This window comes from Doryrhamphus excisus, linkage group LG3, assembly GCF_037039965.1.
Source record: "Doryrhamphus excisus strain RoL-2023G ecotype Guam linkage group LG3, RoL_Dexc_Guam_v1.1, whole genome shotgun sequence".
NCBI classification, from domain to species: domain Eukaryota; kingdom Metazoa; phylum Chordata; class Actinopteri; order Syngnathiformes; family Syngnathidae; genus Doryrhamphus; species Doryrhamphus excisus.
This window is the reverse complement of record NC_136359.1, coordinates 15243725-15486604: the sequence shown is the minus strand read 5'-3', so window position 1 is coordinate 15486604 and position 242880 is coordinate 15243725. Positions and strand designations below refer to the sequence as shown.

General features: G+C 39.7%; 11 protein-coding genes across 21 annotated transcripts; 8 read left to right on the top strand and 3 right to left on the bottom strand.

Annotated features, from left to right (window-relative positions):
- Nucleotides 1-2199: 2199 nt before the first annotated feature.
- On the bottom strand, nucleotides 2200-50766 carry LOC131127983 (single-stranded DNA-binding protein 2). 2 transcript variants are annotated; one of them, XM_058070422.2, is made up of 17 exons: nucleotides 50478-50766; nucleotides 27893-27965; nucleotides 25417-25478; nucleotides 24659-24743; nucleotides 11357-11446; nucleotides 8093-8152; nucleotides 7938-8004; nucleotides 7795-7865; nucleotides 7647-7714; nucleotides 7403-7451; nucleotides 7286-7321; nucleotides 6250-6304; nucleotides 6094-6164; nucleotides 5925-6003; nucleotides 5803-5831; nucleotides 5631-5729; nucleotides 2200-3924 (listed from the first exon to the last, which is right to left on the bottom strand). In XM_058070422.2, the coding sequence occupies exons 1-17, from the start codon at nucleotides 50531-50533 to the stop codon at nucleotides 3895-3897; spliced, it is 1080 nt and encodes a 359-aa protein (XP_057926405.1). In that variant the 5' UTR covers nucleotides 50534-50766; the 3' UTR covers nucleotides 2200-3894. The 2 variants fall into 2 exon arrangements, with proteins under 2 accessions (XP_057926405.1, XP_078645858.1); XM_078789732.1 differs by lacking the exons at nucleotides 24659-24743; nucleotides 25417-25478; nucleotides 27893-27965; nucleotides 50478-50766 and adding an exon at nucleotides 19080-19308.
- A 14866-nt stretch (nucleotides 50767-65632) lies between these two features.
- Nucleotides 65633-69184, top strand: LOC131128066 (arrestin domain-containing protein 3-like). Its single transcript, XM_058070590.2, has 6 exons — nucleotides 65633-65997; nucleotides 66310-66379; nucleotides 66903-67050; nucleotides 67540-67642; nucleotides 67719-67984; nucleotides 68081-69184. Exons 1-6 carry the CDS (start codon nucleotides 65745-65747, stop codon nucleotides 68180-68182), a joined length of 942 nt encoding a protein of 313 aa, XP_057926573.2. The 5' UTR covers nucleotides 65633-65744; the 3' UTR covers nucleotides 68183-69184.
- Nucleotides 69185-71560: 2376 nt separating this feature from the next.
- LOC131127750 (arrestin domain-containing protein 3-like) lies at nucleotides 71561-72798 on the top strand. Its single transcript, XM_058069950.2, has 5 exons — nucleotides 71561-71599; nucleotides 71698-71842; nucleotides 71930-72026; nucleotides 72249-72505; nucleotides 72583-72798. The coding sequence occupies exons 1-5, from the start codon at nucleotides 71568-71570 to the stop codon at nucleotides 72703-72705; spliced, it is 654 nt and encodes a 217-aa protein (XP_057925933.2). The 5' UTR covers nucleotides 71561-71567; the 3' UTR covers nucleotides 72706-72798.
- A 2491-nt stretch (nucleotides 72799-75289) lies between these two features.
- Nucleotides 75290-80639, top strand: LOC131128726 (arrestin domain-containing protein 3-like). Its single transcript, XM_058071836.2, has 7 exons — nucleotides 75290-75603; nucleotides 77714-77758; nucleotides 77850-77910; nucleotides 78015-78165; nucleotides 78568-78664; nucleotides 78748-79004; nucleotides 79799-80639. Exons 1-7 carry the CDS (start codon nucleotides 75342-75344, stop codon nucleotides 80051-80053), a joined length of 1128 nt encoding a protein of 375 aa, XP_057927819.2. The 5' UTR covers nucleotides 75290-75341; the 3' UTR covers nucleotides 80054-80639.
- Nucleotides 80640-81451: 812 nt separating this feature from the next.
- On the top strand, nucleotides 81452-85321 carry LOC131128249 (arrestin domain-containing protein 3-like). Of its 2 annotated transcripts, none has more exons than XM_058070917.2 (6): nucleotides 81452-81797; nucleotides 81886-81961; nucleotides 82042-82189; nucleotides 82296-82389; nucleotides 83474-83730; nucleotides 84341-85321. In XM_058070917.2, the coding sequence occupies exons 1-6, from the start codon at nucleotides 81563-81565 to the stop codon at nucleotides 84536-84538; spliced, it is 1008 nt and encodes a 335-aa protein (XP_057926900.2). In that variant the 5' UTR covers nucleotides 81452-81562; the 3' UTR covers nucleotides 84539-85321. The 2 variants fall into 2 exon arrangements, with proteins under 2 accessions (XP_057926900.2, XP_057926899.2); XM_058070916.2 differs by having other exon boundaries at nucleotides 81883-81961.
- Nucleotides 85322-86097: 776 nt separating this feature from the next.
- On the top strand, nucleotides 86098-89310 carry LOC131128258 (arrestin domain-containing protein 3-like). Its single transcript, XM_058070937.2, has 6 exons — nucleotides 86098-86418; nucleotides 86536-86596; nucleotides 86673-86820; nucleotides 86886-86982; nucleotides 87803-88059; nucleotides 88350-89310. The coding sequence occupies exons 1-6, from the start codon at nucleotides 86172-86174 to the stop codon at nucleotides 88596-88598; spliced, it is 1059 nt and encodes a 352-aa protein (XP_057926920.2). The 5' UTR covers nucleotides 86098-86171; the 3' UTR covers nucleotides 88599-89310.
- Nucleotides 89311-94000: 4690 nt separating this feature from the next.
- On the top strand, nucleotides 94001-98113 carry LOC131128792 (arrestin domain-containing protein 2-like). Of its 4 annotated transcripts, none has more exons than XR_013627195.1 (7): nucleotides 94001-94285; nucleotides 94379-94439; nucleotides 94518-94653; nucleotides 94730-94820; nucleotides 96279-96528; nucleotides 96705-96961; nucleotides 97776-98113. XR_013627195.1 is itself a non-coding variant. In XM_078789731.1 (6 exons), exons 1-6 carry the CDS (start codon nucleotides 94009-94011, stop codon nucleotides 98046-98048), a joined length of 1095 nt encoding a protein of 364 aa, XP_078645857.1. In that variant the 5' UTR covers nucleotides 94004-94008; the 3' UTR covers nucleotides 98049-98113. The 4 variants fall into 4 exon arrangements, 1 of the variants encoding a protein (XP_078645857.1); XR_013627196.1 differs by having other exon boundaries at nucleotides 94002-94285; nucleotides 96372-96528; XM_078789731.1 differs by lacking the exon at nucleotides 96279-96528 and having other exon boundaries at nucleotides 94004-94285.
- Nucleotides 98114-115415: 17302 nt separating this feature from the next.
- Nucleotides 115416-118554, bottom strand: tmem167a (transmembrane protein 167A). The gene is made up of 4 exons (XM_058071173.2): nucleotides 118439-118554; nucleotides 117439-117548; nucleotides 115885-115919; nucleotides 115416-115750 (listed from the first exon to the last, which is right to left on the bottom strand). Exons 1-4 carry the CDS (start codon nucleotides 118439-118441, stop codon nucleotides 115680-115682), a joined length of 219 nt encoding a protein of 72 aa, XP_057927156.1. The 5' UTR covers nucleotides 118442-118554; the 3' UTR covers nucleotides 115416-115679.
- LOC131128383 (DNA repair protein XRCC4-like) lies at nucleotides 118519-138850 on the top strand. Of its 5 annotated transcripts, none has more exons than XR_013627194.1 (8): nucleotides 118519-118655; nucleotides 122532-122700; nucleotides 124277-124479; nucleotides 132668-132834; nucleotides 133274-133426; nucleotides 134366-134454; nucleotides 136670-136756; nucleotides 137020-137157. XR_013627194.1 is itself a non-coding variant. In XM_078789730.1 (8 exons), the coding sequence occupies exons 2-7, from the start codon at nucleotides 122562-122564 to the stop codon at nucleotides 136720-136722; spliced, it is 768 nt and encodes a 255-aa protein (XP_078645856.1). In that variant the 5' UTR covers nucleotides 118519-118655; nucleotides 122532-122561; the 3' UTR covers nucleotides 136723-136756; nucleotides 137020-137157. The 5 variants fall into 5 exon arrangements, 4 of the variants coding, with proteins under 4 accessions (XP_078645856.1, XP_057927154.2, XP_057927155.2 ...); XM_078789730.1 differs by having other exon boundaries at nucleotides 136706-136756; XM_058071171.2 differs by lacking the exon at nucleotides 136670-136756 and having other exon boundaries at nucleotides 137020-138850.
- A 6829-nt stretch (nucleotides 138851-145679) lies between these two features.
- Nucleotides 145680-180516, top strand: LOC131128430 (uncharacterized). The gene is made up of 15 exons (XM_058071283.2): nucleotides 145680-145891; nucleotides 146755-146818; nucleotides 149407-149790; nucleotides 150571-150745; nucleotides 150836-150963; nucleotides 152772-153065; nucleotides 156226-157332; nucleotides 160870-175191; nucleotides 175273-175386; nucleotides 175471-175584; nucleotides 176382-176540; nucleotides 176661-176743; nucleotides 178262-178406; nucleotides 178909-179091; nucleotides 179154-180516. The coding sequence occupies exons 2-15, from the start codon at nucleotides 146755-146757 to the stop codon at nucleotides 179309-179311; spliced, it is 17430 nt and encodes a 5809-aa protein (XP_057927266.2). The 5' UTR covers nucleotides 145680-145891; the 3' UTR covers nucleotides 179312-180516.
- Nucleotides 180517-189061: 8545 nt separating this feature from the next.
- hapln1a (hyaluronan and proteoglycan link protein 1a) lies at nucleotides 189062-195787 on the bottom strand. 2 transcript variants are annotated; one of them, XM_058070570.2, is made up of 4 exons: nucleotides 195551-195787; nucleotides 191302-191643; nucleotides 190813-191115; nucleotides 189062-190061 (listed from the first exon to the last, which is right to left on the bottom strand). In XM_058070570.2, exons 1-4 carry the CDS (start codon nucleotides 195636-195638, stop codon nucleotides 189772-189774), a joined length of 1023 nt encoding a protein of 340 aa, XP_057926553.2. In that variant the 5' UTR covers nucleotides 195639-195787; the 3' UTR covers nucleotides 189062-189771. The 2 variants fall into 2 exon arrangements, with proteins under 2 accessions (XP_057926553.2, XP_057926556.2); XM_058070573.2 differs by lacking the exon at nucleotides 195551-195787 and adding an exon at nucleotides 193977-194010.
- Between the last annotated feature and the right edge of the window lie 47093 nt (nucleotides 195788-242880).

Below are 242880 nucleotides of genomic sequence, written 5' to 3'. Positions count from 1 at the left end.
ATTCGGCTCATTTTTGCTCATTATTTCCTCATTAGTTCTTAATTATTTACGCAGTAAATACTGTGTTTTTGTGTTCCTTTTTGTAAAATGAGACCGAGGTCTATCTTGTTTTAATATCCAATGATCAACCCACATTATGTTTGAGATACTACAACAACAAGAAACCTTCCCAATGCCAATGGTGAGTTATGTCTTATTGTCAGTGGAGAACAGTTCGGTGGACCCAGACTTTGCTTCTAGTCAGTGAGTTAGAGAGTATGCTTACTCGCCACCACACCATTGATTCTACCAAAAACTTGTATAATATGCCTCTGAACGTTCATCCACGTCATTTTATTCTCAGTGCATTCAATCGATTGCAAATAGACTGTTCAGGTTGTCGTTTGAGTTTGGCCTGTCCCATCCAATCATTGAGCATGAACTAATGAAGTCTGGTGGGATGATAGGTGAATGTCTCCTAAGACAACCATTCCAGTTGTGATCGATTCAATGCCCTGAGATTATGTATAATGTATCATTATCCTACTTGAGAAAACAACAATATTTTTGCCCCCAGGGTCCCCTGATAGTTATGAAATTCAATTTATCAAAGATGGATTTAGACTACAAGGTCGAAATGAATCAATTAGGATATTCCTCTCAGAAGTGGCACAGATGTGTCATTGCAGGGAAAATAGAAACATATCCTGGATATCCTCAGATTGCCTTCAGGCCTCTTCCAAATGTGAATAAAAACAAAAATCTGCCACTGGGACGGTGCCATACCCGATTAATCTCAACTTGAATAAATACTGTCAATGCCTCAATACCTCCAATGAACTTGTTTTTTTTCCCATGGGAAAACAGTAACATGTGGCACCGTGAGGGCAAAATTTAACTCTAAAACAACTGATAAACTGATGTGTCACCTGGACCTCCTTAACAAAACACACACCTCCTGCAGAGCATACAGTATACCTGGAAGCTGAAGTTGATGGAGGAGTTTTAATGCACAAGAAGCTTTTAAACATTTCAACATTGAGCCAAAAAAAATGACAAAAAAAAAAAAATTACACTGAAAGGGATAAGATGTAGACTTAGTATGGAGGGAATGACAAAGGGCGTAATAAAATATCGAAAAAAAATTGTTAATTGTCTTTATAAAAATCTGTATAATCATTCCACACTAGCAAAGACCATTTCAAATAATATGAAATAATAATTTCTACTTTCTATGAGTCAATCACGATGTTTATATGTGGTCAACATTTGGGTTAAGGTCCCAAATGTAAAAAAAAAAAAAAACACAAAAAAAAATAAAAAATTCTCAACACTCTGTATTTCCTGCCAAGATTACTTTTGAATAGAACATGTGTAGAATTAATGTTCTTTTCCATTGGGATATCCCGATATACATGACTGTATACACAACCTGATATTCAGGTTAGAAAAAGAGTAACCCGTGGGTAATATTCAGGTTTTTTATAAACATATGAGCATATTCCTCGGGGTATTTTCCTTTATAATACGTGTACACACACCTGGTCGTCCCCACATATTTTCAGATCTCTCCAGCGATCTTTAATGGAGCAGGTTTTTATCCACGTTGTCTACGTACATCATTTCTGTATTCAGCTTCCCATCTATCCAGACTAGTCGCCCAGTTTCTGACCCGGAAATTATTTTCATTTCCATGATGCTTCCAGGCTTCGGTGTACAGATGGTATTGGCCGAGTGATGAGCAGTGCCAGGTTTCCTCCAAACACGAAGACTGGTATCAAGGCCAGAGTTCAGTCTTCAGTCAGTTCAGGGAATTTAGTTTCTCATGGTGTGAGAGTCCCTCAGGTGATTTTTGGCAAACCAAAGGCAGGCTGCCATGCATATTTTATTAAGGAGTGGCTTCGTGGCAAGGGGTGGAAGTACTGTAAATGTGTGAGTTCTTAGTTTTTGAAATAATGCAGCAACATAACAAAATGGGGAAAAACACTTGTACTGGATATATGATCCACTTTTCAAATTCAGTAGGGGTTGTCACGGCAATAACAGATGCACAATATTACTTCTAGGCAGAGAGTGTATGTAAATGATTTAAAGCTAAGTTGGGGTCAAATTGCCACCTTGTATGCTTTAGAGTCAGATATTGGATTGGAAGCCTGCTGTTTTTTTAACAAACATCATTACAGAACATGGGATCACTGTACAAAATGCTCTATCATCATATGTGATTAAATCCAGGCGTAGCTTTATTGGTCCTGTCAGGTGCAAAATTCCAGCCCCAGCCAAGAGCAAAGGTCACCATAGGCTGCTCTCCCCACAGAAAGTCCAATTTAGTGTACTTGCTGTTCCTGTTAAAAACACATACACACAAAAGACAAAATATGTCTTTGGCTGAGGGAAGAGAAGCTTTATACCAGCATATTCAAAAACATTGAAATACTTCTCCTTATATTTACAAAAACTTAATACAAGAATAAAAAAAGCGAAAATGAACACATCACAAATGGAGTTCAACATACTGTCACCAAACATGGTCCAATGTACAACTGCATCCTCTGGTAGTCCCACTTATGGCTTCATACTTACAAAAAGAACCACAAATAACAGTTACTGTATCTGTGTTAAGTTGTCACGGCGCATCATCAACATTATCCTCCTGTTTACAATAAGAATTGTCCTTAAATAATATGAATTATAATATCAAATACACATACAAGACAGGGAGCTACATTTGGGGGCTGTACACTTTGCAGTTAGGAAGGTGGACAGAGGATATTCACAGGCTCGTGGACCTTTTTTACATGATAAATAAAACATCGAAAAACATAATGTAGAAACTTGCTCACTTTCTGGCTGGAGCCTATCTCAGCTGACTTCAAGAGAGAGGCGGGGTGCACCCTGGACTGGTGCCAGTCAATCGCAGGGAACATATAGACAAACAACGACTCACTCCTATGGACAATTTAGAGTCTCCAATGAACCTAACATGCATATTTTTGGAATGTGGGAGGAAGCCAGAGTACCTGGAAAAAAGAACATGCACACTCCACACAGAGATGCCCAACTGAGATTTGAACCCAGATCTTCTGACTGTTTGGCCAACATGCTAACCACTAGGCCCTTTTCCTTTCCTTTATTACTTAATTTAATATTTTAACCCAAAGGAAAGAGGCTGCAGCAGGGCACATGTGCAACAGCAATTATGAAGCAACATGTAATAGTAACCACTGATTTGTACATTATTTGGTATCAAAGTTTAAAGAACTTGCAAGGGCCTTAACTAAATCCCCAAGTCAAATTATTTTACGTTCAATGTTCATGTAACATTATTACACCATTATGTCAGTCTTTGCCTTGCCTTGACTGCTACAATTACACATGAAATGAAACAACCTGTTTGAAAGAACACAGAGTGGGTGGTCGTCTCACAAGATGACGAAAATGTAGAAAAATCATCAATGTCTCCTTAATTTTCTTGTGAGAAAGATTTGACAAAAAAAGTAATTAAAATGTCCATGTTGACAACCAGTTACAGTAAAGCGAAGTTAACCATCCATCCAACCAGATTGTCTTGAAACTTAAAAATAAATAGGATGCTGGCTGTCTGTGTGTCAGGACATAAAATGTTGTGTGTGTGCTGTCACAAACACAAATATACACACACTTTTCCTCCATGTGTTTGACTGGTTCCTTTTGTACAATCTCATAGTTGCAGAAGAGGAACTGCTGACAGTGGCCAAGAATGAGGCAATTTAGAGGCGACACAAACAACGGGGGACGTGAGGATGATGGTGGGCCAAAGGTCTGGGTCTCTGTCCTGGCTGGGGGGGTTGAGGGTGAGGAGGAGTCACAGGACTACATGTTCCTTTGCTTTTTGCCAAAGCTTGGAAGCAGATTAACACGACGCTTTCCGAGTCCTCACACGCTCATGGTCATGTTTGGAGAATACTGAGTAGACAGGAAAGAGTTTCTGTCAACATCCTTCATAAGACAACTTTCACAATATTATGTGATACTGCTCTATGTTTTTGTCAGCATTTTTGAAATAGATTATTAATATACCATAAATTACAGCTTATAATAGATTATTAATATACCGTAAATTACGGCTCATAATAGATTATTAATACACCGTAAATTACAGCTTATAATAGATTATTAATATACCGTAAATTACATCTTATAATAGATTATTAATACACCATAAATTACGGCTTATAATAGATTATTAATATTTCGTAAATTACGGCTTATAAACTGCACTCACTACATGTAGAGGATTTGTACATATATAAACCGCATGTGTCCATGTCATAAAATGACATATTGTGGCGTGCACCAGTTTGTTGGGACCATGCAGTTCTTTATTAGACAGGAGCCAATCATGAGCTATCACTGCACTCACAATAAAAATGCAGAAAATGCAGGTCATTATACGGTATATAAAAGTATAACAGCATCACTGATTTGTGGTGTCATCTTACTAAGAACACTTTACTAACACTAAATTCATCACAAAGCAACTTAACACACTAGCGGTATCGCTGAGATATACTAATATGTACCAATGTAATAACATTTTTCTTGCCATAATGCATTGCACTTGAGAAAAACATTTAATCGGAGGAGAGGTAGCAAAGAAAATGGCGGATGGTGCTGCAATGCTTTCTCTGTCCAACACAGGAAGCCAGAAGACCCAGAGCTCAGAGAGAGGCTGACGTCTTTGCAGTGCCCAATTGTACATTTCTGAGGTATACCTTTGGAGTGTTAGGTTGCTGTGTGATGAAGTTGACATTGTAGTGTTCTTAGTACAAGGACTCCATGAGACTGTTATGTTGTTATACTGTTATACTGTTATATATATATATATATATATATAATGACCTGCTGCGACTTCCAGTAGAACGGCATTCATACAATTAGTAGTAGTTATGAAATAAAGGACATGTCACAAGCCATAAATTAGCTATGCTGTTGTTTAAGTTTAAGAAAAAAGTAGTAGACACACCAGAATTTACAGTAATAGGTGCTCTTGTCTGTGTAGGTCATGGCCCTCCAAAAGTGAAATGACGCTCAAGAATGGGCAAGGGTGAAACATTAGACTATTCTGAAGTGGCTTTCTATGAGCCATGATTTAAATTTAATTGAACATTTGTGGAAAGAGCTGAAGCGTGCCATCTCGAGAAGACACTCATCATCCTGAGAGCAGCAGTTTGCATATGAGGAGTGGGACAAAATACATATTGACAGGACAGAGGCAGGAGTCAAGAAGACCGCGTTTGTTGTGTTGTTTAACAAGGTTAATCAAGGTTAAGGTACCAGTTTTATTAGTATTTAAAAAAAATTCTAATTGCCATTCATTCCACTATGCCTGCCTTGTCATCACCAGCATTACCATGAATTATTTTACAGGTATTCAATTTTACAGTTATTTTCTCACTTTATACATACTCCATTGTAAGTAAACTATATATTTCCAAGTCTTATTCTAAATCCTATGAAATGTATGTCAGACGGCAATGAGAGTCCCCTGTTGGTTTTGTCACTGATGTGTATGTAATCCAAGAAGCTTGAGTTCTGTGGGATCAAGTCACTGTCAAGTGTTTTTGTCTACTTGCTAAAGCATCATTCCTGGCCGCAAAATTGACACTCACACTTTCACTCTGAAAAGGGTTGAGGAAGTTTCCACCCATCTCTCCATCCTCTCTGGGGGTTCCTGGCTGGTTACTCATACTCAGATTACCCGGAGAATTCTGCATCAACACAAGAAAACCTTTTATTATAAGCAACTGTGGAGCTAAAACCTCAGTGATGTTTTCATCTTACTTTTGGGAGACTGTCCATATCGCCAGACCCTGAATGAGGTAAACGCATATCTCATTAACATAGTTGTAATTATCTGACAATTTAAAAAAAGGAAAAAACTAAGAAGACACAAAGACTTGTACCTAATGAGCCATTCATGTGATGTGGCTCCATTCCAGCCATTCCTCCTAATGGGCCGTCACCACCTGCACCCATGGGAAACTGAGGGCAGACACACAGCAGACAGCCATGCACATCTTACTAGAAGCTACACACTGTGGTTCAATTAAAGTACACACTGACATCACTAACATTTGGTCGACTGCCACCTGGAGGGACTGTGTTGATCATTGTGTACATGTTGTCACCAGAGTTGGTTGAATCTGTTGGTAAAATTGCAGATTTTGTTGATAGAAGGATGGGATGGTGGACAGATGCTGGATCTACATGCTTGCATATACGTATTACCTGCCGGACTTGGCATTATTGGAGTGCCTGGCGGCCCCCCTCCTCCTGGAGGTCCCTGAAAGTTGAAGTTCCATCAGAGCCACTTAATTATAGTCTGCATAAGTGATGGACATTGACAAATCTTCCTTAATGTATTATGGGGTAAATTAACAATCAATTAAAGGTCCCTTGTTATGCAACATTTAATTGATGTTCTAACAGTAATATGTGTCTCTGGGACCTGTTAATGAGCACCAAATCACTTGTTTATGTGCATGTACTGTATATATGTGTTTATGTATGTAAAGAGTGCACAGTGACACTTCTTGGAGTCACACACTCACACACTTGGAGACAGGCCTGGACAAACAAACTGATTAGCATCAAAATTACAGACATATATAAGGGTGCTTAAAAATTGGGCATATTTCAATATAAGTAGTGTGGCATGGTTATTAATCATGATTGATTAATTTGATAACAGTGTTTAATCTGAGTAAAAATTTTAATCATTTGAGAGCCCTAGTTATTATGGTTATTATGATCCATGTGCAATATTAAGGGCTCTAAATGCAATATACTAAGTTCTATGTGAAGTATTTCCATAATGCCTCATATTAACTCACTAGCAAGAGCTCAGTGTATAGACTGGTCATATATCTCATCTCGTTTCATATTATCTACATACTGTATTGTTTCTACATACTCATCTCGTTTCATATTATCTACATACTGTACTGTATATACTCTGGGAAAAACTGTTGATTTTGTTAATACTTGGGTTGTTTATATTGTTTATTTTTCTATATTGTGTATTTTGTACTGCTAAACTGATTCTGTACTCTTGCTGCTGTGCAATGCAAATTTCCCCACTGAGGGACGAATAAAGGCATATCTTATCTTATCTTATCTTACCTATGATCATTTGTTTACATATTTGTTATATTGCTGGTGTATCCCATTGTTTATTATTAAAAGGAGAAACAATAAAAAAATGCCAATGCCAAAAATATGGCAAAACAAATCTCTGTTTAATTTAGTAATAAAGCATACATACCACATAACTGCCTGGTGACGCAGATGAATAAGGAGTCTGCAACATACACAACGAAGATGTATAGCAAAACAATCTTACAAAATGTTTCAAATTGATTGTAATTGGTGGAACACTCACAGAGTTTGAATTTGGAGGATTTGGCCAGGGTCGCCCTGCTCCTGGCCCCCTGCAACACACACATTAAAAAATATATATATTTTTTTTTTTTACAGTTTTAGCCATTGTCTTAGGCTGATATGACAAATCTTGTAGATTTTTAACCAGAAGCACATGACAGGAACACCAAGTCACACACATCTGCAGACACACACACTTGTTTAATGTCACCTTGCCTGTCAGTGTGTTTATTAGTAACACTCACATATTCATGCCTGGCATCCCAGGCCCAACTAGTGCATTCAGGGGTGGCCTCATCCCTCCTCCGTAGCCCTACAAATACAAAAACACAACAAAATGTCATGAGAAAGACTACAGAGTCATTATCAACACACACACATACACACACACACCTGGGCCCCGAGTGGCACCATGCCTCTTGGTGGCGTCATCCTCTGCATTGGTCCGCCCATATTTGGATGTCCTGTATGACAAAATCAAAACTCTAAACATCACATCTTTCTGTCTGCCTGTCTGTGTATCTGTCTATGCCTACCTTGCTGTCTTGTGGGGTCCATGCCACTGGGCAACATCGGCTGACTTCCTGGCACACCACCAAGCCCCTGCAGTCGAAAGAGGATCCATCACTAGAAATATTTCCATCTCCTGTATTGAATATGTAGCCTGCCAGCATCTAATGACTAGTCATACCTGATTGGGTAATCTGAGAGGTGGTCTGGGTCCTCCAGGGTATCGAGGGGACATAAAAGGCTGTAACAAAGTTAAAAACATGTGAATATGAACATAAAATATCAATTATATCACTGGAATGCCATGCATTTTATGAATAAACATTTTCAGTCATGCATCTTTATACATACTGTAAATATTGTGATTGTATCCTAATAACTCGTATGCAGAATACTGGGAACTACTTCAAATATTTTTGCCTCGCATGTAGTAAATAAGAGGATCGCAATGAACAGAAATACCACTGCAAAGCCATGTGGAGAAGTGGTTTTTAATGCAACCACTAGAGGGCAACCAAGTTCTTGCATTGGTTTGGGGCTCCTGTCCTGTATCGTTTATGCTTTGCACAAATAATTGTATCATCTGACGAATTTAAATGTGATTTACAAAAATAGAAATGAAATGAATGAATTAAATAAAATGTTTAAGCATAACATGTGTAGGTAATAAGTGTACAATGAATTGAGCATTAGACAATGTGGAAATGACTCTTTTATTTGTAACTATAATAGCTTCCACACTTCTAGGAAGAAGAGTGGAAGAGTGTGTGTGCAAGGTTTTTTGTACTTTCAACCAGAAGAACATTTGTGAGGTCGGGGTCGCTGATGTCGGAACTGAGAGAGGCGCTGTTGCTCTGTTCTATAGTTCATCCCAAAGTTGACCTGGCTGAGGTCAGAGTCTCCACTCCAGACTCACTGGGGGTGTGTTGTTAAAATGAAGAATTAAATTCAGCATTCAGGGCTTCCAAAGTCTCAGACTTTTGGTGAAACTATTCCCAGGAAAACAGGCTTTTTTCCGACAAAAAGTGAAGTGGAGGCAGCCCCAAAACAATCATAATGGTATAGTGGTTGTCGGGCTAGCCGGTGACTCTCATTCATCTGTTCTATTGATCATATTTATCATTTGTGAGTGGTCAATATACATTTTCTTCAGTTTCAATTTGCATTTAATACATGTGAAGCATACTTTTGCATTTCGCTTGTTACCGTCTGTTGATAATGAACATTGGCAATTGAAGACAGAGGGTTCTGCATCTGAATATACCGTAATAATTCCAGCAGTCACTTTTATTGCAAATGTCAACATCAAGCTAGCCAGAAGGTTTAAAGGGGTAGGCACGAGTGATGTGTTAAAGACAGTTTTATGGGCATAATAATTATTCATTCATTCATTCATTCATTCATTTTCTACCATTTTTTCCTCATGAGGGTCGTGGGGGTGCTGGAGTCTATCCCAGCTGTCTTCGGGCGAGAGGCAGGGAACACCCTGGACGGGTCGCCAGCCAATCATGGACAATTTGGAGTCGCCAATTAACCTAGCATGTTTTTTGGAATCTCTCGGAGTACCCGGAGAAAACCCACGCATGTACGGGGAGAACATGCAAACTCCACACAGAGACGGCAGAGGGTGGAATCGAACCCTGGTCCTCCTAGCTGTGAGGTCTGCGCGCTAACCACTCGACTGCCGTGCCACTAGGCATATCAATCAATCACAGATTTTTTTCATTCACTGGTATGTGTGGAATGTAATGTAATGTATTTGTCCAAACTCAAATGTTTACTTATTAAGTCGAAGAGTAAGCCTTTGTTTGTCATTATGCAATACACAATAAAACTGATTTGGTCAACACCTGAAAAGTCCGTCTGTGTGACAATCTGTACTTGCCAGTATAGCCATCGACAGAAAGATTTGCATGAGGTATTCTAAAGGTGATGCATCATTTCAGCAGTGAGTTTTTGAAAGCTTGGACTGGAGAAAGGCCAAAGGAGTTTATTGATCTGCATGTCAGATGCCAGCATCCAGGTTGGACGGATAAAGACAGTTAATCTATGAGCAACTAACTGGCAGAGGGGCTTCATTTGGCTCTGCTAAACTATCCCCGGGCTAACACTGAATCCGCTGCGTATCCGTTGCAACTGCTGGAAGAATTCCACAAGATTGAAATCCCTGTTGAAGTCTCACATTAGCTCCGTGTGGTGCAGCAGCAGCTATAGCGGCCATACGGCAGAACGGAAGGAATCCATTTGGGGTCTATGTTTTTTTTCTGGATGCCGCAGCCGTAGCACTATGTGGTCATGCTAATGGGAATACTGTGTCAGATGCCTCGAGGTTGAAACTTCCAGTGTGAAAACACTATTATGTCTTTTTATTGCCTATACCAGGGGTCTCAAACACGCGGCCCGCAGGCCAAATGTGGTCCGCAGGACACTAGTTTGAGGCCCCCGCCTTGATATGAAAGTTTAATGTTAGTGTGGCCCGCGCAAGTTTGATATGGATGCTATATGGTATCATGTACCCAGAAAAAATTATTACGTTTGATTAATGTTCATGTTAAAGGTTAAATAACTGTTAATAGTTATCCTCCCTATCCGTGTGGAAGTGGTAAGTTTTTGGCTATTTAAGTTTAAAGGAAATAATTTGAAGGCTACCGTTTAGGTCGCTAGCTCTCTAGTTTGCGAGTTAGCATGTGTCTCAAGACCCTGCAGTTGCGCAATATGTTGTAAATAAAAAGAGTATAAATGTGACTATAGTCGTGTTTTGTCATGTCTACAGGGCTCTAATAATGCTTTGTTAATTTTAATCTGAAAAAAATTATTTGTCTACCCACCAACTATATGTGGTTTCTAAAGTTTTTATTATTTGCCGTTTTATTATTATTATTATATTTATTCATTTATTACTGATTGATTGATTTTCTTTATTCTTGATTTATTTATTTATTTATAATTACTTATTTTGTGTAGAAAAATAAAAAGTAAGATATTTGAGAACAGTGGAATGTTTTATCAGAGCTTTTCTTGTAAAAAATTGGAACCAAAGCGAAGTTTTTTAAATTTTTTTGTTTTTAATAATTTTTTTTTTTGGAAAACCTGATGCGGCCCAGTCTCACCCAGACCTGGGCTCCAGTGGCCCCCAAGTAAATTGAGTTTGAGACCCCTGGCCTATACACTGGCATTACGTTGGAAATGTAAACATGACATCATTCATGGTAACGTAGTAATCACATCACATATTCAAGAGGCTCATCTTGGAAATGGAAAACCACAGTATTGAGTATGACACAGAAACATAAGACACCCCAGCTGTGCAGGCAAATGCAGCTATTGTTTTCATAAACCTGTTTACAAGACTAGTTATCACATGACCATCGGAGTCAGTGCAAGTGCCACTGGATCAGGACGGGAGCTGCACCATAGTCAGTGTGAGCCCGGTGTATAAGCTCACCTGAAAAAATCCTGGTGGGACCGGACCGACTGGCATGCCTTCTCCTGGGGGAAGGTTCCCAAGCACAGGGCTGGGAGCTGCTGCTGCACTCTGAAAAGGGAGAGTAAACATTGAAATTTGTATGAAAATAAAGGATACTGTCATTGAGAGCGTAGTGGTTCGCCACGACTCTGAGGATAAGCGTTGTTAGAAAAACAGATGGATGGGATGGCTAGATGTAACGGATGCCGCGTGACTCTGTCGTTGTTAAAACCTCACTCCCTCTACCTCAAGAGCTGCACTGACTGTTCGTCTGACAGTCCGGCCTTTTGGCCGAGCGGTCAGCACTCTCAACCCCCCATCATGAATGCCCTGTGTTACATTGGCGGGTTACATTGGTGCCATGACCCGAATGGGAGTGAGGTTTGAGGGGGTGAGTGTAACGGATGCCAGCCAGTCAGTGTGGTGGCGAGAGTGTGAAGCAGGTGGGATACTTGGATATTTTAAATACAGTAATATGAAATATTACACAGAATGTGTAACCGATTAATGACAATTGTATATATATTTTTTTACAGTTGACAGGCGACACTGCCACTCTACATTGTCTTGTCTGCATCTTGTGTCATTGCACTACAACTCACAAATCCTAATCAGTTACTGTTATGCGTGAACATCTACATGTGTGATGATGCAGGAACATGGTGCCTGGTGGTATTTTTAATTTTTTTGGTTCTTCTGATCGCTCACTCGCTGGCTGAGATCAATGGGCAATGGTGAAATTTCACCCAGATTCTCTGAAGTTTCCTCCGGCTGACATTTTAGGTCACAGAGGAGCAAGGTTTAATCAGAGCTGAGATAAAAGCAGACTGATTAGGCTCTCAAATCCTCCTTCTTCCCTCGTCTTTCATTAATATATATATATGCTGATGCAAACAGAGCTTTGGGAAAACAGTGGACACAGATAGAATTAGCCAACTAGCGTTGTGTAACATCGAGCAGCATCAAGAGCATAACTTTGTGAGCCCCCCCAATGCATCTTTCTTGCACCCTGGATTACCCAGAATGCATCTGTACTCTGGCAGCCTGGGGGTCTGCTGAGTTTGCCTTCATCCTCAGAGAGAGAGCAAGAGGGAGAGAGAGGAAAATGAGGACAAAGCACAGATTACGTGTATGTGCGCACCAGTGGGTGTGCACTTTTTGTTTGTGTGTGTGTGTGTGTGTGTGTTGGGGGGGCTAAAGGAGAAAAATATCTACCTGACCAGCTGACAAAGCATTTTTTGTCAGAAGAGAGAGATACGAAAAACAACAAAAACAAGCGAAAAAATCTGCCTGTCCCAGAGAGCAGCACCAACATCATTGAAACACTTATATGCTAGGACTACGTTAAAAAGCCATAGCATTTCAGTAAGTGGAATCAAACTATGGAATGGATTGAGTAAGGACCTCAAACAATGCACAATGATGAGCCAATTCAAGAAACAATACAAGCAGTTGATGTTTGCTAAATACAAGGATGAAGAGTCTTGAACCAGTCATGGTGTGCTATATATATCACTATATTGACACTTACTATGGTACACATTATGTCATTGTATGGTCATATCACCTTGTACTTCGGTACGGGACCAAAAATTACAAAATAAAAAAAAAAAAAAACTTAAACTGTATAAGCAGGAAGTGGACAAATGTAACAGTTACTGACTGTAAAAGTACCAAATGCAGGGGTAGAATTTAATAAGCTTTGCTTCTTCCTACTCCTTTTGGACATGTGGAACTGTGAACTGATTATGTGATGCATTCAATTGTAATCTGATGCATGTTCAAATGAAATAAAACCATTACCATTACCATCTTTATTCGCGTACAAGGGGACCTGTGCAAATTGATACTACAATATCGATACTTCCCAGACCAGCTCTTCATGCTCTAAAACTGATAATCAAATCAAAATATTGATACGTCAGTCATTTGAGGTCATGCCTGTCTGAAACATTTGTCTGTTGAAGTGATGGCTGATAATAATCATTGTCACGTTCTATTATTTGATTTTCTTTACAGAGCATTTAACATATTTTAGATTATTTTCTTCTCTGTTTTTGTGGCTGTTGTATTTTAGCTTGCCTACACTGTAAATCACACCGCTACCTCATTAGACTTGAGGATCATTCAATCGTAAGAGTTGTAATAAAAGTTGAACTATAGTAACTTTTTAGTACAGCATCATCAACTTCCCCAAATTGTTTGCCAACTTAATTCAAAGCAGCTTAAGGGAAATCTTTGAAATCACTCCTGTTTTTTTCAGCCTTCTCATTTGCAGGCAGCCAAAGTTAAGCATGGAACATGTACCTAAGACAGCGTCTACTCTAAAGTGCAGTTGGCGTGGAAACAACTGCACTTTAAAGTCACTGTTGACTTGCAGCTGCAATGCAGAAACCCACTCAAAAAGTATCTCAAAAGTTTGTAAACAACAGAGGAGGCGTTATGATGTAAATAACATAAAAACATCAAGGTTAATGAAGTAGAGTAATCAATATGACTTATATAGTACCCATCCATCCATCCATCCTCTTCCGCTTATCTTCTTCTTGATGGTAAAGGTTGCAGACCCCTGACCTAAATACTGTATATAACAGCGTTCCTACTGATGGGATTGAGCAACTGTTATGAGGAGTGACTGTAGAGGAGCAGGATGAGTGTTAGTCTACGTTACAACTGTATTTAATTGCAGAAGCAATCTTGTGAACATTTTGAAACAAACTTGGCAGTGCAGACAAACCACTTGAAGTGAGGCTGATCCCTTTCCACAGTACTTCCCCCGTGGAGAATGCAAAACATTTGTCAGACATTTCAATGGAGTACAATTACACAACAGCACACGATTGTATAAACTAATCAGCACAGAACATACACACGGCACTAATCCCATCACTGTTATGTCTCAGCAATACCTAATGAGATAACACACTATATGTTTACCACTCTTGTTCCTGGCTAATGTGTATGTGTAACGCGTCCTTTGTGTATCTGTGTGTGTGTGTGAGTGAAAATGCGGAATCATTTCCATTCTGTTTTAGAGATGGAGCAACACTATGAGAGACACTGCGTGAGTAGAATCTCAAACATCCTCCTGTCGTCTCGCTCTCTGTTTCCGCCTTTTTCCTCTTTGCCTGTATTTCTCCTCCACACTTTGTTTCTCTTACAGACCGGCCGTCTTAGAATTAATATTATATAAAAAATGTGTTTTTATCACACATTCAGTATGTCAAAAAACATCAAAGCTAACATCGTTCATTAGACGTTTGTCACAGCAGAAATACAAACAGAAGGTCTTTCTCCCAAAGCAAACTTTAGCACTGTTCAACGGAAAGAGCGTCAATGGATATACATGCTCTGCATTTTGTTCGCAACGAACTTCTGTCGCAAGGTATGTTTGAAAATTCCATAATTTGCTAAATTTGTCAATAAGGTGTATGTTGCCTCAAAATTTGGTTTGGGTAAAAATAATTTGGGGGCTTTCTCTTACATATGGTGGTGTGAAAAAGTGTTTCCTGCATGATTTCTTTTTTTTTTTGCATGTTTATCACACTTATCATCAAATTTAAATTTAAATATTAGTCTATGACAACACAACTGAACACAAAATACTGTTTTTAAATGACTGAATGTTATTAAGGGAAGGGGGAAAAAAAAGTTATAAAGTCATTTCTTCAAGCTAAAGTAAGTAAGTAAAACAGTGGTTCCTCAACAGCACAACCATAACTCATCCAAGAGGTCACAAAAGACCCCACAACAACACCCAAATAACTGCACCCCTCACTTGCCTTAGTCATGACTCCACTGTAACAAAGACACTAGGAAAAAAACAGCGTTCATGGCAAAGTTCCAAGACAAAATCCGCTGCTGAACTCCTGAGAACTTCCGGACTACTGCCAAACCCCACTTTCTATTTTTTTCAGTATAGGAGATGATAATAAATGAATAAACCCTTTGGGGAGATACATGAAAAGGGGTTAGGTGCTACTGGTAGTTCATGAGCTCCTGGTTGGAAACTCTTGACTAATCGCGTATGAACTCAGAGTGGCGCAGACAATCTTGGCACAACATCCTAAGTGGAAATTTGCTCATTAAACATTTTTGCGGGACTACCTGTGATTTTAAAAAAATGTGTAGATCCACCAATTATGGTGGAAAAAGCTATTACCAACTCCAGACATTGGTGAGCTTGTAATTTGCATGCATTCAGGTAAGATGCTACCTGTATGCACAGTCTATAATGCTACACAGTAGGGATGTTCAATCAGGATTTTATGCTGCCGAAACAGATCCATATAAGCCATGAGTGAAATCAGGAAAAAGTCAGGAAAAAAGACAAAACGCAATCAATAGTGTATGAGTATACCTCATGAAGTGTCTGGTGAGTGTATGTAGTTAACCAGTGAAAATATTTCCCCAACCATGGCATCAGTTACTACGGCTGGGTTGCATTTTGGTGGAAAAAAATATATAAAGATATATATTACTGGCTGTGGGATGTTTGAAGGCCGCCTGCAATACAAGAGCTCTAGAAACACACCACACAGGAAGGAACTCCATCCATCCCTCTTTCTCACGCTCTTCATCCTCTAAAATGCCATTAGTGTACTTCCTGTGCTAGAGAGGCGGTAGGATGCAAAGAGGACATGTTACAAGTTTGAAACACACACATACTCAAGCACGTGTGCACGCACCTTCTCAATACACTCCCTTGATCGAGGTTTTGCCATCCATGGTCTCATCGTCTGGAGCACACCCTGACCTTATTGGGAGCCATGCACACCACTGAGCGACCATCCATTCATTTTCAATGCTGCTCACCCTCACAAGGTTCGCGGGTGTGATGGAGTCTAACATCTACTCTAACATGCATGTTTTTGGAATGTGCACGTACGCACGGGGCGAACATGCAAACTCCATACAGAGATACCCAAGGGGAGAATCGAACCCAGGTCTTTCCAACTTTGTGGCCTACATGCTAACCACTCAACCACCGTGTGGTCCCCACTGAGCGACATTCTGAAATTCTGAAAAGTCTTTTATGTGTAGAATGCGTATGTTGAAGCAGTGTACAAGCATGCATACTGTATCCTGGTTGTTTATGTAGTTTAAAAATCAATATCAACAATATGTGGTCACAAAAGATGCATGATCTGCTACTTTTTACAACAACAACCATCACTTTTTGTAAAATTCCTTCTATGTTTGGAATGTATAATTACATCATTTATTTTAAAGATGTATTGTATAATGTAACCATCAAAACAACACATTTGAGCTTGTTGGTGTTTATAAATCAAATCCACATTAATTTCTGTGTTCACCACTAAAAGAGGCCAAACATAAAACAGTCAAGTTGAGTACAATGAATTTGTAGCAAAACAAATTTATTTAATTATAAAGACTTTTAGAGTTAGAAGTTTGTCAATTCCAATCAGTAATAAAATATCACTGTGCCTGGAAATCAGGAACTCTTGATCCTCTCCCATCTGTTCAGTCTTTATCACCTTTAGGAGAAAATGATCCAATTATTTTCTATAATGGCAGCAATGCAAATATACCCGGCTTCAGGGGGTCATTACAGGTAGGATGCTATCAGCTATTCAGCAAGAGGGGGTGTCAAAGACAGTGGCGTTGCTTGTTTATCACTGATATATATCAGCCCTTGTAAACATCTCTGGCCAGTGAGAGACCATGTGAGATGTGAGGTGGCGCAGCGGGCTGATGCTCTGTCAGATAAGTTGCAGCCGACTGAAAATGATAGCCAGCCTGCTGCTGGAGAGCCACACTTCAGCCCAAGTCCCTATCTCACTTGGCTTTAGCCACGCTGGGGGAGATAAGAGACTCAACAGAGCAGAGAAGAGAAAGATTACACCCACAGTTTGTGATGAAGAGGATGCTGTGTCATGGTGTTTTATATCTGACACATGGCCATTAAGGATACATTATGGCCGTAACATTAGGTACAGTGCTAAATGTGCTTGCCTGTTGTGTAGTTAAAATAAAAAAAAACAAGAACTAAATTACACATGATAACCATATGCATATTTACATTGATTTATAGAATATGATGCATATTCAACATTTGCTCTCATTCCTAATGTTGTCGCCAATGACTGTATGTCTCTAATTGTGTAATCTAATTTTGCAGTATTTCATTAAATAAATGTGAGAAAAGACAAACAAGTTTTAAAATAAAATTGTAAATGAAACACGGATGTGTGTCGACAGCAGCAAAAACCATCAATGGGGTTAGTTGGGGGTCAAAGAGGAAAAAAAAAAGACTGTGTCAGCATTCCCACTGCTGTCAGTAGTCCTGCCAGTGCTTTAACATCACTATCTACACTTCTTTCACTGTAATCCTTTTCATGCACACAACCTATGAAGGTCTATCCATCCATCCATATATGCCGCTTATCCTCACTAAGGTCACGAGGGTATGCTGGAGCCTATTCCAGCTAAGTTCAGGCGCAAGGCTGGGTACACCCTGGAATGGTTGCCAGCCAATCACAGACCTATCAGGGTGTTATTGTGTAAACTTGGCCTGCACTCATCTGTATTGTTTATCATCCAAAGTGTGTCTGATAGGGTACAAAACAAGGATGTTAGTGAACCTGCCTTCGTTGAAATGATGACTGAACATGATGCAGTGAAGCTCACAAACACATTTTTCTGTTAAATGCTTGTCCACGATGAATCTTCAGTTGAAACCACAACTGCAAGAAATGTATCCCTTAATGCAGAGTTATTCAATTTCATATTTGATATTCAAACTTCACAGCGTTACACTATCACGATTTTTCAAACATATATTAATTAATTTGTCACGCCGATCAATGGCACAAAACGTGCATTAAAAATGCACATTGAAGCAAATTTTACACATTTTACGTATTGTTTCCTAAAGTACTTAAGCATAAAAATTCCACATTCAAATTGTGAATATATTATTCAACTTTGGTCATTAAGTGTCAGTAATTGTTCCCGGGTGAGACGAGCACCAGACTTGATTGCTGAAACAACAGGCCATTATTGCAAGTTTAAATGATCTCACAACAGGCTGCTGTTGCGGGCATAACCCACAAAAAGCTAAAAATCAAGTCTGAACCCCCAACGTCACTTCCTGTCCTTCCCACATTCGGAACACATTTACTACAAGCACAAGTATTATTTATGCCTTATTTTATCTGATTATATCTACTATATTGGATAATACAAATGTAACGATGACTATAGGGGTGTTATTTCATGTCTTGAGGGCTCGAACAATGTTTTAAAAAACATATTTAGAACATTGTAAACTGATTTTCTATGCCATATATACAAAAAAATGTCCATGTATGAATTTATGAATTAATTAATCACTTATCACAGTCGGGTCTGGAACCAATTAATCACAATAAATGAGGGATTATTGTACACTGCAAACCACAATATTGGGTACAATGAGATCCAATGAAAGTGCCTGAAAACCTCACAGTACGACGCAGTTCTGTTCTGCACTACCTGAAAGTCTGAGGCAAGTGATATGTGTCTGAGTAAATATTTTAGAACGTTTTTTGTATCTAAATACTTTGTGTTTAATGTAGGTAAAAAAAACACATTTGAACAACTGAGTTAAAAGTACGACACATCACAATACACACCACTTAGAAAAGCACATTGCTATAATATATTGCCCCTTCCCTTAGCTTGTTCTCTAACTCACACATTCTTGTCTTCCTCTGCCCCCAGTTAACCTCTCCCCTTCACTCCACGGCATGTCTTCAGGTCGGTTTAGGGGTAGCGAGGTGCACATATGTCAGCAATCACACCAACACATACAACCTCTCACTGCCCTCATGTCCAAACATGCAAGTAATATGACTCAGCGTTAAGGGGCTATGCGAAGTGAGCTCCTCTGAAACCAGAACACTGTGTACTTTTTAAGACTTAAGGCTCAGGGAGAGAGAAAAGGAAGTATCCATAAAAGAGGGAAAGACATCTCAGGTGCAAAACAATGGATGAAAAGGTAAAGAAGGAGAGAAGACAGACGTATAGTGCCTCCTGTTTTGCTATACCAACGGACATCATCAAAACCATTTCTACCCCAGCTCAAACTGGAGTTTTTCCTGCTTTGTTCTCCCTCACATCACTCCCTCTCCAACACCCCCCCCCCACTTCTCATTGCCATGACGATGATGCTACAGTGAGTCACCTGCACCTCCTCCCTCCTCCTCAACTGTGCCAAGGAACACTGGAGGATGGACGAGACAGAGCGAGAGAGGAGGAGAGACAGCTCTGTTTCCTTGGAAACAGACGGGGGTCTCCACATCCCCCCATTGGTTCACAACTGGTTGGAAGCAGCTTGTTACCCACAGTGCTTAGAGGCAACAGGGTATCTGCGTCCCTCTGTCCTTTATGGTTATGTTTTAATTTATTACAAACATGCATACAGTTTACATTGAAAGATACATGGTTAATGTTTCATGGTTCTGGTTAATGCACACACACACACACACAAGTAAAAGTGTGTTATAGGCTTACAAAATAGATACCATGAAGAGGACAGAAAAAGTGAAAAAAAAAATTGTTTCCACAATTCATGTATTCTATGGCCTTTTCCTGAACAGGATAAAGGGTTTAAGTGAATAAGCTACACGTGCAATGGTTTTTACGACCACATCATGGTGATCAACAGTTTCTGCAATCGGCAGTGTGCACTCTGCACTCAGTTAACTCCTGGTACAATCAATCTGAAATTCAAAACAAAAGTCAACATATATAAACAAGCCCATTTAAATGCACCAAAGTCATAAAGTGTGGTGCAAAGATAATGATTGTACTATTTCTTATTATGGGGGAATACTTCCATCGTGTATTTGTGTAGTCCATCTACCGTATATGTTAGCACAGTTCCAGTTTATAGAGTGATGGGGTGAATTTTTGACCACACGGGTGAGGTTCTACCATTTGTGTGGATATCCACTAGAACTCAAACAGAGAAAAGAATAAATACATTCCTATATCCACATTTTTATTGAAATTTGCACCAACATTCTCTTCTACTGGGTCTTGTGCAGTTCAGTCAATCAGTGTAAATGTCATGGGGTCCTCCTTCCCACGTCCCGCCTTGACAGTAAATACATTTCCAAGAGTATCAAAGTGACTTGCTTTCATTACTTTGTTGTTTGTTTGGAACTGCCATGTGTTTTCCATTTCCCACAGTGATACTGTATAATAAGAGTAGGCAGGCTTTTCACTATTTTCATATGATATTGGATGTATCTTCATTCATATACAGAAAAGTTAAGTCCAACTTTAAGCCTTTAAGTCAAACTCATGGATCGCCGCCTCAGGACAAGATAATAGTTATGTAGGATATCAATTCGCTTTAATATCTATCTGCAGATGAAATGTTATTCAATTATGATGGTACAAAATATGTTAATTTTGCCCTGGAATGAGAGTATGCATGCAATTAGTGTGAACACTTTTTGATTATTATTGAAAAAATGTAAATGAATACTCTTTTAAAAGAAATGTCACAGCCTCGGTTATGATAGTATATGTTATGATATGTATGATACCTCATGTCTGTTCATTTCACTTTACCCATGCTAATTTGCACTACTTTTGCACTACTGTTGCACTACATACCTCATGTCTGTTTATACTGTTTACATTGTTAATTTTAATATTGAAGTAGTATTAGAGTTATTGTACTATTTACTTTTTATTACTTGCTGCTGAAATTTCATGTATGCCGTATGTCGAGATATTTGACAATAAAGTTGACTTTGTGACATATTTTGTAGTGCGGTTGTACTCGTCAATGTCACAGCTTTTGTCTTGACTCAATGTTAAAACAATAGGAACCAAAGGCTCTATTTGCCGGTATGAAATTTGCTTTAACTTCTTTAATACTTGGGGTAGAGAAGTGAATGAGGTATCAAATTAAAGTTCGAGTCACTGTCATGTTATATCAAACAAAATTAATAACCTACTTGATTTTACATATGTCAACATTTTGGAACATTCCTAACATATGTGCACTGTAAAACTTCTATCACTGTATTCTCGCTAGTTGCTGCGCCTCTTCTTTCAAATGCCTAATCTGATCAAGAGGATTATGTGCCGAGAAAGACCCTGCTCCCATAAGTTTCAACACCGAATTGAAGATTCCATACCACATTGACTTGAATTTGCATGATGTCCCTCACTTTTGGATTCAGTGTGCAGGTTTGGACTGCATTATTTGATTTTGTATTGCATTCTTTACTATTTTTTTGTCCTCATTGACAATGTATTCTTAAGTATGTGAGCATTATTAATAATTTATACTTGAGTCCCTTACAAAAAAAAACAATAGGAATGTAGGAAACTTGTACTATCCAGTACCCAGGTATTTATTTCACAGTTATACTGGTTGAATTATCGGCTATGAATTACTGAATAGTTACGGATTGTATCGTTCTAAATGAACCAATATCGTCCTTGAGTCATATTGCCAACCACAAATTGTGAATCGAATCATTATATCCCGATGCACAAGTCACAAATCTGGAAGATCACTGTGCAAGCTACATCAGACCATTTGCAAAGTTTTATTTCTTTGCACACTCAAAGACATACCATTCACTTATTAAGCATCATTTTGCCCTGAGGACACGTTTTCCCCCACCCAACAGTTTGCTTCTGTTAATAAGCATATTCTTATCAGGGGTTGCACAGCACAGCCAGTACAAGTGTCAGACGCTGATAATGTCCTCAGTTCAGGAGTCGGGTATTGCACTCATTTTTCCATTCCAGCAGAACCTGCAGTACGACCAGTTTTCTTTGTGATCTTAAACTGCCTATGTCTACTCTGAAGCAAAATTAACTAGCGGAAATTGAGTGTGTGTATACAGTAGTACTCAACATACCATATGTAGACAATGCAATCTTATAAGTATAATCATTGAATTCTTATACATCTTTGAAGTTTTCTTACATTACCTAAAATGCAGAATGCCAACACAGTTTGAATTGAAATATCTCGCAGAGTAGTCATTAGGCTAAAAATGATTTCTACAACAGCCTCATTGAAGCCTGCCCTCTTCAATCAGGCCATGCCTGGACAAAGCATAATCATTTAAAAATAACTTGCTTTTATGACATCGTGGCCTCTTGCAAATGGAATCCATTCATTTACTATTGAGAACACAATTTACAAAGCACTTAACAGGATTGAAAACTGCACATCTGATGCCTGAGAAGCCTAATGATAGGAATCAATATCAGTGCATATCACATCACACAGTTCCTCAGTCTGTCTTTCCCTGGAATGAGAAACTTTACCACCGTTTCTTAAAAGACCATCACCTGTTGTAGTGGCATTACCCTTGCTTGAAAACAGACACTAATTTTCTACCAAGAACAAAAAGATGACATGGATAAGCGTAAAAAACAGCAGTGTTAATTAGCTACATGCAAGTAATTACATTCAGATGTCTGATTAAAATCTCTATCTATCTCAAAGTGAACAAAATTAAGGCACAGTAGCCTTTTTTCAATAAAAAAAAACATTTACCACGATTGTCCCCTCATTTAGTTTTAATTGAGCGACACATATCTCTGTAGTACTTCTGATTGGATCTCGGAGGCAGTGCAAGATTGATGTGGTTGATTGAAAGTGACCCCCATCTAATTACAATTGGTATAATTATACTTATCTGATTATATCCCTGCAGGAAATGTAAAAATAATTTGTTGTTAGATAGATTCTTAAGGTGATGCTGATCACACGAGAAGAAAAAACTGCTGTTTTTTTAGATGGCTGTGGTCAATAAGTATACATTCTGTACACTCTATACACATCATGGGCATGAATGACATACAAACTTCAATTATTTTCAAAGTTTAAAGTTTGGTTTTGAAAGTTCCACGCGATAAAGCCAAGCCCAATTCGCTTGTCATCGGTGATGATTTTTGTTTCGTTTCATTGTGGAGGTTTATAAAAAGGATACATGTATTTATGTTTATATTTCATATCTGGTTTATCCATCTTTTCACCAGTCCATCTTTCCTACATGTATCCCTCAGGACTGAGGTCACCCTGCCCTCCAGCTGCCTTCCCCACTGCCATAGGATGACATCATCACATAGCTGCCTCGTCCTTGGAGTGACTATTCATCACCCTGATCATCAATGGCATCACCTGCCCACACACACACACTCCCGCACACACACACACACACAATTGCACCAGTTGAGATCTTGCGGCTGCTCTACAGGACGGCAAACATACGAAAAAGAGGGATAGAACTGCATAGAAGAAGATGTGGAGGACAGGGTGCTAATGCTGGTGTAGGCAGAAAGTCCTGACCTCTGCACTTCTAACAATACATCTCAATAAAATATAATCCAGACAAATCTGATGAGTCAGACCAAAGGACCCACAGAGCAAACAGGGGTGAGAAGACCATCAACGCTCATTCATCACGTTCTCCTCCACAAGCAAAAGCCAATGTACAGTATGTCTTCTTTATAGTACACTCATTCGCAATCCAATCATGTCTTCGTGAACAAGTAATACAGTCGGGACGAGGTGACCACATAACTGACTGATCATGTGGGTAAAAATCGGGGGTAAACACTTTTCAAGCATTCTCTAGATACATTTTCAAACTATTCCAGCATATTCCAGCCATGGAAAAGCATACATTTAGAAAAATACCATACTGAACCAAATATAAGACAACCCTAAATAAAAAGAGAGAGTATTTTGCAAGAAAACGTTGTTTGAAAAAATATTTTTACGACACAAAAACAATTCCAGAATGATTACGTGACATATATTGCTTTGTTTGTCTCAGTTATTCTGTAAATTGCTCTCAGTTCAATTCATTTACCCATCCACAATTTTCTCTCAATTCCACTCAGGGATGCAACCTTTCAATTTGTTAGGGGTTGTGAATGATGGGACACAATTTGGGATCACAACCCATGCTGAATGCATTGAGGGCAACATTGTGTACCACTACACAAATACAGTACATGTGTACACATACCTTAAAGTAATATTGCCCTCTCACGTCAAGGCTTCAGTGTCACAAAGGACCACCTAGTATTAATATAACATACGTATGTTGCTGAAGGTTGAATATCCATAGGAACATGGATGTGGTCACTGAATGATTCAAAACAATTGCCGGGAGCCAGACATATAATCAATTAAAAGTCAAGGAGTTTGAGTCTCAATATAAACCGTTTTCAGATAATGCAGCATCATTTGTGGGAGAAATGAGTAACATGTAGTTGACTCACGTAGTCATGGAAGGCCTTGGCCTCACTGGAGTGCTCACATGTGTCTCTTCTCTCTGGGGCAGCACAGTACAGGTCCCAGAAAACACTGCAGCACAAAGATCTCTTAGAATAAAGACACCCATCAGAAAGAAATAATAGCATTTTTATGTCATGGTCATGGAGTCGGTCCACTACCTTGTAGAAGAAGTAGCTTTGGAAAACATATATTATAGGCCTTATTATTTATTATCTTATATCATATTCTCCTCCAACTAATGCAGAACAAAACGTGCAAAAACCCTCATACGTGATATCATTGGATAAGCAATATTGCTATTTATAGCCTACAACATTCTGTGTAACCATGGCGACAATATACAACCAAAGTCAAAAGGGTTCACTTGATTAAGAACCATCCCTTCAGAACCCCCCCCCCCCCCCCACATGTTATATCACTGGTTAGTTATTGATAGGGATAAAAATGTGACTTACATTTGATTATATGTGTAGCCATGGGACAACAACTGTTTAAGGTTGGTCACATGATCAGCAACCTACTGACCGTCGGTCAGGCATATGGGTGGTCAGCAACAGGCTTAGAATTTATTTTGTTCCCATATGCTTTCAGTTTTTTGTGAAATGTTTTGTTTTCGTTCAGAGGTTTCTCCGTTAATGTGTATTGTATCAGGAAGTAGGTCCATTCAAATTTTCTAGTTGAGATTTAAAAAAGTCAAAGTTAGGACAAGGTGTGGTTTTTGCTCTATGATATTTAAACTTACCACCACCAAGAATGGAGGAACCCCGGAGGCTCTCCTAATGTGATGTTCTTCTCCCATCGGATCTGAACAAGAAGAGATAAAATGTTGCTTGAGTAAATACTGAAAAGAAGGGGTTGTGATGCAATAGAATTCTTAGACACATTACATTATTATGTCATTGTGATATGGTCAGTGTTTGTCCAAGATCTTTATCCATTCACAATAACCTGAAGATATATTTCAACTGAGGTCATAGACATGTACCAGCCTGAGGAGCACAGGCTGCACAAGCACTCTTCCTACCCTGTTTTTGTCCCACTGCAGTATTTCTTACTAAAAATTATTCCCACGCAACTTTATGTGTCTTTAACAGTCCATTGGGGTATCAGTATGTCAGACATAACATTTAACAAAGATGTTGCCAGACCTAGCCAGATTAACTAGTCACTGTGTACTAGGGTGACCAACTTTCCCGTTTTGCTCAGGGCATCGCATATATTGAGCAAAAATGGCACATAATCCTTCCTGACCAATCAGTATCCATCAAAAATACTGATTTCTTCAAGTTTGCTGAACAGTGGACTCGTCAGAAAGGTATAGAAAGAACAAGATCAGGCACACAAATCACTTGGGTTATATGCAGTGACTCAGTGAAGGTCAGTGACTAACACAGCAGTGATGTCACGCCGTGTACTTGAGTTTGATTTATGTTCTCACAATGCATTTAAAAGACATGAACACACATGCCACACAATCACACCACTGTTCTATTTCCAAAAAACTAACCGGTTGTCTTTGTCATGTCTAAATTTAACATTTGATAAAAAGAGACGGAGCCATCTGTTTTAAAAGAAGTACAAACTATAACAGGAAACAGAAGAGCATTGCTCTTTCAATCAGACTGTCCTGACCTCGGCTGCAGGTCAGACTGTGACTTTTGAAGGAATGCTTTGCTTTGAAGCTCATTGGAGGTCAGGAAGGAAATACCTCTCTTCTTGCATGCTTCAACAGCTCCAGCAAAGACGTTAATCTGGCATGCACCATGACGAAGACATCACAGTTACTCAAAATGAAAATTAGGGAAAAAAAACCATCCTTCACACTATGAGGTTGAATTTGCTCCTAAATTGTAAAATATAAACAAAACATGAAATACAACAATATATTACAATAACATATTAATATAGCAATGGCAATAACTTCCAGGAAATGTTTGGTGAGGGAAAGCTAAGTTGCCTGAAGTGGTTGGACAAGAATATGGAAGTGTTTTGTGAACATGGGTGAAGCTGGACTATCCAACACATTTCCAACGTTACTTTTTTCATTTTGAGAGCCAGAAGAGCAACTGTAAGTAACAAATTCATCAGTGTACTGTGTTTATTCTGTGTACGTAATCGGACATAATGAGCTTGGCAGCTGTCAGGAAGTCCTCGGGATTGTGACCAATCACAGTGGTGGAGTAAATTTAACAGACCGTTTGGTGTACCTAAACGGAGATAATTTTTTTGCACATTACCTGAAAAACACACTAACCGGGGCAGACACTAACTGAGGTTCCACTGTATGTTTCCCTTTGTTTTGCGCATATTTTGCTGCAACATTATTTTTGTGTTGGTATTTTGGGCTGATGAGATTCCTGAGGCGGCAGATACACTTCAAACAGTTGCAGATGATAAAAAAAGTAGATAACAGGCCTTTAAAGTTATGTTTTACTCCACCCTACTAGCTCAGCTAAAGCAACATTGGCGCTGAGAATGTGTGCCGGTTGTATACAAGGCTGTGTTTATACTTGTTGCACTCTTAGCTAATGCATTCTCACATTCAATCCGACACCGCCTATCCTTTTCATCTTCCACATCTGTGGAAGAGAGTGCACATAAGGTGGAGGAGGGAAAAAAGATGTGAGTTTGCGCATGTGCATTCACACACACACGCACACACACACAAAGTCAGAGTGATGAGAATTGGTGCCAGGTGATGATGTAACCTTTTCCATCCCCTTGTTCTTTGTTCTCCTCTTAGTTACCACAAACGTCTAAATTTGTAATTTATCGTCATTTTGGTTGAGCCACCACAATCTACTGGCCTACTTTTCACCTCATCACCTTCTAAACTCATTTGAATTACAGCAAGGACATACTTGCATTCAAGGGAGAGAGTAATGGAGGTAGAGATAAGGACACAAGCAAGAGAAGAAGGAAGGCATCCAAAAAGGACAAGAATGAGTTTTTGAGGCAATCACAGTCAGTGATATCATTGAAAAGACATCAGCTGTAAGACGTCATGCTTAATGTTCTTTGGTGTAATTTCTTTTAAATCCAGAACCTGCATTAAAAAAGCTTATCTGCTGCAACCAACATGTTGGCTCAGCACTATTCGTCCTGACTAATTCAATCAGCTGTTACATTTACTGGACACACTGCAGGAGGGTCAGACTATTTGTCAGAGTGTACTCAACATGCACCACATTAACATGCACAGCATGCTGGTGACTTACCTCTGAGAGGAAGGTCTGTGCTGACTTCTGGGCTCCTACATGCAGCAGGTACTCGTATACATACAGAGCTAACCTGCACATAAACGACAAGAATGGATTTATAAGTCAACTTGTTTAAGAGAATTATAAAGTACATATTTCGAGCTCACTGATAAACCACTTATCCTCCACTCCTGTCTCATTGTCAGTTCAAGCTCCAACTACACTTTTCTATCACTTATTTCAGCTGGAGCATATCCCAACATACACTCTGGACTGGTCGCCAGTCAATCACAGGAAACATTCAGTATAGAGACAGCCATTTACAACCACTACATTATCAGTGACACACTTTGACTACTAATGCAATATAATTACATCATATCTGGCTGCGCCAGGATGCAATGGTGAAGGGCAATGGAGTTTTTTATTCTACTCTACTACTTTTTTTACTGGGTACTGCACAGTTAATTCTGATAGCTGTCTTTTGACTTAGAATCAAAGCCCACAATGCATAGGACAGAATTCAGGATAGTTTACATGATTATAAGGCTTTGTGTGTTGCTATGAATGTGTTTCTGAGGGGAACTGAGTGGTGGGACAGACAGGAAGTGACATCAAGAGTTCAGAGCTGAGTTTTAGGTTGGCATGTGTTACGGCTGCAACAGTAGCCTATGTTTTTATATGTACAATATTTTATTATCTGTTGTTCTGGCAATCAAGTCTGGTGCTTCTGTGTCTCACTCAACATTACAATAAAACGATTAACATTGATTGACCAGTGTGGAGTACTACATACGTAGTATCATGTCTGATTGTGTTTTCTGAATGACTATTGTATTTTAGTTCATTTAGCCATTTTTATGCTTGAAACTGCTGAATTTACATTGCTTTTACTAGTAATAGGCTGTATTCAACCATGAAACTGCATAATTTATGCCATCCATCCATCGTCCTTCGTTTATGCGACATCGGGCCTAAGCACGAAGCCCCACCCCAAATCTGACATTTTTGACATATACAGCCTGAATCTAGATTGATTTCGTAATGCCTGAACAGCAAAAAACGTAGTTTATTCTTCCAATATGGAGCAAAACCACAAGTGAAAGTGGATGTGGGGGCGCTCTTGCGTCTCAGTTTGTTCAACTGCAAACCAACATCACCAGTCCTATTTCTAGTCGTCATTGCATAGGAAGAGAGCTCATGTACTTTATGTTCAGTGCCACCAGCATATGTATGGATGGCTAGATTATTTACCATAGCATCCCACGCAGACAGGTCAGTTAAGATCGCTGATGAATGGTTGCGTCAAAGTGGATGTGAAAAAAATGTCAGTTTAAGTCCCCTTCCAAGTAAAAGTCCAGAATAGTTTAAATGCAAAGTCAGAGCGCTTTTAAAAGACACCACAGACCTCTTTGGAACAAGGTAAAAATAAACTCTCCAGACTTTCTGCATGTCTTGAAAATGATGGACGGTGCACCATTCTGCTGTACTCACAGGTACGTCTTCTCCTCCATCCTACTCCTACACTCCCATCCATCTCCTTTGTCACTTTCTTCCCCGTTTCCTGCTGTCAGTGAGCCAACTTCCATTGCACCCTGCGCCTCTCACTGACCATGTTTGTTTAATGATGAGAGGAGTTGTATTGCACCACGCCATCCTTTCTATCCCGTCATCCCTCATGTGGCCTGGTAGTTACGATGTCTCACTAAAGAGATACAGACGGAACTTTACACAGGGACAAGGTTAACGAAACAATGAAAAGCTCGACAAAACTCTCAACACCTTGACAACTCAACATGAATAAAACATGTATCTAACTACGTTTTTTTCCCCCCACTCTGAACATTTTGAGGAACAAATACTTTATATCACTTAGTTTTCTGCCCAAGTCGGTGTCTTCTTCTTCTGACTTGTCAAACTTTTTGTCATGCATCTGCCTTGATAGAGTAATTCAATAAAATGATGCTGCATACATGCACAGTTAAGAATGAAAGCTATAATAATAATTATAATAATAACGACTGCATCAATGTAATAATAATATATGGCACTATAACGTGAGTACACCATATCAAAAGCAACTTTAATTTCTGAGTATTTGACACTGTAATCGGAATCTCAAAAGCTTTTAAATAAAATCAACCAACAAAAAAAAGACAGAAAATCCCTAATGAATAACAAGATTTTGAATTAGTGTCACTTTCATTGTTATGTGGATATTGACAAAAAAATCTGAAAAATAACCCGGAACTATTCTAAATAACAATGCGAAAACCAGCCGAAATGGACATCAGATGGTATTTTCTACACAACAAACTTGTAGAAAGTATTACTATGACTCATTAGTTCACTCATTCTGTCCATTGAGCTATAGAACCAACACGCCCTGGTGTTGAGACAGATGCACAGAGTGAAACCTCTTGACAACCAGTATGTTTGGTTGGAAAAAAAGATGAGGAAAACAAACACGCATCAACCTCCTCCTCTTTTTAAAAAATATTTAATACACAGCAAAAGAAGGCAGAAAGCAGAGGTAGACATAATGGTACTTTGTTAGCATTTAATATCGACCAACGTTAACTGCTCATTTTCTCAAAAGACACATAAAAAGGCTTAAGAAACACTAAAATCTCTAACGCACCTTGCTCATTGTTCATTTCCCACTTGTTCACTTGATAAAAAGCACTCAGCTATGTGGAAGTGGACTGACAGTGAAAATACTGAGCAGAGATAAGCTTTAAGGATTAGAAGACGAGGAGACTGTTCAAGGTTAAGAATCCGCCATATTTGACACAATAAAGTGAGAGCATTAGGGGTCTTGGATGAAATAAACTGTCAGTTTGAATAATATTTTCATTAGTGGGTAAGCAGTTCAGCTTGAGGCAACAGGAACATTTTTCATTGGATCCGTTTCCATGCTTTTGGCCCATTCACATTAGAGTTTTTGTTGTTACACACAAATCTAGATTTCGTAATAGTAGAATTTTTAATTATAGTAATAAAACTAAATCAATTCATCCATTTTCTAAACGTTTTGTCCTCATTAGAGTCACAGCTGAGCTGGAGCCTATCACAGATGACTTCAGGCAAGAGGTAGTGCTCACCCTGCACTGGTCCCCAGTCAAACGTAGGGCAGATACTGTACATACAAACAACCATTCATACATAGATTACTTAGATGACTAATCCACTACTCCACAGCATTGCCATAAATAAGATACTGTATATTAACTTAAATTAAAAAAACTTTAACTGCATAATAAAACAATACATTATTTCCATCCATCTATTTTTTATACCGCTTGTCCTCACAAGGGTTGCGGGCATGCTGGAGCCTATCCCAGCTGTCTTTGGGCAAAAGGCGGGGTACAGCTTGGACTGGTCTCAATACATTATATATAATGTAGTATTCATTATTATTTCATTATATTATACAGTATATAATTAAATTGTACTTTGTATATCTTTAGAATATGGCAATATGTTTATATGAATTACTTTTCCTTTTCCTTCTGAGGTGACTGGGTACAAGTGGAGGAGGTAAGTCTACCTGAAGATCGCACGTCTGATCTTTTTCTCCATCATATTGAAGTGTTTGTGTGCTCTCTGACTCAAATCTAATCAAATTTATGTTTGGATCCAACCCTCATCCTGGCTGCTGCTGTGTAAAGAAGCAGACAGTCAGCGAGTCAGAAGAGTCAGAGACCACCTTTGTTTGAATAAAGGCACTTTGTGGAAACCGTTGATGGTATCATTTGGCAATATTTTTTGAAATGCTGAGATGAGATAATTCATGAACTGCTTCTTTTTGCATTGTAAGGTTATGCATATCCCGAGATTAGCTCAGAATGGTATTAGTATTTGATTAATTAACTACTGGCAATTCTGACAAAGCACAACATCAATGTGGAGTTGGCACGTTCTCATAGTACTTGCGTCGGTTACCGCTCACCTTCCAAAAACATCCATGTTAGGTTAACTGGAGCCTCTGAAGTGTTGATAGGTGTGAATGTGCGTATGAATGATTGTCTTTATGTGTTCTGTGATTGACTAGCCACCAGTCCAGGGTGTACACTGGAAAACCTTTGAGAAAATATGTTGCCTAGAGGGCTTCGGGAAATGTCGCCAGAGTTAGTGGTGTCGCCACATTGGAAAAACTGATTCTGTGTCTGTTGAACCCCGTCCCTCCACTCCTCAGTGTGGAACCACTGCCACACATCTTGACCTATGACATTTGCCTTGAACGGAAAAAATATATGGAAAAAAAATAATTGGCTCCCAACGACGTAAGCCGTCCTAACAGCTGATTAGTTTGCAACTGACACAACACTATACTAAAAGGACTTCAAACATCTAGCAATGCTAGCAATATACTACCAGTTCTTAGAATACTAATTGTGGGATCTGAGACTTATCAATTAAATCATAAATATGTATTGAAATATATATATATATATATATATATATATATATATATATATATATATATATATATAAATCATGATATGTGACACTTTTCTGGAGTCACAACTGAGCTTGAGTCAGTCCAACATAATAGTATATGTGGTTTAAGTGCCCTACTATGAACTAGTATGTCATGAATAACTTGCAGGTGACTATGTGACACACACGGGAGAAAGAAAAAGGACTTACAGAGACAGAAAAAAGGCCACATGAGGCGTGCAGAGGTGAAGGCATCGTCGAGCAAGATGAGATGAATACTCGTGGGATTTGAGCTGCACATTAAGCAGCAGCTCACTTAACATCACACCCTGCTGTGACCTCCTTTACTTGAAAACAAAATTCTTCTCTGCTTCAATATCAACTTAACCTCACTGCGCTGTTTAAAAGAAATGAACACATTTGGTAGAGTGTGATGTTAGCGGTACAATGCGTATTGTACTTATATGAGTGAATTTCTAGTTTTAAACCATGAACATTCTTCTTTAATTGTAAAAAATTACAAAGCAAAAATACAATAAATACAATCAAGTGGTTCAAGAAGGTCACAACAACAACCTCGTACTGTTAACATTTCATCGTTGCAGGGTGAATTTTTGCAAAAACGTCAGTGTCGTGGTCATGTGATTGTTGTTAGCAACTGATAATTTGTTAAGTGGTGTTGATGCTTGTTGATAAACCACTTATCCTCCACTCCTGTCTTGTTCTAAATCACATCTCCATATTTGGTGACCCTCGAGGTTAGGGATGAGCCGGATACTGGTTCTAAACCAGTATCTGTTACGGATAATGCATTTTTGCCAGTTATGATTATGAAACATGTACATTTCGTCATTATACATATTCCTGTTTAAAGAAAATGCTCATTATGTATTCACTCTTCATGCACTGTGATTGGCCAGTCACACACAGCGATTGCCTCTCAGCGGTTCCTCATTCATGTACATTTTCTTCAGCTTGCCTCTATTTTGGTTTAAAGTCATTTGGTAAACTCATTCTGGAACTTCACTGGCTCCCAGTGAAAATTAGGGTCAATTTTTAAATGATGCTATTGTTTTTAATAGTGGAAGTACCCGTCTGAGCTATGGCAGCGGCACTCCCCAGGTAGGGCCCTAAGGTCTACAGACAAACCGCTGCTGTCTTTCCCCCGCTCGAGACTCACCAAAAGAGGGGACTGAGCCTTTTCTGTAGCTGTGCCAAAACTTTGAAAAGTCTGAGATGCACAAAAATTCAAGCACTTTAAAACCCTGCTTGTTTTTTCACTGACATTCAACAAAGACTGAACAGGCACACAGGTTTAGTTTTTTTATATTTCATATTTTTTAAACTAAATTCACCTGTGATTGGCTGGCGACCAGTCCAGGGTGTACCCCGCCTCTCAGCTGAGCTGGGATAGGCTCCAGCATACCCCTGCGACCTTAGTGAGGATAAGTGGCACAGAGCATGGATGGATGGAACAAAATTTGCCGTCTATGTGTTGTTGTAGCATATTTATTCATTTACTGTCTTTTAGTCTATATGACTTGTGCAACACTTGGTGAAAACTAGTTGTTTTTAAATGTGCTATATTAATGAAGTTTGACTTGACTTGACTTGACTGAGTTTAGTGGTTTTGAAACTGTGACTTTCTCATATATGGTATACCTTGAAACCAGTAATCGGCCCATGTCAAATGCTGAGCATCCATCCATACATCCATTTTCTTTACCGCTTATTCTGATTAGGGTCGTGATAATGTGATAAAGGAACCTTCCATGAGTCAAACATACAGTATTGTATGTGCAGAAAGCACAAAGTCAGAGCTACCCATGAATGAATGAACCATACCAGCTAAATCAATAATAACTTAATATACTTGTCTACATCACACATAACTTTTATTAACAACTGCCTCCAAGGAGCCAAATTGTAGCAGTCCACTGAGCACCCTGCATCAAGCGCACGCCACCTGTGGATGAGCTCTGGCTGCTTTACGCATCACATGCTCCTGACCACTTTGGCCCAAATAGAGAGGGACTCACACAAAAGAGTGAGCGGTGATCAAGCTGGTGCCCCCACTGAGTGCGGGCCAAACACTTTCCCTGATTAATCAAGCCTCGCAGCACGGCTTTATGTGCCATTAAGAGCTGCTCCAAATGACTCCACTTCATTCATTAAAGTAGAGCATCCTCTATGGGTTGGAGCGGCTCGCCAGGAAGACCGACGGACATGTGAGGGCGCCGGGGCACAAGGAGGAGAGAGACAGGGGCACTGAGGCAAGATGAGCAACAACAAATATAGACCCATTACTATGTTGAATAATTCATCGTAAATGCAAGGCTTTGAGAAAACAACAGAGGGAAAAAAAAATACAACAACATTTGGGATGGGGTTTTTTTTCCACCCAGTGAAGATTATCTTCAGAATATTTATGCACAGACATAGTCTAGGAATGTAAGCGTTGCACAGGCAAAACTCTTAATGAGAACATCAGGCTACACCTGATTAATCCCTGTTGCATTATCATTAGACTAAAGTATAATTGAATCTGTGCAGGGAACGACTAGGTGCATTCACAGTAGCTTGTCTCTTTTGCAAACTTGCACAAAAGTCATGTAAACACAAACAGAAGGAGGACAAAAGGTCTTTCATAAATAGATACATACTGTAGCTAAGTGATACATATAAGAAGCACAACAGAAAGATGAAGAGACAGAGCAAGAGAGTAAATGATTAATGAAAGGAGCGGGGAAGCGCAGTGAGAGGAGGTCAGGACAGGGCTGAAGAGGAGATGCTGCCGTCTGGGAGCAAAGCCGAGAGGCACAACATTGTAAACATGCTACACACACAAGTATCACCGTAGAGTGGGACTCAAGCTTATTTAAAGGGGACCTATTATGCTTTGTCCACTTTCTTGACCTATAAATGTAGTAAAAATGTTGTATTCTCATGTTAAACGATGCCAAAGTCTCAGATAATGAGGTTTGCGCATTTGGAAGTGAGCCCTAAAAGAATGGCTCAAAACGTTCTGTTTCAAAAGGCGTGGTAAGACAGTTCCTTTGTGACATCACAGAGGGGCGGACGTCCTTATATATAAACTCTCTGCCCTCCCCCAAGCTAGCAATGCCTCAAAAAGGAACACCACTTTTGTTTACAATTCCTAAAGACGCCACCGTCAGGTACAAGTAGTTGGAGTTCCTGATTCCCTACCAGCAAAAGAAATGTATTTTAATCTGTCACGGGTTTTGTGAACATGGGCCCCGATGCAGCTGGACTACGAAACTGGAAGTGTATCTACACACTCGGCAGTGTGACCAACCACAATATTGAAGCACTTGCAAACAGGCCCTTTAACTTATGATAGACTTTCCACCTTGCATTTTGAATGATTCAGTATACGTTTCTTAATTTGATACTGTCTGATAATAACCCACACAATTGTGAAGAATATCAGTTGGTTGACTAATAAGATCCCTGGTAATCAACAAACATAACTGACATTGTCCCTATATGAAGAAGACAACAAAAATAATGAAGTAAAACTAAATGAAATGACACTTATCAGTCTCCTCCTTGCTACACTATATATATAAAATTGATGCTTTCGATTCATCTCCAAGTGGCTGTGCACTGTAGCTGTATATCACTGGCTTTGCACTGATGCATCTCTAATTGACATTTCTGCTGATGATCATAAGTTGAATCTATATCCTCCATTACACTTCCAAGAAATCCCCCTGAGATATCTCTAATGGCTTCTGCTAAATGCACGGTGCTTGTGCTGAGATTTCTATAAAGTGTTTTCTCCTGCATAGATGTCAGCGGCAGGTTTGGGATGTAGCTAAGTGTTGGGTGGAGCAGCGAAAAGTTCACTCCAGCTTTGAAGATTAGCGGACACGTCATAATCCCACATGGAAACAGTCTGGATGGAAGACATTTGTACTCAAATAAACTTTGTTTCATCTGCTCGTGTTCCATGTTTTGTCTCCACTGTCTTATGCACAGCTTTCTGAGCAAATGTTTGTCATAGTCTGTATCCCTCTCACTTCCATAGCCAATGATGAGGCTCTTGGTAGAGATTTGGATCCACTTTGGCACAATCCAGTCCATGCTGGTGAGAGCTGTACTACAAATACCATACTGGTTGCTGATGAAGGCTGCCTGAGGTGAGCGTGTTTCTCATAAAGAGTAAAAGCTGTTTATAGAAGTTAAGAAGGACTTTCCCTCCTGCAAAGGGAAGAATTCGCAAGTGGAAAGGTCACACGTGAGAGTTTAAATCCAAAGAATGAACTTCATATCCTGATGGGAAGGAAGAGTTCTGTGTTCTTTGGATCACCTTTTGTTTACCTTTCATTAAATTGATATCCCAGAATGCCCCTCTGGCACTAACATTTTAGACCATCCAATGTAAAATGAAAATGTACAAAAAATTTGTGGTTACACAAGGTTTTAGGTTAGTAGTATTTTTTTTTCATTTGCTATTTTGATCAACAAAACAATTGAATAACCAAGTAATCACTCATCATCATGGCATGATCGTACTACTACTGTAATATTACCCTGAAGGTGATTTAAGGTGACATAATAATAACAATAATAATAATTAGAGGTGTCCCAATTTGACATTGATATTGAATATTGGTCCCATATCAGCAAAAACAAGTATTGGATTATATTGGCCTGCATTCAAATCCCTGATATTGGTACTTTGATACATACACTACAGTCCAGACTCCACTTCAGCACTTCTATGTAGAGTAGCTGGATTCAGCATGCAGATGTAGTAAAATTTTTCTATACCGCTTAGGCTGGAGGTATGCTGGAGCCTATCCCAGCTGTCTTCAGGCCAGAGGCTTGGTACACCCTGGACTGGTCACCAGCTAATCACAGGGTACATACTATAGAAAACCATTCACACTCACGGACAATTTGGAGTTGCCGATTAAGCTAGCATATTTTTGGAATACTGAAGAAAACTGGAGAACCCGGAGAAAACCAACGGGGAGAACATGCAAACTCCACACAGAGATGCCAGAGCGGAGAATCGAATCCAGGTCTTCCCAATATCCTGACTGGCCCCATTTATCTTTATTTCACTTTAAAATGTGGTTGTTGTTGTTGTTGTCTACTCCTATAATCTCCACCCTGCACAGTGAACAAACTACTTATTTTAGGAACAACAATATTGTAACTAAAATCTTTGTAAAAGCAGATGAAATCTAATACTATGAACAAAACAGTGTGAGTCTTCTCATCTGTCAATGTAAGTCACGTTTGTTGTTGTGGTTAAATTTACACACCTTGTTTTTTCTTTTCTGAATATAACATTTTGGGAAAGCAAGCATTTATATTTTGACATTTTTGACAGGCGAATAAATAATAAAGTGCCTTCGCTTTCTAGCAGAACGTGAATCACGACTTGTGTTGACTCTTTAATGAGCAGGTAGAATTATCCTACATAGTACTCTGAATGACAAGATCAATTTCAACAAGCACTTGTAGTAAAGACTTCCCATTTATCTTCAATTGAGACAAATGCAACAGGAGTGAGTCTTTGTGACTGCTAAGACGGCTGATTGGTTTGTGGGCTCCGTTCTGCAGTTCTGGCAGGATGCGGAAAATCAGTGTGGCAGGAATTAAGACATGAGCAGACAACACAATGAGGAAGGACACCTCTAAGCAATCACCCTTGCACAATGAGGCTCACTGAAACAGTTGTTGTTCTGTCAGCAGCGGCGAGACTCTGCTGTCTCAGAGCGCAGACAACAATGCGTGGTGCTGAGATAACAGGAAATGCCAGCTTATCGTAGCGCAGGAGGAGCAGACAGAAATGGTGAGACAGTGCAATGAGTGAGAAAGCCACTAAATGTATTGATATTTACGACAATTCATGGGCTTTAACATTTTGGTGCAATAAAGGAAGAAAAAGCAAAGGGCCAAATTCAATACAAGCAGATGTGAATGTGTCATTTCTTGATTTTAGCTCTATTTCATTGATTTGTTTAGATTGAGTCACCTCTCAAGGGAAATTTGTTTAATTTCACACATGGAAGAACATAAATGATTTTTAGCAGTGATTTCCTTGTTCAAGTTTGTCTATACAACATTGCAGAAAATCTTAAATTCAACAAAGCCATGCAGTCAGATGAGTTAGCAATGAGCAATTATTCCTGCTATTATTATTACAATTCAAAAGGTAAGCATCAAAGGTATTTGATGATAGGAATTTGCTGTGTTTACGCATTTGGAAGTGGGCCCTGAAAGAAGTTTGGGATAGCTCAAAATGCTCGGTTTCAAAAGGCCTGGTAAAACTGCCCCTTTGGGATGTCACAGAGCGGCAGACTTCCTTATATGGTTCATAGTTAGGAAGTACTTTGGGCGTGTGACCAAAGGCGAGCCGTGGGTGGAATAAATTAAAACAGACCGTTTTGAGCGGAAGCAAAAATCAAAGGAAATACAGCTGGAATAGGTGCATATTCTGGAAAATCTAAAAAGTTTTCTGTGGGGGTTATTGTGTGTAGCTGCTCTATAGGAAATCACAGCAGCATTTTTGTTTTTTGGGGGGGATTTTTGTAACTTATTTCTGAAAGGACAATGGTGGTATAGAAAATGAAGAACATAAAGAATTCTCACACTGAAAGCGACAAGACTCCGGTGGTGTATTTGCAGATGATGGCTGTGTCATTACTGAGCAGAAGTGGTAGTTCTGTCAGGCAAGTGCTTCTCAAATAGTGTGGCAATCCACCCTGGATGGGTATGGTGAAGGGGGATGTGAGTGGCAGACAGGACTTTCAATATTAGTGCAGACCTGCCAACATGTATGAATATGTCGTACGCAGCATGCAATTTGACTCTTGAATACGCTTGTATGCTTCAAAGCGTTCACTTTTGTTGCATTCCGCTGGTTTCAGTTTTGAGTTTGGTCTGTATAGTACAGATATATAAATTGATTTATGAAGTTCTCAGTAATATTTAAAATGAGGAGGGGGGGCACAAAAACATTCCTTCACATTCCTACCTACCTATAGATTATATTATTATAGACCAAACATGCGTGTTTTTGGAATGTGGGAGAAAACCCAAACCCACGCAGGGGAGAACATGCAAACTCCACAAAGAGATGCCAGCAGGGGGAATTGGCTGTGTGGCCTGTGTGCTAACCACTTGTCCACCGTACATTTAATGCTGTTTGATTGTTCAACTTACGTTAGGAGCATAGAAACGGTCAATTGCTTGTACAATTAATATGTTTTATACAAATAATTATTATTATAATAATTATAATTATTAAATAATTATTATTTAATGTTCTCTTGTTAGAAGGCTGCACCTCAACTTCACCCTAACAGGAAATCTCACAGCCATCTGCATGTTGTTCATCTCCCACAATGCAACATGGTACAATCAGAAGCAAACCCAACAACGCCCGGGGGAGAAGAAGATGAATGTGAGGATTCCCCTACTCTAAATCTTTGGATTAAAATTACTTTCTTTAGAAACCTAATGAAGCTTCATTCTTTTGAACACCAAAACCATGAGATGAGACACAATAAATTTGGGGAAAAAAACAGATAAATGCAGTTTCAAGCAATCAACGGCAAGAATGGGATGCTATTAAAACCTATTGGATTTGAAAGTAAAAAAAAGCAATCAATAAATGTAATATAAAGTTGTTTTAATTAGCTGCAAATGTAACAGTGGAAATGAACGTAATGAAAAAGAAGACAGAGAAAATAACCTTTTCCATAATTGAAGAGCTCGCCAACAATACACACTGTACTGTTGAACAAGTGAACTAAAAGGTTGCAATGTGACCAATGTCTTCCATAATACTGAACCAGTCAGACAACCAACAAAATATGTTAGTCCTACTTCAGTTCTCTATGTAGGACATAGTTGTGATTTGTGATAGTTGTGTAATTAGTCAATTTTGGACCCATTTTAATCCGCAACGCTAGACAACATCATCTGACACGACCAAAACTATATGAACAATGGTACCAACACCAGTAGCAATTGCTCATTGACTACAAGGAAAGCTGGACTTACAATTTAATTTAATACATTTAATACATTGGTCAAATATGCATTGGATCAGGGTGGTTTGTGTGGTTCAAAGTGATTCTTGATGTTGACCATGGACCATGGGAGTGAGCGGAGTGACTATAGAGAATCTTGACTGATCTTTCAAGGCACATAGAATATTGTTTTGTAGGGCTGTATAAACATGGAACTTACCACTGTGCAGACGCCTCTGCACAGGACTATCCCCACAAATTTGGAAACATGCAATTGGCCAAAATGTCATGGAAAGATTAACAGTCAAGAATCAGGGCAATCTCGACTTGTCCAGATATATACCACTAAAACATCTTTCTTTTTCTATAAACCTTAGAAATAACATTAACTAGACCTTGACAACATGATGTGCTATGCTTTTTTACAATCTCATCAAGGATTTAATCGGGATTGGAGGACAGGCACCTCTGTGCAGTCAAGTGAGGACGATACAGCTGAAGAACTTTAAGTACACAAAGAAGATGGGGAATGTAGAATGGGTGTAGGAATACAAGTGGAGAAAATGCAGAGAGGACAGGAAAAAGGTACCATGTACTGTACGTTTTAAGGAGTTTCTAAGCCCAGCCGTCATGCATGCTTAACCTTGCGCTATCGTCAGTACGATGCTGCTTGCATACCAATGACTGAGGAATCAGCAGTAGTTGTCTGGCAGGGAGAGGCACAGCCGCACAGAAGACACACACTGGTACTAATTGGTGAAAGATGACATATATACAGTATATACTCACACAGTATACTCGGCTGGTACAGAGGGACATGACTAACAAGATAAATGTGTGAAAACAAACATCAGAAACTGCATCTTTGTCAGGTTATCATTCATTCATTCATTCACTCTCTACCACTCTAGTCAATCACAGGACATACGTCTAATGTACAACCATTCATGCTCACATTCACAACTCTATACAATTTACAGTCTTCAGGTAAGCTACCATGCATGTTTTCTCACTATGCTTGCAGGGACAGGCTGAGTCTTTGGACTCGGACTATAGTTGAGTTAAAAGTTTGACAACAAAAATATGTTGATTAATTTTGTCCTAAAAAATATGTGACTGTCCACAAAATAAGAGGAAAGTGTACATTTGTGTTTAATTGTATATACTGTATACATTTCAAATTATATGTACATTTATTGATGATCATAATTATCCATACATCCATTTTCTGTACTGCTTATCCTCACGAGGGTCGCGGGCATGCTGGAGCCTATCACAGCTGTCTTCGGGCAAGAGGCGGGGTAAACCCTGGAATGGTCACCAGTATCATAATTAGCTTTATTGTTTTATTTAGGGCTGCACGGCGGTCTAGTTGTTAGCGCGTCGACCTCACAGCTCGGAGACCAGGGTTCAATTCCACCCTCGGCCATCTCTGTGTGGAGTTTGCATGTTCTCCCTGTGCATGCGTGGGTTTTCTCCGGGTACTGCGGTTTCCTCCCACATTTCAAAAACATGCTAGGTTAATTGTCAACTCCAAATTGTCCATAGGTATGAATGTGAGTGTGAATGGTTGTTTGTCTATATGTGCCCTGTGATTGGCTGGCGACCAGTCCAGGATGTACCCCGCCTCTCACCCAAAGACAGCTGGGATAGGCTCCAGCACCCCCGCAACCCTTGTGAGGATAAGCGGTAGAAAATGAATGAATGAATGAATGTTTTATTTAATTTTTGTTTTATTTTGTTTTTTCCACCATACTGATTATTGCACAATAGCTGTATACTGTATTGATACCATATTTGTCAACCTTTTTCTATTGAAATACCCCCTGGAGTCCATCTGGAGTGATGATGTTTGAAACATTTGGAAATAAAAAGGACATATAAAATAACTTTAATTGTACGTAAAGAAATAATTAACTTCATCACAAAATGTGCAAAAAAATAATTATCAAATTAAAGTGTCCTCTTTTGTTGTTATTTGTAATTGTTATTTGATACAAACACAAAAACATGTATGAACTTCCTTGTTTTTTTATGGATTTATTTTTTACATTCTGTTACAATAAACATACCATAAAAGTTCTGCACTGAAAATATTGCTTTGGCATTTTGTCTAGGCATTCATACGCAATTTCAGAGGAAATTGGAATTTTCGTTTTCCATCAGACGAAATTAAGTCATGTGCCTAAAACACTCTGCCTGCAGACTAAAAGTGTTAGTGTGAGTGTTCTCTCCACATTTGTAGCTCAAGTTACAGTAAATGTTCTGAGGGCACGCACATCTCTGCCACGCTGCGGTTTAGAACTAAGCTGTGCACATTTTGTGTCTCCAGTATGCAACACAAAACTTCCAAACAAAACCACAAACGCTACCACTAACAACATAGCCATTACCAGATTTAAGCGGCAACAAAAGGGAGCATGACTGTCTCACCTACTGTGCAGTCTTCTTATTGGAAGATTGCAGGCATTCCTTTACAGTGCCAAATGACAATTAAATATATTAAAAAGAAGGTAAAGTGGAGGGAAGGGAGAAGTGTAATGGTGGAGTTCTAATTAAAACAGAAGCACTTGAGGACACCCACGAGTTCCCGAGGGACAAACATTGATAAATTCACTTAAACACCTTTTCAAAAGGTGTGACAAAAGGCTTTGAGGATGCTGGGGCCTCTTGTCCTTTTCTCCCTCCTCTTCTTCATCACATAGTATCTGATGCTGGTCCTTTGTTGCGTTGATCCTTTCCCAAGGACCCCCGGGGCTTACAGCACCCACCTACAGGTTCCTGTCCATTGACTGACACATCTGTCTGTCACAATTCGGCTTGTGTTCATCAGAAGCACACACAAACACAGCAGACACCTTCAATAGGAGGCTGCAACTTTGATAGTAATTCTGTTTCACAGTACGGACAGGCTTTCGGGATGCCGACAGATAAAAGACATGAAGCGTCTACAATGTAAGCTGTCATCACTTACGGCATTACTGTGGGTGGTCATGGTGCAAGAAGGCAAGAAGTACAGAAACTATACATTATCCATCCATTATCCGTATAGTTGGATAGATGGTTTATAAAAGAAAACTCTAATTTTCTCAAATCATTCTTGTTGATGATCACAGTTGTTTACAAGAGCTCAGTGAGAGCTACAGTATGTAATAATAATGACTGATTATTGTCATTCCTGTACATAGAGGCAGCATGGAGGACAGATGGAGATTGATTATGAGGGATGAAACATATGGGGAAAATGCTGTAAGCAGACAGCTCAGATGGGCTTATGAAGTAGCAAACACTGCTGTCATCCAACACACACATTAATACCGCTCTATCCCTCAAGGCCCGTCGCTTTAGGCGGATGGGTCAAGCAAACACAACAGACTGCACCATCAGATATCACCTTCTGAGCCCTGCTTGCAACTGTCACTTTCTCAACTACCAGATACTCTCGAAGCTATTCCACTTCAATATTTTGTATGGTTTGAAAAGAATGAAAAAAAAAAGTTTTGCTTTAAAATTTGCTAGCGGAAAAATACAGACAGTCCCTTCGTGGTTCGAACATCCCTCCCTTGCTCTATCATGTTTTTTTTTTTCAATATTAATTAATTAATGATTGCTGTTTTGTGGTTGACTATGGCCTATTATTCGTTAAAAAAAATACTGAAAAACAAGTAATTTCCTTTTTAGGAAACTTAAAATCAAATTACTCAAAACTAAGCATGATTATCTTTGTAAAGGCAGAATTGTTAAATAGACGTTATGTTACCACTAATTAGATTTGGATATTGATCTTCCACAGCAGTCCTCTGTTCTCAATGACCCTGAGAGTAAATGTAGTAAACAAACAAAACACTCCTACATCAGGTGGCAGCTTGTACAGACAAAAGGAGCTCAGTTGATACAGGCCAGTGTGAACATACATTGTGTGTGTGTGTGTGTGTGCTCTAATTTCATTGTAATGTGACTCACTCTGACAGCGCTGGAGTGGCAGCCTGAATTTCTTCTGTAAGATAAACACTCCCAGCATGCAATGCGTTGCTTCGGTCTGCGTTATGCTGCAATTGCAGCCTCCTGGCAGAATATGGAGGTGTCTCAGGTTCAGAAGTAGCCGCGTGTCTGCGTTTGTATGTGTGTGCAGAATGTTGATCCACAGCTCCACAAATGTCTCGGTCTCCACCAGATGAAAGGTAGCTTGACTGAACAACAATGACCTAACTATGACAATGATAACTACTTATGATTTATCATTTCATCATCATCATTTAGTTAAAACAATGAGTTTAAAAGTTATGGGGAGATGGGCACATGAATGTGCCTCCGGTTGTATGATGCATGGTTATAAATAAAAAGAGTCATACTAGTGCTGTATAATTCACTCAGAACCACTCAAACCTGCAACTACATACATATGTGAACTTTGTCCATCAGCTGTCAATGGCAGGAATTGTTGAACTTGTTAAACAACTGCAGTACACAGTTAGTGGTCATGTACTGTCACTCCAAATCCCAACCAAGTACAAGCCATAACACAGGTACAGCCTGCCAGACAGGAAGAGCCCAGATCTGCTGCTCTCCGAGAGCCATAAACACTGTTTAGTGAAGCAAACACATATTAAGACTTCACAACCTCATACATTGACACACTATGTTAATCTACACTTACATAAATTCAAGTATGTGTACCCCATAGGGCTAATTATTGGACCCCAATGGCCATGTATAGGCAAGTTCTGAGGGTACACGTATACCAAGTGTACAAAAGTACAAGACATTGTAAATGCAATGTTTTCTGACAATAAAATGAATGCTGTCCTTAGTACTAAACCTTTTCAGCCACTGTGTTGGCTGCACATGGTTCTGTGAAGAAAAGGCTACAAGTTGAATCACACAGACACTGTGGTGAAAGTCAGCCTGTGGTTGCTATAGCAGCCAATGAGAACTTGACAGCAGGTTACCTGTCAATTAAGCTGAAATATGGGAGTTCTATGTTTATGAAAGGCTAGATGGCCATGGCGCCACTTTGATGACCGTTATATGGGAGGGGCAAAATATTAGGAACACTTCTCAGTAACACCCTGTGCAGTTCTACATCAAATTACAACCTCCTAAACGAGCACTAAAATAAATCAACACCTCCCGCCAACAGTTCCAATAAAAAGTGAACATTATAGTCCTCATAAATGGAAGATTTATGGCCAGGTTTAATGATGTAGCTGATCAGGGCGACGTTCACGTCATCTGTTGCCTCCTTTGTTGTGGCTGAAATACTAAGCATTAACGACCATTTATCATTCAAATAAAGGTCACTTGAGGGCATTTGTAAGCAATTGTTTTAATAGCTGCTCATGTTTTGTTTCGACTGTAAAGTGTTTGTTTTATCTTCAAGAACAAAGAGATGTTTGGCATTCAAAACCATCTATTAAGATGACTATTAAGCACACTATTATGTTCAGAAAAAGAAAGTGTAGACCGGTCTGCTTATTTAAAATTCTCAGGCAGATTGTGTAGACTGTAAATTACTTTAAAGAGACTACTTATGTGCATCTGCAGCAAGGACACATGGGACAAATCAGATGAGCACTTGCATGGAGGTCAAATGCATTTAGATTTCACATGCATGTACAGTATGTGCAGCTGCACAGGTCCGTATCCTGAGGTCAACACTACATGCAATGAACTAATGATCCAGCAAATTCCATCACCCCAGCCCATTCCTCTCCTCTCTCTCGCTTGCTCTCTCATCTGTTGTCGCCCTCGCTCGCTCTTTGATGGCCCACTGTGCAGCAGAAATGAGAAACAACGGCTCAGCAGTAGCAGTCAGACCCGCTCTGCCTCTCTGATACACACCACTGATAAACAAGGCTGCTTGTTAAGAGCGAAATTAATCTCGCCCTTGCCTGCCTTTTGCCTTTTGCTGCGTTTCCATCTTGTCAGACAGTTCTTTACTTTGTCACAGCCTAGCAGCGCCACACAATATACCCTTCCCCCTTTCTTATTTATTTTGACGTGCAGATAACATCATGGTCTGCAATGACTTATTTAAATGTAACACCTATATGATTTTCATAGTACAAATTAGAAGCCAATCAATCGCATTGATCAGTGTGGAACACTCAAAAACTGTAATTCAGGTAGAGATGCATTCAGTATTATTCTTTTACAAATATAATTACGCTGATTAACACTGACACAAAGCTTTAAGCAAGCTGGGCAGCGCTAGGAACACGGTTGTTATTGTCTTGGATACAATGTTGTTTGCTAACTCTCTGAGTGGAGTATACAAGTTATATGCGGTGCGTACACTTGGAGTAAATTAATGTTTTGTATTTATTGAACAGGATGAGTATGTATGAGAGGGTTAATGTATGCAGCACTACATCCTCAACGTGATAGTCAACATGAGTTCTTGAGTAATGTGTAAGAATCCATCTTACTGCACAAATGTGACCTACATTGTGTCAATAAAAACAGCAGCAGATGAAACCTAATGCCTCAGTATGCAAGAAAGGTTTTTCTTCTTTTGCATAAAAGTATAAATCTCAAAGTTGATTTTACCAAGTAATACTGCCAAATCACCCGTCAGGCTTGTTCCAATTTGGTACAGATGCTTACCAAGCAGCATACAAAATACATTAAAAAAACAAATACATTTGGAAACTATAGATTATTAAAAATGTTTACCTGTAAATTCTGCATGAATTTGATCAGTACATCTCATGAAATCATGGAAATTGAATATTATGGAACATAAATATGAAAGTGCAAGAATTAGAAGCTCAAATCTCAACATAAAGAATGTTAATGATAACTGCTACAATGCAGTGTGTGACATTATTCGCATACACATAGTTCAATACATCAACTATTGAACTTGGTGCCATCTCCGGGTTCAGGATGAGAGCCTACATTCCTATGTTCTATGTTCCTACCCTCACTTATAGTCATGAGCTTTGTGTCTTGTCCAAAAGGACAAGACCGCTGGCACAAGCTGCTGAAACCCGTTTTCTCTGTGGAGTGACTGGGGTCTCCCTGAGAGATAAGGTGACAAGCACTTTCATACGGGAAAAACTTGGAGTAAAACCTCTGTTCTTCTGCATTGAGAGGAGCCAGATGCGGTGGCTTGAGCACCTGGGAAGTATGCCTCCCGGACGCTTCCCTGGGGAGGTATTCAGGGCACGTCTGACTAGTATGAGGCTTTGGGGAAGACACAGGACAGGTTGGAGAGACCATGTCTGTCAACTAGCCTGGGAGCGCCTTGGGATCCTCCTCGAGGAGCTGGACGAAGTAGGCAGGCAGAGGGCACACTCTGCAGTGATTGGTCACATTTCCAAGTACTTCCAGACTATTGCCGAACCCCACTTTCAGATTTTTCCAAATCGATGTCCAGTGAGGTTTCAAGTCAGTTATTTACATGACAATCTCTCAGAAGGAAGTTAAACAGACAGCTGCTAAGCCTGATGCAGTTGACATGTTGGTATTCATGGCACAAATTAATGACATGCTTGTGTCTTCTAAAAATGTTTACCTAAAAAAATACTACAGTATTTTTGAGTTACTGACATTTTAAAATGTCTCTTAAACCAGGCACTCCTTCATATTTAGTTTTTTTTTTTTTTGTTAGCTGAGGATTTCAGCATAGCTAAAAGTTAGTTATAAAAAGATTTACTGAATGCAGGCATAGTGTGTCCGGTGGGAGGATGCTGCTTCTGGCTTCAGGAACAGTTTATTTCACATTCATGTTCACAAAAACAGTCCTGTGTAAAATGCAGCTGACAGATGAAAATATATATTCTGGATATACACTGGTAATCACCAACTCCAACCACTTCTGCCTGAACTTGCCTCAAGTTTTCCTGGGAGCCATAGCTAACAACCGTAAAAAGAGCAAAGCAGAGCTGTGGGTAGGGCAGTCCGAGAACGTATCTGGCCTACAGAGCATGCCCATATAAGGAAGTGTGGCTCCCTCACAAACATCCAGTGTTAGAAAAAGCTCTCTGAACTTCCAAACTTATTTTACAGCTCACTTCCAGATGCACAAACCCCATTATCTGAAACTTTGGCATTGTTTAACATGAGAATACAACATTCGATCAACATTATAGGTCAGAAAAGTGGAAAAAGCACAATCGGTCCCCTTTAAACTGTTAAGGCTTAACCATGAAAGGGAACCCTCATTGTCTGGATAAGTTTCCGTTAGATACATTTACATTTTTAATATATTGAAAGATATCAAGATCTTGGGGTCCACCATGTTGCATTTCAATCAAGTGATTGCACTTAAAAGTTTAGCCTTGAGGAGCTAGCTGAGTCGACTACCAAGAAGTATCACTATAATACCACACTGTGCAGCGTTTGGTTGTGATTAACAGGCTAAAGAAACGAGGGAACTGACGTCAGGCTTCACAGCTTTCCCACTCATAAGGAGAGGAGAGAGCAGTGGGAGACTGCTTGTGGCCTTAAATAACTTCCAAAGAATTAGCAACTGTGTTCTTGACATTTTTTTTCTTGATGGATTTGACATATTTGATCAGTTGTGTAGAATTCCTCTGTGAGAGGCATTTTCAATTATTTGCCCCAACAACAATAATTATGTAATGGCTCTTTGAAAATGTCAGTCAATACTAAATATCTTTTTTGGTAAAGCTTGTCTCATCTTGTCTTATCATTTCTTTGGTGCTTCCATCTCAGCTGATTGCCACTATGTGGTATGTAAGACGAAAACCCGTATGGTGTTTTAACAACCACCTGGAAGGAAAACTCTTCTCCTGTTCAAATCAATTAGTCCTCCAAACAACTGACGACTTGATGGATGGAGATGTGGTGATGTCCAATAACCACAATACAAGTGGCACAAAAGAAGCAGGGAGCAGTCATTTGAGGCAGAAGTCAGATTGTCTTTTACATGCTCATATTCAATAAGTCAAATACAATACAGATCCCTCACATTTCAGCAATATAATTAGTAGAATTCTAATTCTAATCCAACATATACTGTGTCACTCTGAAACAGATCACTAACTTAGCATGATTCCCTGCCTTGTTTTCAATATGGTAACAAACCTGACGACACCTCAGAGATGACAAGTACCTTGCTGAAAAAGTTGAAGATGATGGAGTGGCATATTATGTCTCTAGACCATAATCCAGTTGAACACCTGTGGCAACCAACTCCATGATGTCAACATGGAGGAGTGGAAGAGGATTCCAATAACAACCTGTGCAGCTCTTCTGAATTATATGCCCAAAAGTATTTAGGCAGTACTAGACAACAATGGTGCTCACCCTAAATGCTGACATTCTAAATACAATCTGTTCACTATAAGGTGTACTCATTTGTGTTGCCAGCTACCAAGACATTACTGGATGTGTTGACTTATTTTCAGGCAGTACAGTGACTACTCTAAAATTTTACACAAAGAACGAAAGCATGAACACAGCACTAATCTATAAGGGAATAATTATAGTTTGTACCTTCCAAAGTGTACAGACAGAAGAGATGCCTTGCACATCATCATGCAAAGTATTCACAATGAACATTTTCTCATGGAAAAGTAACCACATGCAAAAAGCCAACTCAAACTCTACTTTAACCCTTTCCACTTAACTATTCAGTCATAACATATTTCTGTCAAACAAAAAACATGTATTTCCAAGCAATTTTCACTATTTAAAAGTCGTCTTCTCCTACCTTGAAAACATACAATTACAATTCAAGCATTTTCAAGAATTTCAAGCACCCATGGGAGCCGTGCATGCAGCAGTTGAATGCCCGCACTTCCTTCCCGGCTCCCTGTGCATCCAGACACAATGTCTAGTTTCACTTTCGCAAGTACAACTCGACTGTTAAGGTGCACATTTTAAACGGTTGTGCAAAAATACATCCAGAATTGATTTAAGTATGAGAAGTTGGACTCGACTACGGGATAGAATACAGTAGGTAAACAAACACGCTGAATTCGACCTCAATTTATCTAAAAGCTGTCCAAACTGTCTTTCTTTCCTAAAATAGAGCAAGCAGTCAACTTTCCAAGCCCGAGCAGAGAGCTCCATGCCGCGGCTCCGTGTGTGCCTGTGCTCGGCTGCTCACGCACGTTCCCTCCCCACCCCCCTCCTCCACCAGCAGTGGTTTCCTCCCCCATAAATAAACTTACTTTTCTCTGGCTTGGCTGTCGGACGGCACGTTGCTACTCTTGCCTTTGGCGTACATGCTTGCAGAGAGCTCCGATTGTCACGCACCTGTCAAATCATCACAACCTCCTTGGGCACAGCCCCGTCACCATGGCGACACGAGCAGCGTCCGCTCCCATTGGATGCCGCTTCTCGCAGGACCGCCCACGAGAAGTGGCAACTGCTGGTGAGTGACAACGCAGTCGCCACGCCCCTCCCGGTAAGCGCCGCCTCCTCTGCACTCCCTCTCCTGTCTGTCTCACCACTTTGCTTTCTATTTCTTAGCTCTGTCTGTCTGTCATTTCTTCCCTGATTGGAAAGGCTCTCCTGACACACACACACACACACACATACACACACGCAAACACACCCTCCTCTCTCAGTGCAAAGGGGAATTTGAAACCGTCCAACAACTGGCTTTGGCTGCTCCTTTTTACAATCACACCCACCACCTATACGCGCACACATACGCACACGCACACATTGGAGTGTGCATACCCTTTGAACACTTTGCACATATGGACTGCTCCTCACAGCTGTGTTTATTTACACACGTTGATGCAAACACATGTCAAGAAGAGCTTGTTGTACACACAGAAAACATGTTTGCACAGGTGAGAGAATGAATATGTGAGACGACAGTGTCAGATAAGTGAAGTGTTAGGGAGGCAGAGGTGTAAACAATCACCTGTTGGATAAACTATACAGTCTCTGTAGTAGAAATGCAATAAGACACGATTGACAACAGCTCAGTCACCCAACTAACGAGACGCGTTGATGCACAAGATTGGGTCCACGAGAATAAGGCAAGGCAAGATTTTAACATTAATTTAAAGAGAAGTACATATAATTCTTTCCCTTTTCTGTTCATTCTAGCAAGAGAAAACAAGTTAATATGAGCTGTATAACAACGGATGTCATGGGAAATACCCATTTAACGCTAAAGCCCTCACAATATTTTTATTTTAAATGCAGACAGTGTTACAAAACATCTATATTAACCAAGCTACAGCGATATTGTTTTTGTAGAAGTTAACATGCAAAAAATATTTATCACGACGCCTCGGTAGCCGATAGTGTCAGCTGTTTCTTCGATATTACCGTATTCATTACTTTATCATATACTTTATCATTCATAGTAGTTATGCCGCAGTTTACAATCTGACTAGTTTGTGACTGCCCTGTTCTCGCAAGGCAGATTTTCTCCAAACGAGATACTCTATGTCATCACATTTTCATCTCATGAGATCTCATGACACCCCTACCATATAACCTACTGTACATACCTAAGTAATTAAGTTGAGAACTGTCAATGATCAAAATCAAGGTGAGTCAACTTTGAGATTCCACACTCAGCCAACTAAACATCTGGACAGACTGAAGCAGTGGATACTGGTTCTAAAGCTAGATGCTCATTTGGAGTCAGCCTTTTTTTTTACATGAGGACTATGCTGAAGTCTAGTGCTGAAAGGTACAGCCATCCCATCAGTTGGCATCACAGTGAGAACGAACAGTGCAAAGGACTGTTTTATTATGGTCTTATTTTGTCTGTGAAATGTTTAGCACTGGTGTTACATGCTCACACTGAGAATGGTTTAGTGTTTCACTATTGCTGTATCTGCGGAGCGAGCACCCAGCAACATTATTCTCTGCCTGGGGTTGAGTAAAAGTAAAAAGTGCACGTCAGCGTCGTGTCTCACAAAGTATGTCAAGATTAGTGGTGGCAAACGCTATTCTGCTGTTGTTGACGGAAGCAGCGTTCATTGCTATGGGCTATGTGAAATCAATGTGCCCATGAAGGAAGTTCCGGTCATTTTTAAAATGACCAAAATACAGGCAAATATTGTAAGTGTTACATCTTGAAAGTGCCTGTTACTATCTCGCCACAGCATGCAATTATATTAAAAGGGACCTATTATGCTCATTTGTCAAACTTTTGTATTGAGTTGTGGACTCCCATAAAGCAGCTACACACAATCACCCACATAGAAAACGTTCTAGATTTTCCAGAATCTGTATCTATTCCAGCTGTATTTCCTTGGATCTGTACTTCCCACCAAAATGGTCTGTTTTAATTTATTCAGCCACAGCCCACCTTAGAACTCCACTTTCTAATATAGTGGATATAGGAGTTGATAATAAATGAATAAAGTCTTTGGAGAGCTAATTGAAAAGTATTTAGGAGCTACTGGTGGCTCATGAGCTACTGGCTGGAGACCCCTGACTCAGAGTGGTAACATAGGCACTACTGGTGCTCCTCCAATCTCACCTGCCCGAGTAGGAGCACTCATTGTCAGACACACTTTGTCAGAAGCACTGCTGGTGCCATGGAGCTCAGGAGTACCAGGACGTGATGGCACCACGTCAACATTGCCTATCCGAGGAGGAGCACTCATTGTCGCATAATGAAAAAAATATGAATAATAAAAAGCATATGTCCACTGTCTAATTTCCTGCACCAAGGCTAGATTTTGAGCAACACACATCAGGTGAGACTATTAGGGGACTTCTAAAATTAACATTTTTGGAAAAAGACCTTTAAAAATGTGATCTGTTGTGTGGAATTTGTTGTTGATTACTCATGTCTTGAAGCAATTAAAATACTTGGCTATAACTAGCAGATTCACTAATTTGCTATCTAATAAGCATGAGTTACAGCCATGAAAATAAAAACATCACAACTCCTTCAGGCAGCAATTTTCTGCTCAACAAACACTGGTATTGACACAGGAGTTCAGAACATCCAGAAATTAATGATACCTTTCCATAACAATGACTTAATCATTCATTTTCACAATAATCACACAAGGAAATTCAGTGAAATGCACATCCCTAGAAAAGAACTGCACTCCATCATATCAACCAGTTACTTCATGTTACAGTCCTCACAGGAAGTCATCTGTTATCAGGGTTTGCAGGAGGGAATAAGTGCTATGTCATGCCGCTGTCCATCCAAGCAGCTGACAGAGAAGAGGATACACTCCAGCAGTTGTCACAATATCGCATACACACTAAGACGGCACGAGGAAAGAGGTAGACCACAGCACAGTACAGTTCATTGTGAAAAACACTACAGGCTGTTATAAAACGGCTGATTCACCAAACACTAGGCTGTCTGGGAAGTGTGTGCGCAGGTGTGTCTGTGTGCGCAAAGTAAGGGCGCAGCACAGGGACAGCAGTGTTTATGATTATGCAATGCTCCTGCGATGTGACCCACTTGGAGTGGATGCTGCCTTGTTCTCTTCTGTTATCTCTCATACCCCCAAACTCCGATTTTTCTCATCTCTGCCACCACCCCCTGCTCTCCCCCCATCCCGGTGCCAAATTAACCCCTTCCCCCTGGAGACAATTACTGGTTCTATTTCAGACAATCAGAACTTTTAGTTTTGGGATGAGTTCCTCTGGATGGATCACCATGACAACCACTCACATGCAACAGCCATGTGTTTGAGAGGACGAGGAGGAAGACAAAAAAGAGGGGTGGGCGGTATAGGGAAAGAAGGGTGACAATCCGTCCATCCATTCATTTTCTATGCTGCTTATCCTCATTAGGGTCGTGGGTATGCTGGAGCCAATCCCAGCTGACTTCGGGCGAGAGGCCGATACAACCTGCACTGCTCCCTAGTCAATTGCAGGGCACAAATAAACAATCATTCACGCTCACATTCATACCTATGGGCAATTTAGAGAAGGGTGACAATGTGAGGGGTACACATGAATTTTAATTTCATTGTGTTATTTTAATGTTAAAAGTGGTCAGATTCTTTCCATACTTGCATGTGAAAACATTGGCTGTGCAGTTATTAACAATACAGTTTATCCCTAGAAAAAAAACCAAATTTGATTAAAAAAAAAAAAAAAACATTCAATGCCCCACAGTAAATATGTAAAGTATTTGCATGTGTGGTGACTAGGGATCCTCCGATACATTTCTGTAAAAAAATATGTGATCAGCATATGCCGATGCCTTATGCCTTTCAAAGCTGATCACAAAAACTGATCGACGACACAAACATGTCATGAATGTGCATGCGTGCTGTGTCACGTAGGATTGACAACGCCCGTATTGAGCCAACAAAGAGGATAGTGATTCTGCGAGGATGGTGGTTACTATTATTTCCATGGGATATTAGTAAAATCTATGTTGTCGATGTCAAGGCATTCCCCTGACTGGTCCTACAAAATTCCAAATTTACAATTGTTCAGAAGGTGAGATGGTAAGTTGAGACTCAGGGGAAAATAAGACATCTATTTAGTCATTAATGAGATGATTAAAAAGTGTGACTTATGTCTAGTAGCATAAATATTTGTCACCAGACAAGCCTGTGATTATTGACAAATAGAATCTGATCATGTTTTCTGATCAAAATCTGGATCCGGAAGAAACTACCTCCAGTCACCTACTGCTTATTACTGCTACATGGTTAAGCCTTGGTGAAGGTCTACACCATCTGACTTATTAAAATCCTATTTCGTTTCCCTTTTTCCTGTCTCTCAATCCATCCACAAGGTGCTTCCCCTCGCTGTTTTAGCATCAGTCCATCTGTGTCTTTTACAGATAGCATGTGCATGGATGACAGGATTTCCAGAATTTATTATGATTCTTTTGGTTGTTTTTTAATGCAGTCATGCACAGAACAGAACACTTGTTATTTACACTGTGGATAGACTTGTCTTTCGCTTGCTATACAAGTGTTGGCATGTTAGCAAAACAGCCTTTGTTTACTGAGCTTAGCGATGCTGCATACTCGTATATTTCCACTGAGAGTGTCTGTAAGTAAGGAAGCTAATTAGCAACCAATTAATGTTTCCGCACAAAAGAGGTTTGTGACATTAATTGGCATTGAAGTAATAATAATTACGTATAATAATTATGTATAATGAAGCAGAAACAACATTCATTCATTCATTTTCTTCTGCTTTTTCCTCACGAGGGTCGCGGGGGTGCTGGAGCCTATCCCAGCTGTCTTTGGGTGAGTGGCGGGGTACACCCTGGACTGGTCGCCAGCCAATCACAGGGCACATATAGACAAACAACCATTCACACTCACATTCATACCTATGGACAATTTGGAGTGGACAATTAACCTAGCATGTTTTTGGAATGTGGGAGGAAACCGGAGTACCCGGAGAAAACCCACGCATGCATGGGGAGAACATGCAAACTCCACACAGAGATGGCCGAGTGTGGGATTAAACCCTGGTCTCCTAGCTGTGAGGTCTGCAGAAACAACAGTACTACTTAAATATATTGTATTATCTGTTATATTGTTTTGCAATCAAGTATGATATTATCCTTTCTGGCTCGCCCAACCCAAGATCCATCCCATCACAGGTAGACATGTACTACAGGTAGTATATGGTCACTTGCACTTACAGATATAGTTTGGTGTCGTGTGCACACACACTCATGAATGGCATGAATGGAGCCTATTTGCCAGCATGTATATGTACGAGGTGTGTCAAAAAAGTTCCAGGACTGGTGTCACAATAAATAGCAGCCGTGTTACGTATCATGGAGTTGTAGCCACAAATTGTCTTCTCACAACTCCTGCCTCTTCTCCTGCACTGAGGAAAGCAAATGCCGCAGGATCGCTTTGGGTTTCTGTGGCAAGAACTCACAGTAAGCAGTACCCCTTACACTGAAGAATCCAATCAACATCAACAGTCCTGGAACTTTTCTGACACACCTCTAAGCTCACAAACAAGCACACAGCTGGAACAAAGCAAAACACATAAGACTCCTCTGGTACTTGGGTAAGGGCGTCTTGAAACTGCCTGACCCATTAGGCGCTTCCTTCCTTCTTTTTGCTGATGAAGAGGGTGCCCCAACCATGGATTTTACTAATGGTGGAAAAAGTTACCAACCCTCAACATGACAGGCTAACAAAATCTGGAGCTAATTAGAACTCTGGCAGGTCCTATGTAGGCAAATTACTTGCCTGAGGGTGACTGTTGGTGTATAGAGCAACAACATGCAAACACGGATGCATAGGTTTAATTCTTAACAGTAATCTGGATGGAGATGGATCTTATCATGCCGGATGGACACCGGCCACTGACTTGGAACAGCTCGGCTGATAACTGCAAGAGTGGTGGGTGCTTCTATGTTTTGTTTCACATAAGCACAGTGATACATGACACTGTATCAACTGTATCATTGTCATGTACGTCAGCTAATCTGATGTATATGTACTTACTAAAAATAGACAGCAGATGGCAGCATCTAAGCCACTCTATGACCAAAGGTGACTTTTGTCAGTCAACACACTTTCATGGTGAAATAAATGCAGCGCAACAATTCACATAACTAATGCAATCCAATACATTATTGACGGGAGGATGAAACAGAATATAAGACAACCCACACACCCCCATCGCTTTCTTTTGTGCCTCTCCATCTTTGGTTCCGTCATTAGATGACAACATGAAAACACAAGTGTTGCCAGGTCTCACAAGACAAATATCCAGCTCTCTGAAAACAAGTGTGAAAAATATACAGTGTATACGTACAGTGGTATGAAAAAGTTTTATTTAATTGTCAAGATTTTCCTTTATAAATTACTGGTTTTTGGAATCAGCAATTTCAGTTAAATATATCATATAGCAGACAAACACAGTGGATGTATGATAAGTGAAATCAAGACTATAGGATTAACAGAAAGTCTGCAATAACTATTTAAACAAAAGTAGGCAGGTGCCTAAATGTGGTCACCTTTACACCTTTAACACTAATTATTCGAACACAAAAACTGTCTGGTAATCTATATACACTAGTGAAGCCAAGCATAAGAAAGGGTATTTAAGGTGGCCAATTGCAAGTTGTTCTTCTCTTTGCATCTTCTCTGAAGAGTAGGACCATGGTGGCGTCAAATCAATTGTCAAATGACCTGAGAGCAAATATTGTTTAACATCATGGTTTAGGTGCAGGATACAAAAGCTAGCTCAGAGATTTCAGTTTCTGTTAGGCTCCATTCTCATGAGCACAGTGAGGAACCCAACCCACAGACCACCTCCAAAGACCTACAACATGATCTTGCTGCAGATGGTGTCACTGCACATCGTTCAACTATTCAGCTATTCTGGGAGTCATGCAGAAGAAGCCTTTAATGCTTGCAATATATTCAACGTTAGCACCCTCTCGGCAGCCTTGTAACCATTACAAACAGTTTTTTTAAATTGAAAATAAAAATAAATCAATGTTATTTTCCACAGAAATTAAATATTTGAGAAGTTTACGTTGAAAAAATTCTGCAATTTGGTTCACCACTTCTCACGGAAGGAATGATGGTGGGCCCAGCTAAACCAGTTGATAACCACTGTGTTAGACAGCCAGCCTTTTAGAGACTATATTCTCGGGAATAACCACCATTTTTTGTTATACTCTTAATACAGCTGGCTTTATCTGACAAAATGAGCATTGTGCAAAAAAAGTTAATTTTTTCACAAAGAATGAATGGCAAAATGTCCTTTCATCAAAGTCTGATCAAAGGCTGCGTGTCTGATTTGTTAGGACATAGTAGCTGTTAAACAGGTTGTCATCTCTGTCATTTTAAAAGGTATAGAAATAGCTTTTCCAGTAGTACTGAAATACAGTACATTGTGTGTCTAAGACCTTTTTATAGGCAATGACGATGATTCATACAGTAATTAGGCAGCTGTTAAATGGCTTGTTACTCAAGGGGCCTCAAGCAGTTCTACTCAACAGATGTTCAATAATTACGCAGGAGAGATCACTTCATCTTTCTAGGATATATGCAGTGATGCTGACCAACTAATTGATTATGTTAATCATAGTTACGATGCAGATTTTTATCTCAACTGCAAAAATATCAGAAAAGTCAGCAATGTGTGCTTTACTTAGAGTGTGTACAAGTTCAAATATCCTGTTTTGGTCAAACCTCAACATACACGACAAGACACTTTTGACTCTTATCATTTCTGTCTGGCTTTATAAAAAAAAAAGAATGTGACTGCGCAATAGCACAAAAGTCTCTCACAATTAGATGCATGCACTGCCTTTCTCGGAATTCTAAGCAGGTTTTCCATTGGTGAAATTCCTGATGATCTGAGCTGGGTAGAACGTGCGCAGGGTGCTGATGTGGATAAGCGAGCACACCAACACAGGAGCTTCAACAAGGCAGCCACAGAGAATTATGTGTAAGAATTGCTGCAGATGAGAATGACCCAAAACATGACATGAGGCGGCATCTATATCTATCTATTGATCAATCCAGCTAGCTATGGACTGTCTAGCTTTGTTACATGTCTTCACTAGTTTTCATTTTGTTTTAAACTTATGTGTTGAAAAACTGAAAAACAGCATGCATGAGGTACACCTGCAATCCAACATTTAGTACCATGTACTTCATCCATCTATTTTCTATGTCACTCACAAGGGTCATGGGTCATCGGCAGTCTGAGCACATTGGCTCCATATGATACGAACATAGAAGAGAGTGAGCTTCTTCTCAGCTATTAAGCTATTGTGTCAGTAGCGGGACTACACGAGTGCTAGCAATTAGCAAGCAGATGCAAGTATGAATGAAGGCACAACAGCGATAGTTTGTGAGCCGAATGCCACAGGTCCCAATGTGGCTGTGCAGCGGAGACTTCCTCCCGACAGTCAACACTTGCTGAAGCTTTTTGATCGGCGGAGTAAATATTAAACAAAACAGCACAAAATGGTGCAGGTTTACAGTTGCGCACTGTGGTGCAGCTTGTAATGCACAAGAAGCGGTAATGCACAGTGTTGTATTCAAGCATACTATGTATTTTACACATCTCAAATAACCCCCATGATAGTTTAACAATACACTACATAACTGTATGTGTGTGTAGGTTTTATGGAATTTATTTATTTATTTTTTCTAAACAGAAACGCCACACAGCAATTGATAGTGAGGAAGATGTGCAATGCACTATTCCACCATGCTGCCTTATACCACATACTAAAGTATTTATTGAAATACTCTACATTGCAAAAACATTGTTGATATTGGCTTTTCTATGCCCCACCTAAAATTAGTATTTTATTATTTATTATAAAGCAACATTTTTAATGGGACTGTAACATAAATTTACAAAAATAATTCAAACAAATCATAACCAGCAAAAGTAAATTAACAAAACACAATTTTAGAGAGGCCCTGAGAGCAATAAGTGATAAAAATGTAATTCTAGACTGTGTTGTGCATTCATTCTTGACTCTCTAAAGGCTTGGACAAAGAGCCTCTAAGGTGGGTTGAAAAGTATTTCATTTGGAAACACCTTTAACCCTCAATCCCTCTCCAAACCTAAATGATGGATGGTCCGGCATCAAGGTCAGGACAGAGGTTGTGTGCCCATATTAACTGCCCTCTTCCACTGATACACTGTCAGACCCTATATTTGGAAAGCTCCCATTGGTCCAAATGAAAACGAGTGCAGAGTATGGCTATATGGTTGTGTCATGCCATTTTGAGCATATGTCACATGATGTATACAACCCATAAAAATATTCAAATTTGCCAATGCACAGTACAATAGAACCTGAAAAGTAAAACATAATCCGTTCTGAGATGCTGCAGTATTGAAGTATTTAGTATTCTGTTCAGCTTGTAAGTCACAAAATTCAGTAACAGTAACAGAAAAGGCATTGTCTTGGGCAAAACATTTGATGTTTTCCATGTATAAAGTACTGATATACCGTTTTACATGTATAAAGAAAGTGTGTGTTTAAAGACGCGGGGAGATTGAAGAGGCTAGAGAAAGCGACAGGGTAATGAAAGAGAAGGAAAACAAAAGTAAAAAAACAGACAAAAAATGTTGCAAAACACCTTTGACGCGTACCCGTTGGAACGCGGCACATACATACCACAATAGCAGTCCCTTCCAACAATCCCAGCGGTTGCTGTGTGGCTGATGGATAAAACAACTATGTGCTAAGATGCACACCTTTTACAATTGCCACCTATGGTGTTTTAAGCAGCAATGTTGTGTAGGTTGTGTGAAAATGTTACTTGTTTGTTTGCGCAGAACGCCAACTCCACTCAGTAGTTCAAACATGCAAAAGAAAATTAGTTTCCAACTGCATAATCTAGGTACGGTATGTTAATCTGACTTTTAAAAAGCCAAACACAATCTAATTACGATGCATGGTTAAAAGCTGGTTTATGCCAATTCATGCAAATATTGGTTTTTTTAGGGCATCTAAATGTACTGATTGAGTCGCTGAGTGAAGTTTGGATGAGAGATCAACTGGATTTGCTTTCGAGGTACTCTCTTACTGGCTGACAGCTTTGATTTAAAAAAGCTAAACAGCTCAAGGCAAATATTTGACCTAGCTGTGACAGACATCCCCTTAATGCTGCAGCGGCAAAGTGATTTCAGACAGCGATCCTTAATCATTTTCACAAATAAATGTTGGTGAGATTGATATAACTTTGCTGCCAAATGCACTTCAGTGTGTGTAACAACTTATTCAGGATTAGTAAATAGGGTTTTCCTAACGTGTGTCAACCTGCATCATGCACAGAATCCTACTTTGACCTTCATTTATGGAAAAAAACAAGTTGAAATGGAAAAAGAGATAGCTAAAACTTCCATCTCTGCCCGTAGAGCCACTGTGTTTTTATGCTCCACTGCCTGCTTTAAAAGAAGCACAGTTGCCATGTTCCTGGCTGAGGTCTTTGCAAGGTGAACGGTAATTGCTGAGGGAGGATTTAGCCTGACGTTGGAACAAAGCAACTCTTTTGTTTTACTGAGACACTCCTTCTCTGAGATAGAACTGTGATCTAGACATGAACCTGACACATGAATATAATATGTACTGTAGGTTGTGCTTGGGTTTTTTTCTTTGTTGAACATAGCGTACGTACATGTACAACAGAAAAAGACTGCATAAAGTCAACTGAGTTTTAAAATACATGTAAGCATATTAATGTGACGGGCTATTTTAAAGTTATTAAACATACAGAGAAAAAAATGAAATCAGAAATCTGATATTCTCAGATGAGAATCAAACCTATGAATCCAATACAGTATGTGCTAATCCTGCAGCATAGACCAATAAATATGGTACATTAGAGGTATACAGACCACTGAATAAGCAAGATAATTGAAACAACATTGAAAAAAAAATCCCAAGTTTACATACTATATTTCACACTTTACAATTGCAAGGTTCCGTGTTTCAGCTTTGTTTGAAGGCATTCAAGAAGTGGTGTCACTGCAGCAAAGTGATGCCGTCATGCCGTCCATGTTGCTGTTTCTATGTGGTATGGAGTGAAGAGGTCTCACTCTGTACCACCACATAGATAGATAGACATATAGACTCCCTTTATTGTCATTGCACAAAAACACAGTAGTGAAATTGCCAACGAAATGTCGTTGCCTGGCTCCCATATAATAACAGACACAAAAGAAGATAAGTAATAATAAATAATAATAATAATAATTATAATAGAATAAATAGATAGAATAGACACCAATGTCCACACATTGACACCACACATAACTATAGAGCTGATAAAAAGTAAGCTGATGGTACTGCAATAACAAAAAACAAGAACAGATATAGATGGACAGCAGTTAGGGCACGGAGAACCAAGTTCACACCCAATACAATCCTGGCACAACAGTTCACATAACAAAGGTTCCATGTGAATACTGCTCCTACTGCATGATATTATTTTCTGCTGTATATACATTTTCACCGTAGCAAAAATACACACTTTACACCAGGGGTCTCAAACTCAATTTACTTGGGGGCCACTGGAGCTCGGGTCTGGGGGAGACTGGGCCGCATCAGGTTTTCCAAAAAAAACCCCAAAAACAAGAAAAGCTCTGATAAAACATTCCACTGTTCTCAAATATCTTACTTTTTATTTTTCTACACAAAATAAGATGAAAAATAAATAAACAAATCAATAATAAAGAAAACCAATCAATCAGTAATAAATAATAATAATAATAATAATAATAATAATAATAATAATAATAATAATAATAATAATAATAATAATAATAATAATAATAATAATAATAATAATAATAAAAACTTAAGAAACCACATATAGTTGGTGGGTAGACAAATTATTTTTTTCAGATTAAAATTATTAGAGCACTGTAGACATGACAAAACACGACTATAGTCACATATATACTCTTTTTATTTACAACATATTGCGCAACTGCAGGGTCTTGAGACACATGCTAACTCGCAAACTAGAGAGCTAGCAACCTAAACGGTAGCCTTCAACTTATTTCCTTTAAACTTAAATAGCCAAAAACTTACCACTTCCACACGGATAGGGAGGATAACTATTAACAGTTATTTAACCTTTAACATGAACATTAATCAAACGTAATAATTTTTTCTGGGTACATGATACCATACAGCATCCATATCAAACTTGCGCGGGCCGCACTAACATTAAACTTTCATATCAAGGTGGGGGCCTCAAACTAGTGTCCTGCGGGCCACATTTGGCTCGCGGGCCGCGTGTTTGAGACCCCTGCTTTACACTTTGTTGCATTAAATTAACCCCCCAAAATATTTGAACTACTATTTGAGTGTGTGACATACACATACTTATATATCTGAGTCCTGATCAGGAGATAACTTCCAATTCTGAACGAGTCTGAAACAATTTGATCGATTCCCGTTTTCATAATTGTTTGAAATGACCACGCCTTCCCACAAACAGAGTTGATCAGTTGTGCATGGTTGTCACGTCTTTCAAAACCATTCGGAGCCACATCAGCCCTGATGAGAATTGTGCTGCAGAAAGCTACCAGAGTATCTACACAAAATTAGGGCTGGCAACTGTTCCCTCTGTGGCTTTCAGTTTTACTACAGGAATTATTTTGGTGGGTGAAAAAAAAAAATCACAACAGCAGAATACTGAAACATGAACGCCTTCTTACCATGCAGCTCATCTTAGCTTAGCCCGGAGACAGTTTTACCAGACAAACACATCATGAAGTGACAACCTCTCCTCTTAAAAACAGTCAATATCAGTGTTCCTGATTAAAGCACGACATTTCTGACACTTTCATGTTGCTATTAGGATTCTGCTTTGCTTCTTATCATTGTACTTGACTTTCCTTGCGCATTTCCACCCACATACATCGTCTCCCTTCCCTGCATCTAAATTGCAAATGGCAGACTGGCGGCGGAGCTCCTCAATGTCATTAGAGTTGACCCTGTGGATTAATGGGGGGAGAGAGATGCTGTGTAGAAACTACAGATCAATAACGGAGCTTATTCTTGAGGTTCTTTGACTTCACTTTGGATTTAGATCAGTCGCACAGAAATATCCACTCAACACCTTTTCAGAAAGAATAAAACAAGCAATAAGGCTCCAAGTTATTCAGCAAACATTCTAATTTAATTGCATTTATAATTTTAAGTGCACTCCAAATAAGGACTGTTGCATTAGGTGTTGGAATTAAGTGGAAATTAGAGCTATTAATTACATTTTGTCCATAGTTACAGTAATCGCAGTTCATTGCAGATAGAAATAAATTTTGATCTATAATAAGTAGGGATTTAAATATTTTTGTGGTAAACAATGTGATACTCAACTATGTTAACAATATCACATTTTATGTAAATGGATATCAATTTTGCAAATATAGGACATTACTTTATTCAGAAAAATAATAAGCATTCAGAAATCATCCAGCTTTTGCATGTTTAATGGGAGCAACATTTTGTCCCACTTTGTCTCACAGTCCTTGAAAGCACCTTCTAACTTTGTCCCATGCTGTACAGATTGACTATGATACTGTAGTTTTACACCTTTTCTTTCACCTCATTTTTGCTCCCAAATACTGTAGTATCAGAATTTGGGAGCAAAAATGAGCATAGAGATAAGATGTGATGACCTTATTGAGTGCTCATGAGCATATTTACATACAACCTCTCTGAATAACGAGTCGTACTCTGGTGGAAGGTGGGTCTGTATTTACTTTGGGCTTTACATCTGATCTGTTCCTGTCATAGTTTTACACAATACATACTGTAATATACATTACATTGCTGTAATGTGTTGATGACAAGCTAGTGCCCTGCTAATGCTATTGCTACTAGCTCTTCAGCCATGGTCACATTAACATAAGTCCCCAAATAGCTGTCCTCGGCTAGGCGTACTGTTAACTAGCATCACAGACCCAATTTTTAGCTCGCAGGGCAAACCAAAAAATCATCCCAGAGATGGCTGCCATTGAAGGAAACTTCTGAACAGCCCCAGTGGAAATGTAAAGTTTAAGAATAGTTCACACATTTGGCACTGGAGTGTGGGAGCAATTGTTTTTAGTCAGGTAATGATTTGTATTTTTGACAGCAGGCCTTTTTGTCAGAATGTAAGCCGAGGTCTTCATGGATCAGTGCATTCCAAAAAGATAAAAATACAAACGCTCATGCTGCCAAAGGTACCACAGTTGGTACAAGTGCTTACCTTCACCTGACAAAAAAGGTGTTCAGGTTATATGGCTTGTGTGTTGTGCAACATAAACCTATATTTAAAAACATGTAATTATGTAAAAGCATGTTGCAAAAACTGTGCTTGAAACTTGAAAAGGATTATTTTACATAGCTGAACCTGGTAGTGCACACACACGAAGGAAAAAAGGAAAGATATAATAAAAGTATATAGTGCCATCTAGTGGTTATATGTTTACAAATGAGCGAGTCATTGCATGGCAGTGGCATTCTAAAATGTAACAAAGCAGTGGACTTTACACAATATATTTCATTGGTTGTTTTTTGTGGAATACAACAATAATGACAGACAGACATAATAAATGCATATCCATTATGCAACGTGTTATAAGTTTATGTTGTACTATGTGACAACATCCATATACTGTAGCTTCTGTCTTTAACTGTAAAACGAGGGGGGGGGGGACTATCCATAATAATCAACATATTATCAAATCAACTACATACCAGTTTCAATAACCAACCATTTTGTTTATGTATTAATATATTGTATGTATACAATACATACATTTAATCAACTATTTTATTCAGGTTGGAAGGGGATCATCCTATGCTCCAGAATATGGCAGAATTCACGTTTGCCCCCAGTTCATGTTATTGAACCACAGATAATTTAGGTCCCGCCTACTTCATCCTGCGCCTGCGCATTGCGCACACATGTTGGGCGGGGTGTTGTTGTGGAGTAATCAGGCATTTGTTTCTACATTTTTCTGTGCAAACCGATTGATTTGATTTATATATGTAACTAATTAAGATATCAACAATGTTCGCCAAAACGTTTAAGGACTTTTGCATTAATTTTAATGGCAAGAATACTTTTTCTAGTGGAGACCTGATGACTGGACAGATTTCCTTCGAGCTAGCCAAGGCGACAAAGATCAGGTCGATTTCAATGTGTCTGACGGGACGGGCAAACGTCCACTGGTCGTCCGGTGGGGGGAAGAAAAGGAATCGAAGACACTACAACGCAAATATTGACTTTTTTAACCTCAAAAGTATGATTTTCACAGAAGGAGGTACGTGCCCATTATTGCTAAATTCTTGCTGCACAATCAATTGTCAATGCGGTAGTGAGTTTTCAAATTCGAGGCAATAATGCTCACTTTTGATTAACAGAAAAGTACAGCATTGAGATCTGCTCTGCGTTATTATTGTGAATGGTTTCTGTTTCTAATAGTGACATTCCCAAACGACAAGTATGATACAGTGCAGGCACAGTATTCTGCTCAGTCAGAGTGATTTACAGAAGAAACTTTGATTAAATTGTGAAGCGTACCTAATAAAGTGTCCAGTGAGTGTGACAGTCCTAACTCGCCTTTGTCTTCCAGCTGTTGGTGGAGCAGCGAAACTTCCGCCTGGCAGGCATGTGTATCCGTTTACATGTCATATCCCTCAAGGGTGTGTAAGAGCCTCTACTTTTTCTATGTTGTGTCATGTTGCCATCATGTGTGCAGCATCATCGGATCACACACACCAGCCACTATATTAGTTATACCCTGCTAGCACACTGGCATTGGTTTCTTCTTTTATTCACTTTCAGAATTTCCTGTGTTCTGGATGCCATTGTTCAACAAGGCACTGGAAACTTTCATTGCAGCATTGGGATGTGCATTTGTCCAAGATATTCTATACCAATTGTCCTTATTCAGGTGATTTGGATTATTGCATATCCTTATTGTAAATGTTGGTCCTTATCGACATGACAGCATCACACAGTTGCTGCAGTTTTGTCAACAGCACATCCATGATGTGAATCTCCTGTGCCCAATACAGTCCAGGTGTACCTAATGAAGTGGCAGGTGAGTGGATTAAAAAAAATATCTACAGTGGTTTTCTGTATGAAATGAGCCTTCGAAAAATTATTTTAGTCTATTCTCACATTTAAGGTATTGTATTTAAGAAATGCTATACATCAATGCAGGGACTTCCCATCCAGCTTTCATGGACCTCATGGTCTAATACGGTACAGCCTGAAGGTGAGCATCGACAGACCGTGGCATATGTCAACGGATTTTGTGACAGAGTTCAACTTTGTGCACCACATCAATTCCAACCAGCCTGACTTATGGGTAAGTGTCAACTTCAGTTGCTAGCAGTCAGTACGACTGAGTTATTCTTCCAAAATGTCTTTACATTAGACACTTTTAGTGACCATTTCTCTGCTCACAACAGCCATTGTAGAACATTAAGAGATGATTTTGTGTTGAATTGCATTGACAATATGCATTGATCCATTTGAGGGCTGGATCACACAGTAACACGACAATGACACATGTTCTGAAAAGAGGAAAATGAGACAATGAAATGTTAACAATATCATTTAAACTGCATATTACATACAATCTGAGCAGAAGATGTTCTTATATATGAAATTGGATTGTATATAGTATATTGATAAATGGATATCTTCTTGCATTAGTGTTATTGATTAGTTTTCACTACTCCACTTATTTGTTTGTAAAGTTACATATAGTTTTTATATTGGGGGAGGGAAATATCAGATTTGAAAATGTTGGAAAATGTAAAAAAAACTCCTTGCTTACATCTTCCTTCTCCAGTCTCCTCTGTCAGGCTCCAACAGCATGGAAGTGTGCTTCCTCTGTTGTGCTACAGGACCCATCACCATGACAGCCAGGACAGAGAAGAAAGCCTTCTCACCAGGTAGTCTACCTTTCTTTCCATTTTTTAATGATTTGGTTTAATAACCCAACCAATGCACAACAAACGCTTCCTCCAGGTGAAATGGTCAAGATAATCTGCGACTTCAGCAACGCTTCATCTCGGACAGTGACTCCAAAGATCAAACTGCAGCAGAAGCAACATTACTATACTATCAACAGGATCCATAGCCGATTAGTGGTGAAAACCATGGTCTCTCAGATCGGGCTGCCCATTGCCGCACACACCTCAGACATGCATACTGAGTTGACTTTGACTATTCCCATGGACTCTTCACTCTCCATCTCCAACTGCAGCATCCTCAATGTGGAGTACGTGATTGAGGTAGGAGCAACAGTATGTCCTTGATGCATATGTATATACATATACATATTCATATCCAGTCTTGATGCATATGCTTTTGTCTTGTGTGTCTTGTAGCTGAGGCTCTGTGTAAGTGGTTCCTCGGACCTCACCGTGGTGTTTCCCATCATTCTGTGTGACATCCCTATTCATCCTCTGGCATCTGGAGTAATAACTTAAAGGAAAACTGCACTTAAAAAAAGGCCCATCATCCACAATCCTTATGCTTATCCACGTTCTAAAGATATAAAAACAAAAGAGGAAGCTTTAGTTTTGTGTGCGTCTGATCCACTGCACCCCCGCTCCCTGGAAAAAAGTTCAGGCTCAGGATTTTGTTATTTTATTTTTTTACCGTTAAGTCCTGTGTATGTTTTACCATATTGTAAATATATTACATTTACATACATTTATTTAACTTTGTCAAATACTTTGCACTTAACAGTTTTAATGCTCAGTTTTGATTGAGTGTAATATTTACCTCTCAAGTCTGCTCGGGTGATCACCATTATTATGTAATTGCCGTCATAACTCCTCTGTTTGCTAACTTGCCAAACCTTTAAGACTGCGTTGACACTTTTGGTATTTGGTATGTAGAAAACGATATGCGGTGGTCTTTTTGTCATCAAACCAAAGGCTGCCAAAATGAATGAAAATACTACCAAATAATTGGGTCCATACGGTTTATATAGGTTGGTCTGTATTCAAGTGTTACTTAGAGTATGTATTGTGAGAAGGAAGTTTGCTTTTTTTGCCCAGGGAAACATGCCATAATAATTATTCCACAGCAAATTGCAACTTCTTTGTTGCCAACTGGTGTGTGATGTAAGTAGAAATAGTAAAGCTTTTGTAGAGCTATTGTATGTAAATGTTCTGCATGAATTGCTCAAAATTCTCAGCCTTATTCTGGATTGCCTTCTCGAAGAAAATGATCATTCTTTGTTAGTTAGCAAACACTTTTATAGTTCTAAATATCTTTGGACAAAAATATCTGACTTTTTTACCCATGTAACTACAGTACGTACATTTTTTTTATTCAAAAACGGTTATTGTCATACTACCATTGCTGCAGGTATTTTTTATTGTAAACATCATGCCTTTCAGAACACCAAATAACAGCACAAACCTCAAACGGTATCCTCTCTTACAACCAGAAAACCATTGTTGAAAATTTGTTATTGATGTTGAATGCCATGCAGTATTAAAAGAAAACACTGTGTTACTGCCATGTGTTTCTGTGTTTGTGTTTATTTTTTGCTTGTTTTACTCATGATGTAAGCCTTTTTAAACACACTGTAATATTAGAAATACATTCTTACATAGGTGGGTATGTTGTAAGAGTAAGTATGTGTAATATACAGTGCAGGCACATGTCAAATGAAAATATGCAAAATGTATTTGATTGCAGGAGTTCAATTAAGATAGGCTCCAGTATACTGTACCAGTGACCCTAGTGAAGACAAGTTGTATAGAAAATGGATGGAATTAAGACAAAGACACCAATTAAAGATTCAGTAAGCTTTTGCAAACATGTAAGATTAATCTACTGGATTAAGACATTAAAGACATAATGAAATACAAGGCCATACCAACACCCTACCTGGACCAGTCAGACCACATATGTATCACTATTTATGTTATCTTCCTACATCCCCATTGGGACAAGAGAGCCGCCAACTTCAAAAAATGTGCCAATACCGATATTTGGGACTGAAGAAAGGCAATAACCGAAATATCAGGATATATGATATTTTTTAGCTGCATCTGCATTACTTTATGTTCCAATTTTGAACTTATGTGCAGTACATGTGCAGTTAACCCACAGGGGAAGTATTATGCTTATTTCATCCATTGCAAGTACACAAGGAGTGACGGCAGAACAAGTTACATAATGCACAATACATAATAATGTTTATTACCCATTAGCGAAATTCTAGCCTGCAATTTGAAGTTTAATTATGAGCCAAAGGTTGCTTTGACAACATATAAGTTTAGAACACACCTTAACCATACCTAACTTTCTCACCTGACACTACAGAATAGTTATTCTTTATCAGCAGGCATGCAGCAAGTTAAAAACTTTTCAGTGGAATACAATCCCATTAACAAAAACAATGTGTTCACCAGTGGTGATTACATTACAGGACAGATTATATTTGAAGTGACACAAGACTGCAAAATAGATTCACTCTGGATCAAGATGAAAGGAAAAGCGAATGTGAAATGGACCGAACACTACGGAAAAACATTTGTAGTATACCATGACAAAGAGAAATACTTCAGTATCAAGACGTTTGTCGTCCAGGATGGCCAAGGTAAGGTGTTTCATTCATTCATAAAACCACACGTTATAAGCTGTTACAAATGAAGTGAAACCTTGGTTAGCATCATTAATTAGTTCCAGAAGGTCTGACTCTAACCGAAATGAATGCTAATCAAATGAAAGAAATCATGTAAATCCAATCTGTTGTGTTTCCCAATGCATACATGAATGCCTGTTGTTTTGAAGGCACATGCTTTTACACATGCTTCATAGTCAAAATAGGTGTGTCCCAATGACGTACATTGTTAGCTTTCTGGCATTGTAATGTACAGAAAAGTGAAAGAAATACATATATGTCCATGTTTCATTGTAAATGACGTGCAAAATAAAAAAGTGCAGTTCCAGTATAAATCAGCAGTCATATCCTTCTTGCTCATTTCTTTGTTTGATTCCCGTCTTTTGTTGTATTTTTGTTTGTTTGTAAAATTAGCCTAATTATTCTTGGTATCATCTTCTGGAGAAACCCCATACAACCAAACAGCTAATCAGTAGAATGGGGGTGTCCAGTTCGCTACAGTTTTTTAAAAAAAGTTTTAATTTATTATTATTCTTTAAATATAATTCAACAGGAAATCTGAAAAAACAACAAACTGAAAAACAACAGCGAAAATGGAAAATAAATAATAATAAATAAAGTCAAAATATTAAGAGAAAAAAGTTTCAATTTTATGTCATATAATGAGAAATAATTTTTGAGTCAGAGTTTCAATATTTATAACATAATAAATATTATGTTAATAATAATATTATTTATAACATAGTAAAGTTGTAATTTTTAGAAAATTTAGGTAAAAAATGTGTAAAAAAGTTATAATATGGGGATAAAGTTATAATGTAACAAGGGGGAAAAATGAAAAGATTATATTGAATATTTGAAATATTTGGAAAATAAAAGAGTAAAAAGACTAGTTTTTACTAAGAATATGATTTTTCACCTACAGTATATTAAAATATATAAAACTTAGCAGATCTACATGTATTTGCTATGCAAGCTGTGCAACCATTAGTTTTCAGCATGAAGCCCCCGGTGGAAAAGGTTTGGACTCCCCTACTTTAGAAGGTGTGACTGAAGACAAAAATGGTTAACTTGCAGGTTTATGATCCAAACAGTTCTCATCTTGTCCAAAAAATGCTAGCTATGTAGGCATGCAATGTTTAAAATGCCATAAGTAAGGGTATGTTACACACTTGGCAGTTTAACCTTTCCATTTTACAGGTAATAATAATGTCACTCAAGGTTGCCACATGTACCCCTTCACCTTTCAAATCCCCCAACAGTGAGTTAAAACCAGATGTTTGGAATAATATCAACTTTGTACGATGCAAATATGCTGCTATTGGCTTTCACTCATAAAGTGTGTTTGACATCCTGTAGAGACCTGCCGTCTTCATTCAAGGACTCGTCGGGAAAAATCAAGTACACTTTGGAGGCAAACCTGAGTAGGTCGATGAGAGTGGACAGCAAAGCCAAGACTCATTTTACAGTCGTCCATAAAGGAAGCTGTGACCTGACCTTGATGGTAGCCATCCTACAAAACACAAATACACATTATCATAGCTTTTAAATGATGACATAAGCACTGTAAAACTTATTTAATCCACGTCAGGTTCCACAGCGCGACATCATTGATAAGAAAATGAACCTCTTTTCTTCAGGCTCAGTCAGCATGGAAGTGACTATTGACAAAAGCTGCTTCTTCCAAGGTACTTTGCAATCATATGTTGCTCAAAGTCCCATTTGACGTTTTATGGTCTTAGGATAAGGTATCAACTGTAGGTTGCCACGGTCGCTATAATGAGTTGAACAATACAAACAAAACACTCCGTACACACATCCACACCTTCAAGTCAAATAACTAGTGCCTACTTTGTTTGTTTCTGACTTGTATGAAGTGCATACTAAGATGTTTTCTAATTGTTTTGCAGGGGAAGACATGAAGGTGGTGGCCTATATTCAGAATAGGTCTTCTCAAAGTGTCAGGCCAAAGTATTGTTTGTATAAAAAGTGCAGTTATTTTGCAAAAAGCAAAAGACGAGTTGAAACCAAAAACATCCTAAAAGAGGTGGGCGACTCCATCCCACCTTTTACTGGTCACAATGTCATAAGATTCATCACCATACCTCTCACTACATGTGAATCCATCTTGAACTGCAATATCATCAAAGCAGAATACCGGCTGAAGGTGTGTATGACAGGTTTACAACATACTGTATACGTTTCAATGATCCTGGTCAGAACTGACTTTCCATCCCATTGCAGGTATACCTCGATGTCAAGTATGCTTCTGACCCAGAGATCAAGTTCCCAGTTGTTATTGTACCAGCTTGGCAGGGATCTGATGAGGAGCAGTTGCCCACAAATCCTGAATTTGAAGAAAATTAAAAAATGGGTGCCACATACTTCATACAGGAGCCAACAGCCTCACTTCCTAGATTTTAGAATCAAAGCTAATAATCGTGCTAGTAATCGTGCCAATTGGATATGTCCTTTTATTTACTGTTTTTGATTGCTGTGAAAAAACAATAATAAAATTTGTCTTGGCCAGAATTTATTTAATTCTGTCAGATTCCTTATGCCGCAACGTCAGTTTCCTTTGACCTATCTCCTTAAAAAAACGCCCTAAACTGTCCAAGGACAAAGTCCTTTTTTATCCTTCCTTACCTGTCATAATTGATTGATTGTTGTACTCTTATCAAAGTAATACAAAAGCATTAGAATGATAACTATTACTAACAGTGCTCAAAGCAACAGGCAAGGTCAGGGTCAAGAAAATTTTTACCTCAATTTTGTATATCTTTCTAAAGCCTCTTGGCGACTAATTTTTTTCAAGTGTAGTTGGAGACTTTTCTGGTATTTGGAGAGTTAGCTGCCAAGAGGCTTTTACAATGTGTCACAAGCGGTCAGTGCACAGTCAGCTTCCGTGGCACACTACCTGTTTGTCCCAAAGTCACCACCTCAAGGACTAGCGTGTCATGGGCGCCACCACATAGCTGTAGTGTGTTTGGCATTAGAAATAATTTTGCTGGTTTTATTTTTGCAATAACTTGCTTCAGACGAGCTTTGACGATGGTTTTCCGGAGCAGCAGGTTGCCGACCGCTGTCCGAGGTCAGTTCAGGTCAAGCCTTTAATTTGGCCGAGAGGTGTAAATACCTCTGTGCTGTGCATATTGACACATGGCCATTACTGTCTTTGCAAGAACCTTTTGAGACATTAGGGGTTCCTTATGTTGTGGCTTTGTGTGCCTACATGGTCAATGGTCAAAGTCAATGGTTATTTGGTTTATTACCAACATGCCCAACACAGTTACAATGGAAGTTACATGTTTACACTTGTACAGTTCCACATGTCTGAAAAGAAGTAGGAATAAGCAAAGCGGAAATCCCTGTTCATTTGTTCATTTCCTGTGTAGGACTTGTCCACATATTACATTTGTTTCCATAGACACAATAATAAGAAGGTGTGATAGTAAGACTAAATCTTCTGTGTGTCACTGGCTCAAGAACAAAAAAATACAAGAACATAACCAATGGGTACAACAGTGTTTTAAGTGCTTTAAGAGAACAGATGTACCACATAAATGCTCACATTTGTCATAATTAGAAGTTAAATGTTATAAAAACTGTAAATGATGGTTTTGTTGCGCAAAGGCACAACTAGTGACTAAGACTGGTGCATGTGCAGATCACAAAATTAATCCTTTGAAACCGAAAGGATTTAAAAAAAGATGCTATACTAGTTGCTATATTCCTGTTGAACCAGTGCTTTTTCAAACATTGCTTTTGTACCTTATCTACCCTTTTGTTTCGTGCTTGTGGGGCGTAGCATAAATTGTCATACCAGGAAGGGCAGGATATAATGCTTACAACTATTGAAGGTGAAGCTTGAAGGTGAATGGCCTCTAAACCACTGCAACTTTATTATAAGTATTGTTTGTGGATAACTTATTCCGTAATGGCAGAAGAAATAGAAAACATGTAATAAATAAAGGAGCAATAATAGACAATACAGAAATATATTTCATTTCATTTTCTGCCGCTTATCCTCACGAGGGTCACAAGGGTGCTGGAGCCTATCCCAGCTGTCTTCGGGCGAGAGGCGGGGACTGGTGGCCAGCCAATCACACGGCACATATAGACAAACAACCATTCACACTCACATTCATACCTATGGACAATTTGGAGTTGCCAATTAACCTAGCATGTTTTTGGAATGTGGGAGGAAACCGGAGTACCCGGAGGAAACACACACATGCACGGGTAGAACATGCAAACTCCACACAGAGATGGCCGAGGGTGGAATTGAACTCCAGTCTCCTAGCTGTGAAGCCTGTGCACTAACCACTCGACCGCCGTGCAGCCCAGAGAAATATGTAATGTACAAAATATATGACATACAATATCTTCATTCATTCATTCATTTTCTACCGCTTATCCTCACGAGGGTTGCAAGGGGTGCTGGAGCCTATCCCAGCTAATATGTGATACTTATATAATACAGCAAAAAACTGACAGCTTTGTGTAATGATATGTCAAACCGTCAGTGTCAGTAAATAAAGAATGAATGGTATTAATTAAACAAACAGACACAAATTAATTCAGGATAAATTTGATCAGGAACTGTGATGTACAATTAAAGAATAATACATAAATTAATGAATTCCAAATGTAATCAGACACTGTAGTGCTCGGAGTCCAGCTTTTGTGTACTCAGGAAACACTTGTAGTGTTTCTGGCTTCATCGAGTTCCTTGCTCAAACCATTCCACAGTTTACTGTGTTGTGCATGCATACATATGTTTTGTCTATTTCGTTTTTCTCCTCTCTTTATAAAGTAGGTACATGTTATAGATGGGGGTTTAATATTTTAATAAAGTAACCGAACCGTCCAGTAATGAACAGCGACGGCCAAGAGCAAGCTGGTAGACAGCAAATTGAGACACACCCATTGCGGAAGTCGATCCGTCGATCCTTATCGAGACCCGCGGGAGTCTTGGGGATAGAGAGTGGACTAGTTTCACCATGTCGAGCACAATAAAGAGCCTTAAAGTTACTTACAACGAGAACGGGGATCGTAATACGTTTACTGGTGGTGACAACCTGACTGGAAATGTCACTCTGGAAGTCAGCAAGGATTGCGAAGTGGAGTACCTCTACGTGAAATTTAAGGGGAAAGCCGAGGTGTTGTGGACCGAGAGGCACGGTAAAACTACCGTCACGTACCACTCAAAAGACAAGTACTTCAGCATTAGACATTACTTTATTCGAGACAAAAACAACTCAGGTGAGTTTTTTCTTTTCTTTTTTTGCATGCATCCACGCCTGTTCATCATTCTCAATTTACTCCACTTAACGGAAATCCTGAAGGTTATTTTTAAACTACGAGATGTCGCCTTGCCTTATGTTACTTTACTGTTAGAAAGTTAGAAATATTTCCACAGATTCGAACTTCCTGTTAATGACCCCCAAGCGAATGTTTGTTACACAACAAACGATTATTTTTTTTTTCAACTGTCCTAACGCAGATAACGAGCTGCAACCTATTTTTTGTCCGTCACAGCCACTTTTGCCAACTGTTCAGTAAGAAGATTATCTATTGGCTGTCCTCGAAGTAGATAGCGTCATCGTCTATTTTGCATATTATTTGCATATGATGTTGTAAAATGCTGTTGGAAAAAACACAACCCCCGAGGAGAGGAAAAAACAATGATTAAAAACGCCCTACTTACCTTTAGAATTGTTTGTTAATTTAAAATTGGCCATAATTTCATGAAAATAAAATGTTGGCAATTGAGAACTTAGCATTAGCACAATTGAACAGTGAATAACATTATGCTAACATGACTGTGTGGTTCATGAGTAGTACCCTCTTCTGGTGAGTATATGTAATGGTAATGGTTTCATTTTATTTGAACATGCATCAAGTTATAATGGAATCCATCACATAGTCAATTCACAGTTCCACATGTCCAAAAGGGTAGAAAGAAGCAAAGCTTATTAAATCCTACCCCTCCATTTGTTACTTTTACAATCTGTAACTGTAACATTTGTTCACTTCCTGCCTTCCTGGTATGTATTTTTTAAACCAAATACAGAAGTATAAAGTGATGTAACCATATAGTGACATAATGGTGATGTCTTTACAACCGCAATGATATTGACCATAGATATAATCATAGTAAAATATTAAAATATATATTAACCGTAGCAAAGTAGTGATATATAACAAATAAACACACCATGACTTGTATTTTGCAACTGCATGCGTTGTTTCTTGAATTCGCTCCTCCTTGTGCATTGTTTGAGTTCCTTACTCAATGCGTAATAGTTGTAATAGCAACTGAGAACATAGAAATACAGTAGGCTTAAAATTACCTACATTTTCCTGAAGCATTGTAAGCTAATCCACTTAATTTTATTCATAAAGAGTACCAATAGACTAACAATAAAATACAAACACACCACATCAAAAATGTTGATAATAGTATTTCCAAATTATAATACTTGAACTGTAATTTTATAGACACATAGTCTATCAAATGTAAAAATGTCTTTCCATGGGAAGTGTCATCACAAAAGCAAATAGTTTAATGTTGCCTATATACACAATTGATACAAAAAAGAGAATCATGTTTCTATGTTTTCAATGGATTTAAAAACATTCTTGCCTTCACTTTGAAATCACTTTGATGGGAATGAATTCCATGAGCTTTGTAATAGAGTTGCTGTTTGCCTGGCAAGCTGTGCACTGGGAAACCTAATGATCATGACATATTGTGCATACGATTCCATAGTAATTACATGCGGTTTCAATTTAGAGTTGACTTACCCACTTATGGATGTCCACCGACAACCCTGGCCAATAAAACCTTTTAGAGATTACATCTCTGGTTTTAGTTTGGTCACAGTGTGCCCCAGTAGGACTTGCATGAATGTCGACAAATATGTCGTTGGCCACATTAGTCCCACAGACTACTTTAGTTTTTATGGCTTTTGAAGAACACGTGTAAGCTCTGCTCCATTCTACTTTCATTGCTTCAGATGTTTTCAATAATTTCAGATATAACCATATATACCATATGATACAACCATCCCCTTCCATGTGAGGGCTTCATTTCACACACAAGTCCAACCTGTGTGTGGCGCCATCTTGTGGTTTAGGCTTGTCATTCATATATCTGACCTTTCAACTGATTTGTTTGTTTCTTTCTGCTTTTTACTGATTTCGGATTCGCCACAGCGGTGATGAAAAAGGAGAGATGAAAAAAATCTTAGGAGCTCAGGAACTTTTTAGAAGGGCTCAATCAACTGTAAAATAGACATGGTGACTGATGACTGTCACAACTATCACAAAGATTTTGGTCACTTTGAAATGTTCCATTTGTTCTCCTTAGGGGATGATGATCAGTCACTACTGAAAAACCATAATGGAGAAACATGTAAGTATGAAAGACCAGGTCGATTTTCATTTGTAATGTAACAGTTGGACTTCTTAAATTTATATACTGTGTTGTGTGTCTTTGCTTTTAGACAGTAATGTACTTCCTGTTGGAATTCATGTCTACCCCTTCAGCTTTCAGTTCCCTTTGCAGTAAGTCCACTTGTATAGAAACAGATCAAAAAGCTTAATGCACTTATTTGGTCTTCATATGAAAGCCATGAACTAATGTCCTCTGCTGTTTTGATGCTCATTAGGGACATGCCGTCGTCCTTCAAAGGTTCTGCTGGTAAAGTTGTGTACCTGTTGGAAACCAAGCTGAGCAGATCGATGAGGTTTAGCACAACGGATACTATCAAGATCCCCTATGTGACACAATGTGCGCCAAACATTATGCACGAACTAATGGTAGGTGATGAGTTCCATTGAAATGTCATTTAAATGAACAACACATCTATGGGTGAGTGTTATTAAAGGAATGATTTCTCTTAAGTAAGTGTTGTTAAGTTGGAAGTTTATTGAGCAATGTGCGATGGTATGGTTTGGACAATGGTATGTTTTTACTTTCTCTGCCAAACCACACAGGCTTAAGGGGTGTACTGCAAGGCAAGTTGTACCGGTTAACGCATTCTGTTGAGTCTAAAGCCAGGCTTGCCTGTACTACACCAAAAACCTACACCAGAGGTGTCAAATTCATTTGAGCTTAGGGGCCGCATGGAGGAAATATAAATACGTTGCTGGGATTGGGAGTTTGGGATTATAAAAGTGTATAAACATGCCTTTGTTTATTGGATTGTTTTTCTCTCATAGGCACCGCAGCATGAGTGTAAAGATAAAAAAATGAGTCTGTTCAACTCAGGAACTGTCGCCATGGATGTCAATCTTGAAAAAACAGGCTTCTTCCAAGGTGATAGTCCCTCCAGTAACTTCCACTCACACTACCCCTACTTTGTCTGGCATGTACATGCTGAATCATGCTCTGTGTTACAGGAGAGGGCTTAAAGATTGTGGCATTCATTCAGAACAACTCTTCTCGTGAAATCAAACCCAAGTACTGCATCTACAGAAAGCACAGCTTCTTTGCGAGAGGGAAGAGAAGGCTTGATACCAAAGATCTCATTAAAGAGGTTGGAGAGCCTCTTGCTCCATCTACCAATCAAACGGTTACAAGAGTCATCACAATCCCCCATGATGTGGACCCTTCCATCCTGAACTGTAGCATCCTTAAGGCAGAGTACAGACTTAGGGTAAGTATGTTCTTTTTTTATGTTCTTTGTTCTTGAACAAATAATTATTATAATATTCAATTTATTAAACAATCACAGTATACTGTATGTAATATACACAAACTGTATGATGACCAACGATATACTTCAGTATGCGTCTTTTCTCATATCTCTTTAGTATTAAAACGCTTGTTCATGTGTAATTTTATCTGTATTAACAATATTGTGATTACAGTGTGCTTGTATAGAAAGCCCACAGCAAAATTAAATTTTTATGAGCAAGTCAAACTTTGTCTCAACCACTGTGACAAAATCAAGGAAATTATTTTAATTGTATTATTTAACAAAAAAATTATAAAGAAATTACTAGGGCTGTGAAATGATTAAACATTTTAATCAGATTAATCACAGTTTTTAACCACAGGTTAGAGATAAACTTGTTATTTTGGACAGCCCAACAAATGACAAATAATATTTTAGTTTAACACACATAATTAAAAAAAAACAACCAGAATAACGAATCACAGATCTGCTGTTTACAAACCACGCTAAAAGGATTATTAAAACATATAATCTAATTTATTCCAATATGTTTACATCCAATTCTTGATGATACTCTAAATAAGTGGTTCACTCCAACACACACAGCCCATACAGCATTCATTTGACTATCACATACTAAAAAGTCCAATTTATAGTGTACTTGGTTTTGATCATACAATAATGAAAACTTTTTTCTGACACTGTTTATAGCCACTGCACTGACCTTAAGTAGGTTGTATTCATATTTCTCACTGCAGCTATATTTCCCATAGGTTTACCTGGATGTAAAATATGCTTCAGACCCAGAGATCAAATTTCCTATAACCATCCTTCCAGCCCCTCAAGTGTCTGCAATGGCACCAAGCCTGCCTGTTGCTTCTGCTGGATTTGAATTTGGAGCCTTCGGAAGCCAAAACCCTCCAATGTGGAGCACTGTGCCACCATCACAACCTTTCAATCCCCCTCCTCCCTATGAAGCTCATGGAACATACCCTTCTTTGACAGATTTTGGTGGTAAATACCAATGATTTTATTCTCCAGACGCTTGTACACCAAGGGTCTGATCAGCTAAGATTCCAATGAGCAAGCACTGGATTGCATGGCTAAAGAAAAAAATTACACATACTGCGTGTTGTGGTTGATGTACTTTGATTGCTAGCACAGCTTTAACAGTTGCAAAAGTGGTGTGGACCAGCCTATTTAAATGACGATTTGGCTTGTGCAACTGGTTGAGTTTTAGGAGAGCAGAGTGGCCACAAAATAAGTTTTTGGTCGAAGATGCAAATAAACACCGGTGAACTCCAGCAGAGACATACCATCATAAAATATTTCTATATTGGTGTATTTTGTCATTTAATATGTATGTTTTACACAACAATATATTAGAAGAATATAGAAGAACAAATGTATCACTGTGCATCTCGGGGGAGATGGGAGACTTGTATAATTTGCTCTTGATGCTATAAAGCAAGTACCGATCGGAGCACCCCTAATATATTGTATGTACAGGGTGTTTGAAAAGTAACTCACTACTTCTAATTTCATTCAGAACTACAATTCCTACAAGAAATGAACATGAGAAGAATGTATTGTATGGAGTTTTATTTAAAATTCGATTTAAAACCATTGATTTTATCAAATATGTGACCTATATATCTTCATTGTAACAATCCTAGCTTGTATTATTTGGTCCAGTTAAGATTTCTGATTATATGTTTGCAAAGTGACTTTCAAGTTGGTTGCTTAACTAGATGATTTGCCTAAGTAGTGTATATACCATTTTTATATTTTAGACGTTTGTAAGCGCGGCACGGCGGTCTAGTGGTTAGCGCGCAGACCTCACAGCTAGGAGACCAGGGTTCAATTCCACCCTCGGGCATCTCTGTGTGGAGTTTGCATGTTCTCCCTGTGCATGCGTGGGTTTTCTCCAGTTACCATTTCAAAACATGCTAGGTATGGCCATAGGTATGAATGTGAGTGTGAATGGTTGTTTGTCTATATGTGCCCTGTGATTGGCTGGCGACCAGTCCAGGGTGTACCCCGCCTCTTGCCCGAAGACAGCTGGGATAGGCTCCAGCACCCCCGCGACCCTCGTGAGGATAAGCGGTAGAAAATGAATGAATGAACGTTTGTAAGCAATTATGCGTGGAACTACATTTCAATCAATGATCACAGAGTACTGAATTAGTACACTGATTTGTCCTTGTCCTACATTATATTTCAGTGCCCTATTTCATAAATAAAGAGTAACTATACAATAGACTATCGAATTGGAGTGTGTTTCTTTGTTTTTCTTTATTTTTGCTTCACCCGCCCCCTTGCTCACCGTAAACCAGTAGTGGACATGCATTACAAAATGGGAGTGGCACCAACATTTTAGTTGACGGAAAACATTTCATTTAAAATGTGACAAAACCTGACTAACCCGCAGCCTGTCATCTGATCATGTGACTAAAAGGAATAAGCCCGTATGTAGTTCATGCAGGCCACAGTTTCTTTCTAAATGTTAGCTTAACATTGTAGGATTCTTGTGGAACATGACCATCAGTCATTTTTCAATTGAATACGATGCCATTAATCATCAGAACACCTTCACAAATGGAGATACCATCAAAGGAAGAATCATTGTGGTGGCGTCAAAAGAAACTAAAATCCAATCACTGACTTTGATTGCGAAAGGAAAAGGAGAAGCCCATTCTTCTGACGAAGAGAGCACTTTCAGTGTTTATGAGAAATATTACACCATTAGACAGGAGATCCTGGGACAAAATGGTAATGTATCATTTTATCAGTTTTTATTGTTCTTCGAGGCACTTCCTCCATGTGATTACTACAATGTAACATAATGAAATTAAAGCAGACTTTCATGAAGCCAGAGTGGGATCAATTGCTCAAGGAAGAAACGCATTTCCTTTTTCATTCAAGATACCTGACAGGTATTTGGTTATTTTTGTGTTGACTTGACTAGACATGACTGTTGCGCATATCATTTATATGTTTTTTTTTTTCTCTACAGAGATATGCCGTCATCAATCAAATGCCGTTTATGTAGAATTGTTCATAAGCTGAAGGCAGAGCTTAAGCAGTCTAAGAAGTTGCCGAAAAAAGCTGACACATACTTCACATTTGTCTCCAAACCAGCTGTGGCTATACCTGGCCTTATGGTGGGAACTGTTTTATGTTTCAAATGAAATTGACAAAAATGAAAGTTATTTTTTGAAAAACAATACTAAAACCGCATGAATTTTGAAAAGCAATTTGTTCCTTCAGACACCTCAACATGGTTGCAAGCAAACGAGTGTTAACTTTGGCTCAGGAACAGTTTTCATGGATGTCCACACAGACAAAATGGGATACAAGCAAGGTAATCATGTATGCATATTGCTTTGTTATACATTTGCTTTCAAATGTGATTAACATAATTTGGGTTCACGTCGATTAGATTATGTAGTTGTGTTGCAACATTTAACCATTTCACAACTATGCAACCTATGAAATTATAACATAAACAGGAGCTGTTTTAAGTACTGCCAATTCTGGCATATTTGCCACACCCACACGGTGAATTGTGGCTTGCAAAATTGTGGCTTGGTCTGTGAGGACCATGTAGCTCTTTCATAGCCAAATATGAGCTATGAAATAACTCACGGCAAGTTTGTCAGCCCTTTGGAAAATGCAGGTTATTACTCAATATAACAGTCTGACCGATCTTACAACGAACACTGAAATCATCACACAACAACTTAACACTCAAAATGTATATATGAAATATAGAAGTACCAATATGAGTTTAAAATTAAAAAATATTATTTTTTCCCATAATGCATATTGTCCCAGCCAAGCCTTTCATTGTTTATTCCTGCCGTGGCACTGCAATGATATTAGCCTCCCTCTGGGCTCCTCTGGTGGAGAGTGGTAGCATTGCAGCACCCCGGCAGCAATAACCAATGAAAGGCTTTCCTGGGACTAAAGGTAAATGCATCATGTGAAAAAGTTTTTTTTATTTTTTATTTTAAATCTGTTTTCTTTTTGTATACTTAGATACCTTTTGAGTATTAAGTTGCTGTGTGATGAGTTTAGCATTCTTTGTATGATGACACCATGAGTCCAACTATAATAACTTCCTGCAGTTTGCATTCAGTTGACAAGCTTGTCATGAGTTCACTTAGAGCTTGTGATTGGCCAAAAAAGAGCTGCCATTTCCTCATTGGTTTGGTGACTCTCAATATTGAAAGAAATACTTCATTTTTACATTTATTCATAGGAACATCCACATGATGTTTTGCAAAACCAATGCAATACATTAAATAATACATAAATGAAACATACGCTACTTTTCAGTCTGCCTGGACACATTCTTCTCACACAGATTTAAATGAATTAAGCCACTGGGCTTTTTTAACGATCTATATAAATGTACCTAAACTGAAGCATGCCTCTTCTTATAGGAGAGACTCTCCATATCCGAGTTGAAATTCACAACCAGTCAACTCGTTTAGTGACACCAACAGTGATGTTCTTTTTGAAGGAGACCTCCTTTGGAAATGGATACCAAAGTGTAGTTGAAAAAAAGCTCCTTCAAATGGAGGCCCAGCCTGTGGCTTCTGGTAGCACGGAGTCTGTCATCAAGAGGATCCCCATCCCCAGAAGACTACCACCCTCCATGCTGAACTGCTGCATGTTCACGTTGGAGTACAAGCTCAAGGTAAACTAGACAAGGTTGCAACTAACAATTATTTTAACTTGATTATTCTGAAGCTTATTTTGATTAATTTTGTAATCACTTGGGTCCTACATAGACCAAATCCATATAAACCAAAAATGAACATTTAGTGCTTTCGTTCAGAAGATATTCAAATTTTAAAATAAAAAATGATTAGTCGAATACCAAAATAGGTTATGCTTCATTACTGAGTTAATACGTTTGCTTGTTTGTCATTGTTTATATAAAACAATGTTGCACTAATCTAAACAGATTAGCAAACCTATGTTGTCATTGCAATACACAATGAGGCTGGCAGCTCTGTTACAAACTTTATTTGAGCCATACAACTGAATAAAAAATGTAGTTATATTTCTATACATTAAAACGACAGCATAGGCCTATTGCATCTCCAATGATAGGATTCTGTTTCCAGCTTTTCTTGCAGGCTTGTGTGGCTACTAAGCAGAGTTGATCAGACTCAATCATAAAAGCCCTCAAGCTAATTAAAACATGTGACTTGAGTACTATTATTAATGCACAACTTAACTCTAAAATGTATAAAATCAACAACAAAGTCAATGATTAAATAATATTTTGTGCTTGGAAACAGGTCTTTCTGGATATCAAATACAAAGTAGATGAGGGGGTCACAATTCCAATAGTTGTCCTACCTGGCATTCGAGAACAACCAACTCCTGCAGCATTTGAAGGTGAAGCATCATGGAACCCCAACCACCCAACCTGGAGCAGTACTCCTGAGTCTTTGGAGCCCCCACCATCCTATGATGCATTGTACCCATCCAAATAATGGCTCTGCAATGTAAGTGGACTGTAAAGAAAAACACACCAGTAGAAACTTTTGACCCTGTTTCCCTATGATGCTTTGTCTTGTGTGTCATTATTCCTTTAGATTATAGCTCTTGGTTTATTCTCCTGGGTTTAACATAACTACTCGCAATATTGTAGCTGAAGCATACCTAAGCTGAGCACTTTCATTGCAGCTACTGCCATCTTGTGGAGTTCATCAAAACTGCATAAGGACGTTGCCTATAGCCACAACTGTTGTATTGACCTGGTGCAAAAAAAAACAAAAAAAAAAACGGCTGGTATTTGCTTTGACTTTAGGAGACTTGGTGGGGAGTTGACTTGAGCATTTATGGTATGCTTAATACGTTGTATGTTTGATTGTACTTTACCATACTTCTTCCCTAATTTGGGTCAATGCACTTTACAAAAACAAATAAGATAATGATCATGTGCTCGTAGCACACAAACAGATTGTTAGATCCCCACATCATGTTTGTTATGGCAGTAGCCAACTATAGGTTGCAAACTTCTTTCTTCTCAAACATTTTATAAGTAAAGGGACGGGGTGAGCCAAAACAGAAGTAAGAAAAAAAAACCTGGGATACAGTAATCCTTCCTTTATCACAGTCAATTAGTTACAAACCAACCAACGGAACAAGTGAATTTCTTAGAAGTAGGCTTCCTTTTTTTATAATTGCAATATTTTTGTAGTTATGCCATAGAAAACCTGTTTATGTTCTCCTAAATAGTTTTTTTAAAACATTATTAGAGACTTGAAACACCCACATAGAAGTATTGAACCCACAACCTTGAAGATACCACTCTACCACTTGAGCCAGGGCATCTCTCATAATAAAACTTGTGCTTGTCTGTGTTCCATTGCTAGTAGGGGAGCAGAATTGATGGCGGACAGGAAGTGATGTTGGGAGTTCAGAGTTATTATTTTTACTGTGATGTTATTATTGTGCCTGTTGTGAGATAATTGAAACCTGCAATAAAAGCCTGCTGTTCTGGCAATCGAGTCTCATGCTTGTCTCACAAAACAATTACTGACGCCTAGAGACCAAAGTAGATGCTTGAAAAAAGCTTAATTTACTGAAACAAATACATACAATTTGCTTAAATGTAACATATATTTGAAAAAATGAGTGAAGCCACAAAGTTGGAATCACGATGTGGCAAGGGACAAGTGTATGCCAGTTTTTGTCAATTGTGCCATAATATAAGTTTAGTTCATCAAATCAATCAAAATCAGTATGAGGGCAACCATATTATGGAACCACAAACCTTAACAGGTAATTTCTCGGTTTATTTGTAACGGTGTCTCCTGTTATAATAAACATGGTAATTGACCTATTGAAAAAGTATTTTCTGTGATAAAAAGATAATCTAGTGCTTTATAACACTTTACTTTTCATTCCCTTGTGTCCAATTCGTGTCGTAGTAGAAAACTACTTTGTTATTCCTTTTGTATTGTATAGAGACGTAGAGGTGTCACAGACGAGAAAAACAAGTTTTACAAAGTCTACGTGCTCCATTCCACCTTTTCATACCGTCTCTCTCTCTGAGCTCAAGCAGTCATTTTCTGCTTGGATTTACTGCACACTTTCATAATTCACTTTTCTTTTGAGAAAATGACCATTAAACATTTCTCCATTGACTATGATTCAATCAATAGCCAAAATATCTTCACAAATGGAGACACCATGAATGGAAGAATTATTTTGGAGATCTCCAAAGAAACTACAATCCAATCACTAACTTTTATTGGAAAAGGAAAGGCAAAGGTTCGCTGGCAGGAACATTATGGACAACATGATCATCGTTACTACTGGTCTGATGAAAAATATTATGATGTCAAGCAATATATCTTGCGAGATGGTAATGTATCATCTTATCATATATTTATTATTTTTAGACATTGTGCTCAGTACAATTTTGGATAATTGAATTTTATTATGATGAAGCGCTAATTACTTTAACATTTCACTCTTCCAGGTGATCAAATAATCACCAAAGGAAGACATGTGTTCCCTTTTACCTTCAAGATACCTGACAGGTGAACAGTTATTGCAGTTTACATTATTATGCTAAATGTTGCTTTCAGGTCATTAACATGTTTTTGTACATGACAGAAATATGCCATCATCATTCAATTCAGGGATCGGCCAAATTACTCATAAGGTTAATGCAGAGCTCAAACAATCGATGAGGTTCACAAAAAGAGCTAAAGCCCACTTCACTTTTGTCTCCAAAGCAGACATGGGGATACCTGGACTTATGGTGAGAAATCCAGGGCAGATTTTCATGAATGTAGTCCTTATTACAGATTGGCATGCTTTTTTCAGGAACCTCAACACGATTGCACTGATAAAAGTCTCAGTGTCTTTGGCTCTGGAACAATTTCAATGGATGTTCACACAAACAGAATGGGATACCAGCAAGGTAATGATATACTGTATTTGAAATACCAGAGTTTTATAGGGTTAGAGTGAGTGTTAGTGATGATTGAAGCCCATACATTGAGTACACCCTCTTAGCCACACACTAGTGGTGGGCGGGTCGATCCAACTATCGGTAATATCGATCCCAATGTTGGATACCAATGTAAAAAGATACTTAAAGGGGACCTATTATGTTCATTTTTCTGCACTTTGTATTGATTTGTGGACAGAAAGCTTTCTAGATCTTCCAGAATCTACACCTATTTCATCTGTATTTCCTTGGCTTTCTGTTTTAATTTATTCCACCCACGGGCTGCCTCTGGGATCGATACCAAATCTAGCAGAATCACACACCACAACTACAGGCGGAACTCACTTCCATGACCGCCTTCAAAATGAAAGTGCCATTTTCCCCATGTCTGCGTAAACAAGAGTGTCATAAAAAATATCTCATATATGCATCTGGAATTGCATGGGTGACTACATATTCCTTAATCACAAGCACAGACAGTTTGACAGTTTGTTGAAGATTTTGTAGCAATGTGTGCAGAGCCTGACTTCGCAGAATATAAATTATATCGTGATACATCCCAAAAAATATTGTAATATACATATGCTAAGGTCCATATCGCCCAACCCTACATGAAAGACGAGGTACACTGTCACTAACTGACATGGCTGGTTAAGGACACAAGGTCAGAGTCATTTTTCCTATTCCACTGTACCAGAGCAGAGCATACTTTTGCTGTTGCACATTGATCATGTACAGGGCTCACAATAGCATTTTGTGTTCAGAAACCAACAGCACTCTTCTTTTGCAGGAGACAATCTCCAACTCAAAGTTGAAATTCACAACCAGTCATCTCGTGCTGTGAAGCCCAAATTCATACTCTACGAACGGCAGAATTTCTTTGCCCAGGGTCACAGGAGACAAAACACAACGAAGATCCTTAAGGAGAAAGTAAAGACCATTGAGGCACATAGCCAAGAAACTGTGAAGAAGACGATCACCATACCCAGAGAGCTTCCATCCTCCATTCTGAATTGCTCTATCATCAAGCGGGAATACAGGCTGAAGGTAAACCACAGAAGTTTCCTCCCACATTCCAAAAACATGTTATGATAATTGTCGACTCCAAATTGTCCATAGGTATGAATGTGAGTGTGAATGGTTGTTTGTCTATATGTGCCCTGTGATTGGCTGGCGACCAGTCCAGGGTGTACCCCGCCTCTCGCCCAAAGACAGCTGGGATAGGCTCCAGCATGCCCGCGACCCTCGTGAGGATAAGCGGTATAGAAAATGGATGAATGGATGGACTATAAATTGTGATTGTTATGTTGTAATCCAACAAAGTTCGGTTTTCACAGATCTCTCTGGATATCAAGTACTCGGTGGACCCAGAGATCAAGCTTCCAATTGTTGTCCTACCTGCCTTTGAGGTTCCTGGCATAAAACAACCACCTGGTCCTGATGTTTTTGGATTTGAGACATTTACAAACTCAAACCAACCAACATGGAGCCAAGCACACCAGCATCAAGCAGCACCCCAACCACTGGAGCCCCCTCCACCATATGCAGCACACGCAGCATACTCATCCTCGCGTAGTCATTACTAAATTGGACACTTACTATAAATCGCATTCCAATGTGTTTCCATCGCAATTAAACACAATGTACCTAGAATGGCAAAGAAACTACCTAGAAACACAAAGAAACTAAAACAATAGTTCCCAAAATGTTTAAAATTAAAAAAAACACAGGTGAGATAAGTTTTTGTTATTTTAGAACACATAAAAACTAGTACTTTCAACATTGCTTAATCACAATTACCTAAAAATGTAATCCAATACTTCTCTACAAGAGAGGAGAAATATGAGCCATAGCACTTCAGTATGTGGAATCAAACTATGGAATGGATTGAGTAAGGACCTCAAGCAATGCACAACGATGAGCCAATTCAAGAAACAATACAAGCAGTTGATGTTTGCTAAATACAAGGATGAAGAGTCTTGAACCAGTCATGATGTGCTATACATATCACTATATTGACACTTACTATGGTACACATTATGGCATTGTATGGTCATATCACCTTGTACTTCCGTATGAGGTGCATTATTATATAAAAAAAAAACTAAACTGTATTATGGAAAGCAGGAAGTGAACAAATGTAACAGTTACTGACTGTAAAAGTACCAGATGCATGGGTAGGATTTAATAAGCTTTGCTTCTTCCTACTCCTTTTGGACATGTGGAACTGTGAACTGATTATGTGATGCACTCAATTGTAATCTGATGCATGTTCAAATGAAATAAAACCATTACCATTACCATTACATTCATTGATAGGGGTAGGTTCCAGCATGTCCACGACCCTCTTGAGGATAAGCAGTACAGAAAATGGATGTATGGATGTTATGTATGTAGACATTTTTTTTTTCATTACCCTGCCTCCCGACCACAAGTCACTGGTAAAGTTACTAGTTAAGTGTATACTAGTTTGGGGAGGGGGGGATTCTTTCATACATTTTGTTGATGGTTAAACTAATTTGTGGTAGCTTAACATATGCTAAACATACTGTATTTAAAAAAATACACTGTCATCTTAGCTTTTGTGTTACCTGTGGGAACCTGTGCTTCGCTACTGGTCAGCAGTCTCGTGAAGTTTTTTATAAAGGAGTATAAACCATCGCATTCAAATTTTTATTACGTGACTGTAAATGTCGTAATCCTGATTGTGTGGCCAAACCTGAAGCTCCATTGTTCCATTGAAGGAAAAAGCAGCCCAGATCATGATGGCGCCCCCTCACTATGCTGTGGAGAAAAAAAAAATTGTGGGATCACCTTGTCATGCCAGTAGCGTTGGAAGACTGTCAAGGTTGCATTTTTTACTATCAGAGAATAAAATGTTCTTGTACCTCATGTTTGGTGCTCTCATGCAAATTCCAAACTGGCAATTTTGTGGCGTTGTTCTTAAAACTCTGCTACCACAGATGCCATCTGATGGTTATTGGATTGCACTCAGCACCAGTAACAACCTTCATTTGGGCCGAGGACCTTGATGACCAGCCAACAGGATGCTCCGACTCAGGGCCATTTTACCTTGGGATCTTTTAAGAACTTTAAAATGTCTTATTGTGCCCAACATTAGCAGCAATGACCAGATGCGGAACGCCTTGCTTATATAGCACAACAATCCCGTCCCTTTCCATAAGAGGAAGCTTTTTTTGCCTTCAAGAGACAGTGGGAATATGTGACAAAAAACATTTAATCCTCATTTTTGCTAAGATTTTGGCTTTCAAAGGAAAACATTTTTAAAGATTAACTTTTAAAAGTCTTGATCAGCTAATGAACTGCCTGTTTCAGTTTGATGGTTGTTTTGTCTCATTCTAATTTCTTTTAAGTTCTATTTTGAATCTCCTTAAGAGCCAAAAGTACAAAATCAAATTGGAGAACTCAAACCAACCTGGACGTACTTGCTTGTATATACAGTATATATAGTGGTGGTCTGGGCGTCAATACAAGTACCCCTCCAAGCCCCCCTTTTCCCCACCTCAACACACTTCAACTTTTTCCAACTACAGAAAGATGTTCAATCTCCCATTTAATTGCTTTTGACTCAAGTCCACATTTACACAATTAGAAGTCTCATTCAAGAAAAGAAAAGAACAGCCGTTAGTCTATAGCCACCAAGTAATGTTAGCTTATTTCATTCATTCATTTCATTCAGGCGGGGTACACCCTGGACTGGTCGCCAGCCAATCACAGGGCACATATAGACAATTTTAACGGATTTTAACAGGCACACTCTCTCCTCAGCGGGATCCCGCGCCGTCTCCGTCAATGCACGTCTCCACAAATTCGCCCAATCCATTCAACAGTGGCATTTTTTATGTTTTATCATGAACATTATAACAAATGAACAAAAAACCATGAGCTCACATACCTGTGCGAACAAAATAAAATCAGTACAGCAGCTCGTCCGGATTTTAACAGGCACACTCTAAAAGAAAGACGAGAAACATGCAGAGTGCATGAGAAACCCCGGCACATGCTCTTCTCTTAGCCTAGCTTAACCTCGGTAAGCTAGTTATTTTTTCAGCTCTGTTACGTTCTCAGCCCCCTCTTACTGTTTACTGCCCGCTCCTATAGCGTCTATATTTGAGAAGCACTGTCCTGAGACACACTAATGCGGTGTAGAAAATCCTTAAACTCCTCTCCTTTAACTTTGAATTGAGAACCCTTGTATTTATTGTTCATTATCATCAGCTGTCATCTCACTCATATTTAATGAATGAACCAGCTCAGAGGAGGATGGAGGAAGATGTGCAAGAGAGCAGGAAATCAGGTACAATACGGGAGATTATGGTAATGTTCACTGTGAAGTTCGCAAGGAATGACATCCACTCTGGATTGTAAATTGTGCATTTTTGTCAAAATATTTACTCTCGTATTCAAAATGTTATAGATAATGACATTAAATAAAACAATGTACTTTGTTTATTCAAACTTCCTATTGTTAATCATTTATTCCTATCTTCTTGCTTTCATTACATTTTGATGTTATGGTGTGGATGAATTATGGAGAAAGGGTATAATTAAATACCTTTTTCCTCTTTCTACTCCTTTTCAGAAATGTTACGCAAATTTTACCACATGATTAATATTCCATAATGCAACTTGATGTCTGAAACCAATAAACCAGTTTTTTACTCAGTAAGTCTTTTCAATGGAATGACATACCGAAGAAAATGTCATAGGATATTGGACTGATCGCCAGCCAATCACAGGGCACATATAGACAATATAAACAACCATTCACACTCACATTCATACCTATGGACAATTTGGAGTCGCAAATTAACGTGTTTTTGGAATGTGGGAGTAAACCGGAGTACGCGAAGAAAACCCACGCATGCACGAGGAGAATACAGAGATGGCCGAGGGTGGAGTTAATGTTGCTGCATTTCAAGTTGGGCCTCTTTTGAAACTTTCCATTGGGATGACGTACCAAAGTCACATACCAAAATAATGTCACTGATAACGGAGGTATGAAACACACACACAGACAAACAGGTTTAAGGAACCTGAGCACTGCAGCTGTTCACTCCACGAGACAATCTCCAGGAGGTTTCACTTTTTCTCTATTTTCAAAATGACTATCAAACAATTTTTAATTGAATATGATGACATCAATGGTCAAAACAGCTTCAGCAATGGAGATACCATCAATGGAAGAATTGTTGTGGAGGTCTTAAAAAAAACTAAACTCAAATCACTCACTTTTATTGCAAAAGGAAAAGAAAAATTTCGTTTGATGATACACCGTGTAACGCTGGGCTATTCTTCGGAAACTTCCTATCCATCCGAGGAGATATTTTATCGGGTCGAAGAAGACATCTTAAAAAATGGTAATGTAGCCTTTTTTTGAGATTTTTGAGGCAATGTTTACTTTTCAAGTAGATAGATATTAACTGACTTTTAAGCAAGTTAAAAGAACATATAAAAATATCACATAACTCCTTTTGTTATTTGCATTTCATTTAAAATGCAGGTTGCTGTCATAAAGTAACATAAAGTACATGTTTTTACAGGTCTCTCTGACGGGTACAAACGCAAAGCTCAAATTTCCAATATTTGTCCTACCCAAGATTGCTGCCGCACTACAACTACAAATGGAACATGCTGCTATGTTTGTATTCCCTGGGTATAACAACCCAAACCAGCAACTCCACGGTCCCACTATGGACATGTCTTCTCATGTCAAAGCAATTTAAAAAGGCACCTTTAAAAAGATGCTTAAATGGGACCTGAGAGGCTTTTTCCACTTTTCTGACCTAAAAATGTAGATAGAATGTTGTATTCTTGTGTTAAACGATGCCAAAAAGCACATGTTGAATAGAACAAATATATTAGCAATTGATGAGAAAATGAAGACAGGATAGGAATTAATTAGTTCTGCTTTGATTGTGAATTGTGATATGTGCTGTATATCAAAGAAAAATATACGTATGTTCAAATAAAATCAAACCAATACTTAAAGGGATGAAAACGCTTCCTTGCATGGAAATACCGTGGAACATATATACAACAGTTGCTCCACCAACTACCTGGAACTATGTTCCTCATCACCAAAATCTGACCACAACTGGGCTCACGGGACAAAGTAGGGGGTAAATCATAGTTGATGCACTACACCGCTGATGGGGATGCCACACAATTTCATGTTAAAAAATTCAAACCATCTCTTTAAGACTTTGATCATGATTTTTGTTGATGTTGATGATGTTTAAATTATGATTGATGAATCTTTGAAAGTTGTTAAGCTTACAAGCAACATTAATGACCACCAGAGTATGGACCTTAGGGGTTTCATGGCGACTAAAACTGCTTATTTTCTTGTAGCCCATCCCAGCCTTGTACAGAGCTACAATTTTATCTCTAATGTCCTTACACAGCTCTTTGGCCTTGGCCATTGTGGAGAGGTTGCAGTTTGTTTGTGCGTGTGTACAGGTGTCTTTTATACAGGTAACAAGTTCAAACAGGTGCAGTTAATTCAGGTAATCAGTGGAGAACAGAACTTCTTAAAAAAGAACCAACAAGTCTATGAGAGCCGAACGTTTTACCGGTTGGTAGGTGATCAAATACTTATTTCATGCAATTAAATGCAAATGTATGTATACGCTTAACCCATCAAATTAGAAAAACAGCATACCTCCACAACCCTAGTGAGGAAAAGTGTCATAGAAAATGGATAGAAATTAGGAAAAGTGTACAATTACTATATATTACTATGTACATAGACTACCGTTTTTGAATGACAAACATTGAATAAATTAACCAGGTTAATATGAGGGTGAAGACATGATTGGTGGAATTTTACAGCAAGCAAATGGAAAATTTCCCTCAATGGAAAATTTCTAGAAGCTTCTAAGATTCTAATGGAATTGTACAGGCAATTTAAACCTGTGACTTCAAACCTGTTTTACAGGCTCTTGCAAAGGCTCAGCTCACTCATTCAGCCACATGATCTTGATCTGTGCAGAGCTTTTTACCTGCTGTCCTCTTTTGAAAATGACCATCACAATATTTTTTATTGGCTATGAGGCCATTGATAGGCAAAATAGCTTCACAAATAAAGTCTTCATGGAGGCTTTGAAAGAAACTGAAATCCTTTTTGAATTACCTTTTTTTGTAAAAGGAAAGCAAATATTTGATTCGTCAATACATCGTTCTAATTTATACACCGACTACCAAGCCCAGGAGAAATGCAACTATGTCAAACAAGATGGTCTAAAATCAGGTAATGTACAAGAAACCAAGAGATTTCTGTGACTTTCTTCTTACTTTAGTAACATTGGATAAGGATAATGATACTTACAACTATTTTTTTCAGGTCCCCAAATTATTGTTGAAGGAAGATGTGTTTTTAATTTTTCTTTCAAGATTCCGGACAGGTATTTGATTTTCTTTGTCTGAATTATTTACATTTGGTTCTTTCATTTAAATGTTTTGTTGTTGTTGCTGTTTCACAGAATAATGCCTTCTTCTTCATGTTGGGTTCAGTATAAGTTAAAGGCGACGCTCAAACAACTAATGAAGCGAGAAAGAATTGTTGAATCTGGCTTCATATTTTTTCCTAAAGAAAGCATGGATAGCCTTCTACCAATGGTGACATTTTTTTTACATAAATTATTATTAATATCAATATCTTAGGAGAAGACTGCAGTAAAATGTGTTCTTTCAGGAACCTCAGTATGTTCACATCCCCAAAAAAGTCTGGGCTTCTGGAACAGTAGCAATGGATGTTTACACCCAAAGAATATCATACAGGCCAGGTAATATATACAGCACACACACACGTACAGTATATGTGCACACACATATATAAGTATAGTATTATAGTATTGTTTTGGTGTGGATTTTTCATTTTCCAAAGGTTACCAATTATTATAAATATAAATAAGCTGATAAACATATTGCAGAATGATGTACACCTCTGCCGTCTTCAATCAGTTAGAGAGAACAATTTTCGCCTATGCTCAGATTTGGAACACTTCCTCTCATTTGTGAAAGAGGAGGGACAGGGTGCGGCATAATTTCATGCACATGAAATGGTAACAGACACATTTCAAAATCGAAATAAAACCGACAGCACTTAGGTTCACACACGACTGCATTAATGTGTGTAATGTGCGTAGCTGCTGCTAAACCTACAAAAGCATTTCAAATGGAGTGGGGCAAAAGAATAATGTAAGACTCGGAATGGGAGGATAACCTTTTTTTGGGCTGACTCCATGTGAAGTAATGTAATGGAACGTCAATGTAACATTACTGATGCTAAGTGACCAGAATACTGCATGTCAACCACATAACAGCGATCACTTATCAATTCATGACTTTTTGAAAAACTGCGATAGAGTGAGGGAACGATGTTCAAACCACGATCGAACGAGGCACGACTTGCACTCTCAAAAACATGCATGTTTGGTTAATTGAAGACTCTAAATTGTCTGGAGGTATGAATATGAGTGTGTTTGGTTGTTTGTCTATATGTGCCCTGTGATTGGCTGGAGACCGTCCAGGATGTACAAAGTCAGCTGGGATAGCCTTCATCTTGTGAGCCTAATGAGGACACATAGTATAGAAAATGGATGGATGGATGGATGGATGGCTCTGACTTCTTCTTCTTTCTCTTTGAGCTTTTCCCTTCAGAGGTCGCCACAGCAGATCAATCTCCTCCATCCAACCCTGTCCATCTGTCTCTATCACACCAACTGCCCTCATGTCCTCCTTCACTACATCTATAAACCTCCTCTTTGGTCTTCCTCTACGCCTCCTACGTGGCAGCATCCTTCTACCAATATATTAACCATCTCAGTCTGGCCTCTCATATTTTTTCTCCAAGGCCTCTAACATGTAATGTCCCTCTGATGTACTCGTTCCTGATCCTATCCATCCTGGTCACTCCCAGTGAGAACCTCAGCATCCTCATCTCTGCTACCTCTAGTTCTGCTTTCTGTCTTTTCCTCAGTGGCTGGTCTCATGGCTGGTCTCACCACAGTTTTGTATACTTTTCCTTTCATTTTAGCTGAAACTCTTCTATCACACATCACGCCTGGCACTTTTGTGTCACATTGATGGCACTAACTATCAAATATTATATTATGATCCGTTGTTAATTAATATAATGTGTTTCACAAATAATTTATGCCTTTTAATCTATTTGATCTTAGTTACAAACATCTATCCATCCATTTTATTTTGCCTATCTGGGTATGGGTATTGGGGGGCAGCAGTCTCAGCCACCTCTTACAGTTTTAATGGGGGGTACTGAGGCGTTCCCAGGCCAGCTGTGAGACATAATCCCTCCAGCGTGTCCCTGGTAGGGCATGCCTGGAACACCTTACCAAGGAGGCCTCCAGGAGACAAGATGTTCCAGCCACCTCAGCTGCTCCTTGCGATGTGAAGGAGCAGCAGCTATACTTTGAGCTCCTCCCGGATGATGGTGCTCATCACCATCTTAGACAACATTTTTCAAAAAATGTGAGTTACTTATTGTCATTTATTTCTTAGATAACAAAATATGCTGAAATGTTATCGGTACACATTTTAAAAGTTCTATGATGGTGGAATTTGAACCCAAAAACAGAAAAACATATTTCTATGATGTATTTTTGAAAATGTTCATTCGAAAGTAACAAAATATTTTCTCATCTTAGGTGAGACTGTCCAAGTCACAGCTGAAATCAAAAACAAGTCAAGTCATTCAGTCAAGCCAACGTACATATTGTACTGGAAGCCAAACTGGACTGTCTCAGGCCAAAGGATAAGTCACATGTTTCCTATTCTTGAGAAAAAAGCCAAGCCTGTTGCCGCCCATAGCAGAAAGATTGTGACCAAGATGATTACCATCCCCAAAGGGTTTCCTCCTTCCATGTCAATCAGACCAGAACTCAAGAATGAGTACTTCCTGAAGGTAAACAAGACATTACCAGACATGTATGCGCCTCTATTTGTCAATTGTCATGTAAAAAGACTTCAGTAGCAGCACCGTTGTTGAAAACACTTGTAGTTGGATAAACAAACTAGAGATGGGATTTGGGGCTCTTTGAGGGGAGCCGGATCTTGGTCTTTCAAAGAGCCGTTGTATTAAGTTTTATAAAGCCAGCCTGGCCTCAACTTAATAATAATAATCACTGGGAAGCATGAATGTAGATATCCTACCAATGTGGTAACCTTATTTGTTTGACATACGTATGTGGATTACATTTCTAAAAAAAAAAGTCATATGTAGATTTATTGTAAATATTCCACAAGGTAGCACTATATCACTTTGACGGTGACTTCACAATTTAAAAAACCATGACTTGAATATGTATAAACATTAAAAACAAAGCAGGCTACAATGAATTACCATGCAAAACATTGCAATGGTTTCCACATAGGAGTATTGTTAAGAAATACAGCACAACAAAGCTACACTGTGAATAGCTCTCCTGTTTTTTTTAATTCTTGTTTTACTGGTGCACTCACGTGAAAGTTGCGTGTACAACGTGGCGTGATGCTATTTGCATTTCCACGCTCCTCCCCATGTAACTCTGGAACAATTAACTCTTCCCAGCTGCGACTCGGTTCCCATTGTTCTTGCAATTTCATTTTATGTCATTCTTTCTTGGACATTGTTTTGTTTTATGTACATAATTCTAAATGACATGAAGAGTTGTATCTCCTTAGCTACTACATGTTAAAGTTGCATCATGCCATAAAATGACAAAGCATCTTTTTCACAGGTCAATCTGGATATGACAGGGACAAACTTCAAACTTCAAGTCAAGCTTCCAATATTTGTCCAGTCTGACAGTGTTGCATCACAACAAAAATCACTGAATGCTGTTGACCTTGGATTTCGTGGATATCACAACCAAAAGCAAGACATGAGTGATGGAGAACAACCAAAAAAGAAGGCCCGATCTATAGGCTGTCCTATTGATTTCAAAGAAATAGAAAAGGATATGTACCTGATGGATGAATACAAACCAGATTATTCTGAGGGTTGCAAATAAAGATTATTAAAACAACAATTGTCACCATCAAATTGTGATGAAGCAAATTATATATCCTCTAAGAACTTACTGTTGTGTTGTTGTTATTGGAATTAGAAAAAGTTTTTAATTTCAGTGATTCAGGTTTGTCCTTCAGCTACAAGCTGAGCCAAAAGTCAAACATTTGACCAGCGATATAGTTTAAAGTCTACTCTGGTGGTCATTGTTTTGGCTTCACAGTATCTCCTCCTCCTATGTCATTAGAGTCTACCCAGGTGATTTTGGGCAAGAGGCGAGGTAAGGCAAATCGGTAAGGCAAAACTTCCTGTTGGAGAAAACCAGAGAAGTTGAATAAAACCCACCTGGCAACTCCACACAGAGATGTTCCAACTGAATTTTACCGTTGATCTCGTGACCTTGTGGCCAACACGGTGCTGATGTAAATGGTAGTAACAAAAATGAAGTTACTGTTGGTTCTTTGTTTGCCACTATTCATTTAATGGCACTGAAATGACCACACAGGTTGCTCATTAGCCACCCGTCACAGGGCGAGACGCATTCATGAACGACACAATTCTCAATGATTTATTGCAATGTTGGATTCTGTGGAGATCTGTGGAATGTTCACATTCCAGATTTGTGAAAATGACACATTGCTGTTACGCAATGTGTAAGTGGTGACATTGGATTTGCAAACATGACAGGAAGAAGCTCCCACATGAATTACAGGTAATAAAGGTTATACTGAATGTTGTACAGATCCATCATATGGTTCTTTGGAAGAATTCTGCACTCTATGTAGTGACATTCTATTTAAATGTTAAGTATTTCAAAATGTACATAAAAAAAGAAGGTGTGGCTATACCACATGTGGAGCATACGGGTACTGCGCAAGAGGGGGCGCCAAAGCGATGTGGTTGAAATTATTTGGAGATGCATTGGTCTGTGCAGGTATTAATCATATGATCATATGATCAATAACGACCAGTTTTGTTCGCAGTGTCTTACAAATGTCATGCATTGTGGATTGCTCTTTTTGCATGTTTGCATGCCCTTTAGAAAGTAGGTAATTGGGCTTCTCTCGACATACATAGTAAAAGAGCACACGCTGGTGGTCTTTTCTGCTATTGAAAAACCTGTCAAACACCAACTGACTCATGTCACTTGAGTGCTACATTTCAAAATATTGCTCATGAAAAGAACATGAAATGTCAAACAGCCATTTAAGTGATTTAGTTGCTCCAGTTATGGTAATTACATGATGACTCTGACAGTGTAATGATTTTAGGTGACAAATCAACCAAAGATAGGACCAGGATAATACGGAGCAAGTTTATATATGCATATTTAGTTCACCTTTGGTCATTGCTTCCTTTGCCACCCCCATTATGTGACATGTGACATATATGGAAGTACAGTGGGAGTCGAACAGTGGCTTTGCATTATGACGAGAGCCTGCTAACTAGTCTGATTCTGTGTACAGTGTGGAGGCGGTCAGCTCCACACCCACACACACACACACACACACACAGAGCGCTTGATTTTGGAGAAAGGGTAGCTTCTGGCACCTCCCTCCACCGTATAGCCAGAGTTAGTACCATGACAACCATGCGGGCCCGCTGGCGTCTCCCTGTCTTCAGCAGCCGCCGTTGCCATGGTAACTCCCCACGGGGCTCCCTCAGATCAGCGGGATGGGCGTCCAGTTGACTAACGCGCTCCCAGCCTGGGAATAGCTGAGGGAGGAAGGAGAGAGCGTTGTGCAGGCGTTGTGTGAATGTGCAAAGCAAAAAACTGCGGCTAGGCGTATAGCTTTTGCTGCATGCAGCATTTAGCACGCTATCCCTATTATTATGGGATATTATAACCTCATTAAAAAAAGATTGTCTTATCTGTGAACAGCCCTGATGCTAAAATGAGGTAAAGTTTAAGTATCAGCACAACAAAGTCCTACCTGATTTGTTGAGATTAGACAAAAATACACACAATACAGGGGGCTGCACGCCAAGTGGTTAGTGCACAGGCCACACAGCTAGGAGACCCGAGTTCGATTCCACCCTCTACCATCTCTGTGCGGTGTTTGCACGTTCTCCTCGTGTATGCGTGGATTTTCTTCATTCCAAGTTAACGAGTTAATATGAACTAGCTAACAACGCACATCATTGGGACCTACCTATCTAGCCCTCCAAAAAATCCCTCTAACATTGACTTATTGTTTGATATACATGCTGTGATCATGCATTAACAAGTACATTGATGATAACATGTAATACTTACAGTATATTGCTGTATTTTGACAATTGAAAACATTACCAAAACGTCATCATTTCATAGGCACACTGATTTAGCCCAGGAGCTTACGCTACTTCTGTCAACAACAACATCATAGAAACAACGATGACACAATGTCCGCTCACATCGGGATAGCTGTGTCTTCCAGCAAGACTTATGCTCCAGTCCTCAGGCATCAAATGCTGAGAGCAAACAAGCATCTTGTTGAGTCCACCCATCCATCCATTTTATATGCCACTTATCTTATCTAATCTTTTATTTGTTGTAAGTGTGTCTTTCAGATTTAATTGTTTTAAATGTTAAAAAACTGATTATGAATTAAACAATTTTCTTTCTTTTTTTTTTACATTTTGACAAAATGATTCCCACTTGTCCTCTTGTTATAGTTTCTTTTTCTGAAAAATATATGAATGATATGAAATGAAATAAAATAATCAACAATTGGGCCTTAAATCTGCCTGCTTTAAAAAAAAAAAAACTTTAAATAACATTTAAATCAGTTTAATACACAAACCAACAAAACTAAGGTAACCTACCAGTCACAACTTTATGACCTGAAGTATAATCTAATGACATCCAGTGGTGTAAAACCGCACTGCATCAGTATTTTGGTCATTTAGCACTGCAGTTGTACGCCACTGCAAACTACAACCACATTAATACACATTTCATTAAATTAATACATTTATGATAGTGTCAATCAAACAGAGTATTATCTTTGCAAAGATAGAATTGATGATATAGTAGTTCTTGCCCCGTGTTTTATACGTCATATAGTTCATAAGTCATACAGTTCATTCATATACTATATCACACACTCACATCCGCTATGAAAATGCTTATTTCTGCCATTGAGAAGTGACACTTTTGGGAGTTTGGAACTTGTGTGTCCCCCATATGGCCTTACTCGGCCCAATAGCAGGACAGGATTGTGTGTTTTTTTTTTTAATGTCTTTAATTGCTCCAAGCTGTGAGTGCACATGAGCTCCATATTCAAAGAAGCACAGGTTTAATCACTTCAAGCCAAAGATGGAAAAAAAAACTAAGATAGTGTTGTTTGCCATGTGTGCACAAGAAAGGGAAGATCCAATTAGGTACATCATAATGAAGCATTTATTTTGGAAAAAGACGGATAAACTTTCCATAGTAAACACTTCCTGGTCTAAAGTAAGTGCAGAAATGTTTTCTCTTCATCATATAAAGTCCTTACACATATAAAAAAGTGACACAAGGCAATTCAGTCAGTGTTACAGAAGGCAATGCGCCAAAACATTCTACACTAATTTAAATAGTTCATTGTCTCTAGTTATGCGTGCATGAATACGTCTATCTTAACTAGCTCTTAAGTGTGTGGCTATATTGCGCACTTGTAGTGGTCACCTTTGGAACTAAAATTGGTTTGATTTAAAAAAAAAATCCCTTGATGCGAGATGATTATACAGAAAGGGTATAAAAGAATGAGGAAAAAAAAGTTCATTTATGAAACTCAGAGAAGCAGCCTCCTCTGCATAGATGGACATTGCATATCTTGCAGCCAAACACGCTCTCATGCCGTAGTCCCTTGTTGGTACAATTCCTGCAGCGCCGCGAGCGCTCGGACATGCGCTCCAGGCGATGTCCGTACTCAATGGGTGAGTCAGCATGCCTCTTCCTGGCGGCCCTCTCCATGCCTCTCGCCCCTTGGTAGTCTCCGATGAGCTGCTGGGCGAGGCGCACCCGGAAGTGGCGCTGTGTGAACTGCTTCCCGTTGAAACCTGCGGGCGGCGCGCCCCCTCTGCTCTCCCTCAGGATGATGTAGGCGTTTACGATGCACAAATTGACATAGAACCACAGGAAGTAGCGCCACCACTTCCTGCACGGCCGGCCCACCTGGTAGCACTCCCTCAGCTGGTCGCACAGGTCCACCCCCCTCATGTTCTCTTGGTACAGCAGCAAGGGAAGAGGCCTTGGCACGCCGAGAGACAAACCTGAACTTTCCATGCTGTCGCTGTCCACCTCACCATCCACCTCACGGCCGTGTTGCTCCCCTGGACTGATACCCACAATCCCCGGTGCAGAGTTGGTGGACAAGCAGCTAATGACCTTGATGTCCCGTGTCACTGTTGCCACCAGGTTGCCACGCTGACACTGATAGAACTCCCCCTGTAACAGCTTTCCCACATTCCGAGGGCGGAGGACCTCGGGATAACCTTTGCGTCCCGACTGGGTGGGTCCGCAGGCATAAAGTCCATCCCTTAGCAGTCTCTGGAAGAGCGGCACGGAGGTGAAGAAGCTGTCCATGAAGAGGTGGTGGTACTGACCTTCCAGGCCACGCACGAGTGAGGTCACCACGCGGTACCCCTGTAACACTACCGCTTGGTCCTCACTGGGCCGGCCCATGTGGATTTTAGCCCGGTGGCAGTAGCCCGAGCGCGAGTCGCACAGCATCCACACACTCAAGCCTTTCCTCAGGGGCTTAGAGGGCATGGAGTGCGTGGGTGAGGAACGCCCTCTTGTGACAAGGGCGCTCTTGTCTATGGTCAGACAGCGGTTGGGCGTGTAGGCGTCCCACATGGTGTTCTCCAGCACATCCAGGAGAGGCCTGATTTTAAAAAGGCCATCATAGCCACGCTCACCTCGCACGGGCTCCGCCTCCCTGTCACACAGCTGGAGGTACTGGGTGAGCTTCTCAAAGCGCCGGGCTGTCATGGTCTTTTTAAAGCCTGCATTGCCTATGAAAATGTCGCTGGCCCAGTACATGCCAGTATCGGGCAGCTGATTGATGCCCATGAGGATGTTGAGGCCCACATAGGCTCTCATCTCCCTTGCATGGGTCGGGTGCCAGTGTGGGTCTGTTTTGCCGCTCCTCCTTTGCCGATAGAGGGCGTAGTTGTTTGTTTGTTCCACCATGTGTTCAAAAAGAGAATCTGGAAAGAGTATCCGGAAATAGTCACGGGTGTCGGCGTCGTCTCCCAGCGAGTGCTGAGGGCCGCTGGCAGCATTGAAGGGCTCGATAGCAATCACCTGGTCCGGTTCGCCCCAGAAGTCCGGAGACGTGCAGTCCTCATGCAAGTCTTCGTTGTAGCCGAGAAAGCTGGCGCGCTCCTCCTCCTCTTCCTCCAAATCGGAGAAATCGAGGTCAGAGTCGTTCGAGGTGGCGTCGGAGCAGTTAGTGGAGGTGCAGCACTCCTCCGAGTTCTCCTCCTCTTCGTGCTTGAGTCCATTGCTCCCAGTCACCAAAATGATGTTGCAGCCTCCCCCGGCCACAAGGCTGCTGGCCGCTGCTGTGCACGCGGAACCATTCTCCCCCTCGCCACCGTCCTCCTCGTCTTCCTCCTCCTCCTCCTCCCGCCGCGCTCCGTCTTCCTCGTCCGAGTCTGGCTTTTTATACGGAATTTCAAACCACTTCACATCGCTTGAAAGATTTAGCGGGTACTCTTGGCTGTCGCACGCCGCACTACTTTCTGTATCCGCGCTCGTTTCCAAAATGGTAAAAAGCTCCCTTCCGTTTCTTGCCGTCGCCATGTCGGGATATTAAAGTGCCCCTGCATGAGTCCCTTTTCGGCGTGTTTTTTTCCACGCGGCAGGGAAATACACACACAAAGCAGTCATCCGAAGTGAGCCGATGTACACAGGAGGGCAGCGTCACGGCCAAAAGTTGAACCTTATGCGGCGTCTGAGGGCTTCATTCGCGTTGTTTCCGCTCCCGGTTCTTTGTGGGCTTCGCAGCGCAGTGTGGCCGCAGACGTCAGAAGCTGCATGCATGTCCTGCTTGCTAGGGCGTTTTGCGACTGCAGCTGGTGGGGTTGCTAGTTCGCAAGGCTGGCAGATGGCCGCTCGCTCTTCTAATGCCCGCTGGCATTCAGAGCATAGCCATCATCTCGGAGCAGTTTGCACTAAACATCACATAATGCAGTCTTAACAATGGCAAACTTTTGTGTAGCCATAACAAGCAAACGTTTATTCACATCGTCATAGTGCATACATCCACTACTGGGGGGTGCATGAACAACTCACAACATGAATGCATCCTGAGTACAATGCTGTGTTGATGCACATCACACAGCAGTGTGGAGTCATCACTAGGGTGAGCAGAGAGGCAGTGTGTTCATTCATAAACATGTTTCTTCCCTCTGACAGGTTCCTACATGAACCTGAAGCCCTATAGGCTATTGTGGAATTAGGGACCTCCCTCTCTTTTATGAATGTGGGCAGATACTCCTGTGTTTTACTCCAGGGCTGAGAGTGAACAGCTCCCCCTGATGAGATTGATGGCTCCTCTGCAGGTTGTTTAAAAATAGAAAGCGGTTCACATGTGTGTTTACACTGTTAACATTTGATTAGAATCAATACTCTTATTGTTGGACATACATTATTACATGCAGTGGACCAATTTTTTACCTCCGCTTGTGTGTGTGTGTGTGTCTGCCAATCAAGATAATGATTTTGATAAAGCTTCTCAAGCAGAGACAGATTACAATCATCACTCAAATTTAATTCAAATTCAATCTTTTCCCAAATGCAGAGCAGAGTATTAACAGACCAAGCAGCGATGTGTACATGGTATCCAAATTTTGTGATTTTGAGAAAAAAAATGTAAATGTGATTCTGTTATTACATATAAAGAAGCAATTTGGAGCAGAGATTATAACACAGTTGGAGTCTATCTTAGTCCCTTAAAGAAAGTGATTTTCTGGAGCATACAGTATTCTGTGCGTTCTGTTCACACTCACTGTAGCAACAAAAAAATCAACCAATTTTGCCTTTGACATCATTGAAGTTAACTTATCAGTTTTGAAGAATGTTTTTCTTTATTTTATCCAAGCTACTGCGGCTTCCCTGAAGTCTTCTGCCACCTCCGTTGGGATGGCTTGTTATATACTATTTCACCATGTTCTGACTTACAGGTCTTATAAAAAAGGACAAAAATATTCAATTACTGGCAGAGGTACTCAAAAGTGCCCTTCAAGCTGATGTCAGTTTCTTTAAATTTGACTTAAAAATAGCAAACAACCCTCTGTAGGTGGATTTTTGCTCACTTGGGAGGTGACCAGTTAAATCATGTCTTCCTGTTTGGGGAGTGGGGGGATGGGCTGCAGGAAGAGTCCCTTCCAAATTCTTTGAGCTGCGGCCTGCTAGTCTTCATGGCTGGCTAAGCAGTGGGCCTTGCAGAGAAGGCAGGCACGGTGTATGCATCCTTTCTTACGGGCTTATCGCTTCTTGTTTCAGATTCTTGTTTCAGTTGGGGTTGTGTTGCTGCAGTGGTCTGTTTGTTATCCACAGCGGACATGGGCTGACATTGGGGAGGCAGTGAGTTTGGAAACAGTGGGAAATGCGACAGGCTAGAGCCCTCAATTTTTTTTTAAACCTAAAAATAGAAAAAAAAGGGGGGAAAAAGGCGCACTTCCAACATTTCCAGGCCCCTGGAGCAGAGTGCTGCAGCAGACCCCTCAGAGAGACTCCTGTGGTGGGGTGGAGAGACGCTGACCAATGGGGGCTTAGACCTTCTGTTAGTGTTGTGCGTGTTGCTGCTCCTAACTCAGCTCCTCCATAGCTCAGCTCCCTCATGGATGAGTTCAGAGAGGGCCTCAGTGTGTGTACAGTATATATATGTGTGTGTGTGTGTGTGCAGCTGACATCATAGACTGTAAGAAATGGTGCAGCCCCAAGTAAAACTGGATTGGTGTGTGTAGCTGGTCTTGATGTTATGGCAACTGAAAAGTAAAAAAAGAAGCGCAATCATCACTGGAAAAAACTTACAGCAAAAAATACCAAAAGATTGTTAAAATTGAAGTATGCTTGTCAAGTGTAATAGCCAACATTGCCATTTACATTTATTATTTATATATATAATTCATTGTATTCAAAGAAAACCTGGCATACATCGTCTTGGAGAGGCGTCTGTACAATCGGCCAGCGCCCTCTTGTGGTCCTTACAGAGAAGACAGTCAACACAATTTTTTAGAGTGACATTTTGCCCCACTTGTAATAATGACATATGAGTACTGTAATAATTAAAAAAAACAATACTAAGTACTCTATGGTAATGAATATCTATATATTTGTATATATGTACTAGAGCTGCAGTGACAGCAACTTGCATGAGAAAGAAAAACTACACTTTTAACCACTAGGTGGAGGTAAAATACAAAACACATTGGAGCAATTTGCATGCTTTAATTACAGTGAACGTGTTTCACGCTTTCTCAAAGTAAATAACAATGAATGTGTTGAAAAAGAATTTAATTAAAAAGATTATATACTCATCCCTCTGTCTTAGACTACACACACATTTGCTTCGGATTTTGGCTTATGGTCACGAGGCCATGTGTTCTTCATTACAACTGCAATGGAGGAGGACCAAGGTCAGTCCACTGGACCGTGTCACTGAGGCCCCGGCACTCTTGCTGGTTCTGTTTTATAGTGGATTTATGATTTTAACTGTGTAAATTGATAGACAGCTTATAGTTTATTTGTTTTCAGTGCAAATAGTGTCTCAGCGGTTGTGTGTTACATACATGACAACTTGCATGATTTATTCCATACGCAAAAGAAAAATTAAAGTTGTATATTACTGTACAACATTTTTGACTCTGATAACTAAGACACACTCTGGTAACTAAGGTGAACCTAAAAGAAAAATATGACTATATTTAGAATTCTTCATTATTTTAAATATATTCATATTATTTTGATTTTATGCTTGGCCAAATGCTAGAAATCTCAGCTTGTCTCCGCTGCATATTAGTATTGTTATTGTTGTCATGTGACATAACCTTTTAAGGAAAATCCCCAAGGTGACGCATAAAAGGGCCACAAAGTACACGGTCGAACATTGTGCAAAAGTCTTTCCTCTGCATATAAAAATGAGTGACGGAAGCTGTGTCGATCAGCAATTAATGATAGCTTTGATGAATGAGTCACTAATCCTCCTACACACAATACGACAATAGAATTGCATAGTGAGTCACAGCAATGCGAGCATAGTAGTGTGAAATGTTCTGCATTGGGGTTTTAGATCACTGGTGCATCCCCTGCTGTGATTTATCAGTCATAAATAATGGTTTGCAGTGCTTCCAAGTCCAAGAACTGTTTACATGCTTCATTAAATGAAATCCAAATGATAGCGATGGGGAAACATCCACCATTAGATGTTGTATGTAATCATTTATCAGTGATGTGGTTGGCAAAACAATGATTTCACTTACACAGCAAGCAATTACCTCACCAAATACTTTCTGTCATGATGCCAAAGTAACATTGCTGACACCTAGTTACTGGTACAGAATACTATATATTATGTGTCTTTCAATGCTTTTTCTGAATGAATTAGATTGTATTTTACTTTATTTAGCGATGTTTATGTTTGTAAATACTTAATTTAGGCCAAAAATGGCCCCAAAATTTGCTTCTTCTTCTTTCTCTTTGGGCTTTTCCTTTAGGGGTCGCCACAGCAAATTAATCTTCTCCAGCCAACCCTGTCTTATGCATCTGTCTCTCTCACACCAACTACACTCATGTCCTCCTTCACTACATCCATAAACCTCCTCTTTAGTCTTCCTCTACGCTTCCTACCTGGCAGCTCTAAACACAGCATCCTTCTACCAATATATTCACTATCTCGCCTCTGGACATGTCCCAACCATCTCAGTCTGGCCTCTCTGACTTTATCGCCAAGGTCTGTAACATGTAATGTCCCTCTGATGTACTCATTCCTGATCCTATCCATCCTGGTCACTCCCAATGAGAACCTCAGCATTCCCATTTCTGCTACCTCCAGTTCTGCTTCCTGTCTTTTGCTTAAATAGTCAAATTGTTCCTCTAAGGAAGAGTCTGCCTCAAGTCAAGTTTATTTGTGCACTTGGATGATCATGCAAAGCAGGGGTGTCCAAAGTGCGGCCCAGTGGCCATTTACGGTTCGCAGCTAGCTTTTTTCTTTTAATCGCCTGGGGCCTGTGCAGAAATACATTAGAGTTTTAGTATGCCCCCCTCTGAGAGAAATTTGGACACCCTTGATGTAAAGAAAATATACAAAAGTGTAGTTCATGTTTTGACTAATAACTCAGCCTTTTGCTTGTGTGTAATTTGACAGGCACATGCAAAAAGGTCATGAAGACAAAAAGCTGTTTTTTTCTTGACAGATAAACACCTTGTGGCTACAAAGTTGTCAGAGAGTGAGTGGTATTTATAAACGCTTGACGTTGTTTTAGTGGCCCCCAGTGACTTATAGTGTTAACTAAACAGTTTTAAACCCACCAGCCGGAAGAATATAACACCCTTGTATTTCCTTTTCAATGTCTGAATGGTGTTTTTGCCATTGAAACATCATCTAAATCATTAATGGTGATCAATCATTAATTATACTGTTTTCATGGTCTTAGAAGCTGTGATTATACAGAGGAACTTGTGCCAAGATCAGGGAAGAAAAGTGTCTCTGAATGAATTACACATTATCTATCCAAGTTTCTTTTCTGGAAGGTTTCAGTGTATAAAAATCCTAGCCAGTCATTTGCAACACACTCATTTCTAGCCAATTCATATTCTTCCCACTTGGCCTTTGCCTCCCTGCTCATGTACTCTTGTCAAGTCAACTCTTCTACATTGTAAGCTATGGAAGGCCTTCCGCAGGCATGTCTGCCTCACAGTAAGGTAGTTCTGGGTCTGAATTAGCACTGCAATTATAAATCAATGATTATTCCATTATCCTATTCATCTACAACTATTTTGCTATTCCATTAAATTATAAATATCTTCTGACTTCAGCCTCTCAAATGTGAATATTTATACACATCACCTCACATCACCTATGATTTTGAAAAACAGCAATGGACATTTTTGCCTCTTTTCGGATACGATGCAGACCACACCATTAACTGGTTGTGTTTGGTTCATATTGATTTGGTCCGTTTTGGGTGTATGTGTCAAACTCTCACCATGGAGGGCCGAGATACTGCAGGTTTTCTCTCCAGTGGGTCATTTAATTGATGAGCTCCTTCCCTCATGAAAATCACTTGCTTTATTGACCGGCTGGAGAGAAAACCCTGTGTGGCCTGGGGGGACATTTGCAGCCCTTAACTTGTTGATTATTGGCCCACACTATCAAGGGTAACCTCTAGAATTACTCTCACAGTTTTCCAAGTAAGGATTCCAGACGCAGAGCCACTTCACAGTTCCAGTGCAAAAAATTAAGTCTTTTAATGAACAAAAAGATGGCAAGAGTAGTGCACTGCAGAAAATGGTGAAGACCAAATTGCTGAGGTTGACGGTGCAAAACAGTGCAGGGCACAATAGAAAAACCATTAGCGGGGCAAAAAAAAAAAAAAACTACTACAACAACTAACAAAATATGAATTTCTTGGTGACCAGAATGGTGTCACATGGTGCAAGGAGGCTGGCATAAAGAATCACAAACCAGAGCAGACACAAGAGCAGCCAACACCAACCGGGTAGGTAAGCAAGACAAATACCCGTAATGGCAAAGTGGCTACAGGTGCACCTTGTGCCGCCGCCCTCTCAGGAAGTCACAGGGTCTTAAGAGGAAACAAATAAAGAAAGGCCGGAAAGGCAAGTTTATTTATAGAGCACTGTTTGTATTTAAAGGGAACAGTGTTGTACAGTATTTTGTCAGACTCGCCATGTTTTGATCAAACTACATCATACAGCCATTATTTTTTAAACATTTTGTCATAGCCTAAACTCAGGGTGGGTGCGAACATAACTTATACAGCTCATCAGGAGTCTTCTTACTAAGTGGGTGTGTTATTTTCATTTCACAGGACCAAAGCCTGTGGTATGAAAGCATTCTACTTGTGGCCCCTAAACTGCTGGGTTACATCACAACTGAGTTCCATAACAACTCTGATGATGGAACCACTGGTTCAATATGACAATTGATGCTTTCCCCTATTTGTGATTTAAGTACACTAGTTCCACTTGCATACAAGTGTGGCTTGAATCATCAAACAAGATACTTGAGGCTGCAAAGGAAGCTGGCATGTTCACATTGGCCTTACCACCCTGGAATCTCCTGGTAATTGCACGCTCGTCCATTCACAGCATGCGTCATTCAGCACCAACCCAAAATTGCATTGCCACTGTTTATGGGAAGTTAAACAAAAGAGTTGACGTAGTATATTTCATGACACCACTGCAGACATATAAACTGCATGATCGATTTATGCATGGGAGTGTATTAAAATATGTAAATACATAGTGTGAACCATTCAGCAGCAGTATTTTAAATGTGCTTACTGATATCTGATAGTAAGTAGCTCATCATCAACATCAAGGGCGAGTGTTGGTGTTCCAAATGATTCCTTCCCTCCAGCTATGGCAGCTTTGAGAAAAGAGGTAGAAGAACTTCCCAACTCATGTCTGGAAATCTGCCTGTTACACTCCAGAGGCCATGCTTGCTGCCAAGGCTGAGATGCTCTCTGGTTTTCCTGGAAGTGACAGGGAAACTCTGGCCGACAGTGCATACTACTGATTATTATACGCTAAAGCTTCACTTATTTGGGTGGGTGCCATTGCAAATTCTACTATTTTTTATTGTACCGGAATATGCAAGCAAAAAATATTCACTTCAGTTAATTTATTCAATTGCTTTGCTTTAAAGAGTATTCAATCACTACAATGTTATTATTCTATCTGAATATTTGGAGACTCTCTGAAGGGTTTTGAATGATTCATGGATAGTCCTCTTCCCGTGTCCAGATTGCCACTAGTTTGCAAAGCGACAACCAATTATTTTGGAATTGACTGAACTGACTCCTTATATGCAAAACACACCACAAACATAGAGGGTACTTTTTTTCCCAGTTTCAATGTGGCTGTTTTCTACTTACTGCATTACTTTGTGTCCAAGATATACTTTTTCTAAAAATGTTGTCTTCCTATTCATTAAAATTCATATGTGGAATGCCATGATTATTTAATGATCTTAATATCTTATTACTCCCACTGATAAATCTCTGCTGTCAGTGACCTTGGGCTGTCCAGCTTTGCGGACCCGCCTTTAAAAAAAAAAGAGAGAGTGTGTTCTGTTTCCTGAGGCTTATGAGCATGGAGAGAAATGTCATGTGCACAAACAGCCACCTTCAAAGGAGACGTGCAGTGCTACAGTTATGAGACCACAGGGAGCTGTCTGACTGGACTACGTTGAAAAATGTCTCATGTCACCATAAAATTTCTGGTAAAACGTACATGTGGAAGGAATTAGAAGGGCTGAGAGGGCTGAGGATGAGTCTGAAGAAAATAACGAACAGTGTACAGTGAGACCTTGGAACACCAGCACAATCCTTTTCCAGGAGGTGACTGATCTGTTGTGATTGATATTGAATTTTCCCCCATAAAAAATAAATAAAAAGACACAGTTTGCCATCATAAACGTTCTTGATGACGACTTGAGTGTAAAAAGAAGTTAACGCCCATAAAACGTAAACACACCAAAACACCCTACATTGAAGGGGAACTGCAATTTTTGGGGAATTTTGCCCATCATCATTCTTTCCCTTTTCTGTGCATTATAACATGAGAAAAGTTAATTTGAGCTAGTCCAGGGTATACCCCGCCTCTCACCCGAAGACAGCTGGGATAGGCTCCAGCATACCTGCGGCTTTATATGTTTGGAAAACTTTTCCTTTGATGAGTTTTGCTCTGTTTTCGTTCGGCTTTTGGATATTGTTTGCTTTTAAGTTTTGGGATGCATTTTAAGTAACTTCCTTGAGTTTACTGCCAGGGAAGTTTTTAGGACCTACTCCACTCCATCCTAAATCTTTGTACAACAAAACATTAGGAATAGTCTGCATCCTCTCTTCTTTCATACTCTGTCTGAAGAAGTTTGGGTTAAAACCAAAAAGCAGCCGCCTAAACTAACGAGTCATCCAAGATAGCAGTAAACCGAGAAGCCACTGACCATTCAAATAAACCAGGATGAAAAAATAGACTGGGATAAATGGATAAATAAAACAAACCTTCTGGAACCTATTGACTCATCCACTGCCCTGTCTTCTGTCGTCTCTTTTGGGCTCCATCAACATCTTTTTAACATTCCTCAATCCGTCTGTTCAATTTAAGAGCGACATCAGGAAAAACAGTGATAAGATGGGAGAAAACTTCACTGGAAACTGTAAGGATTCCCATCTGTATGGACGTTTCTATTAGGCTCAGCAGAGAATGGAGAAATGTTGAATAACTGTTGACGGTCACTTAGTTACCTTGAAACATATTCCATCTGAAACATCACATGTAATGTGCTGTGTTGAACAAATAAAGTTAAAGCTGACAATGATAAATCATATGCAACTAATTGAACAAACTGTGACTATATGGCATAAACAGTTATTTGGATGATGATTCAAATTCATGATGATGGTTGCTTCAGGTCACTTTACAGGTACTTGGACATAATTTCCACAGTTCAGTTTGATCTGTCCCATAAACCACATCATCTTCAGGATCATTGTTTTCCTTGCTTAGATCTCCAAACATTATATGTAAATCAATCAGAACACTCAAAGTCTATCCAAGAAGCAGGGCCGATGAAAGCGTTGTTTCCCTTTCATCATCTGCCAGAGACATTAAGGTGGTTCATTGACTCAGTGATGTTCTTCCAGCAGTCCAGTATCTCTGCTGACCCAAGATAGAAGCAGATGACTGAGAGCTTCCTGCTTCTCTCTGTCTCCTGTGTCCACATCACGGCCTGATAATCACGACTTCAACGGCAGGCATCACTTGATGCTTTATCTTGACCCGGGAGGGTTCAAAACAACTCAACATACAAGGTGCATTCCCTAACAAGGCCCACAACGGAACATATGGGAGTGGAGGGATATGGACACTCATCAGGTATCAAGATTATCAAAGGTGAGGGTGTCAACAAGTGTTCTTTATTTAGCCCTCACCACTACATGGAAAAAAGGCCATATTTGTGTCAGAGTTGCTTTATTATCTGTTGATTTAGCTTTCAGCCTGCTTGAAACCAATTGATGCAAGGATACTGCAAAATTATATTATGACATATTAATTTAATCGCATTACAGTATCACTGCCTGCTTTACAGCTCCTCAATGTACTTGTACAGTATACTGTATGGCAGCGGTGATTTTGAATGGGAGTGTATGATACGGTGTCACACCGGAGCCAGCAGATGGTGCTGTTAGTAAAAAAAGCTTGTTAATGTACAGATTTAATGTAACGTCAGAGTTGATGATTGAAGAGTTGAGTGTCGGTATAAGGCTGTTTTTTGTTTTTAATGCAAATGTTATTAGTCTTCACAATGAGGCTCCTTCTTTGGGAAAAAAAAAAAACCATTGATGAACAAATGGCCACTGCAATGTTCCCGCTGCTTTGCCTTGTAATATATTGCACTGCAGTACATTGAAGATAATGCAGTTTAGGATTTTGAAAGAGAATGGTTTTGTACTGGATGTCAATATACTGTAGGTAGTTCAAGTGTGCAGTACAGTGAGTTTGTGATGCACTTTCTGTTGTGTGCTGCAGTCAGCTGACCATCCCCTACATCAGTGATTCCCAATCACGGGTACATGGAAACATTCCATAAATAATTTCCAAGCTAAGTAAATATTCTTAATATTTCATATTAAGCCAGACAATAAAATGGAACGTGTGAGTGACACATTGCTTCCCCAGGGAGAAAATAACCTGTGATCAGTTGGGTTACATTCACTTTTGGAGAATTATCGACACATATGAGTGAGTGGTTACTCTAGGGCAGGGGTGTCAAAGTCAAATGGACGGAGGGCCAAATAAAACATTTGGCCACAAGCCGAGGGCCGGACTGTCCAATCTTAATTAAAACCAAGATTTAACCTACTGAAAACATAACAAATATATTACAATATGATTGGATAAATAAAGCAATATTTTCTTATGACTCTGTCAGTCATTTTTAATTTCAGCAGGCACAAAATACAAATGTCCTTTATATAAAAAACTCATAACATAAAAGTTATGTTGAGTTTTTTTTCGACTGGGCTTTTCTGAACAGACTCTGTCGAGATTTGAGGCCTCGTTTTAATTCCTCGACCTTCTGTAGCCTTTGTTCCATGTCCAGAATCTTGTTTTTGTCTGTGTTTTGTTTCATGATGCCGTCTCATATTATATTCTTTCATCACCGCCACACTTTCTCCACATAGAAGACACACAGGTTTTCCAGCTACCTCCGTGAACATGTACTCCAACTCCCACCTTGTTTGAAAGCCCCTGTTTTCACCGTCCACCTTCCGTTTTGCCATTGTTGATGGGTATCTGTAAATTAACTTTTGCTGTTATGCTAATGACTGATGCTGAATGACTGCTGAATGAATTAAGCCGCCTCCCGCTATGCTCCCGCTCGCGCGTCCCTGTTGCATTGTGGGAAATGTAGTACAGTTTATCTGCGGGCCGAATCTAATAATAGATTAATATCATCACGCGGCCAGGTAAAACCCTCTCGCGGGCCTGATGTGGCCCGCGGGCCTTGACTCTGACATATGTGCTCTAGGGGTAGACGAGACAAAAAAGGTTGGGAAACTCTGTCCTACAAAGATGAGTGTTGACAGTAAGGTTGCACAGGAGGTTATCAGAAAGCCACTCGCTCACTCGAACCAGCGAGCCGGATACACTTTACATTGCTTTCTTGTCAGGTCTAAAGTAATTCAAGAAAGCTTCAGAAGTTTTGCTCTCTGCACTTTATCTTGTATAAACAGTGATGCATTTTCAAAGACACAGAATGCATATAAGTTACCGTGGATGTGTTTTGTTTGCAAGTATTCATTTCATTTTACAATCTAGTATTGGGATTACACAAGCACAAAAATGCAATCAATGTGGCTCACATGTTTACAAAAATGTTTTTCTATAAACAAATATGGCAGACTGGTTCACTTAAAAAGACTTGGGGTGCTCTTTGTGCGGGGCGATTGGATAGCTGGGGATTTTGTGTGATATGACCATTTACCACCATTGAGCAATGGAAGTACACAATTAAGGGTGACAAGATGAAGAAAACCAGCCCAGTCCCATCACATCTAAATACTGTAGGTTGCCAGAAAAATTGAAACTCAAAAGTTAGATGCAAGGATTAAGCTTTTAGAGTCAGCTGTTTGAGATGTTTGGACCTGCATCATTTGATCCAAGATCTTATTTAAGAACCCTCTCCATTGGTGCTCCACCCACATGGATGCACAAGAATGGAAAAACAAGGGCAGGCCTCCATATTCACAGTGGAATGAACATACTCCGGGACTATCTGCTCCATGGCTACAGGGAGTGGCAACAAGTCCCAGTTTTTACACTATCCCACAGCCACAGTTCGTGTTGTGCTTCTACCATAGTATTGTCCATGTTCGTGTTATTGTTTCCATGTGAGTCTTCATTGGAGTGCTACTGTAGGAACAGTATACTGAATGCCATGATGATACAACAGCAGGCCACCCATGGACTCTTGCGCTCCCCTGCAATTTATAAAATAATAATGTCAACCCCTCTGCATAATTTCACAAATTTAAATTTGGTTTCAATTTACAAACATCATGCTTTATATATACACAGTATATTTCAAAATAAGGTATTAATAATTTTATCTTACCTATTCTGGCACATTTCCAGAAAATTCCTAGTAGCCTGAGAGATAAATAACATTTACAATTAAATTCAAAATTTCCTTTTAAAGTAAAAAAAACCCACCACCACTATTTCCCTAAGTGTCATCCCATGTTTAATACTATGTACTAGCGTCACCAAATTATTCGCTTAGTCAACAAATAAAACTATTTTATGACACACTGTGTTCTTCTGTACCGTACTAAATACAAATACAACATAGATATTGGAGAGGTTTTCCCATGAGAAACCACCTTGATATGAAATAACAGACAGATAGACAGAATGCCCGGCACATAATAGTCTCCTCGTGAGAGGCTTTTCCATGTCGTGACCACTATAATGCCACAGAAAAACACTGTAAAGATCATGACTACTACATTAGACTCGGAAATTTTGTAATCGCTAAAGTCGCCTGGCTACGATGTCATAGCAGTTCTGCTAACAGTCTCAAAAATGTTATGTTAAAATGTTAACCCCGTTTTGAAGTTTTATATTTTTATAGGTTTACATACATAAAACAATTATAAATAAATATAAATGAAAGGACTACATTTAAGGTTACTTTTACTTTCACTGAGGACCTGATTGTTGATAATAAGCGATGTGGCAGCAAGATCAACACAGTCACCACCTTGGGTTTTGCTATGAGTTATTTCTTGAATTAAACTCAATTTGTTTATCAAATGTTGGCACTTGCAACATTTGTTGTCTCCATTTTAGGTTATTTTGCAAGTTTAGAGACTTGAGGTGAAAAACACTATTGAATTAAATAATTCATAGCAAAACAAAGTTCTCCTTCGTATTGATCTCACTGTCAGCATTCATATCTTCAATAAAAGGTAAAGGTAAACTTTAGAGATGCTCCGATTGATCATTGGGCCCCATGAAAACAAAATCATGTTGGGAACCCCTTTTAATTTTTTAATAAATTACCAATTTTGGGGGGGCCTACGTCAGTCAGGGCACCAAGGACACCAAGGACCCGTTATATGGCACCCCTGGCCAAGAGCACTCAAATAGAAAAAAGTATAGTTAATCCATGTGATCCATATGAGCAGCATAAAACCCTGATTGGAGCATCCCTGGTAAACATAGATATTAATTTATCCCTTTCATTCATCATCCATATATATTTGTTTTTATGCATGTAACACATTTTTGGTTTTATGGAACTGATTCATTGGATTTACATTATTTCCTATGGGAAAAAAATATGTTTCGGTTAGTCAGACTTTCTGGAACAGTCTAAGAACGCTAACCACTGTTCCACTATACTCACAATATAGCTCAGTATTATACAGTGCAGTTTTAATAAACACCAATAAAAACGGCAAAAAGCATCATAAATATATTGTTAAATTAATACCTCTGGTAGTGTCAAATAAAACAGCATTATTATCATCAGCCAATTTGTGAATGTGCATCTGATTATATACAATTATCCCACATTTCCCATTAGATAAGTCATCGAGGAGTTAACGCATTACAACCGACAATCATTTAAGAGTAAATATAAAAGATCATGCTGGAATCATACCCGGTCTTATTCTTGTCCAGCAGGCTGGGAGCCATCGCTCTGATGTAGGCACAAGTACAGATCAGGAGGAGAATCACTGTTAACAGTGACTGGAAGTTGAAAATGGCTGACTGCAAAATGAGAAGAGATAAATACATTTAAGCATGATTGAGGGTCCACTGCCTGGAGAACATACCGACAGAAAGTGTTTTGGTGTGTTTTTGACTGTGAACTACTGGCAATACAGTTTATGTGTATAGTTTTGGACTCCCCTCTGTTATGCGTTTATTACTAAAACAAACCATTCTCTACTTATGAGAAAAATATGTGGATTGTCTTAAAAAATAAGGGAGAAAAATGATGGAGAATAATACGGACATAGACTAAGACTAAGCCTGCACTATTTAGAATAGCTTTATATTCTAATGGTACAATTCTAACTCTTGTTCAGTGATGTTTGTTTAAGTGCTTTGTTTATATGATTCGAGTTAAATATTAACAAACTTGTTGCGCACTATGAATGCTGCCGTACAGCATCTTCACACTCGTTAACAACTCGTTAACAACTAGTTAACGAGTGTTAACAACAAGGACGTTACACTGGTGCATAACATATTATGGACTCTGTAAGTCATAAGCTTCAACGGGACCCCGTGCAGCTACGTGGCACTGCACAGAACTCATAGCAGAGCTAACATAAGTTGCACTCAGCAGAAAAATAATTGTTCATAATACTCATGTTCGTACAGCATGGTGAACAACATGATGACGTTAACGGTGTTTCAAAATAAACATAACGTGATCATTTAAAATTAACTAGCTAAACATCGACCCTCACATAGCTAGCTAAAGGCAGCTAGCTAGGTAGTGTAGTCACAAATGCGTATACCTATGCGGATATAAATACATGACTCACAAGCGTAGTGGGATTGCAAAACGAGTTAAATTTAGAGCACCGATTTGAATCATAACTAAAAGAAAGAGCGAGAGAAGACATTCAGTTCATAAACAATATGCTTACCATTTTGGTGGGAGTCACTCACACTTCCGCTTCGAGGACCTGACGTACTTGTTACGTAATGACGTAATGCGCACCAATTCCTGCTTGTTGATTGGCTGACGAAACAGAGGTTGAAGGTGACAACTTTTGTCAGCTGTCAACAGGGAAATACCTCTTATTTCAATTTCAGAACGCCCTTCCTTGGTTTGGGATCGCACTAGGGTGTCCTTATAACTCGGTAGGTCTTTTGAGGTTGTGTTTTTAAGCGCGACATAAATCCATTACACGCGTTTATTGTCACCGTTTGACTTCTGTGGTTAAATCACTGTACAGTACAGGCATTTCTTCATTCATTTACACCGATGGTATGACCACACTACTTACTGACACTAATTACTTTCAACCACTTTGTTTGTATGATGTAGAGTATCTGCAGAAAAGGGCAAGAAGTGGTTTCATACATTACTCTTGGGCTAACAGGGTGGAGATTCACATCATTTCCGGGTGTTCTGAAAGTACAAAACTCCCAAATGATTCCTTTATTTATATCGCACAATTAATTTTTGTGCCAGTTTAGGTATTCATATGATATCTTAATCTGCATCAGCAGCCTGTGTTATGGCATTTACCCTTAAATCTAATCAATTCATCAACCACAAAGTAACTTTTGTGATACTTCTGATTTATTTATACAGTTGCAGCTTGTGGCAAAGTATCTCTGTTGTTTACATCACCTATTTGACATACAACATACTGTATCAGACAACATATTGCTCTCATGATTCTAATGCACCAATGATTCCTAACATTCATTATCAGAAACTTTATTGATATCAATGTATACAATAAACATGTATAGTTCATTCATTCTTTTGTTTTTACTACTTACCCTGTTTGGGGTCACAGATGAGCCCCAGGTAGGCAGCGGGGGAAACCCTTGACTGTTCACCTATCAATCAAAGGGCTCATATAGACAAACAACCATTCACAGCTATTGACAGTTTGGAGTTTAATTAATCTAACATACATATTTTTGGACTTTGTAACCTTATGCATTTGCTACCCAAATATGACATAAATATGTAATATTTAATTATATTAAATATATCTATAATATAATCTATTATCTGTAATCTATAATATCTATAATATATCTATAAAGCCAAAATGGACATTTTACAAGTTTAAGGCAAACACACCTTTTCATACTATATCAACAATTCCTTGCAAGCTGCAGGAATATTAGCACAAAACATGTTTGTGGATGAATGATAGTAGGTCTACAAACATGTTTGCTGTTAAAAATCTGGGGACGACTTCTGACAAAGGTGAATACAGCTAAGGTGATTAGGAATGATAATTTGTCTGATTATTAATAGGTTATTTACTATTATTACAATTATGTGCAGTTTTGAATAGGAAAATTGAATGCATTATTGACACAAACATGAATCCGCCTTTCCGTTAAGCAGGCACCCCTAATGCTTTCAAAATACTTGAAAAGTCATCACTCCTCAGCTTGCGTGAGTAAAACTGTGGTTTAGCAGGCCATACGAGTGCGGCTCAGGCTGTATGAGTGTGTTTTCCGCTTGGTAATAAAGTGGTTGGAACTGCATTGTGACCACATCTTCCTTAACCACAAGCTTGTTGACAATTTTGGTAAGATTTGTGTTGACGAGCTAGCCGAGCTACAACTCTTTCTGTTCCTGTCCGTCTCTTTTATTCACTGATACAAAAAACGCACACTCTGTGGTGGTAAAATGCGTGGCTACCCCCCTTCCACATGGCTCAAGGCGTTGCAAGGTGTTTTGAGAAATGCAGGCTGGTACGTAGCACAACATTGTTAGCCTGAACCGAGGGGATTAGCTTGGGTAATTAGCGGTAATTAGCTGAATTTGGTTTTAACCATTGTTGTTGTTGTAGTAGTAGTCGTAGCGTTGACAAGTTGAAGAACAGAAGCAACACACTTTTTTATATACAGCACTGATGTTGAAAAAGGAGTTCAAAACAGTCAGCGCAAGAATCTCCCATCTCTCGATAGGAACCTGATGGAAAGTAAATATAGTCAGCTTACCCAGGCTAGCAACGTTAGCTCGCAGGGTAGCAAAGGTAGAACATCAGTATGTAGCATGCCCTTAAAAACATTTACAGTAATTAAATTAATTGATCAGTAATTTTCCAAGAACATTGTGAGGACAGTAAAATCCTCTGCAAAACTTGTTCTCATGTTCATTTTAACAACACTGAGGGAGATGATTAAAAGAGAAAGTCCAGTGAAAGTCCATCTTAATTGTCACAGTCTCTTGTCTTTACACTTTCTACTCACCATCTAATACAGCAGTATTAGTGACTCTGTAGCTGTTCCCGTCAGATAATCCTGTGTTTTTATTTTTGTATGTTGCTAAGACGAGAAATGACAATGAAGAGGTCAAAAGTTGTGTGTTGAGACTGCAGGGGAGCTATTGTTGGTGATTTCAACATCTCAGTGATTGTGTGCACTGATGAACACGTGAACAGATGCCGAGAGGAAAACTTCAGGATTGACTTTGAAGGTTTTTCTGCAGCTCGCCTGACAGACAACTCTGTTTTTTTGGTTTTTTTTTTTAAATTGGACTGTCCTTCTGTCATTACTGCAGGGTCATCGTCCCTGCACACCAGATGTTACAGTAACTAATTAGTAGCTGGCCTCCCTTTATGAGGTTAAAGTTGAACCCTTCATCTCCGTCATCTCACTTGGTCTCTTCCTCTCTAGATACACCCCTTCTTGAAGCACAAAGGGTCAACTTTAATCTGCTGTGCAAGCTTCTTTATGCACGTGCACACTTGCATGATTTGGTACGGCCATGCTGGAGTGCAGCTTGTCAGCATGTAAAGTGGAAAAAAGTATGCAGGGTTCTGACACATCATAACTTATTGCATGGTGTCCAAAGGGTTTCATTTTCATGTTTCAAACATGTCCAACTAGGCCAACTGATAATTTGTTTTTTCCCCCCTCTGTGTCCACTTTGTTTGCCCTGTATTTAAGCATGGATGATGGCCAACTCACTTCACTTTGCACTAATCACCTTTTCTGGCTCAGACATCCATAATCAAGTAAAAGTCCTCTAGTTTTTTTCTCAGGAAAAAAACAAATACTGTATGGTCAATAATGTAAATGTACAGTTAAGTAATGATTTAATGGATCTTGTTGTAATCCTTGTAATTGGCGATAGGTGGTTTCTGACAGTGGAGTCACTATAACAGCTGATGCTGCTCCGTTCGTTGAAACATTAGCTTGAGGGCACATTGACATTGCTGAAGGAGTGTACATAGCGCTCATGTCAGCCACTTTGACCACAAAATAACGAGTTGGTAATTTGAAGTAATGTTAGCTTTGCATGTTGTGGTCTTGAGCTGTCCCAGGAGGATTTTTGTTTTAATAATAAGCTTCAGCAAATGTTTTTTTTTTGCTTTCAAGGGGACTTATTATGCTTTTTCTACGTTTCTGCCCTATACATTTAGTTAGAATGTGTTAGAACTTGTGTAAAACGATGCCAAAGTTTCAGATAAAGAGGTTTGCACATCTGGAAGTGAGCCCTAAAAGAAAAAGGAAAAGCTGCTACATAGGAGTCCACAACTCAATAGAAAGCAACGAAAAATGAGCATAATAGGTTCCCTTTAATTTCTAGCAATTCAAACACCTGATTAAAATCATCTTTGGCACGGCATTGCTCTTAAATTAGGCAAAAGTTAAGGCAGTTTTGAAAATGTCATTGTGTTCCTAACTCTTCATACAGTCCAGGCGGCTGCAGAATCTTGTTGTAAAGGTTGGGAAGTGAGATCTAATATACCAGAGACTGACTTGAATATTTACGCATATTTTAGGACTATAAACCTCATTTCCACTCAGAGAGGACACACTGCAACACCAAAGCTTGCCAAAACCTGATTATCTCCACGTGTGTCCATGGACTCAGCAATACCCCCATTGAAACACACACAGAGGCTTTTATTTGAGAAGAACAACAATGGCGCATTTTGATGTAATGCTAAAGTAAATGCACACTTTGCAACACTGAACTGGTATAATGGGACTGCACCCATCATATTTATTTGATTTTGTTTGTGTGTTCAGTTTACTGCAGGTGAAAGTGACACATGAGTTATGAGCAGTCCAGTCCAACAGATCACTGTGACCACAGATCCAGGAACCCCTTACTTTCTGTGTGTGGACTTTGCCATGGACCTTGGTGCTGGTTTCACGCTAGTTCTTTCTGATGGCAGCTCTGCCTGGATTGGAGAAGGTAAAATGAGCCATTGAGAACTACAATTTTGAGCTGAAATCTACTAATCTGACACAAAACGATGTCCCAAATAATGGTGACGTTTGCATGTACTCCTTGGTACTGCAGTTTCCTTCTAAATTCCAAAAACAGGGATGTAAATCTGTGTGGTTGATGATTCGATACGGTTAGGATGCAATTAAAAAAACAATATATTTTGAAAACAGAATGATTCAATACAGTGTACACACAATAAAATTCGATTTGATACCATTCAATGGATAGACTACTGAGATTTTCCCTTTTTCATTCACCTTATATTTGGTCCCGAATGCTGATACTATGTGGGAATGCATTAAGGTAAGATTTGATGACCTTAATGACTTAAATAATAATAAAGAACTAATACAATAAGATAAATTGCATTGCTATAATGTTTTGCTGTTGTTTTGAAAGTCTTTCCCATTCTTGTCATGCTACGGAGTAGAGCTGCAATAATTGATTACCCAATCAATCAACAACTATTTTGATAATAGTTCAGGCTCTTGGATTGTTTAAGAGACTGTCAACAGGTTGCTAGTCTTGTTATAGCCAGTGAATTTCTGTATATTCGATTAATCTAATAATTTATGGCTGATTTTTATAGATTCAGGAGGCTGCTATTAGGGATGAACGAGTACATCTGTAATAGATACTCTGTTATAACGTTTTTCATCGTTAATCACATCGGTTTATTGTATACAACCTATTTATTTGTGATGCTAAACCGCGCAGTTGTGAATGACAGTGTGACTGGTAGTTTGTTTATATGTGATTTATTGTCAAGGTTGTAATCCGCCTCACGCCCAAATTCTGCTGGTTTAGACTTCAGCACACCTGTTACCCTTACCAGGATAATTGGTGAGAGAATTGATGAATGAATACAGCCTCTGAAGGATGTAGCCCCTGAATTGAACAGAGCTATAGCTTTAGACACTATCATCTTTAGCGTGCTAGCTCGATTGACTTGTCACCTGCTGTATCAGTCATCAGGATATCGTAACCATTGTCACACCTGGCCCAGCCTCATCTTACAATATTGGTTCTCTTTAACGAGGAGGACAAAAGTAAAGCTCTTTCAATAATCACTTCACTCCTGTGTTGCAGTCTACAGGTGTATAAAGTAGATTAACTAGCATAACGCTTCTCTTTGTATGTGCACGCACAAGTGTGTGTACCCACTTTCTGTGGAAAGACACCTGGAAAATAGGTGCTCGTTAGATTTCTATTGCTGTCCATCTGCAGCGTTGACAGGATGCGATGGGGCAGGGATGGTGCTGTGACAGCAATGTGTGGGTTCCTCACAATCCATGTGTCTGCGTTTGATGTGTTAATTACGACCCTTGGCCCTGGTGTGAACAGCTGTGCAACAGCTGATGACATTCCCGTCAACTTCCCTGCATGCTTCTCTTTGAATCATCTTTCACGTACATTCTACATAATTCATGTTTACAATTTTGGTCTGCAGCCTACTCATAGCCCTTTCCTCACTGTCCAGTTTCTCTCTTGTGTATGACTTAGATAGTCTTGCAAAAATGCAGAAATGTTTTTTTTCCAGTTTCAGAAGACGACGTGACGAGAGAGGCTAATGACATGAAGGTCCAGCGGGAGAGATATGTTGAGGATCTTCTTCAAGCACTGACTGGAAGTCGACAGGGAAGCGGAGTAGGGAGGAGAGCAGATGACGCAGACGTGTGTTTTTTCCAGCTCACTCCGGATCGAAGTCGACTCTCATATCACAAAAGTTGTGATGGTGTTTCGGTAAGCAAACATCTAATGGTAGTGACATCAAAAAAACACAGACTCAACGATCATGTATTAAAATTAGGGCTGTCCAATGATTACATTTCAAAAAATCTGATTAATTGCAGTTTAAAATTAATTAATCAGGATTAATTACCATTAGCAACTACGTCTAAAATGTGCCAAATGTGCTAAAAATGTTCTAAATGCTCCACTCTGCTTCGAAGCACAGTGGAGAATTCCATGTATTCATTAATATTGTATTGCAAGTGGGTCCATGATTGACATTACTAACTTGATACTGCCGAATGCACATGGCACAAATGGGATACAAAACCAACATAAACAAAAACATATTTACAAAAAAACATCGCTGCACCGTTACTTTTCTGTTAAATCCTCAACATCGTTATGCTGCTACCTCAACCAGCATCGTACCTCAGGGAGAAATACATGTGACATACTTCCAAGTAAAAAGGAAGTCATTTTACAGGGGGCTGTTAAGAGGATAAGGTTTATAGTCTCCACATTATTGCTGAAATAGAAAAGCCCACTTGCCTCCAGGTGGTCGTGGACAAAGCCACAAGATCAGAATCTTTCCATTTGTTGCCAGGAGATTGGGCTCTAATGGATGCAGCCTGTAAATGTTTTGGCAAAAAAAGGTTTACTAACTGAATTTTGGTTAAATAGCCAGGCAGAGATTGCTTCCAAAAGGTCCTTTGGTTGAACATAGATTGGCTGTGGTGGTACCACATGAGAGGAGTGAGATTTCACATAGTTCTTCCACAGTTTACGGTGAGTGACTGTTTTGACTGAGTACAGGTCACAGAGCTCTCAGTGGATCTTGTTGTTATTCATTCAACTGTAGGAGGGTGCTGTTGCCTCCAGGGTACAGGGCACGCGGAGTCCTAGTGTGTATGTGTCGACAGAGGAGACAAGAAGGAGAAAGCCAGGGGGTTAGGACCATAAAACCCTGATTTATGGACAGGAGAGTCCTAATCCCCCAATGTCATCCACCAGTTGATTAGAGCCTCCCCCTGGCTTGCTCTGTGGGTGTGTGGGCCATGTATGAAAGTGTGCTTGTACACATTTGCGTCTGTGACAAGACACGTACAGACAAAAGGAATTGCCTTTATTTATGTGGCAAACAATAATTAAGATTTATATTGTGTTTTTTTGTGTTATGAGGCACACCTTCACAAGGCAATAATAAAATCCAATATAATAACTTTACACAGATGCAAAGTGAGATTATTCACATTCAGATGACTTTGCTTTTTAAAATCATGAAAAGTGTGACTTAACTTTGATCATGTTGCATTTTCCACAATTAGCATTTTTGGATCAAGTGCAAACTTCTACTCTTCATGTCATCTCTCTTTCACTACACCCCCACCAACTTGTCAGAAGTTAAAAAGTGGAACATGTTTTTCCAGCCAGATAATTTGAGGGTACAGGAATGGCCAAAACCTAAACACGTTTCCTTTAGGAATAGAAGAAAGGTAGGTTGGGACAAAACAGGTGGTGAACTTGACCTTACATCAATATTTTATGAATATGACCCTAGAAGCTGTAATGATGAATGTAATGTGGGTGTTTGTGGTTAAATTGCCACTAAACAGGTGTTTTACATTGCTGAGTTAGACATTATCTCCTCCTTATTGCCTATTTAAGTAGCGATCTGTCATTGGGAGAAGAATAAATACTTCAACACAGACTTTCACCCATTCAGACTATTTCTAGTAAAAGTGATTTAGCAGATCCTCTTTTGTGTGACTTGACGCTTTGGCTTTGCTGGATGTTAGTGTAGTTTGTGATGTTCCGATGTGCCCCATTAAATTATTTAGATACAAACCTAAATCTAATGCAGCATCAATATTATGTCATTTATATATTTATATATCATATTATACATTTATATATCATTTAGATATTTTGTTAAAGTGTAACAAGTGGTTCATAGAAATCTCTACTAATTTATATTACAAGAAAAATTGTCCCTTGTATTTTCACTTTCATTCATTCATTTTCTACTGCTTATCGCAGCGTGCTGGAGCCTATCCCAGCTGTTTTCGGATGAGAGGCGGGGTACACCCTGGACTGATCGCCAGCCAATCACAGGGCACATATAGACAAAGAACCATTCCTACTCACATTCATACCTATGGACAATTTGGAGTTACCAATTAACCTAGCATGTTTTTGGAATGTGAAACAGGAAACCCGGAGAAAACCAATGCATGGAGAACATGCAAACTCCACACAGAGATGCCTGAGGGGTAATCGAATCCGGGTCTCCACTGTTTCTGCAGTGCAGCCTGTATTTAAACTTAATCATAACAATTTACCATGTTGGTCATCTTTACAAAGATTTTTGGGACCTACATAACATAGTATAACTTTTTAAATTGACTACTTTATTTTATTTAAGTCAGTCTCCTACATTGTTTCCTCTCTGTTTTTAGCCTCCCCTTTGACGGTGGGAACATATGTGTTATCGGGATGGACTGGCGACTTCCTGGTCTTTATCTGGCCTCACGCCTCTGCATGCTGGCTGATGGCTCTCATCTCTGCATAATGCCCGCACTCCCTGTGCTGAGCAAGCTAGCACACTTTCAGTTATTTTTATGCTGTCATTGTGCCACTCGGTGTTCTTCCACTAACTTGCCTACTTCCTTTGAGAAATTAGTTAATGCAAGGACATATCAAGAATAGTCTCTCTGACCAGGATATTAGGTACAACTGCATGCAATCGGTATCAAAAACTTGATTTGTAGCATGATTCGTGGTTGCCGATACGATTCAAGGATGATATTGGTTCATTTAGAATGATACTATCCAAAATAGTTCAGTAACTTTAAGTGGATAACAGTAACTTTTTAGCTAAAAATTTAACTTATGTGATTAGAAAATAAATCCCTGGATCCTGGACAGTATCAGCAAAGGGGATCTGCCTTTTAAAGCAATTATTGGCTGATATCAATACCATGCTTTTTCACTGATATTGGCCGAGCACCCCCGATTGGAGCCGTGGTACTTTACTTGATCTTCACGTAGCAACTTCATTCAAACTTGCCCTCTTTAAAAAAGTCAAAGTATTTCCACACACTGGACTGCAATGGTGGCTTAATTATTTCTCGCTCGCCAGCTTGTCCTCTGCTACATTTATTGTCTGCTGGCGCATGGTGACGATGTCACAGACAGGCAGACTGAATCAAGTCATGTTTAATGTTTTTATCATTAAAAGTACCGAAAAAAACACATCCATATCCTTATGTGCTTAAATGCAACGCTTTATTTCCTAGTATTGATGCAAGCCTTTTAAACAATGTTAGATCTATATATGTCTTCTGGAATGGCAACTTGACGAACACAGATCTATATAATATATGCTGCTAAACAATGTTTACTGGGCGGTGAAAAGGATGTTTATGTACTCTGACCTTTGTGTTGGAGGTGTTCGGTTGCAAGCAGTGTATTTGATGCTGTTATAAGCAAAGCTTTGTGTCTTCTTTGCTCTCAGTGTTGTTATGGTATCACTTTCCCTGGAACTGTGTTCATTAGGGCTCGTCTTTTACACCTACTTCTGCCCTATCTCCATGTGTTTGACCTCATAGTCTGCCTTAGCTGTCTGAAGACACACATACACAAACAAACATTGGACCTCACACATGCACATCAGATCATGTTGTGATGTGATGATTCACTTTTAAGATATGCTGTGAAATTTAAGTTGTATTTAAATGCGACTGACTGTAGTGTAGAACGACACTGCATCACACTGAGATACTAGGTTTCTAATATTGTGCAGCACTGGAAGGTTATATCTCAAGACACCGTTCAGTATGACACAGTGCAGTTTTAAGAAACATAATAATCATAAACATATTGCGCAGGTGTCCAGTGTGTGTGTGAAGGTAAAGTTGATTACAGACATTCATTTTATTTGATGAGTATTAAACACAAAGAAGTGGCAGTGGGTTGTGGAAATTAAACAGCAGCGGGACCTCCCACACCTTGGCAAAGGCAGGCTGACCTTTAACTTTATCTCTGTGTCTCAGGGGAGAAGCAGATGCTGACGAAAATAAATAGAGGATTCAAAACTCCTCTGTTCTCTCCACAAAGAACTAAATAAATACAAAAACCAAATTCCATTTGCCTATTCCATTTGTATTTGTAGTTGTTAACTTGTTGAGTGCATTCTTCCTTTTAGGTAAAATTGGTTGGATAAACTTTTAGTGTGGCATTCACGACACAACACAAAGTATAAACATTTACATTGCAGTCATGGCCAAAAATATTGGCATGTCAAAGTTGAAAATCAGCCTAATTTATAAAGCCAACAACAATCAATCACATACAGACAAAAATGTTGAGTCTGCAAGAGCTATGCTGTTTGACTGTGTGGTGTTTTGGTCATTATTATAACTCGTGTACCGTATGTAGTGGGGACGCATTGTCCATTTCTTGTCACACTGTTTGCACTCAACTTTTCTGTCTGCCAATTCAACAGTTTTAACTGCAGTCATGGCTGTGGGCGGTGGGAAAACATTCCATTCCATAGCACATTTCAACAACAGGGCAAGTCAAACTGCGATACATACACGTATGTCGAGGTCCTGATGAGGCCCGAGTGTCTATCTTTAGAATATTGTTAAAGGGGACCTATTATGCTCATTTTAGACCCTTTGTATTAAGCTGTGGATTCACTATTTAAAACCTAGATATTAAACTTCTCATCTGCCTAATATTTAGGTAACAGAAATAGTGGACTACATCAGGATGGCTTTAATACAGCATTTCAGGTTTGCTGTGTCACACTCCCTTACATTATCTAGTATTAACCTACTGATTTATTACACATATATTATCACTTTACCTTTGTACAGTAAATGACTTGCAGCAGCAGGTTGAGGAATGGATTATGGAACATTAGAGCAAAGAGATGAAAGCATTTGGAAGTAGAACACATAAATTACATATATATATGTAATTATTTTAAATATATAGTTGTCTTACAATAGCATGGTATTTACTGTGCGCCTTTTCGTTCAGTCAAGACAAAGAGTTCATGCACTTCCTGGGCCTACACCAACAAAAGACTTTTTGTTGTATGTCGGGGTTCAATGATCAGGGTTTTATGCTGCTACCGATCATCCAGGATTGAAATAGTGTCACATGGATGAATTATACATTTTCAATGTATTTATGCTTTTGGCCAATGTTGCGGTCAAAAAGGGGAAAAGTCCCTTGACTGCCAGGGGACCCAAAAAATACATAATTATCAATACAATTAGTAATTAATACAATTAGGCTGCGTCCGTGCTACTGGCTATATGATATGGAAAAAGGAACCAACTTAGACAACAACATATTTGCATATTTTTTCAAGAGACCATATATCACTTGTGAAACTGATGAGACACCTTTTTTAAGGAGACATTGGATGTGAGATGGAAGTGAGAGAGTACTCGGCAACCCTGTGTCTTTCATCACAGAAAAAGGCTGGTGAATTAAATTATTTTTCGAGTTATTTGCTTAGCTTTCTGACGGTCATGCACATACGGGCAAGTGTTGTTATCGGCATATGCCAATCACGATTTTCCATGGAGCTCTGTGATCGGTGGCCCATTGATCGGAGCATCGCTAGTTTTATGTTATGAGTGGAACATCTTGCACAGACTCTGAATCACAGCGCAATGTCACATTTCCTCTGTCTCCCTTCACAGAGGCTGCATTGGATCAATTTGACATCCTTAGTTACTCTGACTTTTATGAGTTCTTCAGAGCATCCTTCTTCTTAGATCTTGGGTGGTCTCCTCTTGTGTTATTTCCACGAACTATACTTTTTTTTGTTTTAATCAAATCCCTGGTCCCTTTGTGGTGTTCAGGCTGGCCAGTCACTGCAGTGGAACTCGGAATAGGAACTGTTTGTACAGAATTAAGTAAATTTACTGTAAATTTAGACAGAAGACAAACCTTTTAAACAGCCACTAATGCCACTAATTTAAATGTGAGCACACTTTTGTTTCAAGGCCATCACAATGCTGCACTTGTAATTTCTCCTATTTTTAGCGACATCGATGCTTCAGAAACTTGATGATGACTGAGACAAATGAAGAGGAAGCAGGAGCACCCAAAAGACCCCGTTGGAAAGAGACTATTGAAGGCAAAGAGGACAGATTGGACATATTGAGGCAGACAGTTTTAAATGTGCAGAAGCGATGGAAAGCAAATGCCCACTCATGATAACATGTTCACAGGTGGAAAGGAAAACAGCTGTGTGGCCTGCCAGGGCAACATTGGCCTTGAACAAAAATGACAAGTGTTTTATGTGAGCTTTTGAAGACGGCAGCTTTATTACAGTGAGTTTGAAACCTTGACACAGCGCAGTTAAGATTTAGCACCTCATCACCTTCTGGTTTCCCAGAGCATCTCGATCATTATGGTGGCGTGTGTTTGAATGGGCAAAGAGTGCAGTCGCAGGGGGACAGAAGTCTGCCTCAACATCTCCCAGGCTAAATTATGCAATTAGTTACCTACTTATGGTAGAGCATCAGAAGCAAACAGAGGCTCACTCGGGCTCAAACCCGTGTCAGGACAACCACTCTTGCACTTGAGCTGATCATTCAATGTTTTGAATTGACTGAACTATAAGTCCGGTATTTCTCCTCATGTTTATACATCACATCTTGCATTAGATTGTGATTTAAGTTATGTCAAAATATAACTGATAGTATTTTTCAAAACTACATTTACTCTAAAGGGCTGTCCACACTGAAAAGTTTTCAGGTCAAAACGGCAAAGTATTTTATCTTTTCGGCTAGTGATGCTCTGATCAGGGTTTTATGCTGCCGATTTTGATCCCGATCACCCAGGACTGAAAATGACCAATAACGACCACATGGACTAATTATACGTTTTTCTGTTTATTTATGATGAGTGTTAATGGACAGGAGTGCCATATAAAGGGGAAAAGTCAGCACAATTCCAAGGTCCAGCAAGGTCTCAAAAACTCACCATACTCCATCAAGTGTTTGTTCTTTAAATGCCGTATTAAATTAAAACTTTTTAACGTCCCGCAAGATAGTTTTTGTGGCTTGTGTTGATAGTTAAGTTTCACACAGCAGACATGATTGTTTTTGTTTTGTGTTTAGTTCTGTGAAGGAGAGTGGGCAGAGGGAAAGAGGGTAAGACACTACACTACTCTATGCAGGCTGCAACAGTATTAGCCACTGGTGATCGGCTTTTGTGATCAGTGCTGAAAGGCATTTATTGGCATATTCCGATCGGGTGGTTTTTCACGGAAAGCGTTCTACAGTGTTGTGGGTGCTGTTTCCTTTTGTTTCCTCTTTTCCTCTCTAGCCCATTACGATGTGGTGTTTATAAAGGATTTGTCATCATTTTTGGACAGTTGGAAATCACCCTTTATTATATTGATAGCTTCAAAGCTGAAATGATTCATGATTCAGAGCAACTTTCAACTTAACATTTACAACCAATGTTGTCTGCTTTTTACTGTTTTTGTCATTTGATTTTTAATGCACCTTTGTTAAGAATTACCTTTAGCAAACACAGCAAATACAGTGATGTTGTATAGGCAATAGCATACAAAAAAAGCCAACTTTATATCTACACACAACAAATGGTTTGGAATTTATTTACTATGGAGCTCTATTTTCCGAGCAGATACAGTTTCCACCTGAACAAAATTCCCAAACAGGTTGGAAAATATATGATTTAAAAAATATTTATGTCATGAAAGCTTGGCTTCATAAGAGGCAAATATGCAATTTCTCATAACAACCATCATGAGCTTTTGAATCAAAATGTGCTAAAAGCGAAGAGGAAAACCGTTTGTTGACTCTCCCGGGTTCTGCAGGTGAGCAATGAATCCCTCCTGTATTTCTCCCAGACAGACGAAAACACCTCATCATCACATACAGTCTCACACTTCAGAGAAAATGTGAGGTCATGGTTTGTTGCACCTTCGCCCTGCAGATGATCTTGAGATGGCACACAAGTGCAAATGTTTGCTGAAACTGAAATTTGAAGATTTTGAAAGCTTAGCTATTTTTTTTATGTGACGACAGATGTTTTCTGTTTCCTCTACATTTCTAACGAGGAGAAAATGTAAGCCTCCGAGCTGAAGGCTTGTCTTGTCTACGAGGCTTTGTACCGACCTTTTACCTGTTTCCTTTTTCAGGTGCACTTGGGTTCTTTGAGGCTTAAGCCTACTCCACACCCCTTACAGTTGAATCGAGAGATGATTGGTCAGTCGATCAAATGCAACATCAACCTGAAACAACAAAACTTGCTGTTGCTGGAGGAGAACCGTAAACTGAAAGAGGAGCATGAGCACATACTCCGAGAGTAAGTGTAAGGAGTGACTCTTGTTTTTTTATGTTGTTGTTGCCTTCAAATGTAAAGTAGCCAACACATGACAGAAAATATTAATAATATTCGTTAACAGTTAAAAGTTGTTTGCTGACAAACTCATTGCTTTAGCATTCACTGCCAGCTGTTTTTATGCACAGCAGTCATCCGGTATGACATCATCAACGGTCGCCCCTATGAGGTTACACCCAGTGCTGCAACCTTGACTTGTGATTTCTGGGAACTGGCACATGACTTTCTGTGCACTTGTTTGTCTAGGTAAATTTAGGGAGGATTGCCATGTGAATGCAGTTAGGCCACCATCATGGTCTTCTGAGCAAATGACCCTCGTGGGGGCAGACAAGTATTTTCCAAATATGTAATGCATATAGATGTTTGTGTGGACACTTCTGTTTCTGGGTGTCTTTGTCCCTAGGCTTGAGCAGAAGGTTCAGGATAAGGAGACAATGGAAAATGAGCTTTACTCCCATTTTGTCATGGTGCTAAATGCAAAGAAGGCCAAGATCAAAAGCCTACAGGATTCTCTCCAGCAGCTCCAACCGACCGCCGGCTTTCACAGGAAACAAAGGTCTGCACACTACATAGCGTCCACAGATTTCAGACATATTCTGCATATTTTTTGGCCATAAAACAAGATTCTATGTATATCAGATGGTCTTAGGATCAAAAACGCCACTGATTTACAGTGAGCATTGTTTTTGCAGAAGAGCAAAAATTAGTTATAAAAGTTCACATAAGGAGTATCCAATAAGTTGACATGAGTCTGATACTGTCTATAGTGACTTATTGTGCATGATTGACACAAAAATATATTTCAGGAATATGTTTTCTTTAAAAAAGCAAGCTATATTATACATTGCATTCCTGTACTACTCCTCTACATTGACAGATCTAAATTGGTTAGGTAATATTATGTATCTGATCATATTTTGATGGATCCTTCCATTTAATTGGGTAGCTGCAAAGTCAAAGTAGTCATACATTTAAAAAAAGTGCAGTTATTATTTTTGCCCTATGATTGACTGTGCAAGAGGAATACACCTTGGACTGCTGGCCAAATTCCCAAAGCCATAGGCTGCAGTTCCCTAGAATACGACCCGTGACCCTAGAATGTTGAAAATTGTGAATGAATGGTCTTTATATTAGTTTAAGTAAGAATAATGGGAAATTGTAAATACCGGTGTATGGCGTAATGCATGAAACTTAAGAGGCCTTTTTTCCCAGTGCCACACTGACGTCAGATCAAAGTATGCCCCACCTCAACGGAATGCTATGATTGGTTTATGTAGCTTTTTAAGAGTTTGCTTTATGTCTTCCCGTGTTGCTTTGCCATGCAGAGATGGAAGACTTTACTCATATTCTGTCTTTCCTTATAGTTTGTGATAAAAAATAATGAGATTTCCCTGAGACTTGGCCAACAAAATGTGGTGGGGTCTGTACATTAAAGCTTATTACAGTATAAGTCATACATGATGCAGATGGTTCTTCCTTTGTCACTTTTCTTAAGGAAAAATGAGACAGCTCAAAGTGAGGATGATAGCTGTCACAGAAGAGAGAGAAGCTATCCTTCACTGGAACCAACCATCCTCACCTCAGGTTTGTATTTTGAGTACCGTATGTAAAGTGAAAAATACATGTAGGTTCACTCTGCACAGTATCCGAGTGGTTAGCATGTTGACCACACAAGTCAGGAGATCGGGACGACCTGGGCTTGAATCTCAAATTGCAAGTTTTGCATGTTTAACCCGTGTGTGCGTGGGTTTTCTTCGGGCACTCTGGTTTTCTCCCACATTCCAAAACATGCATGTTAGGTTAATGGACACTAAATTGTCCATAGGGATGAATGTGAGAGCGGATGATTGTTTGTCTATATGTGCTCTGTGATTGGCTGGCAACCAGTCCAGAGTTTACCACGCGTCTCACCCAAAGACAGCTGGCATAGGCTCCAGCATACACATGACCCTAGTGAGGATAAGTTGGATGGATGGATGGATATTGACAGTTGAATGTAACTTATTACATAAACAGGGGTCAAGCAGAGCGATACCCCCAGGTAGATACATTGTGGGAACAACTGTAAGTGAGTCATGCTGTGAAGTTGGCCCGTGATTGCTTCAACGCAGGCAGCTGCTAGGTGGTCTCTGACTTCCTGCGTCACACAGCAGGCGTGATGTCACAGCTGCTGATTCATACATCCCCACACCACACCGATTGATCACCCTCTAATTTCTCTCAAACTACCCCATGCCCCGTGGCCACACACCCTCCCCTTCACTGTCTATAAATTTACTGTTCACTCAAAGCGTGTCACTGAAAATCACTTACTGCTCTTGCATCAATTAATTATTCCTGCTATACTCCACCATTATACATGTGTTTTCAAGATTGTGTGCATGGGTGTGCCTCACGTAGTATACAGCTGTGTGACATTTTCTGGGTGTTTTTCTCTTGGAACAAAGCACTGTGGTAGAAATGAATCATGTATTCATTGCAGCTACATTATGCTTATGACGCTTGTATGCATTGTTCTTCTTGTTTACTATACTCTGGTAACCCTAGAAACTAATTAACTATCTTTGGCAAAGAACAATACAAACATGCTCTGTGTCATTGAAATGTTTGACCAGACATCTTTAACAAATATTAATATTTAAGCATATTAATGTTTTCAAAAGCCCCATGAAGTGATGTACTATGAAGGATTTGTCCTCATTCGTAATGTCTGTTCAGTGTTGAATACTATTGATGCAAGATGGCAGATGGCGCTATTAAATCAGTCACTATATTCAACTACAGACTTATATATATACTACATATACTACTTATATACTACTTATACTATATACTACAACTACAGACTTATATATATATATATATGTATGTGTGTGTATATACGGTATTTACACACACATATATATTAGGGCTGTCAATTAATACAAATATTTGATTGTGATTAATCACATTTTTGGCCATGGTTAACTCAGAATTAATTATATTTAATCGCAGATAGAAATATGTTTTTATCTATAATAAGTTGGGGAAATTGCTTTGTGGTAAACTGTTCGATGTGCAACTGCAATGATAATTACATCTAAAATTTATGTCAAGGGATATCAATTTTGAAACTATGGGCCATTATTTAAAACAATACAGTCAGCAAGCAAATTTTTGTACTACTGTTTTTCTTTATTTTTTATTTTTTCACATTAATCGAGCATCAAAAAATGCCGCCATTAAAGGAAACCTCCGTTAAGGCATCATTAACACGTTTTCAGACTGTGCGCTAGTATGAGTTAACTTGAGGTTATGCACTGCTCAAACTCAACACAGACAGTCAGTGTTTTGATCTGTGAAACTTCAAAAACTCAAAAAACCTACCAAAAACATCACTCTATTTACTAGGTTGTTGTCCTGTAAATGCACCCTGAGTTTGCAATTAAAAATATACCCCTCCTTAACTTGCATAATAGGCAGTACATTTACACCTTTGACATGCCTGGCCCTTGTTTTGCCCATAGGCTGTGCTTTCATATAATAGAGGTCTGATAAAGAAGCGCTAATTAAAGAGCCGAATTGGGAACAAAGGAATAAACACACCCTCCAGGTTTATTGTCTGATAGTGACAACATAGGAAGCAAATCACCAACAGTGATTTGGAAGTCAGTTGCAATGTAATGTCAAGTGGTAAAAAAACACCATGGTAATTTCCATTCATCCATCACAGTGGCTCAATCTGTTCATCTTTGAATTTGAATACGCTAGTAGCAGTGTTAAAAAGCAAACAGGTGTGTTTGTGGCTCTGCCTGTATAGAAATCCTACTTTGACCCAACTTTTGTGGAATGCCAGATCTGTATTTGCGATAAAGGTCATCCCACTTCAGAACTGGAGTCGAACGTGGTGAGTCATTGTCCTCCTCACACACAAATATCCATAACTGCGACAAATGTGCCATTGCTGTTAGAAATTGTTTAAATGATCATTGGGATTTTGCAATGTAGGAGTCAATAATCCCATAATCCCACCAATTTAACGATAGACAAGACATTTGTGACATTTGAGTTTCCACGTCAGCAGTCTAATAGGAATGATAAGAAGTGTCAATTTATACCTACTTGATGTACTGTGTAATATTCTGCGAGTATTGATGTTTTCTCATTCAGGACATAGTGAGGTGAGCCAGGGATTCTCAATGGACCACACCATGACTCTTGATGACAATGCGCAAACAAGAAGGAAACCAATGGAAACACTTGACTGTCAGACTCCAGGAACGTCTGATATAGAATGAAATCACAAGTTTGTCAGATAATCGATGAGAGACAATGATGGATGCCTTGCTTCACTTAAACATTACATTAAAAACAACATAGGTGATATTACAGGTGTTTGCTATTACAGGTGTTTACTATGCTAAGAAATGCTGCAAATTATTACAGTAGTTTAAGCAGTGTATGTAGTATGTTTTAAATGTTATTTGCAAAGAACAAAATCAGCAACAAGAAAAATCAAATGTGAGATCCATGTTCAACATTTTTAATATTCATCCCTGAATTGGTCTTAGGGAGTCATGCTTTTATAGTTTGTACTGTATTACAGTCTATGTTTAATTACACGTCCAAAGAAATATCGAATAAATGTGAAACATATTTCAGTTCTTTGTTTCCTCTTCTTCAGTGAAACGACATCCATGACTCAGCACGAACATAAAACTCTAAATCAAAAGCAGTTGGGATGAACTAGCTGCTTGTGGAGCAATGTCGCAAGGTTCTTTTGGCTGGTCAACCCCGCTCCCCACCACCAGGCCTTGAGGGGGTCCTCACATTTGATCCAAGATTGTTTCTGAGATTCTAAGAAACAATTTCACATCTGGATTGTTTTAATTGTGGCTCAGCCGTCATGGAGACATCAGCGCTGCTGTAAGGCCTGTGCTCGCACTGAGAAAAAGAGGAACTAAAAGCTTCCCCTGAGGTCTCTTGGGACTGGATGGCGTTGCCGCTAATGACTTGGAGAACACAGTCAAGACTCTACAAAAGGAGCATGGAAGTAATTTCTCAACAACTCGACGTTGCACTGAGCTCAGCGGACTTGGCTTTGAGTGAGATCGACAAGACAGTAACATCTTGTACAGGATACACCCAGAATACATGGCGTCATCACTAAGCAACCAGTATTGCTTTGTTGCAGTGTATTCATCATGACGAGCTCATTTTACCCCTTCCCTCCTCACTATTTATGCAAAATATATACCACATCCACCACAAGTGTTCAGAATGTTGTTCCGTTGTTCCTTGACCCAAAGAAGTTAAAGGGTGTTAGGCTGAAATTAATAGGGTTCTTTAGTCTCTCGCTTTCCTCACCTCCTCACCACTCTCCTTATCTCGGCTACCAGCTTCAGGTCCTGAGGTCATCACAGTCAGTCTCCTCGCTGACAGTAATGAACCTAAGGAAACCTGCTGACAATCCTTGCAAGTCAGACCATTCAACCTTTGACTCCTGGACCTCCCAGCTGTCCTTTATGATTCCGACTGAACATACAAGCCTGCTGCGAGGCACCACGTGGCCGCCGTGATAATCCCGCTGGACAATCCCCACAGGAATGTCTTTATAAAGCCAATATCATAATGTATTTTTCATCCACATGTCTAGATCAGTGCCAGAATATAGTTTATGACAGTATAATATTACTAACATTTTACTATGTCGCCGTAAGGGTTTATTTCTATAGAGCACAATTCATACACAATGTAATTCAAAGTGCTTTACAGAAAATAAAGGTATAATCATAAAATCATTCTAAAATCATCACATAAAATTCCATAAATTCTTACATAAAACAAGCAAACAAAATAAAAAAAATGCAGATAATATACATCCAGTTATCAAATGCACAGTTGAATGTGTTCCGTTCTTTGTGGTGGACAATAAGTGACATCGGAGGTTTGCAGTTGAGTTTTAGCTGGATTACGATCACAGTGCGATAATTCAAACCTGCAATAAAAGCCTGTTGTTCTGGGGATCATTTTGGTTCATTTCGCTATTTTTATGCTTGAAAATGCTTAACTTGGGCAAAAAAAGTTGTAATAATTCATGTATTTTTTAATAGAGTGAACCCACGATGTGGCCAGCGACGACTGTATCACATCCTCAGCATTGTTAATAGGCTAAACAAATGAAAGTGCTTTGTTAAATTATATATCACCATCATTTATTTCTACCTTGCACCTGTCGAATTCCCATCATTTCAGGAAATGACAGCCGTCTTCCTGCTTTCCAGTCACTGAGGTGCAGGCAGACAGAGTGAGCTTTGTCTGGTTCTGGCTCCAGTGTGCGCTCACTGTAATGTCTGAAACAGTTTAGCCTTACCCTAGCAACTTTTTCAAACCAAGCCAGACTACTTGTGTCCAATATCGAAAACTGAATCATGTACATGAAACAAAACACTCAGCCTTTGGGCATATTGGCATAGTTGTTGTCTTGCTGTCCACTGAACATATCAATCAGTAGTGTTGATGTGCATCCAAAATGTTTATCTATATATGTGCCCTGTGATTGGCTGGCAACCAGTCCAGGGTGTACCCCGCTTCTCGCCCGAAGACAACGACATTTCGTTGGCAATTTCACTGCTGTGTTATTGTGCAATGACAATAAAGAAAGTCTATCTATCTATCTATCTATCTATCTATCTATCTATCTATCTATCTATCTATCTATCTATCTACTTTACGGAAAAAAATATTGGTAAATACAATATTGATATATTGAATACAGCCGAAATACATTGGAATATGAGTTTTGGTCTCGTTTTGGCCCAGCCCTACTTGACATTTAACCGTGTAATTACTCTAAAGAATACTTTTTTTGACAGAAGTTGGTGTTTAGCAATTCCCTTCATAATACACTTCTGGTCAAAATTTTAAGACCAGATGACAACTGCACATTTAAAGACATGAATTTGAAGAGGTGCAAATGGGTCCGTTTTGCACAAAGCTGCAATATATTTAAACAGACACAAGGGAACTCTCTGACGTGGAACTGGTCTGTTTCTCGTTATGGACCCATTTTCTCTGGTACTTTTCACTCACTTCCTCTCTATTTGTTCCGATGCCATTCTTTCACATGAAGCGGTTTCTAAGAAGGTGGTGGTCACAGTGATTCAGCATGCTGGCCTTTTCAAATAATCACCATCAGAACTTTAAAAGAGGCTGGGTCGTTGTTGGATTAGTTGGTTGAGTCACTGGGACCAGTCTGCAGGAATATAACTTGTTATGTTTGCGCCTATGCAACACTTCCCACAGATTGCACTGCGCAAAATGGTAGTCTCTCGCCCCATTTCCACAGCACCTCAGCTCAATTTGGCTTTACTCGCCGAAGTGCGATGCATTTTTATACCTCAAAAGAAGGAGAATTAGGGTCTCCTGTATTTGCTTTTCGGTATGAGGCTATTTTGTTTGAAAGCAGACCAAGGCCTGCAAAAAAAGAGAATGTGCTTTGGTCAAAGCACCAATTGTGAGTGGAGCCGTGTCAAGCCGAGTATTCGTACTATACAGTAGAAAAGGAGCACATGTGACTGCAGTAATGGAGTGGAAATAAAAGGATCCCTTTTTCAACCAAAGTCTAGCTCTTTTTCTGAAGTCACATATTTGTCTTCCACTGTCTTTCATTCACTGTTTCCTGTTCCTCTCCTTTGTCTAATTAACTGCTCTGTTATACTGTATAACAGCGATAAAGTGAACAGAATTGACGTACTTGAAGCATGACATGTAAATGTTGACCCCTGCTTCAGCGTGCAAGCTGAAATCCATTTAATTTATAGGCTGTCACCAAAACAAGCTGAAGTGCAAGACAAGTCAATCAACACCTTCCCAATGACCGACAGCTGCTACATGCAGCCAATCATTGACACTTCATTCTTCAGTCTGAGAGCCTCCCACCCAGCACTATAGGGAAAATATTGTCAATCTTCATGTAGTATTACTCTACTGCAGTTTTGCTCAAAAAGTGCCCATCTTGAGCTGTATTGTAGGATAAGTTACATAGATTTCAATACAGTGTCTTTTCATACATGAACAGTCAGTGACAGTTGAAGCACTTAATGGAGATTTGTTTTGGTCCTTTCATTCATTCATTTTCTACCGCTGCCTGCATGGCCAAATTAATTATTCATTATTTAATTTTCTACCGCTTTTCCTCACAAGGGTCGCGGGGGGTGCTGGAGCCTATCCCAACTGTCTTCAGGCGAGAGGCTGGGTACACCCTGGACTGGTCGCCAGCCAATCACAGGGCACATAAAGACAAACAACCATTCACACTCACATTCATACCTATGGACAATTTGGAGTCACCAATTAACCTAGCATGTTTTTGGAATGTGGGAGGAAACCGGAGTACCCGGAGAAAACCCACGCATGCACGGGGAGAACATGCAAACTCCACACACAGACAGTCGAGGGTGGGTTTTCTGTTTATTATTTTTGGGTGGTCTTTAATGATGCCATATTTTACTGAATAAAAATAATACTGATTTGAATGTTAGCAATAGCAAGACCAAATAACACTTAGTATCACATTTAAAAACACTTTCATGGCTTAATCTGTTGTGTCGGAGCCTGACCGAATAATTTGCAAACCACAATATTTTAATGTGGAACATGTCTGATTGCAACTTCAAACTTTTGCTAAAAGCTGTAGTTTTATTGATAATCTTTTTTCCTCAGACAACATCATCGAAAACGCAATCGAAACATCAGGAAAGCATAACTTCCATCACATGGTTTTGGTTGGAGAGAATATATTACAAATGAGTTCATGTGCTGCTGGTGCTGACCTCTCTTGGCCTACAAACTAAGCCAAATGGATCAACCTCAGTGGTCTGAGCATCCATGCTTCGCTACAAGGGATAAAGGTCACATTTGTCCACTGCTAACTTCATTTTCCCACAGAATAGAGGGCTCGGTCTGTTTCTGTATGTTTTGGAGTTTTCGATGTTTTTATGGTTCGAAGCACACTTTTAATTGGGAACTCCAAATTGTCCATAGGTCCATCGGTAGGTTTCCTAGCTGTGTGGTCTATGCGCTAACCACTCGGTCAACGAAATTATCACTCTAGTATTTCAACTCAAGGGAGGGCAAAAAAATTCCGTCATTGGGGGGGGGGGGGGGGGCATAATAAGAAATAATTGAGAAACACTCCCGTAACCACATGTTGCTGGTTACAGGTAGACCCTTAACTCTTGGACTACCTTAATGGCCACTTTCAAAATTCTAATAACGGTTCTTAGATTGTTAAATTACTTGATACTTTACTGTAAAGTAAGTATAGACCATTACAAGAGCTTTAAAACAAAACCTAGTGAGGCTTTATTCATCTGTGATGCTGCCTAAATTTAGATTAAAATCCCAGGCCAACTTTAAATCTCAGCTCATGTCTTTACACAGACATTTTGTATTACTCACGTCTGTGTATATAAATTGTCATTGTGATATTTTTGTGCTGAGAAAATGTAAGTCTGTTTCATGTTTGACATATTAAGGGACCTCAGGAGTGTTCTAAAAGTTGATTCTCACTGAGGCAATGTTTTCTCATTATTGTACAGTAAATGTCACTGAAGGAGTCCCCCGTACAGAAAAGACAGACGGTTTGTGATCAGTGAAACTCCACAAATCAGAGCATCCCACTCTGTTTCACCGAGACAAATCCCTCCAGGCTCAGAGAGAAATGTAATGCCCCTTTAGTACTGTCTGAGGTGGCATGGGGCCGGAGATAGACCACTTTATAGGTCATGTGATATGCGGGACATCTTGGGGCCCACGCAGCAGATTCCCAGGATCAAACACTCTTTGATTGGCTCGTTTAGTCGTTGATTTATGGATACTGAAAGGCAACAGGAGATCTTGGCTTACGCATGCAGCTGAGATGTTTTACACAGTAGTTAGTGACCTGCAACTTTTAACTTCCTGGTGGTGAATCACTTGAAACGGTAAAGCCGTAAACTGATGAAATGATTCCTGTAACCACCAAACTGAACTGGTCGTTACGTCGGCGTCAAACGGTAAATTCCACCCATAATCTGGTTAGTTTTAGCACAGTGCCAACTTCAGTGAAGCTACTGTAGGTCATCATCAAAAAGCATTGGTAACTGTACACCGTAGAACATAATGAAAACTATTCCCTTACAGGACACCCTTCCAGCCTCATACAAATGTACTGGTGATCCCTGGGATGATAAAAGTGCAGACAGGCATGGAAAAGGCTCTTGTGATTTTTTACAAGGGCCCTTGGGAGTCAAGGACAACCATCTCTGTCGGAGGGTCAAGGCTTAGTTTCAGGCTCTTGTCTCCTCTGAAGAACTGGCACAGACCTGCTTCACAACAGGTCGTACTCTAAAAGCAGTGATGGGCAACTCTCAAGCTGATATATATGATATATAGATGTATGATTTGGGGTGAACACACAGAAATGCAATAGATGTCATGCTGTGGCACATTCATGTCACTTCTTAGATGCGTTGCGTTCACATTCACAATATATCATTCACAAAAAGTCACATGTTTTGGTAATGTGAACCATATTTTTAAAAATCTGATCTGGTCCATGATCATATAATCTCTGTCACCTTTTTCAGCAGAGAAGCTATGTGAAACAGCGTTTTATTGACATGCATAGATTAGTGATCAAACTAACGGAGCTGAGTCTGTCTCCTTTCATTTGCTGCTGGATCTTTGAGTTCTTGTGTGATCGCTGTCAAAGGGTGAGAGTAACTCTCCACACCTCTTCAACCAGGAACCTCAGCACAGGCTCCCCTCAGGGCTGCACACTAAGTCCCCCACACTTGTGATTTTCGACTGGTGGGTCGCGACCTACTTGTGGGTCGGTGAGCCATTTTACATGGGTCGCAGAGTCTTTGCCAAAAAGAGAGTGTAATGAACCAATGTCTGTGAACGCATCTCACATCTGTGCTATGTGTATGGTTGACCTATAAGGAGGTAGAGTACATCAAGTAATGCTTAATGCTAGATAGCTAGATATCTACTGATACCACCAGCACTTAGCAAAGGCTCCTGCGCATGTGTATGTTACCTGGGGCGTAGATGACATGATCGGAGCAGGAAGAGCATATAATGCTTGCAACATGTTCAAATGTTAGCAACCTTTAGACAACCACATGACCATTGCTACAGTGTTCTTACATTTTAGCTTGAAATAAATACAAATAGGCTGCACGGCAGTCGAGTGGTTAGCACACAGGCCTCACAGCTAGGAATTTCCACCCTCGGCCATCTCTGTGTGGAGTTTGCATGTTCTCCCCGTGCATGCGTGGGTTTTCTCCGGGTACTCCGGTTTCCTCCCACATTCCAAAAACATGCTAGGTTAATTAGTGAATCCATATTGTCCATAGGTATGAATGTGAGTGTGAATGGTTGTTTGTCTATATGTGCCCTGTGATGGGCTGGTCACCAGTCCAGGGTGTACCCCACCTTTCACCCGAAGACAGCTGGGATAGGCTCCAGCACCCCCTGCGACCGTAGTGTGGATAAGTGGTAAAAAATGAATGAATAAATAAATACAAGTAATTTACCAAATAAATAAGATATTTGAGAGATTAACATTACAAATTTCCATGATTTGGGTCGCCGCCAGTCATTGAAGGGTGATTATGGGTCCAGCAGCAAAACCAGTTGAGAACCACTGCTCTCCACGACACCCTGTACACCTTTGACTGCACATCCTGCAACTCCAATGACACCATCATCAAGTTTGCAGATGATACATTAGTAGGACTCATCTCAGAAGACGATGGATCTAGTGCCTACAGAGATGAACACTACCAAAACCCCCAGAACAATAATTGCTCTGAACAAAGACTAATTATCATTTGTTGTTTTGTTGTCATCGTGTTTACATTTCCTCTATCATGATATTGCACTACACCACAGCTTTTACACAGCATTTTATCTTTTTTTTTTTTACATGTATTAATACTCTTTTTAAATGTGCAAGGGTTGCACCTAATTTCGGTGACCAACTTACAATGAAGTTCCATTCAATTCTCACTGATTTAAAATCACTGCCTGACTCAGGCACTCCTCCCTATCTAGCAGTAGCCAATCATGCTGCTTATTAAGACCAGAGTTGATAAACTGTGGTCCAGCCTCTCCCCCCTGTGGAAAAGCTCAGCACTTTAATTCATAGAACATTTATTACAGTGTATTGATAATCGACCTTTCCTTTATTAATTCTCATACAATATGCATATCAATTTCTTAAAACACATCATATTCAATTTGATGATTATAAAATAAAGTTGAAATACATCCTGTCAAGTGGTTCTGTTGGTTGCACGAGAACTCCCTCCCAGTACTGACAGAATTGCGTTGCTGGCAACAACAAGGGGTTGTGACTCAATTTGGAAGCAGAGACATGACTACCACCCTATTTCCATTGCGCACCCTTGGGTGAGTAGTGCGCGCACAGGGCTTTTATTTTAAACGTGCTTGCTTGTTGATTTGATTTGTCATATAATCGGTTTTATTGAATTAAAGCTACTCGATTATTATTAGTATCACATTTGTTGCGCTCTTCAGCGAAAACGGCTCCACTCCAAAGTGACAGATGTTTCTCCTGCTAAAGTAAACTGCGTAATTTCGAGTCTGGTTGTGTGAGGATGCCCTTCAAATGCACAGAGCCAAATTAAGGGTTCCCCCTCCTTCTCCAAGGTGTCTCACTCACTTTCAGAATGGAACTCTGCCCCTCCTCTCTAAACACGAACGAAATAACAGTGTGCGTCAAGCTCAACTCAACTTGTTGCTCTCCGGCACTTCACTCATTTCTGCCTCCGTCCACAATCAGGTCCAATCCCGGAGCCGGGTCCACGCAGCTCTGGAGTTGAGCATCTAGGTGGAGAAACGTGCTGTTGCTACGTCGGTCTGGAGTGGACACTCTTGGAACACTTTTACGCACGCACTCTTACGCACTGGGACTTACGGGATTTAAGGACATAGTTTTGGCAGTATATGGAATAAAAGCAAATTCAATGTAAGTATTTTTGGCTTTTAGTATCACACATGATTCGTGATTTATTGTTATATTGGAAAGATAAAGTATACTTCTTTTTCTATGCACATTAAAACAGATGCAAACATTCTGTTGAGATTAAAGTTGTCAGTTGTGGATTTACCGGGAAGCACCCAATGATGCGTTGTTGTCTTTAGATAACCTTCATCAGTGCGCCATTAAATTTGTTGCGAGAGCCACTTGAATTTAATTTTACTGAACAACATAATGAGAAATAATTTCAAAGCCATAACTAGGATACACCAACCAATGATTGATTGATTGGTTTTAGTTGCATCCACAAAAAGCAGGTGTTTTTATCCAACCGGTGCCAGAAAAAGGGACAAAATCTTGTAGGTAATTGCTTATATTATTGGCATATAGGCCATGTTGGTGCATTTTAAGCTTTATGCATCTTCTAATTAGAACTTCTTGAGTTTTTTTTGCATTTACCAAATTTTATCATCACATTTGCCATGAATTTTGTTATGCTGAAATAACCTTTTTTTTTTACAAAGTCTTAAAAATGTCATTGCAGAGACAAATTTCTAGAAGACCAATTTACAACACCAACAAACCACCATTTGTGTTTAAACAGTGTAAATGAGAGTGTGGGGGGTTGCATGTCCTCCTGTGCAGTCTGACCCCACAGGAAGGCTTAGTGCAACCACCCAGAAATTGACTAGAAATACAAAATTGCATCCTTAAGTAACGCTTATTGTGTTTTTAATTGGGGGAATTGTCATATTCCAAATGTGCTCCTATGTAAAGATATGTGAACAATGGTTGAAAACACATTATAATGAAAATAATGGCATTTGTTTTTTGTCTTTTTTTACCAACAGATGATACTACATATAAAGCAGATTCTGTGGATATATTGTCTCTGTCAAGCAGCAACTGCAAGCAGTAAGTTTGAAATGCAGTTCAACTTATCTGTACTTTCTCCTCATCCCTCGTTCATTCATTCAGACGAGATCATCTCCAGCTGTGTGCTACTGACCGATATGTTGCAGTCGATGCCTCACAGCATAAACGTTCCCAACCTGTGAGATCTTTCTCAAGGTGTGACAGTGTGGCTGAGGACATTTGCACCTGGGGGCCCCACTGGCCCCCTAGGCTCTCTTAGACACCATTCCCTGTCTGTTTCTGAGGATGGGGGGAAGGGGGGGCGCCTTTCAATTAGTGCAAGCTACCAGTCTGGAAATAACAGCTGTTTTCGCCTCTCATCCTAATAAGGCCCTCTGTTAAAGCACACACACACACACACTCATGCCTCTAAGGCAGTCCCACCACAGCTTCCAGAGCATTCCCTACATTATTTCTCCTAAATGCTCCCCCACCTCCACTTCCCCCGACTCACAACCCCTTTGAGAAAAAACTAAATCCCCTCCTCGCCACATGAGTCAGCATGATTCAGCCTGTTGCCATGTTGTGTTTGGTTGTCTGTCTGACATCTCTGCTTCATGACAGACTGAGATACAGTCAGCAAGAGTATAACATTCACTCTGTCTGGTTCACGACAAGACTACTGTATGTTTCATTACCTCACTGGTTATTGCATTATACCATTAAGAGTGAAAAAGAAAGTCATGTGTGAGCTGTATGTAATTATGACATAATTCCTTGTTTTTAAGTGGGTCTGCTGGTCATCATCAGGATGTATAGTTGAGAAACACTCCCTTAGTCAAAACACATGCATGTTAAGTTAACTGGAGACTGCAAATTGTCTATAGGTGTGAATGTGAGTGTGAATGTTTGTTTGTCTATAGGTGTCCTCTGATTGAGTGACGACCAAAAAGCGAATGAATGCATGAACTGTGTGACAGAGAGTTTCACCAAATGTCTTTAATTTCATGTATGCTAAACATTCTGTCTAGTCTGAATTAAATTGGGTATAATTATTAGGATGAGGTGTGACTTTGGAAGAGCAATTTTAAGACGTATGATGCAGATGTTTTTGACAGTTTGAGTGGTGTTGTCACAACACACCAATGCAAATGTGTTGGGCAAAATGACATCATCACACCTTTAGGGTTGCTTGATGCTTGACTTTCACAGTCTGGGTCCTGTAACTTTTTGGCCTTTGCACATTTGGTCAGGTTAGTTGTACAGTAGCTTGAGGATTACAAATAGATTCATGCTTTACCGGGAACACAACCATGTACAGTACTCCCTTGTTTATTGCGGTTATTTAGTTCCAGACCCAAGTACATTTCCATGAGGTAGGATTCGTAATATTGAATAGTTAGAGCATGGAAAACATGTTTATGAACTTCTAAATACGGGTTTTGATACTATTACAGCACTCTAATATGAACACCCTGATAGAGTAAGACTAAAGACTAAATTAGCCATTTAAGATATCAAAATAGACTGCTTGTGTGTTGCTGTAAATATGTTCCCTAGTGGAGCTTAGTGAGTGGTGGTCAGGAAGTGACGTCAGAGGTTCAGAGTTACGTTTTGACTTGGTGTACGTTGCACACAGCAACAGTTGCTTGTGTTTTATTAGGTTTTTTTTATTGGGGATTATTGTGCTTCTCGTTATGTATTCAAACCTGCAATAAAATCCTGCGAGAGATCTAATCAGTGAATCTGTCTTATATTTGTATTTTAATACCTTTTGCAATTTTTACGCATTAAAATGCTTAAATTATGCAACAAATATTTTTTTCAATATGCATATTTTTTTACTACTAACAGGCAATAATCAACCCCAAGCATAATTTAAATTAATATATTGATTAAATTTTTATAACTTTTATAACTATGTTTTTTTAAATAACTTTTTCACTTCGGATTGAGTGTCGGCCAGTACCGATATCACCCGATATGTTGTCAGCACCAATCATACATTACACATACAGCGTTACTTATTTTCTAGTGTGGAATGTTAGAAAACGCTTGATCAAGTGGGTATGAGAAAAACTCAACTTTCTCATGCTTTGCGGATTTTTGCGCTTACTTTTGTTTTTTCGTGGTCTTGCGAGTATCCTCATGTTGTTTTTTGTACCGCTTCAGGTGCACTCTAGGGTTGTTTGGTACTTGAGAGGACTTGTGCATGCCGGGTTGTGCACTTGGCTGCAAAGTCTTTTTCAGACAATGGCTCCTGCTGATAGGTGATGCTCCTGCTGATTTGTTAGCGCATGCTGTTGTTGTGATCACTTGGGCTCTGCATGATGGATCCGGGTGCTGCTGGATAGAAATGTGGATTACGGAATGGACTGCTTGTATAAGAGAGTTTAGATGCAGGTCAATATAATTCAATACATTTTTGGGCTGATATTGGACAGATATCAACATCAGATTAGATAATTGATATTGCTTTCTTGTAGTGAGCTCCTGATGCTTCAGTTTTCTGTTTTATGCTTATCACTGTTGACTCTCCTCCTTCAGTAGTGGCCTCACAAGTAACATTATACTTCTGTGTCTTTCTGACAGTGAATCTATTGTATTATATAATTAACTGTGTTTTTTGTGTTTGTTTTGCCTTTCAGTTCCCAGCACACTATCAATCATCAAGCCAGTCACCGGGTTCCTCTCTGGGAAGGTGAACCTTCCCTGCTTCTTCTCAACAATTCCCACCTCTGCGCCAGTCATCCCTCCAAATGCTACCATTCTTTATTCCAAAGACTACTTACGCATCAAATGGACTAAAATGGAGGGTGGGGTTGAGTCAACAGTGTTGGTGGCTCAAAACGGGGTCATCAAGATTGGCTCCGCATACAGGAACCGGGTATCGGTACCCAGTCACCCTGAGGATGTGGGGGATGCATCATTGACCATGGTGAAGCTCCGTGCTAGTGATGCAGGCACGTATCGCTGTGAGGTCATGTACGGAATTGAAGACACTCAGGACACAGTTAACCTCGATGTGAATGGTAAGATCATCTTATCTGCCTCAATGTGATTTGGAATCCAAAACCTTATTCCACTAGATAATATGGTTCAGTTCATTGCATGTCCATTGTGAATGGTCCCAAAATATCGAAACTGGAGTGTCGGTTACAGTAGAACGTGTTGGGGTGCCACCTGAATGTTGCTGGTTCGATCCTCTGTTCTCCTGTGATCATGTTAAAGTATCCTTGGGCAAGATGCTGAACCCCCAGTTGCCACTGATGCTGGGTCTTCAGGGGGTAAATGTAAAAACAGTTGCCTGCCTTGAAGGTGGAAAAGTGTTATATAAGTGAAAGACCATATAGTATGTATCTAAACATCACCTTATTTCATTATTGATTTCGCTTCACTTGGTTTCACCTTCAGTCAAGGCTGTTGCATTCTGGTATGACATTAAGTGAAATATTTTCCTTCTCTTACAATATCCATCAACACAATTACAAATGGGCTGGGTATACGTATGCTATTTGAAAATGACTAGAGAGCCAAAAGGTGAAGTTCCTTTCACTGTAAGTCACCCAATATGTTTTCACTTTTAGAAATATAAGTCTTTTTTTGCAATATATAGCAGGGGTGGGATTTCTATGTGGGCCGTGTATCAGGGTCCTGTCAGTAAGAGTTTATCGCCCATCATCTTTATTACAGTGTTTCACCTTTCTGAAGTCAACTCATGACACCGAGAAATTAAATAAATATGATCAGTTCTGGATTAAATTCAATATGCTGCATATTGTATCTACATTAATGTACATTTTTGCATTTAGGTGTCGTCTTTCACTACCGTGCCAAAACCAGCAGGTACACGTTGGACTACCAGGAGGCTGTCGAGGCCTGCCAAAAGAACGGAGCCACCATAGCCACATACGACCAGTTGAAAGCAGCGTACGAGGATGGTTTTGATCAGTGTGACGCTGGATGGGTTGCTGACCAAACAGTTAGGTGTGTTGGAGTAAAACTCACTGCATTTCATTGCATTTAGCCACATATTGGAGTGATGTAAAATGGACCTTCTGTTATCTCTCTATACAGATACCCAATTATAAACCCCAGGAAGGGCTGCTATGGCAACCTTCTGTCAAAACCTGGGGTGAGGTCATACGGAATCAGGAAACCTACAGAGACCTATGATGTTTATTGTTATGTGGACAAACTTTATGGTAAGTCTCTTGACTCCACTTGCAGACTCTATCCACTGACAAGGTCACCACACAGAATACCTTTTAATGACTCTTTGACCCAAAGCATGGTCATGTTCTGGTATTGAAATACAAATGATATGTAGTATTCTGGTCACTAAGGGGCAGTAATGACACCAAACATTGAGACATTACCTTACATGACTTAACACTGCACCAAGTCATGAAGTCAGCCATGGCATGGCCGACATGATCGAGTGAAAAAAAAGTTCTCCTCCCATTCTGTGTGGAAGTGGTATATATTTGGCTTCTTCAGTTGAGAAGAATTCGAGGCTAAGTGGTTAGCTCGCTAGCTAGCGGCCATCTCAAGTCCCTGCAGTGTATTAGTTAAGTAATAATTGATGTTGGCCTACATTGTAGCCGCACAGGCACACACTGTATCCTGCCTCCACACTACACTACACTACTCAATGTTTGCGGGACCAAAATTAAGTTTTGAATTAATTTATGGGAGTGCGCTTGTAACAATGAAACATTATAACACAAAACATCATAAACTAAAGACCACTTGGAGTTTTGCATGGGTTGTCCAGCTCACATGTTGTCTTGCGTACAAAACATGATGTTGTTTTAGTTGGAATAATGAATGAATAACAAGTCATTTTCAATGGTGACATTTGTATCGTTAGTCTGAACAGATGCATACAGTGGTGTCAGCCAGAGAACAAAACCCAACCCCACAGCCACTAGGGAGACACATACATTTTTCCGCTAGTGAATGCAGCAATCAACTTTTTGAAAAAAACAAAAACAAACTTGTACTACGATGTTGACTGGTTGTATATTTTTCTTCATCAGGTTGGCCGATGATTAGGGTACATGACAAAAGTTAACAAAAATAAAAACAAAACATGTACAGTTACTAAAGGATTGTGATCAGCTTCAGGGCTTACTTGTTTTAAAGTGATAAAGGGATGGGTGGATGCCAGAATCATTGTAAATCAGTGGACTGGATCTATAATGGGACTGGTTGAAATGTTACACCCCGATGTTACACTAAATGAAAACAGATTTTATCACCACCTCCTTTTATCACCACCTTTATCAAGTTATCACCTCTTGTATCAGTAGTTTGATGACTACATCATTGGTAATACTGCATGCGTATATACATAACTAACCTCAATTACACTAAAGCAGAGCATTTGTTTTGCTTCAGTCAAATTGAAAACTTTGTGTCCAAGCAGTGATGTAGTGTGTATTTGTACTGCTCCCTGCATACATGTTTACTTCATAAAATATGGACCAAAACTCTTAGTGGGGGGGTTCTGAAGCAATTATGGTAGATACATAGAGGATCTATAAATAACTATTACTTTTAACGTATTTTTGGCTTTGCAAAAAATGTTGAGCCAGACGTGACCATGACCCTCGCTGCCCCCATGACACCCTACTGCGACCTTAAAGTATCAGTAAAGTTGCCAATTCAATAGAAGGCTCCAAAAATGACCTTTTTGATAATGAAACCACAACAGAATGGGTGCCAATCCAAAGTGTATTTATGGCATAATTTTCCAGATTACACACCACCTGGAATTATTACACTCTATCTAGGGGAAAAGGCCAAGGGCCTTGAATTGAATTGAATTATAGGATGGTTTTACGCCCTGCCTTCATTTGTCAATGGTGAAGCCCCTATAATGATTTAAGCTCCATTCAACTGTTCTTCTTTTACTAATGCAGCATTGATTTCATATTTGTTGAATTATTATCACGTTATCATTATGCAATTTATTAACACATTCCTTAATTTGTCACGTTCATTCCAGGCGAGGTGTTTTTCGCTCCCGTAAGCCATAAAATGACATTTGACGAAGCAAAAGAAGAGTGTGAGAAGAGGAACAGCGAGCTAGCATCTCCTGGTCAGCTTCATGCCGCATGGCGACAGGGTCTGGACCGGTGTGACTATGGCTGGCTTTCAGATGGCAGTGCCCGACATCCCGTTGCTGTACCCAAAGTTCAGTGCGGTGGAGGCCTGCTGGGGGTCAGGACCATGTATCGCTATCGGAATCAAAGTGGATTCCCAGAACCAACAACTAAGCTTGGAGCTTACTGTTTTAAAGGTAAGATGATACACATCAATGTGTCAATATGGCGTTTACCTGTAAGTGATGGTGCATTCAATGTGTGTTCATATTTGGCTTCATTAAAGACAGTGATTGAAAGCTCAGACGTCCAGACTATGATCTCATCTTCTAGACAGTCCCCACCCTATAGCTTTTTTGAATCTCTATACATTCCCCAAATGTGAACTACATCAAACATTTTGCTGTTTTGTTACTTGTTGGTACTTTCCATAAGCGCAGCATTAATTAACAAGGCTGAGTAATTATTTTTCTTGAGTGTTGATGTACCAAACTTTGCCCGTCCAGTTGACCTCGCTTTTTTCCCCAGTCCATTACTTTGGCTGTAAAATTAAGGAATTGGGGAGGGGTAACATGGCAAACTATATACAGGGCATGACTTTAATGGGAAGATTAAAGCATTTGTCCTTCTGGTTGATTCTTCTTATCCTTTAATCTGTTCTAAAACAGCTCATGCTCTCAAGTACTATTCAAGCACTGTTCAAGAGACCGAATTCAACCCAATTTCTTACATGTTCTTAAGGACTCTCCATTGAAAAGACTCCAGTATGCGTACAAATAAGGTCATTGATGTGCCACGGGAACAGGGGAGAATACCACAATGCATCTCAATACAAGTGACACGTCACGGGTCATTGGAAATGAGCAGACTGTGACGATTCTTTACTCACCCACAGGGCAAAGCAAACAACTGATGATAGTTTCCATTAGGAGAAGAAGCAGAATCCCTCACCTGTCAGCCCTTTTAGTCTCACTATCTTACTCTCTTTTTTGCCATTCTGCCCTAATTTCCGCTGTCAGACTTTTGCGCTCCATCATTCTCACTTGTACTTATCAGAGCAGACATACAGATAATAGACAAAGCTACTGCTGGACTTCTAAATTCAGTCATCCTTGGCGACCCTTGACCTGGCCTTTCCATCTTTACAAATGGGAGCTTCGGCAGATAAGCCGTCCCCTGCCTGGCCATTTAACGCTCCTGAGCAAGCCCAATTCTCGTGGTGATAAGTCCCCATGGAGTTCAGAGGGCACACAAACAGCCCACCCTCTCCTCTCCGCTCTGTGTATGCCATGTCGGCTCTCTCAGCCGTGTTGTATTTACGCCCCCATCTAAGTGCTTTTCAAGTACCCTTGTATGGTGGGACCTACTGCATCATTTCCTGCCTTTCCGCTCTCAGCCACATGGAGAAAGGAATTATTATGTAAACTATGTATAGCAACATCAATTGGACTACACAGAAAGATAGGATGAAATTGGGCCTTATAGAATGGAAAAGGGGTGTAATTGCTGTCTGATTGATTCTTGGATTGGCTTGGACAAAACAAAGGCGCCCCGTAATAGCAACGACTTTAATGAGATAATGCACTCCCTTGAAAGCAGCATGTGTTTTCCTGTTTGGAAAAATCGTGTCTTACACCTTGCATCAGAGATAGTTTTATAGGGAAAGAGAACCTGGATGTGTATGTCACAGGCTGAGTTTACACATTCTCCACACCATTGAGGAAAAGCTCTTTACAGCTGTTACACTACGGTTTGGAAATAAGAACAACATCTTGGGATTACAAGTTAAGAGGATTGGTCATTTCTAAAAACATTGCAGATTCATAGTCATCCCTCAGTTTTTAAGAATTAGGATTTTATTTGAATTACAGTTGTCCATCACATTTTGCGGCTTCACTATATCATGGTTTTTCAAAAATATATTAATTATTAAAACGTTCTTGTCACGATCGTGCATAGTCGGCTTTGTAGTTTGACCCCAGGATGTAGAGAACAGGACCAAATGCAGGTAAAAGTAGTTATTCCTTGCAATAATAGCAGCAGTAGGATAACGCAACTCAGGTAGGCAGACTGACAAATGATAATGATCTCTTGTAGGGGAGAAGCACACACCTGAACTAAATAGGTAACAGAAATTAGGAACAGGTGTGGATGATAATTACCACCTAGGAAGCCAAGTCAAATCAGGAAGTTAAATACAAAATAAGAGCCTCCAACCAAAAACTAAAGCCCAAGAAGGTAACAAACTGTCACGTGGGAAGCTACAGCGGGCGTGACAGTTAAATATGGCCTATTATTAGGCAAAACATATGCATATTTAGGCATATTTATTTCCCAAACTAAGCATTTTCAAGTATGGAAATGGTTAAATGAACTAAAATACAAAAAATAGGCATTCGGAAGACGCATTCAAAGACAGTGACATAGTATTCTACACTTCTAGATTCACTAGGTGTCAGTAATCTTACTGTAATGTATTTGGTGAGACACACAATCACCAGACTTGATCACCAGAACAACAGCCTTTTATTGCAGGCTTGAATTATCGCACAATAATCCTTGATAAGACTCCCTAACAAAAACACAGGCTACTGTTGCAGCCATAATCCATGGCAAGATATAACTCGATTTGGAACCTTGAAAAATCACTTCCTGTCCACCACTCACTCTGCTCTCTGCTAAGCACTCGGCTATGCTCTACATTTATAAATAAGGAATCCTACTTCACCAAAATTCACTTATCACTGTTGGGTCTGGGACAAATTAACTGTGATAAACGAGATACTACTGTACATTCAAATTTGGCGCCTTAAAACTTAAAACGCCTTAAAACTTCCGATAACACATAACAAAACTTGTTCATCAAAAATCTATATTTTTATCCTTTGTTTTTTATATTTAATTTACAATAATCAGTGTTTGCATTATTTATACATTATTCAATATCCTGTGACAGAAAGCTGGAAAGGATCAAGGATGATGGTTGATGCAGTAAAAAACTGGAACTAAATGTTTATATTCTGTTCTTCAAATAATCACATTGGTTGTTTTAGACACTCGAGGAAATGTTTAGACAAAGAGTTTTTGTGTAAACTAGGTCACTATCGCTATCTTTGAAACAATACTAATCATTTTTTAATCAGGGAAAGTCTTACAGATGTAACAGTATATTTCCTATTGATTAACATTTTTTTTAATTTTACAACATTGTGTTAACTAGTATAACGACTAGTTGTCACTCACTCTGATTTTTTTTGACCAAACAATATTATTGTGTTACACACAGTACAGATATCGCTATAGATGATTTAGGTGATCGGTACAGAGGATTTTGTTTAATATCTGTGTTTTTTACAGGAAGGAAACTGATGATCAACCAAACTTCTTTTGTGGATTTGTCAGTGGCCACTACCACCAGTGACAACATCACCTCCTCCACCACTACTTTACTAGAAAGTAGTGTGCTTACGGAAACTCAAACGTTGGAAACTGGATCAGATGCTGAAGCGGAATCTGTTCCTACAAATCCTCCATTTATGTTTTCTACCAGTATGGCTCCACCTCGACCCACTCCAGCAGAAATAGAGGAAGAGTTATTCACCACCGTGGCACCGACGATCATGGAAGAACATGAAGACATCGACGACCTGGCTCCAGTGGATCCAGACTTTGATGTTGAAGACTTCATACATGAAAATGTAACCTATGTTGAATCTGTTCCCCAACGGGGCGACTCATTACCTGAAGTCCACATCACAACTGGAAGCACTGACACAACAGAAGCAATTGAAGAGCCAAATGATCATTCCGTGATTGAGATCAGCACCATTAAACCCGACATAGTCCTACCAGATGCATCCCTCAGCACAGAGCCCATGTTTGCTGAGGGGAAAACTGAAGAAACTATTGTGGATTCTGAAGTAAAAGAATCAACTGATGGGACGACACCAATTGATTTAACAAACACCTTTCCACTCTATGACGATGACACTGATGAGATGGAGACAGATGTACTAGTAGAAGCACTGCCGCCCATACAGCCAACATCACGCGACCTCTTACTCAGCACAGATGAAACAGACACCCCTGCCACCACTGACATGCCCACCAGCACCACCACCTTTATGTGTAACACTCAGCCTGGCGGAGAAGTGGACATTGCCACCATCACCCACAAGCCACTGGGAACAGCCACACATGATATCATAACACCAGAGGAAACTCTTTCAGCATCTGGGACGGGTGCTCCCATTCTCATCGATGTCAGTGTGACATCACAACAGGATGTGTTACCGAGTGTCTTTGATCAGTCCACTGCTCAGGTTTCGGAACAAAGCAGTGATGCTCTCACTACAACAGACATTGATGCAGAGTTCTTCACATCCGCTGCAATGACCTCAGCAGCAGGCAGTACCAACAGCACCATCGCCCTGGAAAAAATGGTCACAGAGCAGAACACACCAGGTAAGACTCTCCTTGGAATTACAATGTACAATCGAGAAATGACACAGAAGTATGTTAACATCTTTGGTCACCTCTTGGTCTTAGTAGATGTTGAGGTTTGTTGGTAATGAAAAGGTGGACATGAAGTGAAGCTGTGGTTGAGATCTCAAATTTATCTTCTCACTAGCTTTTATTTGGAGGTTATGCAAAATCCTATTCATGTTTGGTTTGCTCAGTCTCAGGTGCTGACATATGCTGACAACTTCATCATAATATGACAACTGTTTATCTTACAGTATATACAATTGTACTTGAAGTTATCCAAAACCCATCGTAAATTTGCAAAATATATCAACTGCAGTGGTTCACACTGGTAGTGTAGCATTGCATGCTTTCATCCATTGGCATGGGTTCGACTCCTGGCCAGTGCCCCGATACCCAGCCAGTGGAGCTTTCCAGTACACCAGTACAGGTCCCAAGCCAGGATAAATGAGAGGTTCACATCAGGAAGGGCATTCACAGTGATATTGAATATGATGTTCACTGTATAATGATTTTCATGAACCTCCTTATGACAATGTTGACAGAAAACAAATGCGGTCAACAACTGGGTTTATGAACGCCGTTTGCAACTGGGAGCTGCTTGCAGATCAGCAGCACATGATCTCATTCGCAAACAGCAGGTGCATCCCTTCTCACTGTTACGATTTGGGATCCATCGCAGCTACTATGACTTCAAAAATGACTCAAGGGATTTCCAAGTTAGAAAAGCCATTAGTCTTTTTTGGCAGCTTTGGAAACTCTATTCCAGGTTATTCTCACTGAAATTGTTGGTGTGTTTAATGGAACACTTGTAGTCAGTTTCCAGTTGTACTCATTGCTCAGCTAACATGTGTGTCAGCACCAGCATAGAGATACAATAGCTTTCCTGGATACATTTATGGATATAGGTTTCTGCTAAAATCCAGTCGGGTGATTTTTCCCAACTTCCTGGAGGGCAAACTCAATCAAACACACACAGGGTACTGTATGTGTAATGGCCACAAGAAAGCCTGCTTTCAGCTTACATTGGACCAGAGTTTATGTGGTGATGTCATCGCTAACACAAACGCTCCCCTCGCTGCCAGGATAGCCTGAAGACGCGTGACCAAAAGTGGGCGATTACAGACACTTTTACTGCTACATCATGTCATGTGGCTCATATGACACACACTTTTTGCTCTCCGAGGATTTGTGGGAAACGTTTCTGGAAAAATGTCATGACAGGAGGAGTGTCTAGTCTGGTTGCATGGTAACAGGGCAAAATATGCCACTGACACTGATATGTGCTTCATTCTTCATGATGAATTAAATACTTCTTGGTTTAATAAGTGCAAAGTTGGAAATGTAAAGTCACAAACCTGGAGAGACTAAGCTTTCCCATCAATTCAGAAATTACTCAAATATGTGTACTCAGTATGGATTTATAGTACTTGGACACCTTCCATTAATATCATTGAGAAAATAGCCCTATGTCCTAAGCTTGTTTTAGCCAAATGCAAATGTTTAGATAAGACACAGACAGTCTAGAAAATAAAATACTGCAACCGTTTGTGGTTGTGGTGGCTAATTTCTGTTGAAACTTTGGCTCTGGGCCCAGGATGGAAAGAGAGAGGTCATTTGTGAATAAGGTGAGCATGTGTGGCTCAGTCAAGTGGGTCCCCCTCCATGTGTTCCCAGGCCTGGTCTGAGCGTTAAACAGCTGCTACAGGTGTTCTTGGGTGCAACCGATAATTTTTTTCAATCACCATTTACAATCATTTGTGGGAAACAGTGAAAAAAAGAGAGAGGGTGAAGCTCGTAAGTCTGTATTCACATTGTTGTATACCAATAACATTTTCCTTGCCTTCGCCATGATTTAATGTGTGTTCGCTAGAGTTTTTCTGTTCACCAAATTTAGTTCAAACCTGTGGTCTATTCATTTATTGCCATAAGAGTAAGACTATGCATAAACTAATGATAATGACAATACATAAACTAATTATACTTTGAATAATTAATTACAACCAAATTCACAAAAAAGCCCTTTGCCAAGAAAGTGTGTGATGAATTTGGGAAACCCTGTTTTAGAGCAGTAGTTTAAGAAAAAAAATGGCAACTTTAGTAAGAGAAATTATTTTTGTTTTCACAGCCAACACATGTAATATAAGTCCAAATAAGGAGATATAATATTTGTACATGTAATAACGGCTTACTGTTTCCTACATGTGCTTACAGGCTGCATATATCCAGTTCATATATTCACAATATTTTACACCGCAATCAGCACAACACAAGTTAATTTTTGGCCCACATGTATCAATTAGATTCATTCATTCATTCATTCATTTTCTACTGCTTTTTCCTCACGAGGGTCGCTGTCTTCGGGCGAGAGGCGGGGTACACCCTGGACTGGTCGCCAGCCAATCACAGGGCACATATAGACAAACAACCATTCACACTCACATTCATACCTATTACAGGCTGCATATATCAATATCAATTTGGAGTCGCCAATTAACTTAGCATGTTTTTGGAATGTGGGAGGAAACCGGAGTACCCGGAGAAAACCCACGCATGCACGGGGAGAACATGAAAACTCTACACAGAGATGGCCGAGGATGGAATCGAACCCCGGTCCTCCTAGCTGTGAGGTCTGCACGCTAACCACTCGACCGCTGTGCCAATTATATTCAGTTAAACAAAAATATACCTTTATCTGCTTATCATGGTCATTACCTCTGGTCTTAAAAAGTCAAGTGTGCAATGTACACAATAATCCAATCTACTGCTATCTACCTATTAATCTGAGTTGATTAGTGAAGCACTATCAATGTAAAGAGGTTTAGCTCTTATGAATGTGTGTAAATGTGCAAAATGTTATGGCTTTATAGAAGCTTCACTCTGTATATTTCTTACAAATATATAGTAATTAATAAATCCTGCTATTTTGTGGTTGAAAATGGTCTATTAGTTAAAAAAATGCATATTTCATCAAGTTTTTGCCTAAATCATGTGTCAAACTCAATGCAATTTCATCCGGCCTGTGCAACTGGAAAATAGCATTGAGTTGGCCCTCTTCACGGACATTATCAAACAAAGTGTTTGGAGGTGATCTGAGTAAGTAAGGAGGATGTAGAACACAAAGAGAAAGGTTGGCGGTTCAGTCGTCCCTCCCAACACCCAGTTCCTAGATTGCGTCCCTGGGCAAGACACTTCACTTAACTTGCCTCAAGTGATGTCTACACTTTTGTTTGAATGTGGATGAATGTGTGGTGGTAATCGGAGAGGACATATGTATGAATTGGCATCCACGTTTCCGTCAGGGCAGCTTTAGGTACAGACTATCACCACCAGTGTGTGATATCTAATCTAGAATTATCATTATGATAAATGAGGGATTGCAGTATACCTTTCCCAAGATTAGAAATTTTATCATCTATATTATATTGTTCTAATTTTTAATTTGAGTTGCTAGCTGTGTTTCATGTTAATTTAAAATACATTTACCACATTTTTCCTTCATTCTTCTATTTGCAGCTGACAAGGTCCTTCAGTCACAAGGCCCTCATTCTCCTGCCCTACCGGTAATGACTGATCATCCCACTCCATTTGTGGTAGATGGTGAGCCCACCCTGCACAGTGGAAATCCAGACTCGTCGCCTGCCAGTGTAACTGTCGCTCCAGTTGTAAGTTTTATTAATGGCAAACATGAGATCACGCTCAATCCGCTGGGCCCCGAGGACAAAGAAGCCAAAGGTACGCGTATCATGACAAATGTGTCAACTTTCGAAGAGAGTCAAGAAATAACTACAGTGTTTGATAATGAATGGCCCGACCTAACTGTCAATCACGTCACTGAATCAACAGAGGGAATCCTCTCAGGCATAAAAACACTGAACCCGGATGACCCAGACTATGATTTTATTCCAATAGTTGAAACAAAATCTCCTCAAATTTTCCCTGAACATGAAGCTAGAATGACAACCACTGAGGGGATGTGGGATGTGACAATTACTTCTGCTCATATGCTTCCGAGTGTATCAACAGCTGAGCCACACATGACAAATAAAGCAGAGCACACCCAAACAATGATAACAGATAAAGAAACCTCTACTGTCATCACCATCTCTGAACAAATGGAGATTGGCAAGTCAGAGGGGACGACTATGGAGAGTGACTCACAAGCGAGTCAAACAAAAAAGGTGGAGGATCGATCCCCATACCCTTCTGCAGCTGAAATTCACACAGACAGACAGACCACAGTGGAGGAAATAAAAAGCACCTATGCCCCTCAAACTCCTGAAGACTCCTCTCAAGCTACTCCACAGTCCCTGTACCCATCCTCGACTAATGATGCTAATGGGAAAACAACAACAAGAAATCAGTCAGAGAGCTCCACTCAAGATGGAGAGAAAAAGAAGGAAGTCTATACAGATGAGGGATTTGTCTCCAGCACAACAGTTCCCACATTATTAAGGACTTCAGAGTTCCCTGAAGGGACTTCCAAGGCTGAGTTAACACCTGATGGGGATGCTGAATTGTTGTCATCAACCTCTACCGCATCTGAGCCTTCAGTGGGTACAGAGACAAGTCAAGTAGGTGAAACAGGTAATCTGACTGATGGGCTATTGATTGATGAACAGGGCTCGGGGGATCAAACTTTAGAAGGTTTGACAATCAGACTACCCTCACATACCTTCTCAGGATTTGTGACATCTTCCTCAGGTTTACGAACTACACAATCAGAACATTCTACTCATGAGAATAAAGTAGATGCAAGCATGTACACTGGGAGTCCATCTCCTCCATCTCATGAATCCATTCCAATCACCACTTCACCTTTATACAGTACAACTGAAGTTAACAAAACAACAATAGCATCCCTCACTGAATTTGTCAATAAGTCCTCCCCACAAAGTGCTTCCCAAACAATTACGCCACAGAGCCAAAAAGTGTACACAAGTGAAGCAACTGCAGTGACATCAACTTCTCCACTCTCTAGCACCTTGAAGCATGATGGAAATATTCCAAACGCAACTGTACAAACCACCAGTGACACTAAAGATCATGTTCAACCATCAACGGCAATCCCAGACACAAAGTCCTTCCATCCTTTTGGGCAAGACACAGCAAATCAGCCATTTGCTATGACATCAATAGAAAATGCAGTGACCCCGAGCATGGAACAAGTAGTAACAATGGCAAGACAACATGAAACTATTCAAACTGTGGCTATCTCTATGACTGAAAAAGCAGACACAAGCTCTGGAAGTTACATAGTCACATCTCCAGTGTCTAACACAGAGGATCGTACAACATTATACAAAGGGTCAGAGAAGCCATCAGAGACAGTTACAACCACAGAGATATTTCCAACAGAAGAACCTTCCTTGGAACATGATGCTTCCACAGTTCACACAGTGAATGCAAATGATCTTTTCACATCATCTGACATAGATGGGTCTGGAGAGGAACTTGGGGAAATGTCCACGCAAGTTATCCCAAGTACAGTTTTTACTTATAGCACAGCAACCCCAGACAGAATTGATATCTATGCCACTAAAATGACCACAGAAGATTATCCACAGAGGAGTATTTTCTCTACTGTTTCAGAAACAAGGGATACAGTTTCTTCATCCACACTTGAAGAGGAACTCTTGAAGACAGAAGAACCATCAGTCCGGACTCCTGTTTCTGATTATGATGATATGATAAACAATGAGACAACGATGATCGAATCAGTTCCTCCCCTTAGTGGATCAACCATCAAACTTGGTACACAATCATTTGTCACTACCACAAACACAGAAACCTCCAGAGATAACATTGATGTATCTACCAAAGAATCAAACATTTTACCAGTGTTTAGTACGGAGACACCAGCAGTAACAGCATCACATCAAGATGGAACATATGACATTTCTGCCTCTTCTAGTACATCACGCCTAAATACTGAAAGAACAACTTCAGGAAGTTTGGAAATACAGGTGACCGGTGAAGTATCCATGTTCCCGGAGGGAATCTCTACTTTGCCAACATCTGATGAAAAAAGTTCAGGTGATCAAACCCAGGCAGCTTCTTCTACATCGTCCTTGTTGTTTAGTACCAATACATCTCCAGTGCTGGATGCTGAGAAAACGGAAATGTCCGTCACAGAGCCAACAGTTTCATACACTGAAGATGGAGTGAGCAGTGTGAGTACGATGGATACGTCCGTTCCTTCATTAAGTGGATCAACAAGCCAACCACAACTGGTATCATTCTTCACTATCACATCCACAGAAAGTTCCGGAGACAGCACAGATGACTTTACTGAAAAGCCACAAAGCAAAACAACTGTTTCTTCAATATTTAGTACAGAAACACCATTATTGACAACATCACACAGAGATGGCACAAATCCCATTCCAAGTACATCAGTTACTACTGCCACATCCCTTTATACCACTGAGAAACCAAATCCAATGTCTCCCAAAATGCAAACATTCAGTACAAAGACTAATGAAGTAGTATTACCAACCAAGAATCAGGTTCTGAACCCAACCGATCAAGACGGTTCAGGAGACGAAACCAAGGAAACGTTTCTTCAGATGTCTTCTGTCACTGCTGCTTCTACTCCATACACCACTGAGGCACTAACAGCAGAGGGCGTATCATCTTCAACACCACCAGAGACAAGATCTGCTACTGAGATGCCCACAAGAGTCATTCCATCTTCAGAGAGTTCCTCATTTTTTATCACAGAAAAACCAACAGAGCTGCTGGTTGATGATGTGACAAACTCCTCTACAGTTGTAGATATTGTGGATGAAGGTATGCTCAGTGAGATTATGATGGTCGAATCTGTTCCCTCACTCAGTGGACCAACCATCAAACCTGAAATTGCATCATTTTACACCACATTAGAAACAGATAGTTCTGGAGACATAATTGATGAGTTTACTGAGGAGTCAAACATCACAAGACCAACTGTTTCTTCAGTGTTTAGTACAGACACACCAGCAGTGACAGCTTCACATAAAGATGGAACAAGTGAAACATCAGAAATGAGAGTTACTGCAACGCCATCCCTGTACAGTAATGACGTGAATTCTACTAATGTCCCAGAATATCAATCTGGTTCCGGTCATCAAACTCCAGACAGATCTTCTGTGATCACGATATCTACTCTCCACAGCACTGAGGCACCAGCAGCAGAATTTCCAAATGTATCATCTGCATCTGTCATTGGCTCAAGCATGACACCTGAAACTAAATCATTATCAGTCAGTACGATGTTCTCTGAAAGTTCTGGAGATGAGCTCACTGGAGAGTCATTCATTTCAGCAACAACTTTTTCTTCAGTGTTTAACACTGACACCCCAACAATGACAACATCACATGAAATGCCAACAGAGGTCCTTGCACACACAAATCAGACTGGCGACTCATTAGAAACACCTGGAAACAGTTCAGCTTTCCCAGACACAGAGGGACAACACTCAGGAGAACAAATGACTCCAACAGCTTCCTCAATTTTAAGAACAGTAAAAACAACAGAACTTCCCCTTCTGGATAAAGAGAAAGGTTCATCCTTATACAACACTGGCTCCCCACAAGAATTGCATCAGACAACAGAAAACAAAATACCATCAGTTACACATGAACCTTCAGTTTTCATGAGCTCTGATGTGACAACACCAATATCAGCATCTCCAACTTCTTCTTCTACTGTATCATCTGCTATTTCAGATATTGAGGATGAAGTTATAACCAGTGGTATGATGGCTGAGCTCCCATCTTCCTCCAGCGGACCAACTATGAGGCCTGGAGTCCCATCATTCTTTAGTACCACAGATGCAGAAAGTTCTGGAGATGGCAATGGTGAATTTAGTCAAGAGTCAAAAATCATAACTCCTTCTGTTTCTTCATTGTTTAGTACAAAGACCCCAGCACTGACAGCATCCCGGATTGATGTAACAAAAAACAATCTAATAACACCCGTTACTACTTTGTCATCCCTCTACAGTACTGACTCAAATCAAGTGTCTACTGAAATGCAAGCATCTTTAATTCCAGCTAAGACTGAGGAAACATCAGTTGTGATTTCAGTAGATGAAGGTGGTTCAAGTGAACAGACCCAAGACACATTAATTCAGTCATCTCAAAGTGTTACGTCTACTCTCTCCACCATTGGAGCACCAACAACAGGATATCATGTGAGATTAACAACTGCTCCAGAGACTAAAGTTGGGAACACTGAGTTAATCCCATCCCACACTGGATCAAATATTTCACCTGAAACGGAATCATTGTCATTTGTCAGTACGACTCCCACAGAAGGTTCGGGAGACATCACTGTTAATCCAATGACTGATATGCCCATGGATGTCACTGCATCTCAAGCAGTTTCCCTCACAATGCACAAAGGAACAGATACCGACAACAACGAGACACAAACAACAACACAAGTGCCTCTCGAGGAAAACAAGACAACAGGTTCATCTTTATTATACAGAACTGAGTCAACAGAAACATTGTCGAAAAAGACCACAGAAAGCCTTGAAACAAAATTCCCATCTGTTACTGCAGATCCTTCAGTTTCTCAACACTCACTATTTACATCTCCAAATGTTTCTCCTTCCTTGCCATTTACCAATTCAGACAGTGATGATGGTATTATGGGCAGTGAACATATGAGGGTCGAGTCAGCCCCTTCTTATGATGGAGTAACCCTCATACCTGGGACGGCAACATTCTTTACAACCACAGAGACAGAAAGTTCTGGAGATATCATTGACCATAGTACTACAGAGCCAAACGTCAAAACAACTAAAACTTCAGCTGTGACAACATCACATAAAGATGTAACAATTTATACTTCAAAATTGTCAGCGACTGCTACTGCCATGCATAGCACCATGGAAATGTCAGTGTCTCTTGACATGCAAACATCATTAAGTACAGCTAAGACCGAGAAAGCGATCTTGACAACAGGGGCAACTTCTATTCAGACCCCAGCAGATCAAGACCATTCAGGTGACCAAACCCCAGACATCTTCATTCAGACATCTTCTGTCATTACTGCTACTCCCTCTTTCACTGAAGAGCAAACATCAGGACTTCCTACTGTCCCATCAAGTGCCACAACAATTGAGATTACAAATGTGAGAACTGAGTCGATTCCATCTGTCATTGGATCAAGTATAACACCTGCAGAAGAATCATTATCATTTGCCAGTGTCACTTTTACGGAAAGTTCTGGAGACACAGTTGATATCACTGGAGAGTCATTCATTTTAGCCACTACTTCCTCTTCTGACATCCCAACTGTGACATATCAGGAAATACTTCCTAAGCAAACAAGTCAAACCAATGACTGGTCAATCACACCAGAAACGGCCTTGTTTAGCACAGTGAATGGAACAAAACTGCCACTTGATGAAAAGGACACTGTTGCCTCAGGATACTCCCAATACAACACTGAATCAATGCCACATGAAACAACAAGCCATGAAACAAAAATGGCATCAGTTACAGAAAACCAGTCTGTGGCATCTGTCCCAATGAGCACAACAATGTCTCCATCTACTACATACTCCACTCCTTCAGACATGGATGGGATTCTGAGCAGTGACACTACAATGGCTGAGTCTGTTCCTTCCATCAGTTTATCAACCATCCAACCTGGAATGTCATCAGTTTTAAATAGCATAGACACAGATGGTTCTGGAGATGGTACTAGCTTCAGTGGAGAACCAACAACTACTTATTCAGTGTTTCCTACAGAGACACTGGAAATAACAGCATCATATGAAGATGAAACAAACACTTCAGGTGCCGCAGTTTCATCTCCCAAAAGTACAGAGGCATCAACAAAAGAACCCCCTGCTGTATTTTCTACTGTACCAGTAATTGAGATGAGCACAGAGTCACTTTTATCTTTCACTGGATCAGTTATGACACCAGATACAGATTCATTACTCAGCACAAATGAAGGTTCCGGAGCTCTCCTTGATGTTACTGAAGAGTCATCCATTTCAGCCACAACTTACTCTTCAGTCTTTATCACTGACATCCCGGCAGTGACAGCAGCACCACCATCAGCACAGGAGACAATTCCAACATTCCCAGAAATGGAAGAAGAGAGCTCGGGTGAAGAAAAAACACTGTCATCCTCGTTGTTCAGCACAGAAAAACCAACAGAACAACCACTTGAAGAAAACAAAATTGTTCCCAAAGGTTCAGTCTTGTACAGCACTGACTCCCCAGAGGGAACGTCACATGCAACAACAGAAAGCCACCAAACTAAGTTTTCATCAGTCACTCCTATCACCACGACCGACACATACAGTTCAGGAGATATTAATGATGAGTTTACCGTGGAGCCAAATCTCGTCAGACCTACTGTTTCTTCATTGTTTAGTACAAAGACACCAGCGGTAACAGCAGCATATGGTGGTGGAACTAGTGACTTTTCAAAGACATTTGTTACAGCTGCATCATCTCTGTATAGTACAGAGAAACCAACTACAGTTGCGACTCTTTCAGAATATGAGGGCATTGATGAAAACATTAGTAGTGACACCACAATGGTTGAGTCTGTTCCTTCCCACAGTGGATCAACTATCAAACCTGGAATGCCACCAGACCTTACTATTCCAGACACTGAGAGTTCTGGAGACAGTACAGATGAATTCTTGAAGCAGGCAACAGTCACAACTCTTGCATCAATGTTCAGTACTGAGATACCGGCATCGACAGCTTCACAGGATCATGAAACGAGTGCTGTTTCCAAAACATCAGTAAGTGTGTCATCCATCTACATTACCGATGAACCCAATTCAGTCTCTTCTGAAATACCAAAGTCTGTGACTTCAGCTCAGATAAATGGACTAATGTACACAAGTGGGACAAGCCTTTTCTCAACCTCAAGTGATCATGAAGGGTCGGGTGATGAAACCCCAGATCCTGTTGAACAAACATCTTCCCCATCAACGTCTTTGATCTCCATCACTGAGACAGCTGAAGTTGTAGAAAGTGACCAAGCAACCAAACCCACAATGTCTTTTCAATCAAACGAAACACCTGCCACTGCTATTTCTTTGGAAAAAAGTTCTACTACAGAATCTTTACTTACAACACCTGTTTTGTCATTCCTTCTTCCGGAAATTGAGAGTGACATTAGTAGCCAGACCCACACTGTGGAATCCATTCCTTCTCTCAGTGGAACAACCATTGAATCTGAAATCATTCAAGATATTGACAGCTCTGGTGACCATACTTTGGACTATTCTAAATTCCAATCAAGTGAAACAACCGCTGTCTCATTCATGTCCAGCACACCTGAACCAGTAACCACAGGATCAAATGACTATGTTGCTGTTACTGTCGTGTCTATCCCACACAGCACAGAAAAACCAACATCAATGTCAACTGAAACAGAAGAAAACATTAACACAAGTAATACAGAAAAAACAATAACTGTATTTGAATCAACTACAGATGGCAAGATAATCTCGGATGTTTCAATCAAAGAGAATGTTGTTATGATAAGCTCTGCTACTTCACTCAGCCCTGAGAAACAACCACCAGAGTCAAGGATGCACACCTCTGGTCATATGGAAGGCTCTACTGAAGCAACTCGTAGGTCTTATGTGTCCAGCATGTCTGCATTGCAAGGAACCACTGCTGCAACACTTCTACAGTCAACAGTCACACAAGCTCAAAAACTACAGAGCACTGCAAAATCTTCAGTTATTCCAATCATAAATGAATTTGATGCAAATTCTGCAGTTATTCTGACAGAACACGACAATTTAAATAAACAAACAACTGAAATGTTAACAGAGGCATCATCTAGCTTGCCGTTTTTGCCAACTACAGACAGTATAATGGAACACAGTGGCCACTTTGCTATTGTGATTGGAACCTCACAGGAAACAGCCACAAAATCTCCAATCTCCCTTAAGCCTTCCATTCAAATCATTGATGACACGGAGCGTATTGATCAAAACCCAGATTTTACCAAAGCCACTGGACAAACAACTACAACCATCTCTTCATTGTTCAATACAGCAAAACCAGAGCTATCAACAACATTCCATGCAACAAGTGGACGTGACAGCTCAGAATCTACAGAGTCTTCTCAAGATATCACTGATAGCCCACTTTTACTTTCTACACAAGGAGAAGAAAAACCCATAGTAACTCCTGAAACATCATCTGTGACCATCTCCACTGCAATCACTGATGAACCTCCATCTCGCCCTACTGTTAATATTGCATCAACATCTGTATACAGCACAATGAAAGATGCAGTTACAGGTTCCAACACAGATGTTACCAATGTTGACGAGGGCTCTGGAGGGCCACACTTTACTTTTGCCAGCACTGAGCACCCAGCAGTTTCAAAACACAGCATCAAAACGGACAGTGATCCTCTAGAATCTGTTCCTCCCACAAGAACATCAAGCACAGCTTTCGGCCCAGACTCAATATTCACAGATGAAGGTTCAGGTCATTTACCGAGTGCTCAGGTTACAACCATGATCAGCACAGAGGAACCCAAATCATCAGTTTCCTCTGCTGAGGTTAATACTGAAAAGATACCAAGCCAATTTCTTACAGGATCAGTAATGTTTACAACAACACCATCACCTGAAACCCAAACAAATACCGTTTTAAAACCTCAAGTGACCTTAGTATCTTCTCTGTTTAGTACTGAGAAACCAACATCGATGCCCTCATTTGAAAGTAAAAACACACCACCGGTATCTTCTGCAACAGAAGAAAGTCAGAGTGCTGGTAGCTCAGAAGATGCCATATCTGCTGGCACAATTGCAACCCCCCTAGAAAAACCAAAGGAAGAATTATCTGTTGAGAAAACAACCTTGTCAAGACCCACCTTCAGGCCATCAATCACATATGCACAGGTTGAAGAAGAAAGTTCAGGTGATTCCCGTGTATTTGAAGGAACTCATCTCACGGTAACCCCCAGCTTCACTGTGTTCACCACAAAAGAAACCTCTACTTATGATGATATGGAGTTTTCTGGGCTTTCACCTGAGGACGACTTAGAGACAAGTTCAGATGGTTCAGGTGACGATATACCCATTGATACAACAGATGAGACGGAAACTGACACGAGTGCATCTGATTTGTTAACACAACCAAGCAAACAGCCCACTGAGGAATTTGTGTCATCAACCAAATCTCCAAGTACCACAAGTGATGAGATTTACTTTACTGACCCAGGAAGTGGTGTCTTCACTGATGATTCCACTACAGATGAAGAGAGTTCTGGTAATGACGATTTTGGCACGTCAACAACATCTCTGCCAATAACAACATCCTCAGTGATTGACACGACTGTAACATCCACAGATCAAATCACTCTTTCACCCAGTGCTGTTACTGAGCACAGTTCCGATGAGTACACTGACACTGAAACTGAAAGCAATGCACCTTCTTCGTTGTACAGCACCGTGAGTGCAACAGTGTTTTCACCTGAGACGCAAACAAGATCGGAGAACAAGGAAGAGGATGGCTCAGGTGAACATTCCAAAAATGTGCTCACAGATGCTTGGAGTACTCTGTCCTCAAAGATAGTATCTCATGAAATTACATCTCCCGAGAATGAAACAATTACAGTACTTTCTGAGACCCCGTTAACAGCAACTGCTGGGACTGCAGCATCTTCTCTCTTTAGCACAGTGAAGCCAAATTTAACATCACATGTGGTGTCTTCTGCCCAATCAGTTGTTACATCGGAAACTGAAGAATCATCGTTATATTTCACATCGGTAGAAAAGGAGAGTTCTGGTGACCAAACCACAAAGGATTTCACTGTCAATCCATTTGTAATGCCTGTGACAGGAGAGACAAGGGGTGAAATCATTTATTCGGCTACTTCAACCACGGATGAGATTTCCTCTCGAGAGATGGAATTTACTCCCAACACCCCTGAGATGACACATGCTCCCATTTCTAGCACTAGTTCTGATGTAATAACTGTGGCCGAGGATGCAACACAATCAGTCTTGACAACTCTTCTCCCCCATTCCATTGATGCTGATAGTGCAAGAAGCCTCACCACAATGATCCCTAGCACTGAACACCATGACTTCACAACTTGGCCAACCCCAAGTCCTTCAGTTGTATATCACAGCATTACAGACCAACGGGTTGATATCGTTACTCCTAGCAGCCATGCCAAGACTGACCTAAAAGAACAAACACCTACCATGGTCCTGCATCTGTCAAAATCGTCAACCAGCCAGCCAATTATTTTTACCGAAGATGCAAAAGATGAAGACAAACTGTTTGCTTCAGTTACACAAAGTACACAAGAAGGAAGTCCTTCTCCAGAGCTCATCACCAGCACTGATATCATTATTGATGCAGATACCATTTCCATTGTCGCCTCTTCGCCATTTAACCCAACGATTCAGACAGAAGAGGCTGGTGGCATCACTGCAATTACAATGACACAACACTTGCAGATGACAGAAGAACCAGAGGGTTCAGGAAGAGATGCCTTCGACTTTGTCACTCCTACACATGTAACTTTACATGAATCAGCTGCCTCGGACACTTCTGAATATTCCCCATCCATGTCAGATACTACAGAAACAGCCACCAAACACACTGAAACATCATTATCTCAAACCAGCATGACACCACAATCAGATCCCAAGCAGGTGGCTGATGACAACTTAACCTCACCCACAGCCATTGCAATGACAAGTTCTGATGTGAGTTCATTGTCACAAGTCTCTGGATTCTCAGTCACTGCTGTACCACACACATCAGTGTCTACTGAGCCTGCTTCAATAAAACCAACCAGTCAAGCACCTCGGGAAGAGTCATCAAGTATGTATGATTCAGATGAAGGCTCTGCAGTTGAACACCTGATTAGTTCTGAAACAACAGCATCAACATCTTCTGGATGGACACGGACAGCATCACCAGCTGTGTCATTGTTGAGCACATATAACCCTGAAACTATTGGTGAAACCGCCACAGATGAAAGTGTAAAAACAGATTTATCATATCCCGTTAGTACAGTGGCACCAACAGCCACGATTGTACAAGATGTTACTGACATCTCGGTTAAGGAAAGATTGACTATTTCAACTGTGAAGCCTCAAACAATATCATTTGCAGATTCTTTACATGAGCTTGAGAGCATGGAAATGGAAACAGCAAATGCAGCTTCAGGTCTCTACAGCACCGAGAAGCCATCTGTCACTTCATTCACTGATATTACTGAAACACAACCACATGACCGCACCTTTGTTTCAGAACCTTCACATACAGCTACTGCTGCTTATAGCAGAGATAACACCTACCAGAGGTTCTCCACAACACTGGTATATCCTTTCAACGTGGAGGGCTCTGCTGATCAGATCTCAGGTAAAACAACAGCTTCCACGACCAAAGTAACATTTGAGAGTGAAAACAATGTGGCCAGTACAGAATATACTCTGTTCAGCACACAGAATCTCAAGGATGAAACTACAAAGTTGGAGGAGATAACATTGTCAGCAGCAGTTTCACCTCCCTCTGATGGAAGAGTGTTGTTCCCATCACAGAAAGACAGCACAATAGACTTTGTCACTTCCTCATTTTCAGAGGACTCTACATCAACAGGACCTTCTGTAGAAAGCACCTCTGTTATCCAATTTGTTACCACTTTACTGAATACTACGCCATCCGAGATTGACTTCCACCAGGCCAGGTCTGAGATTACATTCACTCATCATCCCAGTGTTGCTGAGACTAGTGTTGTCGACAGAACAAGCCCAATGTTGCCCGTTGAGGGGTCAAGTCAATATTATGAACCTAGTGGTGTGCCTCCACAGACTGGAGTAGAAGATAAAAATGCTGAAGCATCAAGTCATGGACCTTCAGTTACTGATGTTTCAAATACCTCATCTCATTCACATGAAATGGAGGATACCAAAGCAACAATCCCTCCTGAGGTTGAATCAACAACAGTAGCTCCAGAAACTGTTCAATCTGCAAAATCAGAAGATGAAGCTTTTGAGACTGATTCATCTATGAATGTTCCATTGGAAACATCTCCCGGAAGTCCAACCAAGCAAAGCCTCCAGGAAACAACTGAATCATTCTCTGCACAACCTGACATTACTCACTCACCAACATTGTCACCACTGCCAAGTACTTTGACTCCAAATGTGGCTGCCATTTTAAATGGTAGTCAACAGTTGGGTTCTGGGGAGACAGTGACTCAAACTAGTGAAACAGATACATTTGATGAAAGTTCAAGCTCTTCAGAAAGTGGGGAGATGTCTGCATCAACAGAGATAAGTCTTCTCTCATCAAAGGAAGAAGACGGTTCAGCGGTCACAATAACAAGCGTCTTTGATGCAGACCCAGCTAGTCCAACTATGTCATTCGGCACATCAACACAGTCACACCCATCATATGAGGAAACATCTGACCAGCTGTCTACCGAGACACCCATGACAGAGACCTTTTCAACGCAGTCCCATGATGTGACAAGCACTGTTGTGGCGCAAGGCTTTATGGAGTCAGGATCGACAGATATCGATAGTGAGGAGACACAATACATGGACATAACAAGCACACAGTACCCTGGTCTGACAGTGTCTATGGACCCTAAAAAAGTGGCAACAACGGTACCTGTAGAACATACCTCAGGTGAAAACATCCTTTCTGAAACTCGTGAAACCTCCATGACAGAGACATATACTGTTGAAACAAGTACTGTTGAGTTCCCTAAGACACCAAATTCTTTTGACTCTGGTTTGACAGATGTTGACAATGAGGAGACACAATACACTGACATAACAAGCACACAGGACCCAATTGGTTTGACAAGTTCTAGAGAAACACCTACAGACCATAATGCAGTGGCCACAAGAATGCCTGCAGAACATATTCCAGATTATTCTCTTCTTCCCGGATCAGTGCCATCACAGGAAAGTATTTCAGTACAATATGTCACAACCTTTTCTCCACAACAAAACCCAACACCGCCCCAGGAATCATTGGAGCAAGCACGATCAGAGGTTGCACTGACCCATCGCCCTCACACAGATATCTTCTCTGAGGACGTATCAACAACCAGTCCTATGTTTACAAGTCAGTTCAGCGAATCAAGGACCATCAGTGCTGCTTCGATTTCAGCTCTTGAGCCTGGGTCAGCCTCTGTTGAAAAGGCTACAATTGAAGCTACCGATGAAGAAATTTCAAGTGGTGAAAAGACCGAACCAGAAATGACAACACAGTCTCCAGGTGACAACATTTATGAAAGTATAAGTGAGGAGACCCCAGACTATGATGTATCAAATCCCAACATAGTGGAGAGCATTCCACATGACAATGACCGGACGAAACCAACCGAAGTACCAGTGCACACTACTAGTCAAGCTGCTAAGCCTTTTGACTCAGTAAGCAGTACCAAAAGTACTGCAAGCTCTGCAGAAGCTGAGAGTCTGTCTACATATTTAATGACCACAACAAAGCCAAAATCCGACGAAATCCAGACGGTCTTCAAGGTAGATGCAACTACCGCATCTTCAAAGGTGGAGTCTGCTGAAGTTCATCGCACTTCTGTGGAAGAGAAAGTTCCAGAACTAACAGAAAGACCTTCGGGGCCGCTCAAAGACAATAAAGAATTCACAGTGACACCAGCTGAACATCAAAGCCAGAACACAGTGACACCAACTCAGCTATCGTTCTCTGGTAATGATGACAAACCGGACACTGACGTAACTACACGGTCATCTCTGACTGGAGGAGAATCACCAATGAAAGAGGAGGATGCAACTTTGCCTCTTGATACAAATCTTGATCACACCATTTTGGGTGTGGCTGTTGAAATTCCAGGTTTGTTACAATCAATAGCCAATACAGTCACGCTTTTGTTTATTTTTCAACTCATTTATTTTGTTTATCCTTTGTGTACAGAAATGAACTCTTGTACTGAAAACATGTGTCTGAATGGAGGATCCTGTTACATGAGTGGCAGCATTCCTACATGTAGCTGTGCACCTGGTTATGGCGGTGATCGTTGTGATACGGGTAGGATATATTCTTCGAAAAAGTTCTCCAAACGTATTTCTACTTTTAAAAAGCTTGCAATTAACTATGTTTCTTTTTTAACAGACATTGATGAATGCCAGTCCAGCCCTTGCCGCAATGGTGGATCGTGCATTGATGGCGTGGCTTGCTTCACATGCGTTTGTTTACCAAGCTACTCTGGGCTGTTTTGTGAGGAGGGTAAGTCTCCCTACCAAGAATAAATTATTTTTGTGTGATGGGACAGGATACACAATTCAACAGTTTTTTATTCCACATATCACTTCTGTGAGGGCTAATGAAAATACCCAGTCTTTCATATTATTATCAGTTCCTCTTCACAGTACACTGTATATATCTCATAGTTTTTTTGCCATATAGTCTTGTCCTTTCCATGTGAAAATACCCATTCACCAAATACAAATTCCTTTTTGACTCATAATTTGTCCAGAGTATGAATCATTTTAAGCTTCACTGTACAAACATAAACTACATATTGCTGACATTCAATGGAAGAATGCTGTTTTTCTTTTTATTCTGAATCCGGGGTATTTTTTTTAGGGTGTAGGCACTTTTGGCCTGTTTCTATTCTACGCCCTTCATTTTGCAAAAGATCACTCATCAGCGAATTAAACTCAGACTGTGTACTCTATGCAGCTGCTGTCTTAGAAATGCTTGGTTAAACTGCAACCCAGAGAGATTCCTGCCTTTGTTTTCCTCTCTTACTTTACTGAAACAAACTCACAGACAGCAGTTGTTAATATTCAATGTCCAATTTCTGGTCAAATCATCTTTTGGCCTCACCTTTTCTTACCAGCTGGTCCTCTTCAGCAATTACAAACTAGCTCAGTGCATCGTGAGTACTAACCACAGAAAACAGTGAACTTCAAGGCTTAAAATGCAGAATTGTTAACACTGGATGCAGTAGAGAAGATATTTATGGATGCTACTCTAATATTTATGTGTTCCTAAATCCCGATTGCTTTCTTTCCTTGCAGACACAGAGACGTGTGAATATGGCTGGCACAAGTTTCATGGCCAGTGCTACAAGTATTTTCCCAGCAGAAGAAACTGGGACACAGCAGAGCGAGAGTGTCGCATGCATGGGGCTCACCTGACCAGCATCCTTTCTCATGAGGAGCAACAGTTTGTTAACCGTAAGACTACTTAATTGTCGGTCCGAAAACACCACTGCTTTTTTTGCTTCTTCATTTTTTGTACTTTAGCAGTCCTAATATGGGCGAAAAATCTAATCTGTTTTCTATTCTGGTTGGTAGGTCTTGGACAGGACTACCAGTGGATTGGCCTGAATGATAAGATGTTTGATAGTGACTTCCGATGGACTGATGGCAGCCCTACGGTAAGATAGGGCACGCCATTTTTTTTCTCCCCTTCAACAAACATGGCAAAGCAACAGTCTAAATATTTGGACGTGGTGTCAATGACAGATGTTCTCATGGAGAAAGGAACACCCTTTATTGCAGCATTGTGGAAGATGTTTCCAGTGTGGGGCCCAACTACAGTATATATGAAGATGGCACTGGGAGAGTGTATATAGCAGAAGTGGAAACCTGTTAGCATTGTGGATCCGTCACTAAACAGAAAGTGACTAATTGCCATGTGCATCCGTGTTGTACAGAATGATGTCCTCACTTCAAAGATGATTTCACAGATAGGAGATGCACATAGGCCACCTATTGAGAGCCTTTCTCAGCTGAGGGGTGATGAGGGTGTGAGTGACACTTTTGGGGAAGCGATGGGGGGGTCAGGCAGTCGTAGACAGGTATACTATAGTGTAGTAGTCCCCCCACCGCCTTTCCTAAAACAGGCAGCCACTCGCTGCTGGCTGGGCCCACCAGGCAGGAAGACAACACAGATGGACAACACCTGTGTCTGCCTGCAGAAAGATGGACTCAGCAATCTGGGGGGTCCATGGGTGGGTGGTCACCCTCACCCATTTTACTATAAAAATGCTAACTTCTCTGACTTTTCTTTAATATATTCATTTGAATTACTCATAGAATAAGTAAGTCTTCGGGCCCCAATGAAACAGAAACAATTATACAACCTGAATGAATTGAGAATTTTGCAAGAATTAATTGAAAAAGGGACATTTCAGGAAAAAATGTGTTTAAGATTGTGTGGGAATTTGAATGGACTTTATTATTATTTATTATTTTTTCCAGAAATACAACAGATGACATACGTTTTTTTTCACTTTCTCTCATCATTTTCTCTTCTATTCTCAAGTTAGCTATTATTATTTTGAGCAATATGCTGTCCTGCAGTGAAGCTGATGACATTTGTTAGCTTAAAGAGTGAGTGAGCAGGAAGTTTCTGTGTTTGTAAAGCCTAATGACAGAGTAGCACAGCCCAGGGACATGACTTGTTGTAGAAAAGGGGGATGGGCTTTGGGGGTGTGACGAGGTCACATCTTTGAAGAGGTCGTTTGAGCCACACAATGTGCTGAAAGGCTGCAGGACATCGAATGGCCCACAGCACTGCAGTTGTGTGTGTAAGCTGTATGAATGTGTAAATTAGCAGCACATCTGTTGAATTTCAGAGCTACGACACTTATAATGCTAATTTTAATGATTTTAACAATGTCATGTTAGGTCAATGCTTTAGTCAAATTGCCCTTACATGAATACCAATTGGGGTGCTACTTTAAAATCATACTGTAAAACACATAGCACTATGGTGTTGTTCAAAAATGCATGTTGTCTGAATCAAGCTATTTATTTGGATCAGGTCACAGAGATGACTTGATTTTATTCTACTCACACTGCTGCGCTCTCTTGTGGGCATGAAGAAATTTGCAGCTAAATGACAAGCATTTTCTATAGTGCATCTTATCTCCGTATCTCTTTAATTGCAGCATTATGAAAACTGGAGGCCTCAGCAGCCCGACAGCTTCTTCTCTTCAGGAGAGGACTGTGTAGTGATGATCTGGCATGAGGATGGCCAGTGGAATGATGTTCCGTGCAACTACCACCTCACCTTCACTTGCAAGAAGGGCACAGGTAAGGAAGAAAATTCCTAATCTGCAAGCCTTAACTGGAAATTTTCATTGATCATCCCATTTTGCATATACATTAACCTTACATAACTGATATATTTGTGGAGAAATTTGTAGCACAGTGGTTAGCGAGTGGTTAGGCCACACAGGTTCGATTCCCTGCTCGGGCATCTCTGTGCGGAGTTTGCATGTTCTCCCCGTGCATGTGTGGGTTTCCTCCCACATTCCAAAAACATGCTAGGTTAATTGGCGACCCCAAATTGTCCATAGGTATGAATGTGAGTGTGAATGGTTGTTTGTCTATATGTGCCCTGTGATTGACTGGCGACCAGCCCAAGTTGTACCCCGCTTCTCACCTGAAGTCAGCTGGGATAGGCTCCAGCATACCCTCGCGACCAAGTGAGGATAAGCGTATAATCCTGCAGGAATGATAATCATGATAAGCATGTAGTAATGATCCAGTAGTGCCAATTTATGTGAAGTTGATTGTTGCGTGTGTTCCTTAGTGGCATGCAGCCAGCCCCCGATGGTGGAGAATGCACAGACCTTTGGTAGACAACGCGATCGCTACGAGATCAACTCACTGGTGAGGTACCAGTGCCGGATGGGCTACATTCAGAGGCACCTTCCGACTATCCGTTGTCGTGGGAACGGACACTGGGATGCCCCTAAAATCACCTGCGTTAACCGTGAGTAGAGCAAGTGACCACAATCAAGTTCTCGAGCTAACTTTTCATGTTTGTTCTTGCAGCATCCTACTATCAAAGAAGCTTCTTCAGAAAACATCAACACAAAAGTCTGTACAGCATCAACAACTTCAAACAATGGCCAGGTCAGGCCTTCCATCTCCACCATCAGCGCTACAGGGTACAGAGAGATAAGAGTGGACACAAGCAGAAGAGGGTGTGATTCCCAATGTACTGTATGTGGCTCTAGAACAATTCATTACTTTTGTGAGGGAATAAAGGAACAAGCACAAGGGAATACAAACAATCCAAGAGGACTTCCATTCTGGATGGACTTTTATGAAGTGCCTTTTAAAGAAGATGACTTTTTGCAATCAAGAGACACTGTTTTCTGATATCAATGCCTGTGTGGAGAAATAATTTCAGCTGGCTACTGGAAAAACAAAAAAAGTACAAATATATATATTTTTAATACTGCTGGCTGTTACATAACAAATTAGTATTCCGACTGTGCTATTTAAAAATCACCGGAAGTGTTCCTTAAAAAAAAAGATGATGTGAATTTATAGCGCTTATGTTATGTAAATGAATTCTTTATGTTGTCAAGCTGGAGGCATCGGTGATGATCATGAAAAAATGTCTTCCAAATAAAAGGTACATATGTTATTTTGGTATTTTCTCATCATGAAAGTGTCTATTTTGAATCAAACCAAGCCGAGGCAGCTTACAAAAGATGCCAACCTGATCTCCAATGCTCATATTTTTAATGGTAAGACTTCTATAGAGAGGATTTTTCAAATTAAATACGGTACAGTGCATTCCAGATGGAGATGTTTCTCTATGGATGCACAGCACAATAAAGACTTTATCACCTAATGCACAACTTTTTTTTTGTTGCTATGACATGTTTACAATAACCGTAATGCTGTTCATGTTTATGCACCAAAGAGTCTCGCTCTCATCTGCTGCTTTTGAGCTACACTTCGTGACGTCTATTATTGAGAGAATGTATTTTGTGAAACGCTTCAAAAGAATGAAACATCTGTTTGAGCAGAGATGCATATAATTTATTTCCCATTATGCTCTTTATCACTTTAAATATTTCTACTCCACTCACAGACTATTCTATCAGTTGACCATTCAATGCATTTCATCTATCACAATCAAACTGAATACGTTTGTCTCAATGGACCAAATAATATGGAAGGCACCCTCAGGTGTGATAATGTTGTGTAACAAATACATAACAGTTTTGTTTAACAGACACATGTTTTTTTTGTCTGCCTGTGAATGTCTCAGCCTTAATGTGCACATATCTTTTTTTTTTAAATATTTATAACATTTTGTTTCTTGTATCACACTGTGAATGTCTGGGGCGTTTTTTTAAGAGGTCACCCTGTTTCCCTCCTGCTTTAACTCACCAAAGAAATAAAAGGGAATATTATATGGTCTAATGATGACGTGTCATTTCTTGTCATAGAATGAGGATGGCTGAAAAGAAGGAATTGTAGTCCTGTAGAGGATGCAATGCTAAACTTTCACCAGCAGGTCGCGTTATTAGCCAAGTTTTAAAACGGATTTTCCTCTTATTCCTGGCAAAATCATAAACTCTGTGTTTTAACATCGATTTCCTTACTTTCTTCCATGATACTACTACAATATTATGAAAACCTGCACAGGTACAATATATCTATATACAATTATTACTTACTTAAGAACTTTATTTATCCGTTAGGAACTTCATTTGTGTAGAGCAGAGGTAGGGAACCTATGGCTTGGGAGCCAGGTAGGGCTCTTTTGATGACTGTATCTGGCTCTCAAGCATTTCTTACCACAATAAAAATGTATTTTTGCTGACATTTTAAAGTAAACCATCACAGAAATGACTGTTAAAAATAATATTCAAAATCAACAACTTTCTTATGCATTTTAATTCGTTCATCTATATTCTGCTGCAATTCGGCCAACCATATCTATCTTTCCTGATGATATTTTCCAGGTCAAACACCAAAACTTGATTATTACTGGGTAATGCTGTAGTCTACCTCGGTCATTGAGATGTCAAAAAAACATGTAAATGTAAACTTTCCTCCTTTAGTCAAATAGCTAAAGCTGCAGAACCAAGCCTTCTGACGAAGATGGCCAAAAGAATGAAATACGTCTACGGAGTACGGTGCAAAACTATGCAGCAGCAGAAGTTGTATTAATGGCAACAATTGTATTTGATTTATTATTAGACACTGCGCTGCTCACGAAAGTGTGCTGGCCACACCCCATTGGCGTGGGGTAGTGTGCCTGGTCTACGTAATTAGAGCCCATTATCTAAAACTGTTGGTCTTACATAAAAATGCACACATTTTATTGCATTCAATGTTTAAAAAAATGTATATGGCTCTCACAGATACACATTTTAAAATATCTGGCCTTCATGGCTCTCTTAGCCAAAAAGGTTCCTGGTGTAGAGCATCAAAGCGTGTGTAGTTCATGTACCCAACAATACAACATAAAACAACACATACAGTCAACAAATACAAACAATCAAACACCAATTTGCAGAAGAAAGCATAGAATATGCATAAATAAATAAATAATACCTGAAAAAGTTTAAAAAGCTTTAGTGAGCCATGTACATATGGATACACACATGCTTACCTAACATGCACACACATGAAAATAATGAATTCATGAGCCGGATGGATGTCGATAAAAAATTTGATATGGCTCTCTTAGTCCTAAAAGTAAGTGATCTGTATCTTTGTCCTGAAGGTAGCCGGCTGTAGTGGCTGTGCAATATGTGAGTAGTATCCAAAGCTATGATCATACCTTTCTGCTTAACCCTTCTATTATAGTAAATGCTGATGAGTGATTCCTGGTGTAGTCCAATTATTTTGCTGCTCAATGTTATGATTTTATTTAGTGGGTTGCGATGAATGTTTGATAGTGAACCTTACCAAGCTGAAATGTTGAAGGTAATTACAGATTCAATGTTCAATTCCTCATGAAGAACAGACGTTGCTGACACTTGGAAAATATGGTTTCACTGTTCAATTGAAAGGTGAGCCTGTGATCAGTTACTGTCCCAAGGTATGTATATGACTCAACCCTCTCCACCAGCTTTTTGTTGACTGACAAAGTGGGGATGAAGGTGGGGTTCTTGCGAAAATCAACAACCACCTCCTTTGTTTTTGAAGGGTTGAGATCAAGACAGTTCCTCCTGCACCACCCTTCAAAAATGTCCATTGTAGTTGTCTTGATGTGTTTGCAGTGTCCATGATCACAGTGTTGTCAGAATATTTTATGTATGTCATACCTGGATTGGTGCTCCTGCAATCATCTGTGTACATCGTATACAAGACAGGTGAGATTACAGTGCCCTGTGGAGCGCCTGTGGAAACAGATTTTGATGAGCTCAGGTGACAAATTAACTCTGACTGGCTGTTGTCTGTCATTCAGGAAAGAGAGGGTCCAAAGGATCAGGTGCGGATTGACATCTATTTGGAGTAGCTTACGGCCCAGCAGGTGAGGTTGGACAGTGTTGAAGGTGCTCGAGAATTCCACAAACACCAACCTGATGAATGACTTGGGCTTGTCAAGATGCGTATATACTGTACCCTATGCAGCAGCATCAGTACAGCATCCTCCACACTCCTGTGTTGTTTGTGTGCAAACTAGAGGGGGTCAGCATGAATACTGACCTCCTCCCGGAGCTGGGGAAGAATAAGGCTTTTAAAGCCTTTCATTACCAGAGATGTCAATGCTACCGGCCGATAGTCATTATCACAGGTGGGAATCTTCTTTTTAGCTGCTGGACAAATGATGGAGGATTTCCAGAGTGATGGGATATGATGTTCAGACAGGGAGCAGTTGAAAAGATGGCAGAAAACACCAGCCAGCTGACTTCAGCAACTGCCCGCTGATCTGGTCGGGCCCTGATGCTTTGTTGGTTTTTGTCCTCTTAAACATGAGCTCCACTTCAGTCTGTTGCCGCTCCAAGTTTGCTTGGGTGGATAACCTTGGAATGAGCTCTGCTATAAGCTCTCTTCTCTCCTGTGAGAAGTCGGACTGGTCAAACCTGCAGTAGAATTGATGAAGGTTTTCTGCCTTATTCATATGGTCCTTTGTCCATGTATTTGATAATGCTGAATTATTGAATTATTGGAGAGGACAGCCAGTGTTTTAACCCCTTGCCAGGCGTTCCTGGCATTGCCTTTCTGAAAAAGTTTCTCAACCCTCTCCTTGTACCTTCTCTTGGCTGTCTTTATTTCTTTATTCAGTCTGTTTTGGATGAGTTTAGACTCAATTTTGTACCCTGAATTAAAGGCTATTTTCTTCTTATTTAAAGTTTTTTAAGGCTTTTGTGATCCAGGGCTTATTATTAGAAAACACCTTTACAGTTTGTGTGGGGATGATCATTTCATCACAAAAGGTGATATAATGGGTGACCACCTCGGTGGCTTCCTCGAGGCTGCTCCCATCAGTAAACACGTTCCAGTCTGTGCATTTTCATTTCATTTAAATTATTATTACTATTATTATTACAATTATTACTTGCAATATATTTCGTGTAATAAAAATTACATTATTACATAATACAATAATTATAAAATAATGGGATTTGGACAGAAGTGTATTTTAATCCAACTTTATATGCACATAGCTGATCGCAGCATGATATGAAATATGATACAATAAATTGGTGCCACATCTTGTAATGTATGTATTGAGTATATTAATGCACCTTCAGCATCCCCTGCATGCTGACTCAGTGGATGTCACAGACAGCATGTCTTACTTTGTGTGTGTGTGTGTATGTGTGTGTGTTTTTAGAGAGGAAATAGATCATCTGTGCTGACTCAAATGTAAAATAAAGATGCCTTTTTTTATCCAAATGTTATTCCTGCTCTGGTTTGTATGTCAATGTGTTTTTGTACTGTGAAGCCCATCTTGAATTATATGTTTAATGCAGAACTTTTCATGCAATATAGCTGTTGTATATAACAGGAAAATAAGTATTTTTTTCTTTCTCCTCAATGTCCTGCTATACCTTCCCTTTTCAATTAAATAAAGACTTAAATACTGTACCCAGGTACATCTAAAAAATTTAAGTATCATGACAAGGGTCAATGTTTTTTGTCCCTCATTTCAGAATGTGAAACCCATATATTATATACATTCATTACACATATGTATAGTGAAACATTTCAAACATGTCAGAAAATTACAATATTACGTAAAATCAATGAAAAAAATGATATTTTAAATAGAAATGTAAGAATTCTGAAAAGTATGTTCATTTGCATGCACTCAACACTTGGTTGGGCCTCCTTTACTGCATCAATGCGGCGTGGCATGGAAGCGATCAGCGTGTGACACTGCTCAGGTGTAATGGAAGCCCGGACCCCCCCCCACTGCAATATAATTTTTCATGATGTATGTGAGCTGTGTACGTGTGCTCACAGGGCGTGATTCACTATTATGATCTGTACATTTTGGCAAACTAACTCATTAACAGGCATCCAAAGCAGTTAAGCAGAAGTGTTAAGATTAATGACCCGCAGCCAAATGTATAGCGCCCAATATTGAACGCCAGCCAAATGGCCCTGTCTTTCATTGAGGGAATAGTCTGTTAAGTGTGATTCTGGCTGCGGGTGCTTCCTACAGGTTGCCAGGGCTGTTTGGGGAAATGCGCTTGCCTGGAAATGGCCCGAGTCCTTGAATCCATGCAACAGTGTTGTTATTTGTGCTCATTATTCAACATGAAGAACAAGCATTGGAACAAGTGAGTAGGTGTGGTCATGCTCTGTGTACACCAACTGTGTATTCATTACAGTGAAGCCTGCATAGGTGAACATAATACATTCTATAATGATTCTGTAAATAACCAATCGTTTTTATGACTTGAATGTTTAAGCGACATCACACCTCGAGAATTGGTTTTGAGATCACTTTCTGAAGCTCTATTGTACTGTTGAATGGAAATGCACCCCAGATCATGAAAAACATCTTATATGGCATCTCCTTGACATGCCAGTGACATTGGAAGCCACCAGGACTGTCAATGTTACATTTTTTTTGTCATCAGAGAATAAGCCTTTTCCACTTTTCAATGTCCCTTGTTTGTGGCTCCTGTGCAAATTCCAAATGTGGCATTGAAGACGACACAGTCTTTGAAGACGTTTTTTTCTTCTTTCTGCAACAGTACTGACAGGATTGTCCTGTGTCTTGACGGACAGCCCTTGATGGAACCATCTATTCCTGGGAATATCCTTTAGAACAAGTCACAACGTTTTCTAAGCAAAACTTCAGTTTGCTTGTTCACCACACAACTTAATGTCACCCTGAGTAAGAAATCAGTGACAGACTTTCTGACTCCAATTGCCAGGGTGATTGTTCAGGGCTGCACCTGTGGTGAAAGGGGTCAAGGGTTGTGTACATCTGTCCATCTGAGCGCTATTATTGCCTGAAGGGTTCAGGCCCTCCTATCGAAAAAAGCCCTGTGAGGTCTAAATATGGAGGTCACCAAGCCTGTAGGAGCCCATGTTGATTGTCATGAATTGCTATTATTATGTTGTGATGTAGTTTTCAATGGCTTGGTCATACATTTCAGCAAATGCATCTAAAAATATAATAAAAATAAAATAAACATTCCAATGACTTAACTATCCTCTTTTCTAATTAAGGTGATAGTCAACACAATGGCAGATACAAAGGCTAATGATAATGGTAGTAGACATGGAGTGAGAAGAGAACACAAATATATATATTTTATATATTTTTTATTTGGGTCAGTATCGAAAATGCACCATGCTGTCTGTTTTGTTTTGTTTTTCAGATATTTGCACACCTCCTTCTTGTTCGAATCTATTTACATATTCATTAAAGTGACCCTATTATACTGTGATTGGCTGGTGACCAGTCCAGGGTGTACCCCGCCTCTCGCCCGAAGACAGCTGGGATAGGCTCCAGCAAACCCCGCGACCCTCGTGAGGATAAGCGGTAGAAAATGATTGAATGAATGAATGACCCTATTATACTAATTTTCAGCCGGTTCTATTGAGTTGTGGACTCCTACAGAGCAGCTACATAATAACCCACACAAAAGCTTTCTAGATCTTCTAGTATGTGCAACTCATCCAGCTGTATTTCTTTGGCTTTCTTCCCATGATGGTCTGTTTTAATTTATTCTACTCACGATCTGCCTCCAGGCAGTTTGCACATCAAGAGGAACCCCCCCCCCCCCTGCTTTTTCTGTGTATGGCAGCGACAAGCACCGAAGCTCAGGCACACCCCTGCCCCTTCAGGGTGAGAAGGAGTATTGCAGCCCCTCTGCGTATTACATTTAGCAGGTATAGTCATGTCACACTTGCATGAAAAACATTACATTAGTCATGGTGTGTAAGAAATGTTTCTGCGAACATTATATTGGTGACATGCTGACAAAAAGGCACGATCCCCCGTCCAGTGCTGTCAGCCCGATGGTAGGCTCAGCTTGTGCACTTAAACAGAGAGGAGAGAGTCGCCACAGATTCGTCTCAGCTTTCTGCCATGTATTCAATCAGGAAAAAAACTTCTCCGGACTATTTTTTCAAACACTGAACATGTGGTACCTCCTGCAGGTGACAAATTATAATGTTTTTATGCCAAAGAAGCATTTTTACAAGCTTGTGCATGAAAAAAAATCAAATTTCATATCCCGCTGATGTGTCTTTTTTTTGTGGAGAAATTTAAAAAACTGCACGTCTGATCTGTCACTTTGTGGAGCTTTACTTCCCACAGTCAAGATGTCTTTGAAGTAAAATGTAAACAGTCTGATTAGGGCAATAAATAGATGGAAATTTCTAAATCTGCCAAATGAGGGGCCATGCTTTTGACATGGTCCTGTTGCACTGAAAGGATTTAACACTATTCCAACACTTCATTTGTGTGGCTTTTTATAGCTAGCAAAAGGACAAAAGGAATCATAGTATGTTTCAAAGAGCTGCCTGTTGGAACGCATGGGAATTAGGTCAGATTTAGGTTTTCTTCAGCTGGGAAATACCATGGTGAAAGTGATGCAAATGTTCTAGTCGGCATTATATGCTGCAGCATATCATATGGATAGAGTCCTTGCAGTACACTGATGGGAAACACTTAAACACATCTTTGCAAAAAATTGAATTTGAACTCCAACCATTAGTTTATTGAAAAAATACAGCACTGAGAAGATGGGGAAAATTAAAGAAGATGGAAAATACTTAATTTATAGGTATGAGGAAGTATGTGTCTCACTGGGATCTAAAAAATGAAAGCAATTGGTCATTCATTATTCAGTGAACTGTTTGATTTTCTCTTGTGTATTTACCAAACAAACCACCCTAACCAAGCAAAAATATGTTTTTGCCAATTACTCAATTAATCCAATGAATTTTCAGTAGAATACACAAATACTAAAATGTTTAATAGCTGCAGCCCTAATATAATGTAATGTATTTTCCATTCAACCAAATTATGGATGGTGGGACATTAGGCCCGGCATATGCAGCTACTATGTTGTAACAATGATTAACGCTCTGTTGATACCAAGGTGCCCACCAGGTCGATAAAATCAGGACTAACCAGAGCGCCTTTCCTTTTGAAAATAAACCAAAAAATTGACTCCTCTGAGACCTGCACATAAAGCTCCATTTCAATGTTTTTCCACCGGTCACCCATGAGACGTCTGCATTTCACATGGTGATACTGCACCTTTGACTCCCTGGCCAGGATTTCCAGCAGCAGCCTTTAATCATATATTATATCTCCCCTGATGACTGGGCAGGGAGCCTGAGTGAAAACCCCAGCAAACCACAAACACTGCATTGACCAATTAGATTTGAAATGCCACACTAATGGTGCCATTAGAGTCAATAGGCACTCCGGGTGACTTGCAATTGCAATGCAAAAATGGGGAGAATACCGGTAAAGGTTAATGTACCCAGGAATGCTTTTAGAAAGTGACTCTGGTTATAGATCATTTTTATCAAGCGGTATGGACAATATATGAATGTACATGAAATGTGTGGGTTAAAGAAGAATCACAAAAACAAAATGTTAAATGATAGTGAGGTCTTGTGGGACTTGGGAATAAGACTAAGACTGGTTTTGCTATCATTATTGTTTAGATGGAAGTATGCTGTAGTATAGTGTATGATAATGGAAGACATGGTCACACTCAAAAGTATATGGCATAAAAGCAATCGAGTATTTTTTTTGTGTGTACAATACATCACCGCTCTTCACGGGGGTTACTTTCGCAGACACCAAGCTAATGGTGAAATACCACAAATAATGGACACACCCAATAAAACTCTAAAAATGCCCACGTGTATTAAATGTATTTTTAGTTATAAAATGTAGGACTACTTACCAATAATGATGATGAAATTTGCTGCAAGCGTCAACAACAAATCATGAAGTAATCGTAAAAAAAAAAAAAGCAACCTTTTGAAAAGAAATAATGAGTAGAATATTCGGGTGGAAGGCTGCATGGTGGCCACAAAGTCAGGAGATCGGGAGGACCTGTGTTCGATTCTCCGCTTGGCATCCCTGTGTGGAGTTTGCATGTTCTCTCCAATTCCAAAAACATACGTTAGGTTAATTGGTGACTCCAAATTGTCCATAGGTATGAATGTGAGTGTGAATGCTTGTTTGTCTATATGTGCCCTGTGATTGGCTGGCGACCAGTCCAGGATGTACCCTGCCTCTCACCTGAAGACACATGGGATAGGCTCCAGCATACCAGTGAGGATAAGCAGCATGGAAAATGGATGGCTGGATGGAATATGCGGGTGCAGAGAATGCTAAACTATGAATAGGCAGGGATCTGCTGTACACTTTTAATTTAAAATGAGACATAACGTGAATCAGTGACAATCAGTGTAGCCTATTACCAGCATGTTTTATTTTATTATATTTATTTTATTTTATTATTGTTCATTGTTCATTATTGTCATTTTTAAAGGTAGTTTGTACCGATGCTCCTCCATTAAAAAAAAAAAAAGCAAAACAATGTACATGATTTATATCCCCTTGTCCTTTTTTGCAATGTACAGGTAACATTTTCTTGAAGTACTGTACATCGTAATTGGTTACTGAGACCCGACTTTTGAATCAGGGCAACAGTACTTTTACTTCATCTGTACTCTGTCCATCTCTAACAAAAATAAAAATATAAAAAGACACTGCACATGATTATAATAGCAAACGTGTTAGTTTGGTCGGTGCTTTCTATGCAAATTACGTCACAGTCTGTGTTGATTCATTAATTTTCACTTTCACAGTCATTAAAAAAATACTCAACCAAGTAGTAAAAAGACATTCATTGTTGAAGATGCAAATCTTGTTGTTACATTTTAACTGTTGCTCAATAGTTGTGACATTTGCCAAATGTGTTGTATTGTTTTCCAGACATTTCAAAAACCAAAATCATGACGTAATGGTCTCTTACAAATACATCATATTTCAACATTGATGTTTGACATGCATACATTTTTTTTTTATCAAACATGAAATGTCCAGTAAATGTTTCTTATAAGTAACCACAGTTTGTGGTTATGTAATGTAATGTAATGATGTTCATTCTAATCAAGATCCAAAGATAAGCTAACTTACTATTTTGGGATGCACTAGCAGCTCTTTGGTGGTCAAGGCTTCAAGTGCACCCACTCAGGGCTCAGCCTTGTAGCAGTAGACACCATAGAGCTTTTGCTGCTTGTCTGGGAATCCAACAAAACGCACTGCAGCCTCCGTGGGGCTGCAATTCTTGCGGGGCCTGGCGATCGGGTAGCGGACACTACCGTCCGCCAACCAGCCAGCGTCGCAACGATCATAGCCTTCGAGTTTCCATGCAGCAAAAATGTGGCCCACCTTGGCGATCTCTGCGCCGTCGTTGATGCAAGCTTGCACTGCCTCATCGAAGGTGAGCCTGTCAGGCTGGGTCAGCCAGTAGAAACGTCCTGAAAGTGGCAGACAAAACATTTGATCAGGAAGTAAAATGCACTTTGATAACTTAATAGTTTTAATGATGTATGGCAGGTCTGATGCTCTGGAGTAGAAATCACAGCAATGAATTGTGGTCGAGATCTGCTGGCCAGATGTATCCTTGCTTATTCTAACTCCCCTCTCCTCTATTCCATCACAGCAAGAAAAAAAACAAACAAATGAATTCATGGTTCTGATAACTACACCAGTAGTGTGTATGGTGACAAGAAGGAAGACCATGGAGGGAAATATCAACAGACAAGACCAGGGCCATCTGTAGATCATAATTCTTGAAGGCTTTGTTCCATACTACCATTTAACAATTCCGTCTGCCTCCATCTAAATATTTAAATCCTACGTCTTAGCCATGGATGATAGAACAGTATATCATGACTGTAAAAAACATTATTATTTTTGTCAAAATGTTATCATGTGACATATGATGAGCAGTCCGCTGTCCAAAATCCATAAACATTTGAAAAAGGGGAAGAGTAATGGTGAAAACAGTAAAAAATAAATAAATTTTAAAAAAGCTAACCAAAGTAACATTTCCCAATGTTTGGAATGGCTAACACCATCTGTCAGTGTACAGATACATCTGTAAAGCAGCTGAATAAGTCATTTAAAAGTTAAAAAAAAAAAACCTACGACTTTTTTTTTTAGAGGGAATCGTTAAACGGCACAATGAGACCTTTACTAGCATTTGGATTTTATTTACATATTCACCCTTCAAGGCAGGACTGTAGCAGAACACATCGAAGCGGCTCAAGTACTTGTCACGTCTGCCGTAGTTTCTGATGCCAGGACTGTTGTTGGTGCCTCCGCAGGGCTCTCTCGGCTTTGTGATGGGATACTGCACGGTGCCGTCATCCAGCCAGCCAGCATTACACCAGTCAAGGCCACCTTTCCAAGCTTCAAACAGCTGATCAAAAGTAGCAACCACTGCGTCCTGATCCAAACATGTTTGCACGGCTTCATTGAAGTTAATGCTGTAGCGTCCGAGAGGTGGAAAGTAGGGGAACACCACACCTACAGCAGAGGATATGGGATTATTATCGGATATTTAGGACTGTCAATGTGTTCAATAACCCGTGACCCTGGTGAGGATAAGCGGCATAGAAAATAAATGGAAGGATGGAAAGTGTTATATAAAAACATGTCCATAATCTTTATCCAAGTTATGCACATAAAGTATCCGTACAACAATGTATTTACCATCTGTGAGGCCACTTTGTACTTCCAGCTCAATCTCTTGCATGGTGTCCACCATCCCGTTGATGATCTCACAGCGATACTTTCCAGTGTCATCTGTTGAGACGTCAGTAATCACCAAGGAAGCATCCTCACTATCCAGTTCCTGCAGATAGACGCGGTCCTCAAAGCTGCCGTAGGTCTTTTTGTGGAAGCCCATGGAAAGCAGCACGTCTTCATTTAGAGCCTCGTCAAGGGCTACCTTGGTCCATTTGACTCGAATGCCGATGCCAAAGAAACTGTGGCCCTTGTACGGAAGACGGCACGGCAATGTTACGTTGGCCCCAAGGTCGGCGATCACCTTAACTAGAAAGAGGAAGAGGATTGTTCAAAGTCATTTTGTTTGCCATTACTTCAAGATAATGCAGTTGAAATTAGGAAAAGTCCACTTTTAAAGAAAATTTTGGCCATCATCCTTATGTGAGACATGAACACATGTGTTGTTCTGTTTTCTGTGTTCTAAAGATATAAAAACAGCTAAAAAAAGACTTTGCAGGTAATAGGAAACACTTATTCCACTTACAGAGCTGTCTGGGAAAAAAAACACCCCAAAAAATTGTTATTACCTCATTCAATCCCAAACTTTTTTCAAAAGACATCCCTCTCAGTACCGGCCATTTTTAATGATTTTTCAAGGCACACAGAATATTATGTTGTAGGGCAATATAATTTTGGTACATACCAAACAGAAGATTAGTCTCCTCTTTCATCAGAAATTGCTTGTTTGTACCTTTTTCCAGTCCGTTAGTAATCAGCAGTGGAACATAGGTATGTTTCAGCAAGATTTCAGTTTTCAACAAAAAAAGGGAGACTTTTTTGCTTTTTGTGAAAAAATCCATTTCAAGTATAACTGGCACAGATTTTGCCATACATATTTAGCCAAATAAACAGGAAAATGAAGAAAAACATTAGATCCTAGAGGATTCATATGCTTGTCCTAAAGGACAATGGACGGTGTGTGTAGCAACAATGGTCAAAGCACCGCTGTGCAGAGCGGGGATGTAAAAAAAAAAAAAACCTAAGTGGCAAAATGTGCAGCACTTCCGATAGTGGAGAAGGCAGTTCAAGATTCCACTGTAAATGATGATGATGATGGCTGTGTGCTTGCACCTAAAGGGTTAATTCAGATGTACCATTAGCTCCATTTCAGTATGCTGGAAATGGCACTGAAAAAAATTACCTTAAATTATGTGATGTCTGTGAACATAATCTCTCATTGCTCATAATACATAATAATGTATGTATGTATGCATGCATGTATGTTACAGTATGCATGTACTGTAAAACCATAAAACCTTGTTAGAGGTTTTAATGGCAGTCTTTGTGTTCCATTACATGCAGTAATGAGTTGGCTCTGTATCGCTTTTAATATCATTAGAACGCACAGACAAAAAAACAAAAGTGCAGTTTTCCTATCACATAAAACAAACTAAGCGAAGCAGATGACAAGCGACACATCTATTCATTAAGATTTCCAAGCAGCCCACCCTCACTGAGGTTCCACAACCTCTGTAACTGCCATATTTAGACCTCACAAGACTTGCTTAGATAAGTGAACCTGAAGCAGCAAAGAGGCGACGACCCCCTCTCGGCTATAACGAGGCCCAGATGGACAGATGTTGACAACCTTTGACCCCTTTCACCACAGGTACAGCCCTGAAGAGTCAGTCTAGTAATTGGAGTCAGGATCGGCAGTGATCAGGCCTGAAACAGTCTGTCTCTGATTTCAGCAAGTTGTGTTGAGAACAACCCAACCAGAGCTGTGTGTCACTGCATCCAAATGATATCCTTCGCTGGCTGTGACTGGTTCCACTAGTATCTTGGCATCGCTGTGTAACCTGCCCTATAGCAAATCAACAGTTCGAACCACATAGCAAACATATCTTGACTTTGGTCAGAGATTGTTACACCGTTTATATTGAGCTTTCCTGCAGAGGGACATAATGAGCAGACACAATCATCACCATGTCAAGTATTACAAAAGCTGTAGGAAACACCCCTTGTGTGCCAGATAATTATATATGATTTTTTGTATTGCCAGTAGGAATGAGCTGGATACTTGTTATATACAAGTATCCGTTATGGATAATGCATTTTTGCCAATTCCGAGTATGAAAGAAACACCACTGTCAAATATTTGTATCCGTAAAGTACGTATACAGTTCTGTAGTTGTCAGGAATAAAGTTTATTTAAAAAAAAGCTGGTAATCAGGTAATGGATTCACTATTCACTCATCACGCTCTGTGATTGGCCAGTCACACACAGCAACCGACTCTGTAGCCAGCAAGTCTGTCTTTATTGTGTTTGTATATGCAGCGATAATAAGCCGCAGAAAAAAAACGTGTGCAAAATTGGGGTATCCGTACGTGGTGAGTACCCAGAGAAAATCCACGCACTCATGGGGCAGAACATGAAAACTCCACAGAGAAATGTGCCAGGAATGACTCAAGCCTCATAAATACTATACATTTAATGAGGTGTGCTTAAAAAGAAGGGACTTCTTGTTTCTCGGAGGCGAGCAAAGTAATATAATAGTCTTGAAACCACTTTTTCATGGTGAGCAATAACAGTTTACAGCAAAATCACGATGATAGAAGACACATTTTGCTCATGCAGCAACTGAGACACACCCACTCACTAAGAAGATGCTTGAACATCCCACTTCTCTTTCCTCTGCTGCTGACCTGTTTGTGTCATTATGGTGAAATAATTAACAAGCACAGCTGGTGCAAACACTGCATGCTAACACCAACTCTCTAATTCCAATACACTCTCTCTTGCTCTCCATGCTGAATAATGTGCACCAGCATATAAAATGGGTACAACACTGTTGCACTGATGCATATAAGTCATTCCCCAGCATACGAAACTGTCATTTATACAAGCCTGTCATTTAATAAGTGGATAGGTCATCAGCATCTGATCATGTAACATGAACACTACTTTGGATTGACGCCATTTCCAGGCAAGCCTCATTTCCCCAAATAGCCTTGGCAAGCCGTAGGAAGCATCCACAGTCAGAATTCCACTTAACAGACGATTACCTCACAGAGAAAGAGGTTCTGCTGATGTTCAGCATTGGGTGCTATACTCCTGATGGTGGGTTATTAATCTTAACTCCGCTCCCGTCACATGTTACTGTAGTAGACTGCCAAAACGCTCAGAGCGTCAGAGTGAATCAGTAAGCGTAAGGGCAGACAGCACCCGGTGAGCACACACACAATACACTGTTCACATGCTTTCGCAAAGGGTATATTGTACTGCATGGAAGTGGTAATTCCACACTGGGGTATGGGGGCTCAACATATGTACTAATACAATGAGTCAATTATTCAAATGTGAGTGAATTTAATTTCTGTTCCTGCTGACTTTATTTTTATGGTTATGCTTGAACTCTGCCTAGTAACAAGTGCCATCACAATTGTAACACTAATAAATAGATCTGTTACTTTATTAAAGTTCTGACATATTATAAGTTGTTTCTGTCAGTGAAAATAGAATTTAAAACAGCACATCAGACAATAATAGATAAGACTGTTATGTACCCATCCTAATTAGTATGTGTTTCACATATTAAACCGAAACAAAGGTTCTAATGTGTGCTCAGCTGTGCAAACACTGTCACATACACACATCATTGGACATTGCAGGTTTAGTTCCATTTGGATAAAAAAAAACAAAAAAAAACATCATCACATCCCAGAGCTCACACTTTTATCTGCATATGACCTATTTCCTCTTATCTCAGGAAAAAAGAGGCATTTCGCCTGTGATATACAGTATAATGTCACAGGCATGAGTGAGCATGCAGTGAATGCTAAATATGTGATTTTGGGAGTGTTTTATAGCATGCAGTCAATACAATCAAGTATATGGATGTGAGTTGGAATTCTAATACATGCCTCCCTTGCAATCCTATTACATCTAACAAACAACCAAACGGTTCTTTCATCGACCAGACCCAGTGGCCCTCATGATCCCATTCAACAGTGCAACCAGAAGTGTCCATTGTTCTGCCCTGCCTCAAAAGTGCCAGTGATTGATGATTTATTAATGTGGTGGTCTGCAGGTAACAAGTCAATGAGGCAAATGTGTGTGTGATACTACCCCAGAAACCTCTCCTTCAGTAACCTCTCATGGGTCACCTACTAATCCTTCTTCTTAAAATAAAAATAAGTAATCTCTATATTTTAGATGTAATTTGAATCTTACCTGAATATGGTGCATTAGTGGCCATCAGCTGACTGTACACAGGGTTAAGGGTTAAGTAGAAGAAGGTGATGCACAGCAGACCTGTCATGTTTTATATAATTCAAATTAAGGCAAAATTCAAAAGAAAAAGAAAAAAAATGAATCAAAATATTAGATTGTTAGCAAATTTTGGATGAAAATCTGTGCAGGAGCCACCTTTGATGCTACTGGAAAGTTTGGACCCCTTATAGGTCTAGGCAAGTGGCTTTTATTGAAGCCTTGTGTGGTTTAGACCACTCCCCTTACCATTAGCCCATCATCATGTATGGCTCTTTAGAGGCTCCCTTTTGGCACGTTATGTGGAAGCCCCCTCCTCCACCTTGGCAGAATGGGAGACTTGACTGTGTTCTTGACAACCAGCACGTAGACAATGTATGGAATTGTTTGGACTATTGGGATTCATGGCTGGACTGCAGTGATTCAGGTTTATTTGTACAGACACTGAAAAACATGTTTGAAAACCACATTAAGATGCTGATGAAGCGGTCATAAGTCAGATAGGGTGAAAGATAAATACATTCGTACAGTTCTACATGTAAAATACAGTTACAGAAAGGTATGTATTATATACTGTACATGTATACATTTACTGTGACCTAAACATCAGCCTACTATCAGCTCTAACACAGGTTATGTGTAGTTTTGCCTTGCATGGAAGATCAAAGTCCGTAAGCAAAAAGTGATAATTCACTCTGTTTTGTCACTCTCTTTTCCAATTTAATGAATCCTTTGAAAACAATAAAAAATTTAGAAGAGCTTTTAAAGGTACACTTACACCCAGTATGATTACATGCACTAAAAAAACCCTAATTATTGCACGAATTAGCCTAAAACTAGCTTTTAAACACGCATGTAAACACCTTATTTAGATTGCGTCAGATTAACATACCAACATTATACCAAGATGTGTGTGCTACCAGAGCAGAGTCAGCATTGTGTACACACACCAGTCTCCAGGTGGGATGTAACCCAGAGTTAATTGTGGCCAAGTGGGTCATGATTGTGTAGGTATTGCTAAATGTTCCCTGTATGTACATTGCCAGGAGCTGTTCAAGCTAATGCTGTATGTGTACATATAATGGAAGAAGCTGAACTGCAATGAAAAGAATAGCCATCCAATGTATTACAAACCGCTCGCCATCATGGTATAGATTATGAATTGATCTCTACAATTACCTGCCAGACACAGCTGAGGGCAACAGCTGTGTCTGGTAGGTAATTGTTTTGCATAATCACCTCAACTGAGACATCGTTGACAGCAAATGTGGCTCTTATAAATCTTTCACATGCACATTTGCAGTCGCTGGCAGCCAAGACATATTGCCAGGTCTCGTGAGAGAAACAAGAAAAGCTCACAGAAAAGCTGGGAATTTGGGAATTTGTAAGTGACTTTCCAAAAAACAAGCCCAAACAAACTTGAACTTGGAAATTTGCAAGGGATTAAAAGTCAGCGGGCTTCTAATGAGCAGATTTGGCAACAATAACAGGTCAACTGGAAAAGTCAAACATTTACTTGAGCATATATTTGTATATGCTCAACTAAAGATGGCGGTCGAGTGGTTAGCACGCAGACCTCACAACTAGGAGACCAGGGTTCAATCAGGGTTCCACCCTCGGCCATCTCTGTGTGGAGTTTGCATGTTCTCTCCGTGCATGCATGGGTTTTCTCCGGGTACTCCGGTTTCCTCCCACATTCCATAAACATGCTAGGTTAATTGGCGACTCCAAATTGTCCACAGGTATGAATGTGAGTGTGAATGGTTGTTTGTCTATATGTGCTCTGTGATTGGCTGGCCACCAGTCCAGGGTGTACCCCGCCTCTTCTTTTTTTCCTTTCCTGCTAAATTCTAATAAAAAAAATTAAATGCTTTGATGATGTGGATGAAATTGAAGAAGATTGGATTTGCAAGCAGCGGACATGTTCCCAGCCACCCATTTTGTCTTTGAAAAATAGCAAATCAGGAGCGAGGCAACAAGGTGCAGATGCTGCTCTTAACAAGCCCTCTATCTAAATGACCATATAAGTCATTTGTTTCAGCCCACTTGAGTTATCACAGCTGTGATAACCTAAATTGTTTTTCCTCTCGCTCCTAAGACTGCTTGTCAGTCTTTGAAATCCCACCGACATGACAACATGGTGGGCCTCAGTTGTATATTCTACAGTCCCAGCATGTTCCAGTCTTGGTTCCCCCAATTCCCCAGAGTTCTGAATGAACGTTACATCAGGCAGCCAAATTGGACACACAGTACAGTGAAATTACAAACCTATTTGGCCCCAGTGTGCATATTACTTTTACCCCTTGTGCTTGGTGTGACCTTAAATCACTGTTTCAATCCCCTTGTTCTTGTTGCACCGTTCTGTAGCTGCACTGCTTCGCTTATGTAATCTGCAGTTCTTACAGTTATGTTGTTAAGACGCAAAAAGGATAGCATTCAGGACCCAATTTTTTCAGCATCCAAAATGCAGTTGTCCAAATGGCAGTTATGTCAGCACATTTTTGTCCCTATTCTGTTGAAATGTTGCGTAAATGGCCTCTTTATGACATGATCACTTTCTCTACTTACATCCAAGTATAACAGAGACATCATTCCCTGACTCCGTAAAGAGTTGACAGATAGGCTTTTAGCTTTCCGCTAGTACTGCTCGACTCTCATTTAATGGGAATCGGTGCACCCAGGTTTGTGCCCTGGAGGGTGCAGGGCCATGGGTGTCCACTGTTTCCCTGGTGCCGAGACCTGTATGAGAGTAAGTTTAAGTGGATGAGTGTAATGGGTGCCAGCCAAGGTGATGTGCGGAAGTACATTGGGAAACCTCATTGCCCGACACCTTAAAGAGCCGCGCTGGACAAGTTGACAGCTTTGGCTTTTAGCTTGTCAATTAGTGCTTTAACTCTCATTGAGTGGACTTTGGTTCAAGCCCTGGGCAGTACACAGGGACGAACCAGACAAGAAGTTACACAAGAAAACTTCAATATTTTTGCTTACTGCGAAGACAGATACAGTATGTTCTGGCAGTGCTTACTGCTTAGGCTGGCCAGACAGGGCATATAAATGATATACTGTGTATCTATGAGATGAGCCATAAAGGAAACCAGTATGACAAATTCATGGCATAACATGGCTGGCAAATCAATCATCGGTGTTCTAAACACATTCTGAAAGAGATGCCTTTTATTATTGCATAAAAATGGTATCCCTCCAGCTACATTATATGGATTTCTGGAAATTTCTTCCCATTGTGGGATTCAGTGCAAAAATGAGAGATGAATTGCTACATAACTGCCGCGCCTTATTTGAAGTATGAAGGCAACACATCTAAAACAAATTATTGTATCAATATATATGTACAGTATATATAAATTAGGGTTGCAAAAAATAATAATGTTAATGGCGGTAAGTAATTTATTTAATTCATTGTGTTACATTTTTTTGGTGTAATTAACACTTGCACGTGTTATATAAATATAAATATATAACAATGATATAAATAACGTGTTAATGGCGGTAAGTGATTTATTTAATTAATTGTGTTTTTTAGTTTAATTAACACTTGCACACCAGGTCAGGTCAGACGTCATACACACAGCGGAGCACACACTGTGAAGCACAGTAGCATGTCCTCACGCAGCCTGACACTGTTTTATAACTTAATTCTGACCTCAACATACACTGCAGTACAATATACTGTATGTATCTCCAACACACACATCTCTAGTTCCTTCATTGTTTCCTTCTCATTCTCATTACAATAATGCGAGATGCATTTAGGGACACCGCGAACATCACAAAAATGGCTTAATAATGCCAGAGTGTGTGGAAATAAACAGGAATATAAAGAAAACCATGCATTGCAGGTTCTTATCACTCACTTTGTAACTCTTAAGGATTGAGGTGCCGCTGCACGAAAGTGCACGGCTGCTATTGGAGCTTCACCATGTTCTGGGTCGCAGGAGGGGACACCCTAAAGGATTCATATGGGTCTCCTAAAAGACAAAGTGCGGTGCATCTAGCAACGGTGGTCAAAACACCGCTATGGTGGTGGTAGGAGCGGGGGTGTGAGGGTCGCAGAGTGGGGATGGAAAAAATCCCCAAAACCGCCCATGTAGGGACAGTCGTGGAATATGTGAATATGTGAGCATATTTGTACATGGTTGATTAATCATGATTAATTAGCTTAAAATCTGTGATGAATCTGATTATAGTTACCTTTACACTTGTATTACCCAATAATCATAGAAATAACCCATAAATAAAGTAGACTCACATGTTAGCATCGACAGCATACTTCCTGTGGCTACTCTCTCATCCATTGAACATTACACCTAGAGACCAGTGTTTAATACTACTCTACTGCCACTGTTTGGGGTTAAGTAGAGACTTCAATCGCTTAATTAACAAGCAAAGAACCCATGCAGTGAACATTCCCACAGGACATACACTGCTAACGTCCTGCTAGCACTTAGCTGACATTTATCTCTACAAACTGACTCTCACAGTTCACTTTGCAGGCCCCGCTTCTTAAAGGCATACACACAACAACAAGTCCCAGGTAATGTTTTACACTTCATATAACCATGAATGAATTAAATACCATTTATATGTATTGTCCTTCATGTTTACATTTTATGCTTGAAAATGCTTAATTCAGTCAATTAATACATAGAATCTACTTAAATATGCATTTTATTTACTACTAATGGACCATATTTAACAGTTTTCATATTCATTTATTCATTTTCTACCACTTTTTCCTCACGAGGGTCACGGGGGTGCTGGAGCCTATCCCAGCTGTCTTCAGGCGAGAGGCGGGGTACACCCTGGACTGGTCGCCAGCCAATCACAGGGCACATATAGACAAACAACCATTCACACACATTCATACCTATAGACAATTTGGAGTCGCCAATCAATTAATCTTAATTAATCTTAATTAATTAACCTAGTATGTTTTTGGAATGTGCGTGGAAACCGGAGTACCCAGAGAAAACCCATGCATGCACGGGGAGAACATGCAAACTCTACACAGAGATGGCCGAGGGTCGAATTGAACCCTGATCTCCTAAATGTGAGGTCTGCGCACTAACCACTTGACTCAAACTGCGATGTAGTCATTAAGAGCAACCAAATAAGCCTTTGATGACGTTGGTCATTTCGTTTTGTTTTTTTGAAACCTCCAAAAATAATTTAAACTCACTGCATCAAAATGTGTCAGAATAAGCAACTAATTTAGAGACATTGTGCATATTGTTGCAAAAACAACAGCAAAAATCAGTTTTTGGACTATGTGTTATAAACTCATGCATCAGCAAATGTTCAGCATAGTACAGAATGTACCAAATGGATTGGATGGATGATGAATATCTGGAAATCATGAGGAATTGGCGCTCCACCCAAAGCGTCTTTCACAGGTCTACTGCACCCAAGCCAATTCTCATGTCCTTGAGCACATTCACAGCTGGCTCTGATGAGTCGGCTTCCAGCTCTTGGCTGGCCTGTAAAGTTGCTTCGAACAACGAGCAGTTCTTATAATCCTGGCCTTAAGAGCACTCCGGAACATCTGTATAGCGACCACCGGGTCTTGTGGGAGTTTCTTACATTTTTTACGTACTATGAACAGGAAACATGGAAGCAGAACAAGCCAGAGTTATCTCACCTTCATAGGATCCATGCATTATCGTTATCATCCTGTGCTATTCAAAGCTGAAGACAAGATAGTACATTGCTAATATGGCAAACGAACTAAGTAAAAGAGAAGTGTCTGTTGGGTGTGTGCAGAATGGGAAAGTACTAAATGTGCTGACTGGATACAAATGTGAGCTGTGACATCATACAGATGTTGTGTGTTTGCTGCGTGTTATCAGAATGGGAGGAACAAAAATAATGTCTTGTTTTATTACAATCGTTCCAAGCATGACTCATTACATGTTGGTGTCCTGCTCTTGATTTATTGGGTCATTCTTGGTGACTTTTCTGTGGTTGCAGTGACTGTCGGGTAGCGAAATAGGGTGGGATGGTTATATAATGTACATCTTCAGTATGTGTAGTATATATATTCTCTCTCCCTACTTTCTCCTTGCCAGCATACAAAGGATTGATTTCAACTGATCTGGGTTGACCAATACTTAAACCAATACTCTGTATAGTTCCTGCAGTGCAAAGCATCATTGATTTTACTTTGGATTGGCCAAGTCTTAAGCATGTATTGTATTTGTATACGTTATGGTCCCAAGCTGCGACACTTCAAATTGCGGCAAACATGGTGAGTGACACATGGCGAGTACAGCCTCTGTGCGGATTTGGGACACAGCACACAGACACAACGTTCTATGAACAGGCTGTGTGAAGGCTATGGCAGTCGCATGTGGAGCCTATACGTTATCAGATAGATACACTGAACTGGATTGTTGCAGGGATCATCTCCCTTCTCATCTCTCTTATCACTCTTCTCCAAGCAACACTGCCAACTTGACGAGCTGTTGACAAGCTAAAATGGTCCATGGAACAGAACAATCCACTCAGCCAGTGAATATCCAGATTCATACAGGTCATTGTATTCTCAGAGCATTGAATTGATCGCGAGTGGACTGTTCAGGTTGTCTTAGAAGATGTTTTATTTCTTGCGAGTTCATGCTCAATGATTAGGTAGGACAGCTCTAGACTGAACCTTACCTGAAGAGTCCAGTTGCACTCGAGTCAGAGGAGAAAATATCCAATCACCTTGTGAGTTCTGTTTTGCCTTGTCTACTTCACGGTTTCTATCCCTGCTCTTTCTCAGATGTGTGTATCTTGTTAATAGGGATGGACATGGACTATAGATGGGAACTGATACTAACATTGAGATTCTGCCGAGATCATTCACATTTTTTTATGTTGATGCCCAGATTTGATGCTGACCAGATTTTTCTGACCATTACTCTTAAAAGCATTTGAATCGAGAATCATTAGGAACCGGATTTGAAACAAGGAATTGGAATCAGACCCAGAATTGTTCAAATCCAACCATACCCATGTCATTTCTGAAATCGGTTCGTCATCAGGAGGTGAATAAAAAGCGTGTTGGAGGACTTTATACACCTTCAAATTGAAATGTTCAGTACAAGTGAAGCATTTACCTTTTTGAACATATTAGATCACAAGAACGTTGGTTGAGTGTTTATATACTTTTGTCATAAGCAGCCATGTGTTTCCTGATTTTTTTTGTTCCATATCCTTGCCTGCATGTAAGTTCACTGGCAGCATGAAGCTGCCAAGTTCTCACCCAAGATCATGTTAGCAGCAGCTGTACAAATCTGTGGGAGAATCACCATCGTCTTCTGAACAATGACACCAGTGAATACTGCTGATGACATCTGATCATATACTCAAGTCAATCATGTCTTATTCACTACTTGATGCCTGCTGCTTATCAAAAGGAACTGTTGGCAACTCCTTCTGATGGCGTCAATGAAATATAGCCCTGAAAACCATGCTTTATGAAGTCATGTGAGTCACATTAACTATCAGTCATAAATATTATGTCCAGAGTGCAGTTAACAGCATTTAAGACGTTCATATATTCACCTAAATGTACACAATATAGAGATGATTACTAAAACTATGACTTTAAACTTTTAAACCATAACATTTATCATACATAGATGAGTCATACCTCACCAAACAAAAGGTCTATAGTCAAAGTATGTATGGAGCTTACAAGTTTGTACATATGACCTGTGCTTGAGGTGAGCTAATGCAGTGAGGGGTAGCCATAACACAGTGAGTCACACATGGAGATTACCATGGATACAGTGCAGTAAAGAGCATTACTGTGTGTCGCATGCAGCTGGAGTTCCCAATGATACATGTTTCTGATACAAAGTATTTTCCAGTGTAACTGTGGATATGATACTGCTTTGGCAAGAAAAAACATCTGTGAGGGATGGAAAACCTATGGTAACAATAACAACCTGAATGAGAAACACAATCAATCTCACTCATTTTTACGCTGTTCTAACACTTTTTTATTTGAATAGGAATCAATCTTAATTTTGACACATGCACAAATACTTTATGCGATATTTGATCATGGATGCTTTAGCAAAAATTGTTTAAGCCAACATACTTTTTGGCAAAACCTTCTCTCTCTCTTCTTTGATAACCGCCACCTTTCATTATAGAAAACTTTTACATTAGGTTGCGTTTTACGGCTATATGTGTAAAATGTTTGTACGCATATAGGCCACACTTGGCAAAAAGGCACAGGTAGACACACTATATAATAATAATACATTTTATTTGTATAGCGCTTTTCAAAATACTCTAAGACACTTTACAGAAAAATTGAGTTGAATAAAAACAAGTAAACAGAGTAAAAGATACGTTAAAATACAACATTCATTCGTTTATACACAGTTAAAACATGAGTATAAGCGGGGCGGGGCACAGCAGGTATAAAAAGTTAGACATTAAAAACAGATTTAAAGAGGTGGGTTTTTAGTGGGGGAGGTCTGGGAAGGAAACTGGGAAGGTCAGGGCAAGCACAGAGTGAATGGGGCACAGAGTTCCATGGGGGCAGCGACGGAGAAGGCTCTGTCACCCCAGGTTCGAGCTATAAACCTTGCAATCCTACCCACACTCAGTGTTCCCAGTGACAATTGCTGCTTGAACTGCCGCAGTCCAAGCAGAAACTCCTACACCTGATCACACTTGTTTAAGATTTGCCAGATCAAAACAAATTGGCTGCATAAGACAAAACGTGATATTAGTATCCACTTGACTAGTCCAATTCCTTTAAAACTTGTAGTTCTTGTTGCTGTAAAATATCGTTTTAAGCAACAAGATTCAAAGTGTATAGAAATAAAGTAGCGCTGTATAATCCAGGGTAAAAAATTGGAAAACTATAAATTCCATTTCTTCATTAATTTCTGTCTGAGCTATGTCAAGGTAAGCAAAAGAGAATCAGAGTAATTAAAGGTAATAGTAATGCCCAAGGGTACATCATTTGTAGGAAACTATTTTGTGCTGTGTTTTCAAAGTTTGACTGTACCACTAATGCCCTTTAGAAAAAAACATATGTGGCCTTTGCTCCAGGAAGAAACAAACTTTTTTTGCATAAAATAGTTATACAGTGAGCCATTAAATGAAGGCCTATTCCCCAGAAAGCGTTTGAACTTTTTTTTTTAAACTCATTTTCTTTTATTGCTGTGAACTCATTATCAGCAACTTTATGGTCTATATTATTTATATGCAGTATATAGAGAGAGTTGGAGTTGGTTAGCGTTAAAGAAAAGCAGAAAAGTTGTCATGCCTCGCTCAAAGCACATTTTAGCTGAGGGGGAAACCTGCCATTAAATGACATTTAGAGGGGTTAAATATGGGGATACAGTCTGGGTGGATTTGATATTAAACACTTACACTTTTAATGAACAGATCAGGGTCCTTAAGCCACATCTGCTTTTTATTCATTGCTGACTACAAAGTCAAAGAGTCCACTATGAGTTCAGGGTCCTGACCAGAGAAGCATCCAAGGATATGGGTGGAGTCCGCTATTTGGTATAGAACAAAAGAGAGACGTCAGACTGTTTGCTGAAATGTTTACATTTTATTAGAAGCCAAACAGCATTGTCACGCCTCTGATGAAAATGAATGAGGCGTTGCAGCATGGGCTCACACAGCGCTGCATTTGATGATTGGAAACAGATGGTGTGACTGTGTCTTGAAGGGTAGCACAGTCAAAACTGTCTGATGCTTTAACTATGACATGTTCAAAAGTAGGGATGAGCTGGATACTCATTAAATCGCACATCCGTCCATCTGTTTTCTGTACCGCTTGTCCTCACTAGGCCCGCAGGTATGCTGGAGCCTATCCCTGCTGACTTCAGGTGTGAGGCGGGCCACCCCGAACTGGTAGAAATCACACATATCCAACAAAAAACCCCATTTGGGTGAAATGACATAGTTGTACTGAAGTCATATAACGGTAGAGCGAGCAAATAACAGTACAGCAAGCCCAACATGATGAAATACTGTGTCCCGCTTCCTAGCCAGTTGTAAGATAGAACTATAGATACCATATGTTTCTTTTGGAGACAAGCAAGGATATGTATACACTCATCAGGCCTGAACGAGCAATAAATCAAAACAGTACATGTCATTTGTATACAGTTGTCATCACTGGATACACGTACACAGCAGGGCCTGAATGAGAATACATTTCATCTCATGTTGTATAAAATGGTCTGGCGTGGAGGCACCTTTTTTCTATTTTAGAATTTTTGAGTGGGGTGGCACGGCGGTTGAGTGGTTAGCGCGCAGACCTCACAGCTAGGAGACCAGGGTTCAATTCCACCCTCGGCCATCTCTGTGTGGAGTTTGCATGTTCTCCCCGTGCATGCGTGGGTTTTCTCCGGGTACTCCGGTTTCCTCCCACATTCCAAAAACATGCTAGGTTAATTGGCGACTCCAAATTGTCCATTGGCTGGCGACCAGTCCAGGGTGTACCCCGCCTCTTGCCCAAAGACAGCTGGGATAGGCTCCAGCACCCCCGCGACCCTCGTGAGGAAAAAGCGGTAGAAAATGAATAAATGAATGAATGAATGAATTTTTGAGTGAACAAATACGTCTATAGAGAAAAGTAGCTATTTTACTGTGCAATCTACTCAGGGTCGCCCCTGACCAAACTGGGGCCAAATGAAGAAACCATCAATCCCCCCACTTACAAATAAAAAATGGCTATTTTACAAATAGGGGCCACGTGACGAATTATGGCAGCACCAAAAAAATGTCACATTGGGCCCCTCAGGCAGCTTTAGTCACTCGATATTTAGCACCTAACTGGTCCATTAAAAGCGATTTTTATACCAGTTGACTTGAACCTGAAATTAGTTATATGCATGTATTTGTGTAAAAAAATATAGGAGAAACAAGTTGTTTATTACTTGGTACTGTTAAATTAAGTCTGATATGAAAACCCACACCCTTACCTTAACAGGTAGCAGCTGTTTCATTACACCACCAGGAAGTGACAGGTGGGTATGTGAATTCTGCTGCATGCTGTCAGTAATTGTGCTAAAAAGCAGTGTCAGATTGTTTGTTTGTTTTGTTTTTTCCTTATTCTGGCTGGCTTCCCATGTCTCATTGAAGCAATGTGTTGCAGAGAATGTGCTCCCCTTGCACAAAATGTATGTGCCTGTATGTGCCCTGTGATGGGCTGCTAAACATTCCAGGGTGTACCGCTTCTCACCCGAAGTCAGCTAGGAGAGGCTCCAAGTGACATAAAAATCAATGGATAGATAATAATATTAAAATGTTTATAGAATGGCAACTTCATTATTCTAACTTTACAGCTGGTCAAAGTTGGGCTAACCCAGATTGGTACTTACGACACGCTGGTCACGTAGACTTCATAGACACAAACTTTTTTATTGATAAAGCCACAAGTCTTTTTAAGCCTGCGGGCAAAGAACTGTGCATTCCCCCAACCCAAATAAACCCCTCCCAGCTCCTCCACTAGCTGGCACACATCATCTCCTCTCACACAGGATCCTTTGTGTAACAGGCAACAGTGTGAAAAAGAGAGACGGAAAGAGAGTGCAATAGATTTGTTATAACCCTTTTCTTCTCCTTCTCAACCGTGCTGAAAATCCTACGTTTGGCAGGAAATAATTGAATGAAGTAATGGTTGTAAAAAACGTGAATGCCAATAATTGCTGGAGTGCTGATTGCACATGTAGTGACTCGGTACTAAAGTACTAAAGGAGCGGTGGGGGAAGTAGTAATAAATATTGCGATTATTTGTGAGAGGGGAAAAAAGTCTAGTGCTGACATTTGCAGGTTCTCCAAATTTGTAGTTATGAGTGATGTAAAACACAATCAGCAGCCACCTCCATAGTGACACCTGCATGACTTAATAAGATCCAATACAAGACTTCATAATGATCACAGGGGTAATGATTACAGCTGTTGCTTATTAAAATACTGCCTGCACAGGTAGGGATGGCGATAAGATGCGTTTGTACTTATTATTATTGTATTTATTTCACTTGAATTAATGTTGCAATTATTTTTCTTAATTCGTAAGAGTGCTTTCAAAGGAAGAACATGACACATAAGTTTTAATGACATTATGCAGTTTTTTGACCGGCACCCATCTCGAGTGTACCCCGCCTCTCACCCAAAGCTGGGATAGACTCCAGCATACCCCCTCAAACATAGTGAGGATAAGCGGCATAAAACATGGATGATTCAATGGGTATGCAGTGGTGAAGAGGATGTCTTACTTATATTTAAATGTTTGTTGAACATTTATTGAAAATGCATCACTGCAAACTGTAACCACAATAAAATTGTTAAATTCATACCTCTCTTTCATTCATTCATTTTCAAATGCTTATAGTGTTCAGGGTCACGGGTGAATTGGAGCCTATCCCAGCGGACTTTGGAAAAGTGGCAGGATACACCCACGGTCATCAGTCAATTACGGGGCTAATACTGCTCTGACAATGTCAATGAAAACTGATTCATAAATGCAAATGTTTATTGGATGTTAACAATATGATGCTTCATGTGATATGGTGTAAATAATCTAATTCTCCAATATGGCCACCATAATTAACAATTTAAAGAGGGTATATATTTTGTAGGAATCAAACTTTCTTTTTTTTAAACATTCTTGGTGTTTGGTCGTAAATGTCAGATACACTTCGAGGACAAGATTAATCTCCCTCTGGATTGTTTTCTCTTCATGCAGCTCTATAAACACAAAATCAAAAGAGGTGCCTCAAATAGGGGTGAGCCACAGGGCTGACGTTTGAAGATTGTACAATTCTTAGGCACGGACAGGAAGTCTACTTCCAAAACTCCAGTTGGTGACAGTGTTGTGGTACAGTTGCCAGCTGTTGCATTATTCCACTGTATTCTTGAATATTTACAAAAACTATGTTTGGATTGTCTACCATATGTTCACTGAGTCACAAATGGATAACTTCTCCTAATAGTATATGAAGTTGTGATCTAAAAGAGATATTCTGCAGTCAAACCTGGTCCACTTCATTTGTAACTACAACAGTCCAGCACATACATTCTGGGAAAACCTTTTAACAAGCTTGTTGTGTAATGTTCCCCTAATGCACGTTCCCTCGCAAGTCTTTTCCCTTCAACGTCTCTCTCCTCCTACTCATAAAAATCTCCTCCTTTGCCCATCATATAAACATCATTAAACAAAACATCAATGAAAAAATACACTGATCCCCTTGTGGACCGTGCTGTGTACATTGTTATGAAACAGTGATAAAAACGATAAAAAAGACTCAAGGTTTTTGAACAGTTGTTTGTCATCTGCTTTGCCCTTGAAACTCTTTGAAGGAATCTTCTTCTGAATCTGTATTTTAAATACTTACTAACTGCAGGACAATTTAAACATGATGTGCCCCTCAACGATTCCCTTTCCTGGGGATCTGGCCTGCTAACATGACAATAGTTTCCACATGTTATCCCACAAAGGAAGGCACTGACAACAGGAATGATAAAGGTAGCAGTAGAACATTCAGCAGATGTGTTCTATATCCGACATCGTTTTCCTCTACAATTTGGAGCAGTAGGGTGGTCTCCTTGTGGTTCCATGGATTTCTCCCAGTGATCTAGTTTCTTCATAAATTCTAATTGGAGACATTAAAATCTATGCTTACAAAAAAAACCCCAACTTAAACTGCATTGCAACCAAATGCTGCCATTTTCATCAAGGACTCACACCGAACGGCAGTTTCCATAAAGGCTCATTCTCCCCATCAGCGAGGAGAGCCATCATTCAGCAGCTGGTGGGAGGAGCAATTAAAGCAATCACATTGATTGATTGACATTTATTTTGTTTTGTTTTTTTTACTTGTCTTTATTACATGCACAAATGTTCTCCTGAGTGAGCAAGCATGACATGGTTTTGACTTTCTATTCATTTCTATCAAGAAACTGTCTTGAGACCTTTAATTAAAGCAGAACAACACCATGAGGAGACTAATAATAATGATTTGAATGATGTGTAGTATTTAAAATGTAAGCAGATGGCCCTAAAGATTGTATGTGTGTGTGTGTGTGCATGTGTGCGTAGGTGTGAATGTGTGGGAAAAAATAATTGCCATCGCAATGCTCTGGAAGTTGTGCTTCATACTTTTTACTTGTGCAGCTGGAACAGGGGAGCAAACATCCCAAAACAATGAAAATCATGGGGAGACAAGAAGAAAAAAATGAACTCAAATCATGACAGCATGACTCAGGATGTGGTTTTGTCGCTTCCATGTTAATGTGCCAAAATACTTGTCTGGAGAAACGTTGGTTGTTTTGTTATTAGGGATTAAAGTTAAAAGATCCATCTTTAATGAAAACATTGTTACTATTGCCGTCCAAGGCAAGATATTTGGAGCTTAGCACCACTAAACAATGGACGGTAAAAGAACACTGCACCCACCCACATCAAACGGTGCTATTCTTACCAATAGTCAATCAATATTGTCTTCATTTTGTGTTTTTAATTTCATGTTGTGTTTTTTTATATTTTATTTTAAACATCAATATATGACACAAGTATCAGATTGTTATGTAGCTCATTGGCTGGGGATCTGTGGGGATCAGCTTGAGCCTATAGCTTAGGTTACATCAGACGTATGATTTCTTTGGCCTTCCCAAAATTGCTGTGATATTTGTTTTGTTCGTAGAGAACATAGTTGAGTTGACCATAAGGGAGTCACACATGGTGAATGCACATCTGAACGTTGGCCGCACTAATTACATAAGTGGGGTACAACACACATAGGAGTCCGGAACCGCAACGTACGGAAAAAGTGACATTTTACCCAAACCTGACACCAGCAAAACATACAAAAGACACACGTTGGCCGTACAGATAATGCACGAAGATGAACAAAGTGCATAGGTTTGTCTTGTAACTCCAAAAAAACATAAGCATCTTTTTTGGTCTGCGGCCAGTCAATGGCTCAAAAATTAGCACATGTACAAAAGAAAAATAACAAACTCAAACATTTTGCTTTTCCCTTCTGTTCATCATCATTCATATTAAAACCATTACCATTATTTTTATAGAACTATATTACTGTATTAAAGAAAACCTAACATGTGACATTTTGACAGTTATACAGAAACCCTTTGCGATTGATCTGTTGCTCATGTCTGTCTTTTCATTTCACATTCATCTCACATATAGTAGTGGACTCTGCAAAATGAACGCTAGCCAATCAAAAATTCAGAAAACCATGGGTACGTTTGTACACTGCTATTACACGCTTCACTGAAAACACCCTGATGTTTTTTGAAGAGCTGTGTCAGTTTGGATATTATAGCCCTCATATTAAGAATCTGTCATTAGTTGCATGTAACAAACCACATAGCTGCAGCCGAAGAAAAGAAAGCGAAGCAAACTGGCCATCGTGTCAACTGTAGCATGGAGTTCCCTCATAGAATTCAAAGAAACATGAAGGGCATTATTTTTATTTTTCAAGTCAGTGGTAGTTGTAGCTTCAATGGCGCAGTGTGACAGATCCCCTGCCACCCCCCCCCCCCCCCACAAACACACACACACACAAATCCATATGATCGACTGCCACATGAATTGTTTGTTTTATTGGACATTTTCAATCATCCCCCACCTCACCCTCTGCGGGTGCTGTATTTTATTTAGGTGCTGTCTGTGCTCAACACATAGTCGGTGCAGCGAGAAGGGGGGCTAAGTGCCCACAACATGCCACCAATGACACAAAAACAATTCACCGAGCGATTGATTACCTTTTTTTGTGGAGATACACGCCAGCCCTTTATCAATGCACATGCAAAACATGCCACTGCCATTTAGGATTTTGCTTTGTTTGTCTCAAATTCAACCAAATCCCAGCAAATTCTGCACAACCTAACAACTTTGTCCAATCTTCACAACTTCAATGCGCATTTTGGCCAATTATTGTCATCACTAGGGTTGCGAGTATGCTGGAGCCTATCCCAGCTGTCTTTGTGCATATAGTCATGGAAAAAATTATTCAACCACTTGGTTTCTTAAGTTTCTTGTTCATTTTAATCCCTGTTTATGACCTTTTTTAAAAGGTCATAAACAGGCTTGTATGCTGTAACTACGAAAATAGTCTATTAGTATTGAATCCTACTTCGTGGAAATTCATCGGTCAGGGCTGGAACCAATTATCCACAATAAATGAGGGACAGCAGAGTCGTCAAAAATAAGTAAAAACTTTGCTTTTTATGTTTTATTTAATGCGTTGATTCGCAACATTTTTCCTGCCCAGTTATCTTCCTTAGAATTGTACAATCAATTGTAGATTGAAATGGATTGTTGATGGAGTACGGTGTGTTGGTTTAGATTACAGCTTTAGAGGCAACTGCTACTTTGCTGCAATCAGCCTTCACTGTCAGTCCTTTGCAGCACACTGACTCATTGTTGCGTAAACATTTGGTCCCACTTAGTTCTGAAGGCTCCCATATGCTTCCTCCACTACTTAAAACTGAAATACAGGACACTTGAGATTTGTCTTCATCTCATCATGTTTTGTGGGGACATTTGTCTGATTTATGCGTATATGCACAGTCGCATAAAGAGAATGGCATTGAGGTAGAAACTAATCTGCTCATTCTCACGTCTGAAATATTATCAGTCTGCCATAGGGATTTTCCTTCAATCTCACCGCAGCTACTTGTGGCTCATTGACTTGCATGGTGTCTGTTTTTTATAGCAGCAAAATGCTGCTATGAATCACAAAGTGTTGACAATGCATTCAGCACTATGAGATCCAGCACATCAGCATTGTTAAAAATTCTACCTTTACATCATCAGAGAGGTATTGATAAGACTATGTTTATTATTGTGGTTTTAGTTTGCAGTGGTATAGAACAGCACTGAATTGTAATAACTATTTCTTCTCTTTAGCCTTTAGACTCATACTCCTACATACTCAGACTCAGCTAAGACCCATAGCTCACAGCAAACATTTAACAAGTATATAAGTACATATTTTATTTTTCTTTGGGCTTTTCCCTTCAGGGGTCGCCACAGCAAAACAATCCTCCATCCAACCCTGTTTTCTACATCTGTTTCACTACATCCATAAACCTCCTCTTTAGTCTTACTCTACACCTCCTATCTGGCAGCATCCTTCTACCAATATATTCACTAGCTCTCCTCTGGACATGTCTCAACCATCTCAGTCTGGCCTCTCTGACTTTATCTTCAAGGCCTCTAACGTGTAATGTCCCTCCGATGTACTCGTTCTTGATCCTATCCATCCTGGTCACTCCCAATGAGAACCTTAGCATCCCCATCTCTGCTAGCTCCAGTTCTGCTTTCTGTCTTTTCCTCAGTGGCACTGTCTCTAGACCAAACAACATGGCTGGTCTCACCAGAGTTTTGTATACCTTTCCTTTTATTTCAGCTGAAAGTCTTCTATCCCACATCACGCCTGATACTTTTCTGCACCCGTTCCATCCTGCCTGCACACCTCCAGGTGAAGAAGCATTCTTATTTAATTATATATATATATATATATATATATATATATAGTAGGGATATTCTGCACCCAGGTTAGTTAAGTTCCAGCAGCATCACACGCTCATTAACGTGAAAGTGTGCTACTGTGAAAATAAATGTGAGAAATTCACAGTAAAAATAATAGAAAGTGTGACAAACATGCAAGACATTTGACTCTTGACATCTTGACTCTTACATTTGATCTAATTAAGTTGTACCTAATGTGACTGGTGAATGTGTTTCCGATAAATTGTTTGTGGTACTATTCCTAATAGCTTGCTTTTGTTGTCGTTTGTTGTCACCGCTAGTGTGAAACTAATGTACCCTGCATAAAAGAAAATATAACCAGACTTGTAAATCGAGAGCCAATAAGAAGAATTTCACTTATTCCACATATATCTTCCTCATTTCAAAGGTGTGGTACAACTACAAATAAGCAGTGCTTCACAGAAAAGTCAAATCCAGCCGAGCAGTGAAATCCCGATGGGTAGAATTGTGTTGTATTGGCATGCAGAGAGATCCTGTTCAGAGAGTCATGTGTTTTTATCTCATGACAGCCTTCAAGTGTAGTGCCTTAGGCTATGCTGAGGCATACTGTTGAAGAATTATTGGAAATAGACTCAAAAACATAGGTGTGCAATATAAAGGTATCTGTTAGGGAGAATCTAAATGATCTGATTAGTGGGTGGGAAATGGTTGGGCTTAAATCTGCACATTAATTTAAACCTGCAATTGACATGGATTGATCAGAAGTTTCCTGCGATTGGCTGGCAACCAGTCCAGGGTGTACCCAACCTCTCACCCAAAGACAGCTAGGTTAGGCTCCAGCATACCCGTGACCCTAGTGAGGATAAGCAGCAAAGAAAATGGAATGTCTCTGCATCTCGGGGGTCACGATAACATCAAATCACAACAGAATGCTCCAACCAAACAGTGACCTCAGAGATTAAGTCTGCTGGACCCAGCTGGTCCTCAAAACCTTGGAGGCCAAGTCTGCATGGTTCATGCGAGAGGAGCTGGGGAGAGCTTTGTGCCACCGCCGCGACGCAGACAGACGTCTTGACCAGCTCGAGTTCCTGTCCCATCTCAGCTCATGCGTCAGCCTCCACTAGTTCCTCTCCTGGCTCCGCACCAGCCCAAGATGCTCACCTGCTCTTCTGCGGAAATGGCACAAGAACCGCGGCCTCCCGGCTACAGGTGCTTGTAGATAGGCTGACAACAAATATTAACTTCAAATGCCGTGTAGAACTGCTTTGTGATATACGTAAATGGTGATACCAAGTATAACCAGTAAATTACTCTTAAATAATTATAGAATATTCCAAATATTCAGTGTTCATATCAGCGAAGTTGCGGTACACTGATATTTGTGTGTGTGTGTGTGTGTGTGTAGTTTTCAGTGGTGATCTAATACACTTTTCCTTGTAGGAGGTCAGACATTTTTAACTTTTGAGTTTTCTGGAATGAACCAAGCTCAGAACCCACAGTTTCCTGTTAGGATTGCTTTCTTTTGCTAAAGCGGAATTAAACTGTGTCAGAAAGACTCAATCCAGTGATTTACCAATTAAACGTGCTGTCTGTCACGGTTGGGTACAGCAGTAGGGGAACTCGTGTTGACACATACAATGACAGTAAAAAAAAAAATAGTGCTAGCCATTCCAAAACATTTTTGTCAATGAGGTTGAGACATTGAACGACATACGAATATGGACGTCATTAGTAATTGCACTTAAACTGTAGCAAATTGCAGATTAGGTTAAAAATAATCGTTGTCAGCTAGTTCTCTGCTAATTGCTGATAACTTCGCTGAGATTGTGAGTGTGTATATGCGCACGCACTCACAACAGACAGCCGTGACTGACAGCCGTTCCTGCCGCTCCTCCTTTTTGTGCAGAATGGCAAATTTCATTCAGTGTAACATATGCGAACCAGTAGTGGTGAAAGTTTGGAGCAAAGGAGTGATTGTTTCAGAGGTTTTCCTCTAAGTACCATCAAAATCATAGCAACCAAGGGAGGTAAACCCTCCATCAACGCCACAAAATGAACACAAGCTTTTATTTTTATTACAATGATTACACAACTGATTCCCACAACAGAATGAGTACTCTAGCTGCCAAAGCACAGACCTCCATCAAAGCCAAACTGTTAACAAATGCAAAATCAAATGGTGGACCACACCAAAATGTAATGTGCTCTTTTCTGACCAATGTCCCGCCCTCCCACAGAGTTAAAGCATGTGGTCAGCACGCCTGCCTCACAAGGTTCTGGGTTTGAATGTCTCAATGTGGGATTTGCACGTTCTCCCTGTGTGTATGTTCACTCTGGGTACTCTGGGTACTTCTCCCTCAGCCCCCAAACTACAGGATATCTCATTTGAGGAAAAGCTGTCTAACGAGAACAGGGCAGCCAAAAATAATAATAATAAATTCAATACAAACAAATACAAAATACAAAGAATAATACACCTAATATGGAAGTGGCAGTGTTCAAGGCATTATTGGAATCCCACATTATGTGCTTGCGTGGATGTTTTTGCATCACAGTCGTCTCGCTTATTGTCCAGGTAGAAGCTGTAGTAATTATAACAGTAACAATAACTAAACTCTTCAATGATTACAGTTGTTTTGCTGGTTACTCCACCCATTTCTGAGTAGATAAATAATGTATTACATATTTTTCTTGTGCCTTGATTCATCCCCGCTTGTTGTCGATAAAAACTACTTTGCTAACATCCACTATGAGTCAACCCTTGAATGATCATTATTGTGCAGAGTGTGACTGATATTGTAGTTGTTTACTAACATTATGGCAGTAAAGGAGAAGCAATTTAATTAACATGCACCATTAACGAGGTGGTACCTGATTTTAAAAGCAAGAACCATTTACTCCCTTTGGCCAAGAGCTATGTGCTCATTTTTTTTATAGATTTTGAGAAATATAAACAGATGCACACAATTTTTACACAAGATGATTTGTTTTTGTAAATGCGGCAGTAAAACAACAGGACTGCAGCTTTCAGGAGGCAAATAATTGACAAATGAACAATTATGGCTTCTGTTTTTGGCACATTAGCCTTCGCTGTTTTGGCTTTTTTAAATTGAACACACATATATTCTGATCCCAACAAAATAAACCACTTTTTTTCGCACTTTTAATACAACACGTTTACTTCCAAATTGCGTTTAAGCTACAAATAGAAACCCAAAAATGCCACTTTGCTGTTTCTCACTGCTTGTTTGTACAGAAAATAGGTTTCAGAATGATAAATAAAGTGTCATGCTCAGCGCAAGAGCGAGGCTGTAATTCCTTCAAACACCATCCCTTGGGGGCTTCCTTGTACATATTTAGGCGCCCCTGTTGGATAACTGTCATCTGCTTTTCTTCTGTTTAGCATCACTGGATATATCTGTGCCTGGTTAAGTGGTCCACATGATCAGCTGAGAGGTCAGTTTGTGTCATGATACTACATCCTGCATTTGGCATTCTAGCATTATAACATTGTCGAAAAAATTAAGTGTCATACATTTTTATTGCCCGATTAATTACTGTAATAGCCTAGTATAGTGTATAATTGGTCATGGAAATTAACATAGTGCCTTGGGTAATGATGTATAATACAGTTCAGCTATTACTGATCATACAACTAATACAGCACAATACAAAATAAACATTGTGTCATGCTAAAGAAACATACTGATTTCTGCTGATTGTGCAGCTAGACCTAATACCAATATGTGTAACATCATTTAATTATCACTTGCTTTACGTATGCCTTCATGTTGCAGTCTCATTAAAACAATCATGTAGCGTGTCAACTGTGATGATGCTGAAACATAGTTCACTTATACTGAAAATAACAATGCACTATGATGACTAAAATACAGTTATTCATGTTTTATTATGTTTGGTCATCACGTCTGTAATAGAATGTGGCAATTCCTGAATAACGCCACAACCAGCTGTAAGGGGTATAATGGCATAATGACAGGTCGGTGGGTACCTCGGGTTTTAGGTCAAGGTGTGGTTCATTTTCGGTTGTCATCCGCAATGTAAGCCAGTGGAAGTCCTCTGCATGCCTGGATCTGCACCTCCTTGCTGAATTTACACTTTTAATTTACATTGTGTGCGAAATGAGTCAGTCTCTGTACTGAATCTAAGACATACCCAATAATTCGATGTATCAGATGGATTTATTACTGCAAATTTACATTAATAAAAACATTCCTCAACAACAGAATAGTCCTCAAACATCTTTTTTTTTGTCAGCAAATCTGTATATCAACACAAAATAAAATAAGAATGTTAAACACACTAAACTGTGACCACTGACCCTTTATAGCTATGGTCCACGTCTTGTGATGAATACTGTAGCATCTCCACCGTGTCAGACTTTTTGCCCATGCGTTTGTCTGCTTGGAACACTGAAACATCAATATGGCTTGAACCCCACTTTCCTGTGTAATTGGTAGTAAATCAACTGACTGGGATGTCCTGCTTGAGTGGCAAACACCCTCAAAGACCAGCAGCAAGGCCCCTGGCTGCAGACAGACAGCAAACACAGACAGGCAACAAGACAGAGCTTGTGTGCCCCTATTGGCCTAAACAAACACACTCTGATATAGATATATATCAGGGTAGCCGCAGCTACAGCAATTCCTTTTATTCACCTTAGCTGCAGTAGGAAGGTGCTGTTGTTCCCCTACAGCCTCATTGTCTCCCAAGACTCCTTGTTGGCTTTGCATTCACATCTAGTCTTTGGCTATTTTTTTTGTTCTCCTTTTTGCTCACCTTCCTGCAAGACATGTAGCCCGCCTGGCTCACTGATAATCGGTGGTATCACTTCCAGTTTTTAGTTTTACTTTTGCTTCATTTAGTCTGTTTTTCGTGCTCTGTAGACCTGAGCAGGCCCTACCGCAGCGTTTTGCGATCTGTCCTTGTTGCGCTGTTCTGAAACTTGCTATGTTATGCCTAATATATTTGGTGATAAAAGTGTCAAGGTGACTATATAGGGGTGTTATTTCATGTGTAGAGGTCTCTCATGCCACGATATGCATTTACTATAAGGGGTAAACAAGTTTTCTATGCTCTAATGTATGAAATTATTCCACTGATATAAAATAAATCCTACATCACAGAAATTCATTCATCCCAGTTGGGTTCAGAACCAATTGACTGTGATAATACTGCTATACAAACTGCACACTGACTACTCTAAGGTATATCTAAGTGTCCTTTCTACACTGTTGTGCTGACCCTTGAGATGATACCATAAAATGATTGCTGAAATGGAACAGATCATTTTCATTGCCATTTAATTTCAATTTAAATAAAAAAAAATTGAGGTTCTTTTCCCCAGCCTGTATTTCCTGTATTGACCTTGCATCAGCTCTGCATCCCACATCATATTCAGAGCACACATCAAGCCCTGAAATGAAGAAGAAGGGACCAAAGTACAAGTCAGAGCAAATGAGAGCCAGCTTCCAAAGAGTGTGTTGGACATGTTCACATTAACCACCAAATGTTAGCCCGAGGAAGTAACTTAGTCATGATAATTGGAAGCAAACTTCAAAACAAATGCAGAGTTCAAAAAGAGACCCTCCCCTGCTTCCCTTGGGCTTATAATGACATACCGATTCTACACCCACAAAAGCCTTCATGCTCATTTTTTTCCCCTTGCTTTTCAATTATTCAAATGCAGGATTAATGTGAAATGTGTCCCCACAAAGACAAAAGAACATCAATATTATGTTTTTCTCACCATGAAACATTCAGCCACATTAAAGAGACCCAAATCAGACTGTGATGTTTTTTTAAATATTCCAAAAGGTTACAAAGTTTGCTGCTCAAGATGACAATTAGAAACAGCTTGAACTACAACAGTTCATAGTGCACGAAAAACAAATTTGTGTGAGGTGTGTGTGCAGTAGACTTTTGACAAATGAGGAATATTGAGCAGAATTCGGGTGACGTTCGGTGGCTGGCTGACTGTTCTTTATCCACCCTGGGGAGTAATTTCACACACTTGAGAGGCTCCCGCACGCATTTTTCAAAACGGAGGGAGGACTCATGCAGGGTGCATAGGAGCATTTGATTTCCCATGTGTGCACCTGGTGATAGGTCCGCTTTTGGAGAAGTTTCATGCACCATAGGACTCTAGGGGTTTTGTGAAAACGCCTTTCACGGAGGTGATGGGGAGCACATCTGGCGTGTCAGATGAAAAAACAGCACCCATCGTCTGTGTTTCTTGAACGTCTCCCTGCAGATGGGACGAGGATGGAATATACAGCAAATGCCAAAGCAGACACCAAGCCTATCAATTTTTCCGGGTGAATTCATATAGGAGTTATATGTCTGTTCTATGTTTTTGCTTCTATTTTCTGACAGGTTGATTGAGACACCCTTTCTCCTCAAATAGAACTACGAGCAATAAAACTGTGTTGCTTTTTTCAGAGGCCACAATAATCCAAAAGCATTATTAGAAGAAAGCCATGTAAGCATGACTGGAAAGTAAAAAGAAACAGGAGAAAAGCACATTTTATATGCTTACCCTTTTTTTGTAGTTGTCAGATGTACATGTAGTACCACGGGGCTTCTACCATCAAAGCTATTCAAATATATAATGTGAGAAAGCGATTTCTGCTGACCAACGTAAAACTAGATTGTAAAATACCCCCTCAAAGCCTCAGTGGATCTATGAGGTCTGTGGAGAGACACCACTGAGAATGTGCTGCACTTGGAAACCTTTTTAAAGCTCCTCTTCACGCCACCAAGGTTTGCACTCCCTCACCCGCAATAATTCACATCTGTCAGTGTGTGAGAGGACAAACGCCAGCTGTACGGCATGAGACCACTTCGGTGAATGAGACCATTATGCTCACTCAGGGTCAAAAGTCAAGCACAAATATTTTGGATTTACATCCTGCTTGAAGGCAAAGTGGCATTTGTGTGACAGGACCTTTTATTAATAACTCAAAAGTAACAATATATATTATTTATCTAATCTCCTGCACACACTGGACAAGACACAACACTTGGCGGTAACAACATTGCATGAATATGCAAATTTATGAACACCAAAACAACCTGTAAGGAAAAGTCAAAGACTGTCCTTAGTATCATTCAGTGAAGGCGACAAAGTGGGCGACTTGTTTCAATATTGACCGTCTGCATACATTCTTCCTGCTGGGAGACGACAAGAAGGCAACACATTTCACCATGAACCCTTCATCACCAGCACAAAACATTTTGATGACAAAACAAAACAAATTATGACATCTTTCCACTACACACTGCTGGCTCAACTCAACATCAAATATTAGCAGGAAAGTCTGACATTCAAGCAGGATTGAACCGCCGGAACAAGACAGACTAACAAACAACAACAATAGAAGAGAACATTACCTTCTCTATGTGTAGCAGTGTTTTTTTTCTTCAAGAGGAGACTGAGAGCAGCAGTATAAGGGACTGACAGGAGTACTATACAATATCAAATTGGCTTTCTTAGAACCCTGGCTGACTAGAAATAGTACCTCATAGTATAATGTAACCATATTTTGATTGGCAAAAACCAGGACACTTAGCCTGGCAATTCATTAATTCATTTTCTACCACTTATCCTCATGAGGGTTGTGGGCGTGCTGGAGCCTATCCCAGCTGTCTTCAGGCAAGAGGCGGCGTACACCCTGGACTGGCTGCCAGCCAATCCCAGGGCACATATAGACAAACAACCATTCACACTCACATTCATACCTATGGATAATTGACCTAATGTGGGAAGAAACAGGCATGGAACACGAGACTCCACAACGAGATGCCCAAGCACAGATTCAAACCCAGGTCTTCTCTATCTCCTGACTGTGTGGCCAAATGATTACTACATACAAAAATCATCTTATCAGAAAGAACTGGAGATGTATGCATGCAAACAACAGCTGGTAGCATCCAACCTTTACCCAGACATTTTCTTCACACCCACACACCAGTGATAATGAAAGTGATGGATTAAGAAGATCCGTAAATCAACTTCAGAGCAGCTACAAAACAGGATGTAATAGATAATGAAAATATGTGTATTGCAATGTCTGCTTGTGTGTCTGAACAGGCCAGAGACATTGAATGGAAATCACAGACATCCTGTAGCTTACAAGCCACATCGCAGCAGGACACAAACAGCTGTGTCAATGCCCCTTCCTACTCCTCCTGAAACCAAACACAGCTACAAGATTCTTGCAGAATCTTCCCTTATAGTGCTGGTGCCTCAAAGACAATTTGCAAATTAAACTGTTACATACCAAAACAACACAACAACCACCTTAGTTTTTCTATGAGGCAGCGTGAAACCTTCCCACTCAGCGTTGGGCTTATTGAGCTGTGATTGGCTGCTCACATTGACCTGAGCACTTCATCAATCACTGCCGCCTCCAGGTGCCCCACTTCCCCAGCACCCCTTGTATGAGTCTCTCAAGGGCCAATGCCATGATGGATATTGCCAGAGGGATATCGTTTATCTCTTTGGGAGGGGGTGGTGATAACTTGGGGGGGTGGCACCACCCCCACATTCAGGCATGTACAGTGGATGAAGAAAACATTCAGGTTAAACAACAGACTGTTTAAGATCTTGTGTGCTATGATGCATCAAGGCGATGAATGCGGTTTACTCAATAAGATGTTTCTCTGGCACTGTTATCCATCCATGGATTGATGCATTTAAAGACTGGGAGAAACAGATACTGATAGATTAATCCAGGACAAAACAAAACAGAATATCTCTCCAGCCCTATTAGTGATTCGACATGCAATTAAAAGAGATGCTGTGATAGTAAATAAAAAGCTGAAAAGCAGGCGTGGCATGCCCATATGGTTAATGGAGCCACAACAAGACCTTTTGTCTTTGCAAAGACGTATAGATAACATACTGTATGTAGCGTGTGGATCACCCTTATCTGAGCTCCAACCATGTGCGTTTAGGGAACAAAACCATATTCCATTTAAACCTACTGCCTCCATTTCCATCTGTTGATATTATAGTAGTTGTTAAATCAGATAGAGGCTCCACCCTGAGGGCCATGAATAAAGCAAATGAGTTACAGTAATATACATAGATAACGCAAAAGGATGTGGCTATGTGCTGAAATTTGCCCATCATCCACAATGCTTATGTGAGACATGATCATACATGACTTTCTCTTTCCTTTGCATATCTAAAGATAAAACAAGAGATAAAAACAGACAGCTCATCACTGCATGTGATGGGTTACACCTATGCCACCTCCAAAGACTGCTACTAAACCTCCAACAAGGTTTTATTGTATTATATACTTGTTGTAACCATGTAGTAACAGGTACATGAATATAGCATGTAATACTTGCAGTATTTTGCCATGTTTTAGGCCATTTCAGAATTTCTGGAACTTCCTTTGTAGGTCCATTGATTACACATTTCACTTCAACATAGAAATGAACGCTACACCTAGCATTAACTTTTCCAAACACAAAAATACACTGACAGTCAATTGAAACTTTGAAGTTGAAATCTATGCACATTTCTACCTGTCGGAGGGTTGTAATAATACCTTGTGGATTTAATGATGCGTCGTCATGTTGTCACAGTTCATTGCACATGGGTTGGTCTCTGTGCAAAAGTGGAGCAAATACACATGACGCAATACTCAGTGGGTGTCTGCATTATTGCAAAAAAAAAGGCCAGCATTGTTAGTGCAGTGAACGGCATCATGCCATGTCTATCACCTGAACAACGCCTCCGGGCACTGGCTATGGTAGATGCCGGTTTGGGTTACAGTGATATAGTAATCTAGTTCATGGCTTCAAAAAAAAAAAAAACAAAATACGTTTGTATTGACAGTCAGTGTAAGAATGCAGCAGCAGTGGCGGCAGGTATATAGCGTTACCTTTTTGGTAGTGGTCTGAGGCACTGTGAGTGCAGTGCTGATGTGCTGTGAATGAGTTGGTGGTAAAGCTAGTCACTAGTATCAATGCTGCAGTAACATAGTTTGATCAGCGTGCCCATGTTTATAATAATAATAATAATAACAATGTTGCTGTAGCTTGGGTAATATGCATGTCACATTATATGTGAATGGTGCATTGCTGGCTCATTTTGGAGTCTTTTTCAGAAGGATTTATTGTTAAAAATTGTGTTTCCCATTATGTGTAATAATGAGCTGTCTCTTTATGCGTGTTTTCATATCCTTGGAACGCACAGAAAATAGAAAGATATATGTGTTCATGTCTCACAAGGACTGTGGATGAAAGTGCAATTTCCCACCTTTTTAAAGGTTCAGAAGTAAAGTAAAGTCCAGTGTGAGGTACTGACCACCAGATGGCGTTATTGAACACATCATTCTCCACTTTTCCCTACTTAAATGGACTAAGCATAAAATGGAGCATGGGCTGCATACAGGGTTCATGCTGCCACTGTTTTCTATTTATTGTCAGATGATCTGCATTTCTATCTTGACCTTTTACACTTTGACTGTGTAAATATAATAACATAGTATGTATAACACCTGCAGTTTAGGACTGCTCCCATGGGGATCCTACTTAGAGTACATAAGGGAAACACTGCGCATAAGATAAAACAAATGATACACTGGGGTAATAATAAACACATACTGTATGTGCATACTTGGCTGGCACATGGAAGATCTCCCAAGGCAATGTGCATCCATTCGTTTTCTACTGCTTATCCTATGCAGGGTAACTCCTAAGCTGGAGCCAATCTCAGCTGACTGTGGGTGAGAGGCGGGGTACACAATGGACTTGTAACCAGTCAATTACAGGTAACACCTGTGAACAATTTAGACCCATCTATTTTCAATGCCACTTAATCCCCATGAAGGTCACGGGGGTATGCTGGAGACTATCCCAGCTGACTTTGAGCGGGAGGTGGGGTACACCCCAGTCGCCAGCCTGTCACAGTCTAATTAGCCTAACATGCACATTTTTGACTCTGGGAGGACCCGGATAAAACCCATGCAAACAAGTGGAAAAAAAGACACAGAGAGGAACCACCAGGATGTGAGCAGAAATGTGAACCACATCACCATCAAGCTGCTCAGCAAAACTTTAGGGAAGTTAAACTTACTGTAAACACGTAGGGGATTAGGTTTTTTAAATCAATATCTGTTGATCGCTGCCACATATCTGAACAACTCTCCAAACGTTACTGTATTTTCTGTTCTCTGTTGGATTGTGTTGTTATGATGTTCACGTTCCTACCTGATCCTTTCTCACCTCTTGCTTTGTTTGCTGAAACGTGCAGTGATGCTAAGGAAGACCCTTACCCCCCCACTCACCACTACCACCTTATTGCATCCCAACCTGCATTATTGAACATGCCACAGCACAGCCAGAAGCAAAGACACCACCAGGTCAGAGTCGGAGAATCCGAGCAGTTGTAGTGGACAAGTTCTATTTAGATAAAGGTCAAACATGTTCAGGAATGATCTTTGGGTGAATGCTGGTTAACATTTCACTTTCAGCATTAGTGATTGACATAGCAATTGTATTGGAACTCAGCCACATTAAAGAGTCAATATACAATATGGATCTGGTATTCCCTTGGGAATGTAATACAATAAAAAAATTTAACTTGTAACTTTTTATTTTCATGTTTGATGTATTTCTATTTGTATTTTTTTTTTGCAGGAATCAGCTGATTGGTCCTGCCCTCTCTGGAGTGTATAAATGCGTGCAGGTGTGCTTTGCTTTCGCTCTGCTCCTTGCTCTGCTGGTGCTGCCTTTGTCCGCTCTAGGGTCCTCCTCATCATGCTCTAGGGCCACTCAGCTGCCTCTCGCTGAATGATGGCATAACACGGAGCAGCAGCCTGGGTTTTCTTCAATTAGTTCTTAGTTTCATGTTTGTCCTGGTTGTCTTGTTTTTGATCTTTTTTGGGGTTTTAGTTGTGTGTTTATATTATTTAGGAGGAGCAGTGAGGTGACAGAACGATACCTCAATACAATATAAAATGATGCTGCGTTTGAATAATGATGCTGCGTTTGTTAACCATCTACAAGTTCTATTGAGTGAAAGAGCCTATTGTTCACATTTTCAATAATTTAGCCAAGGAAGGTGATCTGAAGTAATCATACTCCATCATGCTTTATGAGGCGATTGCTCCATCAACATATTACATCATTCTCATTGGGCACTACATGTTGTCCAGACAACGTGAACTGAAAAAAGGCAAAAAGCTGCTTCATCTTTCGTGGAGGAAAACAAAGAAAAACAGAAATCTCCCCAAATATGTAAGTATTTACATATGAGTCATTATCCAATTATTGTCACAGCTGACTGCACTGGAAGATGAGAGATTTAATGGGATGTATTTGGGGACACTGAGCCAGAAAGTGAGTCTGACAAGTGAGAAAGATGGCCACAGGGACCCAAACAGCAGCAGTAGCATCTTCATGACAGATGGACCAGGAGGAGTTCACAGCCTGTTTAATTTTTCTTTTTTGTTTATATGTCATTGTGTTTACTGCTTGCCTATTTAGCATATTAAAGTATTTTTCCAGTGGAAATAATGGCAACAATAATAATCTGTCCCAAGTCAAACTGCCACCTTTATTAACTATACAGGTCATTGAATGTCTGATGACCTTGAAGTCAACTAATACAAAGAAGAAGCACAATAAACACATCATCCCTCCAAAGTATAAAATAACATATACGTGAATGTGAAACAAGTGGGCTGAAGTTGTTCGAGGCCCAGATGCTGAGTGTTGTAATAAGACCGTTTCTTCTGAGGCTCATTTGTTGATAAACACAATTCATGACTGGAGGCTGTGAGAATTTACCAATTATCCGTGTGTGCCATTGAGCATCACTGTTTGAGCTGCTTATAATGCATGTGTTTGGCTCCACAGCACCCACTGGAAGGGCCATTCAGCCAGCAGTGAAGCTTGCGGGGAACATATAATTTCAATCCGTATGGGCCTGATAAAGTAGCAATTGAAAAGACATTAAAAGTATATTATGCTATTTCAAAAACAGCTTGATAGTGACTATTTTACAAATTGCTTCCTTATAAACAAAAAATAATGTAATTCATCTATTGTTTAGTTTGTTTAGTTTATTTCACTTCACGTTTATTTACATAACAACAGACTCCATACATCATGTTGCAGGTGTTGTTCTACATAAGGCTTATGTGTATGTACAATCCGATTGCTTTGGGTTACAAAGAATAAACTCAGAGTTCTGTAATTTTTTAAGTTGCAAACTGTCCAGTGTCATTTTTATGAGGATGTGTCAGAAGGTAACGGCAGAAACATCTTTCTAATAAGGTGGAATATTTTCTCAGTGGCAGCAGAAGACGTGTTACTGTTACCGTTACTCAAATATAAATGGAAAATGTTGCAGGTTATTTGTTTTACGGTTAAATGTGGAATGAGAAGAGTCAAGCAGTCTTTTATTTTTACCCATCGCCTTTACTAACTGTACAGTGACAGTTTATCAACGATGTCACGTGCCAAAAGTTGTAAAAATTAATCATATGTGAGACAGACAATGACAATGAGAAAGACTTTAATAACTAATGGTTATGGTTTAATCATTACTGACTGTCACACAAGCAGGATCCAAGTTATGTATGAGCCAAAGGGAGTGAAGCCCATCCTATTCTCATTAGGGTCACACATTACCCACAAAACCCACAATATCACTAGTGTTGGGCATCGAGCAACCGGGACTAACATTCTGATTCTCCCGTAATTGTTCATTATTTTCTTTTTTAATTTTTAATTTCTTACTTGCCCGCCGATTGCTAAAAATGGCACCCAAAAGAGAAGAAGCGCTTGTTTTCATCAATTTCAATGGACACTATGTGCCATTGCTCAAAAGCTTGGCTGAAATTCTGCAAGAAAAATGAATGGTCAGCACAGTGCAACATTTGCAATGCCATCATATCATGCGAAGGAGGGTTGCGATCCAGTTCGTGATGTATTTCATATCAGTGGCTCGTCTGAATAGTGGGTTCTGGAACTAGTGAGCTGACCGACCCCTGGTGTGTCGGAGTAGTGGGTTGTCAGACCACTGGCTGTTGGACGAGGGGGTTGTCGGACTATAGCGAGAACCTCACTCCATTCATCGTACTTGATACTTAATATTCTGCATGCAGGTTAGTAGCAACTCAATAACATGGTTAAGTTATACTTTGTTTATTCTGTGTAATAAACACTCTCCAACACATAAACAACAGGATATGTGGCATTGTTTTTTCATCATTTGTGACTGTGTACTCTTATGTACACATTATGTTCAAGTTCTCTGGTTTAGATATTTATACTGTATACTGGTTGAAAATAGCCCTGTGAGAAATTCATTGTGAAGTAATAAAAACAAACATAATGCTTTTTACTCATGCTCAGGCATGTTTGCTAGTAGTATAATTCCCACAAAACTTAAATGCCATATCCAAAGCAAAAAAAGAATAACAAAGAGAAAGTTATATGACTGCACACTCTTAAGAAAAACCTCTTATTACCATTGTGTGCTGCAATACAGATCTCCTAGTAGTAGCAAAGACGCAATTAAGTCAGGCAATAAAACAAAGTCGTTTAATAAGACTGTGGTAAAACTGAATTAAAAACATCTTGTTCCAGTTAACAAGTGAGAAAAACAAATAAATGCATTGCCCTCGCTAGTAATTCAGGAAGTAACACAACTGTACACAAGCTTCCTCACACAACCTGGGGTATTTATTTGTAACGACAAATAAGTGCAATAAAGCATATTTTAAGAAAGTCAAGCACAGGAAGTGTGTGTAAGCATCAGCTGAAAGAAACAAAAATAGAAATAGCTAAAACAACAAACAAAGAAGGGCATGAATAATTTACACCAGAAGTCCTCACACTAGTGCACAGGCATTGTGTGAGGTCTTATGCTGTATGACTACAGTATGTACCCAGTTTGGAGAGGAAGAGGAGCCCTGTGAAGGTCAGAAGACACTTCGGCACAGTGTTGGCTGCTCAGACAGAGCACGGGTGACAGCCATGCATTATGGATGGCACAGGAAGGGACGACATTAAGACATTCACACGCGAGGGATGGGAGGCATGGTTGACTTTGAAACTGTTTCATTCACATGAACATGGAGAGAGTGCAGTGAACATATGCATAAGTGAGCATGAAGCTACAGCTAGGCCTGGGAGTATTTCGACAATGATTGTTTTTAACACATTTTACACTTAAAACAATTTTTATTTTTTATTTGACTGATCATGAAACGGCGGCACTGCGGTCGAAAGTTGAGTGGTTAGCGCGCAAACCTCACAGCTAGAAGACAAGGGTTCAATTCCACCCTCGGCCATCTCTGTGTGGAGTTTGCATGTTCTCCGGGTACTCCGGTCTCCTCCCACATTCCAAAAACATGCTAGGTTAATTGGCGACTCCAAATTGTCCATAGTTATGAATGTGAGTGTGAATGGTTATTTGTCTATATGTGCCCTGTGATTGGCTGGCGACCAGTCCAGGGTGTACCCCGCCTCTCACCCAAAGATAGCTGGGATAGGCTCCAGCACCCCCTGCGACCCTCGGGATTAAAAGCGGTAGAAAATGAATGAATGATCATGAAACCAATATCAACTTGTGTCAAAGTGAGGGGAAGAGGAAAGTATTCCATTAGCAATTTTTCATCCTTAATATTGTTACTTATTTTATATTTATCGTTGGTATTCATTGGTATTTTATAAATTCATATTATGTTTTTTATTTTATTTTAGTCTTTCAACAGTATTTCAACATCTTTATTTCTTCATTTTCCTTGAACACTCCACAAGCATAGTATTGTCTATATATATATATATATATATATAACTTGAACTTGGACTTTGACATTGACCCTGGACCAGACTCAGACTTTAGTTTGATGACTTGAAAATATTTGAGATTTTCATTCAATGTCTTGAGTAAAATGTATTTCCATTCAAAGTATTCAACTCACGTGATCATGATTAAATAATTCCCAGCAGGACAACACATTTTTCCTCTGAGTCTCACTCACTGAATGCATTTATTGATGTCCAATCAGGTTTAAAAACAAACAAACCACTGTGTGTTTGGATTCCATTCCACATCTGTCCTCCTTCATTTTGGGGGTAGAAAGGCTGCAGGTAAGAGAGTGTTCATTATCTCTAAATTTGTTGATTATGTTTTTAATTAACTGTGAAAGATTAATGCCTCACATAAGAATGTGTATACACTCCACTGTTCGGTTGACTTCACAGGAATAATTATGATAAATTTCAATTTGTCACTGAAATATCTGCTTTAGATTAGCTAAATGTTGTCCTAAGACCTAATACACCCACTGGTAATAAGAGTATTGCCTCACCAGACCCAACAGCTACTTTACTTCATTCACAACATGTTTATTTGTTTCTATTTGATATCACCTGCAGCATCAATATCAAAATATACATTGCCTTATAATCTTTATACAAGACATGAACTAATACCACCTATAGTCATCTTTACACTCGCATTAACCAATATAGTAGACATAAATAAGACCCATGCTTGTGTGTGGTGCTATAAATGTATTCACTAGGAGAGCTGAGTGGTGGGTGGACAGGAAGTGACTTTCAAAATGCAAAAAAAAAAGAAATGGTAGTAAGACAAACATTTTGTTTTCATGCAAGAAATTATTTATTTATTTATTTTTTATTACATTTATTGATTATTAACAATCATCAGTTGATCAAACATGTAAGACCGCAGCCTTTAAAAGCCAAAATCTTGGCAAAATGTGGAATGAATGTCTTTTTCTGTCAGTGTTTACACTGTCATGATCTCTTGATGGCAAAGGCAAAACAGCTTTCTCTCTTTGAAAGCAGTTGCATTGTTGGGCTGCATAAGCAAGGCCTCTCAGAGGTTGTAGGCAGTAGTAAAATTCTTAAGATTCTGAGGGTTATAGACTGAAGAAATAAAAGTGCTTTATCAAGGAAATTTCAAAAATTTTGATCATGAGTGTAGTGTATTGTAATAACAGTCTTTATTCATTTTGTGAATTTAGTTTGATCAGTTCTGTGATTGGCTGGCGACCAGTCCAGGATGTACCCTGCCTCTCGCCCGAAGACAGCTGGGATAGGCTCCAGCACCCCCCACGACCCTCGTGAGGAAAAGTGGTAGAAAATGAATGAATGAATGAATAGTTTGATCAGTTTGTTTTTTTTTAAAAAATACATCAGTATGGCTGGATAACATGTGACCCTGCTGCCCCCAGTCTGTCAGAGATTTGCCAGAACACAAACTGGTCCATGGGGCTCAGAGAGATTGACTACTGGTCTAAGAGATAATAAAAGAAGGGATAAAATGAGCTTGTGCATTCACACAAATATATACGACACAAGAGGAACTCCACTCCACGAGCCTTAAAAGGTTCTAGGTAGAGACATTATACAGTTTCTCATGATTAGTCTTTCAACAGCCTGGAAATTCTTAATCTTAATCTGTCTCCTATCTCTGGTGCCAGAAGAGGGGAATTGGTGGCCTTCACCCCACCACTTGGCTTCTCCTCATACCTTGGCCATTTCTCCTCATTACTGCTTCAAAGGACCATGTGGGCCAGCATGATAATGCCACAGCTAGAGCACTACTAGCCTGTTAGCCCTATTCTCATTCTGTGCATGATGAATGATGTGTGTCCTCTGTGGTGTCCCCCACACTGATTCCTGTTCAAATTGTAAGAGTGCATATTGTGCTAGTCCATTGCACGTGAGAATTAATGTATTATTGCATTTGTATGGGAAAATTAATGCGAGCACAAGAGAACTTTCACACAGATTTTATGTACTATGCTTGGCAAATCCAATAATGCATCACTTTCAAATTCAATACTTTATTCTCTTCAACTCCCATCTGGATTTTGTATCATCATAGTTTAACAGTACAGCATCATTTTTACACAGCTGACATCACCTTTGCAGCATTTATCTGATACATTATGGGATTAATCTTACAATGAGAACAAATTGAATTCAGCTTTTTGGGTAAATTATCGTAGGTCCACACATGTCTTTAAACACAACACTTTCAATCCCTTTCAATGAAACAGTTCATGCAAAAACCAGGATGTAAGTAAGTGATGAAAAATTGTAAGGAAAGAAAAACAAAAACCAAGAGAAAGGGCAAAAATGTCTTTTGAATATAGATAAAAGTACATGCGCATCTTATCGATGTCTCTTTTCAATTAATGATATAGCCTCTGTGTCGTCTCAGAAGGGTGACACTTTTCCGTATAGCTGTACTTCCTCTGATTGTGATTTGACAAATGTTATTTTCACGCAAATGTGCTTTCTGTGTCATCTTATTGTTTCATGTGCAAATTAAACCACAGCTTTTCTGACAGCTTTGACCTCTTTGGCTACATTAGCAGTATCAGCAGTCACAGTACATGTCCCAACACTTCTAAGCATTGCTTTCTTCTCAGCGAGGCTGCAAAGAAAGACAATGATGATGAACAGAAAAAAAGACAACTCATCACTCAATGTAGCCTATAACTCAATAATCAGTGTAGACTGTAACCCGCACCCAATATAGTTTGTAAACCAGTACAGAGATAACACCCAAAATGTCCGTGTAACTCAACACCTAGTGTTAAATAAATAAATATACAAATACAAATAAGTAATGAAACAATGAGTGTAGGTGCAAAATCCACTTAGGATAAAAGCTTTGAAAATAAGAAAAAAAACAGCAAAATTCCAATTTATACACTACAGGTGTCCTACGCAACTTCCTGATTAAAATTTCACAGCTTCACTCCATCCCAGTTTTATAAAAATATAATAATCAATAAACCAGCCTGCTCTGTGGTTGAATATGGTAATTCTAATGGTTTAGTTTATTTTGAACACACATACAAGTTACATTGGAATACATCACATGGTACAATTCACAGTTCACAAAGCATATTCAAGCAAATTAGATTTTTCTTTAAAAAATTTTTGCCAAAATTTAGCATTTTTGAGCACAGAAAATGGCTAAAAGAACCAAAAAAAAAAAACATAACAGACACTCATACACACCAGACTTGATCACGGGAGCAAAAGGCTTTCATTGTTTAAATGATCTCACAAGAGGCACAATAATTGCAAATAAAAATCCTTGGTAAAAATAAACTGCTATTTTTGTAGTAACTCACGCTAAGTTAAAATCCAATTGTGAACCTGCAAAGTCTTCTAGTCTGCCTATTGAATTCCCCTATGGAACATATTTGTAGCAATTTACACTTTAAATTGCTTATTTACTTTATTATGTCTATATTGGGTAGGGATGAGTATAGGGATGTTATTTCATTTCTATAGGGCTCTAATGAACAGGTTTTTGATGCTGTAACCAAAGACATTTCATTTAATAAGGATCTTACATCACAGAAATTAACTTACCGCGTGTCTTGTCATGTCTAGCAGTTAAAAGGGATAGTTCGGATTTTTTGACATGCCATCATAAACAGTGAAGTCCGCTTATAGGAGTGTCATACAACTTCATCCAATCCGAACTATCCCTTTAATGGATTGATGAGCCCCAAAGATGTGCACATGAAGCCGTTTTCCAAAATGTCTCATTAATTAAAATGGCATTAATCAGTAGCGCCTTAACACACCTCTTAGAAAGCTCTTATTGCATGCCTGCCAAGGAAACTCTAGCTCAAAATTTTGAGGACAGCGCCACATGTTGCTACTTTCAGTCATCTGAGTAATGAGCTGTATGTGAGTGCATGGCGGTTTGACAATTAGCTAACAACAGTTCATCTTGGTAATACTGGGCTCCCTTTGCAGAGCTGCTCCCCTCATACAAATATCTAATTAAAAAGTGAATTAGGTTTCATGATGACAAGCTCTCATGGTTTCTCTCTCACATTGCAAACATGTGTTTACACATGAACCAGTACACAACATCATGTATGCAGCCCTGTATGCATACCAGTCTCCAATTAGCAGGTCAGGGCTGCATGCTAGTCAGACTTAATGAAGGTTCATATGTTCATACTATTTTATCACTGTAATTATAGTCATTTGTTATGATGTTCTTCAGCAAATATTAATAAAGATCTGATTCCAGAGCATGTGGAAATGTATAAAAACTGGATAAGAAAAAAAATAAATACAAAAACGACAAAATGTATCAGGCCTCACAGCTAGGAGACCCGAGTTCAACTCAGGTAAAATACTGTAGTATAAAATAATTTCACACAAATAAAAACGGCAAAAGAATCGTCATGCAGAGGTGAAGCCCATGGGGTAGGCTGGCTCTGCCAACAAGGGAGTTATCAGCCCTGATTCTGTGTTACAGTGGAAAAGGAATGTGTAACCGCCTACATTAGTAATTTCTCTCCAAGTATCCTTTAATTCTTAATTTATATTATACAGTGTAGTCATAAGAGTGAAGATTTGTGTGTCGTGTTACACACGATGGTGTCGAACATAATGGTGTTAAGAATACAGATACATTTCGGCATAGTCTAAAATGAGCCTGAAAACAAATTAAATTAATTATAACAATGCAATAATCCCTCGTATATTGTGGCTAATTGGTTCCAGATCCGACTGTGACAAGTTGATGTCTGTGAAATGGGGATCCTTAGTAAGAAACAAAATATCTCTGTGGTTTACAGCATAGAAAACCTGTTTATGACCTTCAAAAGACATTTTTTGTCACCATCTGTCAATGGCAGGTTGCACGTAAAAATAGTTTTGAGTACAGGCAGAAGCAACAAAAGGAAACAAAGGAAAAAGGCTCTGTAATGACAAAACAAACTGGCAGCGGCAACAGGCACAAAAACTTAATTCAGGTGCCAGCACAGGTGAGAACACACAGTCGCAATGAACCAACGCCATCCCTTTGGTGACACTGGGCTTTTAAACCCCACTGATTGTAATTGCCATCAGCCGTGTACAATTACACTGGGGTCAAGCTGCTGCAACTTCCCTTTACACTCACAGTACCCAATATAGACATTCATTCATTCATTTTCTACCGCTTTTTCCTCACAAGGGTCACGGGGGGTGCTGGAGCCTATCCCAGCTGTCTTCGGGCGAGAGGCGGGGTACACCTTGGACTGGCCACCAGCCAATCACTAGGCACATATAGACAAACAACCATTCACACTCACATTCATACCTATGGACAATTTGGAGTCGCCAATTAACCTAGCATGTTTTTGGAATGTGGGAGGAAACCGGAGTACCCGGAGAAAACCCACGCATGCACGGGGAGAACATGCAAACTCCACACAGAGATGGCCGAGGGTGGAATTGAACCCTGGTCTCCTAGCTGTGAGCCAATATAGATATAATAAGGATAAATAAGCCATTTAAGTTGTAAATTCCTATAATACAGCATAGAAAATCTGATTACAACCTTCCAAATACAGGTTTAACATGATTGGAGCCCTCTAGACATGAACTAACACCCTATAGTCACCTCTCCATATTATCCAATACAGTAGACTTAATATGAGTGAATAAGCTATTTAAGACAAAAATAAAATGTAAATTTAAATGTGTTTGCTGGGGTGGTGATCAGACAGGAAGTGACATTGGGCATTCAGATTTTAATTTTAGCTTGGCCTGGGTCATTGCATTGCCCGTGTTTTTATTAGGAAATATTGTGTCTTTTGTGAGATAATTCTAACCTGCAATCAAGTTTGGTGTTTGTGTGTCTTACTGAACATTTCAGTAACATTACTGACACCCAGTGGCCAGTGTAAAATACTACATATCATTCACTGTGTCTATGAACACGTCTGGATGCCTTATATATGTATATTTTTAAACTTTATTTGGAATATTTCATGCTTGAAAATGCTTTGTTTAGGCAAAATAATATGTAAAATTTGCTTTACCAAGCATATATTTGACTAATAGGCCATAATCAACCACTAAACAACAACAACCTTTAATGAGAGCATGTCTATGATGAGGGAAAACATCGGTTGATTGTATTCATTGCATTTTTGTTCATTAGGTGCTTGAATTACAGCCCAGTGCTAAAAGTGCAGAAAAGTTCCAAAGTGCTGTGTTTCCAATAGGAAGATGGAAATCTATCAGTGAGAGTAATGACTGCATAAGAGTTGCCAAGACATCTCACCTGTCCGAGTTGAACTACTGTCATCATCATTCCTGGGGATGTTTGAGCCTCAAGCCAACGAAAAGTGGTTTTGGTGGGTGGCCTGACCTTAGCAGATGAGAGCGAACAGGGACAGGTGCTGCAGGGGACAGATGCCACCATTTGGAGCATTAGAGCGGATTCCATGTTTGGAATATGAGAAGGCTGCAATATTGTGGAGGTCCTTCAGATGATGTCACTGGCATGCACTGGCATTCACTTTGAATGGATTTATCAGCCATATTGTTTCTGCATCAGGATGTTGTAGGGATGAACCCTGAATTGAAACCCCTCATTAGTGTTAATATGCGCTCTGATTGCTGATTCACCACACTGAAGTTGGAAGCATGAAAGTGTTTCCTTTTCCAAGACATAACCAACCCAATATGTCCTTCCCATACTTTATTTATCCTGTGGGGGAAATTAAGTATATCTGGACTAGCAGAAGAAAGTTCAGACCTCAGCAAAGCTTGAAATGTTAAACAAATGTGTGTTTGCCAGACCATAGTAAGGAGCTGTTTCTTTACAGACTGTGGTATGTGATGACAATAACAATATGGCAGTGCATGGTATTTAAATGGCCGTGAAAGTGAAGCCTTGCACAAAAACAAATGACAAAATCTCTGTTAGCAACTAAATTGACAAGAAAAAAACAAACAAACAAAAAAATTATATATATATATATATATATATATATATATATATATATATATATGGGGGGGGGGGGGTTACTTTTGATTACAAAGGCAAATAAAATACACTCAATTATGAGCATGTTATACTTAGAGTCCACAGGGCCGGCACCAGTTGGTGCCAGTCCGCGCCAATGCAATATGCTCTGGCGCCTAGTGTCGCCAATAAGGTGCCGAGTGGCATGCAGTGGCTCAAACTGCCTCCCAACTGGCTCATGGTGGCCCGTAAAGGTGACAAAAATTGAGTTTGGCTGCAAGAAAATGTCATAATGTTCAAAATCTTTGTCACGCCAATTGTTTGATGAAGCGTCCACTAAGTGGAACCAAATGTCACAAACAATCTGCCAGGGTATTGAAATCCACTGGAATGTAATGGCGCGAGCCAAGTTGCGCCAATAGTTGGGGGGTAGTGTGGTCAGCTGGTTGGCCACACAGTTGGCATCTCTGTGTGGAGTTTGCATGTTCTCCTTGTGCGTGTGTGGGTTTTCTTCGGGTACTCCGGTTTCCTCCCACATTCCAAAAACATGTTATGTTACCCGCGACCCTCGTGAGCCAGTAAGCAGCATAGAAAATGAATTGGTGGATGGTTAGCAGGTTACATTTTGGTTAATGGAGAATGAGTAAAGACATTAACACTATGCCAGACACGACCCTTCCATTTGTATTCTGGGGCAGAGGAATTTGGCATGGGGGAACAAACAAAGAGTGATCAAAAAGGTACTCTAGCTCCTGCGATCAAAGGAGGTAATTGCATTTTAATTATATTAATTATATTTTACAACATAAATATTTTTTTATTAAACAGAATCACATTTCACTTGATAATACATAATATACAAAACTATAATCTGTAAATACGACAATGTAGCTATAGTTTGTGAAGCTTAGCAAGCAATCAGCAAAGGATTTGCTCTCCTTTGCATTTGATGCAATGGGTAAAGATTTTCCTATTTGAAAAAACTACCAAGTCACCCAGTTGAGCATCAACACAGCACTGCATTCGTGTGCAGAGATGGAGGCAGGTTGTTTTGAAAGGCTCTCTCAAGTGAAGCGCTGCACCCAAATGGCGACATTTGGCTTTCAAGGCAATTTGGTATGATCTCATGGTCCTTGGAATGTAAATAAAACAGCTCATGCAAATGAAAATAATTTAGCATTTTCGAGAGGATGTGACTATGTGTTTAAATTAATAGTTATCTGCTAGGATTGTGTGCTTCTAGGAATATTTATTTGGGTTTCAAAATGCTGTTTAATAAGATGCACATACATTATGTTTACTTTTTGTGAGTTTTTCCTAAAGAAACTAATGCAGGTAAAACGTTTTCAACATAGATGCATTGCTTCTGTCTATAAAAATAAGAAATTGTGAAAAGCAGAGTGTTTTTCTTTGAAAGAAAACATACTTGCATTTGTCAATCACGGTATCCATCCATCCATCCATCCATCCATCCATCCATCCATCCATCCAAGGAAACTGGAGTACCCGGAGAAAACACACACAATATATGTGCAAATATTTTAAACAAATTAAATCTTATGTTATTATGTTATGTTATTCAGAATAGTTGTGCTTTAATCAAAATATAACCTGCTGAATAGGGGACGTAGATATCAGCCATGTTGCAAAACCGTGTGTTATCAGTAAGGAGGCCCCAGAATCCATCACAGTGATCCAGGAATTCAGTCTAAAATGTCCTTGAGGTTGTGATCATGAATTAGATAGCGTGTTTACCCTCTAGATAACCCGAAGCACGTCATACACTGGATGCTAGAGGACATCTTTAAAAAGCATTAGTCAGTCCATTAAAACAGTACAGTATGTAGCATGCTGTGTACAGTTGTAACACACACATTTTCTTGTCATAATTCGGACTTTATGACCACAATATTTTGACTCTATTATCGTAATATTAGAACAGCCATCACCAAATGGTGGCCCTCGGTCCGGATCTGGAAACAGTGAATGCCTTTTGTGGACCGATTACCAATTAAGTTGAATGGGAAATATAAATATATATTCTAATGCTTACGGACTGATCTCAGAGGCAGTTTGCCAGCGTGATTACTTCAGCTATTACGGTTAACGTGACAGCAAACGCGGTGATGTCATTCATAATAAGAAATTGAAATTGTTTGTTTACCGGCAAGGACACTCCATCCATTTTCCATGCCACTAATCTTCATTTAGAACCATGACTTGCTCAAAAGTAAGAAGCTGACTGAAAAAAAGCAACCATTTAAAAGTGAGAGCACGGACCGATCTGTGTTTATTCTTTCAGAATCCATTGCCAAAGCATTGTGTCTCATGCATCATTGTGTCTCATGATTACGTTTTAATATTCATATAAGCTAGTCTGTTTGACGAAAAATAAGGTTTGTGAAAGCTATTGCATAAACAGACCTTAGTCAATTTTAATTGAAGACCCCTGTTATAGAACATGAAAGATACAGGCCAATCAGAAGGCTTTTAATCATCTGAACTAATAAAATGTTAACTATAAAAAAACAATAGCTGTCAGTTCGAGACCAATATGATGCAAATTACACAATGTTGAAATGAAAGACATTGCTGTAGGTAAAAAAACAAGTCATACAAGTACCCCAGTATTTTTACCTGGGGGGATTTTTACTTGTAGTAGATTTTAATTGGGTCCAAAGGGAATGGTCAGAATCATACATTTTTATATGATTACTTAGAGTACTCATGTAATTTCTAAATGATGGTTTGAACACAAGCATCCAAGGTAAAAACATTTTATATATATTTTTTGCTCCTACTGACGATTTCTTTGTCCTCTGAGCAACAGAATAAGGAAATAAGTACACAGACATGTCATTATTTTCATAATAAAACCGTTTGTCTTCCGTGACTTCCTATTATGTTAAACCCAGTGGCAGAATTGTGAGTTAACTAAGTTGTTCTGCTGCAGATTTACGAAATCGACCCTTCCCGGGTCCCAGTGGATGATTTACCCTCAACAACAATGTTTGGGTTGTTAAGATGCCAACCGTGGACCTTCACATTGCTCTTGACATCGACAAGACCTCATGCATCTTTCATGGATTCCGCTGCAAGGTTCTTCTCACCTCCACCATACAATCACATCACCGAGGAGCAATAAAATAATCAGTGAACTCTCATCCATCTCTACCTGTGGCAAACACTTTTTGATTCACCTGTCCTTCTCCCTTGACGTCTCTGTCTAAAATCTTTCATTGTCACTGTCGTACTGCAAAACTAACTGTACTAGTTTAAGTAATGCGTACAAACGTGAATTTCTAGTACAAAACAGAGAAGGCACAGAGAACAAAACAGGTATACAATCTTGGGAGATGTGTCACTAAATGAAAAGGGAGCTGCATAAAGGCAAAAAATATTTTTATAGATAACTGATAATGTTCAACTGTCAATTTTCGATTCCGATATCAACCAATACCGAAAGGTGTACCGCCATATATATTTTTATTGAGTTGAGGCAGCTCTAAACGCAGCAGCCTTCTGTCAATATATTCATTATCTCTCCTCTGGACATGTCCGAACCATCTCAGTCTGGCCTCTCTGACTTTATCTCCAAGGCCTCTAACATGTAATGTCCATCTGATGTAGTTATTCCTGATCCTATCCATCCTGGTCACTCCCAATGAGAACCTCAGCATCCTCATCTCTGCTACCTCCAGTTCTGCTTTCTGTCTTTTCCTCAGTGACACTGTCTCAAACAACATGGCTGGTCTCACCACCGTTTTGTATACCTTTCTTTTCATTTTAGCTGAAATTCTTCCATCACATATCACACATTTTTGTTTTCTATACTTCCATTCTTGGCCATCTCTGTTTGGAGTTTGCATGTTCTCCCCGTGCATGCATGGGTTTCCCCGGGTACTCCGGTTTCCTCCCACGTTCCAAAAACATGCTAGGTTAATTGGCGACTCTAAATTGTCCATAGGTATGAATGTGAGTGTGAATGGTTGTTTGTTTATATGTGCCCTGTGATTGGCTGGCGACCAGTCTACGGTTTAACCCGCCCATCGCTGGGACAGCTTTTCTAGACAGCTGGGATAGGCTCCAGCACCCCTGCAACCCTCGTGAGGACAAGTGGCAGAAAATGAATGAATGTTTTCTATTCAATGTGACCCGAATACTGTGTACTTTTTCTTTAACTTCAACCCTACTTAAAAATGTGCAATGCTCACGAAACAGTGGATATATTTATCAGAAAGTGTAAAGCAAACAATTCATACATAATTAAGCAAGTGCGTGTTAGACATTTTATATTGAAATGAAGATAACCAAGGGCAAACAGCTTGCTTGGTCAATCTCTGTCCTTGAATGTATTTGTTAGCAGCAGATACACATAGATTTTGTGAGCAATATCAACTTATCTTGGGGACATCAGGGAAAAGATGTAGTCTAAATTGGCTTGCAGAGTACGAATGCGGTGCATAGTGAAGGTTATGTGAAATAATGCATAAACCCTGGGCCTATAATACCCTTGATATCCCCCTTACCAAACAAGACTTTTCTTAATGTGTGCACTTCAATTGTGTTCGGTTTTATCACTTCATTGGCATTCTGCTGAAGAATACATTTGTCAGCCTCTAGTCAAGATCAGCTAAGTAATGAATGAGGAGGCACTTTTAACAGTCTCTGGTGGCTTCCATGGTCATTTCTGTCCTTTTTGAATGCAACAAAATGTAAACCCAAAATAATATTTGCAGCGTTTTCATTAGGTGAGCAGTAGGCACAAGATTGGCCCAGTTCTGCCAAAAAAGGAAAAAAAACCCTCCCCAAAGACTACACAAAGATAAGCAGAAATATCATGCAAAACTTGCTTTGCCCTCAATACTCATTGTGACAAACAAAACGTCATGAAGACAAATTTAGTCCATATGATAAGTGACACTAAATATAGCTTCAAAGCTGGGTGGCGCTGTGATGTGCTAGATTTCAGCTGCCCTGGGAAGATATAAAGTCTCATCAAGATTTTTGAGGCTGCAACAAATACTACACACGAGCGACTACAGTATGTTATGTTTGCTTTGTCATGTGGAGGTCATTTTAAGATTATTAACCAAACAAGTGTGCATTTCAATTCCATATTTCTGCGGTGGTTCTGTTGTATCAGAAACACAAATATGAGAATATTATTTAAGTTTGACCTAGTAGCTTTTACTGTGTTCTCCCCTGCAGTTGAAAGGAATGTACATAAACCTTCACAAATAAGGTTATGGGGGCAACAAGTACAATCAAATCTTGTTTTTGCATACGGTTCAGCCAAATATCGCGCATAACAAACAAGCTCACGTAGCATTTTGCAAAACCAAGCACTCCAGCAAAACATGCCACACATTGGTGACTTAGCCACTCAGAGTGGGACCACCAAATAAATGGCCATGGGGCCAAATAAAGTGGCAGAAATATGATAAAGAAAGTGACACACACGAAAAAAAAATCAGAGCATCATGTTTTCTGAATTAAAACATAAACAGGGAATTATGCTGAAAATGAAATAATTTCTCCTTCTACAAAGACAGTCAAGGATAGGACCAATAGAATGGTCATTGGTGATAATTCAGCTAAGGGTTAAACTGTATTAAGCAAACAACAATGGTATACAGATGATCTATGATCTATGTCATGTGATCATTTACTTGGCTTAGGTGGTTGAGTGGTTGTCTCCCAAACTGAAGGTTGTGGGTTCGATCCTCCCTGCCGTGATCATGTCAAATGTCTGTGTAGTATGAGTCCTTAGTTATAAATCCAACATTTTCACAGTTAGAGCATAAAAAATGTCTTTACAACCTTCCTGATACATGTGTTCACAACATAATGGCCCTGACACAAACATGAAATAACACCCATATTGTCACCCTTACACTTATACTACCCAATGTAGTGAACATAAGAGAAAATAAGACAATACAGATTCACATGTTAGCAATTTGAGCTCCTTGTTGTTACCTTTTTAACTTCTGGTTTCTGTACAGTACTTGTGAAAAGCAAAACTGAAAAAAAACTGAAGTTTCTAAAGAATAAAGAAGATGCCAAGAAAGCTAGAAGTTGTAAAGGCGTTAGCGAAACAAATCACAAATTATCATTTTTTTTGAGAAGTCCTTATGAAGTAGGATTCCACTTCCAAACAATAACCTCTTCTGCACCCTCTCCTCTCCTTCATAAGCCAACAAGAATCTTCCATAAAGGTGACAGTGATATCCATTTATTGATTTTTCTGTATTTTGGGGTGACTTCTCCAAACTGCACATTTCAGTTCTTTCCACAGACGTCCAATTGGATTGAAATCAGGAGTCATAGCAAACCACTCCCAATATGTCTGGAGGCAAGGTGGTTGGAATCTTGCCTAAGGACAGAACAACAGTGACTGAGATGGTGAAACCACTGCCCCTAATATATTCTTTATGCATAAAGTATATGTTTTGGTGTAGTGTATTTAACTTTGAGCGGTGCTCAGGGACAAATTCCATTAGCAAAAATGACAATCATGGGACAAATATTTTTTAATGTCATGACCTATCCTCGTAAAATTAAATAGACATTGTAATGCAATCAATTTTTCATTTACTAAATGCATATTTTTTGATAGTTTTTGTGCTTTTGTTCTGTGAAAGCATATACTGTATGTGTCCGTACAGTATTCCACCATCTGGTAAAGTACATTACTCATGCTGTGTTGTACTCCTTGCTCTCACAATGTTGCTTTCAGACATGTTAAATCAGCCTTCATCATTTACATTGCGCTGTACTTTTTCCAGTGCAATGCAGCCTGTCACTTAGTTTTGCATTTTTAAATAGTGTTTATTCCGTTCCTCCAAGCCCGCATTCACAACCTTCTCTTTATGTCTCAGTGTGATATCTCAGTGTATCTGCTGTCTGAGTGTGATGTGGGAATGTGCCAACTGTTGCTGTGGTTGCAGTAAAGCACCGACCTAGTTAGGAGAG

Excerpts from the sequence above, each read along its gene's own strand:
- LOC131127983 (XM_058070422.2), bottom strand. The coding sequence starts at position 50,533 with ATGTACGCCAAAGGCAAGAGTAGCAACGTGCCGTCCGACAGCCAAGCC. Across the intron at positions 11,447-24,658 it reads CCAAGGCCTTCCATGACTAC|AGTGCAGCAGCAGCTCCCAG; the intron begins GTGAGTCAACTA and ends CTCCCTTTTCAG. Across the intron at positions 5,832-5,924 it reads TCACATGAATGGCTCATTAG|GGTCTGGCGATATGGACAGT; the intron begins GTACAAGTCTTT and ends TACCTCATTCAG.
- LOC131128066 (XM_058070590.2), top strand. The coding sequence starts at position 65,745 with ATGTTCGCCAAAACGTTTAAGGACTTTTGCATTAATTTTAATGGCAAG. Across the intron at positions 65,998-66,309 it reads TATGATTTTCACAGAAGGAG|CTGTTGGTGGAGCAGCGAAA; the intron begins GTACGTGCCCAT and ends TTTGTCTTCCAG. Across the intron at positions 67,051-67,539 it reads CCAACCAGCCTGACTTATGG|TCTCCTCTGTCAGGCTCCAA; the intron begins GTAAGTGTCAAC and ends TTCCTTCTCCAG.
- LOC131127750 (XM_058069950.2), top strand. The coding sequence starts at position 71,568 with ATGTACCCCTTCACCTTTCAAATCCCCCAACA. Across the intron at positions 71,600-71,697 it reads ACCTTTCAAATCCCCCAACA|AGACCTGCCGTCTTCATTCA; the intron begins GTGAGTTAAAAC and ends GACATCCTGTAG. Across the intron at positions 72,027-72,248 it reads CAAAAGCTGCTTCTTCCAAG|GGGAAGACATGAAGGTGGTG; the intron begins GTACTTTGCAAT and ends ATTGTTTTGCAG.
- LOC131128726 (XM_058071836.2), top strand. The coding sequence starts at position 75,342 with ATGTCGAGCACAATAAAGAGCCTTAAAGTTACTTACAACGAGAACGGG. Across the intron at positions 78,166-78,567 it reads ACATTATGCACGAACTAATG|GCACCGCAGCATGAGTGTAA; the intron begins GTAGGTGATGAG and ends TTTCTCTCATAG. Across the intron at positions 78,665-78,747 it reads AAAAACAGGCTTCTTCCAAG|GAGAGGGCTTAAAGATTGTG; the intron begins GTGATAGTCCCT and ends TCTGTGTTACAG.
- LOC131128249 (XM_058070916.2), top strand. The coding sequence starts at position 81,563 with ATGACCATCAGTCATTTTTCAATTGAATACGATGCCATTAATCATCAG. Across the intron at positions 81,962-82,041 it reads TCATTCAAGATACCTGACAG|AGATATGCCGTCATCAATCA; the intron begins GTATTTGGTTAT and ends TTTTCTCTACAG. Across the intron at positions 83,731-84,340 it reads CGTTGGAGTACAAGCTCAAG|GTCTTTCTGGATATCAAATA; the intron begins GTAAACTAGACA and ends GCTTGGAAACAG.
- LOC131128258 (XM_058070937.2), top strand. The coding sequence starts at position 86,172 with ATGACCATTAAACATTTCTCCATTGACTATGATTCAATCAATAGCCAA. Across the intron at positions 86,821-86,885 it reads TGGGGATACCTGGACTTATG|GAACCTCAACACGATTGCAC; the intron begins GTGAGAAATCCA and ends TGCTTTTTTCAG. Across the intron at positions 86,983-87,802 it reads CAGAATGGGATACCAGCAAG|GAGACAATCTCCAACTCAAA; the intron begins GTAATGATATAC and ends CTTCTTTTGCAG.
- LOC131128792 (XM_078789731.1), top strand. The coding sequence starts at position 94,009 with ATGATCTTGATCTGTGCAGAGCTTTTTACCTGCTGTCCTCTTTTGAAA. Across the intron at positions 94,440-94,517 it reads TCTTTCAAGATTCCGGACAG|AATAATGCCTTCTTCTTCAT; the intron begins GTATTTGATTTT and ends GCTGTTTCACAG. Across the intron at positions 94,821-96,704 it reads AAGAATATCATACAGGCCAG|GTGAGACTGTCCAAGTCACA; the intron begins GTAATATATACA and ends TTCTCATCTTAG.
- tmem167a (XM_058071173.2), bottom strand. Across the intron at positions 115,920-117,438 it reads CTGGACAAGAATAAGACCGG|GCTACTAGGAATTTTCTGGA; the intron begins GTATGATTCCAG and ends TTTATCTCTCAG. Across the intron at positions 115,751-115,884 it reads CTGGAAATGTGCCAGAATAG|GGGAGCGCAAGAGTCCATGG; the intron begins GTAAGATAAAAT and ends TATAAATTGCAG.
- LOC131128383 (XM_058071171.2), top strand. The coding sequence starts at position 122,562 with ATGAGCAGTCCAGTCCAACAGATCACTGTGACCACAGATCCAGGAACC. Across the intron at positions 122,701-124,276 it reads CTCTGCCTGGATTGGAGAAG|TTTCAGAAGACGACGTGACG; the intron begins GTAAAATGAGCC and ends TTTTTTTTCCAG. Across the intron at positions 134,455-137,019 it reads ACCAACCATCCTCACCTCAG|GACATAGTGAGGTGAGCCAG; the intron begins GTTTGTATTTTG and ends TTTCTCATTCAG.
- LOC131128430 (XM_058071283.2), top strand. The coding sequence starts at position 146,755 with ATGATACTACATATAAAGCAGATTCTGTGGATATATTGTCTCTGTCAA. Across the intron at positions 157,333-160,869 it reads CACAGAGCAGAACACACCAG|CTGACAAGGTCCTTCAGTCA; the intron begins GTAAGACTCTCC and ends TTCTATTTGCAG. Across the intron at positions 178,407-178,908 it reads CACTTGCAAGAAGGGCACAG|TGGCATGCAGCCAGCCCCCG; the intron begins GTAAGGAAGAAA and ends TGTGTTCCTTAG.
- hapln1a (XM_058070570.2), bottom strand. The coding sequence starts at position 195,638 with ATGACAGGTCTGCTGTGCATCACCTTCTTCTACTTAACCCTTAACCCT. Across the intron at positions 191,116-191,301 it reads ACAAAGTGGCCTCACAGATG|GTGTGGTGTTCCCCTACTTT; the intron begins GTAAATACATTG and ends CCTCTGCTGTAG. Across the intron at positions 190,062-190,812 it reads CTACAGTCCTGCCTTGAAGG|GACGTTTCTACTGGCTGACC; the intron begins GTGAATATGTAA and ends TGCCACTTTCAG.